Raw genomic sequence first — 288,358 nt, 5'->3', positions numbered from 1 at the left:
TTTTGAAATGAAAAAATCATAATTTTAAAGAGAATTATAATACGATAAGCATAAAGATTTATAGAACTAATAAAGTAAATATTCTTGTGTAAGTTATCAATTTCTAATCGGATTAAAACTGGAATATTCGTTTGCATCACACTTTAAAGTAAATCATCTCTCTATATAATTCTTACTGGAAAGCATGTTTAACTCCAATTACTTAATCAATATTTTTAATAATATACTCTTATTGTAATACTTTTACTATTCAATGCTGTATACGCTTCATTTCCCAAAGCAAAACCTCGCAAATTTGTAGTGAACTAGTGAATATTATCAAATAAATTATCATTTAGTTTACGTAAATACTACATCGCTTGATTTAAAACTTCGTACTTTTAATAATAATAATAATAATAATAATAATAATAATAATAATAATAATAATAATAATAATATAATGATAATAATATCATAGCCATATCTTCATCAGAATTTCAGGCTTAATAAAATTCAACGTAGTCTTTATTCGAAGTTCTATTTAATCGAATCCGATAGAAATACAAAGAGAAACTTTGAGAACAGGTAAAAGAAAAATGTTAGTTTTGTGGGATTGGAAGTAACCTTTAAGAGTTCTTTACAATTTACAGACAAGTGACTTAAACACTTTTTCCTTTTCTTTAAGTTAACTGATTCGCCGAACGTATCTGAATAACTTGTCTCTATTTTCTGCTCGGTTATACACGTTTTACAATCATTTCCATTAACCCTGAACGACAAGAACACGAACACAAAAACATCTACCTAGGTAGGACAGTTAAAATTCCCAACTTCTCCCACTGGGAATAGAACAAGGTATCCCATATAGTCAAGGCACACGGGCTACCCACTAGACCAGCGGGAAGAGCGAGTGAAATGTATTCTGTAGTGTCTGAAGAGATACCTATTTCAGCCTGCTGTATATGTCTATTCATTTTTAATGTTTACCGTATTCGTTACTTTGAGGAATGATATATGTTATTGATATGTGTTGTATTACATATTCGTCCATAAATATTATATAAATTATCAGAATTATTCATGATCTTTCATAGAAATTCAAAGGTGCATGCGCAGTAGAAACAGAAGAATGCAGTTTACTGATACTAGTCAGAATGCAAATTTATAACAGGCTGTCAGAATTTCTTAATGGAAAGCAGTGGTTCCCAACCTGGGGACGCGAAGCTTCCTCCTGAGTAAGCATGAAAGCTACTGGGGGCGGAGTAAGGGGGCGAAAGCTACTGGCAGAAATGAATTGTGAAATAAATAAATAAAGCACCACTTATAATGACTTTTAAAATTAAGCTTGACAATTTTATAATGACCGTTTAAAAACATAATACTGCACTAGGAGTATGCAAAACTCTTGCTGGAAATAAATATAAATTCCTGAGATTATAATAATAATAATAATAATAATAATAATAATAATAATAATAATAATAATAATAATAATAATAATAATAATAATAATAATAATTATTATTATTATTATTATTATTATTATTATTATTATTATTATTATTATTGGTCTCCTACTTCTTGGCCGAGATGTGAAATATTCACCACCTTCTTCATACCGCTAAATCAATTTCTTCACAGTTTTTTCGTCATAGCTATCTGAATGGCAGTTTGTCCCATTGTTGCTCGACCTATGATTTCCCCTAGCATAGTAACAGGTAGTTTTCTACAGCCTTTAGAGCGAGGCATTTTGGCAGCCTGTAGAAATTTGCATTGTATCATCAGCATCATTATATCAGTAATATTCCGCCATGACCAGCGGGTCACTTACCGCAGCTCAGAAGCTACCATGCTCCACGATCTTCTATTAATCTCTCCATCTTCACATACAATTTTTCTGTTTCGATATCTCCAATAGCCTAATTCTGTTTCTATATAGTCTAATCCGTCCCCTCGCTCTCTTTCCTGCCACCATTCCCTCTAGCACATCCCTCATGATACAGTTCCTTCTTAACCAGTATCCCAACCAGTTTCTCTTCCTCTTCTTAATAATATTTTTCTCCTTCCATTTCTAACACCCTCTCATTTCTTTTCCTCTCGACCAAGCTATTTCTCCCTATTCTTCTCCACGCACATATTTCGAAACCCTTTAATTGTTTCTCATCATTTTTGCGTAATGTCCATATTTCTGTCCTATAAGTACAGTAAAATACAGTACACGAAGCATTTTATGAGTCTTTTTTTCAACTCTATTCAAGGTCCCACAAAATAGTATTTTTTTTTCATCCTAAAGGCTTCTTTCGCCATTTCTATCCTTCCTTTTATTTCACGTTCACATGTCATATCATCACTAATAACACTACTCAGATATCGAAAACTAGTCACCTGTTCTTTTTTCCCGCTCCTACTTCTATATTTGACACCGATCGCTTCGTTTCAATCTCCATGGATTTTGTCTTTCTAACATTTATTTTCATCCCATATTCTTCACAAGCCTTTTTCAAATTTTCTACATCTTATTAATTTTCTTTTTAGATTCTGCAATAACAACCGTATAAACCCCAAACCGTATACACATCATCATTCTATCTCCTACCGAAATTCCATCTTCATTATGTAGATTCCTTTTCGCTATCTCTTCTACATAGCTATTAAATAATGTCGGCGAAATATATCATCTCTGTTGAACTCATCTTCCAATTACACAGTCTCTGTTTTACTCACCTTCTGTTTACTGTGCATGCACCAGTGAATTTCCATGGAAGACCAAGAATAATTCTGATAATTTATATAGACTAATATTTATCGATGAATACTTAATAGACCCCATATGAATAACATATATCTCATTCCTCAAAGTAACGAATACGGTAAAAATAAAAAAAAATTAATAGACATACAGTGTATTATATCAGGGCGAAATAGCCGTAAACTTCAGACATTTAGCTACATAATACATTTAGCTCTTCCCGCTGGTCTAGTAGCTAGCACGTGTGCTTTGGGTGTACGGGGTCCCGGGTTCAATTCCCGGTGGTGAAGTTTGAAATTTTAATTGTCCTAGATCTTTTCGTATTCATGTTCCTGTCGTTCAAGATTAATGGAAATGATTGTAAAATGTGTATAACCGAGTAGAAATTAGAGACAAGTTACTCAGATACGTTCGATGAATCAGTTAACTTAAAGAAAAGAAAATGTGTCTAAAGTATTTGTCTGTAAATTGTGAAGAACTCTTGAAAGTTAGTTCCAGTTCCACCAAAGCAACTTTTTTCTTTTACCTGTTCTAGAAGTTCCTCTTCGTATTTCTGTCGGATTCGATTAAATAGAACCTCGAATAGAGAACCCGTTGAATTCATTTATTAACTAAGCCTGAAATTCTGATAAAAATATGGCTATGATTTTATTATTATTATTATTATTAAAGTAAAAGTTTCAAATCGGGCGATGCAGTATTTACGTAAACTAAATGCTAATTTATTTGATAATAGTTACTAGTCCACTATAAATTTGCGAGGTTTTGCTTTGGAAAATGAAGTGCATATGACATTGAATAGTAAAAGTATTACAATAAAATATATTATTAAAAATATTGATTAAGTAATTGGAGTTAAACATGCTTTCCAGTAAGAATTATATAGAGAGATGATTTACTTCAAAGTGTGATGCAAACGAATATTCCAGTTTTAATCTGATTAGAAATCGATAACTTACACAAGAATATTTACTTTATTAGTTCTATAAATCTTTATGCTTATCGTATTATAATTCTCTTTAAAATTATGATTTTTCCATTTCAAAACGTAGAACGAGAAATAAATGTAATATTCTATTTAAGAAAACTTTCAAACGGTGATGATTTAAGAGCATGACCTGTCGTAGAATTTGAGACCTTGTCGACATAAGTTATCTTCGACCATGCTCAAAGTGGACTAATAATGTTTTATTAGTTTTCTCTCATTCATATATTGAGTATCGGCCCGAGGAGAATCTTCTGAAATCGTCAATGCTTATAATTAGTTTTTCATTACAAATCAAAGGATAATAATGAAATATTGAATATACTTAATATTTTGTTCTCAGCTACGGATTTTAGATTTGCCATTCATATAATGTTCGCTTCTAATCGAATTTGAGAAAAAAGTAGTTGCCAAAGATTTATTCAAAGAAATGTTCTCAATCTTCTTATGAAAGTGGGAACTCACTTTTAAGAAAAAACAAAACAAAATGAATTCTTCCTACAGGGTTTGAACACATAAACTTCTGATTGATAGGCTAGTGACCCAAACCATTCGACCAGTTCGTATGTCTTCACTGAGCCTCTTTTGGCTCTTATATAAAGTGGTTTCCTGCTCCACACTTTTTTTGTTTATGTCGATACGACTATAAGTTTGTGGTGAATATTTGGACGTTACAACTCTTGCAATGCATAAAAGTCTTTTTCGTATAAATTATATTCAATTTTATGTCCTAATAACTTATATACAACAGGTTTAATATGTGAAATGATTGGGGTTGGAGTGATCGTAAATGTTTTCATAGTTAGGAGCTTGGATATGCAAACCCGCTTAACGTGGGGATTTAATTGTGTGAAATTTGGTACACATTGTCTCAAAAAGGTTGAGCGCATTCCTTATTGGTGTTTTGAGGCAAAAAATTTCAAAGTCCAACTTCGGGTATCTTCGGAAAAAAGTAAACCAGGTTCGAACCTCCAAGCCAGCCTTTGCAATCGGGAAAAAGTTTGAAGATGTGTTTTTCATCTTTTAAATATAATAAGACTTGTTACCAAGTGTAGAAAAAAGGCAACATTGATTGAAATACTTAATGATACAATATTTCGAAACCTTGTATTAATGTCAGCACATGTTTGTTTGTCATTTAGCTCTTCATACGTGATGGAACATTTAGATACGTAAACGAATCTTTCCATATGTAAAAGAATGCTCAAAGTTAAGACAGAATATAATTATCCCCTGAGTACTAAAATAAAAGTCAAAGTAGAACAAAAACAGCGTTTGTAGTGGATATGAATGTCATAATTTTTTTGAGAAACTTTATACATCGCTAAAAGCATGTTAGCAAAAGTCCTTGTGTTAGCTCACTGGTAAGCTGTCGGATTTCAAATCATAAGGTTATGAGTTCAATTCCCATCTGGGTCAATGCTTTTTTAAAAATTATATTTTCCGCAATGCATGAAAAATTATATAAAATAATTACATTAAAATATATCAGTTGTATATATATACAACATAATCATTGCAGAACATAGTAATTATTATGTTTAAAATATAAAATCTTAGATAATTTTCACAGTAGGTCGGTATTATATATGAGAATGTTAAATGCAAGTTAGGAAAATCGTTTAATAGCAATAAATAAATTATGTAGTGTATTTATTTGCAGCTACTTCTCATACAGATGTAACTCCTCAATATTCTTAATACAGCATGTCATTTACATTTGTGAAATACAGTATATTCCTACGGATATAAACAGAGTATCCAAAGTCGGATCCTGCTTCAAGAGACATAACTTTTCCGGATCCCCTTAACGTCACGGGAAGAAACACAAATTCTCTTTAGATCGGAATTTGTTACTTAGAGTCTCATTCGAATACGTTGAATATGCTTTTGTATATTCATCTCTCTCTCTCTCGCTTTGTTTATGTGTGTGTGTGTGTTGCGGAATATCCCAAGTTGAATACAACATTTGCAAAGTATATGAACATCAGTGTCATGGAATACCGGAAATTGAGAGTCGTGTTTCTTCAGGTTGGAATTGCGTGTTCATGTTAGCTCACTGGTAGAGTACGGGCTTGTTAATGAGGTCGTCTTGAGTTCAAAGCCCGCAGAGAATTATCTCTTTTTTTGTTAGTAGAATTGCATAGAAATCGGATACAAGGAGTGGTTTACTTCTAAAAATATTTTCAGAAGCGTTTAGGTAGCCCTGAAAAGGGCTGTTTTCGGGAGTTAAGGCAGGGACATTAATATTGTGTCCAAGACCCTTCTGAATTTATTACACGCCCCATTCTTCTGGGCATGGAATCTATTAAATGGGTGACAAATCTATCTCCTTCCCCTACCTCCGGCCATGCTTCGGAAACAAGATGCCACAGGTCATCCTGGGTTCTTGGTGGATCTGCCTCAGGCCAACTGTCCCTTGGAGTACGCTTCACTTCTGCCCACATATTTTCCATAGGATTGAGGTCTGCTCCACGAGGCGGCCAGTCAATTAAATCAATTTCAGGCTGCCCTGCGAACCATTCCTTAACCACACGGGAAGTATGTATTGGCGACTGGTCTTGCTGGAACTGGATTACACCATCAGGCTGAAATACTCGTACAGATGGCACCATGATATTACTCATAATGTCCAAGTACTGAGCACTGTCCAGATGTTCTTCAATTCTGTGAAGCTGTCCTGCTCCGGGACTGGAAATCCAACCCCAACATGAAATAGATACATGGCCACTGCGATTTCAAGCAGCCACGTATCCAGGGTCATATCGGGTGCCTCTCGGACGATACACAAAACGGCGTCCTCATTTGATGTTGTGAATATGGATTCATCTGAGAAAACTACGTTTTCCCAATTGCGACCCACATTCGCCTATGCAAACGCGAGACGGTAAATGTTGTGGTCGTCTGAGAGTTTTTCCTTCACCACAGCAACACGGCCACGTAACCCAGCATGACGAAGCCTTCGCAGAGCTGTATGCTTACTACCAGGAAAAAGAGAAGCTTCCTTTAGCAGTCTAGACGTCCTTAGTGGGTCTAACCTGGCTTTGTTTACTAATCTCGCATCTTCGGCTTCGGTTGACACATGCGGACGACCAGGAAATCGTAAATTACCAGTCTGACGTGTAGCACCATATTTCCGAATCCATCGCCTTCCTGTAGAGGCCGGGACACCTGCTCGCCTGATAGCTGCAGTTGCAGAATAGCCTTCCAACTCCCATAAAGTAATTAGTGCTGTACGTCTATCCATAGTTACCAATGATCTGAGCTGTGAGTAGGAAGCAATAGGTAAAAGCTAGTACCTGACGTGTGGTTGGTTACTTGCACAACACGCCTATTGTGGGGAACGACTTGGTCAACGACTAACGAAAGAAATCTGAAAATGGTGCTCCGTAATAATAATATTAAAAACAGTTTTTATAAAGGAATATTAATACATACGAAAAGGTGTTTAAAGAAAGAATTGTTATACTGACTTTACACGTATAAAAACATATACCATATACCAAACAGATTGAGCGATATGATAATAGCTGTATTGAGACGAACACTTTCGAAGTTTAACTTCGGGTATCTTCTGAAAACAGTAAACTAAAGCTGCTGGTTCGAATCTCCAAGCCAACCTTAGCAATCGGGAAAAAATGTACAGATATGTTTTTCCTTCTGTTAAATATAATAACAGATGTTGAAATGGTATTAAGTGTAGAAAAAAAGTAAAATTGATTGAAATACTTAATGATACAATATTTCGAAACTATATATTCACACTCTCGTTTCGTCATTGTGATTTCCATACGGAAAAGAGCATTTACGTATGAGCTCAGTTATATTTCAGAAGCAGCTTCCGAAAATCGGTCATGTTAGCTCAGTGGTACACCCCCGAGCGTTTAAATCGTGAGTTCGATACCCGTTCAGGTGAGATTCTTTTATGATATTCTACTTTCCTCAATGCATGAAAATTATGTAAATAGTTACATTACAATTCATCAGTTGTATATATCAGTTGAATATATATATATTCATATCATTTCACGAGATAAGCAATTCTTATCTTTAAAATATAACATTTGAGGTATTGACAGAACGTCGGTAAGTTATATGTGAATATTAAATACAAATTAAGAAAATCGTGAAATAGCAATAAATAAGTTATGTAATGTATTTATTTGCAACTATTTTCATACACAGGTAACTTCTCAATATTCGCATTACAGCATTTAGGTAGAGCATATCGAAAATCGGATCGTGGTTCAAGACAAAAAACTAGCTAGCCCCAAAGTGTCACGTAAGAAATCCACGAATCGCAAAAGTAAAGTGAAGAGATTGAGAGCGGTAATACCTTAATCGCTCTCTCTCAACTCTCTCTCATCTGCATTTATACATATAAAAGTGTATGTATGTATGTTCCAACATAACTCATGTATGCCTAGAGCAGGGTTTCTCAACCTGGAAGTCGTGACCTCTAGGGGGTCGCGAAGATAAGCGGAAGAGATAAATATAGTTAGAATCTAATACCGGAAACTATTTTTAAATATTATTTTGAATTTTGTTCTGATAGGCATACTTTTATTTTTTATACATACTGTAAAGAACAATAAAAAGTAAGTCTACTGAACATTTTCAAAGGGTGTAGAGTTGTTTAAAAATGAATTTAAATGAAGGAGGTATGATATGAAACTAATGAGAACTGTATATAGAAATACTAGAAAAATACACATTCAACAAAACCTGCACATTGAAATACAATTAAAATTGAAACCTAATAAGATACCTAAGCATGGTGTAATTTCACTAGTGCAGCAATGCCCGGTTCAATCTTCGTGACGAACATTATGAAGCCATTTGCAACTGATAAGCGATTTCTTGTCTTTGTTTTAATGTTTACCATTAAAAAAAAAGACTTTCGCACAAGTACGATGTAGCAAATGGAATTATTACTTTTAAAGCAGCAGATACCAGACCAGGATATTCTCTCCTAATCAGGCAGAACTTGTCCAAGTCTTCGTTACAGAAAACCAGTTGCAAAGACTTGTAGCATGATCATTCTATTATTTGGTCAACAAGTTGTGGGCTTAGATCAGATACGTTAATGGCCTCTTCAATGAAGGAGTTTAACATCCATCTTGAACCAGCACCTTCGTCGTTGGGAATATAGATATTACAGTTACTGTATCCACTGTCAATGCCGGGCGCCGAAAAAAGGGGGCACAAATTTCGGAGGAAGTGTGTTACTCATGTTAGGGAACTGCATGTGCACATGTATAAAAAAGAAGGATAAACGTAATAAAATGTGCTCAAAATCAAGGAAAGGCAGGGTTTACTTTTGAAAATTTTATTGAGCTTCGTGCCAACCATGGTGGCGCTTCGCAGCTAGTCTGCTGACCTCACTCATATGTACGGAGACATCGTCGTATACTCTCGCCCCGAGCCCTGATTTTCCATGCCACGGCACTGTTCACTATAAACAAGAAATGGATTCTACTATTATAGAAATAGGTATGTTAAAAATCCCACACAAGCTTATTATAAAACACAAATTATAAAAGGGTCGCTGGTAAGAGGATGTGATAAAAGGGGATCGTGATAGGAATTAGATTGAGAACCACTGGCCTAGAGTAATTTTAACCACATTTCTTATAGACTGAAAAAGAGTGCTGTCGGGTTACCTATGGTGAATGGGGGGGATACATATAAAAGATTGCTAGAAAATGATCGGTATTAGTGTCGAATTCATAGTTTTCGGGGTCGCTTAGATAAATAGTGTGACTTTCGATTTCGCTCAACTCCGATTAAGCTCTCATTAGTAGGGATGGGCACGAGCGACTTTTCTTTGAAACTCGACTCGACTCGAAACAGAGATCTTTGAAGTCTACTCTAAGACTCGGCGCGAAAAATATCCCCCAACTCGACTCGGATTAGAGTCGAGTCGAACCAAAACGGCCAAATCCTGTGTGTAGTCCTACCTACACAATACATAGACAATATAATTATTCTATTATCAATTATACTACTATTACTACAAATAATAATAATAATAATAATAATAATAATAATAATTATTATTATTATTATTATTATTACAACACCGTATATAAACATGAACGATAGATGGTTAGTAAAGGAATACTAAAAGCTAGTTGACTGCCGACGTCGGTAGTCATGAAGTCTACAAGGCAAAGACATCGTTCATTACCCTAAGCTGTAAGCGTCGGTGGACTACAGATGGTCAACTATTTAAAATTGGTGGCCCAGCAGCGACAATCCGCGGTGGCCCCAGTTCCATTTTGAAAACTTTACTACCAGCGGCAGAGACGCGATGAAACGACAACGAACCACAAAATTACTCTCCCAAAATATGTTAAAATGCCTATATATGTGACTTGTTTATATTTAGGTGAGTCAAAAAAACACAAAACAAATACCCCGGGGTGGACGCGAACTATCAATATTACGATTACTAGGCATGTGTTCTTCTGACTTCCCCACGGAAACGATCATAAAAAGCTTGCTTGTTGAGGGATAAATCATTGACGTCTTAATTTAGCCAATCAGACAAACCCCTACATCTCGAGTTCTAGGAGGTGATACCGTGAACCGTTTCAGATTTATTGCTTTCTGGTGGGGTACTATCTATGTGCAAAATTTGAGCATAATAGCCGACATGCATCTTCGGTGCCTCTTATCTTTAGTACAATTTTAACCAGAGATGGTGTGGGTCAATGAAAATTTGATCCATAACCCACCATGACCCACTATCACCCACCACTCAAATGACCCATTGGCCCACTCTGACCCATCATCCATCGTGATCCACTCTGACCCACCACCAACTATGAACCACTCTGAACCATTGCGACCAACTCCGACCCACCAACACCCATCGACATCAACTCTGACCTATGATCCACGTCCTCTTCACGTTGATTAAAGAGGTTACACTTGTAATAAAACAAGACTGTGAAATTATCACTTATCGGAGTTTGAATTTCTACCGTCAATGGCTCAAGCACCTCTCTATTACAATACTGGTGGATCTGACCTTTACGATATATAATGGCAAAGTGTTTCTCATCTTCCGAATTAAAATGAATTTAAATTTATCATATATAATTATTTCTTTGTTGCCTTACAGACACATTTCAGTAGAACATAGGATGAAAGTCTCAAATCAAGGAAAAGTAGACCAACGTAAAAACAGAAAGAAAAACTAATTTTCTATATAATTAAGCACCTGGAGTGCCACTCTTTATCTAATCCACCCCGAAAATTATGGATTCGACACTAATGTCGGTCTTTTTTAATATATAATTTTGATGTCAGCCCCTTTCATTTCTCCTAGGAGAGCAAACGGATACTGCCACCATTAGAACTAAATTTGGTCTTAAATGACATTAAAATTTCTACCAATTAATTTAGCGGCCAGTGTAGCATTTAAAAGCTCGGCGCCCCTACGCACTTTTGCTCTCGGCGCCCCCAATAACTACATATTTCTCCGCCCCTTCATCCCTAAGTTAAAAATAAAACTTAATTCGAATATGCTTAATTAGTGAATTTATTACAGTTAAATACCACTCACTACATGCTACAGCTAGAACTACGTAACAAAAAATAACAAATGTGAAACATGTTCTGAATTATTTTTAGATTTCTTACGCTATTTTTAAACATATTAGAATAGTAAAAGAGGATTGTTCATGAAATAGTATATTTGCTCTTGATTTTTAACTTTTTCATACGGAAAAAATTAAAATATTATTCAAGTTTTAAACTTTGCACTCTGCAAATATGTTGCCCTCTAGGCAATGGGACTAATGTGAAATGTGGACTAATGGGAAATGCGGCATTGTTAGCGGCGCTGAAAACTTACGATTCGATTCTAATATCGGTTGATTTCGATATTTTTATGTCGCTACATAACCACCCTGGGTGCTAATGGGACCTTAATTGGAATTGAATTGAAAGTAGAACTATTCACCTAAGCGACCACGAAGCTATGGATTCGATACTAATATCGACCCGTTTCTAGCATTTTTGATATGTATCCCGACAGTACTCTTTTCCAGACTGTAAGACATACAGTTAAAATTGCGCTAGATATATCAGAATTATGTTGAAACACACACATACATCCACTTTTATATTCTGTATAAATAGAGAGTGAGCGAGCGAGAGAGAGAGAGCGACTCAAGGCATCACCACTTCCACATTGCAAAAGCATATATCAGGAATTGAATTGAAAATCTATGTAAATACTTTCTGCTGTGACATGCTTCATAAGGACAATTCCAGTCTGCTCACGTGACCTTTGGGGTTCATGAATTTCTTGCGAGCGTTGCGACTTTGGATTCTCTGTTTAAACCCTCGGTTTATGCATCGAATAATTTTTCAAGAACATAAATGACATGCTGTATTATGAATGTTGAGAATTACCCTCTATATGACAAATAGCTGCAAATAAATACACTACATGATTTATTTATTGCTATTGAACGAGTTTCTTAACTTGTATTTAACATTCTCATATATACCGACCTACTGTGAACACCTACCTATTTCAGATGTTATATTTTAAACATAATAATTACTATATTTTGCAATGATTATGTTATATATATACAACTGATGTATTTAATGTTATTATTTTATATAATTTTTCATGTATTGCGGAAAATATAATTTTTAAAAGAGCATTGACCCAGATGGGAACAGAACTCAGAACCCTATGATTTGAAATCCGACAGCTTACCAGTGAGCTAACACAAGGACTTCTGGAAACATGCTTCTAGCGATGTATAACGGTTCTCAAGATAATTATGACATTCATGGCCACTACAAACGCTGTTTTTGTTCTACTTTGACTGTTATTTTAGTACTCAGGGGATAATTATATTCTATGTCTTAACTTTGAGCATTCTTTTACATATGGAAAGATTCGTTTACATATCTAAATGTTCCATTACGTATGGAGAGCTAAATGACAAACAAGCATGTGCTGACATTAATACAAGGTTTTGAAATATTGTATCATTAAGTATTTCAATCAATGTTGCTTTTTTTCAACACTTGATAACAAGTCTTATTATATTTAAAAGAAGAAAAACACATCTTCAAACTTTTTCCCGATTGCAAAGGCTGGCTTCGAGGTTCGAACCTGGTTTACTTTTTTCCGAAGATACCCGAAGTTGGACTTTGAAAATTTTTGCCTCAAAACACCAATAAGGAATGCGCTCAACCCTTTTGAGACAAGGTGTACGTACTTTTTGTATTACTCTATCTTTACTACATTTTCTGTTATTGTTTTGTTACTTTTGATAATTGAATGTTTTGTTTAGCTAGATTTTGAATTTGAACATAAAATAATTAGAGTAGGCTCCAGGAAATATTTTTGGCCATCTCATAACTTTGAAGCCCCACTGCCCCTAATGTATAAGCAAATGCACTATACATTGTGATCCACGTATCTCCCCACTGGTAAATTAACAAATCGAACCCTGGTCTGATACCACGTAAGCTGTAGGTGTGCGTCTCCTATAGCCTCGATGCTGAAAAGGGCGCTAAATCACAATCTAACTAACCAACTGAAATCTGTTTCCAGATGTGTGTGAGATATATATATATACAGGGTGTTAATGATTTATACCGACAAACTGTAGGAGGTGATTCCTTACATCAAAATAAGAGAAAAAGTTCATATGGACCTATGGCGAAAAGTGATAGTTCCAGAGCAAGGGCTGTCCAAAATCGCGAAAAAAAAAACAAATTTCCAGAGACCTTCCTTAGAATTCCAGAAGTTGTGGATGGTGGTCCTTATTAGCGTAAAAGAAGTCACGCATACACAAACCAAAAGTGTATATTAAATCCATTTTCAATACTTATACAGGGTATTCCCCACATGATGAAATTCTCAGATATGCTCTCAATAGAGTTTACAGATATAGCCTGATTTCAAGGATGGTCCAAAGTAGGCAGGAGGTAAGCCTTGAGAACAATGGACAACCAGTTCTTCGGAGGGAAGTAGGAAGTGTTAGGAACGGGCAGCTACATGTATTTTCGTGTTCGGAATAACGTGTGTTGGCATGTATTTCGTCACAGTATATTTCACGTTTTCTTCACTAATAAGTGTGCAAGAAAACATCGCAACATGCGTTTTCCCGATTACGAGGTACCATGCTGCTGACGATCCTTAACACTTCCGACATCCCGCCAAAGGATTCCGTATTGATTGCTGTCAAGGCTTATTATTTGCTTACTTTTTACCAATCATAAAGTCAGAGCATATTTCAAAATTCGGTTGATGGCATGTCTGGGAATTTCACCCTACAGAGAATACTCCTGTACACTCGTTGAACATTAATGAAATATGCATTTTTGTTTTCGGCATGCGTGACTTCCTTTACGCTGATAAGGACCGCTATCCATAGTTTCTGGAATTCGAACTAGGTCGTTTTGAAGTTTGGCTTTTTCGCAATTTTGGACAGTCCTAGCTCTGAAACTATGCGCTTTTCCCCACAGGTCGATATGAACTTTTTTCTCTTATTTTGATGTAAGGAATCACCTCCTACAGTTTGTCGGTATAGTTCATTAACACCCTATATATATATATATATATATATATATGTATATATATATATATATATATATATATATATATATATATATATATATATATATATATATATATATATATACACCTCTCAGCCCCCTTCCAAAAAAAACTACTTCTTCCAAAGTTTGACAAGGGTAGCTACACTTGGACCGCTTTACATCACACTGCTCACCTTAAACTCTTTTTATAAAAAAAAAAAATTGATAGGGTACATAACATTTTGACAATTTTAGCCCTCTCTAAAATTTGGCTATAACTTTTTTTTTGGGATAAGTTACTTTTAAATGTTACTATCATGGATATAATTATTTATCTTTATTATTGATTGATGGCTGTTTAGAAAAAAAAAGTCGAAATCAAAGGTCATACGATGGACCACACATATAGCCAGGGATGTAATTTTAGACTTCGGTTATTTAACCATTGTTGTTGTCAAAAAGTAGAGGCACACGCTCGTTAAAGGGTAGAGGGGAGTCCCTCACGTTAAAATATGTATTAAAAAGATAACGTAGTTTAACTAGCCGTCTTTTTGCCCGATGCGTTTCGGTTACTGTTTAAGTTTGGCCCAAGACTCATACAAATAATATAATATAATATATAATAATTAGATGGTTCGTATCTATTTCAGGACACACTCAAAACTCGGCCGAAAGTTATTGCAAATAATGTAAGAGGACAAAGGTTGCATATTTATTCCCAGAGTCTTTAATCCTACCAAAAATGTAGAAGTGTAGCTTATTTTGCAAATCATTCGCTTTTATGACTCATTGTCAAAATGTCAAGGTACATGTCTATTTCGCGTTATATACTGGGTAGGTCTAAATATAGAGGCATTCATTTTACCTTCAGTCAGATTTAAGACTCACTTCCCAAATGTTAATCTTTGAACCATATAGTGTTTACAAGTTATTCTTAACTCAAAGTTGTCACTAGCCGTAACACGACGTCATATGCCATGTTTACTAGTTATTTGAACAAGGTTTTCTGGCAAACCATAAACCTAGTGCTACAAAGTTTCAATGTAAAGATGCCTGAAATTTGACAGTCAACTCAAATTTATATGATAACAGCCGCTAGTTTTTCTTTTTCTTCTGATCGACTATCAGCAAATGTTACATGTTGCTCTATTTTTTTTACTTAAAAACATCGTATTATCTATTTCACTCCTATATCCTGTTAGTGATTATATTTAAGTATTTCTTCGTTGTAAGTAAGCGTAGGTTGTATGAGTAGGTCACTCTGAAGGAGGACTCGGAATTTTTTAAATTTTCTTTTTCGGGGACTCGGCATTTGTCCTTAATGGCACAAGTTCTAAAGTGTATTGAACCTCACCTGAACCGATCTGAACGAAATTCGGAGGAAAAGTATCTACGAAATAATGATCACCATATTTAGTACCTGGGGTCGGCTCAGCTCGCTTTGTACCGTGTTTGGCACTTTATTTCTCGGCTGAATCTGAAGCAAATTTGATGGACAAATAGCCCGTGGTCTAGGGAATAAAAAATAATATATTTTGTGGACGAGCTCGGTCAGAGACAGGCTCGGGTCGTCTTGTATGTGGTACTTTATTTCTCAGTTACTACTGGCCGGAGCTGAACGAAATTTGATGAGCAAGTAGTCCATCGCGTAGGAACTAAAGATCACTGTTTGATAGCCAGGCTTGTCCAGAGGCAGATACGCCTCGACAAAAGAAACTTGTGTTCTACAACTTTGCATGCCGGGAGCTTCTGAATTCGGTTCACCTCAGCTTGTCAAGTATTTAAGTTTGTAGTTTGTTGCAGGTGTGCTCACAGGAATGAATAGATTATAACTAGGGCTCGGAAGTTGAGGAAAAATCTTTTTTACGAGTGTCCGAGAACAAGGCTTAATATATGTTCATTTTGGGTCATTGTAGGCCAGAAAATCCGTGTAACGTGGGTTCCTGTCACCACGGCATGGCGTGTCCTCAGGTTGCGGATCGAGGAGAAGGCCTCTAGATATAGATGTTAGCTGCGAATATTCTGAATAAGCAGTCGCGGACAGCCGACAAGCAGTGGTCCTCCAGCTTGGGGGTTTGGGTAAGACGAACAACCTCATCCTGTAAGAAAAGAAAGAAAAAAGAAAAGAAACTTGTTCAGAAACATTCACAAAAGCCTCTGACAAGGACTGATGACTTGGCACGACATCAGCAAAAGAAAATGGACATGAGATTTGGAACATGGAATATTAGAAGGTTTTATAGGGCAGGCACGTTAAAATCCGTCACAAGTGAGTTAGAGAAATACAGGATGGAGCTAGTAGGAGTTCAGGAAGTTAGGTGGGAAGGAAATGGATCTGTGAATTCCCGAAATTTTACGCTCTTTTACGGGGAAGGAAATAAAAGTCACCAATTAGGAACAGCGTTTTTCGTTCACAAACGAATATTACCAGCAAATTAAGCGGGTTGAATTTGTTACTGACAGACTTTTATTACCCTTAAGGGTCGGTGGTGTGATAGTATTGTTTTAAATGTACATGTCCCAAAAGAAGATAAAGATGGCGATATAAAAGACAGTTTTTACGAAGAAGTGGAACGGATATTTAACCAACATGTGCGATACCATATGAAAATTCTATTAGGGGATATCAGTGCGAAGGTAGGACGAGAGGACGAGAGGAAATTATAGGGAACGAAAGTCTGCATAAAGAAAGTAATGACAACGGTGTTAGACTCGTGAACTTTGCAACATCCAAAAACCTAATCGTGAAGAGTACAAAATTCCCACATCGCGACGTTCATAAATACACTTGGACCTCACCAGACGGAAAAACACATAATCAAATTGATCACGTTTTAGTAGATAGAAGAAGGCAATCTAGCATAATTTATGTCCGGTCGTTTAGAGGGGCTGATTATGACACTGATCACTACCTGGTAGCAGCGATAATACGAGAGAAATTATCGTTGAGTAAAGGAAATATTCAATGTCCGAAAACGGAAATATTTAATTTAAAGAAATTAGAAGAGAGCCAGGTAAGAGAGGAATACCAGATTGAAGTTTCGAATAGATTCTCGGCTTTAGAAGATTCGAAGTGCACTAGTGTTGAAGATACTTGGATTGAAATTAGAGATAGCATTCAAATTTCAGCAAAAGAAAAATTGGAACACGCGGAAATACGTAGGAACAAACCATGGTTCGACCAGGAGTGCATTAAATTAGCAGAGAAGAGAAAACGGGCAAAATTGCGTTGGTTACAAAATACGAATGAAATAACTACACAAAATTTCGCAGGCATCAGGCGGGAAACTTTCAAAACTTTTAGAACAAAGAAACGCGATTTTCTGAAAGCTAAAATTAAGGAACTTGAAGATAATAGTAAAAATAAAAACACCCGGGACATGTATAAGGGGATCAACGAATTTAAGAAAGGCTATCAACCTCGTGCTTATATATTAAAGAAAGCTGACGGAACAGTTCTCACTGATACGGATAGCATCTTAAATATATGGAAAGATTTCTTTGACGATTTGCTTACGTGCATGGAAAAAGGGAGATACACACCGCAGAACTGTACATTCCAGAACCCAACCGAATAGAAGTAAAAACCACTATAAAGAAATTAAAGAAACACAAATGTCCCGGGGTAGAGGAAATTCCGGCTGAGTTAATTTTAGCTGGAGGCGAAAAATTGTGGAACAAGATACACAAACTCATTTTCCTTATCTGGAACAAGGAAGAATTGCCACAAGAGTGGAAAGAATCAATCATTATTTCAATTCACAAGAAAAGCGACAAAACTGACTGTAATAATTATCGAGGCATTTCACTTCTGTCAACATCCTATAAAATTCTTTCAAATATTCTGTTAGCAAGATTAACCCCATACGCCAATGAAATTATTGGAGATTATCAGTGTGGATTTAGACGAAATCGATCAACTATCGATCTAATATTTACCATTCGACAAATACTCGAAAAGAAGTGGGAATACAATACCCCGGTACATCAACTATTTATTGATTTTAGAAGGGCCTACGACTCGGTTAGGAGAGAAATATTATTTAACGTTCTTACAGAACTTGGAATACCGAGAAAGCTAATTAGATTAATTAAGATATTTTTAAATGAATCCCAAAGTAAATGCCGGGTAGGAAAATTTTTGTCCACGAGCTTTCACGTCGAAATTGGCCTGAAACAAGGAGATGCATTGTCGCCATTATTATTCAACTTTGTTCTGGAATACGCTATAAGGAAAATCAAAGATAGCAACCATGGCCTAGAGTTGAACGGTATTCACCAGGTTACGGTATATGCTGATGATGTAAATTTAATAGGGGATGATAGGAGAACAATAGAAAGAAATGCAGAGATCTTATTAAACGATTGCAGGGACAAGGGTTTAGGCATTAAAATATTAAATAATACTTTTGATAATGTTCATACTTTCAAATATCTAGGATCAATATTAACAGACGAAAATCATATTCACGAAGAAATTAAATGTCGATTAAAAACAGAGAATTCGGTTCAAAATCTCTTGTCATCGCGAATTCTGTCGAGGAATTTGAAGCTTAAAATATATAAAACGATAATCATGCCTGTTGTTCTGTATGGTTGCGAAACATGGTCTGAGGGAAGAACATAGGCTGAAAGTACTTGAGAACAAGATCCTGAGACGAATATTAGGACCCAAGAGGAACGGGGATGGAGAATGGCGGAAACTTCATAACGAGGAACTACATAATTTATACGGTTTACCCAACATTGTTAGGGTCATCAAGTCTAGGAGGCTTAGATGGGCAGGTGATGTAGCTAGAATGGAAGAAAGTAGAAACGCTTTCAAAGTGTTTGTAATGTAGCATTACAGTTGAAAGTAATGGCAACTTTTTTTACGCACCCTGTACCTAGTAATTTTTTTCCTTCTATTTCGGTTTAATTACACAATTTATTTATTCTCCTTACTTCAAATTAAATGTAATGAATCGAAAGGTTTCGTTAGTAATCATATTTTAACTGAATAATATATTTATTTATATTTTGATTAATTGTAAATCCCGTTTACCATTCTGACGTCATACCGAAACATAGTTCCGTCATTGGATATAAATTTTCTTAATTTCAGACCAATGTAGATTTTGGCCAGGTACCTAAACTTTCCCTCACCCCCTCTCACTAGTCCATAGTCACTTTCAGATCCGGTTATATCTAGATTTGCCAAATTTCTATTCGCATTGTAATTTCCGCGGCTGGAAGACTCCGACCTCATTGGTGCAATTTTCCAATCCCTGTCGTTTTCGGCGCAATGTTATCATAATAATAATCAAGGGCGCATCTGGACGCACAGCTCGTGACGTGTACTGTCACATTTCAACTGGGAAGGACTAGGATTTTAATAGAATTCAGGTAAAAAATCTGATTTAATTTCATAGTTGAACATTGAAAAAAGGAGGAGGCCCCAAAAAAGGAAAAAATCTACATTTTTTGTAAGGAAACAACAATTCAGTGAAATTTCGGATTGCTGTTTGCAGGACGCCATATTGCTCGTCATCCGATCAAAATAGGATAGACAATATAGGAGAGTGATTCTTGATCTCTTAAAACTCAGGGATTAGGGAAATACGACCTGGTTTCGTACATATTGTGTATAGTAAATGTGATTTTTTTTTATTTTTCAGTAAGTGCATGTACGTAGTAGGTTTGATAGTTGTAATGTTAATTATCATAATGGCAGCTTAAGCTAACAAAAAGGGGCTACTATTTCTCTTTCCAAATTGAACCATTTCTAGCGGGGAAATGGGTTAGTTATTGTTTGTTTTAGGGCCTTTTCCCCTCTCAGGGGAAGGGTCCCTCAATAAATCTCGTTAAGGTGCCCCTAGGGCATCAATCTTTAGCAATCATTTTGTAAATAATTGGTCAGGTCAATTGGACCTAGGGTTAACTTTCTCATTTTGTCCCCATAAAGTTTAATAGAGCCAACTCTCTATACCAACAATGGAGTATTTTTCCTCAATACGCATGTAATTAAATGGTGCTTGCTTAGTTAGTATTTATGTGTAGTATTTATAGTGGTGTGTAGTTCGTAGTTCTGTGTGAGTGCGTGATTTCTACTGTTAGGACAGTGTAGTTCACATGCGTTAGTTTAATACCATTTGTCTAACTCAAAGCACACTAAACGAGAGTAAATATTAGATTTCTGATTCATAAGTACAATTATATATTTCAGTACACGGTAAATTATGTCTCCACTACAGCGCCATTGCGTTCGTTTTCTCTAATCAATTGTTTGTTGACTTTACGTTATCGCCCAAGTTAGTGATCTAGATTGTTTGATTTTGGCCCCTTATTTCTAAATTACATCTAGTAGACATGGTTTACGGTTCGAATGAGTATGCATTTATATGAAATAGCATGAGATCTTACTATTTTGAAAATTACAGCTTGCTATGTCATTTAGAACCCGAAATATCCACTGAAATCAAGAATGCCTATTTTCTTAATAGAAGTAAAGCCCATATGATGTTACTGTTTGTTTCAAAATGTAATATTAAATTCTCTTTTCCCGTGGCTGTAGAAAAATTCCATTGTTGCTTTAGTTTTATCAGCAAATCAGAAATAAAATCATCGTTGACAATTTAACTTTCAGTGTGTGCACGTATGATTTTTTTTTTACAAAACTGCGAAGTAAATATAATTTGGGTGCTGCGAATCAAAGAGTCCGTGGTTCGATGAATGTTATCGTGTAGTAGTTTAAGCGTGACGGATTGTGATAATTATATGTTTATTAGTGCGTAATGTAAATATGTGTATGGCCTGTGTGTAAATGTATTTAATAGGGTGTCTGTAAAATATTACTTCGCGCGAAAATGAGTAAATAATGAATGAATGTAATGATATGGTAATAATACGATATAAAATATGAATGAGATGGTAGGACACCCGTACTTAAATGAATAGGCCCAGTGTATATTATATATGGAGAATATGTTTTACTGAAAATCTCTCGCGTTTTGACTTCTACACCAGTACATTCATCCAACCGAGTTTGCTATTAGATAGTAACGTGTAGTTGGGAATTGTATGTTACTTCGCATTTAAGTACCTCATACTAACAGCCCCGGTTCTTAAGCCTCTCATCAGATAGGGTAGCATCATGTGGGAATTACTTTTAAAGGTTGACAGAGATGATAATTAAGAAAAATAACTGCTATATCCTGTGATCAACGAAAAGTACAGGTTTGGTCATTCACACCTTTAACATTCATTGACTTTCCGAGATTTTTTTTCGTTGCTTACCTTATTTACTGTGCAGTGTTCATACAGCTCAGTTCGGACTATCCGATTAAATCAACCGCTACTAAATTAATATTTATGCCCATCGCGTACCCGGACGTCGACCCATGACCCTCTTAAGTATTTTCGTTTCTTTTCTCAGTTTAATTAGTTGATGGAAATTAACGACGTCCCAGACTTCGGCATGTCTGCGAAGGGTAGCCATCGGTGAGGTTTGGTCACTGAAATCTCCGATCCAAAATTCAGTTTATTTTAATTTTTTTTTATTTTGGCAAATTATCATTAGGGATATCTTAGCTATTACTCTAGTTTCATTACTATTCTGGACTTTCTTAGTTTCTAAGAGGTCGGATGTTTTTTTTTCTCTTTGAAATTCTAAATTAGCGCCTTCTCTAACCTTCCGGTGGATTCCGGGATCTGCAATGGCGTTGACCGGATACGGTGAGTGGTGGGATTTCCCTAAAGCCTTTGTTTCTCCGAAAATCCCATCGAGGACACAGACTCGTCTCGACGTTGCAGACTTGTTTTTCGGCTATTTATTTGGTAAGCCGAACCCCTTTTGGCATAAAAGAGAATATTTGGTTATAGTATGTTGTATACGTAAATTCGACCACTTATCTTTCGTAGTTGTAGTGTTCTGTCTCCTCTCTTTTTACCTATCCTTCTACTTCTTCTCTAAAGTTTTTTTTAATTTTTCAACCTTCCCCCCCGGTTCTGAAACCATGAAAACATACAATATTCATATCACTTATTTCGATCGTATGTACTAACTGAGATATCGAGAAATACAGTTCGTGGAGGTATTTCAGCACAACTCAGGACCATTTTCGCGATATTCAATCCATCATGGGAGGGACTGACAAGAAGGTACACTACGATTTCAGATTCCCAGAAACTTAATTGTTGTTCATCGATAGTACAAATTATATACATTGATTACTGATTTCTGGTTGTATGGTATGTATGTATTAGTCGTTTGGGCCCATTAGTTTCAAATAATCTTGATTTTTTTTCTTTCTCTGTATATATATATATATATATATATATATATATATATATATATATATATATATATATATATATATGTGTGTGTGTGTGTGTGTGTGTGTGTGTGTACTTACATAATTTGAAAAGTTACGTGCCTGCTCTATTTGTTGTATTTCCACCTCTTATGTCAACTTATTAAATAACACCAACTATTTCTTTATACGCGGATTTTAGTAAATTGGGAATTATTATTGATTATCGGGTTTACATATAAAGTCCAATGTTGCAACCTTATGAGAAAAAAAAGAATTTTGTTAGTCAGGGTTTTTGTTTATCTTGAGCCAAACAAGCGTGAATACTTGTTGAATATAAAAAGGTTATGTAGAATTTAAATGTCGACGAAATACTAAGATGGATATTAAAGTGAAATTTATTATATTGAGTAATATGAATATATATATATATGCGAGTATGTATGTAAAGGGCTCGGTATTTACCCTGGTTGTTTTTAGGTTGCCATAGATTTTTGACACCCGACATTGACAAATTATTTGTGATGTAAAGTATTACCGCGTAATTTATAATTAATGACATCTTACTGATTTGTTAATAACGTTAGTAACTATTAAATTTTTAATAACATGTTAAATATTGCATGTAAATAGAACAAGTAGCAGGTCGTAAGAAAAGTAAACAAAACCCTAATCCTTATCCAAATTTATTTTGCGAGATCATAGTGAAATCAGTAAACTTCGAAACAGTGCGCCCCGCCAACAAATCCTTCTATCAGTAAACTATGAAGCAAATCCTCCCCTACGATCGGAAACATAACCATTTGTCGTTCGTCAGTTCAGTGACTAAAATCTCTCGACCCCACGATCTATACTAGAAATAGAAATTCAGTGATCTTAATTTGAACTGATTTTGATTAATAATTTAGTAATGTGAATACGGGACCTAGATAGGTCCAAAGACCTAATTCCATTGAAATATCATATAGCATTATGGAAATATGTTCCAAATGTCTGTGACTGGATTTGATAATTTTTTTTATCTTAATAAATTTTGAAATTTTTCTACCAAGTGCGTCAAGTGACGAAATGGAAAATATATATAATATGAAGAAACTATTTTTTCTTTCGTCTGTAGTTAAGACAAACGATTAAATACTCTCATGGACACCAATCACAGTGAATAAAGAGAGTTAAAAAAGGAGTTACTATCGACGTGAGAACAAAGACTCTTAAAATTGTCAAAATTTCTCCTCTTGGGACAGAGACTCAATAAAATGCTACCAAAGTTTTTTTTAAGATTAATTAACCAATTATATATTTCTTTCTTTTCTTTTTCACCATGATACGTATTCATTGTATTGAACATGAAATATGTTTAATGTTTAATTTTGATTTTTTTCCCTTCTCTCTCCGATTTTTTTGAATGTAATCCAATTTTTTAATATCTCTACAAGAGAAATGTGTTATTTGATATTGTTGAAAGTAACAGATTTCTGTGCATGCCTATGTATTATTATTAATATATTTTTTTTTAATTCATGTATCAAACTTTTTCTGTTATGTCAAACTAAGTTTTCTTTTCTTGAAATGTAATAAATATCTATAGAGATGTAGTTAGGTTAGTTTAATTACACTAAATGCAACCTTAAATATACATTGTCCTGTATGAATGTGTGTGTGAGTGAAATGTAGGTTTAGTTTTAAGTGCACCAATTCTTTTGACATATATGTGTGACTTACTATAATTAATGGTAGTTGGCAACAAGTCGTTGAAAGTCAATACTAACCTAATTTAAGTTGGCTCTATAAAGGAAGCAAAAAGGACCGAAGTAGCCTGAACGAATGATCATCATGAGAGAACTTTGAAAGTCAAAATCTTCGACAAATATATGTATTACTTTGATTTTTTTTATTCTTCTCTGCGGTCAATTCTAGCATGCCGTCCACTTCATCGTTTATACTTCAAGTACTGGATACTCGTCAAGAATTTCGGAAATATTGAATAAACTGTTAAATCCAACTTTCTCATCCATCTCAGATCTAGATTGGGATAATTCGGTAGTTGGGGTTACATGGATCTAGGTCTGGGAAGTATGGGTTGACATGTGTCTACCTTTGATCACGTTAATAGCAAATATTCACCCAATAGCTATTGGAAATGATCGCAATTCGGTAATTATTCACTTTCCTTTACCATATTTCTCAAAAATATCCAGTAACAGTTTCCTTTTTTTTCATCTTCTTACTTTCCCTATTTTTCTTCTTATCCCAACTTTCTCTTCTCTTCTTTACTTCTTCTTCTATTCGAATAAAACTGAAAAGGGGGTCGTGATTGGAAGTTCCATATATAATAAACACGGTCATGTATTTAGTTATTTTATTTTATTTTCTTCAGAAGTCCGATAAGAAGTTTTCTCATTTCGATCGAACCTAGTATGTTCGAAATTAAGAAATGGATAATATATTCCAATATAATTAGACATAAGCCTATAGCTTCATGAATATCCCCGCCAGGGGTGAAGGTTTCCCACTCACGACTTACTCCATACATCTCATTTGTTACAGAGCTTTCTCTTTTTTTCTCTTTTCTTTTTTTCCCTTTTCATGTTAGAGGTAAGACCAATCGGAAAACTACCATTAGGAAGACCTAGGCGCAGATGGGAGGGCAATATTAAGATGGATCTGGCAGAGATGGGAATACAAAGTAGAATTTTTTTTACGTTTACCCGCTTAAAGGGTTGCGCCCTTTCTTCAGGGGAGAGGGATGGTATAGGAGCATCAATTTTAATATGAGAGGGTCTAGGTGTTGTTTAGTCATCTTTATTTAACATTTTATTCAGTTTACTCAGGGATGGGCATCAATTAAGTGGGGGCAATTTTCATGTGTCATGGATGCTGAGGAAGATCGTCTGGCTGACATATAAGTCGTAGTCGTTCCTTAACTTCGGTGCCTGAAATAAATAGAAAATACCAAAACACAGTTGCGGTGATTCAGGTTCATCACGAGCTATAAAACATACTGTGCAATCACAGAAATAGACGGTAGGCAAGACAGGAGGAGTGGTAGATGTCATGAGGGTGAAGTGCTATGACGCCACAACACATGGGTATTGTTAGTAAGATGAATGCTATTAGCTTCTGTTCCTGGGGCGACTCAGGAACTAATGAAGACAAAGGCAGCCCTGTTAGTGGTTGATTTACTGTGCATGAGATGGATAGATGAGCGGTGAAACTGTGCCAGGATGATAAATGTCGAAAACTTCCGGATCGACGTTCTCGCGGCCGAGGTTCAAATGATACAGGGTCATCAGATGTTGTAAAGGTGTCGGATAATAAACAGCAGGGGTATCGAAGTCTCTATCATAGCGGAGAATGTTCAGAAATATTGGATGAGCAGTTTCAATGCGTTTTGTAATGTATTTTAAGCGGAGAGCCTCAAGATGGGATAAGAGCGGTGGAAAATGGATACGGTCGTAGAGTAGACGGGTTGGGTGGGGAAGCTGGATACGAAAGGCTAAACGAAATGCATGGTGTTCGAGTATTGCTAATTTTCGATAGTACTTCGGAGGAGCTGGCAACCAAGCTGTGTGACCATAGGTTAAGACCAGACGCATGAAAACTTTGTAAGTGTTTAGGAGTAGATTTGAATGTAGACCCCACGTGGTACCAACTAGTTGTTTCAGTAAGTTAAGTCTGTTTTTGGCTTTTTCGATGACAGTGAGAAGGTGCGGTGTCCAAGTAAGCTTGAAATCGAACACAATACCTAGATACTTAAGAGTGTTATGGATGGTGACTGGTGAGTTATCAACATGAAGTCGTAGTAAATGAGGATTTCGGTGTACTCGAGATCGACGACCAGATGGTAAGAACACGATAGCTTGCGTTTTAGTAGCATTGATTGCCAAACGCCAAACGTTGCACCAGTCAACAAATGTGTCAATTGCCTGTTGAAGGTGTTGTTGGATACCAGCAATTGTCCGTCCAGCAGCGAGAAATGCAGTATCGTCAGCGAATTGGAAAAGTTGTATACCAGGAGTGGTTGGTAAGTCGGAGACATAAAGCAAATACAACAGAGGAGAGAGAGAAGATCCCTGAGGAACGCTAGAATTAAGGAATATTGGAAATGACAGAGCATCATTGATCGATATGTAAGCAAGTCGGGCGGTGAGAAAGGAGTGTATAGTTCGTATGTATGAGAGAGGTAGTTGGAAAGAGTACAGCTTGTATATAAGACCCTGGTGCCAAACTTTATCGAATGCCTTTTCAAGATCGAATGTAACCAGACATGATGGATGACCCTGGTTGAATTGATTGTATATAGAGGTGCTGAGACGTAGCAGGGGGTCCAGAATGCTGAAATTGGGGCGAAATCCTGCTTGATGCAATGGTAGAAGAGCGTGAGCCTGTAAGTGATCGTGGAGACGACGCACTAAGATACGTTCAAATATTTTGCTGAACGTGGACGTCAGTTGTATAGGTCGATAAGAGGTAACGTCAGAGGGCGGTTTATTAGGTTTGGGAAAGAGTAATACTTTTGAGTACTTCCAAGTGATGGGGAAAAACCAGTACGGAGTATAAATGTATAAATAAGGCTTAGGATGGTGAAGACAACAGGAGGAGCGTTTTTAATCAGAGTATAGGTAAGCCCGTCGAAGCCTGGTGCTGTATTTCGTTTCTTAAGGAGAGTAGACTGGATGTCTGGCGGTTGGATGGGTACTGTGAGTGCATTATTTAGTTCCAGAGCGTGACTATGATGTGGTTGCAAATGTGTTAAGTTAGGATCAGATAACCGATCGATTTCTGTAAGTAAACGTTGTGGAGTATGCCAGCCAGATAAGGGAGTAAATATATTTTGGAAGTGTGCAGCAAAGGTATTGGCCTTGTCCTGATCTGAAGAAAGTGCTTGCTGGTTTACAACTAGTGGGTATGGTGTCCTTTGGAATTTGCCAACGAGTTGATTGAACTGTCGCCAATATTTGGTAGGATGGGATGTTTCGTTGAGTTTGTTACATGTTCTGGTCCAGTGAAGGCGTTTGTATGCGATTATGTAGTTATGAGTGATTCGAAGATATTGTCTGTAAAGGCGAAGTGCTTCTAAATTACGGCTGCGAGTGTATTCTCTGTAGGCACGTCGAGCTGCAGTTATGAGAGAAAGGTATCGTGGAGGGAGTTTCGGTTTGTGCGGGGAAATATATGCGGTTGGAATGTGGTGATCAGCTGCCGTATGTAAGGTCTGAGTGAGATGTTGCACGGCAGTGTCTAGGTCATGTTGTGAGGTTAACTCTAAAGTATCAGAAAGTGCTGAGGTGATGGTCGCTTGGTACGCTTGCCAGTTGGCCTGATGATACATATAAACTTTTCTCTTCGGTATGGTATGGTGTGAAGAAGTGTTGGTAGCAAGAGACAGCTTGATAGGAACGTGATCGCTCCCTAAGGAATCCAAAACGTCAATATTGATATGAGAGTTGAGTGTTGTAGAGGATATAACGATATCAGGTGTGGTATTGCTAGATGGACGAGTTGGCCGAGGAAGTACATGGAAGTGGCCGGTCGTATTAAGCGTGACGAAATTCAAAAATCGTTGTTGTTCGTGTTGAGGCCGGCTGTGAAAATTGATGTCTCCCATGATAATGAATTTACGATAGGTGTCAGAGAGGTATTGAAAAAACTGATATGGTATATCCTGTCTCGGCCTGACATAGATGGTTGCATAACCTATAGTATGATTCCTGAGATATAAGAGAACAACATTGTATTCGGGCAACTGAAAAGCAGGAGGTAGGATAATAGACCGATGGGGAATGCGAGATTGCAAGCCAATAGCTGTACCTCCATGGAGGCGAGCGCCGTTCGGTCCATCATGTCTGTGGAGAACGTATTTAGGAATATAGCAGGGTATATAGGGAGCCAAGTACGTTTCGTTAAGAGCAAAAGCGGTGATGCTTTCCTCCAGAAGAAGTTGTTGAAACAGTACTTGATGCGTAAGAAGAGATCTTATGTTCAAAAATAAGAAATTGTAAGCCATAATGATGTGGACCAGAAGTATGGAAATAGCACTGATACTACGAAGCATGTTCAAACAGCCGTTTCAATGGGCTGAATTTGGAAATGAACGTTGGATCCACTGCATGTGGCGTGTAATGTGAGATTGTAAAGAAGTTTAGCGGAGTGAATGATTTGGTTGAGGACGTGCTGGCGCTGAAATGGCAGGATGTTCTGTAAAGTAAGAGTTATGAATCGTAAGAGGTCTTCTACTGTGACAGGATGTGTCAGCGAGTTAGCAGGTGGGGTGCTGTCATCAGAAGTTTTGATAGGTGCTACTAATTCTGGCTTATCAGGTGCAGGTGCGGGCTTGGCACGACAACGGTAACTATATGTAGGGTGCTTTTCAGGGCAAGTGGTGCATTGAGGAGGTGCGCTTGAATTGGGACAATTTCGGGTCAGATGATTGCCACTACAGTACCCGCATTTGACGGTGTTTATACAATTATGGGTGTAATGATCGTTGTAGGTTTGGCATTTCTCGCATCGTATTGGAAGAGGTGGAGGCGTGCGAGAAGGCTCTACCTTGTAGCGCCGGCGATATACATAAGCACCGTTACCCAAAAGATGATCAATTATTTGCTGCTGGTCGGTCAAAACACGCACAAGCTGGGTAGGACTACTGTTGTTACGAATTCGAATACATTTTTTGATTTCCAGGCCCTCGTATCGCAGCTCATCAAAGATCTCATCGTCAGTGAGTTCGGGTTCAATGCCTCGGATAACTACTGATAGAAGTGGTGGACGACGAGGTGGCGGAGGTGTTTTCCGTTGGCTCGGATTGAGAGGTGACAACACAGCCTGCGGCCCAAAAATTTCATAGGTAGCTTTGTTTCTAACATGAATATGAAAGTTAGGGTTAGGCGATTTCAATATGATTCCATCCCTAGTAGGAATGATTTGGTGGACATCAGCGCGCGGAACATATTTATTGATTTGCATGAAGATGGCGCGTGCAGTCCGGTACTTGGTATGGAAGTTCTTTAGGATGAAATTATACATGGTTTCTCTGTTAGCTGGCAAAGTAGGAGAGGATGGCGCATTAGCCCAGTCCATCTCGGTGTTTCTCGCAGTCACTGTGGCATTGGAACATTCTCCATCAGAGCTATAGTGTCTTGGTTTCTTAGCGTCTGATTCCTTGGAGTGCCCAATCGGAGATCGTGAGCGAGATCGAGATTCAGTTTGCTTAGAGGTATCTGCTTTAGTGGTCTTCGTACCAGCAGAGTGACCTGGTTTCGTGGTTGTACCCTTCGCTCCCGTCGGGGAGGGGGGCATGATGATGATTTAACCTAGCAAGGATGCGATTCAGATGAAAGTGTTGTTAGGCAGTAGTATGAATGAAGAGCGAGAGGAAGCCCACTGTGGCTCTCACTTGAGGAAGCAATACGTCCTCGCGGAGATGTCGGTCAGTGCAAGCACTGGCCCTCCACAACAAGAGATGAAGAAACGATTAGATGATGATGACCACGGGCTCCCACCAGGCCCGTGCTGGGTCACTAACGAGGGCGGTGGACAAGTCTACCAAAAGGGCGCCCATACAAACGTGAATATATATATATATATATATATATATATATATATATATATATATATATATGTGTGTGTGTGTGTGTGTGTGTGTATTAATTTATGTCACTTCAAATCATTTAATGAAAATAATACAAAGCAATATCATTGACTCATTCAATAACTATTGAAACAATAATGAAATATTAAATTAAAATTGAGTTAATCAACTGCTGTATGCAGTTAATATCAGTACACCATAAATAATTCATTGTGCGTTTCGCGTATAACAGTAGTTTTTAGAGGTGAAACATTTTTGCCCTCAAAATACAGAACATGAATAATTATTTTATGTAGACTACAGTGGCATTTCGTTTTTCAAACTGTGAATAATATAGATTTTAGCTTATCTTATAATACTTTTTTTTCATTTTACCAATATTTTTCATGATTTACAATTTTACTAACATCAAGAACGCTTAAACTCTTCTCTGTCTCTTTACTTTCTTATTCGCCTGTTCTACGTGCCTCTTGTTTCGCTTTGCTGGCCTCAGAAAGCTTCCTAACATACATGACCCTTCGAATTGCTACCGTTCAGCATGATCGGAGATATTTTCCAAGAAACCACAGCTCGCATACACACCTTTGTTCCCATACTGTTTGGCAGATAATACTAAATCTTCTGCTTTCAATCAGGGGCGTGCTGGGATACTAATGAGGGCGGTGGACAAGTCTACTAAAAGGGCGCCCATACAAACGAGACTATATATATATATATATATATATATATATATATATATATATATATATATATATATATATATATATATATATATATATATATATATATATATACAGAGAGAGAGAGAGAGAGAGAGACTTGGGAAAAAAGTGTGGGTGCCATTTTAGTTTCTTTGTTCTAAAAGTTTTAGAAGTTTTCTGGCAGATGACAATGAAATTTTACGTAGTTATTTCGTTCGGATTTTGTAGCCAACGCTGTTTCTTCTGTTTTCTCTTCTCTGCTACTTTAATAGATTCCTGGTTGAACCGTGGTTTGTTCCTACGTATTTCTGCGTGCCCGAATATTTCTTTTGCTGAAATTTTAATGTTATCTCTAATTTCAACCAAGTATCTTGAACACTAGTGCACTCCGAACTTTCTAAAACCGAAATCTATTCGATACTTCAATCTGGCTCCCCTCTCACCTGACTCTCCTCTATTTAAAAAAATAATAAACCGCTCCGTTTTCAGATATTGAATATTTCCTTTATTCAACGATAGTCTCTTGCTATCACAATCAACTTCTCTGAACGACCGAACATCAGTTGTGCGAGACTGTTCTTTTCTGTCTACTAAAAATGATCAGTTTGAATATGTGTTGTTCCATCTGATAAAGTCTAAGTATATTTATGAATTTCGCGATGTTGGAATTTGTAATCTTCACGATAAGGTTTCTGGATATTGCACAGTTCACGAGTGTAACGCCGTTGTCACAACCTTCCTTATGCAAACATTTATTCCCTATAATCGGTTTGAAAATACCCTCTCGTCCTACCTTCGTATTGAAACCGCCTAACAGAATTTTCATATGGTATTGGAGGAGATGATCAAGTACCCGTTCTATTCTTTCGTAAAAACTGTTTTTTTTTTTTTTTGTATCGCCATCCTTATTTTCTGTTTAGACATGTGCATTTAAAACAATAATACAGTATTACACCACCGACCCTTCAGAGAAGTAAAAGAAAATCTATCATTAACAAATTCAACCTATGTAATTGCTGATATTACGTATTCGTTTGTGAACGGAAAGCCCTGTTTCTAGTTAGTAATTTTTATTTTGTTCCCCGTAAAATAACATAAAATTTCCCGACTTGACTCCTCCATTTCTTCTCATCTAACTTCCTGATATCCCAGTAGGTCTAACCTCTATTTGTAAACTCATTTTTTACAAATTTTAACGAGCCCGTCCTATAGAGACTTCTTATATTCCATACTCAAAATCTCATGTCGATTTTACTTTCCTGAGTTCGTGCTAAGTTATCAGTTCTGATCCGAGGTTTCTGCGAAATTATCTGAACAACCCCGTTTTTTTCACAGGATGAGGTTTCTAGCCTCACACCAAATTGTCAAACTGGATTATCACCCCTTGTCTGTCCGCAACTGCTTACTCAGTATATTCGCAGCTAACCTCTATATCCCAGACGCCTCCTCCTCGATCCACAACCTGAGGACGCGCCCTGCCGTAGTGACAGGAAGAGCACATTTTACGTAAATTAATATAGCTATATTTCAGAAATACAACAGGTACTGATTATCGGAACACTGCTTTAAAACACACAGTAATAATTAATATGCATATTAAGACTATGAAAGCTTCGATGCCGTAAAAATCGTAAACTAGAGACTAGTGTTAGTGTAGTATTACATAAATGCATCGTACGTTTGACTATCCGAACCATTCTTGATGTATCACATTGTGTCGTTTTATAGATATATAACTTTATAATATTTTTGTAATGATTATACTCTTTACCTGTTCTCTGCCAATAGCAACTGTATGAATTCATAATACAAAACTGAAATACAGAGGAATAAAATTTAAAAAATAATGTGATTTTGCAGGTCATCTTATGTAAAGGGCGCCTTGTATTCTTCACAGGTTCTGTACTACCAGTCAGTATTTGAATTTATTATACAAAGCTGGTATACAGGATAACCAAAACCACTTATCTTTAATGTGATGTTTCGTAGGGCGCCTTATGTAGAGGGCGCACTGTACCTTTCACGGGTTCTTCGCCAATAGTAACTGTGTGTATTTATTGTACAGAACTGTGCTATACAGAAGAGTAAATAAAATCGTTTATCTTTCATGTGGTCTCGGAAGGGCGCCTAATGTAAAGGGCGCACTGCACCTTTCACGGGTTCTTTACCAATAAAAGTATAAGAATTTATTACTAAAAAGTTGTACCTTTATTTATACTGTGATATTTCAGAGGGCGCACCGGGACACGTCCCGGTGTCCCGGTGGGCCAGCACGGGCCTGGCTCCCACTTGAGTCAGCAATACGGACTGCAAGGGGATGTCGATTGTCTGCAGCAGAACAATCCTCCCTAAATGAACAAAACACAATTAGATGCTCACAGAGCGTTAAGAATCGTTCTCAGATGTATGAATCGATGATTCGACTCTGAATTCTGAGTTAAGTAGAAACTGGATCCAATTGGCTAAGGATAGAAGTCAGTGGAGAGCTTTTGTGAACGCGGCATTGAACCTCCCTGTTCCATAGGCCATAGAGTGAGTTATTAGTTAGTTAGTAGGCCAGAAAATGGTGGATTTTATTTGGCCTTTTTTTTGGCCTTTTTCGGCGTTTTTTGTTTATTGGTCTTTTTAAAACCTTTTTATAGGTCTTAACGTCTTTTTTTTCATTTCATCTTTCGATAATAAATTTACTGGCCATTAACTCGAAATCACCACTGCCTCTTAAACATCTTTTCTTTACTAAAGAAAATTCAAAAGATAAGACATGCTTCAACGACTGGACTGATTACCCCAGATCTGCAACAATCACAAGTAAGATAAGGAGGCGTAACAATGTCCTCCAGTAGAGGGTGAAGGTCTGGAAGTCTTCGTAATTTAGTATGGAATTCTGTTTGTGGAAGAAGAATGTGTACATGCCTAGAATTAAACCTAAGAAAACTTCCTTTTTGCTTCAGTTTGTGTGTAACTTTGGAGCAGTTTTATTTTTCAACCGATGGAAATATTATTTTCTGCAAATATTGCGAAGTGAAAGTAAGTGCAGAGAAAACGATTCCATGTCTTATAGCACGTTGGACGTGAAAGCAGCTTCCCGGGCCAGGGAGAAAAAGGAAAAACAGCTTCTGTTAGGACAAGACCTAAAACATGATTTGACTCCGGACCAGAAGGCAACGCGGGCAGATACCTGTGTTTGTTTGCTGTCTCGTCTGAGCAAACAGCCATTTCTGGACAGGGTGTTGACATGTGATGAGAAGTGGGCTCCGTACGAAGCTCTACGGCACCATCATTATCGGTTAGCATACCATGAACCGGTTCCTAAACAGTCGAAACCAGCACTGCACCAGAACTTCCTCCTGTGTGTTTGGTGGACTGCTCGCAGCATCATGCATTGGGAACTGCAACCAGCTGGTCAGAGCATCAATGCAACTGTGTACTGTTAGCAGTTGAGTAATGTTCAAGAAAATCTTAAAGCTCTGGAGCCAGCATTTCTGAATTGCAAAAGGGTCCTCCTGTTACAGGACAACGCTAAGCCTCACGTGGCTAGGATGGCCCGAGACACCATTCTATGCCTTGGATGGGAAGCACTTTCGCCATACTCCCCGGACATTGCACCGTCCGATTATCACCTGTTCCATTCATTGGACAATCACCTTAGAGAACGCTGGTTCAAATTCCTAGTAGAGCAAAATTCCTTCTTCGCTTCGCGTCCCACCAAGTTCTACCGCGATGGAATCCATGGGCTTCCAGACGTTGTCAGAGGGTCGTCGATGCTGATGGGGACTATTTTTGATCTTCTAAGTACATCTTAGGTGACATATCGATGTTCGAAAGTGGTAGGTGAAAAGCGACTTTTTTGGTTACCTTTATAGAAGTACATCCCATACATTAGGTTCCAAGTTATGTATGTGCAATAAATAATCAGTAATATAGATATATTCAATTTCGATGTCAAAATCAAATACATTAAATCAGTAATAATAATAATAATAATAATAATAATAATAATAATAATAATAATAATAATAATAATAATAATAATAATAATTTGTTCTCAAAATAATAATATATATTTACACAAAATATTCGCAGGTTTCTCTAGCATTGTATTACTTAAAAGATAAAACTCAATCCTTTTAAAACTTATATGCTAATAAATTGTTTCTTATATAAGATAATTCATTAAACTTCTATTCCTAATGTGTATAGAAAAGGCATGTGGCGGGCCGGCGGTATGCGTTTGCGTAGACCGGCACCATGCACGTAGCCAAGGGGTGGGTCCAGGGGGTCAGGACCCCCCCCCCTTTGGATCCAGAAATGAAAAATTGTAAGGTAGGATGAAACAAAAAGAAACGAGAAAAAGATGAACCAGCGTCAAAAATATAAAGCTACAGCAAGCGTTTGGTTACTCTTTCTTATGAGGAGCTTTGTGGGGAGCGGGGAGAAGGGGTTAAGTTGAAAATGGATATTATTGTAACGAAGCATTCCGAATTCCATCTATCTCCATGCTAATCCTATGGACTACAAATGACGATAGGTCTATATAAACCGGTTCGATAAGATAGAGTCTCAGGTAGAACTTAAGAAACGCCCAGAATCACCAATAATTTGAGACATTTTGAATTTTTGGGTAACAGTAATCCAGTTTATAGAATGTCTTTAGTGCCGAAAGAGATCTCGTTGCTACTCTTAATAACATATCCTCATTTTATTGTCCTCACAAACCAATATGGGTATGTTGCTAGTAAAATAGTATAGATTGATCGATCCCGTGGTGAATAACCACAGTATTTCATGTCACTCCCCCCCCCCTGTCCAATTACGAAATCCTGGCTAAACGAACGAATATATGTTGCTAGTAAAATAGTTTAGAATGATGGGGCCCTGGTGTGATACCTACAGTATTTCGTCACGGACCCCCCCTATTGCGAAATCCCGGCTACGTGCCTGCCGGCACCCATACAAAAGAGTTTAATAATTAACCAAAATACTCCTAATTGGTCAAAAAAGTCTACAAATCACCAATTATAACTCGAGCGGCAAAGTTATAAACTGGAACAGAAACTCAACTAACAACTAATCTGAAGATCTTAGCTTTACAAGGTAGCGTTCGCCTCGGCTAAGAACTTCTAACGAAAGGATGGAGTTCATTATCCTCACAAAAGTTTAATAACTACCAACTTTTTGGGATATCACTTGAAAACAAAAGTCAGAAGTACAGTTCCTTGCAATAAGCCTGTAGTTTCTTGGTTCTACTGATATTACAAGTCCACGAGCTGGGCTTTGAGTGTAACTAAGTGTCTATAGAAATTGTTTGTAAAACTTACGTGGCACTTTCCAATCTCTAAATACAGGGTGCCCGAGAAGTCCTTCCCTGATTACAGAAATTGATAACTCAGGCTAGAAATAAGATAGAAATATGAAACTGGTGTTGAATTGTTTACAAACTATAAAAGTTTTGGTCACATCAGTACACTTCCACATGAGCACCCTTGGTAGCACGTAGCACATCTAGGCGATATTCAATTTTCATCCACACATTAGCCAACATCACTGGAGAGATCGATGCAACGACTGTGGTTATTCGTTGCTGCAGGGTTTCAAGATCTGGTACACGTGTTCGGTAGACCTCATCCTTGACATAACCCCATAAAAAGAAGTCTAATGGGGTTATGTCAGGAGGGCGTGGAGGCCAAGCTGTTGGTCCATCACGATCAATCCATCGCCCAGGAAATGTCCTATCGAGATAGGCACGGACGTCCAAACCCCAATGAGGTGGTGCACCGTCTTGCTGAAAAACGACATCGGGGCGATACTGAAGCAGCTGAGGAACAGCATACAGCTGCAACATATCCAGGTACACTGCAGATGTGATGGTATCCTCAGCGAAGAAGAATGACCCGATAATTCGATCGTGCAATAACGCGCACCAAACATTCACCTTTGGACTGCCTCTGGTGGACTCCCTGACCTCCCTGGGGGGTTCTGAACCCCAAATGCGTACATTATGGCGATTCACTACTCTACTGACAAAGAATGTCGCTTCGTCGGAAAAGGCAATTCGTCTGAGATAACCATTATCGTCCTCAATACGTGATAGCATTTCGACCGCAAAGTCATATCGACGTGTACCGTCGTCGGGCAACAAAGCCTGAACAAGTTGCACTTTGTAAGCACGAAACAATAAACGTTTGTGTAAAATGTCATGGATAGAGCTTTTTGGCATCTGTAATTCACGTGAGGCCCTGCGCACCGATTTCTTAGGACTTCTCAGAAAAGACTGCCGCACAGCCTCCACCGTGTCTGCTGAGGTTCTTGGTCGACCAGACCTCGGAAGGTCAGCAACCGACCCTGTGTTCTTGAACTTCTCATACCAGGCTTTAATGCTCTTGACGTCAGGTGGAGTCCTCCCAAATGTTGTCTGGAACTGTCTCTGCACCGTGGTTGGCGATCGTGTTTCATGGTACCACAGGACACACTGTGCCTTCTCCTGGTTGGTTAACATGGCTTCTTGGGCTTCTTACTTACGTACTACAAACCTAAAACAAAAAATTGAGACTTGGTAAAACAGAATAAACCTAACACAGACAAAAACTTTTATAGTTTGTAAACAATTCAACACCAGTTTCATATTTCTATCTTATTTCTAGCCTGAGTTATCAATTTCTGTAATCAGGGAAGGACTTCTCGGACACCCTGTATGTTCACAGAGAAAAATTCACAAAATAAAACTTCACTAGACTGGGAGGGCACGAGTCAGTCCTAGTATAAGGTTTAGGTGCACAGGTGTAACTATTAGATCTACCGGTGTGTTTGAGCTAGCTAGGCAGTGAACCTAGAGTCTCTCTAAACACACATCAAATAGGGGAGTGACAGGACTTCGACCATCAGCTTCCTAAGCTCGCCAGCAATTTCTGGGCACACAGGTCCCGGCTGTAGCTAAGCTTGTAGAAGCATATTGCCAAGTTCGAAGGAAGCAGACTTTGACCGTCAGTTTCCTAAGCCGACCATCAATTACGTGCAGACCCCTGGCTGTCGTTGAGCTTTCAGAAACAGATTTCCAAGTTAGCCAATGGGACAAGGTATGGATGGTAACCAAGAGAATAAGGAGGCTTCCGGGGAAGCCGGCACAGTGACGGCAAGGATTACTAGAAACCACTCGGAAATCCTGGGCTAGGTCGTACCTAAGACAATGCGGACTCCGTCTAGATAGTACGACCTTGAGGGGCCTCAGGAACATTGGCCAAGTCCGAAGATCGAGCCAAAACATGGGTTTTTAAAGGACTCGATGGCCCTTGCAATCGGCACCAATTTACGGGTCGGGCGCATAGATGTAACGTGTACAGACATTGTACTAGGATCATTAGGTCAAAGGTTGGACATGCATGGTAGTCTGAAAGTTCCCTGGGGAGGAACCAACTAGTAGTCAGCAGCCTGAAAAGGAAGCTGATTGGTTTGCGCACGACACTAAGAGCATAGTCGAACTGAGAAAAGTTCTCCGTGGGCGGAGAAAGTAGCGATTGGAACACGTCATGCTGATAACAGAATTTAACATCAAGATTGGTTTACAACAAGGTGCCTGGGCTGCGCTAAATAAGAAAAAGATTCTTTTTGTGCGCATGCGTGTATGTATGTGTATTCTGTACTCTGTATTTGTGTGTGTTGCCCCCAAACTCTGGCAAAGTGGTTTACATCGAGATGTACAATAATCATACATAGTATCATTTGAAAATATTAAACATGAAAGATTTTATATATGTTTGTACCAAGGATCTTCTTCCTATAATTTATCTTTAAAACACACTGTTAAAACATATATAACATCTGCAGTTTGAAGACAGAAAAGATTCTTCTCTTTAGAAGCAAAAACGAAAAGATTTTAAACACAGATTATATGAACTTTTTTTAGAGCTTTCTAGCAATAATAATATAACCAATACTACGATTACATATATAGTATACATAGAGTTGTGTAACACAGATATTCCCCGTTAACAGAGGGGATGATGTTATCTACCAGAGAGTTGAACTCTGAGGTCACGTGAGGGGGAGATACAGCTAGAACCGAGGAGACAAGAAATCTTCCGTTCTGACTAACAGAAAACCAAAATGCTCAACATGAATTTGTATTTTAAAAAGAAGTAAATGAAATACTAATTCTGTTGCAGTAACAAAAATACAAAAAAAGAAAAATGATGCAAAAATTAGTCTGAGAATTTGCGGACACTGCAGGCACATTGATCAGTTAAACACAATCAAGATCATACCCTATATAAAATATGGTAGAAGGTAAAAGATAGAAAAAGCATTTACCATCTCAAAGTGTAAATTATATACATACATATATATATATTTAGAATAATATTTAATAGTAAAAGAGATAATAGGGAATATTAAATAGTGATAATAGCAAAGTACTGATGTCCATTCATTCATGTACGAGGGATATTCATAAATATTTATATATTATCAAGGTTTGTACTAAATTTTTATTCTAATCTACTAATGCAACATATTAGAAGGTAAACAATGGATCATTATTTTTTAAATTTTTATGTAAAGGTTTAAACTAAGAAAATACAATTCCTGGGCTACTAAGCTAAAACAAGAATACAAATACAAAATATTCCTTCCATGCATTAACGCAATAAAATACCAATGTAAACAAGAGTAAGTACAAATGGTCACGTAATTACGAAACAGATAGATAAAACACTACTAATATAAATATTGTTAACAAATCTCTAACTTTATAATTACAAATAATCGCAACTAATGGCAAACATCTGCTGATAAATCCAAAATAATTATAAATCTTGTGTACAAGTAAGTTCAATAAACATACTCTAATGCTTCTAAATCATATTAATGCAACTCCAATACCAATAGCAAGATGCAAGCAATGATTACTTTAAATATGTTCAAATGTAATGGTTTTGTTTACAAAATCCTGCCAACAAAAATTCTAATAGCAATAGTCAAACAAAGTAATTATCAAGGATCTTATAAAATAGAGGATCTGCCCTTACAACAAAATCTTGAAGCCATACATCACAGTTTCGCCACTCCTAATCTGCCCTATAGGATCGTAATGTTTTCAGCCAACAATCATAGCGGAAACGAAAGTAGCTAATCAGACGATGGCGGAAACGAAAGTAGCCAATCAGACTTGGCGACGCTCCGTTGTTTTTTGGCTTCATTGATTTAATAGCATGGAGATACAGATGGACAGTTTCTCTATTTTATAACATCCTTGGTAATTATGTACAAATAATTCCCCTATATTGCCTTAACAGTAACAATTAACCAAAAGTTTATATGATTTCCATACATTAGCTCATTAAGACACTTGGCATCAAACACGAATAAGTATAAATAATAAAAATTCTATTAACATAAAATCTAAAAGCACAAGTAATCCTAAATCTGCAATGTTTCCAAACAATAGCAAACCTCAAATTTACAGCTACAAGTAATAATTTGTCTAATGAAAATATTGAGTCCTAATAAAATACTCTAAGCAATAGTAAACAATTTTCATAAAGACCCTAGCCCTAAATAGATATGTTAGATCCATATCAAATAAAACCCTCTTATAATCTCATGTGCCGCTGTTTGAGTATCAATAAATTCAAGAATTATTAAAATATTAAACCTAAGGTAATAGTAAAGAATGCTATTAAAATTATTTATCACTTGATTTATTAAAGTAAGGCTTAAAATCCATACGGTAATTACGAGCCAAAACTCGTGTTCAAGTAATATCGAGCTTCATTGAATATACGAAACTTGCCAATAACAAACATCAATATTAGCCTTTATAAAATTATCTATCATGTATTCTATTAAAATAAAGTCTAAGCTATATCAGTAATTAGGAGCCAAAGCACGGGTTCAAGTATGTTCAAACTTTCTTAAAATAGTAATCCAGAGCCAATAATAAACAGTACTAATAAAATTGTCTATCGTAAATAATACCCAAGATGTAATTACAAGTCAAAGCTCGTGTTTAAGTAAGTTCAAGCTTCGTTAAAATATTAAGTTTGAGCCAGTAATAAATAATAGTAATAATGATAATATTTTCTATCACATGACTTATTATTATAAAACCTAAGCTACACCTATAATTATCATACAAAGCTTGTGTTCAAGTGTCTTCAAACTTCCTCAAAATATTAATAATAAGCGATGCTAACAGTATTAATGAAATCATTTAACATATATTCTATGAAAATAAAACCTAAGCTCTACTTGTAATTACGAACCAAAACTCGCATTTAAGTACCGGTAGCTTCGAACTTCATTAAAATACTGAACCTGAGTCGATGGCAAACATCAATGTTAGCTTTAATAAACTAACGTTCGTTCTATTAAAATAAACCTTAAGTCGATCTAATAACTACGAGTCAAAGCACGTGTTCAAGAAAATTCGAGCTTCTTTAAATAAATTTCTCCAGTATTTATCAAACCATTGTTCCATTCAAGTTGATAAAACATTACGCTCATTAAATCATAGTAATTCTAATAAGTAAAACTATTATAGCATTGCTCCACCAATCCTGAGGATAAGGCACGTCTTCTTGCTACTTTATCCCTTGAAGCAGGTGCCTGGGCACAGGCTATTCCATCTCGATCCTTAGGGCTGCATCTTCCCGACGAAAGTTTTCGAATCGCTTATGCCTTACGTTTGGGAGCAGATGTCTACTAGGGATGCATTCGAGTCGAGTCGAGTCGAGATTTAAGCCTGTCTCGACTCGTCTCGAGAAAATGTTGTCTCGACTCGTGTCTCGACTCGAAAATATGTTTCTGTCTCGACTCGTGTCTCGACTCGACAGTCTCTGTCTCGACTCGACTCGAATTCGAGTCGAGACGTCTCGAAATTCGAGTCGAGACAAAATGTACGAGTTAAAATATACGCACATATCAGCCAGACCATCATGACTACCTACCTAATTGTCAGTATGTCGACTTTTGGCATGGATAAAAACGGCGACACGTCTTGGCATACACGCAATGATCCTTGATAGGTCGCTGGAGAGAGCTGGCACCACATGTGCTCACTCAGGTCACCTAATTCCCGTAAATTCCGGGAAGGGGGGCGATGTGTTCTGACGTCACGTTCAATCACATCCCACAAGGGACATCACTCAAATGTCCGGCTCCAATTTCAATGAAACTTTTTTTGCTGATAGAAGGCATGTATGCATCATTACTTGTGATGACAAATTTTTGCCATGGTGCATGCTTTCTATTTTTTAAAATAACTTTTAAGAGTTGTGATGTGGTTATTAGAGATTACTACAGAAGTCCCTTACTACCCTTTGTAAACGGAGCGTTAATGAAGAAAGGTGAAGAAAAACCATGTGGATACATATAAGTCCTGGGGGAAGTCGTATGGTAGATATGACCTTGATGGCAGCCATCTTGAAATCCGCCATTTTGAATTAAGGTCAAGTTTTCAAAATGGGAATAGGGTAATATGATACATAATTTCGGGCTAGAATTTAATTAGAAAAATAATGGTGAGGTTAGTTTTAAGATACACCCATTTGGGGGAAAGTTACCGGCATATTAATTGTTTTTACTTACTGTGTGCGTAAGTCCCTTCTTACTTTCGTCTCAAGACCTGTAAATCGATCGCAACGGCAGAGCCCGGTTTCGCACTAGTGTTTAGAAATCTTTAAACTCACTTGAGGCAATATTTGTGGATTATTGTATTGTATTTTGCCTTTAATTAAATTTGAACCCACTTCATGATCTTGTGTAAAGTATCATTAAAAGAGAATTTCTGTTTTTATGGAGAACGTAAGCATAGCAATTATAAAAGGTGAGTAAGGTGCGTATGTATTTATAAGAAAGTTTATTTTACGAGTCTTTTGTGGTTCTGCCAACCTATTCTTTAGTTGTTTTTTTTAAATACTCATATCTCATAAATAAAAGAGCTATTATAAAATCTCTTACCACTATTCTTTAATACTTATAAAATTTTATTTATTGTAAAAGCACTGGCGAAATATTTCTTATCGCCCACTAAAATTATGGTGGAGCTCCTTCGTGGCTAACGGTTAGTATACTTGCCTTTGGCGTGGGAAACCTGGGCTTGATTCCCGGTGGGAGTTCATGTGGTTCGGATTCCACGTTAATCAGTAGGTCCACGTCTCACATAGCCTCGCTGCTGAACGGGACGTTACATTGACTACATTATAAAATTGTAATTTGTGACGACTAAAATATCAGAAATTAAAGATTATTCTTTGGGTTTTGGAACATTTTGAAAAACGTGAAAAACTGGTACTGCACCGATACAACACACCTTTTGGATTTGTCATTGTGTAAAGTGATACAAACTAAAGAAGAATTACAACTTTATGAAATTGTATTAGGACTTATTTAGAAATAAACACCAAATAAGTGTAATAGTTCATATCCGTATCAAATACCAAGTTTATGATGAATCAACTACACAACGTAGGATCCAAAAACGCTCATTGCAATTTGTTCCATCCTTCAGTCGAACCAGGAACTGAAACATAAAGAGTGACATTTTCTTTTTAAAGATACTTTGTCCAGCTAAGTATTGTGAAGGTTTATGTCAGTAGAAGGAATTGCATTCCATTATACAAGCGCAATTTCACAACTTTATGTACACATTACTAAATATCGAACACCCTTGTCCATATGATTAGCGTACGCGTCTTTGGTGCGGGAGACCTAGGTTCGATTTCCGATGGGAACTCCTATGGTTCTGAACCCACGTTAATTTGTAAGTTCACGTCTCATATAGCCTTGATGCTGAAAGGGACACTAAACTCTAATCTAATACTAAATACAAATATTTAAAGAAAAATGATGACGAACCAAGATGACGTGAATTTGGCTATCAAATCCATTTTGTGTTTTCAGTTATTTTCTAGTAGTATTTTTTCTAGGCATCCTTTCAAAAGACAGTGATGCAAATTTCGTAACTGCGAATTCCTGTTAGAAGCCATGAAATTATCCGATTAGATGCAAAATTTCCCGTCCACTAAAATAGATACCGTAAATTTACAATATCTAACAATAAATAATTTTGAAACATATCGCTTTCGAGGGAAAAAATGAAGTGAAATCTTTGAGTTTTACGTCCCACGGTTATGCCAGTTAGGCTAAAGGAGAGGGGTGATGATGAGAAATTAGTGAAATCGTGGAATGAAGAAAGTGGGAGGAACGGAAGAACACCGAGGAAACCCATGCACACGGTGTTTGTCCACTACAAAGTTCACTTGGTACGAGCTGGGATCGAACCAGGGTCCCCAAGCACCAGAGGTGAACGATCTACCACTGAGCCACCGCGGCCCCGCTTTAGAGGGGCCATGACGTATAGTTGAACTCATTCTCGTAGTATGAAAGGCATTATTTATAATTATGCATGATAGGATCACAAACAAAATTTAAAAATATTATGTGCACTTTCTTTTAACAAACATTATATTGTCTTTTATGGTGTGGAAGGGAACGTTATGTTCGAAAAAAAAGTCCTTAACACGATTCTTGTTGCTACACACTGCATGTTCCTAGCCACAGAAAAGATGCAGCGATAGGTAGGCTATTTTTCAATTGCTTTACATTAGTTTGATGTTTCAAGTCTTTTGTGTGTTTCTGAAGTTCACTTTTACCACAAAAGAGCTCAATATTGACATGTCTTACATAGCTTTGGTTCAATTCTCAACACGGACTGCAACTACCCGTTAAATTGTGCATCCGAAAGGCACTCTTTGTTAAACCTCGCTTATCACCGCTCATCTTAATAATATATATATAACTTCACCGCGAAGCAAATGTTGCATTTCTCTCTTTCATCCTAACACAAAACAAAACTAACCACAGCTGTGACACGAAGGAGCTATTTCGAAAAGAAACAAGCTGTGCTTCATAGAGATGTGTACCAAATGATAGAAGTATAAAGTATTGTTTTCTTTCCTGTTTATTGATATCAGTTGGTGTTCTTAATGAGTTTACTCATTAGTTTAGAAATAGTATATATGGAATTTGGACATATGTTGTACGTATTTTCCTGAGAAATTGATGAGACCAGAAAAATTATAAGGACAGATGGAATAGGTTTAAGCGCATCTACGTGACTTTATCAAATATTTATTCTCCATAATGGTACCATGCGGAAAACTTGGTATACTATAATCTTTGCCTCCCTCTGTTAGCTGTTTCGTATCATATATATTGGATGGTTTTGATATTTCTTCTGATCATTAAAATATAGCAATGGTACCTGTGTGCGTGCAGAAATGCAAAAGCACAAGATAACTTCCTATCTGTTTTGGAAACAACAACACCCATTTCACGTGTGCGAGAGAAATTGAGCACAGTGAGATCGGGTGTTTATGTTTACTCACGGTCAGTTCGCAGCAGGAGTCCATGGTAAAAGATTTGGCTAACTATCTCTTCATATTGACGTGAAAACACTCGCAAAACCCTACAAATACAAAAGAATGCGCTTCAAAGAAAGTTTAGACACAGATGTTTCAATTTTCTCTTAGCATCTTTCTTCAGCAAAAGAGTCGGTTCATTGTATTCGAAAAAGGGAAGGGAGAAAGGGTGAATTTATATTTTATGGGGGGGGGGTAACATTGTAAGTAGTATAAACAATACATACCGCTTCTGACTCGACCCTCATCCTACCTCAAGTTGTAAAGTAGAAACTACTAGAAAGGGACAGAAGTATTCAACATGACTGCGACTTGAGTTTCAGTTCACAATACTAAAACCAGTGAGCAAGTAAACAGTCTTTTGTAGGATCGTGTTTTACTTCTTGAATTTATTTTTGAACATTTCTGTGAATTCAACAACAGAACGCAGTAGAAATACGGACTAGTTTTTACTTCAACCATTACTTTCGCTCCAACCCAAGGATGCCACATTTATGATTTCGTATAATACTAGATTTAGTGATTTTACTATTGAACTAGTGATCTAGTACGTACTTTGGGTAAATAGGCACATTCTAGTGATTTTTTTGCATTTTTTTCTGATGCAGACAAATGACAAGGAAATGGTTCTTAAAATAAAAGGAAGAAGTATATTGCAGTTCAAAACAAATGTAGAAACTTTAAATTATTTTTTTTCTCTCTCTGACTGAGTGAAACCCCTGCTGTGTAACGACCTTAGGTAAACAACGGCTATCTTTGGTCCGCTACCTCCTTTTGTTAGCCGACATGAGATGTGTTACTTTTTTTTTAAGAAAGTGAAGAAATAATTATCCAGTACATTTACGTTTTGTCAGGCACACAGGCGCAGTCTGTACTTGTTTCCTAACGAATTTTAGCAACATAACATAAATGAAACATGTGTACCAGAAAATAGAGGCAGTACAAACGGACATTTTCATCTGTGACACATTTGATGAGAAATATAGTTAGATGTCACGTGCAAGCACTCTAAACATGTCCTATCCTTTAATTCTATTCGTATGTTTATGTAGGTGAGACTGAGAAATCAAGAAACAATAATAACTGGTTTTCTTCCAGGGCAAAAATCTAAATGTGAAGGGGTGTTACACTGGGACTTTAATTGCGTCCTTTGTACAAGATTGACAAGTAATCGCAATTTTACAAGATTAACAAGTAATCGCAATTTTTTAATTTATTAGTTCTTGGGGAGAGGAAGTTGGAAGCGAACCCTCGTAAGGACCTCTGCAAGAAAACATGAATACTATCCGCCACTGTTTGTTACATTACACAAAATAGTTATATATATACAGGGGCGGATCCAGGATATGATCAAGGGAGGGGCTAAACCATATTTTTCCGTTTTATCCAGTGTAAAGCAGGACTGAAGTCCATTTTATCCAGTGTATACCCGAGCGTCAAGGGGGGGCTATAGCCCCTATAGCCCCCCTTAGATCCGCCACTGTATATATATATATATATATATATATATATATATATATATATATATATATATATATATATATATATATATATATAAATATATATATATATAATATTGAGTTTTAGTCAGGGTTGTCATTCTGCAGGAGAGGGGAGGATAGTAATACCTGGCGAATATTTTCTATTCTCAGAGTGTTGCAAATGATAGCATTTCCTTCATTATAGCTTGGCCAAGCTAGTTGCATTATATATAAGGATTAAGTTAGCCTAAAAAGCTTAAATTTTTATGGCAGTTTTACTCTGTAGCCATGTTTCTCATTTTCGGTCTACGGGACTCTGTGTTCGGAAATTTTCGATGGCTTCCAAGTCGGAAAATAAGTGTATCAAAGGCATATATATTATATGTATGGTTATATGAGGCATGGATCTACAGTTTAAAGTGGAATACCGGTAACAACTTCATGAGCTTCCACCGTAAATCGAACCAGAGTCTCCCGCGATCAAGGTGTATGTGTTAACCATACAGCCACGAGGAAATTCACATAAGCACACACACATATATATTGTTGAGTTGATTTTGACTTTACCGTCTCTTTCAGCAGCGAGGATATATGAAGTGTAGACCTACTGATTAACGTGGAAACCGAACTACATGAGCTCGCGCCGGGAATTGAACCCGAGTCTTCCACGACAAAGACGCGTACACTAGCCACGGAGTTCACACACACACACACAGAATCAGAGTCCTCACACACCAAGGGTAAAAGCTGTGCCACTGAGTCACAGCAGCCACGAAGCTAGGTCGAGTCCACTTTACGTTCATAGTTTCTTAGTACATAAATGTTACGATTATGAAATAGATTTTCCTTAATGAGCTGCATATAAACAAAAGCTTTCGAAATGTATTAAACAATTAGCTCGATTTGAGTGTGAACTTAAAGTTATATCAGAGTGTAAATACGGATACGCACCAAAGCTCGAAAACTTAATACACTATTTCTCCTATATAGTCAGCATGTACCAAGCAATCGTTCAGCTTTCATTTGAGAGGATGGAAATCGAAGGCTCCTGAACACCTATGTTACTAATGTGCGGAATGTATTTATCTTACAGTGAACTGCTTCGATGCCAAGTGGCCTAACTCCAAAATTGAAATTTTCCAGGAGTGAAAGTTAAAGTTCAATATCTCATGAAAAATTCATATTTCTTTTATGTTGGGAACCAAAACCATAACTACTGTATGTAGTTCATTGTTTTATAATTTAGTGTTTACAAAAATCCTTTAAAAAAATACCTATTCACAGAAGTGAAAGGTACTTATCTGTACTAGTTCTTGGCATCCAAGCAGTCCATTTACTGTAATACTAGCTTAATATACCCATTCTTAGCATGGGGGCTGTATTTGGAAGTCAACACCTGTGGAAGTATCACCATTCATTTCAGCGACCGCGAAAACTATGGATTTGACACTAGTATCAATCAATATGGGCTATTTATACATGTCTCGGTATTCCTCACCCGCTGACACCCGGCCCGCGTACAGTGGTAGCTGAATTTGCAAGTCATCGCTGATGGAAGTGTCACCATTGATCTCAGCGACCGTGAAAACTATGGATTTGACACTAATGTCGATCAATTTGGATTACTTTTACTACATATCTCGGTAAACGCGCCCCTGAGATCCCCCTGGTTACAATTTTGACAAAAACGCTTTGCCTTAGACTGGGACCTGGACCAAGGTATCCGTGACCAAAATTTGGTAACTCTCGGTCAACTTGTCTGGTCCTCAGGTCGGTCCCAGTAAACGTCCCCTTTGAGACCCCCCTGGTTCGAAATTTAAAAATAAACGCTTCGTCTTGATCTGGGGCCTGGACCAAGGTACCCGTGACCAAATTTTGGGAACTCTCGGTCCACTCGTCTGGTCCCCAGGTCGCACACAAGCAGACAGACAAACTCACAAACAAACTCTTTATTTTATTTATATTAGATAAGATATACTATGTAAAATAGTCTCGTATCACAATATGTGATGTACAACAAATGTTTCATTATATATTATCCGTAGCTCTTGATATGCTGCAACATATTAAAGCCTCAAAATAGTTGGGCAAGCGAATAATCCAGAAGTTACGTAACCCTATTGCGTTCATGGGAACAAAAACAATAATTATAACTATGCTAAATTACTATAGACTATCAACTGCTCTTTCAGAGAATTTATGAAGTTCACTTTATCGCAATAGTTTTATACAAACTAGATTTAAACTACGGATAATAGTTTTATACAAACTAGATAATCAATTATTATTATTATCATTATATTTGCAGTACAACCAAATACAACAACATTAACTATTAGTTCTAATTAACCGAATTGAGCTGAAAATTAAATCTTGATCTTTAAAGATTAATTATTAATTTTATGCGTTCTGTACCTTTCTGAAGGAATAAAAGCTGGAATTGGTTTCAAGGCTGTTTCTGAGTGAATACTTTCTTCAAAATAATATTAAAAATTATAGAAAAATTTTCGAGACATTCGAGTCGAGTCGAGATTTTTAAGAGCCGTCTCGACTCGACTCGTGTCTCGACTCGAAAATTCGAGTCGAGAAATACGTTTGTCTCGACTCATCTCGAATTTTACAAAGTGTGTCTCGACTCGAATCTCGACTCGAATTCGAGTCGAGTCGAGTCGAGATTCGAGACATGTCTCGACTCGAGCGCATCCCTAATGTCTACAAACAATACCGGTGCCTTGCTTGCGGAAGTTTGGTGGAAAGAAGGGTATACATGGCCTATCATGTCTTCAAAGTGCTGGCAGATACTCTCGCCACTACGATGTTAATGACTTCATCATGAGAGCACTCATCTCTTCTGGAACGCCTTCCGTGAGAGAGCCAATGGGGTGTAACCGTTCTGACGGCAAGAGACCTGACGGAATGTCTTTGGTGCCATGGAAACGAGGGAAGGCTCTAATATTGGATTTCATTTGTGCCAATACTCTAGCCCTAGGCCCGTATCCAGGGGGGTCTAGGGGGCCGGGCCCCCGTAAATTTTCGCTGGCCCCCTAAAATTTTCACGGTAGGCCTGCAAATGAACTATAACATGGTGATGAAGTATAATATGGTTGGATCGGCCCCCCTAACTTCGGCCGGGCCCTCCAACATTTTTGGGTTGACTACCGGCCTGTCTACTCCCCTCTAATCTTCCTACTTCTTCCACAAAAGCTGGGATGGTCGCAACTCACAGAGAATCTGGAAAGAGACGAAAATATAACAACCCCTTGGACAAATACCACTTCGTCACCATCGCCATCAAAACTTGTGGCTCCTGCGTCATGAACGACTAAACTTTATTAAAGAAGTTGGACGCCGAATAACTCAATACAGGCGACACTCGAGCTCCAGCGTTTCTTATACAAAGATTAAGTATGGCTGTGCAAAGAGGGAACGTAGCAGTGTTGCCAACAAGCTGATACAAGTCGCTAAATAGGAGATGAAATGACTCCATTTTGGGCGAAAAGTCGCTAAAAATTATTCGTGGAATTTCATCTCTCTCTCTCTCTTGTGTGATCAATTCAAACCTTAATATTATTTATGGTAAAAACGTATAAGTAAAAACGTAAATTAAAGAATTGTAATGCAACTAAGTATAATTTCACTTTTAATACAACATGTATTTTTTACTTTATGCTCAATTTCACTTCAACGAAATCAAAAATGAGTTTAGAAAAATGAAGAAAAGTAAACGTCTACAAAGAAAAGTCTTACATTCACATCTCTCTTACTCACACTTCTACAGATAGTATAATCAGCTTGCTGTTGGTAATATGTTACTTGTGCTTCTAAACGGAAGCTCCGCAAATTAAAGGTGATAGGGCATGAAAGGTAGGAGTCGGTCTCCGTTAGAGGGCAAGAGGTATCTACAATCAAAGCGGGAGATACATGCTACGTCCTTTGCCAGTTCCTCAACACTTGCGTTGATTCAAATAAGCAAAAGGAATCTAAACCTATATCTGAATTGATGCAAGCTAATAGTACTTGATTATAGAATAAGTTGTTCGAAGCACAAAAATCGCTAGATTGTCGCCAAGAAAGTCGCCAAATTGTCATTCAAAAATCACCAAAAAAAAGTCGCTAATCGGAAAAATTACTTTTAGTCGCTATTCTGGAAGTCGAATCCCCTAGATTTAGCGACGTTTCACCCAAATTGGCAACACTGGAACGTAGCAGCGATGCTAGGAACTCTTCCACCGGGAAAAGCATTGGAAGAAATCTTCCTTCTGTAACCACCCTCCTCTCACCAAACTCACGCAATTCCTGCTAATTAATAATATATAAAATGAATTTTTAGAACCTATGTTGCTATTTTTATAATAATGAAGTAATTTTCATTTAACATTCTATCTACAATGATATACCCATGTAACTTTTGCATGTAACTTTTTTTATTATTTTTATCATGTATTGTAAACATACATGATACAGAGATGTTACAAAAGAACTCAATTAGTATATTGTTCTAAAAAAAATGGTAGTTTTACGTTAATAACATTTAATATATATATATTTTTTAATACTTCCAAAAGTAACTAACTGATTCATACTAGCTTTGCTATATTCAATAACTTACAAATGCTGAGCAAAGCACCGTTTTATTATAAAATAATAAAATAATAATAATATATATAGTCATTGTTAATAATTTTTAAATTCTTTCAACAGACATATATAACAGAAACACGGATACTTCTGAACGCTGATTGGCTAATCAATAAAGAATCATCCAATCATAATGAAAGTTGATCAAAATGAAACTAAATACCAAGATCCTATTGGTCCAGTGGAAATGAGCTGCAAATTATTATTTTATCATTTTATAATAAAACGGTTCTTTGCTCAGCATTTGTATTTTAATTCCAAAAGTAAGACCCATTTATATTTCCTCATTTATATTAACTGTATCTAGTTACTTTTTCAAAGAAACACCAGTTTTTGTTGTTTTTAACTTGATTTTAGCGTCCCTTTGAGCAGCGAAGCTATATGAGACGTGGACTTAATGATTAAAGTGGAATCCGAACCACATGAGCTCACTAGAAATACGAGAAAAACTCTACAGGCGAATCGTGCTACAACATTGTACTATATATTCAAAAGGAAAGGGTAAAAATAATAATTATTTAACCAATCCTCATCTGGAATCGAACCCAGATATATTCTACTAAACCAATGAGGTAATTTTGTAATTTTGCAAAGAGAACGCAGGTAATATAGGTGAGATTCCGTTTATGATAAATGAACATTGATAATTTTTATGTTAAAATGTGTAATAGTTATTTCTCAACATCGAATCCGAATGTTTGATATAGGCCTAAGTAGTACGTTGGATACCTGGAGGGTCATTCCATAACACTTTGCGTCAAAGCAGGTATAAAATCTGCGGTTTAGTTTGCGGCAATAGCGATAGCAGTTATTGATTTTTTGCATGTTTTGCGTTGCGTTACGTTCCAAAATATTTGCAAAGTTTAGTATGGAATAAGATTTGGATTATTAAGATACGTATACGGGTAGTTAGCCTGTGATACGTATTACTTGCCTATTTCTTGAATATTGGCCTTATTAGTGTTGAAACTGCTTTGTTTGATTTCCAGCAGTCAGATAAGATGAATAGAATGATAACCTGACGAGAAATATTGAGGTGGCACGATTGAAATGTCGAAGAAATGCGTCACTTTTAGTGATGAGCAAATGCAAGACCAAGACCAAGACCGGTGTGGTCTTGGTCTTGGTCTTGCACATCCAGTCTTGGTCTTGGTCTTGCACTGGAACCCTTGGTCTTGGTTTTGGTCTTGGTCTTGCTTGCAAGAGTCTTGTAAGTCTTGCATTTAAGAAATCTTATGCTTTTCATAGGTAAATTTTCCTCTGGATATAAGGGATAATAAACTCTACAATGCGCTAATAGTAACGGAAATACAAAATATGTTTCTAAATGTATAAATAATATTGTTTTACCTTCGTGTAAGTATGATGATAGTAGGCCTATACAACATATGTGATGACCTTTTTTTAAAAAAAATGTGCCCACGCTTCATTATTTATAAGATAAATCACAACGTTTCGTAATCTCTTTATATTTTTTTAACAGATCCAACACTCCACTCGCTCCCAAACTGGGGAGGCTACCCCTGAGAAGAAAGAAAGAAAATGAAGACGGCACAGATTACCGAAATACATGAATTGCAAAATTATTTGTACACTATAAAGGCGTCAGATTTTTCTTTTCAACCACGATTAGTTAATCCTTTTATTAAACAAACTTCCAATTAAATGTTGAGATTTTGTTTTATTGATTCCAATATGTACTGTACTCTATGGGGCAGAAACATTGACATTACGCAAAAGCGATAAAAAAAATGTAGGCTTTCGAAACATGAGCATGGAGAAAAAAGAAGAGAATTAGCAGTGTTGAACGGCAAACGAATGAGGTGTTAGAAATCTTAACAGTAGGGAAAAAAAGAAGTCTAGATATTGTTAAGAGGAGAAGAGTAACTGGTTGGGATATTGGCTGAGGAGGAACTGTATTATGAGGGACGTGCTAAAGGGTATTGAGGAAGGAAAGAGAAGGAGAGAGCGAAAGAGACTAGTTGAAGGAAGGTACGAGGTCGTATTAAAACAGAAAATTGCTACGTCAAGACGAAGAGACTAGCTGAGAATATCCGTACGTCGAAACTTCTCAGTTGCAGCAAGTAACCCGCCAATAATAGCAGAATAGCTATGACGGTTATGATGATATGTTCAGCAATATTGATCAAAAAAGAGAGAAAAAAATAAAATAATAATGGTTACCCAGACAACACGTACGTGTACGACACATGTGCACTATCCATGCATAAACCGTACATGTGCACATGTGCATTTGTGTGGATGATGAACACATACATAACCCGTGTATAAGCCGTACATGTGAATTTGCGTGGTTGAGGCACACATGCATAACCCGTGTATGTGCACATGTGCATTTAAGTGGGTTATGCACACGTACATAACCAGTGACTAAGTCGTGCATGTGCACATGTGCATTTGCATGGATAAAGCACACTTTTATATAACCCGTGCCTAAGCCGTTATGTATACATGTGCATTTGCGTGGATGAAGCACACGTACAGAACCCGTGCTTAAGCCGTTATGGGCACATGCGCATTTGCATGGATGAAGCACACATTTATATAACCCGTATTGTAGCCGTTATATACACATGTGCATTTGCGTAGATGCAGCGCACGTACGTAACCCATGCTTATGCCGTTATGTACACATGTGCATTTGCGTGGATGCAGTGCACGTACAGAATCGCATTAAAACCGTTATGTGCACATGTGCATTTGCATGGATAAAGCACACTTTTATATAACCCGTGCTTAAGCCGTTATGTACACATGTGCATTTGCATGGATGCAGCGTACGTGTGTAACCCGTGCTTAAGTCGTTATGTGCACATGTGCATTTGCATGGATGAAACACACATTTATATAACCCGTGCTTAAGCCGTTATGTACACATGTGCATTTGCATGGATGCAGCGCACGTACGTAACCCGTGCTTAAGCCGTTATGTGCACATATGCATTTGCATGGATGAAACACACATTTATATAACCCGTGCTGTAGCCGTTATGTACACATGTGCATTTGCGTGGATGCAGCGCACGTACATAACCCATGCTTGAGCATACATGTGCACATGTGCATTTGCGTGGATGAAGCACATTTAAATTACCGGTGCTTAAACCGTTGTGTGCACATGGGTATTTGCACGGCTACTGCACGTGTGTATGAGACGTCCATAATACCGTGCAAGTGTATACTTTTACTTTTATCCTTTTACTCTCATTCTCATCAACAATATAAAATAACCTCCATATTTGGTAGGTGTCGTTTTTCCTCCAGGCGGTGTTGTAGAGACTTTTCGACAAATAATATCTGAATGATTGTAAAAACTCCATAACGTCTGCTGAGCTAGGATACAAAATCAACAGGTGACAGCACTGTACAGATGTGACTACTGTCAGACAGTTCGTAGGTTTACAAAATTATTTTCGTGACCGATTACAGAGAATATGTTGCGTTATTTGTTACTTGGCAAACATGTCAAAGATACTACCTAAAGCTTTGCTCGTTGCAAATAATAAACTCCAAAAGTAAAATTCTCACTGACAATTATTAGTTACTTGTAATATACTTTGAAGGTGATGTCTTTGGTGTTATAGATGGTGTTACTGCGTGAAGCACCAAATATCCAAACTCTTTTTTCGTTGCATTTCGAATATGTTTTTACATCACCTCTGCAGTACGAGGAAATCACCTGTGTCCTACATGTAAGTCATCTAGGTACTGCATGTAAATCACCTGGATATTGCGTATAAATCACCTGTGTGCTACATGTAAATCATCTCTGTCGTACATGTAAATCACCTATGTGCTACGTGTAAATCACCTCTGTCCCACATGTAAATCATCTGCGTACTGCGTGTAAATCACCTGTGTGGTACGTGTAAATCATCTCTGTCGTACATGTAAATCACCTATGTGCTACGTGTAAATCACCTGTGTTACGTGTAAATCATCTCTGTCCTACATGTAAATCATCTGGTTACTGCGTGTAAATCACCTGTGTGCTTCATGTAAATCACCTGTCTTATATGTAAATCACCTGTGTGCTACGTGTAAATCACCGCTGTCCTACATGTAAATCACCTGTGAACTACATGTAAATCGAATACGTGTTACTTATAAATCACCTGCGCGGTAGGTGTAAATCACTTGTGCAGGATGTGTTCGTGTGCATTGCACATGTTCTGTGCACGTGAAGATGTTGAATAGGACCTGCGATGTATATGTGCATCACATGTACAGGCGTGCATTTATACAGATGATGCACATGTTGCATCCGTGCAATTGTACATGTACTATACGGGTACTATACGTGCATTGTGCTGTCTGGGTATAATCAAACCTCTTAATATTTTAGAATAATTTGAGTGAAAACTGAAAACGACTCAACTGTCTATGTCTTTTGTGTAAACTTAATTTATATAAATACTTTTGGCCTGTATTAGAAATACGAAATAACGGCATCAAACTCCAAGTTATTTGAAGTCTCACTTGTGAATATGGATTACTAGCATCAATTACCCACTTCGTTGGGTTAAAATTAATATAATATAATATATATATATATATATATATATATATATATATATATATATATATATATAATTTCGTTAGTCAGTCACTTTTTACTATTACTAAAGCGCTCTCTGATATCGGTCATTTTCGATGATTTTTATATTTCTCTACCCTCCTTCTCTCCAAGTTGTGGTGCTGAATTTGGATTTAAACGGCATCAGAAGTGTCACTGTTCGTCTCAGATATCCCGAAAACTATGGATTCGGCATTAATATCGGTCATTTTCAATAAACGTATCTATTTCCTCCCCCATGTTACGTGGCACGGCACCGGATGTGTCATTGTTCATCTCAATGATATCGAAAACCACGAGTTCGAAATTGATAATGGTCATTTTCGATCATTTTTACGAGGGTTATACCAAAAGTAAGGTTCCCATATTTTTCACCAATAAAAAAATGTTTATTGTTATTAATTTATACATCGTTCAAAAGCTTACACTGTTGTCTATTTTTCAATATAGTCTCCATTTTTTCAGGTCGCTCAGTGTACGCTTGGCAGCCGTCAGAGATGGAAGTGTTGATCGCCGCTCCAACCAAGTGCGAGGTTCGAGAAGTAATCCGGTTTCTCCACGCAAAGAAGTTACCGCCCGTGGAGATTCATCGGCAACTGACTGAGGTTTATGGTGAAGAGTGCATGTCCGTGCAGCACGTCCGCAAATGGTGCAGGACTTTTGCTGAGGGTCGCACCGAAGTTCACGATGAAGAACGAAGTGGAAGACCGCCGGTGTCGGATGCGATTGTCCAGAAGATCAATAGTAAGCTGCTCAAAGATCGGAGGGTCACTGTCCGTGAACTTGTCCTTCCCTCTTCCCCAAGCTAAAGGAACACTTAGGTGGCAAACGCTTCAAGAGCGACGATAAAGTCCGAGCAGAGGTCACACGCTTCCTCAACGGATTGGCGGGAGACTTCTTCGACTTAGGAATACAAAAGCTGGAGCACCGTCTTGAAAAGTGTGTTGAGAAAAATTGAGACTATAACAGATAGATAACAGTGAAAAATAGATAACAGTGTAAGCTTTCGAACGATGTATAAATTAATAACAATAAAACATTTTTCTATTGGTAAAAAATATGGGAACCTTACTTTTGGTACAACTCTCGTATATATCTCCTTCCTTCCCTTCTCCCAAGTTGTGGTGCTGAATTTGCATTCAAACGAGATCGGAAATATCGCCGTTCACCTTAGCGACGCCGAAAACTATGGATTCGACAGTAATATTTGGTCATTTTTGATCTTTATTATGTATCTCCCTCTCCCCCAAGCTACGGGGCTGAATTTGGATTTAAACAGCATCGGAAGTGTCACGGTTTATCTCAGTGACCCCCAAAACTATAGATTCCACTTTAATATCGCCCATTTTTGGTCATTTTAAGTACCTCTTCCCTCCCCCTCCCCTAAGCTGCACAGTCAAAGTGATATGATAAAAACCACTCCAAGTCCGAACCTCATCTATATTGAAAATTTGATCGAGATCGGTCGGGTGTTTCAAGAGTTATTAAGTATATATATATCACCCCTCCCCTCCTCCTCTCCTAGGTTCTATAATCAAAATGAAACTCTGAAAAACTTCCCAGTCCCGAACTTCATACATGTTAAAAATTTGATTGAGATCGGTTGGGTGATTCAAGAATTATTAAGTCACAAACTTAGTCATTTTTATTTTTATTTATATTAATTTTTATACATCTCCGCCTCCTCCTCCTCCCCTAAGTTGCTCCGTCAAAGTGAACTGACAAATAACATTCAAGACTTAAACCTCATCTATGTTAAAAATTTGATCGAGATTGGTCATTAGGTTCAAGAGATAAAGTTTTATTTATTTTATAACTCCCCCTTCTCCGCTCCCCTAAGTTTTATCGTCAAAGTGAAATGATTAAAACACTTCCAGGCTCAAACGACATCTATGTGGAAAATTTGATCGAGATCGGTCAGGAGGTTCAAGAGATTAGGAGTCACAAATATAGTCACTTTCAATTTTATAATATAGATTTATTGTTATAATATAATGTTAATCACTCAATCCTCGATGTGCCGTTTACCTAAGGAGGCTAAAAGTTATATTGATAAACAATTATTCAACGTATAAGCATCCGCCCATGAAATCAAATTTGCCGTCACATGTACTAAGTTTTTGTCAATGTCGTGAAAACGTTATTTCGATATTAATTTTATGAGCACACATTAAAAATTTCCAACGGATGCTTGAGTTTTGGAGCCAAGGCCATACCCATGTAGTCGGCAGATATGGCGTACAGAATTACCGATGTTCAATACTACCGATGTTTCTCTTTTGTTTTGGAAGAAGAACACCACTAATGTGCTTTAAAATGAAATGACGTCCCATGATTATGCACCAAGGCTAAGGGAGACAGTGATGATGAGAAATGACTGAAATAGTGGAATGAAGAGAGTAGGAGTAAACGGAAAAACACCGAGAAAATTCACGCACAAGGTGTTTGTCCACCAAAACAGCTCAAATGCGCAAGATGGCGCCTGTGTGGCTTGAAAATGAGCAATATCTACAGAAAACGCGAACAACCAATTTAGAAAACGACGCGCTCTAGCTATATGCTACAGAGGCAGATCGACTCACACGGATTGCATAAACTACTGGAAACACATTCACTCCAGCAGCATTTTTGCTGAAACCAAGAAATCAATTCCCTTCTTTTTTACATTCTATAAAAGAAAGTAAAGTAGTGCCTGTACTTGTGCAAGACTCTTGCGCAAGAGTCTTGGTCTTGCATCGGGATTCCTGGTCTTGGTCTTGCATGCAAGACTTGCAAAAACTGCAAGACCAAGACTCTTGTGCTCATCACTAGTCACTTTTAAAGACAACTCCCTTAAAAAATAGCTGGTTAGTCAAACCAGTCTCCAGTTGCAACCATACACTTTTGTCAGTTAACAATTGGATTCCATGACAAAAGAATCTGGAGTAAGGGATGCGGAGAAATCCTCAAATGCATGTTTCAGCGCCCGGTCATCAAACCCTGTTAATAAGTGATCGAGATGCCGGACGAGATGATAGGCTGTGGAAGATACGTCATGAGAACATGGTAGGTGAGGAGGATTTCTACTACAACTCATGGAGAGCGTACGTTGTCATGCAACATGAAGCATCATGTCTGTTGACCATTGCTGGATGCTTGGGGACAAGTTTGAGGTATATTTCACGGAATTCAGCACTGTAATGATCCGCAGAGATAATTTCGCCTCGACAGAGAAAGACATGATGGGTTATTCCCACCTTAAGCCACTGAACTATCAACAATATAGAGTCTGTGGATGAAGGGGTGGTTTTGGTAACCATCCTGGAGGACTTTAGTCACGATCCAATTACTGTCCAGACCGTCGTAGCAGATAATTCTTTTCCCATCAGAAATGATACTAAACAAGAAATCTTCCCGGTTTTTTTCTAATACACAGGCAACTGGACATTTCCAGACGGCGATCCTTTGGCACCCATTAGTTCAAATTTTTACCTTAGAGATCGCGCAGAACCACCGAATAAGTGTAGTATTCGGTAGTATGTAGTAATTTCATCTACAATTGCACCAAACCTTTTCCGAGGGTCTGTTTCCACGGTGTTTCTGAGGAGTTAATCAGAAGAAGCTAGTCAGTGGCTGTGAGACCCATGTTTCAATGGTTTGTCACTGAAAAGTAGTGTCACCAACCAACGGCATACAGCACATTTATTCACCACTCTTCGCGGCTGCATGTGCAGAATCTCACTCTAAACTCGTAATGGAGAATCACTCGCAATTATTTGTTCTCTGTATAGCGCACTTTCACACTACCCTGTTCAACTGTCTCCTGGCTGACTTGGCATTCCACTCTGTTTGCTGTATGAAGTTTTGGACGTAGTACGCGTTACTGCCGTCCATTTATTGGTCATGTTATAGAGGGTGTCTTTTCAGCCGACGTAAAAACTGACATTGTATTTTTACCAAGCCAATAATTATGGTTTTCTAAATTTTCGATACAAAATTGTCTTAAATTATGAAAAGCGCGTATAGAAAACTAACATTATAAGTACAGAATTAACTATAATATATTGAGTGGATTTTAACATCTCTTTCCTACACGGAGATCATAAGATGGGGAGTTTAAAACAGGAACTGAATAATTACGCGGGTTTGTGTTTTAGACAAGAATCCTCACCGGGAATCAAACTTGGGACCATGCACACAGAAAACACAATCGTTAATCGTTTTGTCATGAAAGGCAATAATAATAATAATAATAATAATAATAATAATAATAATAATAATAATAATAATAATAATAATAATAATAATAAACGTTTTTAAACTTTGTGTAGAGTCTACTTGTGAAATACCACATACTGTAGTCGATATTTTTTTTTATTTTATGTTGAATTTTACCCTACTAATAAAAATTTATATCACTTCTGTAGAAAATTTCTTTACCCATTTGTTTTACTTTTTCTGAAAACACTTGAGAAAATAGATTCTCCGAAGTTTTCATCATTCCTCTTGGATTTTTATCTTACTTGTCAGTAGCCGAAATTTATAACCATCTTTTTCTCATTGTACTAACTTGCTTCCTTATGATGAATCAGCTACACTCTGAAGATAGTAAATCATCTAAAATTGTAGATATGCAGAATCAACAAATGCTAAACCACATTTCCACACTCACCCATTTTCTCAAATATACGAGATGTGTATTTTAAAACCGGATTTTAGTTATACGCAATCAAGTTTATTTTGTTTTTAAGGAATATTCACTCCTGTTTTCTGTTTTTGTGCGAATACTTTGTGACCATGAGAGACCTTTATTCTCTATCGGGTTGGGATTATGGTGTTTTCGGTGTTATAGCGTTAGCTCCTGTATCGATTGCTATATACAATAGATTTTTCGGTAAGGAAACGAACAAAAAAGAGTACTTATTTGCGAAAGATATGACCATGGTCATGATGGCTTTTAGTTTGGCAAGAATTCCTATAGGAATTAAAGCAATTTTAGGTGAGTACAACATTATGAATATATTGGTTAAAATTATATCAACAAGCTAGATCGTATGAGAAAAGCTCTTTTTGGTTTGCGTATTACAAATACTAGTTGTATCCTCCATACTTTCGGCTTGTCTGCAAATTATCTGCATGCCAACGACATCTTTTGGCATTACGTAAGAGCAGCTCAGCAAGAGACAACTGTTGGGAATTTGCCTGACTGACAGATTTAGTTATCTTGCTTTGTATAAGTTTTAATATACCGGTAGTTAAATATTTTCCCATGATGTTTATGCATCTCCAACTCTTAAATGTCTTTTAGTTTGCATATTAGAGTAATTTTGTTTCATAAATAAAGTTAGCAGCAAAAATGGATGGATGTACGGCATAGTATGTTACTATGTTACATTTGGAGAAAACAATGCATTTGGTACATATTCAGAATAATCTTAATTTAAATTTCTGAAGGTGTTATTAGTTTATTTATATACTCCAAAGAGGGGGTGGGATCACGGTGGCTCAATAGTAGAACGTTCCCAGCCCTAGTTCGATCCCAGCTCGCGCCAGGTGGACTTTGTGGTGGACAAGCACCGTGTGATTGAGTGTTCTCGGGGTCCTCCCGTTTCCTCCCACTTTATTCATTCCACCTTGCATTCATTTCTCATTATCACCGGCTTCTTTAGCCTAGCCGGCATAATCGTAGGTTGTAAAAACTGAAAGATTTCATTTCACTTTTTTTTTTTCAAAAGAGGGAGTGAAAATATTGTCACTGGATTTTCTCGAGGTATTTGCATTCCTCCTATTATATCGAGCTCCCTTATGGCTAGATCCAGGGCAAATCCAGGGGGAGCGATCCCCCCCCCCCCCGAGAAGAGGAAACTTTCTTATTTTATATATAAGTAAAAACCAATCCTAGAGTTTGAAGCTCTTAAAAGTAGCTCTAAGTAGCAGTATTACAACCCACCGCCCTCCCCAGAAGTCCGTCCTGGATCCGACCTTGGCTAGATCATTAGCACACGCGCATTCGGAGCCGGAAACCCAAGTTATTTTCTCGTAAAATTTCGTGTAGTTTGTTGGAACTCACCTTAGAACCGTATCTCGCATAGTGTTCTTGTTTAAAAATAACATTAAACTTCTAATTAACAAAGTGACAATCATATTTTATCATTTTATCACATTTATCCTCTTCCATGGTCTTTATTCTTTATCATCCACTTCTTGTAATTTAAACCTACCTAAATAACATAATATTCTAGCTCATGTTCTAAGTGGGGTCACCACACGAGTAAATCAGAAGTATGGTGACCAGTTTATTTCCTATATGTTTCGATATTTGAAAAATTTGGAAGCTAGTGGAGGAGTGTATTGAGATTTAAGATTAAGAATAAAACTATACAAGAACATTATCCAGATATTCCCTTGCACTAGCACTTAATATTTCAAGATCTTAGATTCTTAACAGATTATTAACATATAACGTTAAACCTTTATTTAATTTCTCTTCCTTTTCCTTACAGCAGGCAAACTTATTGATTAGGCCTACTTGATTCTTCTGCAAAAAGCTTCTTGATTTATTGCAGTTTAATATCTTTTCAAAAGCGATACTATGTTAAACTGGATTTTCTGTTTAAACTAGAGTCCGAACCATTCCCCAGGTTTGTATTGCAGTAAGTACCTAATCGAGAATCGAACCCGGGACACGCGTATTAGCTATCCAAAAAACAAGGACCAGCCCTGTAAAAAGCATTATTAAATTATATATTGATTGAATTTTGTGCTGATAGTGCAACACCAATCGTAACAGGCTTCTTAATTATTATCCATTGCTGCTGCAAGTAAATTGGCAAATTATCGCCTTTATGATCATCGCAGTAATAGAATTCTTATTTGGCATGCATTGCTACTGCAAATCAATTAACAAAATATTGATTTCATGATCACTGCAATACTATTGCATCGAATTTTATGATAAGAGGCAGCAACTCAACTGATACGAATGCTTGCTACGCATAAATAACGAAAATATTAATACATTTTTCTCCTGAGAACAAATTAGTCAACCATCCTTTACAGTATTGATATGCATACGGTGAAAAGGTTAAATACCCCTAATATTTTTGCATCCTTCAAGACCTATTAATCAGGCTACCTCTTAAAATAACGTCGACATTTTGGCAACTGGAAATGCCCAGAAACAGGGTTTATTTTCTCCTAATGCAGAAGTCTGCGAACTTGTATGCATTACGATTGTAGGCCTAATAATTTTAATAATGATAAGTGTTTCAGCTGATCCCCAGAAGTCTGAAATGTATAGAATATTTTCTAAAACGTCTCCCGTCGTGCGTAGCATACAGTTCCAGTCAATTTTGCTATTTCATTAACATTCAGTTTGACACGCTTGGGAGTCAAATGGTGCAAATATGTAAATGAGTGAATTCGTTATGATTCGAGACTTTTGAGATACCCTATTGAATAAGTTAAATGGAATCGTGAACAACTTTTTAAAAAGTGATAATAACCCAATATTCATAAACTCGATATCATATGGCATTAGTCGTATGCTTGTCAACCTATTATGTAGACATGGTGCGTATCAGGTGATAGATTCATAAATATTTGTCCCATTCTGGCACCTTCCCTCATACTCTGTTCATTGTGTTTTATCTCTACGATTGCGTAGATGACGACGTAAGAAGTGATGAAGCTTCGTTAGGGAGTGTGGTAGATTTCCATCTTGTTTTTCGCTCACTTCTATTACGTACAATAACCTTTTGCATCATGAATCACAAATACAACGTCAAGATAACACTGTCAACTTTCAGAAACTGCGAAAATTTTAATCAGGGTATTATAAGGACAAATTTACCATAAATAGAAGACTGTCACAAACAGCAGAATCCACACACACACACACACAAACAGTTTCTTATTTTTCTACCATTGTGTTCCTTGTTGAAGAACTCATTTTTAATTTTTATCTTATAGTGGTTAGTGTAATGATTTCCATTTAACTATATCGGGCAAACATGAATTGGTCTCTTTCGATTGTGGATTATGTTATCTTCAGTCTTATTGTTGTTGTTCTCATTGGCTTCACCATCTACACTGCGTTGGTCAAGAAAGATAAAAGTAAAGATGAATATTTATTGGCAGGCAGATACTTGTCTCCAATCGCTTTTATTGGTTCTGTATGTAACCAGTATCTGAAAGCTGCAATGGTTCTTGGTAAGTAACAGTGTTAATTTACATAAGAAAGATAAACACTTAGTATAATTTAAGTACCTTGGAAAAAATTCTGTTGCATATTTACCTAGAGAAAGAGAGAAAAGAAATGTAAGTCTAGTTTGAACTGTTTGTCCAAAGTTTTTATTATTATTGTTATTTTAAAGATTCCCGAAGTATCTTGCATTTTCGGTACGAATTTGGTAAGAAATTAATCGATTTTGACAGAATAAGTAAAATAAGCAAATATTTTACTTCTTAAGCTTCTACCAATCACCTCCTCTGCTTAAGGTAGAAACTTGTAAGAAAAATTACGAAAAGTAAGAAATACAGAAATGCCTCATAACAAATTAGGAAGTTAACTGTCAGAACGTCAAGATGAGGCAATTTTTGTTTCATGTACACTCATAAAATTAATAGGTTTCTAATGAACACCTTGATGAGATAGCAATATCATATCTGCAAAGATTGGCAACGGTGTAGCGGCTCTTGTTATCCTGACATAACTAATGGGTGTAACGAAATTATGTAGGTTTCATTTGGGTTTATTCTTGAATATATTAAAGTGGAATTGATATTTGTACAATTCATTCACAAAGTGACAAATTCTCGAGCTCAGAAGGTAATGAGAAAAATTGGAATATAAGTTCTACCAAAAGTATACACTTCAAATTAGCGCTAGCTTGCTTGTGAGCCCACAATGGTCCAATAAGTGCCTCTGTAGCATACTGGTTTAACAATCGGATTTGAATTTACATGTCCGGGTTCGAAACTAGGCTGTGCTACTTTCTTTTATTTTGACACCATTACAAAAGAATTTAGAAGGAATTCGTATTCCTGAAAGCTGAACCTTGAACGTTCACTCTGAAAAGCAGGGCTATCACGGATGTAGACAGTGATGTAATGCTAATTTTTTAGGTGGGTATACGCTCCATCCCTTGTCACATACACATACACACACACACACACACACACACACATATATACATATACATACATACATATATATATATATATATATACATACACACACATATATATATATATATATATATATATATATATATATATATATATATATATATATATATATATATATATATCGGATGTTTCAATACTATTAGCCTTTGCACTATTAAGATTTCAAGTTCAAAGTTCATAAGAAAATTATATCCTTTATCCTTGCTTATAGGCAACTCACACTGGCTCTCTGCGCGTATCGGTTGCATAACAAGCAGGATATTATATGAAGTAACAAGAAAAGTCTGAGTGGAGAGCTGTTTTCAAGAACAGTTACTGAACCACTTAACATATCAACCAGAGACTAAGAAAAAGATTACCTATAATGTTATAGATTAATTTAAGACCTTATTTAGCTCTCTGCGTTAAGTAGGTCAGGCTGTAGAAGTGGTTAAACTTGCATGACTTATAACTGTACGAATAAAAAAATGACTTGTACCAATGTTGTTTCCGCCACCCTGCTCATTCCTTTGGTCCTATCTATCACTATGACACTTTCAAAGCGTGTATTTAATGTACACAGAAATACACATATCTCGTTTGAGTTAAAATGTTGAGTACATTTGGAGTAATTTAAGATTGAGATTTTGAATTGTAACATTGTAAATCGGTCGCGAGCCACAGCCTACTGGCTGCTCTGATAATTAGGGCCATAACCAAGAAGAGATTAATCGCCCTCAATCTGTAGTTTGTCCGTCCTGCAGATTACAGTCTCTCTCTTTCTTTCTCTCCCAAATTGTGTTGAGTTGTTCTTTTGCTCGAAGAGTGAATTTAGCTCTCTTCTGTCGGATCATAGCTGCATTAAAATAGAAAAGGTTTAATTTTGGTTTCGTTGGCGCATGATCGTTTTAGAATTGATAGGTTGAGTGACCCAGTAGCCTAAGTGTCAACAGCAATAATGTCGAAATTAGTATCCGTGCTAATACTAATATCTGCCTTATTGCTGTTGGTACTTAGGCTACTGTGTCACTCAATTATTCAATTAAAACAATGACAGCTATGTCCCAATGAGCAAATAATTAATGACTTGAAGCGTTAATAGCTAAGTATAAAGAATAGACAAATGAACAATACAATAATACGAAGACAAGCTGTTTTCATGAACTACCACACCTAGAACTTAGAATTTTAGATGTCTTAGTGGAGTGGATTAGAGGAAAAATTCATAAGAATCATGCATATTGTGATAAGAACATAAAATTTTGCACATAGTCTACTAATATAGTAACAAATAAATTCTGACGTAGACCCCAAAAATCCGACGCCAATTTCCTGGAATTCCAGGCGCTGGAACATCTGGAGCACTGGAGAAGGATATGTTATCGCTGGAATAGCTATGTGAAAACGGCTTGACCTACAGAGTCAAAGTAAGACTCAAATGCAAGAGAAATAACAATCCTTTAATATAAATTCTATATTGTCTTAATTAAACATCATCCAGGGCCGCACGAGGGGCCCAAAGTTCATTAAAAAACAAAAAAAAACCTATGGCGTTTGTTTATGGTTTTATCCATCTAGAAGCTTTGGTTTAACATATATCGCAATGACACTCTTGTAAGTCGTTTAGCAAAACCTTAAGCTTTACGTTGATATCCATTTAATGTATATGAGATCAATAGTCTCGGAGCTATGTGCATTTAAAGTGATGCGCTACACCACTGGTTTGCGTTCATGTTAGTATTGAATAAACGCCTGCAGCCATCACACTTTACTTTATCATTTTGTGGGCAAAAGATGAATGCAAAAGTGACCAACCCAGTGGTTGTATTTGACATCGAAGGAAGCATGACAAAGGCATGTAAGTGTTTCCTGCCAGTATACAGTTTCAAATGTTTAGGCAGCAGTGAGAAATTAAGCGCGGCTACGTAGATGTTTGTAGATAATTGCAGTGGCTGGCTACAGTGCCTCCCAGCTGAAAATATGGTTGTAATGATAGCAACTTTGCGCCGTAACTGAAGAAATCTATTTATATTTGACAAACGAGTTGTTGTCTTGAAAAATCAAATTATATTTTATCATCAAGAAAGCCTTTTAATATTACATATGGGTGAAAGAAGCTTGAAGGTGGAACTTTAAATAACCAGCCGGTCTTTCTGCTGTTCATTGGGATGTATGCTGATATTGAGGTAATGTTGATAAAGTTTTTGTTTAACACAAACAGAGTTGAGAGAAGATTTATATATCACAAGAATCTTTCTTGTTTAAGCTACCAGAATATATAAAAATTCCTACTCAACTACTGAGTAACTTTCTCGCAATCTGTATGAGAAAGTGCGTTACCAGCGTGGTATACAAATGTCCCCTGGATGACTTCACTGAAATCCAATGTGCCCGTTTTGACCATAAATCCTGATGAACTGCCTGAGCAAAGTACGCTATTGTCAAGCAAGTGGCTGGAACACATCCAAGCAGTTGCAACAGAAAGTCCTGGAAATACACCAAACATGACACGGACAGCTTTTTATACTTGTGAGTATCGTGGTAAGGTTCCATCTAAAAGTCAGTGTGTTTTACTTCCGTTACTTCCAGATTCCATAAATTCCAGAGAAGACTTAATTATAGTTATGACGGGCCCTTTGCATATCGAGATGGCGTCTCTGGAAATGTTGGGCACGTGGTTAACTGGAAGTGGATGGACGGATCTTTTGGTTGAGGCAGACGTAACAACTTCTGGAAAGGCCGATCAATGTCTGCATGGTTCTCACGTTAAGCGAGCTAGATATGTTCACGAGGTAACATCAGCAGCATTGTACATTATACTAAGGAAAGCGTACGTAGAGTGTGTGGTTTCTGGTTCTGATAAACATCTATCATTTGAAGAATGAATTGATATTCGACAAAGTGAATCGGTTCAGTTTAAATACTGGTACACAGTATTACAGTTGGAATTGCTGCTCTTAAACTTCCTACACAGTGTGCGAATAGCAGATTTTGAACAGTATGTAAGCTCACTATCTCAAATGTGCCCTTGGAAGTTCGCTCTTGACCATACTCACTACGCGAGATGGATGTCAGTGTTTGTTAAATCTTTACAGGAACTTAGGATTAGACATCCTGCCATTTATGAGGAATTTGTCCGTGGAGCTTTTGTGGGTTCCAAAACAAGTCGACTACATTCTTGTATGGGACATGATCAAATGCACGAACAGTGCAACAAGACGGTGAAATCTGAAGGTGGTGAAATTGGAATTCTCGACAACTCAAGTGCGTTGCTAAAATGGATGGTGTCCGGACCTGTAATTGCCAACCTTGTATCGAGTTTTGAGGAAGAGTGTGGATTGATCTCGGATAATGATGAACTCAGAATACGCCATAAAGAATCATTTGGTGCTAATATGCGATTTAAAATGATGTCACAGAACTGGTACATGTGTTCTCAGAGAATGGCAACAATCCTTTTATTCAAGAAGGTAATGAACGTTTTGGTGTTGCGACTAATTCTATAATGCCCGATGATTCAGTTAAGTCGGTATACATTGCTGAAACTCTTGGAAGAGATCAGTATAACAGTTTTAAACAGGAACGGTTGCAGCTGTGCAGTAAATCGCTGTTTGAACCAATTAAACGAAACAATCTTGCTCTTTGTCGCAAGACAATGAAAAAACTATGAACACCGTAAGCTATCCATATTAAAAATGACTGTGCTCTCTTCAGCCGTCTCTTCATAGCATGTCAGAGTCGACAGGGAGATCTATCCGACTTTTTTGCTCATGAAAATCTGGATATCCTCCGTCAATTTCTGAAGATGGATTCATACGCAAAGAAACTAAATCAGATGTAGTTAAATGTTTGAAAAATACGGCGATACCCAATTTACCCCTCCACCTGCTACATGTATGATATTGGACGGCTCTGCTATCATCCATATGTTGAAACCATCACCATCACAAACATTCCATGATTACTTGCAGATGAAAGTACATTCTTATACAGTATTTCATCCATTCTATCAGAGAAGAGCAGAGTAGATCTGGTGTTTGATCGTTATTTGCAAGATAGCTTAAAAAGTGAAGAGAGACAGAAACGAGGGTCAGCATCACGAGTTCGTGTTACAAACTCTACTCCTATCCCGAAAAATTGGAATCTGTTTTTGCAGAATGAAGAGAACAAAACAAGTCTTTTTCACTTAATTGCAGAATCTATGAACGAGGCTAAAATACCCAATGAGAAAACTGTTATTTGCACTAAAGGCATTGACATATGGGGTACATTTGACGTAAATATACCCGGTCCACTAGCACCGTGCACGCATGAAGAGGCCTATACGAGGTTGCTTCTGCATGCCAAACATACCAGTAAAGCAGGCCATAAGTCCATTATCATCAAAACGGTAGATTCAGATGTAGTTGTCCTGGCTTTGCATGCTTTCCCCAAACTATTACTGTCCCACCTGTTAGTTGAATATGGTGTTGGTAAGCATAAACCTTTTTTTCCTATTCACCAGTACGCGGAGAAACTAGGGACAGAAATCTGTGACGGCATCCTGTTTTGGCACGCATTCACCGGATGCGATACTGTATCTGCCTTTGCAGGTTGGGGAAAGAAAACAGCTTGGGAAGCGTGGCGGACAAATCTAGGAATTACTGCTGTATTTGTAGAACTTTCACATGCGCCTTTAAAATTAGACGATACTACATTCATGAAATTGCAAGGTTTCACCGTGTACCTATATGATCGAACCAGCAATCTGCAAAATGTAAACGACTGTCGTCGAATGCTTGTAACTAAAAAATGTCGTCAGTTGGAAAGCGTACCTCTCACTGAGGCTGTACTTCTTCAACGTGTGAAAAGAGCCATTTTGCAAGGAGGATATATTTGGTCACAGTGGTCTGCACTACAACCTAATTTGCCAGATCCTGAACAGTGGGGCTGGAAAAGAAGTGATTCAGGGTATACACCTTTATAGTCTGTGCTACCAGAACTTTCCAAGCACTGCCAAGAACTTGTTCGTTGCGGATGCAAATCTCTGTGCACTAACATGTGTAAATGTGCTGGCCTTTTCCTTCCATGCACAGCCTTGTGTGCCTGTGATGGCATGTGTAAGTGACTATAAACTGATGCAATTGCTACAGCAAGAAACTGTGGTTTACTTAATTTAGACTTTATTACTATTTATGTAACTTTTCTTCATGAAGTGGCCAAATAAAAATCACAAAGAAAAAGTACGCCATAGGTTTTTTGTTTTTGTTTTTTAATGAATTTTGGGCCCCTCGTGCGGCCCTGGATAATGTGCAATTAAGACAATATAGAATTTAAATTAAAGGCTTGTTATTTCTCTTGCATTTGATTCTTACTTTGGCTCTTTAGGCCAAGCCGTTTTCAAGTAATGGCTATTCCAGCGATAACATACCGTTCTCCAGTGCTCCAGATGTTCCAGCGCCTGGAATTACAGGAAATTGTCGTCAGATTTTTGGGGTCTACGTCAAAATTTATTTGTTACTATGTTAGAAGGCTCTGTGTAAAATTTTATGTTCTTATCACAATATGCATGATTCTATCATTATGCTACCCCACTATCTGGGAAAAGCAGAAATAAACTTAGGTTATGCCACTGTCATAAGTTCAAATCTAGTCTTTGTTGCGATCTTCAGACACGAAGCTTTCTTTCGCTTTATATGCTAATTTCAAGACAAATTTAAACCGAATTAGGCATATGACACCTGCGGTGGCGTTATGATCGAATATTTTTCTTGTTTGCAACTTGGTCCGATATTTTTTTTTCAAGTAAACATTTAGTTTTTTTTTATCAGAAGCTATGCAAAAGAACCGCTTCGACCAAACAACAAATAGTCACCTTGGAGAACATTTTTAAAGCCAATTTATGGTTGAATTAAGCCCGGATACCAGCGCCGAAGTTAGAGTCGGGTACTATCGGAATACCCATCTAAAACTTTAATCCAATAATTCGATTCGAGGTTTGGGTTTCCCGTCAGGAGCGATTTTAAAAAATCACAAACGACAATCTTTCTGAGAGAAGTAGCTCAAGTGGTAGAGCGTGGCTTTTTATTCGATAGGCCGTGGGTTCGATTCCCGCTGCCAACCATCCTGACTGGGGTTTTCCTAGTCCTACCAGGCAAATGCCGGGATAGTACCTACTAAACAGGTCCTGGCCGATACCTTCCCAAATCCTTTTTATTATTGTTGTTGTTGTTAGATATGCAGTATAAAATGGCCTCTGAGCTATATCTGGTGATTGTTAAACAAATAAAATAAATACGCACCCTGGAAAAAAGGAAAATAGATAAAGACAAAAAATGCTCTCCTCCTAAAAGTATTTTTCAAAAGAAATAAAAGTTGTAAACTAAGTTTTTTTTCTTCATTAAAACCGAGGAAGCAAATAAGAAAACCCGCAAGTCTAGCTCTTGTAGTTAGATTATAATGTTCGTGGTCAGACATTTTCTCAGATATTGAAAGGTGTTTCGAGTATACTGTCAGACAAAAGGACTTGAAAAGGATGCTGCCTGGACTTATATGCTCATGTACTATTCCAGCATTCACTTAATCTGTCAAAAGCTTGGAAATACCAGTAAGGATGGATGGCTATTTAGCTAATTTTCTAACGTCTTCTTGGACATCTTGCAAATTGCGAAGAAACTCTTAATTCGTCAACCCCCAAAGAAAGTTTAAACATATTTGGGATTTCCACTTTTTGAGGTAAATTTTAGACTTTCACTGAAACAGTTACTGCTTCCTTACTATTTATCGTCGGATCATGGTTCATACCTTGTTTTTCTCAGAATAGTGCACAATCCTTTCCAACGGCACTACTCGCTTGTCCGTATTATTCACCAGAAACGAGAAAAGCGGGGAAAATCGGGAGTTTTTTTCGATTTTTTTCAAGATTTTTGCACCGATTTATATATATTCAAAAAAATTACATCGTCATTACTACTTGGCCTAGCATCATGGCCATTTTCTTCGTATTACACGCCTTTTCAAAAGGCACCATCACATGTCCGTATCGTACACCTGAACCGGAAAGTTCAGGAAAAACCGGATTTTTTTGAAAAGTCGCCCCTCTCGGAACATTTCGCCCCTGTGGCCCGGCCTATGTTCACGTAGGGATCTAAAAATCTCTTGAAAAATACGTTGTTATGTACACAACCCAGACAACACGTACGTGTACGACACATGTGCCCTATCCATGGATAAGCCGTACATGTGCATATGTGCATTTGTGTGGATGATGAACACATACATAACCCGTGCATAAGCCGTACACGTGAATTTGCGTGGATGAAGCACACATACATAACTCGTTTATGTGCACATGTGCATTTAAGAGGGTTATGCACATGTACATAACCAGTGACTAAGTCGTGCGTGTGCACATGTGCATTTGCACGGATAAAGCACACATTTATATAACCCGTGCATAAACCGTTACGTGCACATATGCATTTGCGTGGATGAAGCACACATTTATATAACCCGTGTTTAAGCCGTTATGTACACATGAGCATTTACATGGATGCAGCGCACGTACATAACCCGTGCTTAAGCCGTTTTGTGCACATGTGCATTTGCATAGATGAAGCACACATTGATATAACCCGTGCTTAAGCCGTTATGTACACATGTGCATTTGCGTGGATGCAGCGCACGTACATAACCAATACTTGAGCCGTGCATGTACATATGTGCATTTGCGTAGATGAAGCACATTTAAATTACCGGTGATAAGCCGTTGTGTGCACATGTGCATTTGCACGGCTACTGCACGTGTGTATGAGACGTCCATAATACCGTGCAAGTATATACTTTTACTTTCATTCTTTTACTCTCATTCTAATCAACAATACAAAGTAACCTCCATTTTTGGTAGGTGTCGTTTTTCCTTCAGACGGTGTTATAGAGAATTTTCGACGAATGATAGCGGAATGATTGTAAAAACTCCATAGCGTCCTCTGAGCTAAGATACAAGATCAACAGGTGGAAGCACTGTACCGTTGTAACTACTGTCAGACAGTTCATAGGTTTACAAAATTTATTTTCGTGACCGATTACAGCATAATATGTTGCGTTATTTGTTGCTTGGCAAACATGTCAAAGATACTACTTAAAGCTTTGCTCGTTGCAAATAATAAACTCCAAAAGTAAAATTCTCACTAACAATTATTAGTTACTTGTGAAATACTTTGAAGGTGATGTCTTTGGTGCTCACACTGAATCAAGAGGCCTAACCTCTCTTATGTGAGTTAATGTGCGAGTGAGGATCAAGTGTTGCAATACGCATTTGTGAGCAAAGCACACGTACTGCATTTAGAGGGTCGACGAAAGTCTTCACTTTCGGAGTGCAGCTTGCTTTTTGAACCTCATCTTATCATTCTTTCATTCATCTTCATCTTCATTTGGGCTTCGGCCCTAGACTACTTACCTACGATGGCGGACTCGGGCAACACAACTGGACAGACGAATCTTGGCAGACATTCTGGCTTACCATCTTTATCTCCTTCAATTCCCAGCACTTCAGTAGCACAACCATCCACTCGCACTCGGCATTTTTCTTGGGGCCATGAACCGATCAGTGCATCTAGAGATAGACATCCATCAAGCAAATCTACGCAATCCGCGAAACGCATCCGGTCTCGCTCACCAATAACATCCATGGATATCGAGGTTGAACGACAAAATTCTGGTGTATCTTCTGCAGTTTCATCAAATCACGCTTCTCTTTTCCATTTCATACTTACTGATTATGACACTAAGTACACAAACCCTAAAATGATATTTCTACAAATTGCTAAGTATGTTCCTCGGGTTCGAGATACCCTAGTACAAATCGTTAAAACCAAAAATGGCTACATCTTAAAATCTAATGATCCAAATTTTGGAATTACAATCCGTAATAAAGCTTCTTATGAAATTTTTGGTAAGAACGCGAAACTCACTAAACTCACGGATAAGCGACCGAAACAACAGCCACCTCCTAGAAAACCTCCGTTTCTGTCGGTAGTCATAAGGGGTGTCTCTCCTGATCTAACTGACGCCGAAATTCAAGAGGAATTAGCACAAGAAGGCATTTCAGTGGACAAATGTATTTGCATTCGCAATAATACTGGTCCTACATATATGGTAAGAGTTCTATCGCAGCGGCAAGATACTATCGACTATCTTCTCAGATTTGGAGCACCTATCTATAAGAAAATTCATCGCGTCGAACCATCTAAAACTCAGGGTCCGCTACCAATCCGGTGCGAAAAGTGTCAGCTGTACAACGACCACACTACGGGCAATTATCGTAATCAACCTAAATGTGGTTACTGCTCCGGCCTTCATGAAACCAAAACTTGCCCCAACTTAAAAGGACCACCTAAATGCAATACATGTGGCAGTGGGCTTCACCCCACTTATAGCTATCGGTGTAAGGCTAAACCAGCACCTACGCCTGAGCATCCAGAACTTACTGTTCCATTGAAAACAGCAGACAAAACTACACCACCTACACAATCAGTATTACCCTCGCTCACAGTTGAAGATCTCATACGCTATGTTAGTCTAGTATTGCAAAACATATTTCCGTTTCAGCGAGCTCATGTCACACAACATATAATTTCTGCAGCCAAATCACTTTTTAACATTAATCTTCATGCCACTTATTCTAATAATTATGTTCATTTTCATATTTGATCGCTGGAAACCACGGTTTAAAACCATATACATCGTCTTCTTCATAATGGGGATTAGTTTTTTATTTGTCAATATTCGATCCTTTAAGCAACATAAACTATTACTTGAAACTCTGTTATTAGAGGAGCATATTAGTGCTTTTGCTCTAAATGAAACCGCCTTGAAGCCGAATGTATGTGCTCGTATTCCAGGATATCAATTACAACGCTGCGACTTTCAAGATCAAGCTGCTCGTGCCCAAGGGGGGGGGGGGGTTGCAATCGGATATTTTCCAAAATATTCAGTTCGTATATATACTCCGCAAGCTTTAGGGCATCTCCCGGAATACCTGTTAGTCACTTTATACTTTCCATCGATCATAATCAATTTCAGTACGATATACATTCGACCAGGACAACCTATACCATTAGAATATTTCCGTTACATAGCCACTAACCATCGGAATATTCTCATCATGGCGGATATTAATATTCATAGTCGTACTGATCGCGAAAAAACAGAGTTTCACGAGTACATAACTAATAATCTTCAGCTTTATCTTCATGTTCTTCCTGCACATACCAGACCTATCAGCCAGACTACACCAGATGTCATCATCACCTCTATCAATCTTCTTAATGACTGTCAGCTTGCAGTTCTAGATTCCATCGGAAGTGATCACCATCCAGTTAAATTAACATTAACTCGAGGAAAACCCCCACGTCCTATACTTACACCTCGTCGGGTTCCGAGGTATGATAAGGCGAACTGGGCTCATTTTCGGGTAGACCTGGAACATTCACTTTCTAGCATTACGCCTCCAAATACTGAAACCGAACTTACTACCTGTCTTACAGCTATTACTACGGCAATTGAAACCAGTGCCCATCAGAATATCCCGATGCAACAAGTGCATTCCCACAAACCGGCTTTACCACCGACATATCTTACGCTCATCCAGAAAGCCCGACAGCATCTTCGAGAATATTATCGAACCGGGAATGAAGCATGTCTTCATCAACATCGTCAATGGCAAAGAGCTGTTCATAACTATCTTGTCGCTTATAAACGCCGTAATTGGATCAAGACCTGTAACACTTTATCCGAGGAAGCACATCCTTCTCGCTACTGGAAGCGATTTAATCAACTTACTGGCAAGACCACCACGATAACCTACCCGTTAGTTGCAGATGACATTCCTCTGTTTTCTGACGAAGAAAAAGCCAACGCCTTTGCTACACAACTACAGACCGATTTTACGCCAACAGCTGCCTCTAAACGCTCTGAACGGAAAGATCTGTCTAGTATTCCTGCACTACAACCTTCCACAGAACATGTGATTGACCCGAAACACCCACTCACTGCACCTATTACTACCAACGAAATCCAATTGGCTCTAAAACGGAAAAGGAACACAGCACCTGGGATTGACAACATCTCTTATAGACACATCAAAGAAGCGCCATACTCATTTCTCCTGATACTGACAACAATATATAATTTCATACTTCAAACTGGATTCTATCCTTCTGAGTGGAAAATCTCTAAAATTTGTATGTTTCCAAAACCAAATAAGCCTGCCCATTCTGTTTGCTCTTTCAGACCAATCCAACTCACATCAGTATTTAGCAAGATTCTGGAAAAAATTATTGTTTCTCGACTTCATAAGTATCTTGAAACTACTATTCTACTGCCTATCCACCAAGCAGGTTTTCGGCCTCGTTTTTCCATAAATGACCAGCTTCTTCGTCTCAGCACCATAATTACAAATCAGTTTAACAAAGGGTTTCCATCATGCCTCATTCTTATGGATTTGGAAAAGGCTTTCGATAAGGTATGGCACTATGGTCTTATTACAAAACTACAGTCATTCAAACTTCCCACATGCTATCTCAGGCTTATTTACTCGTTCATTACAAATCGCATTGCATATGTCACAGTTGGTAAAGCACTCTCCTGGCCAATATTTCCGCTTACTGGAGTTCCACAGGGGTCGGCTCTAAGTCCATTATTGTATATTCTTTATGCTTCTGACATTCCAACAGTACCACGTAATGTATTTACTTTCCAATATGCAGACGACACAGCTTTTCTTGCACTTGGTAACACTATCCATCAAATCAGCGCTGTACTACAGGCAACTCTGGATAATTTCATCACTTGGTGCAAGAAATGGCATTTAACCATTAACAACGACAAAACGCAAGCACTGGTTTTCATACCCCCTCATAGACGTTCCAGAGTCTACCGTAACCCGAAACTGCTACGAATAACAGTTGATGGATACCAAATACGCACTGCCAGCACTGCTACGTACTTGGGCGTTGTTTTTGATTCCAAACTAACTTGGAGTGCACACCTGCAAAAACTCAAAACTAAGGCGACTACTCGTTTAAATCTTCTTCGTCGTCTCACGGGCACTACGTGGGGCCTCAAACCCGATGTTCTACTCCATACTTACAAGATGTTTCTCCGGCCTATTCTCACCTTTGGACATACTGCCTGGTGCAATGCCTCTGTTTCCTTCTACGAAAAACTTTGCATATTGGAGCGTCACACTATTCGTCTAGCCCACCGACTTAAACTTCCGTATCCTACGTGGCTCACGTATGAATACATCAACTTTCCGAAGATCACAGAGCATATTGCACAACTTCGTAGTCGGTACATTACATCTCGCATAGAAACGGGTCATCCACTTTTCTTGGATATTCTTCGAACGGATGCTCTCACTGATGCCGCATATCGTTACAAGCATACCCCTTTGAATATACTCATTTCATTATATGTCCGCCATGCAAACCTCACAGTAGCAGAACGTGACATCTATGCCATTTATATCATCCATGCTCATATTCCTCATGTTTTTCCATCTTAGCACAGACATCCTCACAACTAACAAGGGTTTCTCCTTGTGATCATTAGTCCCGAGTCGCCCCGGGACAGAAGATTTAACCTACATCTGTCTTACTAACTTCTTTGTGTTTGTGATGTGATGGCACTTCATCTCATATTACATCATCATTATCTTTTGTTTTGCTCACCGCCACAATTATCGCACAGTTTTGTCTTATCGCACATTTGCACTTATTTTTCAATTTATATTTCACTCTTTATCTTATAACACAGTATTTATCCTTTTCTTATCTTGTATTGAAAATTCATTATATTTCACTTTTCGCACCTCCATTTCACAGCCTGTTCTTGTGTACTTTATAGTAAAGATATGTTTAATTAACATAAATTATGGAAAATAAAATGACGATATAACCTTTCTCATCTGATGACATTACCCAAACTTCCCTTAGCCCAACAAATTATTTTCCAAATTGTATTTTTGTTTAGAGAACCGCATGCCAAAGAGAGGGCGTAACCCTCTGAGAGGCTGGAGAAGTTATAAAGTTTTTGAAAACCATCATCCTTATAAGAGCCCATTTCTCTCTTCTCCTTTCCAAAAAAAAAAAAAAAATCTTTGGTGCTATATATGGTGTTACTACGTAAGGCACCAAATGTATAAACTCTTTTTTACCGTTGCATCTCGAATATGCTTTTACATCACATCTGCACTACGAGGAAATCACATGTATCGTACATGTAAGTCATCTGGACACTGCGCGTAAATCATCTCTGTCCTACATGTAAATCACCAGGGTTCTGCGTGTAAATCATCTCTGTCCTACATGTAAGTCACCTGGGTACTGCGTGTCAATCACCTGTGTGCTACGTGCAAATCACCTCTGTCGTACATGTAAATCATCTGGGTACTGCGTGTAAATCACCTATGTGCTACGTGTAAATCACCTCTGTCCTACTTGTAAATCATCTGGGTACTGCGTGTAAATCACCTGTGCGTTACGTGTAAATCATCTCTGTTCTACATGTAAATCACCTAGTTACTGCGTGTAAATCACCTGTGTCCTACATGTAAATCACATGTGTGCTACGTGTAAATCGAATACGTGCTACTTGTAACTCACCTGCGCAGTAGGTGTAAATCACTTGTGCAGGACGTGTACGTATGCATTGCACATGTCCTGTGCACGTGAAGATGTTGAATAGGACTTGTGATGTATATGTGCATCACATGTACAGGCGTGCATTTATACAGATGATGCACATGTTGCATCCGTGCAATTGTACTATACAGGTACTGTACGTGCATTGTGCTGTCTGGGAATGCATGTGTAAAATTTCAATCTGATATCTTGAAAACAAAGAGCAGATTTTTTTTTTTGAAAATCTGAAGGCGATCCATTTATAGATGTAGAGGGTGGCCCAAAAGTATTTATACAACCCTGCATTGATTAAGTATGACAGTTTATTAAGATAATGAGCTTCAGTCTATTCCGACTTTAGGGTATAAGTGAAAAGAAATCAAAAACAAATAATAAACTAGCGTAAGTTAAATCTGTATGGATAATAATAAGTGAACTACATAAAATGCCATAAGTCTATTAGTACGCTAGGCTGTATCACACTTTTGGATCACACGTTTGGATCACACTATATATCCATATATTCTAAAAATTCCTACATCATTACTATTTAGCTTAGGATCATGGTTCAAACGTCATTTTCTTCAGTATTACGCGCCCTTTCCAACGGTACCACTCACATGTCTGTATCATACACATAAATACGAAAATGCGGGAAAACCGGATTTTTTTTCTGAAAATTACCCTCTCGAAATATTAGCACCCCTCGTGCCCGGGTCCGGGTTCAGGTAGGGATCTCAAAAAATTAAGAAATACTGAAAGATGCACACAATCCGTATGCTTAATTTTAATCTTTATATCTTGAAAACTAAGGGTGGGATTTTAAAAAATTTTCCTTTTGGTACCGCCAAGTTTACCATCCGATTCCGAAACGCATCTGAGGTGTTCTTTGCTCTCTTGTCTTGACCAATAAAAAAAAATGGGTTCAGTACGTGTTATATGAGCTTAATAAGCGTTTAAACATAACACTACTCCATGGTACCGATTTTTACCATAAATCCCCAAAGGCTTAAACACTACTAAGCAAATATTTTCGAAGTGACGGTTGTATCAAAATGATTCAAGATTGCTGTGACATGCTCATACGCTACAAGTCTTTCCTGACTTTTGTTTTCTACCCCTTTCTGTTAACAAATTTTCTTTAATTTTCTTTTTAATCTGAAAGAATTTTACACAACAAAGAAAAGTGTTTATTTTTACAACGTCTTTTTTTGTTCAGTAGGTTTATGAAAATCAATCGCCACTTTCCTTGATGTCAATTGAGGCTACAAATGAAGAGTACTAATTCGGGGTTCGCTGTTGTATTTGGTGGTACTGGGAACGACGGTGAATGCTTCGAACTAGACCGACGATACGTCATATGTTTTGTTATTTTTGTGGAGGCCAACGATTTCTTGGCGCAAATATATTCATGTAATTTCCTCTTAGCTCTTAAAGTAAAGACCACATTTTTGCGGAACCTCCTTCCGCGGTTAGAAAGGAACTGCTTCCATCCCATATTGCCTTGCTCAAATTGTATCTAATCGACAGACTTTGAATTTGTATTTGGAATTTTAAGGTAGGGACAACGCATGTGACATCTTGAGGAAAAATCACTTAATGTTCAGAGCGCTGCTTTCCATTATAGAAGAGATTCTCAGAAAATTTGATTCCTGCGCCCCGAAAACGCAAATATTTTAATAGAATTTAGACATCACTCGCGGTAACAGCCTGACGACCAGCTGTTTAGTGATTTTTTTTTTTTTTTTGGAAATAAAGTACCGGTACATGAAAAGTAGTTGCTGTTTGTCCCAATGAAATGAGTATGCTATTGATCGATTGTAGTGTATACCCGCGTACTTCCTAAATTTTAGGTGGCTATACGATAGTTCCCAAAAATTAGAGGTGGGTATACGTCGTATACCCGCGTATACCCTCCATTACATCCCTGGATGTAGATCTACGTACGGAACATTTTATAGAAATGTATCCAGTCTTTTTCTGTCATTATAAATATTATATATTATATATAATATATAATATTTCATTATCATTATCATTATAAATTATTATAAATATTAGCTGCAGAATCCTAATATTTCTATCTAAACATTGATTTATATATATATTTAATGTAAACGGGGCAGATTTTTAATCGAAATATGCAAATTGTAAATAGCCGTCATATCAAGTCAGCAAATGAGCTCTTAATAACAACTAGACAGATAGAACAACAGTAAGTTAATAGGGAAAATATGATAAAGCCAAAGATCGGAGGTTCGAATCCGCGACAGGGAGGAGTGTTTCTTCTTTCTTTGTTAAAAGTAGGAAATAAGCAAAAAGAAAGAAAAAAAGGTAAAGTAACGGCTGATAGCAACACTGAAACAAGACAGAAAAAATACAACATTGAAATACCTTACAGTACTATCATACACACCAAGTAACACCTTGCTTCATGCGAAAATATCACTTGGGTGAAACAATATCTGTCAGCATTTGTCAATAGTTGAAAATTAAATTATTCTACATTTAAAAAATCTGGACTCTTGAATGTATTTCTTATCCCATGTAAAATGTCATTTCTTCATTAGTATACATTGTAAAAATCTTCGATTGGATTTTTATATAAGCCAATAAATCTTTAAACTAATAAATATGTGTATAAACAGGTGGTGTTTATTTTGTAAATATATTGTAATTATTTGGAATTATTCATATGATTTAAATCACGAGTGACGTGAAAAAGTATAATGGCAGGAAAAACAGGGAGGTGACGAAAAAGGCTACAGTTGATGGAGATATTAAAACAGAAGGTTCGTAGGTGAAGAGAAAGAGATTAGGATGCATGAAAGCTTCTCGGTTGCGGCAAGTGATCTACCAATAATTTCAGAATACCTATGATGATGATGATGATGATGATGATGATTTTTTTAATGATCTAAGCATCTCGAAGGATTATCGTCCAGGAACAAAAATTCCTGAGTGAATTGTGATCCACAAAGTCAACGTGTTTGATAATGATTATAATTTGTCCTATCGTGACATTTATTTATATATGACTCGCTGCTTATTTCTCGGTAAACCAAAGACTTTTTCCTCGAAGATTTCTCAACTAAAACTTCACATATCCTTGCCATACGAGTAACGCGGCGACATAAGACATCTCAGTCCAGAATATCTATTAATAAAGTGACGCATGAAATAATTTGGAATTAACTTATTATATTTAATCACTTCGAAAGAGATTTGTTAAATACAAATTACAAAATAATTGTTAAAGGTAGGGCGAAATGAGGCGAAAACGCGAGAGGAGACTTTAGGGTTTCTCGTCTCATCTAATGGAAATGATGTCTCGAAAATATATCCCTATCACATCTCATCTCGAATTTCCAGGCGAGGTGAAAATAATGCAAAATAAAATATATAAGAAAAATCTAAAGTGGTAGAAATTTAAAACATTCTGATCAATATGCAGCAAATCTCACAAGTTATGGCAGAAGCAACTGACAATCGGACAAGATGAATGGTGAACGGACATTTGATGAGGAAATATTTTTCAGTCTCTTTGAGTTGGACAACTTTGAGATCAACAATTTATTTTATTTTTTGTGAAATGTTGGTGTTTTGTTGCTCATCAGTAACAACCAAACTTTTCCGCATTTTCAAATATATATATATATATATATATATATATCAAATATACCTACAATCTATTTACGTAAGTATTTAATACTTATAAACTACCACTTACAAGTAGACCTCACCACTTCGCCGTTGCGTTAGCAAAAGGAAACAACTACTGTCCTAGAGTAGGGTTAAATATAAGATATTGACAAAAATTTTAGCTGCTAATGAGCACTAGAAGTATGGGAAAACGAAATAGAAACATGAATGTGGGAAAGACAAGTACAATATAATTTGATAGTTGCAAGACTGATATTTTTTTTAAATAGATGGAGGAACAATAGTTATGACTTCAGCTATGTAAACCGAGTTAGGAGGGATGTTTTTATAGCATTCCAGATCATGACCGCCATCTTGAAATCCGCCATATTGGATCGACGTCAACTTTTTCAAATGGAAAGAGGGCCATGTGAGGTATCAAACAACAATGATTTTTTCCACCCAATCTCATACGCTAATTAGTTTGTTAATATCTAGAACGGTTTACAACTTACAGTTCTTTGAATGTTGAAAAATTCGTTATTTGTAACAGATAACAGATAACTATAATGACAATGAACATAGCTCCAGAGGTAGCATTCTTACTGGACAAAATTACGGCAATGCAAAAAATGCAAGTCCTCAGCATTCATAAAATGGTCAAAACAGAATTTTGCAGAGCACCATAAGCATCTAATAAAAAATGAAGCATCACAAATATCTCAAAAGTTAATGCCGAGAATATCGAAAGCGTACTTCCTCGGCACCTCGAACCATTCAATCGGCTCATCAATAGATACTGATTTACAATATGCTTATTGAATCATTCCTATGAAGCAAGGAAACTGAAATTGATTATACACAAGGGAATGCAGAGTGACAATAGTATCTCTGTCATGCAGTTTTGAATGGAAATGTTCGTCCTTTATTGCATAATCACATATGGTACGCCAATATTTTGTATTGTCTAAAGAAATACATTCAAAGGTTGAAATATGCCGGTGGTACCTTTTGGAATTTGTCGGACTTCCACTGATTTCCCAGTTGGAGCAGTTGTACTTTGCACCTCTTCATTATTAAATGATTCTCAGCAATCCAGCATAAGTGAATTCCTGCTCCCTTTATTGGCCAATAGTAATTCACATATCATTCTCGCAATTCACGTAATCCCATTTTACCAGATGTTCTTTTCCTGGAGAACAATGAACAGCTTACCAACTAACTCTCTCTGTAAATTAATTAAAAGCATGATTGTGTATGAATGTGTCATAGCATTTACACTTATTGCAAGAGCCTCAATTTTCCTTTTGCCTTTTATATCCAAAGTTCTCAGGCGATGCATTTCAAATTGAAAACCACTTTGGTCAGCATCACATACATATTTAAACTCAAAATTAGGCAACGTCTGTTTGATGCTGTGAACGTACTCTTTAGCTGTCTGCCTCCTGTAAAATGGAACGCTTGACTTCGCGTGATAGTCCTTTATTTTTTTAAACAACACGATCTTAGGTTCACTCGGTAATGCGAAATCGGTTACATATTGTCTTTTTATCGTGGTTTGGATGTTGTGTCATGTGGTTAATAATTTGTTTCGTCTTCTGAACCGAGAATGAAGCGCCTTTCTTGCGTTTTGATGGTGATGGAAGTGATGCGTCTGACGTAGTTTCTTGGACACTTGGTGTTCTGTCGACATCTTCGGAATCTGTTGTGTGATTACCCCATTTCACTTCTACCCTAGCTTCTTGATTGTTTATCTCATGATGTGCCCCTTCTAGAATAGCCAGAGTGTATTCCATTTCGAATTCCAGTTCTTTATCCGCTAGGAATCCAATTATGTCATCTGCGATTACTCTTTCCTGTTCTGATATACGGTGTACTGTATTTGTTGCTTTGTGCTTGAACCGTAATGTCTGCAACTGCTGCAAGAGGTACATGGCAATGTTTGCCTTATTTAACGCCATGGTGCGTCGTTTTTTAGTCTATATTTGTTGCCTGCACACACTCTCTCCAACACACACACACACGCAGACACCACGCAGAATTACAGGCACAATGCAATAAACGAAATAACTATTTTTCAAACACTTCCAAGTTCACGGGTAGAACTGACAGTGAGAATAATATATTTCCTGCACTTGTCTCCTTACAAAGAGTTTGTCGTTGTAAATGGTACACGATGCACGTACGTTCCTATCTTATACCGTATCTGCTACGACCAGGAATGACATTGGCAGCCAATATTGCTATTCTTTTCATCGTGCTGCCGCTACTGCTTATAGTTACAGTTTGAATGTACAAACGCACACACGAAATGTCGAGGTCAGAACTACTTTATGAATGCCTAGGACTTTCATTTCTCGCATTGCCGTAATTTTGTTCTGTAAGAATGCTACCTCTGGAGCTATGCTCATTGCCACTGTAGTTATCTGTTATCTGCTACAAACAACGAATTTTTCAACATTCAAAGAACTGTAAGTTGTAAACCGTTCTAGATATTGACAAACTAATTAGCGTATGAGAATGGGTGGAAAACATCATTGTTGTTTGATACCTCACATGGCCCTCTTTCCTTTGAAAAAGTTGACGTCGATCCAATATGGCGGATTTCAAGATGGCGGTCATGATCTGGAATGCTATAAAAACATCCCTCCTAACTCGATTAACATAGTTGAAGTCATAATTATTGTTCCTCCATCTATTAAAAAAAATATCGGTCTTGCAACTATCAAATTATATTGTACTTGTCTTTCCCACATTCATGTTTCTATTTCGTTTTCCCATACTTCTAGTGCTCATTAGCAGCTAAAATTTTTGTCAGTGTCTTATATTCAACCCTACATTAGGACAGTAGTTGTTTCCTTTTGCTAACGCAACGGCGAAGTGGTGAGGTCTACTTGTTAGTGAAATATTTTGTGCAGTTGGTATGTTTTCCATTCTAAAAGAATAAATGTTCAATTCGGTTATGATATTATTAGCTTAAAGGCCAAATAAGCAAAGACGTGGACCACCTCAGAAACATTGATTAGTACACTAACAATAAGTAGTATTTTGAATTCTATAGAAAATTACCAAATATTATAATATTATTCTTTCATTTCTGAATTATTTTGAAAAAGAAAAAATGGTGATGAAACTGATAAGCACCTTGAATACATGACTCACAAGTTGCTACAGTGACACCAGTGTCAGATCATTGTACGCAAATAAGCTCGATAAGACTACTGGTATGCTTGTTATGGCACAAGTAGTTGACGTCAACTTTTACACTAATGTATACACTTAACACACTTTGAATCAGTCTTCTTGGGAAGTAACGTTTCTTAGTAACGCATTACATTTTTTTTCAAAGTAACTGTAACGGTAACGCGTTACAAATTTTTAAGTAACGTACCTAGTTTGCGTTACTTTTTTTGCGTTACATTTTGGATGAGTAACTAGAATATGTATATTTTTTTTTTCTGAAACAAATGTTTCTTTCCTGTAAGCGAATTTCTCAGAATGGAGCAATGGAGCATGAACGATGTAGGTAACCGACAGTCAGTCACCGGTACACAAAGAAACAGATAAGATCATAGTGCAACTTGTTGTTTTTGGAAAATGTGGACAGCCGCAGTCAAAATCACATGTACATTTTGTCGTAGTTTTTGACAGCTCCAAATCACTACATCCCGTGAGTGAATTACGAGTACATTGGTACCGGTAGTCTATTTTACTTTGATTAGTGTTGCTTTTATAAAGATGGAGAACGAAAATATTTTATTGTTCGAACATTTGAAAGAATAATTTTCTTAAAAATTGAAGATGATGGTGGACAGGATTTAAAGAAAAGTGAAGCCTCTGCGGGAAATATTTATCAACAACTAGGGTGTCATAATTAACGACATACAGTAACGGGTTAATACAAATAAACTGTGTTCTGACGAGCAGGCTACCTCATTACTAGAAAATAGTTTGTTGATGGTATGTAATATTGGAGTTCTTCCAGATCAGTTTGCGTATCTTAGAGTCCCGTTGATTATAGAGTTTAGAACACTAGCTTTAAGAAGCATGTATCGATTTTAGTTACTGGCAAGTTTTGATTTACCCCCAGTTCATGTGTTCTCATTTTATTAGTTGTAGTGTAATGTTTCTCGATGTTCCGTATTTGTAATTTTACATAACAACATTGTTATTATTATACAATTAGTTTCGTAGAATAATAATAAGCAACCATTTTTTCTAACGCATAGTAGTTATGGGCACGAGTCAGGCTAAAACTCGACTCGAATTCAAGTCGAGTCAAAGATAATATTCTCGAGTCGAGTTCCGGGCCGATTCACTGTTTTTGGCGTCGAGTTTCGAGTCGAGTCGAGTTTGATAAATGGCTGGCTCGTTTTAACTCGCTTTGAAATCATGGCCTGATTAAACTGGAAAGCGAAAGCTATAAGAAATGTAAGCTAAGCAGTAATATGGAATACTTTTAGTGTTGATCACGAGAGGGCACACTGCTCGCATCTCGTCTCGTCTCGATAGCGAGATTCCAAGAGATTTTCTTTACAAATTCGGCTCGGCTCGGCTCAACTGAACCGATGGTTCAAGCGTCTCGCTTGGAGTGAATCATCGGCTCGAGCTGGCTTGGTTGGGATGAGCCATCTGCTCGGTTCGGCTCAACTGAGCCGAGGGCTCTAGCCGACTGGTGGGGTGAGCTGTGAGCCGAGCTGCTCGAGTCGTTGACAATTCTAAACCCGGGCCGAGCAGTTTTGAAGATATTTGGCCAGTGCCCCATAACTTTTAACAACATTTGGCTCGACCCGAATACTCAACCTAGACTCTCAACCCAAATTCAGAAGCTCCTGAACAATGTCCTTGATTCCTAGACTTCACGACTACCGTGGTTGGCAATCAACTACTTTTTTTAGTATTTAAATACAAACCGCCTATCTTTCATGTTTATACACAGTGTTATTATTATTATTATTATTATTATTATTATTATTATTATTATTATTATTAATAATAATAATAATAATAATAATAGTAATAGTAATAATTTGTTGTAGTAGTAGTAGTATCATTGATAATAATTATATTGCCTATGTAAAATACTTGAAGAGAGTACTCGAAACTGCACACCGGATTTGGCTCGACACGAAACTCGACGCGAATTCGAGTCGACTTGGAGGAAATTTTTCGAGCCGAGTTCTCGGGTGGAGCTCAAAGATGTCTGTCTCCAGTCGAATCGAGTTTCAAAGAAAACTTGCTCGAACTCGCTCGTGCCCATCCCTACGAGTAATGCAGTATGACATTTTAGTCAATGTTACATTACATGAAAATGTTCATATAGCTGTCAAGTAAAATTTTGTCCTTGCATTTACACAAAGCGATTCAGAACGTGCAATAATAATAATAATAATAATAATAATAATAATAATAATAATAATAATAATAATAATAATAATACAGTAGAGCGTCGATTATCCGAACGTCGGTCAACCGAACGACCGCTTAACCTAACTAAGTACCCGCTCGCACCTGTTACTCTCCCACCCTACCGTCCATCATCCCCCTCACTCCCAAACCAAGTTTCCCACAGTAGTCGCCGCACTGAGCCACCGCTGGCGGAACATTGCTTCTAATGGGGCCTTCATAAGGCGCTGCTGACCGGCCAAAGCCGCCAGTCGATGTGTTTCAACAATCAGCACACTTCTGTCGGTTTGGCACTGGCTGTAGAAGTACAGTCCAGTACAGTGCAGTACAGTACAGTACAGTACAGTACAGTTCGATTATCCGAACAAACCAGTTTTCCGAACACCCATGTCCTCCAATTACTTCGGATAATCGACGCTCTACTGTAATAATAATAATAATAATAATAATAATAATAATAATAATAATAATAATAATAATAATAATAATAATAATAATAATAATAATAATAATAATAGCGGTAGTAATAGTAGTACGGGAAATTGAAGTAATAAGATTTTTTGACATATTCAAAGTTTCGGACCTAAAAGTAACGCGTTACTTTCGAAGTAAAGTAACAGTTACTTTTTTGGAGCAAGTAACGCGTTAGTAATGCGTTACAATTTAAGATAAAGTAAAGTAACTTGTAACGCGTTACATTTTTACAAGTAACTTACCCAACACATCTTTGAATGTTATTTACGCGATGTCGGCACTTAGCTGCTTCGAGATCATATGGTTAGCATACGAGGGTCACTACGAAACTTTTGAGATACGCATTGTTGTGGCACAGTATTTGAATTCAGACAATTGCGTTCGGTAGTGGTATCCAGAGCGAAGAAGCGAAGCGAGTTTCAACTCGTCTCGCTTATCGGCGTGGCCGTATCGCCTTCACTTGTTTGTTGATGTGAGCAGTATTTGGTTGTCTAGAATGGAGCTCGAAAAGGAACATTTTCGGGCAATGATCTTTTACGATTTCAAAAGTGGTTTGAACGAGACACAAAGCCCTGACCGTTTGCAGGGGGCATTTAGGGACCTTGCTTCTTCCCGTGCTACAACTTTTCGGTGGTTTGGTGAATTCAGAAGAGGCCGGACATCGCTTAAAGATGAAGAGAGAGCTGGACATCCGGCAACAGTTGTGTCAGATGAAAACATTGCCGCTGTGAACAAATGATTCGAGAAAATCCTCGAACAACTTTCAAGGACATTGCATCTACAGTGAACATTGGATCGCCAGCAGTAACAAAAATTCTTTATGATCATCTTCGGCTCAGGAAGGTTTTATCTCGTTGGGTGCCTCACACTTCGAACAGCAGAAGCGCATGTGTGTGGAATGGTGGGAAGAAATGTTTGCAAGATTTGATGGAGGCAATTCTCGACGCGTCTCTGACGTTATTACTGGTGATGAGACTTGGATCTATCAATTTGACCCTGAAAATTAACGCCAGTCTACAGTTTGGATCTGTCCAGACGAAAATCCACCCACGAAAGTGAAGCGACCGCGAAGTTTGGGGAAGAAGATGGTCGCAACTTTCTTATCCGAATCTGGTCATGTTGCAACTGTTCCACTTGAAGAACAAAGGACTGTTATTGCTCACTGGTACACCACTGTTTGCCTAACAAAAGTGTTCCAGAAGCTTCGGGAACGGTGTCCAAGAACTGGATTGCGTGGGATCCTGCTTCATCATGGCAATGCGTTCGCACACACGACCAACATCACAATTCAGTTTTTAGTATCTACGAAGGTCAAACTTATGGTTCATCCGCCGTATAGCCCTGACCTGGCCCCGTGTGATTTTTTTCTGTTCCCCAGGATCAAAGATCGCATGCATGGGAAGAGATTTTGTAGCCCTGAAGAAGCTGTAGTGGCTTACGAGAATGAACTTTCAACACTTGAAGAAAAAGACTAGCAACACTGCTTCCCAAAAGTGGTTTTCGAGGATGCAAAAGTGTGTACAGTGTAATGGTGAATACTTTGAGAAAATGTAAGTGTTAAATTGATTTTAAGTATGTAAGTTATTCCACATTTCAAAACTTTCGTAGTGACCCTCGTACTACCCGCTTTCGATTCCTGCTGAAGCTCGGGTGGTTCGGATTCCACGTAACCCTGTAAGCTAACACCTCATATAGGTCTAGCATTGCTGCTGAGATGTACCTTAAACTCCATATGAACCTACTATCCCACCTCGAGACTTGCATACCCCTGTAAATGAAATATCAAGTAAATACATATTATACGGTAAATACATATTTTAATTTGTATTATTTTCGTCTCGCCTAGAAAATCGGGGTATGGCTAGATAGCCATATATTTCCGAGAGAATACATCGTTTTCACTAGATGAGACAAGAATACTTTTGGGTCTTGTCTCGTGTTCTCCCGTTTCTTGTGTATCACTACAGTTACCAATTATTTTGCATTTTGTATTTAACAAATCTCTCTTGATTGCTTATTACAATATGCTAATTCCAAAGTATTTTATACGTCACTTCAGTAATAAACTTTCTAGACTGGGATGTCTAATATCGCCGCGTTAATCGTATGGAAAGAGTATGTGGAGTTTTAGTTGAAAAACCTTCGAGACGAAAGTCTTTGGTTTACCGAGAAATAGTCACATATAGATAGGTGTCACGATAGGACAGATTATAATCATTATCAAATGTTGACTTTAAGTAGAACATAATTCATTCAGAAAGTTTTGTTTTTCTACGATAATCCTTCGAGATGCTTAGATCATAAAAAATCGTCATCATCATTATCATAGTTATTTTGTCATTATGGGTAGATCACTTACTGCAGCTAAGAAGCTTTTATACATCCTAATCTCTTCCTCCTCAAGTACGAATTTTCTGTTTTAATGCCTCCATCAACTGGAGCCTCTTTCATCACCTTCCTGTTTTTCCTGACACTGTACTTTCTAGCATGTCACTCATGAGTTAAATCATATGATTAATTGCAAATAATTACTACATATTTGCAAAATAATCAATACCTCTTTATTTATAAAGGCACTATTTATTAGTCTGAAGTTTAAAGAGATGACCGACAGTTGGGGAATACCAACACTTCTAAGCTTAAAGCGTTATCAATTCTACCCGGAAGTGAAAGAGTTGGCGTAATCAGTCCTAAGTGAAACTGTGGAGTGTATGGAATGTATATCTGTAAAAGTTTAGAAATGAGTAGAATAATTGGACGAGAAAAGTCTAAGTTTATGATGTTAAGTGTGAGAGATACATGAGAAGTGAAGGGTCACTGTAAAATTTGAGTATGTTTTGTTAAGCTCTTGTATAGAAGTAAAAGTTGTGTTGTTCAGCATTCATGGTGGACAACATACAGTTGAAAGTTGTGCAATCACATGTAGTTGGTTCATTAGTGTGCAGTGTTTCTAACTTGCAAAAAATAGAGTTAAGTGCAACATATACATTCGGGGTACTTTCGACAGATGCTCCACCCCCCTTTCGTTGTGATTTTTAATAACTACATAGGTATATATAAAAAAAATACTACATTAGAATAAACATATAGAAAATAAAAATCTGCATCCTTTTTCCATTGCATGAGATGCTCCTGGAATTTGAACAAAATGTCAGTAGCCATAGAGGCGGTAAAGAATGCAATGCTACTTGCTACCGCTTCAAGAGCTTTTCAAGTCCCTTGGATACATTACGTGACAGGTTATTGAAAATTAACTGCAAGAAACATTTTGGTGAACATACAACATTTACTGAAGAAAATGAACACGCACTAGAAGAAAAGTTATTTATATTAGACGGATATGGATTCATGCAAGAAAATGAGATGTGATATTGTAAAGCGAAAGACAATAGTGCCAACCTTTTAATATCTGCACAGAAAAATAGCAAGATAAAAAAAATCAAAAGGTAGTGACACATAAAAGAATGTACAGACATGAAAATGTTGCAAAACACAGTAACAAAAATAAGAAAACTCAAAAAGAAAATTATTGTGCTATCGGCTGAGGTTAGTTTACGACAAAAATAATTCCGCTGATTGAGTTCAATGTACAAAATATTTTCATCAGTTTAACGAGGACTGTGTTCTTCATCCAGACGATCCCTTCTTTGTATGTCAACAATGTGAAATCTCAGACAAATATGATTGCAGTTTGCTCTTTCCTGTAAATGAAGCTAACACTAATATTTTAATCTATAACCACACTTTTGGTAACATATGATTAACATAAATTAACAAATACTTTATTATGAAGTACAGAATTTTTCTGCTCTTTGCACTACCTCACATTTAGTACATTATTTTTTTAAAAAGAAATTCTTGTTTCATATATTTCTTGTAACTGAACAAATTTTGTGATTATTGTTTCCCTCATTTGTACCTCAGTGACATTTTTTAATATTTTCTGGAGCTGTAAATAAAGGTATTCTACATTCCTATACTTGTAGATTCCCGTGTTTGTTTAAAGTCCATGAACTACTTTACGTACAGTAATGTGCGTTGTGGAATTATCATCATAGTACGTAAGGTTTTAATGTTGATGTCGGTATTAACCCAACAACCTGTTGATCTTCCCCATAGAGTTGGGGAAGTCCGACACTTCTTCATCGTTCATTTCAATTGTGCCTCCACAGCCACACATTGCTTTTGAGTAACATGTATTGAATCTGTCAACTAGCTGAAATAATATACTTAATTATGGGCTATAATTCGTTTGTTTAATAATTCATTACAATCTTGTAGTAGCGTTAATGTCCTTAGGGTGTCGGTATTGCCCCAAATGACTATATATAAAAATCCAATCGAAGATTTTTACAATGCATACCAATGAAGAAACGACTTTTTTCATGAATTAAGAAATGCATTCAAAGGTCTAGATCTTTTAACGTAGAATTATCTACATTTTAACTATCGACGAACACTGACAGCTATTGTTTCACCAAACGATATTTCGCATGAAGCAAAGTGTTTCTTGATGTGTGAATAATGTCAATGTACCACTATTTCAATGTTCTATTTTTTCTGACTTGTTTTGTTATACCCTTTAGCCATTACTATTTTGCTTATTTCCTAATTTTACTAAAGAAAGAAAAACATTCCTCTGTCGCGGATTCGAACTCCAATCTTGGCTTTATTAGTTTGTTTATAATTCTGCGCGGTTGTTACTTGGGATCATTTGCTGGTTTACGTAGTAAAACTGTCAAAGAAGTTTGTTGTTTGCATATTTCGATTGAAATTTTGCACCATTTACTTCATATATACGTAAATCAATGTTTAGGTACAAATATTAGGATTCCGCAGCTACAGAAAAAGACTGTATAAGTTTTATTTTAATAAAATGTTCCATATATCGATCTAAAACCTCGATAGCCCTGCTCTTCGCAGTGATGTTTCAAGGCTCAGCTTTCAGAGTAAGAATTTCCTCTAAATTCAAAATTAGTTACGTTAGGATACCAAGACATGCTATACTGCTGGCAAACTTTGCAGACATAGTGTTGCCATCAGATCAAGGTGCACGTTTGGGGTGTAAGCCAATTAATTAAGTGGGTGTACATTCCTAGTAAGAAATTAGTTTTGTTATCCAGAATAATCGCCGCTTACATTAACTGACCCGTCTGTCATATAGTATGCATGTTGTGCTATCCAAAATACTGAGGAGTTGTATGATGGTGGTGTCTATTCTGGGAAAAGCAATCTCATACTTTTAAGAAAAATGTACATGAGTCAAATAGTACCTATCTTATGTTCTGATGATTTTTAGAAACCAGCTCTTGGCCAAATAGCAATGAAACCTGCGTTCTCGGATCGTTCAGTAACAACCGCTAGAAAGCATTTTCATTATTAGTGTATAATAATTCCAACTTCTGCATACGAACATGTTTATTATACTTGATAACAGTACATGTAACATAGAGACTAAGGTAATATCAAATGGTACCTGGTCTTACTTCCCTTGTAAGACCTGGTATAATTTGATATTGCGTTAAACCCTATATACTTGAAGTGGTACGCGAGGATCTACATGTGTTACATATCGTTGGAAAGGTCACATCGAGTACACTTCACATGTAAAATATCTCGCTTGAATGGAGCCTGTAGGAGGCGTGGCGACCATTTGAAGATCAGAACAAGGCACGCTCAAACAACAAAAAACGTGGACAAAATAAAAAGCTATTATGTAATTGTTTTGAGACGTGGTGTACATATAGGTTTAGAAGGTAGCTGAATACAAATCTGACATCAAATGTTTACAAATCAAAATGGCAGATCCAACATGGTGGACACAAATTACAAAAAACGAGCTATGAATCTGAAATTGAGTATATAGAGATATTCGACGTCACTATGTTTGAATCGGATACCAAAAAAGTACAATTTAAAGTGGCGGACATAAGATGGCGGACAAAAGTGCAAAACACTGCTATGGAACTGAAAGTGGGTAGGTAGAGGTTTTCGTGGTCGCTGAGTATGAGTCCAATGTTAAAATGCAAAATGTAATATGACGGATCAAATGTGGTGAACAGAAAGTGAAAAAGTACAGAATGGCCTGGGCTCCGTTTCGGTCTCGTCTCGATTTGGAAAAGCACATCTCAGTCTCGAATTAGAGACGATACCAAGATTAGATCGAGATTAGTCTCGGTGTCGGAACTGACACTACTAATGAAAGTGGACATTTGTCATACATATGACTCAAAAGTGTACACGGCATAATGTGGAACCGGAAAGACAGTTGTGGAAGCATAACGATGTTTTAAACTCCAAAGCCAACTTTTCCCTCTGATTGTTCGGATCTTCAGATCCCTAACAGCACAAGATGTGCTAGGCATGTTCCATTTAGGCGTCCCAGCTACTTTTAGGTACCCGACATTGGCACATATGAGATTCATGTGCTAAGTATGTACTTCAACTACCTACAGTTTGTAGCGACAATCTTAACTGCAAGTAAACCACTAACTACGGAAAGGTCTGTTTTCTTTTTCTTAATGGGGAACAATTGGGCGAGTAATATTTTCAAGATAAAAATTATGATTTTCCTCAACAGTAACAATTTATTGTATAATCTTATCAACATGAAACTAAATTTAACAACAACGAAATACAGGTGCGTACACAAATATTAACATACAAACAAAATTTAACCTTCCCATTTTTCACTGATAGTACGGAAGTTTTGCAACATTATCATTCTACTTCCAAATTATCTAAATGCAATTTTACATATTCGGTAATGATTTCTCATATAAAAAAATTTAACTATCAAATTGAATTTAATTTTGAAATTGAAATTGAAATTGAAAAAGGCTTTTTTTGAGCGGGCGAGGTTCAGCATATTGCTGCTCTACCATCTAACCCTTGTCAAGGAAGTACATTGAGTTATACAAAAAAGACACAATCAATTTAGTACAAAAGATAAGGTGATATATAATAAAAAATACAGGTATACATTAAGATGTTAAAAAAAGAAAAGAAAAAGTGGTACTTTTAACAAAACACACACACACGCACAAGTACTACAAGTGAAGAAAGAAAAAAGCATATAAATACAAACATAAAACAAACACAAACCGATCAATAACATAGAGAAATTATAAGTTATGATTGTGATTCACAATACAGGGGGGAGGGTGATGAAATATTTTTACAATGCATGATTATTTAATAAAGAAGATGTACTAAGTCAAGTCTGATTTCATTTACGTGGTTCAAGTAATATAATACAAATCTTGGGTACCTGAACTTAAATTTTGTTGGCTGAGTAAATACATTTTTAACATTTTCTTGAAGGAATTAAATGTTTAGCTTCTTTTACTAGATTTGTTAGAGTTTTCCATGACCTTAGTGCTAATACTGAAAATGCCGCAGTTGTTTGCTTGAGTCTATGGTGTGGAATATCAAACGTATTTCTTTGGCGTGTTAAGTGAGTGTGAATAGTTGACCTAGCAGTGAGTTTCTTGTATAAATACGCGGGACGTGTTGTTTTAAGAATTTTAAAAATGAGAGAGCAATAATGCAAATGTCATCTTCTGGATATTGTCAGCATGCTATTGCTGTTCAGAATAGGCAAAATATGATCGAGTTTTCGTACATTGTAACAGAAGGGGTGCATGAATTTTGTACCTTTTGGATCAGGATGGCATTGTTTTTTGTTAGAAGTGGGCCATACACAACATCACAATAATCAAACAAAGACAGTATCAGCGTTTGTATCAGGAGTAGCTTGGTATCTTTGGACAAACAGTCTCGTATTTTGTACAAGTTTCTTAGTATTCCTAGAGCTTTTGAACTCTGGGTAGAGACGTGATTATTCATAGAAAGCTTATCATCAATTTGTACTCCCAAGACTTTTTACACAAGGTGAATAGCTAATGTTTGAGTCCATTATTTGTAATTCTAATTTGTCAGGGACAATTTTATTGAGTGGATTAGCGGAACCTAGAACAGTAAGTACACTTTAAGGGATTAATAACAAGACCGTTATCAATACACCAGTTACTGATAGCATTAAGATCTTGGTTAAGGAGTCGAACAACTTGTGGTAAGTCCTGAGGCAAGGCTTTTATAAACAATTGAGTGTCGTCTACGTAACAGTACATTTTTGAATGCTGTACAACATATACCAGATCTGCAGTGTATAAGGTAAACAATACTGGCCCTAAAATTGAGCCTTGTGGAACACCTCTATCAAGAACAGCAGCTTCAGAAATTTTATAATGAGAGGAACTAGTAAAGTAACTTGTTGTTTTCTCTTATGTGGAGAGGATTCGAACCATTTTATGGTATTTACTGAAAAGTTATAGTATTTCATTTTTGCTAAGAGAACACCATGCTGGACAAGCTCAAATGCCTTTGGGAGATCTAATAAAACCAGTATGGCCACATATTTGTCATTTAGTGCATGAAGCACATTGTCTTTAATGCCTAACAAAGCAGTAGAAGTGCTGTGAAATTTACGAAACCCAGATTGTTCGCATGGAAGTATGCCAAAGCTATTAATATATGAAATAATTTGCTGAAGCACTAACTTTTCAATTACCTTTGAAAGAACTGGCAATATAATTATTGGCCTAAGGTCACTAGTTCGATATAGAGTAGTTCACAATATTAGTTAAGGGAGATGTGATAACAGGTAAAGCTATTTTAAGCATATGTGGGGTTATTTCATCAATGCCCGCGGCATTGAATTTAATGTTAACAATTGTTCTTCTAAGTTCATGTTCATGAACAGGTCTTAACATGAAAGGAGTTCCACAAGCAGTGTGTTTCAGTGAACTGTACCGATTTATTTGTTTATTAAATGTATCGTCAATTTTCCAGTGTTTAACAATAAATGGTTTATTATAGTGACCAAAGATATACTACTCACAAAAGATTTGCAGTAGTTGGCCAAAAAAGAGAAAAATAATAGGATAAAATTTAGTACTTACAAATTCGAGCAATATATCCCCGTTCACTTTACATATTTATTTATATTTCACTTCCGTCCACTTTACGTATAGGAGCACGTTAAGCCAAAGTTATTCCGAAAATACACTTCACTAAATTTCAATTTGACGAACAGAATTTTATGCTCCTACCCCAGCTTACCTCCCGTTTCATTCTAATGGACACGCAATAGTTACAGGTAGATTACACAAGATAGATGGCGTTTCGATCATTTCAAACAAACGAATATCAGAACCCTGACATTGACCTATTAAGTCAATGTTTCCATCTTCAACTTTGTATAACTAATCAGCTGTTCGGAAATGTCCAAAGTTCTTCGGCTTTTTTTTTTCTCACAAGAACTTGCCGAGAAATGTCTCGAGTTTTAGGTACTTGTTACACCTAATTGATATTTGCAACTATGTACCACAAATATAGCATCTGGCTCAGTTTCGCACTCTAACAGTCATTTGTTTTTATCTCCTCACTTCGGACATATATCTGTCATGTTCTAGGTACGTCCTTTAGGTACACAGGGTGAGTTCGCCAATAGTCGACCGCTGAAAAAATCTTACTTCTAAACACTTATAAAACGTGATGATTTCATAATATTTGACAAAATTGAATTACTTGCTTTCTTTGGGTTCTTTTGTACCATACCGTGTGTGATTTTCTAACTTTTAAAGCTTTGCAGTGATATAAAAGTACGTTTTACGAAAACTCGTCAAAATTCCCACTTATCGACCATCGTCGCTCACTAGTCGACCGACTTCATGCTATTAGTCGACCGCGCGCAATTTCTATCGTTTCTTTTGCGTAAAAGTAATTGATTGCCTTAATGATGACTGGAAATTGTAATATTCTTGAGATTTGAACTTGCCAAAATGATGATATAGATATTATTTAATTTTCTTTAAGGTTTTCTGCTTACTGATTATAAATGAAAGAAGCAGGGTATTAGGGTTTGCTACATAGCTACTTTATTTGGAATAATGGATTTGAATGTTCCACGTGAAACGAGATTTCTCTGCTGTTTATATGCTCACGTTATCTTGTCACTTATATTACGGCTTTACAAATTCTAAACAAAATACGAGTCACTAAAAATTTAGAAAATCCTAAGTGTTCACGCTTCCCCCGTGTGAAATAGATTTCTCTCCCGTGTTAGGTATCTCTACTGTGTTACTTGAGAACATCGAGTTATCTTCTCATATATGATAAGGTTTCTCTCCCGTGTTAGCGTTCTCTTCTCAGTTACTGGAACATATTGAGTTATCGTTTCATGTAATAACAATAAATTTGTTCAAATAATTTATATGGTACAATCCGCACATAGGAACAGCTTATTTGCATGAACTTCACATGCATAGCCAGATAAATCGATACATCGAGTATGGAACCGTTTATCACACTGATCGAAACCCACTGGGTTATTCCCACTTTCCAAAGCAAAATCGTTAATTATCACACGCACATATATCACTCATGTCGTTGATTATCACATCCTGCACATATGGTTGCGTCGACGTAGTCAATTACATCTTCTTCATTGTGATGTTCTTCAGCAACAGCAGTGGTCGTCTTCTGCGATCTTTGGGTTTTCCAGCTTGTTGCTCTTTTTTGCTGTTCTTTAATCTCTTTTCGTTTCTTTTCTCCTCTAGTTTCTTCTGTTCTTGTTTAGCAGTCGGTACTCGGCGATATTCTTCTGAGCTAATTGCAAACGGTATCTTCCCTATTTTCCTCTTAGGCTTTTTGACCGGACTCTTCTGCCAGAACAGATGCTTTTTCAAAAGTTGTCGTTATATATATATATATATATATATATATATATATATATATATATATATATATATATATATATATATTGGTCTGATAGTTTTAGGTGTTGTTGCGATATTCTTCTGACTTGATTCACCTGGACCAGCAACAACACCGCTTTCAACGTTCTTTGTTTCTTGCTGTGCTTCTGGCATAGAAACCAGAGCTTCAGTAGGAGGTTCTTTGGGATAATGAGTATCTTTCATAGGTTCAACTTTATCCAGGGGAATTGATGTGTTACATTTCTTTTCATTTTATGGCACAAATTCTGGAGTAGAAGCTTCCTTTCTCAGAATAATTAAAAGCCTATCTGATTCTGTTGTTGGAGCAGACATAACTAATTCTTGGTTTCGCCCAATATTGCTTTCCTCTTTCTCCTGTGCTGTGATGACGTCGAATTCTTCAGGTTCGTTGGTAGAATAGGTGCTATATTCACTCTGTTTTCAGTTGTTACACGTGGATTGACTTCAACAGCCAATGATAAGAGAAGATTATTTAGTAAATCCTGACTAACCGTAAGAGTTGCTTGAGACAAGTATTCATTGTTATCATCAACTACAGGGATTTCACCAACTACACCTTCGTCATCCACTGGCAAGCTGGCACTTTTATCATCAGTTTGTAGTGCTTCGTCCATCGGCTATTCTGCTGGAAGTTTCAAAACTTCATGGACAGTGTTGAAGTCAACCGTAGCCTTTTGAAGTACATCCTTGTACACAGTAATAACTTTTCTTGAAGTAAGATCTTCTTTACTAACATTTAGCTAAGTGGAAATACTCTCTGCTTTTTGCATACACTCTTGATACATTTTGTGTAGTCAACAAATTCGGGATTGAAAGAATGCAGTCCACAATTGCGAAATCCATTCTTTATTGTGGACGGTGTAGTTTCTGTTTCTAGGACCCCTGCAATAAATGGTGCAAACTGAACTCTTGCAATGGAAGATAAATTATGTTTCGTTAGATAGCTGCAGACAAAGAATTTCCAATTTGTTTTTAACGCCTTAAGGACAGATACATCGCATGGTTGCAAAATATTGCATGATGGTACAGGACACACAATATGATCTCGTTGTTGTCACAAAATTAGCTTAGTTTTGTGACCATCGATGAAAAGTGTTACAGGGTTAGGTACAGCGTGATCTAATAACCATTTATTGTAACCATTGACGACTCACTCAAAGAATGTCTCGCTAATCATTCACTCAGATTCGGATTGTCCTATCAAAATCGACGAGAGAATATTGGACACCATATCTGTGGGTACTCGCGACTTGTATGGATAAACAATCATTGGAGCAATTGTCTCTTCCGAAGCACTAAATGTTCCGAGGAAAGTAAGGGTTTCCATTTCCTTATGTAGAACCTCATAAATATTCCTCCAGCCTTTTGGCCCCAAAATTTTCCCGAATGATGGGCACATTTGAAAAGAATATTCGTACGCGTTAAAAATTTTACGTGGATCTTCTAGAATGAAAAGATTGTTCGTACCGGTGAGATAGGTCTTAAGATCATGGCACGCGTGCTAGCTATTAGACCAGCGAGGAGGGCTTCTTGTTCTCGTGTAGAAAGCTTGGTTTCACGTTGAAATAGAAGATTGTCAGAAAAAGAAACTTGAACTAATGTTATGTACTGAACAAATTCTAGTCAGCTAAACGTGAAACACATTATGAAACAGTGTGGTCGACAGGTAGCAAGAAATACTCCAATAGTCGACCAACATGAGGAACAGGCGGTCGATTTTTAGAATATCACGAAATCGAAAATTTTATACATGCATGTTGAAAAACAGACCTTAACACCGAACAGGGAATAATTTGAAGCAACTTGGCGCATTCTCAAATAATCCAATAATCGACCACCCTTGGTCGACAATTGGTTTGTATGGGAAAGAAAAAATGCCAAATTCCGACCACATTTTAACGCGTATGTTTTCATTTAATACTTTCTAGTTATTGACAAATTATGCTGACACAGCCTTTAGACGAACTTAGTTATGTAACAAAAACATTTCTTTCCTCACGTACTATCTATATCCTCAGAAAAACGAAAAACATCGGGAGCACAAGATTCTCATTACACGCTGTCGTAAACTGCGCATTTGAGTCGTAATTCTACAGATACGTCGAAATTTATCGGTCGAAGACGACCAGCTAGCGAAGAGAGCGTGAAACAATGAATGTTATTGATAGTATATGATGCAAGCTTTATCATGAATCACTTTTCGCTCCAAAAGACCATCTGATATATTTTATATATACAATAATACGCAAAAATGGTCGACTATTGGATGGTGGTCGACTAGTGGCGAACTCCCCCTACTATTTCAGATACCCTAACAGCAAAAGATGTGCTAGACATGCGCCATTTAGGTTTTCTAAATTCATCTCCCACATTTGATCCATTTGTTGCTTCTTTTTCTAAGCGATAGTGTACTAGAAGCAACAAACTCATCAACTTTATTACATGACAACTGTCGGCGGTCATTTGAAACTGAATATGGAAGAAGGTAAATAGATACTCGTCATTTTATTACAAAATTACATGGCGAGCAGATTTTATCTGATCCCAAACCGTTATCGTCGAATATACGTGGTTAAAGGAACACTCTGATTATCCAAATTCAAAAGACCTCAACAATTTATCCCTCTACAAGCGACGTGGCCAAGTCGGAAGAGCACGCGGCTAGTAAACCAAAGGTTGGTGGTTCGCGCCTCCCCTGGCGTGGATTTTTTACTTGTTTAAAGTGTTTTTTAGACTCACCTTAATAAAAACACATTACGCATATAGGCGATTTAACATATTTTTGGGGAGTAATTTTGTGGTTTATTGATGCTAACGGCATGGGGCACATACCTAGAATATACTAGGCACGTTACCCAGGTACATGTCAGGCATGTGACTAAGGGCGGACATAGACTGTGACCATCCCTTGCCATCCATGTGAGTTCTCTCTTGGAGGTACATAAGGCACATACTGGAAACATTCCCATGTACCTGAGGAAACATGATGGGCATATGCCTACTATGTAATTGTGCTGTTAGGGATAGTATCTACAAATAATCGCAATGTATTCCACAGGCACCATTCAAGCGAGATGTTACAGATGTAAAGTATACTCGGTGCGAGCATTTCAACGATATATAACATATGTTGATCCCCGCATATCTCTTCTGGAGCAGGGAAGGGAGTTAGTAGTAAAATAATTATTGTCTGTGATTTCGATCTGTTCGTATCACAAAACTTTCATATGCACTACAAACCTGCCCTTCATTCCGTGCCTCATTTTTGGCATGATTGTATAGCAAAACACGCTCCCTGTTTATTGTAAAACATTACCTGCCCTTACTTGCCCCGTTACGTACTATAGGTATTTTTCTACTACAGTACATGTGTAAAAATCACATATGTTCGTTCTGCACATATTTGTAATTTTTGTTCGCCACATTGGATCCGTCATATTGCATTTTGGACTTTTAACATTGAATTCGTACTCAGTGACCACGAAAACTTCTACTTACCCGTTTTTCAGTTCCATAGTAGTGTTTTGCATTTTGTTCGCCACCTTGGATCGGCCATTTTGAATTGTACACTTTTAGTATCCGATTGATATTTAGTGACGTGAAAAACCGGCCGGCCTTTAGCCGATTGGACCTATTGCTCCTAATCGGGCCCCGCGCCTAAAGGGGCCCCGCGCTAGTGCTGTCTATTCAACTGTCCAGTCTAATCTACTCTCCAGTGCAGTTTTAACAGCATATTATCCCCAGAGCAAACAAGTGTGTTGTGGTCCCTATGACTAAATTTTCCTCCTAATATATGTAATTAATACATGTCACTCTACTCGCGGGGCTCCCAACATTTTGGAATACAGGTACATCCAGGAGGAATGGATTCCACAAGGGAGTGTATGGCCTCTCTCTAGCAAATAAATGAATAGTTTGTATTAAGTTTTCGGGCATAAGCAAATATTTTCTGAATTTAATGTCGCAGTAGTTCCTTTATTTTTTACGTTTACAACTTGTAAAAACAGATATTATGTCCAGGGAGTATTCTGCACATCCCCAACACCCCTAACTCCCCCCGAATTTCCTTCGCACACCCCTGAGCGTAAAAATATTGTTTCCTTTGAGTTCGTGTAAAACTGTATATCATTATTCTGGGTGCACACTCACTTTTATTTTGAACACCCCACTAAGTAAAACTTCCTAGCGTTCTTACTGACCACTGATGGGCAATTAGTGATATCTCGCCAAAAATTGGCTGCTCCGCAGCGACGGTCCGCGGTGGCCCCACTTTTGTTTTGATAATTATACCAACACCACAGTGACCCACCAGCAGCAGAGACGCGACGAAACGCCATGAACCACAAATTTACTCCCCTAAAATATGTGAAATTACCTATATGCGTGATTTGTTTGCATTAAGGTGTCTAAAAAAAACTAAAAAAGTTAAAGAAAAGAGTACCTTGGGTGGGCACGAACCATCAATCTTGGAATTGCTAGGCGCATGCTCTTCCGACTTCGCTCCGGAAGCAGCGTTTTCCATGTCATTTTATAACTAAATGACGCGAGTCTATTTACTTTATTTGATAGTTTTCCCATATTAATTGTCTAATGATCAGCGACAGTTGCCACGTAAATTTATGCAATTATACACTCATCTCTAGGTTTTTCACTTCATGATGTAGAGGCAGGAGTTACTCTTGGCCCCTGGTGCTCACTTTCGGAACAATTCGTCAGGAAAAAATAATATATAATAATAACCGCATGCACATGACTGGCGATTGTTCGTGTTGGTCTCTTCGCGATTCTCCGCGACGAACCGAAGAAGCGCGGACTAAAATGAAGTCCTCGCTGCTACACGGGGGTAACTTCAACACCCCAACTCAAGATATATGTTTCGACTCGACGAAATCCTTCCGCCAGTGGCACATTAGCGAAAATCCTTCGACGCATCGCTTTATCGGCGATCGAGGACTTTTAACATTGGATTTGTACTCAGAGACCACGAAAACTTCTACCTGCCTGCTTTCAGTTCCATAAAAGTGTTTCGCATTTTGTCCGACAACTTAAATTGTACTTTTTTGGTATCCGATTGACACATAGCGACGTCGAATATCTCTATCCAATTTCAGATCCATAGTTCTTTCTTTTTTCTTTTTTTCTTTTTTTCTTTTTTCTTTTTTTTTTTTTTTTTTTTGTAATTTGTGTTCGCCACGTTGGATCTGCCACTTTCATTCGTAAACATTTGATGTCAGATTCGTATTCAGCTACCTTCTAAACCTATATATACCACGTCTCAAAACAATTACATCATAGCTTTCTATTTTGTCCACGTTTTCTGTTGTTTCGGAGCATGCCTTGTTCTGATCTTAAAATGGTCGCCACGCTCCCTACAGGCTCCATTCAAGCGAGATATTTCACGTGTGAGGTGTACTCAGTGTAGCCTTTCCAACGATATATAACAAATGCAGATCTCCACGTACCACTTCAAGTACTTCTCTTGTTGGTATTCATCCCAAATACATAAACCACTAGGATTACACATTACATTCACTTTTCGAGTACAGAGAGTTCGAAGCATGATTGTTGTTTTCGTCTATTAACTAGTACTCGGCTAGTAAGAATTTATCGTAACATCTGTTTCTAAACTAAATCCCTATAACATTTTCCCCACTTGTCTATATTTTCAGTATGAATACTTAATCTATGCTTTATCAGAGTTATAGTCTGGTACATAAGGACACAACCATTGGCGTTCTCTCGTTGGCCGTTTCAAATTTGTTTCAGCATACCCTTCGTTATCTCCTGCTCCAAAATAGTTATCACTAATGTCAGTGATCTTCTCCCCGTTCTCCATTTATCTATGACAATTTTTTTTCTGTTATTCTTCCGAGGTACCCAACGTTTCTAAGTACTTTCCGGACAATCGCCAGGTATACATCCTTTCTACATTCTTGCAACAATTCCGCTTCAATCTCCGATGCAGTTAATTTTGGTCTTTTCTTTACTTTTCTTACAATCACAAGTCTGTCTCGTTCACTTATATTGCTAGGCCGACTTCTCTGATTCATGGATTCTATCCTGTCTTCGTTCTTGTAACATTGCACGAAGTCACCAACTGCACTTCGTAGTATATTCAAGAGACACGCAATATACCCTTTGGAATCCCTTTTTCGTGATGAAAGATGACCAGCTGGCGCTGCTCAAACGTTGTGTTACAACGTTTTCGCGCCATTGGAAGTGTTGCACTGCAAGGCCAATATCCATTCTCACTCTCTGATACTAAGAAGAGAAATGAGTTGTAACTACAATGTTCCTTCTCCCAATCATATTGTTCCGTAAACGGGCGATACAGTAAAACACTGTCAAATTACTTTGGTGGCCGAATATTAAAGTGACATGATATGAAGGCAGTTCATAGAAACACAGCAGTTAGTTAGGGATACTTTGCATTTACAACCTTTACGCATTATGACATGGTAAACGAGATACGATAGTTGTTTCATGTCATCGCTTACTAATTCCTATGTGTTTACATCAATGCGTTCTTCGACGCACATGACAATAATATGGGGTGGCCGTATATTAAAGTGAGTCTCTGTATGTCTTTAGCTGTAATCACTCAGAAGTTAGGGAGTGATTTCCCATTTTGATATATTAAAAACAGAAAAGTGTTTTATGATAAATTTAGTAACTTTTCCGATGTTTATCGAACCTAAGTGTGTTTTGTTTAAGAGTTAAGACTTACGTTTATTGGTTGAGAATGAAATTAACTGATATTTGTAGTTTAACGTCCCAATGTTAAGCCCCTGAGGCTAAAGGAGGCAAATAGTTCATAAAAGTGAACAGTTATGGAAGAATTTATGGAATGGGAAAGTGAGAGGAGGTGGGAAAACCCTGAGAAAATCAACGGACATGTTATCCACTACAAATTCATGCGGCCTGAAACTGAACCAGGGATCACTCTCACCAGAGGTAATTGTTGTACCACTCAGCCACCCTGTATATAAGCAAGTGATAAATTCACTTAGTGTTGAAAGTCAGAAAACATACCAATAGTTTTCTTCAAATTAAGTGTTTTTCACTAAATATGGCTTCATAAAATGGTATATTGTCTGGAGTTGGAGTTTGTCACGAGGAAAACGAAGAGTGAATTTGTCCCACTTTTAAAAAATTAAATGTATCTTTCCTAGAAATTATCAGATGTATATGGAACACAGCATGTTTTCCTTATAACTTCCCTACATTTTGCTTTGGGATAACATCAGTCAGGGGCAAAAGGACTTCCGTTCAACAAATATATATATATATATATATATATATATATATATATATATATATATATATATAGTGGAGTCTCGTTAATTCGAACAGAAGCCCATTCCCCTTGAAAACTGTATTGAAAACAATAGTAAAAAACCGTGTATAAATCGAACTTTTGAACCTAAGGTTTGATTAATTCCAAGTAAATACAGTTGAAAATTTTTAATGTTGGACAGATGTAAAGAGCGAAATACAGTTTTAACGTGTTTTCAGTTATCCAGATGCAGCCATAGGGAAGAGTAATACAAAAGATAAATAGAAAATCTATGTAATGATACAGATGAAGGTGAGTTGGGGAAGAAGTAAAGATAGAGAACGTGTGCCAATCTCCTCTTGTTTCAGAATTGGTTGAAAATTTAAATGAATTATTAATAAAGTCAACCAAATGTTATTAATATCGTATTCCACGCAATACATGAAATTCAAGATTTATGGACCGTACAAAAACAATTAAATTTAAGCAAATGAGGTTTACGACTTCTTAAAAGTGAGAACAGAATATTCAAATTGTTACTGGTGTTTAATTGTTTGGGCTATTCAATGTATGTTGTAGTGTTGTAGGTAAATATATTTTCCATTGTACACGTAGTTTGAATTATGTGGAGTCAATGTCGTTTCTTAGTTTGAGGTATTCGATCACGCAAATAATAAGCTGCTTTAAAGGTATAGTCTACACCATATGAATATGTTTTTGATGCACAGTACTTTGGTTTGTTTGTTGTTATATATGTGAAAATGAATGTTGTTGGATAATTTGAATTTTGGATAATTCGAAGTTTTTTTGTGTCCCCTTGGACTTCGAATTAAAAAGAGTCCACTGTATATATAATGAGAATTACAGAGTTTGCTTGCAAGCTTAAGATTGATTGCTGATGAAATTTTTCCGTGGTAAGGTTTTGAAAACCTTCAACTATAAAATAGCTTCCTGCTATAGTGTATACAACCACTACTAAAACCGCCATGTACACATATGTTAATCATATAGTAAGTCCTAAAAATGTCAACTATTGTAACAGTTAAGAAACACAGGAAAATATTAACTACTGCAATAACGTATTTCGTTTGTGTTTTATTCATTTAGAGCGGATAGACAACAATTTATTTATTTAAGTATTTATTTTCAGGTTATCCATCAGAACTTTATTACAGAGGCTGTGTACTTTGGGAAACAGTATATTCTGCAGCTCTATCATACCCAATCGTTTGTTATGTCTTCATTCCAGTTTATTACAGTTTAGGCATTACTTCCGTTTATCAGGTAAAAATGACATATTAATTAATTTTAAGATTATTAAACCCAGTGTAAAAGAGTTTCTACCGTTCACTTAACTGATCTATCTGTCTGTCTGTTACATACCTTTCGTAAATGTATCTCATTTTAATAGTACCTGATATGTGTCTTCCTACTACTTTGGAAAACAATTGTTGTTTGGAGTTGAAACCCGTTAAGGAAAGAGGGTAAAATCAAGTTTATACATAAGTCATGCAAGTTTACAAGTATACATAATGTCACTCATAATAAAGCACTTTTTCAATATAATATTGTTTCTTTAAAATCGATTTTGATCATTATGATGTATCTTTTTTTCCGTGCTGCCAATTATCCCTACTGCTTTGGGTTAAAGTAGAAAAGAATGAGTGGTGCTTTCTCCCATTTTTTTAAAAAAAAATCACTCTAAATTTCGTAAAAATTGTTCGATTTTTTGAACAAGGTGTTTGCCTTGTTTGAAAATTAAGACTTAGCATACATCCTATTATTTGGGCTTGATCTGAATTACGGACAAGCGATAAATTCACCTCATCTTAAAGAAAAAACAGTGTTAATATATCTTCCGTAGTTTTTATATATTAGTTTTGAAAATTTAGTAAAATTTATTCGATTTTTGATGTAATAAGGCATATAGGGTCTGTATAAGAAGTAATGACATCGTTTTTTTTTCTGGTGCGTCTTACATCGCTCCAGGCGGGTTCGATGAAGGGGGAAGTAAGCTTCAAAACGTATCTAGCTTCAGTCGCCTACGAACTTCCGTGAGGTTCGTGTCGTAATTTAAGTTGGCCCTTGTCTCTAGTGTCAATCGAAGCTTAAAAGTGCAACGTTCTATCAAACAACGCTACTCCATTAAATTCTGTGTGAATCTCGGAAAAGCAAATACGGAGACGTTGGTCATGATCCAGCAAGTGTTCGGGAGTGAAAACCTATGCTGTTTTGAGATGGTACAATTGCTTCAAAAATGGTCGAGAGACTATAGAAGACAAACCCCGCGCAGGACGCCCGTCCACGAGCAGAACAGAGGACAATGTGCAATGCATGCGTGATGCGTTAAATTCAGACCGGCGGTTAAATGTTCAAATGATCGCAGACAGCGTAGCAATTGATAAAATGATTACACATCTTCATTACCGAGGATTTGCAGATGAGAAGAATTTGTGTCAAACTTGTCCTGAAAGATGTGACAGATGATCAAGAGAAAAACCTTGTGTTTGTTTGAGAAGATCTTTTGCAGCGCGTTCAAACAGACCCTGAGTTTTTGAACAATGTGATAACCGGCGACGAATCGTGGATGTTTGAGTACGACCCAGAGACAAAACACTAAAGTGCCGAATGGCACACAGCAGCATTCTCTCCCCAAAAAGAGAATGAGCAGATCGAAGACCAAGAGCATGCTCATTGTCTTCTTTGACAGCAAGAGTGTGGTCCACCACGAATTTGTACCTGAGGGAAAGACCGTCACGGATACTTTCTACGTGGAAGTGCTGAAAAAATTGCAGGGTCAACCCAGTGAGGCCAGACATTGCTGCCAATTGGAAGCTGCATCATGGCAATGCACCGAGTCACACCTGCCTCATGGTCAAATACACCCTAGCCCCGAAAGGCATCGCAACGTTTCCCTGCCCATTACAGTCCCGATCTTCTCCCGGTAGCATGGCGTAATAATGACCTTTGGTGCCCCTAAGCAAAATTCCTAGTGGCGTCCTTTCAACCATCGGATTGGCCCTACTCATGATCATCTAAAATAACTTATGCGTACGCGCAGAAATGGCCATAAACCGAAAATTAACAGCGGGAGGGTATTGACCATTTTTCTTTTTATATTGTCGTAGGATGTCTTATAAAAGTAAACTGGACAGAGTGTCTTCTTCATTAAAAATATACTCATGTAAACTTCGGACTTTTTTGCAGTGGTAATGTAGATAAACAGTAATGTATCAACCAGTATTACCGAAAGGATTTCAAATTAATATACAGTAGAGCGTCGATTATCCGAACGTCGGTCAACCGAACGACCGCTTAACCGAACTGTGTACTCGCTCGCACCTGTTACTCTCCCACCCTACCGTCCATCATCCCCCTCACTCCCAAACTAAGTTTCCCACAGTAGTCGCCGCACTGAGCCACCGCTGGCGGAACATTGCTTCTAATGGGGCCTTCATAAGGCGCTGCTGACCGGCCAAGCCGCCAGTCGCTGTGTTTCAACAATCAGCACACTTCTGTCGGTTTGGCACTGGCTGTAGAAGTATAGTACAGTACAGTTCGATTATCCGAACAAACCAGTTTTCCGAACACCCATGTCCCCCAATTACTTCGGATAATCGACGCTCTACTGTATATATATATATATATATATATATATATATATATATATATATATATATATTTGGTCTAGGAATTAATTCGTGCGGGTGGACAAGAGATGGCGCAACGAACGGAGCGTCCCACAGTTCCGTGTATCCACACATGTGTTGCAAACCCCTGTCATCGCGTATCGTTCGTAGTATAGGGCAGTGGATTAAAGCGTCAACAACACCAGTTTGTAGTTAAGTGAACATGGCGCAATTTGTGCCTGATAAAGTGTTTTTGCGGGGTGTCCTGCTGCATTACTTTAACATGCAGAAAAGTGCGACTGAAAGTCATCGTATTTTGGTGGAAGTGTATGGTGACCATGCTCTAGCTGAGCGAACGTGTCAGAAGTGGTTTGCACGGTTTAGAAGTGGTGATTTCGGCTTGGCAGACCAAGAGCGAGCTGGACAGCCAAAAAAATTTCAAGGCGAAGAATTGACAGCATTGCTCGAGCAGGATTCGTGTCAAACGCAGGAACAACTTGCAGCAGCATTAGGCGTTGATCAAACAACAGTCTCCAAACGCTTGAAAGCCATGGGAATGATTCAAAAGATGTCACATTGGGTTCCACATGAATTGAAAGACAGAGACGTTGAAAGACGAAAAACCATTTGCGAATTGCTGCTTCAACGACAGAGCAGAAAGGGGTTTCTGCATCGAATTATTACGGGTGATGAGAAGTGGATCCATTACGAGAACCCTAAACGAAAAAAGGCCTGGGTGAAACCAGGTGAACCAGGTCCATCACAACCAAAACGAGATATTCACTGTGCAAAGGTTATGCTGTGCATATGGTGGGATATGAAAGGTGTGGTGTACTATGAGCTGCTGCAACCGGGTGAAACTATGAATGGAGAACGTTATCGACGACAATTAATGCGTTTGAAGCAAGCTCTGGCCAGAACACGACCAGAATGGGAGAACAGACATGATAAACTTATTGTTCAACATGATAACGCTCGCCCACATGTCGCAAAACCGGTCAAAACCTATTTAGAAAATGTCGGATGGGAAGTGTTACCCCACCCGCCGTATTCACCAGACGTTGCTCCTTCGGACTACTACTTGTTCGATTGCATGAACAACGATTTGATTGGACAGCGGTTTACTTCTTCAGAAGATATCGAAACATGGGTCTCTGACTGGATCGCTTCCAAGGATGAGGACTTCTTTCGCCACGGAATCCGTACATTGCCTGACAGATGGGCGAAAGTGGTGGCTAGCGATGGACAATATTTTTCTTAAGGTATTTATGTATTTTGTGTTTGTACTACAGGTTCAATGTGTGCGTACCAACCGCACGAATTAATTCCTAGACCAAATATATATAGTATGTTACAATTTTACATAATTATAAAATAAATAATAAGCCTTGTGAACCGCCTATAATCATTTTTTTCTATTTTCATTTTTTTTTAAATCGACAAATTGTATACAAAAGAAGAGTTTCTTTCTCACTTTTGCTTCTACAAACTCTTTTATCACATCAGAGATGTCCAATTTATGAGCTGTTTTTCGCTCAATACTCAGTATGGCCACGCCCCAAAAGGCGTTCTTGGGTCATATTGTGTCTGAGATATTCCTTGATTAATTTTAACTTAGAGAATGATAGCTCAGCAGTTGCAACTGTAATTGGAACAGTTACATATAAACAAAGCGCTGTCATCAGATTTGGAAATGCTAAGCTGAGATCAGGTCTGGTAATAAAATGAAGAAACTCTTCGTGGGTTGAAAAATTTGAAAGTCTGTCTAGAAAAGTGTCTCTGAATTTCTCGTTTAAAGTCACTGGATAAATCGTCTGCATACAGAAGCGCAAAGTCATAAGACTGCTTGGTGACCTCTTCTTCAGGAATGGTTCGTATCATTGACGGGCATAAGAACGAAAATCTGTCACAAAGTTCCCTCATTCTTCGAAACATACTTTATGTTTACTATTACTGAGTCAAGAATAGGCAATAGCACTTTGATCTCGAATTCTTTGCCAGAGTCAGTAAATCGCGTATCTTGTGCCAATTCATCAAAGAATATTCTCGGCACTGGCTTTCTTCTTTAAAACTTATCTGAAACATCAAATTTGTACGCACAAGCACTGACTTCCTCGAACACTTGAGACACATTCTTTCTAAGATCTTGCACCAGTATACAGCATTTTTTCAGTTTTCTTTGACACTGACAAACACATACTTTTTTTTTTTTTTTTTTTTTTTTGACGCAACATTATGCTTCTTAAAACGTTTTCCTACAACACAAGCATTATCACGAAATCAAACCTTACCATTTTTCGTTTATAACAAGTTGCTTCTTTCCGGTTTTTTTTTTTTTTTTTTTTCTGTTTCAGTAAGGCACATGACATTAAGACATTTCATAACGTCCGCACACCTCTTCCTTGGTGCGAACATGGGAATACAGTCTTGTAAAGCCTTCCAGCGTTTCACGCTGCTACCAAATAAGTTACACATGTATCTTGAGAGTGACAAAGAAAATTAACAGCTTCTGTGTTAAACTTTCGCAGCATCCGATAACACGATGTTCAGATCATGTGCTGTGCAGTGAACATATATGGCATTCTTGGCATGTTTTTGAATCCGCGTTTGCAAACCACACTGTAAAAAATGAGATGTTGAAAACAACACAAAATGACTACCACTTTAGCGTGTTACTTGTGTGTTAATTCAGCACCAAGAACATCGCCTTCCGAGCATATCAGAAATAACTCGGTACTACCTGAGAGAATTTGCATTAGTATTTATCGTTTAATATGAGCAAAGCTTTGCGAAATATCGGTCACAATAATATTCTTGTAAATCTGCAAATTGTCTGACAACAGTTACATAGGCAACAGTTCTACCATCTTCTGTTCATACTTGCTAAGACACAAGAATAACAGATAAAGAAGATAGATGGAAGCATTGCTATTTGTGCAATTGTTGTCAGATGATTCACAAGTTTACAATAATATTATTGTGACCGATTACAGAAAACATAGAACATTATTCGTTACTTAGCACAAGTGTTAAAATATATTTCGCAAAGCTTTGCTTATACCAAACAATAAAAAACAATGCAAAAACTCTCAGCCAGTAACGAGGTATTTCTGATATGCTGTGAAGACGATGTGCTTGGTGTTGAATTGACACACAAGTAACACGCTAAAGTGGTAGTCATTTTGTGTTATTTCAACACCTTATTTTTTCCTGTGCGGAATAAGACTTCTCCTTACTGCTTCTCCGTCGTAGCCTTGCCCTATGCACTTTTTAATGTCAATATCGTTTTCTAATGAGACTTTTATTATTTAATGTTCATAATTTTCTGCACTGTACGTCCATATCATAAAATCCAAGGAAGCTTTGTACAATTGAGGAGTTTGATGCAATAAGGGCGCAAGTCTGAAACATGCAGTTGGAGAAAAACGATGTTGAAAATTTAAGTAATGTTTTCTTTTTCTTCCATAAAACAATGTAATATGCAGCATTTTATTCCGATATTGATTTGAAATGTTACCAGGAGGCTAAACAAGCATGGCAAAAGCCTAGATGCGTTTGATGCAAAAGGGTGTAAACTCGCTTACGCCCTTATTACATCAAACTCGTCAATTTCGAACTGTGGGAAATGAAGAAAAGGTATATTTTTGGCGCCTCTCTCCACCTAGTCCTGGCTTATATTTTACATTTTATTACAGTGGAATTAGAAAATACATTTGAAAATTTATTTTGGAGTGCTCGTTTGGACGTCCCCTGACGTTGGCACCCTGGGCAGTTGCCCGGTTTGTTGCTTGTGTTTGGTTCTGTGTAGCCACGGTATCTGACAGTGAATCATAATCATGGCAACACTTTTTAACTCGTTTTAATCCAGATCTTATAGATCATAGAATTTGTCATTATTGTTGAAAGCCTGTTGCGCTGGGGAATTTTATTTAAAGTTAGTAGGCTCAATATATGTATTATAGAACTGATATCGTATTAATACAGGAGGATTAATTTCTTAATCACACAGTGCTATAACCTCTTCGAGTTTACAGTAATGAAAATAATTTGATACGCAAAAGTAATAAACCGCGAGCGAAGTGAGCAGGAATTTTTAATCTTGACATGTTCGGAAATGAAGATCGCGAAAAGCTTGGGGTTTCATTTATATAATTTGCTTCTTTTTTATTAAAAACCTTGGGCGCCCCCTAATATACCGAAACGCCCTGCACCTATTGCTACGCCATTGTCCGGAATACTTTTCCTGTTTCTCCTAGTGAAGACAGCCCTCGAAGGACACCACTATCGGACCGTAGCAGAGGTCGAAACTATTTCGACGCGCTGCTTGAAGGACATTCAGGAAAAGAACGTCCAGGACGCGTTCCAAGCGTGGAAAACTCATCCGCCAAGTCTTCCTATTTTGAAGTGTTGGCGCACAAGGGCACTGTTTTGAAGCATTTTAATTATTTCTATCGATATCTTCAATACATTTGTTTCCATGAATTTGGTTTCATTACTTTTTATACAAACTCTATAATTTCTTTGACGCTTCTAAAGTTTCCCCATTACTTGGAGTTGAAATCGGTCAAGATTGATGGGGATAATTTATTCATTCTCAGTGTTAGTATTATTTCACGATAAATTTTATAAAATTATCTAGATTTCATTAAGTAATATGGGTTTTGAAACTTATTGTTTGAAATTGAAATTAATCAGAGACAAGGAACGAGTTCATCTCATCTTGAGAGGAAAAATACTTAACTATATCATTACTAGAAAATATCAGATTTGACCACAGAATATTGGACTTTCAAGTTCCACATGAAAAACTTCTTTCAACAAAAATTCTTTGTTTTTCCAAATTACATACCCCACTCAGGAGCGTCATTTCAGACATCGCTTGGGGGGGGGGGGCAAGAGTACCACCGACATAAGACTTTCACGTTTTGTGCTAGTATATTAGTAGAGAATCGATTAAAGTATACGTATTCCTCAAACTCTTGGGGGGGAATGGCCCCTTCTGCCCTCCCTAAATGACGCCCCTGACCTCACTGCCTAAAACTTTCGGGTGACACCTGGGCTTAATAATGCAGATCCCCTTAGTAGAGAAAACAGAGCACAGATCAACGCCAAGGCCAAAGCACATAAGCTAGAAATTTGAAATTTAGACAGTGCATAGGATTTGTGACGTAAGGTACCACTAAGGAAGGATTTCTGAACACTCGACGACCCTCAGCTAGCCAAACGCAAGTGTAAAATATAGTCTGCCTTACATTTACTTGTAAAAGGATTTCCTTTACAAGAAATAACTGAATTTCACATAAATATGAAATTAAAAGTTGTCAAAAATGAAAGGAAGAATCTTATTGGTTCTTAGAAATGATCTCCTCTCATTATCTGATATATATAAGCTGTAGCGTTTACATTTTATTTCATAATGCGTCTGTTGAAGGTCATGATACATAGTCGAAACTATAGCACTATTTTAGTTTAATTAACGCAAAGAAGTTCCAAAGCTAGAATGAACGGCATTCACATAAATAGTTCAAGCTGTTCAATAGTTAAATAGTAGTTATATACATTCAGAATGCACTATGAATTCAGATGATGTTTAATTATGTAGGAAACAAAGTACAATTATAATGTAATAAATTGTGAGATCTACATTTAAAATATATTTATTTATAATTGGAGTATATTATGTAATGATTTGCATATCTTTAAATGCTGATAAATGCTCTTTGTCTTTACAATCACTTTGTCAACTTACAGTTTTTATATGAATCATGTAAAAATAAAACAGTGTTTGAAACATAGAACTTGGGCAGACTAGTGCTACCCTTCCCATGACATTAGTGGAATTTCTCGTCTTGTCTCGAATTTAAAAATATATTTATGGTCTCGAGTCTACTCTCGTTTTCGAGACGAGACGAGAACTTCCTCATTTCGAGGACAACACTAGACTTAAGATTGAATACTATTGTTTGAGATTGAAATTAGCCAGAACAATGGACATATTCACCTTATTTCGTAAAAGAAACAAGAAAGTGCTTACAGATAAGTTTCTTAAAATTGTCCGATTTTCATTGTCCGATTTTTTTATTATTTTTTTGGCTTTTCAATGGAGTCTGTCGCTTGGGATTGAACAGTGCCGCAACAATGGGCGGTGCAAGCGGTGCAACGTACCGGGGCCCCCAAGCTTAGAGGGCCCCGTCGAGTCCGTTAGTTACTCTTTAGGCTACTGAATACTTATATTTTATTATTCATTTCTTGTGTGCGACGGAAAATAATTGTCAATTTTACAATTGCCAGCAATGTTAGTATTTTTTTTTTTTCGTTTTTGGGGCTCCTAAGCCTAGACTCCTCGCTGGACCCATTTATTGTTCAGTACTGAATACTTATATTGTTATTAACTTCTTACGTGCGGGAAAAAGTTGTCAGTGTTAAAATTGGCAGCGATTTTAGTAATATATTTTTTTGTTTAGTCACCTTCAAGCGTATAGGGCCATTTGTTATGTGTACAAAATAATCATTGTGGTGAAATTCTAGATTACTGGTAACTTCCGTAACATTTTGTTTTCGGTTTTGGGGTACCCAAGCCCAGCGGGACCCGCTAAATCTTTTTATTACTCGGTACTGAATACTTGTACTCTGTTATTTATTTCTTATGTGGAAGAAGTAATCATTGTGAAATTTTAGATTATTAGTAATTTTGGTAAAAATGTTTTCTGTTTTTGGGCTCACTGAACCCACTTAGTCAGTATTGAATAGGTACTTGTATTCTGTTATTCGTTTCTTATGTGTGAGAAATAATCATTGCGAAATTCTAGATTACTAGCAATTTTGGTAACATTCTTTCCTGTTTGAGGGGCTCCCAAGCCCAGTGGCCCCTGCTAACCCGTTTATTATTGAATACTTATATTCTGTTATTTATTTCCTATGTGGAGAACTATGAACATCTCGTTCGTGAAATTTTACTCAGCAACCAAATCGACACTCAACGGTGCAAAGGGCAGAGATATAATGGGACATCAGTAATGAGTGGAGTTTATATGGTAGTGGTTTATAAGCAAGAATTAGTAATACTACTCAAAACGATCCGTATGTTCATTGCTGTGCGCATAATCTGAGTCTTGTTGCAACCGATGCTGCAAAAGTCTCGACATAGCGTTTCCAATTTTTTGATGTTCTTCAAGATATTTTCTTTTTTTAGTTCTAGTGCTCCTCAGATCCGTAGCCAGGGCAAATATGGAAGAGGGCCCGATCCAACCATATTATAGTTCATCACCAATATTATAGTTCATTTGCAAGCCTATCGTGAAAATTTTAGGGGACCAGTAAAAATTAAGGGGCCCGCCCTCCTAGACTCCCCTGGATAAGGGCCTGGTGCTCCTAGATGGTCACTTTTAGCTCTTGGTGATGAAATGGCTTCAAAATTAAAGAAGAAAACTCTGAAAAAGCAATGTATAACTAGGTGGAAAACAAAACGTATTAGCTGCATGAAAGAGAGAATTGCTGATGTTCAAAAGTACGTACCTTACCGCGATTTGTCTGACAAGTTAAAAACCAGATGACTTGAGGGCAGCTGACGCATTAAAGAAGAAGCTCCTCCGTGGCTAAGCGGTTAGCGTAAGCGCCTTTGGCGTGGGAGACCCGGGTTCGATTCCCGGCGGGAGCTCATGTGGTTCGGATTCCACGTTAATCAGTAGGTCCACGTCTCATATAGCCTCGCTGCTGAAAGGGACGCTAAACTAAAATCAGCTCAGCTCAGCATTAAAGAAGATAGACATTTGAATTTATGTTGATGCTAGTCATTTGGGAAAAGATACATTTGGGAATGTCCATGTATGTAACTTCCAAAAGTTCGCAGTCTTCTAATATTGCTCTGCAAATAGCAGAGATAAATTCTCAAGAAATAATTTCAGCAATTGAAAGATCTGCGGAGAAAGTATGACGAGCTTGTAAAATCCACAAAAGACCTGTGCTCGAAATTGAGTATTTCAGAAACATTTCAAAAGAAACGCAAAATGTTTGTAAAGAAATATTTTGATGAACTGGCTACGGATAATAGACTAGACGTATCGGGAGATATATATTTTGTGGCAGTGTATTTTATCCTATTCTGGATTGTATTGTGTTACAGCGTAGCACTTGTTTCTACGAAATGACAGAAGTGCTCAATAGTTTTTCTTTCCTCACTCCAGCAACATTGTTGTCTGCATCTGAGGAAGACCTTCAGAAATATGGATATGACTTTGCTACAAAGTACAGTAGTAATGTAAACTCATATTTTCCACGCCAAATACTGGTGTTCACAGATTATAATAGGACTGAAATAGGTAACCTTCGAAAATAGCTTTATTCTTAGCGGAAAATAGGTATTCTACAACTTTCTCTGTTGTGCTTACTGCATGTGTAATTTTTCTAGCAAATGCAATAAGTGTGTTTTCTGCTGAAGCCTCGTTCTCGAAATTAAAGCTCATAAAGAACTACTTGAGAAATAATACCTCACTACAAAGGTTAACAAATGCTACTATATTAAACGAAGAACGAAAGGAAACTTCAAGACTAAAACATACAGAAGATTGTTTCAGATTAGGAGAAAAATGTTTAAATTTTTGTTGTATTTTAATTTGCCGTGCGTATTTGAATATTTGAATCCATTACAATAAGTTTATTTTAAAACTGTTTAAGCAGTTGTGCAACATCCCTGACATTCCCTTTTTATTTCTTAATCATGATGTTCTTCTGTAAATAGCATGTGTAAAGATCATTTCTTATTATTATTATTTTTTTTTCTTAAAAATGTATATGATTAATACCTTTTTCATTTTGACTAATATTGAAAAGACATTTTACTTACTTTGCACAATGGATATGGTACTGTGATTTCTGTAAAATTATCGTAAATTGTGAAATGCTGTAGTATGTAAATATACCCCTTTCTATTTTATGTTATTCCATTATTTAAGATTACTTTGGAGCAGGTTTTTCCAACCTGCGTGTCGCGAGAGGGTTTCATGGGGGTCGGGAAGATAAGCGGAAGAGAGAAATGTAATAAAAATATAAGGGTAAACGTCCCCTGAACGGGACGTGTTATCATCTGCATGATCTTCAAATACACTCTCAATAATTAGTCAGGTTTCTAGCCTCAGCAAGGCATTATCGCACTTCACATCTCTCAACAACTGGTGTTTCATGGTTGAATGAATTTTCTCTTTTTCCTGAAATCAGCATTGCAACCTTCTGTCTTAAGATAAAAAAGTTTAACAGAATAAGGAGATATCACTAATAAATTTGATTTCGAGAGTACACTAAGTAATACGAAGTACATCGCACATAATCTTATTATTAACTTCCTAGTAATGATAAGAGACAAGACTTGAAACTTAAGGCTTTTATAAGATTCAGGAGTAGTAGTTAACTCTTGCGAGTGACATCTTTCTAGACTATCTTCTCGAATGTGAATCAGTTTTATCAAAAACGACTCAGCTGATTCTGCTTATATTTCATAAATAAATATTTAAATCCAATAACCCAAGAATAATGTGTAAAACAAATTCTTATATAAAAATATGCATTACCTTTCCTGCATACTTTTATATAAGAATTTGTTTTACACATTATTCTTGGGTTATTGGATTTAAATATTTATTTATGAAATATAAGCAGAATCAGCTGAGTCGTTTTTGATAAAACTGATTCACATTCGAGAAGATAGTCTAGAAAGATGTCACTCGCAAGAGTTAACTACTACTCCTGAATCTTATAAAAGCCTTAAGTTTCAAGTCTTGTCTCTTATCATTACTAGGAAGTTAATAATAAGATTATGTGCGATGTACTTCGTATTACTTAGTGTACTCTCGAAATCAAATTTATTAGTGATATCTCCTTATTCTGTTAAACTTTTTTATCTTAAGACAGAAGGTTGCAATGCTGATTTCAGGAAAAAGAGAAAATTCATTCAACCATGAAACACCAGTTGTTGAGAGATGTGAAGTGCGATAATGCCTTGCTGAGGCTAGAAACCTGACTAATTATTGAGAGTGTATTTGAAGATCATGCAGATGATAACACGTCCCGTTCAGGGGACGTTTACCCAAATATAATAGCGGAAAATATAAAATATTATTTTGAATTTTATTCTGATAGGCATATTTTTATTTTTATATACACCGTTAAGGACAACAAGAAATAGGTCTACTAAACATTTTCAACAGGTGCAGAATTGTTTAACAATCAATTTAAATGAAAGAGGATCGGATTTGTTATTTGTAATATGTATGAACTGACCAGATTTGGTTTTAATCCATTCGCTTTTAGAGAAGTTACTGTATCCACTATATACAAGAAATGGATTCTACTATTATAGAAATACATAGATGTCGTAAGATCTTCGCAATAAGTACATTAAAAATCTCACGCAAGCATATTACAAACTAGAAAAGGGGAACGCTGGCAAGGGGAGGTGATGAAATGGGGGTCGTGATAGGAATTAGGTTGAGAACCACTGCTTTGGAGAAAAGTATTTCTGAGTATGTATGTATGTGTGTGTAATATTGTTTGCACCTTTTACTATTATATTGAAAAATACATTTGCTTGTGGGGGGCCCCCAAATATCCTCTTGCACCAGGCCCCCGAAGAGTTTTGTTACGGCACTGGGATTGAAGTCAGCAAAGAAAAAGTTCGAACTCAATCCGTATAATTATATAAATTTTCAGATTTATATAAAACATGGCGTAGTAAGTTTCCTCCAGGAGTTAGCAATTACTTTTATTTCTGATGCATTTTTCAAGGCTATTTAAAAAAAAAGCTTAACAAATAAAATATTTTACTCTGTTCTGCAGTACGCTGTAATATAATAATAATAATAATAATAATAATAATAATAATAATAATAATAATAATAATAATAATAATAATAATAATAATAATAATAATAATAATAATAATAAAAGAAAACTTGTACCTTCAGGCTCCACGGTACATTTGTGTCTGTCTATCTGTTTCACAATAACTTTCGTAAAGCTTATTCGATGAAATTTGGCCTGCACCACCATCCTTCAGACTTCAGAAATAAGGGTAGAAAGTTGTTAAAATTAAAGTTGGTCTATGGCTGTAAATTGCTTGTGCTTGAAATCCGTCGAAGATAGATAGTGAAATCCTCAACTTTATTTTTTTCGCTTCCATCTATTATATATTGTATGTATATCATAGTGGTATATTGTAAAACTAACACCAAGCTTTACTAAGTCATAGGGTCTGGATCAACAGAAGCACTACGACAATCCTAGTTTTAAAAGGTGAATGATCGAAGGAACATTTGAAATGTTTGGGAAATAGGCAAGGTGGTATTTCTTAGAGTACCTTTTGAACTATTAATTTCAAATTAAAATAATATGAAATGTCATGTGATTAATTAGCATATAATAAAATAATATAGATTTTGGTTGCTTTAAAAAGGAAGTGATTAGTAGTGAAGCAAAAGGAAGGTTGGTGGATAACATAAATGTTCAATCACGGAAATATTTTATATTTACTACATGACGGGAGGGGAATGGCTGTTGAAGTGATTAGTTTCCGTGTTATTCTATAAGCCATAAGTTAATTAATTAATACTTTATAAATATTTCAGTATTTGGATTATATATATATCTTATAGTGCTAATATATATTTTATCTATTTCAGTATTTGGATTTGAGGTTCAAATCAAAGTCAGTCAGAATTTTAGCATCTCTGACTTTTACTGTACGAAGTGTTCTTCTTCTGGGTGTTACTGTGTTTACTCCATGCGTTGCACTTCGAACAATCACTGGTATTCCTTATTGGATGTCAATTCTTGCCATTGGCACAATTAGCATTGCCTTCACGTTAATGGTAAGTTTTACATTACTGGTAATCACGTTAAAAGAAAGAAAAAGGGCAAACAAGAATTTTAGGAATGATCCAGAAAATGTATCAAAAGATTGTAATCTTGGCTAATAATTAGATGTTGGGTCAGGAGCCACAAAATTTTTGAACGGCCTTTAGATAAATCGAGTTTCCGTATATTTTACGGAATAAGCACATCAAACTGAGTTAAATGGTAGTTTTGGTTTGGCTGCACTATATGTAGTTCCCCAGATATAAGGCGTACAAGAAAATATTTGAATGAATGAAATATATTGAATTTTTTGGATCAGGGGCCACAAAAATTTTGATTGGACACTAAATCAAGATTTCATATTTTTTTACGGAATAAGCTCTTCATATTGAGTTAAATGGTAGTTTTGGTTTGGCTACAGTATATGTAGTTCTCCAGATCTAAGGCCTGCAAGAAAATTTATAATTGAATGAAAAACATTGGATATTTGGTTCAGGGCCCACAAAATTTTTGAACGGTCCTTAAATCGAGATTTGATATTTTTTACGGAATAAGCACATCATACTGAGTTAAGAGGTAGTTTTGATTTGGCTGCACTATATGTAGTTCTCGAGATATAAGGCCTACAAGAAAATCTCTGTCTGAAATATATTGGATCTTTTGATCCAAAAATAAAGGAAAACGAACGTGAACTTCCACGTATCTTTAGAAAGCTCCCTATTTGTATTTGAAGACTTGTTTTAGGGCTTGAGAGAGAGATTTTAAAGAAACTACATATATATTTTCGTTTGCTGTAATCCTTGCTAATGATAAGGCTAGAGAGCTTTTCAAAGAAATGTGTTTAAATTTAGGACAGAACTTCATAGTCATCAATATGGCCTCGGATTTAAAAAGAAGTGCATATGCAGATATGAAAATGCATATTTTGAGGACTAATGAATATTTAAATTATATTGTCATATTTCTCATATTAATAATTGTCATATTAATAAACCTAACAGATCACAACGTACATACTACTTTTTTTTATATTGAAAGTTCAATCTTTGTATCCGAAAGATATTATTACGAGCACATCGTACAGCTTTTTCTCCTTTTTCTGTAAAATATAACACGTTTACAATGATTTTGTTTTCATTTTCCACTAGATTCTAATGCTAGCTTCTCTGAACATGCTTTGTGTCTGCAATACAGACTAACAGGAAGAATTACTAACTTTCCTTGCGCATGTTGGTAGTAAAAAGTACAGTTTTGTCAATTGATGGCAGGCTGATTTAAAACCACTTATTCAAATTCTAAAATCATAATTAATTCTTTCATAAGAATCATAACTTTTGTTATTATTTCAGCCAATGTAAGTCCAAGAAACTTTTTTCATATAAAGGTTACTAAATTTCATTCAAGATTACGACAATCAGACAAACAAACAAGCAGAGATCTCGCAAATTACATTATAAGACAACGACGCCCCATACAGTTTCAGGTTCGTATTTAAGCATTTTTTTTTTCGGAACACTGCTACGCATAATTGATAATTTATATTCACATGAGAAGAATAATGTTTATACACAATATTTAAGAAATAATGAACTGAATAGACTAAATAACAACGACCAACCCTTTCGCCGTACCCCCTCACAAAATAAGAAACTAAGTAGAATAAATAAGGACAAGCAAGGACTTTGTCGTTGTCCCTGTCAAAAGTAAAGAATTGCATAAAATAAACATAAACAACGCCATCGACATTGCCCATCTCAATTCCCGGACCAGCTGGCATTCACATTCTTGATTAAAATTGGGCTTAAATGTGATTGGGTCTATCGCCAATCAGCTTGCGACCCGGAAAAAGCTATGGGTTCGACGTTAATCTTGCTCCTTTCGAAAATTTTATTTACATCCCTCTAAGCCCCACTTCACGCAGATGGGGGCTGAACTTGGACTTAGATCGGAAGTGTCACTATTCGCCTCACCAACCTCAAAAACTATGGATTCGACACTAATATTGGTCGTTTTTGACTATTTTTACATGTCATTCCCTTCCCTTCTAGATGTGTCTTACCCCCATAGTTTTGTACATCTTTTTAAAAATGAGATTACTTACCATGTTTTATATTCCTAATACCAACAATTTGTGTGATATTCTATTTTTTTAAAACCTAAATTAAAAACCCTGTATTCCCTTTGAACCCACCTCCACCTCCTTAGGATACGAACTAAAATTTATAGACAGTCTATGGTTTCTTCCAAACTATGATCTCTTTCATAAAATCACTTTGAAGTATGCGAAGTTAACAGTATGGATTTGTATACTGACCCAATGAACAAACAAACACATACACATTCATTTTTATATAAACTATACTATTCCTAAAAGATACAAATGCATATTTCCAATTTTTGTGCCTAAAAGAGAAATGTATATTTCCCCCCCCCCCCAAAAAAAAAAATGTTGGCGTCCTTGAGATATGCGAGAACATGTATAATTCGTTAAATCTTTGTGGGTGAGTGGTTAAAGTCGTGGGTTTATAACAGAGAGATTCTATATTTGAAACCTGTCACTCAAAACTGATTTCTTCTAATTTATCTTTCTTAAAATGTTAAGATCTTTCTCCATCTACGCAATTATCTAATGCTCCGAAAAGCTGCTGGTGTGATGCCCTCAGATTGGATAGAGGAACTTTGATTTTTATGCTTCGCAAAATCACAACTTTCCTTAGAATGTGGATACTGTTTGATCATTTATTTCTCCAATTCTAACGGTGCATATGTGAATGTATTCCTTTCTATTCCCATATTTGAATCTATCTTCACTAATCACTCTTTCAATGTTGTCCGCTACGAATTCACATGGTGTGAGAGCAATCTCCAAACTCTTAAAACCAAATGTAAGCGCTTTACCAATGAGCCATTATGACTCCCTGTAGGTTTGTGTCAGTAGATTGTGGATATTTAAACATTTCAAACAGGAAAAATAGACACAAAAATCAGTCAAAGAGGAACTAAAAATTGGCATATAAAGCAGCGAGTACTCAAAAACCATATGAACATTTGTATGTAATGTATGTCATTACTGAGAAAGGTAATTAATTATTGAAGAACACTTACTTTTATCAGTAAATTTTAAATAACGAGTTTAATACTAAATCAGATGCATAGTTAGTCCTCACACGCTATTTAGTAAGAAGACCCTGATTGTTTGCTGAGGGTTCGCATTTTTAATAGGTGGTATGGCCATGCGAAGGTTATATTCTAAGTTTATTACAGACTTTGGACACTGTAGAAAACCTAGTGGCGTCATTAACGATTTTCATAGGTTTCAGAAGAAACATCATCATTGCTTGATGTAATTTGCAGTCTTTGAAGAAGGAAATGATTGCAAATAGAGGTGTTTTTGAAGCTATATCAATATTTTGTAACAAAAATTTAATTTAGACTCTAAATAGACATTTAAGAACAAACAAATGAAAGAGACGTTTTTAGTCGCTACAAAACTGGTAAACATTCTTAGTTTTTGAAAGATTTTTCTCTCTTTTTCAACAGCGAGGCTATATGAGACAGGACCTAGTAGCTTAACATGAGATATTAATCATATGCACTTTCCCTGGATCGAACCAGGGTTCCCTACGATGGAGGCGAGTACACTAACCATTTCACCACGGAGGAACTAAACATTGTTCGTTAATGACCCAAAAGGATTTTATTACCAAAGATCCTAAGTTTACCACCTTTAGAACAAACGAGACTTTTTCGATAAAATCCGAAGTCTAGATATCACACAAATTCAGTTAACGTTGTCTTTATTAGTTGCAGGAAGAAGAGTTTGATCCTTTCTTTCATCCTTTTCAATTATGTTCATGGTTTTGAGTTTTACTTGTGTCTTTGTTTAGACACAGACGTTTAGTTACTGTAGACAGTTCTTGAGATACTCCATGTAATACCGTACTATCTTCTTGAGAATAAACCTGCTTTGTCCGGAAACAGTTTCTCAAACATGATAAAACCACTTTACATATGATAATCGTGTAAATCTTATGAACACATTGTAACGCTCGACTCGAAAATCCCTCCAGGCGATTTTCTCTCTAAATGGAAAGAGTAATCACGTCACAGGAACAATGAGTTGACGCAGACTGCTTTAAACAAGGCAAGGGAAGCGGAAGGAATTGAAAACCATACGTAACTAATAAATCGAGGATGTAAGTGGAGTTGCATATGCATCTGCAAAAACTTGGCAGGTCTTATATCATTTTAGTGGCAAAGTCTTGTATCATTTTCAGTAGCATTGTCTGTACAAATATTGTCCAAACACGTAAGTTAATATTGAAATGTCATTTTCAGCCTATTAGCTTTTTTCTTAACAGACAATAGAGGATATTTAATACCAAAAGACCTTGAAAATCTTTTAGTGGCGTATTGTGGAAATGCATTATGTACACAGTAAATACGTACTATAAATAAGTGATTTTGAAATGAATAAGTTGTTTCTTAAGTGTATATTATTTTATCTATATAACATATTTTCTCAGTTTTAGTGGGTATTTATATGCATATTTTCAGGTTGTTAAGTTCATATAAAATGAACCCTCATCATCAAGAAACAAAAATAACACATTTTAGGTACAGATTAGATACAAAATATTCTATTTAATTTTGTTGAGGAATGTATATGATAAAATTAAAATAATATACAGGAAGAGAAGAAAAGTGCTACTTTCATAATCTAATTTACTTGACTCAACTTTCTTAGGCTTTTTCGATACAACTCATTCATTTTGTCACATGCTGATAGATATGTTTATAATTCTTCATATTTTCAGGTGTGTGTAGGTAGTGCGAATACAAATGTCGACGGAGAAGAAAGAAAAATTACTAGGAACTTGTATGATACTTAATCGTATAGACAGCTTATTGGTATAAAGTCTCTAACATACATAATTTTAGTCAGCTTTCTGTATGAATATTCCACATACTAGTAATTTCCTATTTTTCAGGGAGGCCTCAATGCTGTGGTACGTGTCGATATGTTGCAAGGCCTTACTATGACAGCATGTATTCTTGCCATTGTGATTCAAGGATTTATCCACGTCGGTGGTCCTATTGAAGGATTCAAGATTGCCTCTGACAAAGGAAGGCTTGACTTCTTTAAGTAAGTAGTTGATGAATCTTTCAGACCAAACAAAAACATTTCTTAATACTTAATAACCATTTGATGGTCTCCCTTTAGTATAATTGGGGTACTGTATAATGTGCATAACACACAAATAACATGTTTATGACCCAGAGGCATGCCCATAAATTTTATAAAATTAGAATATGCATTCCATGAATTCTAACAAACTTTTATTTTTTAATTAAGGAATCATTTTCAAGTCAATACTACAATAATAATCCAATTTTAGACACGTGTAAGGTTCCGGTTAAATCATATTTATATCAAACATTTGTCATAGTTTGTGTTTTCTCTGTGTGAATAACAATAATATATTTGTTTAACAACAATAACCTATATTCATTTTCAACCATCTGTGTACGGTTATTTATGTTAGAAACATAATAATAATAATAATAATAATAATAATAATAATAATAATAATAATAATAATAATAATAATAATAATAATAATAATAATATTTAAAACTTTCGTTATTATAGTGTACATTAAATTTTTATTTTAGCTTTGAGCTAGATCCCACAATACGAGCTACGACGTTATCTGCAGTGGTTGGACAATTATTTATCTCTTTGTCAGTTCTGGGATGCCAGCAAAACTTTGTTCAGAGATACTGTAGCATGAAGTCGCAGAAACAGGTTGTTAGGTAAGTGCCCAGTTAGATAGCTATTTCTCATTATGAAAATAAAGGATGAGTAAAAGATCAGTTATACAATATTTTGTGTGAAATCGATCTCACAAAGGATCTTATTTTATCATATTAGCAATGACGCATTTATGAAAAATTATTTGCTTTCACTTTTAAGAATCATGTTTAAACTTCAAACTAACTTTCAAATAAACAATCAGTTCATACAAACAAACATCAGTATTATACAGTAGAATCGTATGGAATGAAGTTTAAAAGTTACCATATTTCCGACATTAGGTTGAACTTCATCTAACTATTCTTTTTCTTCAGAGTTGAGTATGAAATCGCTATAAAAGTTTTAATTAATCCATGTTTAATAAGTTAATCAAGTGTCAGTTTAGGGATCTATAGGCCATAGCATGCGTAATAGTTAATATCATCCTAATTTATGAAATCTTAACATTAATTCTTTTAACTTAAAACATTAACTCATTTATTTAAGCTGGTTTTTATTAATATTCAGTTCGGCTACATCTATACAGTTTAGTAAAACTTTCATCAGAGTTAATAATTAAGAACTTTTCAATTATCTACTACATGCTAACTTATTTGAGTACTGAAAAAAAAAGTTGTATCGTTAAACACACACTGACTTACATTTCGTTCTTTATTTGTTTCAATAGTAAAGAACACACTTGAATGCTGTGACAGGTTTCTATAAAGTAGTTTTATGTAGTACTGAGAATTGTTACTGCCGCTGGAGGCGTGGGCTGGTAGTTTATCTGAAAATTGATTTTAACAAATTACCAAATGCTTCATGATTTTTAAATTTAAAATTTAGCGACATAATATGGGACTGCGTGATACATTAGTGTGTCGTGACACACCGGTTGGGGACTACTGAACTAACATATATAAAAGCAGGAAATGAGAAAAAAGTTATTTTGATATGAAATATATATGTAATTTTATTTGTGGATTTTATTTGGCATTTTGAGAGAAATATATTATATATACCATATATATGGTATATATACAATAGAGTGGCCTCTTTGACCATTCCGATCTGAGACATCTATTCTGATGGTTGTTCCGGTAGAAATAAAAAAAAATCAGTTTTATACTATTTCATATTTGATTGGATATAAAATAAACTGGTTTAGGAATATGAATAAAATTATAACAAACAAACAATAAGTCTTGGACACTTTAGCATGGTTTCGAACAAAGTAAAATATACTATTCTCATTTCCATAATCTCGACGCATATAAAGGATGTGGTCGTCGATACGTTTAAGTTGCCTTTACCACTAGGTTCTTCCAGGTACACATTTGATAAAGGGTAGGTAAACTCTTTGGATAAGGGTATAACTAGATAATAAATTCCATCTGCACCGGGAGTCGAATCCCAGTTGATCAGTTGGTAGGTGGATGTCTTACAAGCTATCCACTGTGCTTTTTACCTTATCATTATGAAGTGATAAAACAATCTTCAATCCTATAAAACTACTTCAAAAGAACTATTCAAATTATTGATATTAATGTTAACAACACTTAATACTCGAATGACAAGCTATTCTTCTTAACATCATTCCCGCATAACAAAAGGATTTAATATGGACCGTTACTATTTTAATATAATAAGTGAGAACTTGATTGATCATTTTCTGTTTCAGAACAATGCTGCTCAACATTCCAATCACAACGATTCTCTTTTCATTGACATGGATTAGCGGAGTTGCTATATTCTCTGTGTATGCGGACTGTGATCCTCTTCGCCTAGGCTATATACAAAACATTGATGAAATAGTACCTTTCTTTGTACAGGACAAATTTTCCATAATCCCTGGCGTTCTTGGGCTATTCTTAGCCAGTCTGTTTAATGGTGCTTTAAGGTAATTGAGTTACAAATTTTAATGCTTTTTAGGTATGTCATTCGCATATAGAAATACAAATTGAATCTACATTAATATAAACAGAGTATTACAGAGTGCAATATCTTCTCCACTTAAGATTTTATTATATCTCTTTGTTGGTTGTTTCTTCATTTGTTATTTTCTTTGGTTACTCCCGAAAATCTTTCCTATTATATTTCGTAGTTATTCTAGAATCGAATGTTCGTAATTATTTTTAATTTTCCTTCGTTAACATCCGTGCTTCTGCGCTATATATATATTCAGTTTGGCCTGCCTACCAATACTTTTGTTTTTGAACATCTGAACATTAGCATGTTACGTTTTGTTTCTCGGTATGATTATTTCTTTGATTGTAGCTATCATGTTATTCTTGTTATTTATTGTCATTCCTAAATATTTAAATCTGTTCTCATTCTCAAATGTTTTGTTTTCTATTACAAACTTTTCTTTCCTTCTCCATCTCACTCTTTTTGTCTGGAGTTATCTCCTTGTATTTTGTTTTCTCAGTGTTTACTTGCAGTCCTAATGGTCTATGTTCATTGTCACTTTCTCTACTTCATTATCAAACTTTATATTCCATTCTCATTAAAATGTCAATCTAATGTACATATGTATATCTTTGGCTCAATTTATTAATTATCGTACTCCTTTTGTCTGTTTCTACTATTGCCATTTGCAGGACTATTATGAATTAAGTTGAGGATCCCTCTGTTTTACTGCCTTTTTATACTTGAATCACATATTCTCCTAATGTGTGCCCTAATTTTACTTCTGCAGTAGTTTGTTTCAGAATTATTTTAACCATGTTCATCAGTTTTTGGGGGAATCTTGAAGCGTTGTAGTTTCTGTAGCAAATCATTTTTATTTATACTGTCGAATGCTTGTTTATAGTCTTGAACAGAATATATATGTCTATTCCAAGTTCGTAGTATTTTTTCTATTTACTGTTTCATTACAAATAACTGATCCATTGTTCCACTGTTATTTGTCATCCACTTCGGTACTCTTCGCTTATCCCTTCTTCAATTCTTTTATTGTATTTTTAAGTATGCTTTTGAAAATTTTATAGACCGTATTCAATAGCACTACTACCCTGTAATTTGAGCAGTCTGTTTTGTTCCCTTTCTTATGATATTATATCCCCATATTCCATTCGGACGGCATATTATTTCTTCTTCCTAAATCCGTGTTTTCATGTTGTCTATTTCCTTCATCATCTCTACACCTGCATATTTTATTAGCTTCTCTGTTAAATTGTCTTCTCCGGGCGCTTTATTGTTTTGAAGCTTCTTAATAGCTTTCTTTATTTCTTCATCTTCTATTCTACCTGTTGTTGTTGTTGCTCTACAACACTTCTTCGCCTCTCCAATTCTTCCGATTATTGTCTTCCTCTTTCTTCTTCTATTCTAATATGGGATTTAGCAGCTTTTTATAGTATTCTGTCCATCTTTGTAAGATTTTCTGTTCATCCGACACTATTAGTCCCTTCTCGTCTTAACACCCAGTCAGTTGTCCCTTGAATTCTTTATTCATGTTTTTGATGTTTTATATAATTTCCTTCTTTTGTTTTTACCACTCACCTATTCAATTTCTTCCATCCACTGTTTTAGCATATATCGTTTCGTCTTTCTACATATTTTGTTTTTCTGCCTTCTCATTTCTCTATGTTTCTATGCTCGATCTTGTTGATCTTTGTATTTTTGCATCATTTGTATTTTCTTCATTTTCTCTTTTGATTGTCTCTTAGCAACCATTGTCGAACCCTTTTGTATTTTTTGTTTTCTTGTCATTTTACCGTTTCTTCCGCTGCGTCTGTAATGGTTTCTTGGATTTTATTCCATTGTTCTTGCACTGTTGGTATTCCTCCTTCTGTCGTCATTTTCCGTGCGATTTTAATCCTTATTCTACATTTGTATTCTTCTTTTCCTTCTTTTCTAGTTGATCTACATACCATTCTGTTTTCGTTAAGTTTAGCTTGATCATATAATAGTCTACGTCGCAATTATATCTTCTGTAACTTCTTGTGTCTGTTATTGGTGACAAGTGTTTATTGTTAATGAGTTCATGTGCTTCTCATTGACCGTCTTCTCATCTAGTGACGTTCAGGTTTCAAGGTGTACTCTTTTATGAAAGAAGCATGTGTTTTAAATTGTGAGGTTGTTCTTTCCTATATGAGGAGGCAGCAATCTCACTACTTTCTCAATGGAGTGAATATTTTTCAGTAACTTTGGTTCGTGTTAATTTCTTCCTACTTTTGCATTGAAGTCTCTAATTATTATTGACATTTTGTACCTAGGAGTCTTGTTATATGCTTCTGGTTTGTCATAAAATTCTTCCTTTACTGTTATGTCTTTATCCTCCGTTGAGATATGTGCTGTTATGATATGGTGATGTTTCTGAATCTTCGTTTTATCCTTATTATTATTATCCTTATTATTATTCTTTACTTTATGGATGTAAAATATACTACCTTATTTCTTAAATATTTAGCTTGTTCGAAATTGACGATTCTTTTTGTATTACGCTGTAGTAAATGGCGTGACTTTCCTTCTTAATGTTTCTCGTGCCTGCCCATTTTATCTCTTGAAGTACTGTGACATCTGTCCTTCATGACTGTTTCTCGTGCTATTTCTTCTGTCTTTCCTGGTATTAACACTGATTGTCGGTTCCTCTCTATACTCAGATCCTTCTTCTCTTTCCTATTCCTATCCATTGAATTCTTTTCATACTCTGAGGCTTTGGTTTCTGTCTCTGAACGGGTTGTATTTTTTGTGTTTGGGTCGCTAGTTCAATGCACAACCTCTAACATGGAGAGCCAGAAGTTTTCTGTCGGAGTCCTCTTCCCTTAAGCTTTGTAAATCTCTTCATTAACTGCAAGACAGCCCCGGACATTTCCGGTACCCATGATATCTTATGAGCCTTCGTCTATCCGCAACTCAGAAGGTGCCTGGTAGGAATCTAGCAAATATCACGGAGCTTGTGTAAATCAAGACAGAAAGTTTTTTTACTATATTTTCATAGTAGCAACTTTATAGGCAATCTTATTACTAGTATTATAGTCAGTGGGGTGACAAATAAGTTTTTAGCAGAAAACAACGCTATGTATTTCACCTGTTTCATACAAGAGGATAAAAAGAGTTGTTTGTCACATCCCAAATTTTATCCTTAGCACCTATAGTTCGTGGCGTTGGAGGAAAAGTAGATAGCGTAAGAGCTAAGTATCAATGTCAGAGCCATTTGAAACACTATTACTTGAATACTCCTCTTGTCACCATGTCTATCATACAGAGAACAATTCGATCAGCTTCTTGAATGCGCACTTGCTAATTAACAGGAGATCTAGTTACTTCATTCAAATTGTAAAACTGCGGTTATCACTCAATGTTCTGCTAAATCCTTTTTGGGAAGGAATACTTTCGAATATAGTATCCTATTGTATTATACTAGAAAATTTCTTTGTTAGTCAAGCAATAACAAAATTACGCTTCATTTAAGTAAGTGGGGTTTTGCGATGGATAATTTGAATGTGATTTGCACCGTCTTGTGCATACTTATCCTATTTTGTTCACAATCTTTTCCAGAATCCCGTAAAAAGCAGTTAAATACTGTATGTATTCTTCACATTGATGAATATTGGTTACTTGTTTCCCAAACGTGATTGAAGGTATCAACATCTTTCGTTGGCACTTTAGAAGATAGTGACATGAAATACATCACAATACTGTTCGATGTGGCATGTTGCACTTCGTGTTGTACTTAGATGCTAGAATATATTTCAAGTATAATTAAAGAGTTCTAGGTAAGAAGGAGCTCTGCAAAAGGAAACATCATGCACATAATTCGCCTGTTTATTTCAAGAGTGATATAACTCAAAATTCCTAACTTTTCATAAGAAGCGTTTGAAAGTTTCGAAACGCAATAAAAATAAATGGGCGCAACAACGACACAAAGTGCTCTCTAGCGCCAAGTTTTGGTAGCACATCTGTAAAATTTTTACCAGAGATAGACATCAAGATTAGCTTTCATTTTCTACCCATACGTCAATAATGGCAATTTTTGAGTTATGCCATTCTTGAAATAAACATGTGATCAGTGGCGAAGGGTGATAGTTTTAAGAGGGTAGGCCCCATGTAATAAAGTATAATAATAATAATAATATTAAGCAAATTATCGATAGACATAAACAGTGGCGTATTTAAGGTGGGATTCTGAGCTTAAGGTCCCCGAAATAGTATTTAATATATTGAAGTAAATGAAATATCTTGCAAAATTTTCACATTTCCAGGTACCAAGTTAGCCAAGACTCCCCCGAAACAAAATCGTAAATACGCCACTGGACATAAATATTTTACTACAGAAACACAAGAAGAAAATTTACATGAATTTCACGTAATTGTAGACCATCGACAGCACTTATTCAATCCGAGCTGATCTAATTCGCCGTAATGCAATTAATTGTTTCAATTGGGCGTGATCGGGTGGAAACGATGGATTATCGCATTATCTGTGCTTCACAAGACATATATGCTGTTTCGTCTACTTGTACTGAAACAAACTCTGTAAAATTTCGTCTTTAATTATTTGTTCAAAACACAACAAACATTCATTCAAGTCATTTTGTATTTCACTTAATTCTCCTTTAAAACAGAATCAGACTTACATATTTTTTCATACGCTGCTCTTTATGTCAACACCTCTGTTTGTTCTTTCAACACAGGTGTTGGTCTTCGTTCCTTAATAACACATTAATTTTCAAAAGACCACTGGCATAAAGGATTCTTTAATAGGAATTATATTATGTTTATAATCTCTACTTACTGGAATTTTCTCTCATTCAATTTTGCAAATGTAAGAAAAAAAGTCACTCGCAGTATCTCAAAAGCACAAACTCTCTACTCAATTCTAATGTCTGATTTCGTACAGGTTTGCGTCAACGTAACGGAATAAAGGGACATTAGTTTGCGATAATAGGCGTAGCACCTTTAGAATTACTTGTTCCAGCTTTTGCGTTGCGTTAGAGTCCGCAAAATTAAGCAAAGTTGGTACGGAATGGGGCCCCACGTTATCTTGCTCTTTATTTGTTTAACATATCGAATCGAAATCGAAGGTCTCGAGAGAAGCGCTTTATGTAGAAACGAAAGTCGATAAGCGCTGAGGCCGGTTTCTTTCGCAGGTTATTACCAACACCTTCTCTCGCGGGATTTTCTGAGTAGCTTGGCGGCAGTTGTACTTAGGGCTGTTCCGATAATCGAGTAATCGATAACAATTTGATAAAATTTCAAAACCGTTTCATCGATAAAGAATTTTAATTTTATCGAATTATCGAACTTTCGAGACTCCCGAAATGTTCGAGACTCTCGAAATGATCGAGACTCCCGAAATGTTCGAGACACTCGAAATGTTCGAGACTCTTGAAATGTTCGGGACTCCCAAAATGTTCGAGACTCTCGAAGTGTTCGAGGCACTCGAAATGTAAGAAACATTAGACAACTTCGAGAGTCTCGAATTGTTTGAAAGCAGCAAATACAGAAACGTATCAATATGATCGCATTTGTCGAGTCGCTTGAATATTTTGAAAAGTTCGGGATTATCGGAGTGTTCGGAAGAAACAATGAATTCGAGGTTATCATAGTTGTATATAATATGTATTACATATATGCAAAGTGTTTATTTTAAAACTTCTCTCCTTAGCAATGAAGTGAAGGGAAAGTTTTTTTCCCCACAGATCTGTATAAGGTTTAAGAAGTCTGTCAGAAGAGAGAAAGAGGAAGAGAAAACATGCATCACCTGAATGGAATTGGAATCCAAGACACCATTAGTCTAGTAATAGTCACTTTGCCGATTGCGCCAATAACGGGGCAGGCAGAAAAATAATTTTAATATGATTTCGAGGGTTTAATTTAAAGTTCTGTATAGAGACAACTACTGATATAGGTAGAGGTAAGGAAAGTCGATAAGGCTGAAGACTTATCAAACTTCCGTTTCGAAAATTTACTCTCCGGCGCTCGAATGCCTTCGAGTATTTGAGATTGTCGTGAAACAAACCTTGAGAATTTTGGGTGCGAAGCTCCCTATTACAGGCCGTCCTGTCTGTCTGTTTGCATGTGGCATCCGACGATAACTTTCGAACGGATTTTGATGGAACTTATTTTAAAATGCTCTCTTTTGCTTTCACCAGACACCTATTGTTTTGGTTGCCATACCACAAGGGGATTTTTCCCGAATTGAAGTATTTGTTCTTACTTTGGGCGTAGGCGTGTGAAAGCTACGATAACTTTCGAATGAATTATCCGATTTTAAAGAGGATTGGTCTAAATGCATATGTCAGGTATCTGTTGCTCTTGGTTACTTTACGATATTTGATTTTGTGCATAAGATGCCGTGCGGCTCTGGGCATTACCAACCTCAGATTCAATGCGTACCTGGGAGGGGGGGATGCGGCCGAAGCGTGGTGCCGACACCACCACATTCATCTATGACTGAGGGCACAGTCCCTACATGCCCTCATGGCATGATGCTATGCACAAGGGAGAACTTTACATATGACAGAACGAAGACTAAAGGAAAATGAAATGAAGTGAAATCTTCCAGTTTAATGACCTACTATTATGTCTGTTAGGCTAAGGGAGAAGTATGATTAAGGCAAGTGAATGATGATGAAATAATTGGTGGAATGGGAATGTGGAAGGAAACGGGAGTACACCGAGAAAACCCACGGACACGATGTTGTCCACCACAAACTTACTTGGTCGGGGATCGAACCAGGGAGGGATAAAAGGGATGAAGGGGAAAGGGGAGAAAAACACACATCCTCTGACTTACATTTCAATGGCTCTGATTCAATTTCCATATCAAATTAAAATAACTTTCGACCACTTCTTAAGGAAAAATAGAAAACATTATTTCCTCAAGGGTTCTCTCAGCTGCTTCGTATATTGTTGCAAACAGACTTTCAAAGAAAGATGGTCGTGCAGTTACTTGCTTTGCAGTTGTTGAAAGAAACATTAGACCCTATCTCTCCTGTTGTGTCTTGCATACAATAGACTACTTATCATTGTTTTTTTCTTTTCCGAAACAAGAAGCCAATGTCTTTAAAACCCATTACGATTACATTGCACTTCGGTTGTAATCAGATTTTTCTATGGGAAACAAGATTATACTCCTAATTCAAGCTAAAACGGTACTGAAAAGTGTGTTCAAGTTACTGAAGTGAAAATGTCAGCGAAAAGATCATATGGGATATTTGGATCATTCTGAAATTTGGATATTTGGATAGGACACATACTAGTTCCTAAATAAAACCTTGACCGGACTACGGTAGATCCTATAGTATTGGAGCTATGGACCTATAAAGTTAATTTATTCATGTTTTCGGCATCCTATAACTCCAAAAGGAAGCATTTGTGCACCCAGATTGGTCTATACTTTTTGTTTTATCTTGGTCTCAGGATAGGGTTGCCATATTTTGAAATTAGAAAAGCGGGGGATTCTAAACCGTAAGTACTTATGTGAATTTGTGTATTAGAAATACTGACGATCCTTCTGACCATTTTTTTTAGTGATTTCTTTGTTAAGTGACACTTCCAATGTACTTTTCTAACAAAACTAAAATAAAGAAAATTTAGTTTTTGCCTTTAATGTTTTATTAAGTTTAACAAATGTGAGTCTCGAATTGTAAAGTAAGTATTAAATAAGTATTACAGTAAAATATCTCTAATAAGGATTTCTCTAAGACAAGTTTTCAAAAAAAAAAAAAAGCGCTATATGGCAGATGTTGTTCATACGGTTTTCTCTCTAAGGAATACAAAATAATTTCTAAACTTTTATCGTAAGAAAGCTAAAACATATTTAGGAGTCTTGGTATAAAATTTCTGATCATTTTCAAAGATTTCTACTTGAAATCATACTAACATACGAAAATACCACAGTTTCACAATATATGAAATACAGTATAAACATTTTAAAAGAAAAAATACTAATAATGAATCTAATCTAAACAATATGCTAAGGATCCGTAGGTTCAATTTGCAATCATTTCTGAATATATAAAGACTAGTTGAACATATAGATTACGTAACAACATAGACGTGTTCAGTTGAACTGGACAGAATGTTATCAAAGAAATACGCACCCATGAGATCATACATTAGTATTCATGGGTTGAACCAAAATGTGTATGATTATGCCAAATTTTTTACATTTTTCATTCCCTTTAACTTCCTTTAAAAAATCTCGATGGCATAAAATCTTATCATAAAATTCTACGAATGATACGTCTTTCATATTGTACAAAACCAGTAGTAATAATTTGACAGTTTTTGCGTTCATCTTGTTTCTGTCATCTGTCCATTCACGATTGAGATTGACACAGAAATAATAATAATAATAATAATAATAATAAATCATTAAGGGAAGAAGTAAAGGACGGAAATATGTTGTTGACAAAACCAAATATATATTTATGGGATTCTTTGTAACTAAATGCTTAGAACTTGCACCCTTGCAGGAGTCGGGTTCGATTTTCGGTGGCAGGTACTGTGGTTTGTAGATCTACGTCCCATGTAGCTTAGTAGCGTACGTGTTGAAATGAAGTTGAACTCGAAGTAATAAAAATGAAAAATGAAATGAAATTTTTAAGTTTTACGTCCCACGGATATGCCGATTAGGCTAAAGGAGACGGTGATGATGAGAAATGAATGAAATGAAGAAAGTGGGAGGAAACGGGAAACCCCGAGGAAACCCACGAGCACGGTGTTTGTCCACCACAAAGTCCACACGGCGCGAGCTGGGGTCGAACTAGGGACCACAAGCACCGGAGTAAGTGATAAAAATATATAAACAAAAATATAGGTAAGTGGAAGAGTATTACCTGCGTCTAACAAAAGAATATAAATTGAGAAATTAATTACAAAGTTTATGTTTACTTTGGAGCTGCAACACCTCAAAAAAAAAAAAAAAAAAAAAAAGTATGGAAATAATATGCATATGTATATAGTCGTAATGACAGGATTGCTCTCATGCAAATCCTCCTCTAAGGCAAATCTCTTAGCAGAAAGAGAGCCGTCCTGTGAATTCTCAGGAACCTCATTCAAGCTAGTTCAGGCCAACTGTCATCCGGCGAATCTAAATTATTCCCCTTCATGTCAGCATCTTCAAAACCCAGGGAACTCACTCAATGAAAAGGATTTAGTTCTAAATATCTAAAAATTTTCGACATACGGAAGTAGTTAAAGAACTTCATTTTGTCTGCACAGAGATCACGATACAAAGTATGATACAGGCCAGTTTGCAATCTCGTTGATAGCATAGGATGCACGGACATTCGTTTTTTTTTTTTCTCTCTACGTTTCTTCTTTTTGAGCAGCAAAATAAGAAGAAGTGCTTGCTTACTATTAACAGCTATTTCTCAAAGTGGAATAACTTGAGACAGTGGAAATGCTTCTACGAACTATATGAACCGGATAGTCGCCGAATGGACACTGAAATCTCAAACCATGAATAGCTATATGTGCGCTTCTGTGTGTTCGATGTATTTCTATGTGTCCTGGCAACACCATTCATAACATGGGCAATAAAAGGGGTGGGGAAACAGAAAATAACAAGAAGTCTTGGTACCTGCTGTCAGTTGCTCGTCTTTTCATAAGCAGTGGCGCAACTCAGTGTTTCCACTCAGTGGATGCGAATGAAGGGGACGTAACAAGAAGTCTTGGTATAGTAAAATCGCTCGAACCATCCCCACGCGGCTACAAAGGAAGCGGAACACAATTGAAGGAAACCGCGTGTTTCTTTGTTACATGGGAGGGATAATTCAACATGTCCTTCCAGTTGAGGGTGGCCTGCCAGTTGACCTGCTGAAAAAGAAAGCGATGTTGCAATTTTCACCCTCTTGCTTACTGTTCTTCAGTAGTCTTCGCAGAAAGACAGATTTATCTAGTTGTTTTTTTGTTACTTTTGTTTTCATTGCATCCTCCTTCCGTCTCCTTTAGCTTGGAGGGCATAATTCTGGGGCGTTAAACTGAAATATTTAATTTAATTTGAATTCGTTGTAATGAAAAGAAAAAAGAAATCAATCATTAGTTTCATGATATGTGCTTATATTACTCTTAAATATAGCATATTGTTAATATTATGTAACTTCCATAACGATAACGCTTGTACGAACCAAACATGTTAAGTAGTTCGCCCCTGTCCTCCCCCCCGCAAGGCAATGCCGCAGAAGCCTGATGAGAAAAAAATACAATCTTTCTTTGCCGCTCCCAGAAATCCGTCCTTGACCACCCCTGTCCATACTATTATACTGAATTCCTTTAATGATTGTTGTGTTTTATTATTATTATTATTATTATTATTATTATTATTATTATTATTATTATTATTATTATTATTATTATTATTATTATTATTGTTGTTGTTGTTGTTGTTAAAATGTATCCATCGATAATAAAAGTTTAACGATGGCAACAACGTATTACTTCGACACCGAACACGTGCCGTTTATGGCTTATTTGGAGTGTTATTTATGAGGGTGGTTAGGGCAAATTTTCTGCTTGAGTACAAAGGAAGCCGGTTGGGGACGAATAGAACGTCTCGACTTTACCTGCTGTCAGTTGCTCGTCTTTTCATAAGCAGTGGCGCAACTCAGTGTTTCCACTCAGTGGATGCGAATGAAGGGGACGTTAGTATCAAATCCATAGTTTTCGCGGTCGCTGAGATCAATGGTGATACTCCCACAGGCGTTGACTTCCAAATACAGCCCCTGTGCGAAGCATGTGTATATTCAACTAGTTTTACAATATATGCGTTCCTTTCTCTGTTGAATCAAATGCTAACAGAACTTTCTTTCAACAGAACTTTTTGTTTTTATTATTCCTCAACTACTGTCGGTTCCAAATGACAGGTTAAAGGAGCAACAGAAAATTGTCCTTGAAATGACATATTTGATACTGCAAGGATGCGATGACGAAAAGTTATGATTAAAAATGTCCACGCTGTTACACAACGGCACTTACGTTTTCGAAAGCTTGAAATCTCCCTGACTAGTAGCAGGAATTTTGAGAATTCCATAACTTTTCTTGATTTTTCAAATTCTCTGACTCTTCCAGAATACCTCGCTTACCTCGCCACCATATTGCAAGTAATACAAATCTCCTCATAAGAAAGAGTAAGCAAAAGCTTCCTGTAGTTTCCTTTATAATTTTTAACGCTGATCCTTCTTTTTGTCATTTCATTTGGTTTTTTCCTTCCTTATTTTTTTTTCATTTCTGGTCTCGAAGGGGAGTCCGGGCCCCCTGGCTACGTGCCTGAGTGTTGATTACAGATTTTCTCGTGGAAGAATTTAATTACACTATAGGTGAAAAGCAGTACTGCAAAAATACATGTAATTCATATTGAGCACGATAGGAGACAATGTTCATTTCAGATTTTCCAGTGCGGGGGGATTGAATAAACGATGGGTGAATATAGTAGGTATACTGTGAAAATTCTGGTAACTCAGATTGAGCACGCTTGGGAAATGCCCTACAGGGAATTTCGAAGCTCTAGGCCCAAGAAACACCTCTGTAATCATCACTGACTGCCATTTCAATAATGTGTTTTATGGTCTTATGTCCGTGTTCACATCCTTTCCCTCCTCCTCCAACTGGATACTTGATACTTTTTCTATTCCAAAGTTTTGTGCTAGTTTTCTGCCGAAACCTTGAGTTTTGAACTCTCATCGGTTTCGAGTTAGTTAATTATTTCAGTTTAGAATTCCATTTCTGCATCGAGATTATATGAGACGTAGACTCAAACATTATGATGAAACTCAAACACAGTAATCGTCCAAATTTTGTAAGAGACTCCCACTGGGAATCGAACTTGCAACTACGTGCACGAAAGGCGCGCGTGCTAGCTACTAGAACACCGGAAATGGCGTCACCATTTTTTAGTCTCTTCAAAATTAAGTTGTATTTACTTACAAGTTGTATGTACTTGCATTATAAGAAACAAACATAAATTAAAATTATAAGAAAATTTTAATAAAATCTTTATAAACGTTTAAGAATATGTCGAAAAGGCCAGAAATTTCTCAATCTCTTTCCCTCCCATGTCGTGGTGGTATTTAGAAGTATACTTTAAACATAATAATAACAAAAAAAAACTCTACAGTCGCACCTTCAACATTGGATGGCAAATAGTCTAGTTTTTCTTAATGCATAAGTTTACATTAATTAAATTCAAAAGTTGCATTCTAACTTCCTTTTGAATTGTATGAAAAGTACCACTATTCGTCTTAGCACTAATGAGAACTATGGATTCGCCTTTAATATCCGTCATTTTTGATTACTTTTAAAATGTCACTCTTCACGATTCTTCATAGACGAACTTGAACGGCATGGAAACAGTCATTATCCATATCAGCGACTCACCCGAAAACTATGGATTCAACACGAATATCGATCATTACAATTATTTTAAAATGTCAGCTCTCCCATCCCCACTCCTTGGGATGCTAGGGGTTCCTTACCCTCCCGCGTATTTCTTTCCAGATTGTAAGACATATCGGGCCTTATGCAGAGTCATTCTGACGCGTGATTAGTATCATACTAAAGAGTTCGACTAACATATGTTTCGTGCAGTAGTCAGGTCTTTAGCATGACGCTAATCATTCTTCAAAACGACTCTGCATAAGGCGGATCAAGTTTAGTTGGAATTAAATCAAGTGTTACATAAATATGTAGGAAAAAATTTTTTAAAATTAATGGAGGTGACTCTTGAACTGGAATTGGCAGAAATCAACGACTTCTGGTTTAAGATTGATCACTGTAGAGCAAAAGACGTTAGTAGAAAACTAGAAGCTGTTTCTGAAAATCGATTAAGCGTCCTAAGAATGCATATTATATCTGTTCTTAACCTACAAATAAAACAGGAAGTGGTTGCGATTAACTATTTCCTGTTTTTAGCGTTGATTGCTATGGAAGAAAAACTGTAATAGATAACAAAACGCTGTTTTCCATAATCGATTAACCATCCGTTCTCATCTCCATCCTTAACCCTATACTAAAACCGGAGATGGTAGACATCAACCCTTTCCTGTTTTAACGTTGATTACTGCAGAGCAGAAACCGTAACCCGGTTTTCTAGAATCCACTAAGAATACACTTCATCTTCATCCTTTAGCCTGTACTAAAACTGGAACTGGTAGATATCAACCTCTATACGGAAGTAGGTAGCAAGACGCAGTTTTCTGCAATCAATTAAGCACCCCAAGAATATAATGGTGTCACCAATCCAATCCCTCTACTAACACCGGGAGTGGTATAAATTTACTATCACTTCCTATTTCATTATTAATTAAGAAAATATTGTGTGAGCCTCCTTAGTGTCTTCATCAGAGTTTATTCAATACGAGCCTTCGTCTTGCTGAAGGCTTTGCCCTCAGACTCGCATATTTGTTCGGTCTAACGCTTTGCATCTCAAACCTGCAATCATCAGTGTTTGCTAGGCTTACGGCCTCGCACCTCACATACCTGCAAGTATACTGAATTTCAGTTGAAATACCTGGGGGCTTTGCTCCCAGGCCACCGTGTTTGTTCGGCCTATGGCCTTGCACCAGGGACGGCGCCAGGAACGCTTGATGGGGTGGGCGGAAAGAGGCGGACCTAGTTGCTGGGTGGGCGGACAACGAAAATGAGAACTGGGCAATGCAGACATTTTTTGACAATAATTAAATTTCAATTTTTATACTCTTTAGTTAGCTAAGGCTCAGACCGAAATAGGGGAGAAACAAGGATGTGGAAAACAGCTGTGTTGGCCTTATACAAGGTGCCATTCCAGAATTCACCTGGTAAGACTGAAGAGATGCAGGACTTAGGATGGGCTGCGGGAGTTCGTGGCAATATGCTCGACCTACCGAATTCCGCGTGGCACACACACTACCTCTACTTTCAGCTTTTTAAACAATAATAACGGTGTGTTCTGTGTAGTCGAAGAAGTTCAAGACTGCTTTACCTCCTCTCCCTCCAAGAATGCACATGAATGCATAGAAATAGAAGGTTCAAACAACGCAGACTAACAGATAATACTCTACTTTTCGTTAATAACATAAAATACACAATAAGTAGGTAAAGTAAAACAAGGATAAAATAGGCTGCTGCAAACATTTTTATCTTTGAAGTATTTATTACAAGCAAGCAAGAGACAAAACTATAAATGAGTAACTTCAGAAGCAATGCTGTCGTCTTCGCTCTCTCCAACATCTAGTTCATTTTCACTTTCCTCGAAATCGAACACTTCAAATTGCGAATCCTGGTTGTCACATGTATTTGTATTGTCTTTTTCCCCATTGAAGAAGAAGGATTATCACTAACATCAACGGATTGAAAATCGCGCTTCTTTGAACACGAGAAAGACACCGAGCCTGACAAGAAATCGTTAAATTTTTTCGACATATTAGCTGAACAAGCACCGACCGTGTGAGGTGCAGGTAGCCAGAGCCGAAACTAAGGTTACCAAAGAACACCAACAGAAATAAAAATAAAATAAAACAGGTGGAGTGGCTGGGAATATTCAAATTAAGCTGTAGAATTTAAATAAAATGCAAATTACCAGGAATCTGCATACCTAATTCCGTGCTTGGAGATGAGGGAGATCTCCTGTAGAAGCCGCCACTGCCACAAACAAATTCGGTAGAGCATGAAAAATTTCAGTTAATAAGAACAACAGATCTCAGGGTTATCTGTGCAACAGTCATGGCCTTGAAGCTACTATAGTGAGTTTATGGAAAATAACAAAAGGTTAAAAAAAAATCTATACTTTAAATTAACAGGTAGCAGCCTGTTTTACAACTCACTATACTCATGACTGTTAGCAATGGTTCTCTGGGCATTATACTCTCTGGGCCCCATTCAGAGAGCTGGTCAGACATACATACAACAAGGGAACATGCTTCCTTGTCTCACCCTCCTGAAACAGAACATTTTAATTAGTAGTAGGTACTCACCCTGCAGCAAATTGAGATCAAGACAAATTCTGGTTAGAGATAGCGGTTTATTTTCATGGTAATAGAACATCAAGATGAGTGCTGTTGATGTTAACACTCCACTACACTGAGACTTAAACTTCCTTCTGTAGTGCACTACTAAACACATACGCTATTTTATAGATATTTAGATATACAACACTTCTTTCATTCACTATATAAGAAAATATTTAACCGAGGGGAGGACGAAACTTGATATTTGAGGTCTGGTTGACCTCAGAAAATGAAAGGAAATTTTATTTACAAATTTCTTTAACTCCTCATTTTGTGAGTTCACAGTCTCTGACAGTCTCAGAGAGGAGCAATTACTATCACACAAATTTCCATATTGAAACAACACAGTAATGAAGATAAAATTTAAAAGAAACAAGATAAAACTGATGAAATATCTTAATATGTTCGCTGTACTGTTCTGGTAGCTAACAGATCACTCACTCACACAGTTCTAGCTCGAAGTTACCATGTCCTTTCACATTTCCATTCCACTGCGAAGGTTGAAATGTTCTTTAAAATGTTTACTACGCTGGGCGGTGAATTATATGGATGTGGACATGTTGAATGTCCATGAAAACAAGCAATACCAATTGCTTGGAACCTTGTTCAAAAAGTCCAAGGAAGGCACTGTGTTAGTGACGTTACAGGCCTTTTTTAAAATACCTCAACTAGAGATATTGAAGGTTTACTTTTCCACTGCCATACTGGAAAGGTAATTGCTTCCCCAAACTAAAGGTGGGGTTTTAGACAAGATGTCTACTTAGTTCCTCTTCATACAAGTTACGGGTAGCACTCTGTTGAGAAAAAAAATTCTTTGATTTCAAAAGTAACTTTCCATTGTAAATTTTCGTTAATATGTACGACTTAGTTATCACTACTTCAGATATGTGCACTGTTCAAACTTTCAGTAACTCACAAACCAAGTTGATAAGTACAAGCAAAGTTCACTACACACACGAGTTCCGATACATGTCGGTTCATGTATTTCTCAACAGGAATCTCCACGGGGACCGATGTCCTCACATATCCTGGGTTATAACTGCCCGATAAGTAAGGAAGTATAGATGACTTCCTTCTGTCGATTGAACGTGTTTTCACTTCCAGAGCAAAAGTCGAACTCACTTGTTCACCACCGAACAAGTATATTAACTGCCCAAAACTTCAGAAAAAGAAGGACTCGCTCCTTCTTGGGTCTTGCTACAAAGGTTTTGTTGCCCCAGGCAAATCTTCTGGGTGGTCTTTCGCAAATTCCAACTCGAAAAGCTGCCTCTAGTTGCAGATTCTCTCAGCACCCTTTGACAAGTGCTGCCAATACTTCAAGTGGTGGTGACATTTGACACTTCCGCTCAACACAGAAGTCTATGATGTTTTTAAACAACAAAAATTATTTTCACTTGTAAACCGTATTATGAATAATAGAAGAACAGGTTATTATACACAAAAATAAAGTAAAATATACATAGAATACATAGGTATAACTGACATAAACTGTCATCTCTCTCAGTACTGGAAATAAGCCCATTTTCCTGCGGCTGCCTTTCAAGACGTCTGCTACTAATCGGCATCCATGTTTGTAAGGAGAGAGAAAAAGGAAACATCTTTGGTTATTTTTAATTTTGACAATTACAAGAGCCAAATGTCTTGTACGTAAGGGATACACGTTGACTAAAATAGTCATGAATTTTGAACGGTATTTCCAAGAACGAATGAGCGTAATACGTTAATATTAATATTTTACATAGAAAAATGAGTCAAAATAAAGTATAACATTTTAAACTAGTTGTGCATTCTGGGTAAAACTATAGGTTCGCTCGCTGACGATACCGGTCATGGGTGAAAGGGGGGCGGAAGAGACGCTTGAGCTCGCTGCACACAAAATACACCTATAGAAATCCAAAAACTCACATGTTGACGCTAGAAATTTTATAACTTTTTAAACAATAGAAATTGAGCGTCTGTCGGCACTGTTTCCAATTCAGTGTAGCTTCACTAAAAGAAGTGAGTAGGATCCTTCCTGTGTTTAATGAGTCTTATTCTGTTGCTCATTTGGTGCTTTCTTGAAACTGTTAGTTGTGAAGGACCTCACAAACAGTATACTAGGCGACTACGTGTCGCGAGAAAAAAAATTCTCTGTCAGCGCTCGCTCCGTCTTCCACGTTCTAACTCAATGCATGATTCCTATAGAATATGCTTATTTCTTCTTTAATTAATCTTACGTAGAGTAATCATATTACTATCTTCCTTCATCCCCATGTAATACATATATAATGCAATGACCCAGTAATAATATGCACGCAATAAACTCAGATATAATTAACCTATAAAGGAAATAATGTACATGAATAAATATAATATAATACAATATTGTATTAATATTTCCGTACTACGCTCGGTGTTTTAAACATCTTTAATCATAATAATAGAATAATATTCACTATGCATACTAATTAATAAGCAATTAATTTGATCACAAATTAAGCTATTTACATATTGATATGTAAATGTGCCCCTCATCTGCATTTTGATATGCAGATGAAGGAGAAGGACTCTGGCCTTCTACAGTATTTTCCCCCCTATGATTCTAGGTGCTGTACTTGCTAGTACAGGACGTAGATCATAAAGAGGGCACATTTTTGTTCCTGAAATACAATGACAATAAACAGTGGTAAAAAAAATCATACAAGGTAAATCAAAAGTAAACACAATACACAGCAATACCAATAAACAAAAACTAAATTCAGAGAATTCAGGAAGCCCTAACTTTACATAAACCTGAATATACACAAAATCCCCATAAATGCATAAACACTAATACACTATTACACGAAATTTACACTATAGCACTACACTATATACACTATTTGTCACTTCCGGGATTCGATGCGTTATGTGTAATACTATTGGATCTCTATTGCACCAGTACCACTGTGTTTTTCTTCCTCTCTAGAAACATACTTCTTGAGAAGGTATGCATTCCTGGTCATCTTGACCTCACTTGTCGCAGGATCCGCTAGTGTGTACATATTTCTTCCCGTGGTTGCAACAATTTTCCACGGGCCACAGTATAAGAGTAAGAGTTTCTTCGAAACACCTGCTAGAGCATCCGACTTAGGGAAAACTCTAGATAGAACAAGGTCACCCACATTGTACTCTACTGTACGGTGTGACTTGTCGAAGTTTCGTTTTCGTGCAGCAGCATTCTTTTTGTGATTCTTTCTCGCAATCTCAATGTAATACTGCACGTCATGGCGCTGATCCACTTCTGGAATCTCGAATAGCCTGGCTATGTCTCTAGACATACACTGTCCAAAGTTTCATTCAAAGGCTGACACGCCAGTGGTCAGGTGTTTCGCGGAGTTCAAACACTTCTCTATTTTATCTAAGTATTTGGGCCACAATCTTTGGTTATCATGGCACAATTTACGTAGTAAACGTACGGTCGACTTCACGGCCACTTCCGCCATTTCCCCTTGAGGATAATATGGAGTAGAAGTGATGTGCCTGATACCAAGGTCTGCTAACTCTGTTTTCCAGCGGTCAGACTGGAAAGGTGACCCTCTGTCTGTCAAGACGAGTTCCACACTAGGGTTCACTTTTAAGTACTCCTTTAGTTTCCTTATAGCAGTGGTAGTGTTCGCTTTCCTACAAGCATATAGTCCAATGAGTTTAGAAAAAGCGTCGTAAAACACTAAAATGTAGTGGACTCCCCCAATTCCCTTGGTTATGGGTCCTAACCAATCCGCACAGACCAAGCAGCCTGGCTTCTCAACGACGACGGGATTCAGTGGTCCCGGCCGATAACATTGGGGAGGGTTGCTTTTCTGGCATAATTCGCAGGAAGCACAAAATTTCCTCACGCTTGCTCTCATTTTGGGCCATACGAAGAATTCAGATAGAAGTGGTAGTAATTTGCTGGCCGACATGTGCCCTCGATCTGTATGGTAATAATCGAGCAGTGGAATTACTAACACTTCTGGGATGCATATTCGGACTCCTTCCCGGTCACGCTTACATAAGCGTCCGTTCAACACTTCAAAACGGTGACAAGCACCATTCACTCTTGGTGAGTCCGTCTTCTCTTCAACTGCTCTCTTGATCTTGCCGTAGACAGGATCTGAAGACTGCATCTCCGGTAGTATGGCAATCATCTTCCTCAACTCACATGGAATTTCCGTCAGGATGGACATCAGCGACTCCTGGAGGATTGGCTTCCGTGCAACACTGAGGTCTTCTTCTGTGTGAGGAGGGTACCTTGAGTGATAATCACTCAAATTTTCGTTGGACTTGACAAACTGAAATTCAAAGTTAAAATTGGAGAGCAGCATCGCCCACCGGGTGATGCGCTGGTTTGTAAGCCTACAGTATAGAATGAACTTCAGAGCAAGGTGGTCGCTGCGAATTATGAATTTAGTTCCTACTAAATATTGTTTGAATTTAACAACCCCATCTATTAGTCCAAAAAACTTCTTTTCAGTAACAGAGTAGTTCTTCTGAGCAGCATTGAACACACGTGATGTGAATGCGATGACCCTAATGTCATCATTATCATCACGCTGGTACAATAGAGATGAACACGCAATGTCACACGCATCCGACTCTAATATCAGCTGTTTGTCAGGCAGGACGGTTTTCAGCACCACTTCTTCTTGAAAGATCTGTTTGATCTTGTCCATCGCTGCGTGATGTTCGGGTTCCCACTTGAACCTCGCATTCTTCTTCAGTAGTTGGAACAACGGATGGAGAACTTCCGAGTACTTCCTACTGAAGCATCTGGAATATTGGCAGTAGCCAATGAAGGAACGCAGTTCCTTCACGTTCCGGGGTGTTCTAAAATCCAACACCGACTTCACTTTCTCCGGATCTTTACCGATACCGGATTGAGAAAGTTGGAAACCAAGTATGTTCAAAGTTTTCCTTGCGAAATTGCACTTTTTCAGTCTGAGAGTTAGGCCACCCGGAGTGAGTAAACCCAACACTCTGTCGAGGTGTACAAGGTGATCACTGAAGCTCCTGTCGGCTAAAATCAGGTCGTCAACATATGCGTTGCAGTACTCTCGCGCTTCAGTTCCTATAAGCATGTCTAAAGCTCTAACGCAAGAAGCAAGGCTTTGTTTAGTCCCAAACGGAAGTTTCTGAAAGACATAAGATATGCCTTCATGTAGGAATCCTAAGTAATTTTGGTCGCTTTCCTTAACTTTAATTTGTAGAAACATTTCGGTGGCATCAACACAGCTAAACCAAGAATTATCACAAATGTCCTGGAGAACAGATAGGGGTGGCATTGGTCTGTCAGATAGATCGCCAGATATTTTGGCCAGAGCTCGGCCATCGATACACACTCGAATACGTCCATCACTCTTCGGTGTCACTACCAGAGGATTAATATACGCTGTAGGCTGTTTCTTGATCACACCCCATGCTAACCATCTCGAAATTTCATTGGATACTAAGTTCCTAAATCTCTTAGGGTAAGGGTAGAGCTTGGTCTTGATTGGACGTTCGTCCGTTACTCCAATCTCATGCACGTAGTTAGCTATGCAACCTGGCTTGACATCAAAAAGGGCTTGATGCTTGAGCAGCACAGCTTGCAAACTTTCTCTTTGGGAGGCTGAGAGATCTGAGTAGTTCGATACAAACTCCTCTATCTCTGAATGGGAGGCGCGAGTTTTCACTTTCATCCACTCTTCTGGTGGGAATACGTGAACTGCCATTTCTTGGGCACTTGGGAACCTTCCATCATCCAAGTTTGGGGCACGAGAAGCCTGCTCTCTGGAGGTCTTATACTCATTCTGTGCACTAACCCGTATGGCCTTCCGTCTTTCGTCTGACGGGGAAAAATTACACTCAAAATTATCTACTTCATCCATTATACTAAATGGTTTCTGGCACTCTCCATTCAACTCCAAACAACGAACTACTAGATCCTCAGTCTCGCAATCTACTGATCTAAACGCCACTTCTCCATCATGAGGATGATTGATATGTAGAAGGCCGGTGTCATAGTCTAACACGGCACGAGATTCGGTGAAAAAGTTGGATCCTAATATCAAAGACCTATTCAAGCCTGAAATTATTATACCTAATGTATGAAATTCCTTCCCTTGTATCACAATGACTAACAGAGTTTGGCCAATGATCGTCGCTGATTTACTTCCAAAAGCAGACGTTACCCGTATATTCTTCGCACTCAAAAATGCGGGTGGGGGTTGGCTATTTGAGACGGTGTCCCAAATTTCTTTTGAAATTGCGGAGCAGGTTGCCCCGGTATCTAACAAACAATTTACATCTTTTCCAAATAAAGATACATGTATCTCTGGTAGTGAGATGACGTTATTAGCAGGTAATGCTTCGTTACAAGTGTCAAACAAGTTCTTAAAGATGCCATTCGCTTCTTCATAAATTTCCCTATCTATGTCTACATGTTCCCCGTTTCTACTTAGCAATACTAATTTATTTTCCAACATGCCTTCATTAAAATGCTTCTTTGATTTTATTTTTAAACACAAATCGCAATTTTCTTCTTCTTTCTCTTCTTCAGTTACATAAATTTCTTTCACTGCGGTTTCGCAAGGGTTTTCTACATTTTCATTCACTAAATTATTTACTGATTCTCGCACATACTTGGGTTGTAATTTCGTCAACTCGGGTGAACAAGTTCTCACCGTGTCCAACCTACCGCCGCCGCAAGTATATGCGGACAATCCTCATTCCCTTGAAGAAGGAGATGAGGATTGGTTACTCCTGGTATTGTTTGTATTCTGAGTGGGAGGAGGGGGCGCACGGTCATAGCGTTCGAGAAGTTGTATTTCTTCCTTTTCTCGATGGAAGGAATTCCCTCTCTGTCCATCAGCACTGCGCATTCCGCCCCTCCTACCGCGGGCTACACGACCGTTGTTGTGGTGGTGGGAGTGGGAGTTCCCCCTACGTGACCAACCAGCTGACCCACTTCCGCTGCTCTGGTTTCGAGGCGGTGAGCGCTGGTTGTTTTGGTTCGTGTTGTGTCTCCGTCTCTGGTAAGGACGCTGGTTATCTCGCGTTCTGTTTTTCTTACCAGCCAGGTGCTTACCGCTAAGGCCTGAGGGGTTATTTTCCTCGCTTTCTATGCTCACCTGGAGCATGTTGACCCCTTTCCTCGGGTTCTGTTGGTAGAACTGGTCTCGATTGGTCATCGACGACTGCAGTTCTTGTACCAAATTAAGAACTTCAGCAATGGTTTTCGGGCGAGACGAGACTATTGCCCTAAATAGCCAATTTGGAAAGTGCCGTGGGAGTACCTTCAACAGCGTCGCATCTGACATGCGTGGCTCCAAAATGCTGTTCTTGTGCAACAAATCCAACAGATATTCTGCAGGGGATTTGTGCACCCTACTATCGAAATGAGACGTTAAAATGTTAGCCCTTAAATTAGCCAACCGCTCTTCACTTAGGTAGCAATGCCTAAATTCGTACACAAAGTCTTCATAAGTTTGAATTTTGCTTCTGTTTACCTGGAACCATTGGTAACAAGTGTTCCGGACAGCTCGGGGGATGAAGCTTAATCTCATCTCGTCCGGTACCCCAGTGACCTCGAAGTACCGCTCGAGATCTTGCAGAAAATTATAGGTCTCGGTTTCCGTCTCGTTTCCCATATACACAGGCAAAGTAACATCTCTGTGTATGAGACCTAACGCTGTAGCGAGATTTTGTCTCGTCTCATGAGTACATGAGCGAGACGTTGACGGAACAGGGTCTGTCTCGTGGGCAGTAGCGAGGTTCCCAGGTTGAGAACCGGGCAAGTCGCGACTCGAGGTGTTATTCGGTGATGGAGGACGTTCTTGTTTGGCGGAGACAGAGATGGTCGCGAGTCGTCCCTCGATCACCTCACTCGTCTCCTTCTGCATGGAGTTCTTCCATTCCTCCATCTTCTTTTCTAATTGTGTGCACACATCCTGGACGGTATCTTGCATCTGCTGGATGCTACCATTGCACTCTGATCGAATTTCCTCGAGCGGCGTTTCCTGCTCGATTTCCCCCCTGAGCCTGGCTAGTTGGGAAGCGAAAATCACTTCCACTCTCCTGACCTGATTATGAAGCTGGATGGTGGTCTGTTCGACACGAGACGAGACCTGTTGTATACTTTCTGAAAGATCCGTATAATTTTCTTCTAGTTGTCTGGCTACACTGCTCGCATTTTCCTGTACCTCGTCTAGCCTACTTGATGTTTCGGCTACACGATTTGAGAGTTCTTCACGTGTACTATGAATCTCCCCCCTTAACTCGGCAGTGGTGAGCTCCAAACGCTCCGTGAGTTGACGCTCACTTTGCTCAAGTCTTGAACTCACGGACTCCAGCTGGAGTTCAAGACGAGCATTGCTAGACTCTATAGCCTGTTCTAGCCTATGACAACTACTCTCGACCTGGTTGTTACTCTCTTCTATCTTCTTTTCAAGTTTGCTTTCTAAGCTTCGTGAACTTTCTACTAATTTACTTTCTACATTTGCTGCATTTTCCACCAGCTTTGTTTCTAATTTCTTTTCTAACTGGGTCACATTTTCCACTAGCTTTGATTCTAAATTGAGCGAACTTTCTACCAATTTATTCTCTAGTTCCTGTTTCAAATTCCGCTGGCCTTGTAGCAGCTCACCCAGGATGGCTGCTAAATTTATGCTACTAATATTTCCTAACATGCTACCTTCGCTTACTGCTGGGCTAACACTATGTTCCGGAGTTTCAGTAGTTTCGTCCCTTTCCTCCCGCAACAGCACTTCCGGTTCCCTACCGGTGACTGGCGGAACCGTTTCCACCACGTCAGCGTCTCCCACTACGCTGTCGGTGCGCTCGTTAGCGCTCTGTGCTTCAACAAAGCTCTCAGCTGAGAGCTCGTCAGCTCTCTGAGCGAAATCTTCATTTTCGACTTGCTTTTCCATGTTGTCTATTTTTCGAGCCTGCGCTCTTGTTACGACCATTTACAAAAGAAAATTAATGTTACAAAAAGATTACTTCCCCCCTAACTTCAAAAGCCTGAATTCTCTAACACAATGTTATAATATGAACATTCAAAATACAAGCATAAAAATTCAAGACACCGCCGTTCTTGGAAATTTCAGGGAATAAACAAACATAAACCGAAAATTTTACTTAAACTGTATTCTGACCAATGAGTATATAAAGAATACTCTTTTGCCCTTAACGCTGCTGGCGCCACAATTATTGTGAGGTGCAGGTAGCCAGAGCCGAAACTAAGATTACCAAACAACACCAACACAAATAAAAATAAAATAAAACAGGTGGAGTGGCTGGGAATATTCAAATTAAGCTGTAGAATTTAAATAACATGCAAATTACCAGGAATCTGCATACCTAATTCCCTGCTTGGAGATGAGGGAGATCTCCTGTAGAAGCCGCCACTGCCACAAACAAATTCGGTAGAGCATGAAAAATTTCAGTTAATAAGAACAACAGATCTCAGGGTTATCTGTGCAACAATCATGGCCTTAAAGCTACTATAGTGAGTTTATGGAAAATAACAAAAGGTTAAAAAAAATCTATACTTTAAATTAACAGGTAGCAGCCTGTTTTACAACTCACTATACTCATGACTGTTAGCAATGGTTCTCTGGGCATTATACTCTCTGGGCCCCATTCAGAGAGCTGGTCAGACATACATACAACAAGGGAACATGCTTCCTTGTCTCACCCTCCTGAAACAGAACATTTTAATTAGTAGTAGGTACTCACCCTGCAGCAAATTGAGATCAAGACAAATTCTGGTTAGAGATAGCGGTTTACTTTCATGGTAATAGAACATCAAGATGAGTGCTGTTGATGTTAACACTCCACTACACTGAGACTTAAACTTCCTTCTGTAGTGCACTACTAAACACATACACTATTTTATAGATATTTAGATATACAACACTTCTTTCATTCACTATATAAGAAAATATTTAACCGAGGGGAGGACGAAACTTGATATTTGAGGTCTGGTTGACCTCAGAAAATGAAAGGAAATTTTATTTACAAATTTCTTTAACTCCTCATTTTGTGAGTTCACAGTCTCTGACAGTCTCAGAGAGGAGCAATTACTATCACACAAATTTCCATATTGAAACAACACAGTAATGAAGATAAAATTTAAAAGAAACAAGATAAAACTGATGAAATATCTTAATATGTTCGCTGCACTGTTCTGGTAGCTAACAGATCACTCACTCACACACTTCTAGCTCGAAGTTACCATGTCCTTTCACATTTCCATTCCACTGCGAAGGTTGAAATGTTCTTTAAAATGTTTACTACGCTGGGCGGTGAATTATATGGATGTGGACATGTTGAATGTCCATGAAAACAAGCAATACCAATTGCTTGGAACCTTGTTCAAAAAGTCCAAGGAAGGCACTGTGTTAGTGACGTTACAGGCCTTTTTTAAAATACCTCAACTAGAGATATTGAAGGTTTACTTTTCCACTGCCATACTGGAAAGGTAATTGCTTCCCCAAACTAAAGGTGGGGTTTTAGACAAGATGTCTACTTAGTTCCTCTTCTTACAAGTTACGGGTAGCACTCTGTTGAGAAAAAAAAAATTCTTTGATTTCAAAAGTAACTTTCCATTGTAAATTTTCGTTAATATGTACGACTTAGTTATCACTACTTCAGATATGTGCACTGTTCAAACTTTCAGTAACTCACAAACCAAGTTGATAAGTACAAGCAAAGTTCACTACACACACGAGTTCCGATACATGTCGGTTCATGTATTTCTCAACAGGAATCTCCACGGGGACCGATGTCCTCACATATCCTGGGTTATAACTGCCCGATAAGTAAGGAAGTATAGATGACTTCCTTCTGTCGATTGAACGTGTTTTCACTTCCAGAGCAAAAGTCGAACTCACTTGTTCACCACCGAACAAGTATATTTACTGCCCAAAACTTCAGAAAAAGAAGGACTCGCTCCTTCTTGGGTCTTGCAACAAAGGTTTTGTTGCCCCAGGCAAATCTTCTGGGTGGTCTTTCGCAAATTCCAACTCGAAAAGCTGCCTCTAGTTGCAGATTCTCTCAGCACCCTTTGACAAGTGCTGCCAATACTTCAAGTGGTGGTGACATTTGACACTTCCGCTCAACACAGAAGTCTATGATGTTTTTAAACAACAAAAATTATTTTCACTTGTAAACCGTATTATGAATAATAGAAGAACAGGTTATTATACACAAAAATAAAGTAAAATATACATAGAATACATAGGTATAACTGACATAAACTGTCATCTCTCTCAGTACTGGAAATAAGCCCATTTTCCTGCGGCTGCCTTTCAAGACGTCTGCTACTAATCGGCATCCATGTTTGTAAGGAGAGAGAAAAAGGAAACATCTTTGGTTATTTTTAATTTTGACAATTACAAGAGCCAAATGTCTTGTACGTAAGGGATACACGTTGACTAAAATAGTCATGAATTTTGAACGGTATTTCCAAGAACGAATGAGCGTAATACGTTAATATTAATATTTTACATAGAAAATGAGTCAAAATAAAGTATAACATTTTAAACTAGTTGTGCATTCTGGGTAAAACTATAGGTTCGCTCGCTGACGATACCGGTCATGGGTGAAAGGGGGGCGGAAGAGACGCTTGAGCTTGCTGCACACAAAATCACACCTATAGAAATCCAAAAACTCACATGTTGACGCTAGAAATTTTATAACTTTTTAAACAATAGAAATTGAGCGTCTGTCGGCACTGTTTCCAATTCAGTGTAGCTTCACTAAAAGAAGTGAGTAGGATCCTTCCTGTGTTTAATGAGTCTTATTCTGTTGCTCATTTGGTGCTTTCTTGAAACTGTTAGTTGTGAAGGACCTCACAAACAGTATACTAGGCGACTACGTGTCGCGAGAAAAAAAATTCTCTGTCAGCGCTCGCTCCGTCTTCCACGTTCTAACTCAATGCATGATTCCTATAGAATATGCTTATTTCTTCTTTAATTAATCTTACGTAGAGTAATCATATTACTATCTTCCTTCATCCCCATGTAATACATATATAATGCAATGACCCAGTAATAATATGCACGCAATAAACTCAGATATAATTAACCTATAAAGGAAATAATGTACATGAATAAATATAATATAATACAATATTGTATTAATATTTCCGTACTACGCTCGGTGTTTTAAACATCTTTAATCATAATAATAGAATAATATTCACTATGCATACTAATTAATAAGCAATTAATTTGATCACAAATTAAGCTATTTACATATTGATATGTAAATGTGCCCCTCATCTGCATTTTGATATGCAGATGAAGGAGAAGGACTCTGGCCTTCTACAACCGCAAAGACTTCTGAACGCAACAGAGATCAACTCAACAATGCTATAATAAGAGTTTTTACAAATCTGTTTAATGCCACACGGGTAAGACATGTGGTACATTGCTGTAAACAATTGCAAGTTGGAACCCTCTTTTAAGAAGCTATCGCGCCAACACAAAGCAAGGGCGCCGATTTCTCTGTAAATTTGGGAGAGGGGGGCATTCAGATGCAGAAGGCATGCATGAGGATTTTAAGACAAATTGAGTTCAAATTATGCCAAATATTGTATATTCATAAATAAATTGCGGGGGCGCACATGGGCTTTGGGGGAGCCCGGGCCCCCTTGGGCCCCCAGGATCGGCGCCCTTCACACAAAGCACTACTCTCCTCCCTCTCTTTCTCAAAATGAGACAATAGATAATACTGGCCAGCTCTGACCATTATTTAGTTGGCTTTTTAAAAAGCAATTTTTTTTTCAGTGCAGCACATACAAACACTGGCGTTTCAATAGCACGATTGTGCGTGTGTGTTAAACTTCAATTCATTAATCACGACTTTTGGCATCATTATATTACTACAAGTATCTGTCTTAAAATCATTGTCCATTGCAGAGTTAAACAGAGTCATAGAACCTATTACATTACAATCGAAAGTAATAGGCCTACCTATTGCTTGTGAAGTACAGGATGTCACCTTCTGTGCCGGATTTGCGTATAAGCTAAACAAGCTATAGCTCTCTTGGGGGCCCCAAAAATTTTAAAGAAAAAGTGGCTGTAATGTAATTTCCAAATAATAAGAAAAAGCAAATAAGATAAAACGCACATACAACAACGGTTGATTGATTGATTGATTTTGAGTTTTACGTCCCGTTCAGCAGCGAGGCTATATGAGACGTGGACCTACTGATTAACGTGGAATCCGAACCACATGAGCTCCCGCCGGGAATCCAACCCGGGTCTCCCACGCCAAAGGCGCGTACGCTAACCGCTTAGCCACGGAGGAGCTCATATAGTGATCTATAGAGTGCAATAATGGATCACTAAAGGCAGGGGCGGATCCAGGGGGCGATCGCCCCCAGAATTGAATGTTTTTATTTTAAAAATAAAACCTATCCTAAGAATTTTCACCTTTGTATTATAAACGTAAAATAAAACCTATTGACTTCGAACGACTGCCTACCCTAAACATTCAGAATGGATCCGCCCCTGACTAAAGGAAAGAATAGGAGCACGAATCGTAGTGATTTCAGCCATTCGTTCTAGGCATATGAGTCGTTCGTTTGTATATATTAACAGTATTTTATGTATTGTTACGTTCAGAACTGCCCGAATTTACCTTGTGTAAGTTAGTATGCAACAGGCTGAATCCATTAGGTTATCGGCACTAGTTACTACCAGTGGCGTATTTACGATTTTGTTTCGGGAGGAGCTTTGCTAACTTTCGGGGGGGGGGCTTTGCCTGGAAATGTGAACAAGATATTTCATTTACTGCAAGATATTTCATTTACTTTACTATACTAAGTGATTTCGGGGGGCTTAAGCCCGGAAGCCACCCCCCTAAATACGCCACTGGTTACTACATAGCAATGCAAGGTACCAACATCTTTCACGTCGCAGTAAAAAGATGCTACCTACATTTATAGGTCTTATAATAATTTTAGTGCAACAGTTAGGTTTTTTAACGATGTTTTTATGATTTTCAGCCAGAGATGTATCTAGCCAGGGGCCGGAGAGGTCTACGATCCCAGTTTTTTGAGTGACAAAAATAATTGAAGCCATTACTTACATATTTTTGAAAGTTTAGAGTAAACTCACGATATATCTATCATAATCTGGGTTTTAGTTGCTCCTTCTCCAGTTTTAACCTTCTAAGTTCGCCTCTGGTTCCAGCGAATTTCTGTCGTATTACACCTTGTGTAATCTTCGAGGGTTGCATTCCATTTTGAGCTACTCCAGTAACCTGACCTGAAAAAAGCTCACACGATTAGTTGAGCTTCAGGCAGTAATTACCAACCCTGGATGATATTTAGACTGTATTTACTTACACGGATCCCTGGAAACGTTTCAAACTTTACCCAACTGAATAGAAACAACTTGAAATGAGAAATGATGCGGTCTCCACATATTGTAGAAGCATGGCGTGGAGCGTTGATCATAGTTGGTGCAAAAAGATCGGCAAGGGACTTTATTGGTACCAAATAAAACTACCGCTAATTTTACAAATTTTACAGTTTTTCTGTAATGTATTCAAAACACTAAGTTAACGAAATATACACGAAAACGTATTTACTTAATAGATATGTATTAGGTCCATAAATTACCATATAGCATATATTCAAACAGAAAAGGCGAAATTTTGTCGCTGAAAAAGAATGCTAGAAATAAATTGGCCCCATTATCTTCAATAGCTTAGGGCCCCATCAAACCAAAATCCGGCGCTGGTCACCTTCATTATTCTACTTCTGTTGCAGGGGTGTCATTTCAGACTTCGCTTGAGGGGGCAAGAACACCAACAACATAAGACTTTCACAGTTTGCACTAGTATATTAGTAGACAATCGATACAGTATATGTATTCCTCAAAATATTGCGGGGGGCAATTGCCCCCTCCTTCCCCCCCTTAATGACACCCCTGTTCTGTTGGGGTGGGCGGATGGGTGGGCGAGGCCATCCATCGGGTGGGCGGTTGCCCACCCCCGCCCACCCTTAGCGCCGTCCCTGCCTTGCACTTTATATATCAGGAAGCATACCAATTTCAGTTCAAATACCACGTTTCATGTCTTCAACTTTACGGGATCCCGAGATATAAACATCTTAGTATAATAATAATTGTAATATCCACATTTATTCTCTTCCAAACCCTTTTCTTTCTTTCTAGATCACAATCAAAAACGCTGAAATATGTATCTAATTATTGGGATTACAGAGTAAGATTTATAATATTATTGTACAGTTAGTACTTTGGTCCATCCCGTCCGTTACTCCGAACGAAACTCTTGAACGAAACTGAATTTGACTTCTGTTTTTTGCAATTGATAGTTAAAGTAATTATCTCGAAAGAGTTCGTTAGTAGAGGATCATAAACCAGGAGGTTGTGGATCAGAAACCAGGAGTGGTAGAAATCAACCATTTTTGCTTTTAACGTTGATCCTGTAAACCAAAAAGGGTAATAGATAGCAAGAAATGTTTTCCGGCAGTCGATTTAGCATCCCAAGAATACCTTTCAACTCCATCCTTAATACTGTATTGAAATAGAAAGTGGCAGAAATAAACGAGTTCCCGCTTTAACATTGAATGGGGAAAAACTGTGATATATAGAGAGAAGCAGTTTTGGGAAATCGACTAAAAGATTCCAAGAACACCTTTCATTTCTATCCTTAACACTTTGATAAAACTAGAAGCGGTAGAAATCAAGAATTTTCGGTTTACTTTTCATTACTATGGAGCAAAAGCTGTAATAGATAGCGAGAAGCTGTTTTCGACAATCGACGGAGCATCCCAAGAATAAATTTTGTCTTTCCATAACACTCTAATAAAATCAGAAATGACAGGGTGTCTACTAAAATTCCAAAATGAAATTTCATGACCTTTTCTTTAACAAACTATTAAATTTAGTAACATTCTGAAAAGCGAATTTTAGTGCGACTTGGGCCAATTTTCACACACGTGATAGAAGCGTGCTTTACTTGTGATTTGGTAGCGTCCAAAACTATATGCGTTTTTGGTGGTGAATTTTGACACTTTATAGAACAACATTTACAAGTATGTACTTATATTTGTACAGATAAAATGAATCGTGACCCAAAAGCAAAATTTCTTGACTTTCATGACCATTTTCTGATTTCGTGACTTTCTTTAATCCTTTTCGTGACCGATAGACACCTTGGAAATCCAGTATGACTTCCAGGTTCAATGTAATATACATAGAACATGATCTATAAGAGACAGCGAGAAGAGTTTTTTTTTTTTTTAATGAGCGTTCTTAAAATAGGTAGCGTTCTTAAAATACCATCTCTTCTTTTACCCTGTAATCAAACGTAATTATTAGAAATCAACCACTTCCGGTTTTAACGTTCATCGTTGTACAGTCTTGTTCAAGAAATCTTGACCACTCACCCTGCTATATGAAAGATGATATTCTTGCAACCGCAAAAGGAAATTATAATGCTGTGGCTCTAAATAAACTTCTTAATCGACCAAACAAAATTCACATTTATTTGATTTAATTCTAACTATAGGTAAGACCACATGCCTTTTCAAAGAGAGATGAATGGCAAAGTTTTCTTGAACAAGACTGTATATGACAAACGGCAATAGATAGGCACGGTTTTTGTATTCGATTAAGCGCCCCTAGAATATATTCCATCTCCACTATAATCACTAGTAAATAACACTAAGTGGTAGATATCTACTACAACTTCTGGTTTCAATTTTAATTGAAAAATATTGGGTGGTCCTGTTTACTGTCTTCAAGTGATTTTGTTTTAAATGAGAAGTCCTAAAGCCAAATTTCATGTTTGTAACTTTCAGGGATTCTGAGATACCGATATTCTATTATATGAGTAATAATTCCTATTCTCACCTTTTTCTTCTCCTTTATTACTAAGATATAAAAGAAATCGTGAAACCTGTGTTAAATTATTTTAAATTGGAAATCCAAATACCAAATTTTAAGTTCACAGTCCTATACGTTTCGGAGATGAGGGTATTTTATTAAAATAACTCTCACCACAATTCCTCCTTTTTTCGTGAATTTTCAATTTTTTTCCTTACTGGTACCCCACGTTACAAATCCTATGTAGGTGTAAATTCAAAGTTTCTAGATAGTCCCTAGAGCAGTGGCTCCTAATCTAGGGGTGCAAGTCTCTGACAGAACTAAATTTAAAATTACAAATATTACGAATGTTGTAAAAAACATTAAATTAAATATTTAAACACGAAATAACTATTCTGTAAGAACTGTGGTTTCATTGACAAAACTGGTAAAATATAATATTCCACTGCACTACAATGCTATGCAGGAATCTTGCTGAAAATAAATATAAATTTGTGAGAATATGGCTATTATTATTTACTATTATTATATGCAAGCCCGTTCTTCGTACGGGTAGAATAGGTTTATGGGAAATATTTGAAAGTTATATTTGATCACTCTTTCCCCATTACGTTAACTTATTTGAACAAAAGTGAAATAAAACCCCTAGCTCGACCATGTTCAAAAATGTGTTTCATACGATGCAGTATTTATTCTTTGCAAGAAATCTAAATTCTCTTCTGCTTTTACGATTCTTTTATTTCGAAGTGAGTTGATAAAATAGAAATGTCCCACATGCTAAATATGTTTAAAAATTCATTTCAGACGTTTCAAACACTTTGCCACACTGTAACCTCTTTTGGAAGCAGAATTTTCGAAAACGATGGGGCATGTCCACATGATGACCTCGTTAAGTAAAAAGTTATACACCTAGTTTCATCTCCTTGGCTTGGAAGATATTTAATTTTCGCCGTATATATTAACTCCTCCACCCTCTTAGGATACGAATTTTAATGAAACTGACATGGTTAAGAAATGGCTTCAGCCAAGTGCTAACTATGTTCTAAAATTCTCAATCATTTTTCATGAGATGAGACGGAAGTGGAATTTCCTAGAACGCAGGGTTGCGTGTCTACTTGGTTTTTATATTAAATTTCATCTTTATACATGAGAGATTTGAAAGATACTGTATTTTTAGCAAATATTTTAGACCTTGACCCCTCCCCTTAGGATACGCATTTCAGTGAAAGCGATATGATGAAACCATGCTCTAGAGTAGTTCTAAATATGTTCAGTAATTCTCCTCGAACATTCTATGATGATGAGACAGCGAACGCCGATTTGAATGTCGAGAAATAAGTAAATTAATTCCTCCCTCCTTCTGCTTAAAAGGAGAATTTCGAAAACTCTGAAATACGTACGTATTCCATTCTTTTTAGTTCAGAGTTGGTTTACGAAATTTCACATTACGAATTTAAGCGTATTTCACATTTCATGACATTTTCTGAATAAATAGTGGTAAATTTTAATATTATAGAAATCGTCTCTTTTCTCCATCTTTAAGAGGGGAATTTCCGGAAACATACGTTCAATTATTTATAGTTAAGAAATCAAAGCCAAATTTCACACCTCAAACCTAAGTAAATGCAGAAATTTTAATAGGTAGACACTATCCTCCATTCTCATCTTAGGACAGAATTTTCGGAAAACCTAAACATGTATTGGTTCGTTTCTAATTGAGTTTAATTTTGAAATTTCAAGTCTCCAATATAAAGAATTCTTACATTTATCAAGAGGGTATTATGATGGCAGTAGAAAATAAGAATGGGAAGGTAGCGAGAGAAATGAGGTCATAAGAAGGTGGAAAGAATACGTTGAAGACTTATATGAGAGTAGGAATAGACCGTGTAGCCTAAATTCTGAAGTAGAAAATGAAGTAGGCGAGGGTGATAAGGGATTTAGTATTCTTAGGGATGAGTTTGAAAAGGCTTTATCCGAGATTAGAAATGGAAAGGCAACCGGAATAGATAACATACCAATCGAATTCATTAAAAATATAGGAGACAAAGGAAAGAAAGAATTGTTCGGATTATGCAATGAAATATATGAAACAGAAGAATGGCCAAAAGACTTTCTGAAAACGATCATGATACCGATGGCTAAGAAATCGAACCCAAAGAGATGTCAGGATTATAGAACTATTCGTCTCATATCTCATGCAGCTAAAATTCTGCTCCGAATACTAAACAGAAGGTTATATGAAAGAACAAATAAAGAAGTTGAGGAGGAGCAGTTCGGGTTCAGAAGAGGCAAGGGCACAAGAGATGCAATTGGATTATTAAGGGCGATCGGTGAAAGATTTATAGAAAAAGGGAAAGAGGTGTATGTTATATTTATTGATCTAGAAAAGGCTTTTGACCGCGTGAATTGGGAATAGTTGTTGGGAGTTCTAACGAAGATAGGGTTGGAATGGAAAGATAGAAGACTAATAAGAAACTTATACATGAACCAACAAGTAAGTATTAGGATAGGGAAAGAACTGACGGAAGAGAGTGCAATTGGAAGGGGAGTTTGACAAGGATGCTGCCTCTTGCCAGCACTATTTAATGTCTATCTAGAAGAGATAGTGAAAAAGAGTTTACATGATGATGATGGCATTTCGGTAGGAGGTAGAATGATTAAATGCATAAGATTTGCAGACGATATGGCGCTTGTTTCAGAATCTTTAAAGAAAATCATTAAAATATTAGAAAAAATGAGAAAGGGCTTTGAAGAATATGGGATGAAAATAAATGTTAGAAAGACAAAAGCCATGGTGATTGGAACGAAGGGGTCTGTGTCAAATATAAAAGTAGGAAGGGAGAAAATAGAACAAGTGAATAATTTTCGATATCTGGGTAGTATTCTTAGTAATAACATGATGTGCGAACTAGAAATAAAAGCAAGGATAGGAATGGTGAAAGAAGCTTTAGGAGGAAGAAAAGTCTGTTTTGTGGGACTTTGAATAAAGAGTTGAGAAAAAGTCCATAAAATGCTTCGTGTGGAGTGTTGTACTGTATGGGGCGGAAACGTAGACATTACGTAAAGGTGATGAAAATCGACTGGAAGCCTTCGAAATGTGGGTGTGGAGAAGAATTGAAAGGATTAGTTGGGTCGAGCGGATAACAAATGAGAGAGAAATGGTGGGTGAGAAAGGAACACTTTTAGAGATTATTAGGAAGAGGAAGAGAAACTGGTTCGGACATTGCCTAAGAAGAGATTGTATCATGAGGGACGTCCTAGAGGGTATGGTGGCGGGAAAGAGAGGGAGGGGGAGAAGGAGACTACAACTAATGGATGATATAAAAACAGAAGGATCATACGCGAAGACGAAGAGGTTAGCGGAGGGCCGTGGAGCATGGAAGCTTCTCAGCTGCGGCAAGTGACCTGGCAATAAAGGCAGAATACCTATGATGATGACATTTATCATTTTCTAAAAATAAATGAAATAAAATACAGTTGAAAAATTAATGTTATACGAATTACTCCTTTCTTGTTTAGGTGCGGAATTTTCAGAAACTGTGAGAAACATGTTCAGTTATTTTTAATGGTTAGTTTATATGCCTAGTTTCATCTTCCTTACCTCAGGGATTAGCAAAATACACTATCCGATTTACGCCCCTAAGGATACATATTTCCAAAAATCCTTCTTTGTTCCTTCCTTTCGTCAAAAAGAGTATTCTTGCTAATTATAGCCTTATGGCTTGGTCGATAATGAGTAACTCACTTATGTGGTCTTATATACAGTATAGGTTATTATTATTGTTATTATTTTTGTTGCTATTACTGATGATTTGAGAATACAATGCTGCAACTAAAATTGCAGAAACGGTCAAAGACATCGCGAATGATGTAGGCGTGAAGTATGTAGGGTTTAAGAATGTGGGCGCTTGTTAAAAATGTTGGAACAATTGCCCTAGAAGATCCCAAAACTTTAATTTAGAAAACACACCGTCTTGTATCATTTCCTACTTTATAACTCTACAACGAATACTCGATAAGAACATTGTACTTCTGTTAAATTACCTCGCTGAACAGTACTAAATGATCACCGAAGGCTAACATGAAATGGAGGATTCACACAACTAGATCCGCTTTTTCTTGAGTTAACTAAACATTAAGTATAATACCGAAGTAGCATTATAGATAAAGTGAGACTGTAGAAAAAATGAACCTTTCCTCTAACAGTTAAAAGAATAACAGAACATAGACGCGATAATAATAATAATAATAATAATAATAATAATAATAATAATAATAATAATAATAATAATAATAATAATAATAATAATAATAATAATAATAATAATAATAGACCACGATAGCTGCTGCGACTAAGTTACTGCGCACGATAGCTCTTGAAAGAAAGCAAATTTTTATTTTATTTTATTTATTTATTTGCAAACTATGGGTAGAGTAATTATTTCGGAGGAGCTAGTTAATTGAAGTGATCCATAAACCGAAAGTGGTAGAAATCAACCTTTTCCAAGTTTTAACTTTGACCACTATAAAACAAAAACGGTTTTCGGCAATCGATTAAGCATTTCAAGAATATTTTTCATCTCCTTTCGTTACCAACCGAAAGTGGTAGAAATAAAGCATTTCCGGTTTTACGTTGAACACTATAAAGCAAAATCGATAAATAGTTACGAGCGGCTTTCTGTAATGGCAAATCCTTCAGATTGGATCTGATAAGAGTTTACCGAGAAATAAATTACCACACGCAAATCAAGCCCAAAACTTGGCCAAACTCGACCAGCAAATGTAGAGATCTTAATTAGGTTGAGGGCTGCCCACCACCGAATTTTGTTCCGATTCGGCCAATAGTTATCAAGAAAATGCTGCTGGCTAATTAAGTAGTTATCGAGAAATAAGGTATGAAATACAACCCGCGTCCACCCTGTTCTTGGCCGAGTTTGACCACAGAATATGCCAGTACTTATGCCTTAGGGAATGGGCTAGTAGCTCACAAAAATTAGTGAACATCCGGCTAGTATTTAATTTAAAAATAAACTCTAGTAAAAACCGTAAAGAGGATTTTATGTAATATGTTCTCAATTAATATGGATACCGGAATTTGTATCGTATTTCTTTCAGTTCTGGTATTAATACAGAGATTACTGTCGAGATGGAATACACCCTTGCGGTACTTAATGAATTACATAAAATCCCTTCTAGCTCTCCAATCTATAACACTCAATTTATAACCGGAAGTGATTGATATATGCCACTTCTGCTTTTAGTATAAAGGTTAGAGTCGAGATAGAACATATTCTTGGGACACTAAATGATTATAGAAAACCGCTTCTCCTTATCTGTTATCTTTTCTAATCTATTGCGATCAACACTAAAACCAGAAGTAGTTGGATTTTGCTACTGCCGGTTTGGAGTTTAAGAGCGATAATAACTTACCTGTTCCCACAACGTTAAATTGATTCAATAAAACTGCTTCTCCCTATATCTTATAGTTTATGTTCTATGTAAATTAAATTGAAACCGGAAGTTATAGGTGATTTCTACATTTCCTTTTTACTAGGGTGTTAAGGTTACTGTGCCCACCCCCTTGTCCGAGCACTTCGCCTTTTCGCCACCAGATGCTCACTTTTTCATTTGGCAATCACTGCTGGCACCTCTACTGGGAAGAACTGAAAGATCGTACCGCTCAGTTTGAATGTGTCCAGGATATTCACAATTGAAGTGGGCGGGGAGAGGAATCCAACAGTTTTTTTCCTTCGTGCACCTGCAGTCAGTCAGAGTCTATTTTTACAAGCCGTGTTGTTCAGCCGCAGGGCAAAATCTCAACCATTGACGGGTAACAGAAATCTTTTCTTTTTGCAGGTAGGAATAGAGTTTTTGTACGAAAAACGTGAATTAGGTTGCAGAGAACGTCATTCGCATCGCGTTGACAAATTTTCTTTCGTCCGTTTATCAAATGAAGCTCCTTTTTTTTCGATTATTACCAGAATATGAGATAAAAAACCTAAATGGTTCTTTGTATACAGAAAACAAACAATACCAATATTTTCTTACATATCGATATTATATGACTTTTTTTTTCCTGAAGTGTATGATGTTTGAAAAATGGACAGAATTAATTTTTACTTTTCTATGTGTCCCTATCCTTCTGAGTAGAGAGAATGCTGTGGCGCAACTAAAGGGCCTGCAGGGCCCGCAACATTGAGAGGCCCAGAACAGAAAGAGGCCCATTTCAGTTTCGAAGTTAAACTTTATAATGTTAGGATGTTAAAAAATTATGTGATGTTCCAACTATATCTCATTTTTACCTGTGAAGACGGTAACACCTGAGCGATTATTTAGTAAATTAAATGCCAACAAAACTTATACTGACCAGCGAAAACATTATGACCACTCGCTACTTTTTGAATGAAATCATTGTGCAGAGATAAGAGCTACAAGGCATAACACAACCGCGCGCCAAACGTGACAAGAATCTCACTCGATTAGTCAGTGTGGTGCTTGTGCCTTGAATGGGGAAGGACGACGATATATCAGGGTGAGTAAATGGCTGGGAGCTTCATTTCGGAAACAGCGCGATTTGTCGAGTTTTCGCGATCTGCCGTGCTTATGTATTTCAAACGTGGGAAAAGGACAGTGAAACCAGCATCGAACCAAACAACAAAAAGTGGGGCGACTACACCTCATTAAAAATGTCGGATGTCGTAGACTCTCGAGGTTTGTACAGCAGAATAGACGAAAACTATAGCACAATGTACGAAGATGAAAGTTACTCCTGGAACGCTTTATCGATTGCCGAAAGCTGCTTCTTACTATCTATTATCGTTTTCGCTCTATAGTGATCAACGTTTAAATAGGAAATGACTCAATTCTGTTACTTTCAGAATTTACTAGCTTGTTAAAGGTGAAGAAGGTTATCCTTGAAAAGTTTAATTAATTGCCCGAAACATCTTCTCGTTATCTATTATCGTTTTTGCTCTATAGTAATGAGTGTTAAAATCGGAAATGGCTCATTTCTACCATTTCCAGTTCTACTAGAATGTTAAGAATAAGAATAGAGATTCCCTTGAAACGTAAAATCCATTGCCCAGAACTGTTTTTCGCTATCCATTATCGTTTTTGTTTTTTTATTGATCAACGTTAAAACATGAAAAAAAATCATTTCTACCATTTTGTTTGTCGAATCACCTCTACTAATGAACTCTCGAGAAAATCACACTATCTACTTATTGAAAATAATAATAATAATAATAATAATAATAATAATAATAATAATAATAATAATAATAATAATAATAATAATAATAGAAAATTAACATCCTTTCAAATGTTATCTTTCGAAGTAACGGACGTATGTAAGTACGTACGTACTAACATTACGATATTACAAATTCCACTACGTGATCCTAATAATAATAAAATCTTAAAGAGGATCATGTTATATTTTGTGTAGTGGTTTGGGAACCAGAAGCTCTAGTATATTTATTTCACTTCCGATTTGAGTAAAGGGATCACTGCCGAGATGGAATATACTCTTGGAGCACTTAATGAATTACCAAAAAAAGCCTTCTCGCTATCCATTCTATAACGCTCAATGTTATAACCGGAAGCGATTGATTTCTACCACTTCAAGTTTTAGTAGAAAGATTAGAGTCGAGATAGAACATATTCTTATTACACTTAATTGATTACAGAAAACAGCTTATCGCTAGTTAGTTTCTAATCTATAGCAATCAACACTAAAACCGGAAGTAGTTGGGTTTTGCTACTTCCGGTTCGATTAGAAGTTTAATAGAGATGATACCTGTTCCTACAACGCTAAATTAGTTCCTAAAAACAGTTTCTATAACTTATAGTTTTTGCACTATATAGATTAAATTGAAACCGGAAGTTATAGGTAATTTCTGCCACATCTTTTTCATTAAGGTGTTAATTATGAAGAAGAAGGTTATTCTTGAAACTATTTATCGATTGCCGAAAACTACCTCTTCCTATCTATTACCCTTTTCTGTCTATAGTGATCAACGTTAAAACCGGAAATGGTTCATTTGTACCAGTTCATGTTTTACTAGAGTGCTAAGGGTGAAGACGTAGATTAATCTTGAAACGCTTTTTCGATTGTCCATTCTCGATGGCTCATTCGTACCTCTTCCGGTTTTATTAGACTATTAAGAATGAAGATGAGAGTTGGCTATGAAACGTGTGATCGATTGCCAAGAAGTGCTTTTCCCTATCTATTAGCGTTTTTGTTCTATAATGATCAACATTAAAACCGGAAATGACATATTTCTACCACTTCCGATTGGTGAATCTTCTCTATTAAAGAACTCCCTCGAGATAATCATTGTATCTTTCTATTACAAAAACAATTTAAAAATTCGCATCCGTCCAAATGTCATCGTACGGAGTAACGGACGGACGTATGTACAAACATTACGATGTTACAAGTTTCACTACGTAATCCTAATAGTAAAAACAGTAAAGATTTACGTAATATTTTCTCAATTGATTTGGAAATCAGAAGTTGTAGTATATTTTTTTCACTTCCTAGTTGAGTAGAGTGATTACTGTCGAGATGGAATACACTCTTGGGCACTTAATAAATTTTCCATTCTATTTCCTTTTCGCTATATATTCTATAACACTCTATGCTTAAACTGGAAGTGATTGATTTCTGTCACTTCCGGTTTGAGTAGAAAGATTAAAGTCGAATTAGAAAATTCTTGGAACACTTAATTGATTACTGAAAACCGCTTCTCGCTATTTATTACGGTTTCTAATCTATTGTGATCAACACTAAAACCGGAAGTAGTTGGGTTTTGCCACTCCCGGTTTATTTAGAAGTTTAAGAGAGGAAACGATACTTATTCCCACAACGCTAAACTGATTTCCCAAAACAGCTTCTCCCTATCTCCCTATGTAGATTAATTTGAAGTCGGAAACTATAGTTAATTTCTACTGCTTCCGGTTTTACTAGGATGTTAATGATGAAGATGAAAGTTATGCTTGACACGCTTTATCTATTGCCGAAAATTGCTTCTTGCTATCTTTTACCGTTTTTGCTCTATAGTGATCAACAATAAAACCGGAAATGACTCATTTATACCACTTCCGGTTTTACTATAGTGTTAAGAATGAATATGGGAGTTGTCCTTGAAACGTTTAATCGATTGCCGAAAACCGTTTGTCGCTATCTATTACAGTATGTGCTTTACAGTGATCAACGTTGAAACCGGAAATGGCTCATTTGCACCACTTTCTGTTGACTAAATAATCTCCGTTAACGAACTTCCTCGAGATAATTACTCTATTTATCTATTTCAAAAAACAGAATTAAAAAATTCGCATTCGTTCAAAAGTTATCGTGCGGAATGTTACGGTAAGTTCCACTAAGTGATCGTAATAAACAATTCATACCCCCGACCCCGCCACACACACACACACTAACTTATGTACACACGAAAGTATATCTGGTAGTTCCCATATGCCTATGCCGGTAGCTGGAAACAGAAAGAGAGAGAGAGAGAATTTTATTGCACCTTTGCACAGAACGCGCAATTACTCAGAACATCAATTAAAAAAAGAAAAAAGAATAGTTGTTAATGAAACTTTCAAAGATTGGTACCACTGCTGCAACATACACATGCAATTCTTCCATAATGATTGATTCGTAAGATGATGTATATGGGTTTCTTAATGACAGTGTAATAAAATGCCTTCAAATTGACCACAAAATAAAAAGTTAAATTTCTCTTTCAAATTTTATAAAATCGAAGTCGATGGTCATTATGGGAACAGTCTACAATAACAATATATACAAACAAATATTAATATACTCCAAGCCTTCCACTGGATGCGAGAAAGCTTCGGATAATATTTGATGTCATAAGCATAAGCAGATATATATATATATATCGGGTGTTGCAAAATAAGTGTTACAACTCTTGGGAGGTGATTCCTGCCAATGAGACAAGAAAAAAAGTTCTCTTGAACTTTCGGCTATCGGACATAGTTTCAGATCTACAAGGTGCCGAAAGCGTGGGAAAATGACTTTCGGACGCCAATAGTTCGGAAACTATCCAACGTAAAGAGGGCGGGTAAAAAATTTACTGAAGAAGTCGTACCAGCTCTATTGAATTTTGCATATTTCACAATCCTACCACGCACGCGCAAGGGATTCCCTAAAGGAACGTAGGGATTCCCGGATAATCTGCCAAATGAAAATTGCTGTAAATGATATGAATTGATAGGATTTCTACCAGGTAACAATAATTCGTTTGTATCAAGTCGATATCTGGAACGAATACAAAATGGCGGACAACTTCATGCCCGTTGTGTGTGGTTGCATAATCGCCAGGTACGAATGTTGGCCAACAGTGACGTTCTGAGTATTAAGTGTAGTGAATTTGTATTCAAATGCTCTAGAAAGACATCTGGAGTGTCGGTAGAGCGTAACAGATGAAGGAAGGTGATTCACATGTGTGGAAACACGTAACGAAAAATGACCAGAAATATACTCTATAAACGTGAGTTCAAAGAGTCGGAAATGTAAGGAATACAACAAGAACATGAAAGTCATTGCCAATTCACCAATAATATTCCCTCAAACCGATGCAATATAATGTGTACGGTTGCATACCAATAAGGATGCAACAACTGAGGCCAAGGAGACTCACAAAGAAACTGGGGAAACTAAAGGAATGTGACTAGTGGGATCGCATGATCGATATTGAAATGTGGCAAATGTGTATGTTGATATCGACATATAGCTAATGGAAAAATGTTAACATGTCCTACTGCCGTTGAGAAACCGTCCCACGTGGGGAAAAATTGGAAACTAACGTTCTAAACTCTGCTATTACATCTGGTGCACTTTCTGGTAAACCGTAACTAGAACACGAATGTATCAATGTCTCCTCTTTTCTAAGATGTTGTCCCACACTCGATACATATGAAAAGAAATCTCTTAATTCATGGTCCAAATTCTGATAGAACGTGTCACTACTGCTTGAACACCATACAAATGGAAAATAAATCGACATGAGAAACAAAACAAAAAAAAAGTCTGAAAGCTCTGATTGTTTACAACTGTGCAATAAGAATAACAAAATGAAACACACATGCATATCGGGATGCTGACAAGAGTACTTGCCAAAGAAAGTGGGTACTACTCAAAGAAATGAATACAAAGAAAGTGATGCTCCCTCGTAGTCTCAGGGCTTGAGAGCTCGCTCTCGCGCGCGTGGTCGCAGTTTCAAATCCTGCTTGGAACCCACGGTCTCAGATTCAAAACCGGAGTAGTGGTTCGGATCCCACTTGAAACTGTAGGTCCCACCTGTGCCTAGCCCTGTCGTTGAAAAAGTTACTAAACGCCATAACATAAGCAAAAGAAGAAAGTGGAGTAAACACGCACGATGACAGGTAACGCATCGAGGCATTTACAGGGATATTTCTTGCTTGTAATCAAGTAGTCCGGGGTGGAGACACAAGTGGTTCGGATCCTATGTTAAACTGTAGAAAGTCATGATCATCCCATTGAAGGCAATGGCAAACCATCAGCTTTACCTTGCACAAAAATCTTCGAATCGAACACTTACTTCCATCCAGAACTCCACATCAGCTTCAGCACCATCTGTTGTGATTTGCCGAGGAAAGTCATTCCACAAACAAGTGAAAGAATAAAAGCCATCCTTTCTAATGGTTCCGTACGACTCAATGACAGCTTGGTGTGAAATTGCGACCATGAAAGGCACGACCACAAAGGCAAATAATAATAATAATAATAATAATAATAATAATAATAATAATAATAATAATAATAATAATAATAATAATAATAATAATAATAAACTAAACATAATCATAATAATCGTAATAGGATGTTTGAATAACTACATCTGAAAATGACGCTATGTAGTCAGAATAGGTTGATAACGATTTCAGCTATGTAATACAGAAAGCGCCACTAGAGGCATGGGATGTGTACCTATGTCTGCTGTGACGTATTAGCGTTGGTGAATACACCCAGCAACTGTTTTTAGTCGACAGTTGATTGTCTTGTACGTCCTTCGTTTTGCTGTTCTGAGTTTAGTCTGGCTTGTGTGTGCCGTTGAATTGCGCCAAGGAGTATTCTACCTTCAGTGCGTATTTCGGTGTTCCTTTTGGGTTTGTGCGTGAACACCTATGTGACATTACGTGGGTGCGAATCGAAATAGTTGTCATTTGTCACTGGGACGTAAATTTCCCCCCTCCCGTGTTCATCAGCTCTGGAACAGGATAATGGAGGAATACTCTACCCACGAGCTCACCGATATGCACCTCATCTACGGGGAGGCACACCAAAACAGCCGTCAAGCACGCCGTATGTATCAGGAATGCTTTCCAAATAGGCAGCTACCAGCACATACACTTTTTGCACGACTTGATGCTCGACTGCGTGAAACTGGCTCGCTACTACCTCGTAAGTGGGATTGTGGAAGACCTCGCACTGTGCGCACTGTGCAGTTTGAAGAGGAGGTGTTGGATGCGATATGGGACGATCCTGACACTAGCACACGTGCTATTGCTCAGCCGAGACAAACCCATCATACTAATGTGTTCCGCGTTCTTCAGGAAGAGGGTTTGTACCCATACAAATTGCAGAAGGTGCAGCACATACTACCTACGGACTTTCCCAAGCGGATGGATTTTTGTCAATGGTATCTGCAACAAACACATACCATTCCAGATTTTCCAACAACAGTGTTGTGGACGGATGAGTCAATGTTTACTAGAGATGGCATCTTGAATAGCCACAACAGTCATGTCTGGGATATGGACAATCCCCACGCAATACTTGTGCGCCATCATCAACACAGGTTCGCAGTGAATGTGTGGTGTGGAATCGTAGGTGACCATTTGATAGGTCCGTACATTTTGCCTACTACCTTAAATGGTGGGAATTATCGTGTGTTTCTTCAGAACGTATTGCCAGAACTTTTAGAAAACGTGCCGCTTGCAGATAGACAACGTATTTGGTTTCAGCACGACGGTGCCTCCGCACATTTTGACCGGGAAACCAGGGTTGTACTCAACAACGATTTTTGGCGATCACTGGATTGGCAGGGGTGGACCTCATCCGTGGCCACCTCGGTCACCCGACCTCACACCGGTGGATTTCTTTTTGTGGGGGGAAATGAAACGGCTTGTGTATGACACCCCCGTGGAAAGTGCTGAGGACCTCGTTGCTCACATCAATGCCGCTGCTGGGACCATTAGTGATATGCCACATGGATTTGCGCCTACCAGACAAGCTGTGCTTCGCCGGTGTCATCTTTGTATTGATGTCAATGGCGAACACTTCCAACAACGTCTCTGAATATTATAGTGTTTGTAAGGCTTTCTTCGTACTACATAGTTTCTTAAAGTGCATGGTACAAGATACAAATAGTGCAGATCCTGAAGCTTATTGTTAATTTTTTTCTAATTGTTAATTGTTCCGTCCCAACCCCCTTTCTTCAGCTCATTTTCTTTTCTTTCTGATGCTATTCTAGCGTTAGTGGGACCTGTGCCGATTTGTTTTATTTATTCTTCGTTGAAATGTGCACTGTACAAATTTGAGGCTTTACTTTTTCTATATTTTGAGTGCGTAATATTGTCCCAGAAGAAGTGGGACATGCTAATATATAGTTACTTTCAAGCTGTATCAGAATTTGAACCATGTCTTTTAGAAAGTTATTTCCCATGTTTCGAGTGTGGGACAATGTTCCAGACGAAGGGGGTCGTGGATTCAATTGTGTTCTACTTACGTTGTACCAGAATGTGACTTATGTGTACTAGAACATATTAGAGTTATTCTCCTATGTTTCGAGTGTGGGACAATGTTCCAGTATAGGTGGGACATGGATATAATTGTGTTCTTTTTACGTTGCACTACAATACGAACCAAGTGTAATAGCAGCATGTACAAAGTTAGTTTCCTATTTTTCCCACATGGGACGATACCACAGCTGTAGTGGGACATGTTAACATTTTTCCATTAGCTATATGTCGATATCAACATACACATTTGCCACATTTCAATATCGATCATGCGATCCCACTAGTCACATTCCTTTAGTTTCCCCAGTTTCTTTGTGAGTCTCCTTGGCCTCAGTTGTTGCATCCTTATTGGTATGCAACCGTACACATTATATTGCATCGGTTTGAGGGAATATTATTGGTGAATTGGCAATGACTTTCATGTTCTTGTTGTATTCCTTACATTTCCGACTCTTTGAACTCACGTTTATAGAGTATATTTCTGGTCATTTTTCGTTACGTGTTTCCACACATGTGAATCACCTTCCTTCATCTGTTACGCTCTACCGACACTCCAGATGTCTTTCTAGAGCATTTGAATACAAATTCACTACACTTAATACTCAGAACGTCACTGTTGGCCAACATTCGTACCTGGCGATTATGCAACCACACACAACGGGCATGAAGTTGTCCGCCATTTTGTATTCGTTCCAGATATCGACTTGATACAAACGAATTATTGTTACCTGGTAGAAATCCTATCAATTCATATCATTTACAGCAATTTTCATTTGGCAGATTATCCGGGAATCCCTACGTTCCTTTAGGGAATCCCTTGCGCGTGCGTGGTAGGATTGTGAAATATGCAAAATTCAATAGAGCTGGTACGACTTCTTCAGTAAATTTTTTACCCGCCCTCTTTACGTTGGATAGTTTCCGAACTATTGGCGTCCGAAAGTCATTTTCCCACGCTTTCGGCACCTTGTAGATCTGAAACTATGTCCGATAGCCGAAAGTTCAAGAGAACTTTTTTTCTTGTCTCATTGGCAGGAATCACCTCCCAAGAGTTGTAACACTTATTTTGCAACACCCTATATATATATATATATATATATATATATATATATATATATATATATATATATATATATATATATATATATATATATATATATATATATATAACCGTCTCCTTTAATCTAGCCGGCATAACCTTGAGATATAAAACTTAAAGATTTCATTTCATTTCATTTGCGAAGAGATATATTTAAACTATATGTTCACGTAACATTTAGGTTCGTTGATCAAGCAGGGCGTTAAATTTCCTCATATCTAAGTGCTCCAACAACCACCATTAATTTTACCGCTATCATTCTTTTTTTAACAATTTACTTTGACAATTTAGATTTGAATTCTCTTGACTACCGTTTCTACATAACACTTTCTATTTTATTATGACCAACTAAGAGTTTTACAACATTGGAATTGTAAAAGTGTGCAATTTGGTGGTCACTTCACGCCAAGTTTTTCATCCCTTAATAAAGAGTGATGTGTTAGAGTGATGGGATAAGCGTTGGTTTCACACCCCGGTGATCCTAGGTTCGATTCCCGCTGCGTTATTAAAGGAAATTTTTTATCATTTGTAACACTGGTGCTTCAAATGTAAAATATCATGGAAAATATTTAATTTCTCTCGGTCTTAGTTTTGAGGCGATTTTCTTCAGTGCAATAGAACAGTGACCAACGAAACTGAACTACAAGATGACGTAAGCCGTATCAACCTTGATTCGTACTATCTGGAAACGTGATGTATTTAGCGAACAATTGATGAATACGTAAGGCATATCGTTAGCATGAGTCTAAAATACAACTAATCAAAAACAAAGGTTACTTTCTCTTTCCCAACAATTACTTATGTTTCTACTACTTCTTCTACAACCGCTAGAAATATTAATGTTTTAAGTAATTCACCATTTCAGATACGTTCCATATCAACAAGAAGATTTAAAATTGAATAATCAAAAACTTTATATTAAATAAAATATGTATCCAAGGTCTCGACCTTCCAATAATAATAATAATAATAATAATAATAATAATAATAATAATAATAATAATAATAATAATAATAATAATAATAATAATAATAAAGAAATAACAGACTTATAATACCAATTACATAAACAATACCTTCCAATAAAGAAAAATAATTTCCACGATGAGATTCTAACCGGGTCTCTGCTATACGAGTTTTATGCTTTGCCAATCTTTTTTTTAAATTCGCCCCAACCGTGGTGTTGTTCGTCAGTAGTACCTCAAGTCCTTTCGACTTATTCCAAACACGACAGGAACACGAACACAGAAACATCGAGGACAGTTAAAATTCCGACCTTGCTTTTCAGAGTGATTCGAACCCCCAATGGGCTTCACCTCACAATTGTCAGTAATAACACACAAATTCCTCATACAAAGATAAGAAATTAAACTAGTAGTTACGAAAGATAGCAACAAAATTTTCTATATCTACACGTGTTGATAGAATTCCAAGAATGAGAAAACAATGTCTAACGTCTTTTCTTCTTTGAAAATTACAACTTAGAATGAGGAAGAATAGTAATGTAAATCGGGACCATCGTTAAAAATGATGAGGTAGCCTCAACTTGAAGAACGTTTTCGGATATTTTCTTCATTGACGAAGGTCTATATCAGGCCCGTGCGCGCCCTCTGAAATATCACAGTATAAATAAAGGTACAAGTTTTTAGTAATAAATTCTTACAGTTTTATTGGTAAAGAACCCGTGAAAGGTGCAGTGCGCCCTTTACATTAGGCGCCCTTCCGAGACCACATCAAATATGAACGATTTTATTTACTCTTCTGTATAGCACAGTTCTGTACAATAATACACACAGTTACTATTGGCGAAGAACCCGTGAAAGGTACAGGGGGCGCGGTGGCTCAGTGGTAGAGCGTTCACCTCTGGTGCTTGGGGTCCCGGGTTCAAACCCTGCTCCCGCCAAGTGAACTTTGTGGTGGACAAACACCGTGATCGTGGGTTTTCTCGGGGTTCTCCCGTTTCCTCCCACATTCTTCATTCCACCATTTCATTCATTTTTCATAATCACCGTCTCCTTTAGCCTAACCGGCATAACCGTGGGACGTAAAACTTAAAGATTTCATTTCATTTCATTTCCCGTGAAAGGTACAGTGCGCCCTCTACATAGTAAGGCGCCCTACGAAACATCACATTATAGATAAGTGGTTTTGGTTATTCTGTATACTTTGTATAATAAATTCAAATACTGACTGGTAGTACAGAACCTGTGAAGAATACAAGGCGCCCTTTACATCAGATGCCCTGCAAAATATCACATTATTTTTTAAAATTTTATTCCTCTGTATTTCAGTTTTGTATTATGAATTCATACAGTTGCTATTGGCAGAGAACAGGTAAAGAGTATAATCACTTACAAAAATATTATAAAGTTATATATCTATAAAACGAAACAATGTGATACATCAAGAATAGTTCGGATAGTCAAACGTACGATGCATTTATGTAATACTACACTAACACTAGTCTCTAATTACGATTTTTATGGCATCGAAGCTTTCACAGTCTTAATATGCATCCATATATCCGAGCATATTGATTGTTATTGTGTGTTTTAAAGCAGTGTTCGGATAATCAGTACCTGTTGTATTTCTGAAATATAGCTGTATTTTAATTTCCGTAAAATGTGGTCTTCCTGTCACCACGGCACGGCGCGTCCTCAGGTTGTGGATCGAGGAGGAGGCGTCTGGGATAAAGAGGTTAGCTGCGAATATACTGAGCAAGCCAAGGGGTGATAATCCAACTTGAGAATTTGGTGTGAGGCTAACAACCTCATCCTGTAAAAAAAGGATTGTTCAAATAAGTTCGCAGAATCCTCGGATCAGAACTGATAACCTGGCACGAACTCAGCAAAGTAAAATCGACATGAGATTTTGAACATGGAATATAAGAAGTCTCCGTGGGACAGGCTCGTTAAAATTTGTGAAAAATGAGTTTAGAAATAGAGGTTGGACCTAGTGGGATATCAGGAAGTTAGATGAGAAGAAATGGAAATTTTATGTTCTTTTACGGGGAACAAATTAAAAATTACCAACTAGAAACAGGGCTTTCCGTTCACAAACAAATACGTAATATCAGCAGTTACATAGGTTGAATTTGTTAATGATAGATTTTCTTTTACTTCTCTTAAGGGTCGGTGGTGTAATATTATTGTTTTAAATGCACATGCCCCAACAGAAAATAAGGATGGCGATAAAAAAAATAGTTTTTACGAAATAATAGAACGGTTATTCCTGCATCTCCTGCAATACCATATGAAAATTCTGTTAGGCGGTTTCAATACGAAGGTAGGACGAGAGGGTATTTTCAAACCGATTATAGGGAATAAATGTTTGAATAAGGAAGGTTGTGACAACGGCGTTACACTCGTGAACTGTGCAATATCCAGAAATCTTATCGTGAAGATTACAAAATTCCAACATCGCGAAATTCATAAATATACTTGGACTTCATCAGATGGGAAAAAACATATTCAAACTGATCATGTTTTAGTAGACAGAAAAGAACAGTCTCGCACAACTGATGTTCGGTCGTTCAGAGGAGTTGATTGTGATAATAAGAGAGAGACTATCGTGGAATAAAGGAAATATTCAATATCTGAAAACGGAGCGGTTTAATTTTTTTAAAAAAAAATAGAGGAGAGTCAGGTGAGAGGGGAGTCAGATTGAAGTGTCGAATAGATTCTCGGGTTTAGAAAGTTCGGAGTGCACTAGTGTTCAAGATACTTGGTTGAAATTAGAGATAACATTAAAATTTCAGCAAAAGAAATATTCGGGCACGCAGAAATACGTAGGAACAAATCATGGTTCAACCAGGAATGTACTAAAGTAGCAGAGGAGAGAAAACAGAAGAAACGGCGTTGGCTACAAAATCCGAACGAAATAACTACGTTAAATTTTATTGTCATCTGACAGAAAACTTCTAAAACTTTTAGAACAAAGAAACGCGACTTTTGAAAGTTAAAATTAATTAACTTGAAGATAGGAAAAATAAAAACATTCGGATGCATCAATAAATACATTCGGATGTATAAATGCATCAACGAACTTAAGAAAGGCCATCAACTTCGTGCTTATATATTAAAGAAACGTAAAGGAACAGTTCTCACTGATACAGATAGCATTTTAAATAGATGGACAGATTTCATTGACGATTTGCTTAACACATAGCCAAAAACTAATGCGCGTGGAGAAAGTGAATGCATGCAGCATAACCGTATATTCCAGAACCTAACAAGACAGAAACAGAAATCGCTATTAAAAAAAAATAAACATATATCTCCGTGTGTAGACGAAATTCTGGTTGACTTAATTTTAGCTAGTGGGGAAGAATTGTATAGCAAGATACACAAACTCATTCTCCTTATCTGGAACAAGGAGGAATTGCCACAAGAGTGAAGAGAATCAATCATTGTTCCAGTTCAGAAGAAAAACAACAAAACTGATTTAATAATTATCGAGGCATTTCTCTTCTGTCAACATCCAATAAATCCATTGTATTAGCTAAACATTGTATTAGCAAGATTGACTCCATACGCAGATGAAATTATTGGAGATTATCAGAACGGATTTAGGTAAAATCGATCAACTATCGACCAGATATTTACCATTCGACTAATACTTGAAAAGAAATGAGAGAATACAACATCCTGCCACAACAATTATTGACTTTAGACTCTGGTAGAAGGGAAACATTGTACAATATGCTTACATAATTTGCAATACCGAAAAAGGTAGATTACTTAAGATATGTTTAAATGAATCCCAAAGTAAGGTTCGAGTAGAGAAAATCTTGTTCACGAGGTTTCACGTTGAGAATGACCTGAAACAATGAGATGCGTTATCGTCATTATTATTTAACTTTATTCTGGTGAACACTATAAGGAAAATCAAAGACAGCAATCAGGTCCTAGAGCTGAATTGTATTTGCCAGGTTATGGCGTATGCTGATGATGTACATTTAATGGGGGATGAGAACAATAGAAAGGAATGCAGAAATCTTAATTAACGCTTGCAGGGATATAGGCTTAAAAGTAAATGCAGAGAAAACTAAATAAATGGAAGTTTGTCGGGATCGTAATACTGTATTTTATGGATGCGTTAAAATACCAAATAATATTTTCTTTCGTCAAAGTGGATACTTTCAAGTATCTAGGATCATTATTAATAGATCAAAACCATAATCACTAAAAAATTTGATGTCAACTGAAAGCAGGGATTTCGTGTTATTATTCAGTTAAAAATCTTTTGTTGTCGCTAATTCTGTTGAGGAATTTGTAGCTCAAAATATAAAACGATAATCATGCCTGTTGTGCTGTATGGTTGCGAAACATGGTCACTGACTCTGAGGGAAAATCGCAGACTGAAAGTATTTAAAAACAAAATTCTTAAACCAATATTCGAACTCCAAAAGGAACGGGAATGTGGAAAGGGGGAAACTTCATAAGGAGGAACTGCATAATTTTATACCGTTTACCAAACATTGTTACGATCATCAAGTCTAGGAGGCTCAAATGGTCAGGTTATGTAGCCAGAATGGAAGATATTAGAAACGCTTTCGAAGTTGTAATTGGAAATCCAAATAGACAAATGACCGTTAGGAAGACCGAGGCGCAGATGGGAGGACAATATTAAAATGGTTCTCGCAGAGATTGAAATATAAAGTAGAAACTGGGTTCAGTTGGCTAACGACAGAAATCAATGGAGAGCTTTTGTAAACGCGGCAATGAACCTCCTGTGTCCATAGGCGTGCTATATTAAGTTGTTGATACATTTAGCTTCTTTTTATTTGACAAAAATGTTATTACAAGAACTAAAAAGTTTTTCTGTAGTAAAGAGGATTTCGATTCGAAGTTAGCTATTTACGTTAATACTAAAACAAATTTGGTGGTAATTTTATATAAAATATCACCCATACTTTCTTTCAAAGTCTCTCTCTCTCTCTCTCTCTCTCTCTATATATATATATATATATATATTCCCGTTTGTATGGGCGCCCTTTTAGTAGACTTGTCCACCGCCCTCATTAGTATCCCAGCACGGCCCTGGTCTATATAACTTGTTTTTGATTTAAAGAGGAAATCTCGAGTAAGTCATTGTGACAGTCACTAAGGAACGTCTTCTTATACGATCATTACTATCTTGTTTATAGTCTTACATGCGATTTTAACTAGCTAATAGTTTTGGTGAAAACTGAGGTAACGCAATAGGTAAGTGGTTAGCGCATTGAACTTTTATTCGGCAGAACCGGGTTCAAATCCCCACCAGGTTCTAACGTTTTCAAATGTTTCAATTTCAATACATACTCAGTGTGACAAACAAGATTTTCTCCTCTCCAGAAAGAGAAAGATCTTGAAATGAGGAGAATTGGAGAAGGTATCAATGGAAATCAATGGAGAAACAATGATTTACACATTTATTTCCAGCAGTTGATCTAGGTTTGATATTTTCACCTACTTTAAAGAATTTTCTGATTCATGCGTGGTCAGTGATTTTATTTCTTTCAACATACAGTATATAATGAAGCAATACATTACACACAGAGCAATATTGAAATTAATATATGTTGTTCTTTAGAAAACACACTCCGAACTAAAGAGATTCATTTTAGAATGGAGAACTGTTTCGTTAGTCATGTACTTTCAATTTTACTTGCAGAAAGATCTGTCTCAGTGCTACCAACTGCTGTCAATGAGGAGAAAAGTTACATGTAAGTTGGATTGCATCTGCCCAGGCGTTTTAGAAACTCCAAATTATCTGGACCCCAAGTAACGGAATTAGAATACTTAGGGGAAGAGATACTTTTGCTGGTAGCTGTACAAGTATTTCAATGTGTGAAACAAATAAGAATGAAAGGAACATTGTAGTACGCAGTCCTTGTCACTGTTTCTTTATGACCACGTAAATGTTGTCTTGATTGAATATTTTGCTCAACATTTCTGCTGGTTTTGGGATCATCGACAAATATCTTCCATAACTAAGGTAATGAATAATGGCTGCAACATAGGATCAAGAGTCATCTGTTCGCAATCCATTTGCACAGTCGCAACAATACCTAATGACCCTTTTGTAATCTTGTGTATTTGGTTTTAGATAAAGCATTTGTATGTGTTGCTTTACGTAGGTCTTGAATACACTGTCGTTTTCAATATCTCGTCGTTATCGTTAACATACTACATATTAATGTCACTTCTTTCATCCAACATTTCAGCCAAATAACATATTGCCTGTTTATATTGCATGGATGCACAAAACAATCCTTTCAAATATTTTTGGTAATTGGAGGAAACTCCTCAAGATCCTGTGAAGAAATAGATGTAAACGGAAGTTCTCTTGTTCGCAATTTCTTCTGTTCAATAAAGGCTGCATAGGTGTTTTTGTTTCTTGAAGTTCTTGTAGATTTCATGATTGCTGTGATTACGGAGTGGTTTTCATCTGGTGTCACACGTATGGAGAATTCTATAATATGGGCTGCATTGTCAAATTTTTCATTCAACAGACGATAATTTTCTTTCAGCATTCCATGCGTAGCTTCAGCTGCCCAACAAATTCTTGTAATACACCTGGTATCATTTGCTTCTGCAGTGGACAATTGTGATATTTTTGTCTTTAAATAGATACTTCATATCCTTTGTCCGCAATATAAGTTTTACAGGGTCTATGTTCTAATCCATTAACTATTAATTCAATAATATAAAACGTACAATTCTTATGTGGATGTATCTCCCCTCCCCGAGAAAAATCGCAACAGACGCTCCTTGCTGTCAGTGTTCTTTTTTTCGCGACAAATTTACACAATGACAAAGATTCGTTGTTTCGTCTTTGCTTTAAAGTGACAAGGGTGTTCATTCTCAAATAAATTGTTAAATATCAACTGATTCTCTACATATCAAATTATGGATGGGGTGCCACAGGCCGCCAAATGGGGCCTCAGTGAATTTGGCACTTCAGGTGTAATTTCTCATTCATTCACGAAGCAAATACGCTAAAGCTACATCAATAGCTGTTCTTTTTGCATTTGTTCCCTTATAGGTGCAGTATGGTTGGTTTTGGCTAATTTTGACCATGGTGTACCCGTGATACAATTTTGGAAAAAAAATATGTGATTGTAAGGTTAAAGCGCCATCTAAAATTTATTTTTTCATAATTGTACTCGCACTCCATTATAGATCAAAAGGGGCTGAAAATATTGAATAGAATTTTTTTAAGGGAGGAAAATGGTCGGGGGGAGCTGTTAATTTTTTCAGATAAAGCCCTTGGACACCTATACATACATCCAAGTTTGTACAAAATCGATCGAGCCACTCTTGAGAAATAAATTAATCCCACTCTTTCGATTTTGCGCCATTTCTCTTGAACCAATGGGAGTTGAAGTTTGAAACGTAAGGGATTAATGTATCTGGGAGTACCTACTTACCAGCCACTTGTCGTTCCAAGATTCATCTGGGGCCATTTCACTATTTATCCACCCATGCCCTTTAACGCGAACATAAATAGCCAACTAAAAGCTGTCGGGTCTCGTGTTAGGTGGGAGTAGTATAGACTATAGAGTATGAAGGCTTGTAATTACAATATTTAAACTCCCTTTGTTTGTTTTAGATGCAGTGGGGTAAAAATGAGAATAGGTTAACTGTTGTGGGTTGCATAAGGCACTTAAGACTACATTTAAGATATTCATCCTCCTGCAGTGAATCAAGTTTATCAATGTGTTTGTCACCTTTACTATAGAGATGAAACTGCCAAGATCCACAGTCATAGATCATCCAAATTAGGGTAGTACACGTGCTGTAAGGACTCCACTGGCCAACGTATATGCATACTCGACTGCAATAATTTCCGGTACGGAATCAAAAGTGTCATGGAGAAAGAAACGAGATTGCATTCATGGTGCATGCCACAGACGCTGCGTGAGAATCTACGAGTCTGGATCTACAAACGCATAAAGGACGTTTCACAACTCTGTAGCTACGCCGTAATAGGGTCATGAAAGCACATCTTAGTTCACAGGTGATTCACACTACGGACAAAAATACATTTACCATTGAGGAGTTGATGAACGTCCAAAATGAGCCAGTGTACTATTATTATAATATCAATCTAATATCATCTTTTAAAAAAAATCAGCTATGGTAGTTCTCAGAGTTCATCCTGGCATGGAGATAGTGTTCCTGCAGGTATAATATCATGGAGTCATAAAGCTCCATTTCTGTGAAGCTGAGTGAAAACGCATGCTCTGAAACATCAGTCTGATGTTGTGATATCGTTCAACCTCTCAGTCACATCTCCTTTCCCAATAGATATTCCCTGAGTTTTCCAACAGAATTCATAAGTCGACCCATGTTAGCAACTTTATCACGGTGGTCAAAGGGCCGGATGGGAGCCCTCGTCTCAACCTCTTGGACTATGATCTGTGATCCAAATTGGAGGTCAAGATGTGCTCGAGGTAACACATATTTCGTCCCTGAAACGCTCCCTTGTGCAAGCAGCAGAAGCATTTCCTTCAGCAGCATAACTTACGTCAACTCAACATATGCAAATTCATAGTTACGTGAGAAGTAGGGATGGACAAAACTGGTTTTTATAAAAACCGGAAACCGGTTTCTAGAAAAACAAACCTGAAAACCGACATTTCGGTTTTCTCCAAAAACCGGTTCGGATTTTCGCCGAAACTGGTTTCGGTTTTCTCCAAAAACGGTTTCGATTTTCTTCAAAACCGGTTCGGTTTTCACCGAAACTGGTTTCGGTGAAAACTTTTGGAAAACACAAAACTACTTCTGTCGAAACGGATTCGGTTTCCGGAGAACAACGAAACACTATTCTGGTCAGAAATAGAACATTTTTTTTAAAAAACTTAACCGATTTTGAAATTTTTAAAACCGGTTTCGGTTTTTCTCGAAACCGAAAACCGAAAAACCGGTTTTTGTGCCAACCACTAGTAAGAAGTTTCCAATGTAAGTAAAGCTTAAGAATGACGCTTACATCTGAAATAAAAAAATAATATTAAATTACTACATTCTATTTTGTGAGCCATCTAGTGAGTGAGACAGGAACTACTGCTAATTTAGCGTAATTTGTTGATTTTTAAAATATTTGTTTACGAAAATGGTTATGGTAAAAAAAAAAAAAAGATTTACGTAAATTTTGAAGTGCGCAAAGCCCTTGAATGATCTATTTACATTAAGTGAGGGCTGGCTGTATATCAAAACATTTGTCTGTTATTCACCACTAAAACTTTTAATCAAATTCTACTGACATCTTGTTAACATTGTAAACAAAGATTGAAATGTATTCTTTAAGTGTTACGTCCCACGCGTATGCCCGCTAGGCTAAAGGAGACAGTGATGACTAGAAATGAATGAAATGGCAGAATGAAGAAAATTGGAGGAAACGGGAGAACCTCGAGAAACCCACCCACACGATTTTTATCCACAGCAAAGTCCACTTGGCGTGAGCTGAGATCGAACCAACTACAACATGCACCAGAAGTGAACTTTGTACCACTGAGCTACCGCGGCCTCTAAACAAGTTGAGAACCCTAGGTTGGGAACAACTGTTATACAATGGATTGATAAATTATTTGCCCCTTGTTTTTATAATTTCAAAAGCATTATGAATAATAAGTCAGATTAAGGCAACGTATGGTTTTTTAATACTTTTTAAAATCCAAAATAAAAATGACAAATTTATCGCAGATTATTCCATCTAACATGTTTGCAGTTACGGAAAACAATTATTGATTTATTGCTTTTGTTTTTCGTTTGAATATTTATCTGAACATACGAAAGAAAATAATATATGGTACTTCAATAAATCTTTTAAATTATTTCTTAGTATGCTTTTCCATCTTCGTTCTTGTCAACCCTGTAATGATTCTCGTATTTTCAACGTTCTCGTCGTATTCGCTCTCTTTCAGATACTTCTTCGAAATTCCGCTTTCTTTTCCAAAATTAATAACTTCCTTCATTGCAAGGGCATCCACATGTGTTTACATCTCATCTAAACCATCTGTTTATGGATTTACAAAGTCTCCCTTAAATACATCGAACAATGATAGAAGTTGTAATACTTCTTTACACAACAATATTACACAGAAAAGCTGTTATACAATTAAAACTTAACAAAATACATATGTTCCACATGTGGTAGCCTCATTCGTAAAGAAAGTTGTATTTCATTCAGCATCGGATATTCTGTTGATTCAATAATTTCAAAGAGAACTGTTGAATCCTGTCTCATCCAGTTAACTTCCTAGTCAAGTTCATGTGCATACTGAGCTGTTGTTAGTATTGTACAAAGAGCCGAAAAGTTTTGCAAATACTTTCCATTTCACCTAAAGTCCTTTGTATGAGCCAAGGCACGGCAGCTATATTCATAATTTTCTTCTTTTTTCAATCTTCCAAAATTATTAACAGTGCAATCTGATCTTTGATGTAGGGGTTTCTATTATTATTGTTGTCAGCGTAGTTAAAATTTGCCAAAAGTCTCCCCTATTGGAGGCGTCTCTAGTTCTCCTGGACGGCTCTCATCGTATAGCAAGCGTTTCCTTAACGACAACCACCACTACAGCAACACAACAGTCTTTTCCACCATGGTCTTCTTTTATGGCGTGAATTTGACTCTTTTTCTCTCTCTCTCCTCCTTTCTTCTTTCCCTAAACTCTCTGTACTGGAGTTGAAGATTATTCCATCAAATTCAGATTCTGGGATGTCGCTCAACAATTCGTCTTCTGATAGTTCGTTAATATGGTCATCTGAGCCAATAGTAGTAAGCGAATTGTGTGTATGAATCCCTGCAAATACAAGCTTACAAAACTCAAAAATGTCAAATCTCTGTTCTTCTCCTTCATTATTTTCTATCTTCAAATTCCAAGAGGAGCCACTCAGTGTGTCGCTCAAGGAGGTGGAAGACATATCAGATTCTATCCTCTGCATTGAAGGGTCTTTATGTAGCTCACGAAATGTACGAAGATCTGTTCTCACGCTAACGTACGGAAGGATTCCCTTAAACTTCATGTCTTCAAGCGAGAACCAGAAAACAGCAAAACCAGTTACTGTATATATGAAAGATGGTCTTACAACTTCTTCATCGAAACGATATGTATATATTAAGTTGCCGTTGCTGTCATAGCTTTGATATTCTCTACATCTTCGCTCGCAGCTGATGGTCAAGGGTGCGTCGTCAATATAAGGAAATGATTGCTCAAATTTTGCAAGGAAAGAAGTTTTCTTCCAATCTGTCATATTTTTTTTAGAGCTGTGTCTGTATACGTGTTATTCAAAGATCAATGGGCGCTGCACTGAATTTTCAGGCTCTTAGTAACGCTAACAATGAGCACAAGAATAGGAACTCTAATTCTATCAACAATTATTTACAATATTCTGTATTAGACATAACATAAGGAATAAACTAACAATATTTACATATTGAAGACAGATCAATAGAACATTGTGAATGTATATGTTTGTGTATAAGTGTTCTGCTCGAGGGAAAATTTTATAACATTTGCCGAGCGAGGTCTGGCTAGCCATTACAGAATGGTTAGGGCCACGGTGGCTTAGTGGTAGAACGTTCACCTGTGGTGCGTGGGGTCGCAGGTTCGATTCCACCTCGCGTTAAGTGGGTTTGTGGTGGACAAACACCACGTACTTGGGTTTTCTCGGGTTCTCCCGATTTCTCCCACTTTTATCATTCCATCATTTCATTCATCTCTCATCATCACCGTCTCCTCTAGCCCATATGGCATAACTGTGGGACGTAAAACCCAAAGATTTCATTTTTTCAGAATGGCTAAATATAGCCTGTTTCTTTCTCAGTAATTTCATTCTGTGAGAAAGTAGAAGCTAGTAGTTAAGGGATAGCTTAGAAATTAGAATCAGGGATTCCACGTATTTAGAAACTGAGAAACAATGAGTATTTTTCTTTTAAATTCTTACTTGTGGAGGGAGGGAGGCATGTTGGCACAGTGGTAGAGGGTTCACCTCTAATGCAAGGGGTCCCTGATTCGATCCTTAGTGACACGAGTACTCTGGGTTCTCCCGTTTCCCTCTACATTACCATTTCATCAATTATAACTTCATTCACTCCCCTCATTCACCTATCTCCTTTAGCCTAAACAGCATAAACGTGGAATGCAAAACTGGAATGATTATTCAACTCCATTCGAGTTTCTGTGTAAGCATCGTTATGCAACACCGGGATTATGAGGTACAGATCCACTATTACCATGAACTCAGAACTGCGACTTGGGATTCAATCCAGTCCATCACCTAAGATCAACGCTTAGTAGTGCAGGTCGGGTCGGGTCAGCTCGAGTCGGGTTACGGGTAAGGTCAGTCGGGTCAGCTCGGGTCGGGTTATCCAGGTCAGGTTGTCGGGTCGGGTCACTCGGTCAGTTCACTTTGGTCAACTGAGTTTAGGTTGAGCTTAAACTCGGCTGGAGTAGAAAGCTGCTGTTTTTCACCAGCTGCGTAATTAAAAATAGCAATTTTCAATTGATTTTATAGAAACCATAAATCTATTTTGAAAACTTGCAGCTAGTGTTTTTATGGTAAATGCTTATTTTTGTACTTGTGTGTACTTTAATTTTTAAATGTGGAAGATTGATTTTACCAATAGACTGTAATATTAATATCTACGCCAATATGGAGTCTGGATTTAGAACAAAACTAAAAGTTGTTTAAGCAAGGCCAAAACAAAGATTGGATATGCACGACCAAGCCCAAGTATGACCGCGGTGGCTCAGTGGTAGAGAATTCATCTCTGGTGCGTGGAGTCCATGGTTCGATCCCAGCTTGTACTAAGTAGGCTTTGTGGTGGAGAAATGCCGTGTAGTGGGTTTTCTCGGGGCTTCTTCTGTTTCCTCTCACTTTCTTCATTCCGCCATTTCATTCATTTTTCATGGTCACCATCTTCCTTAGCCTCGGTGCAGAATCGGGGGACCTTAAACTGAATATTTCATTTCATTTCATTTTACCAGGTCCAAGAACATCGATACATGAACAAGAAAAAGATTGGATATGCAAGACGAAGTGCATAGTAATCTTGCTCTTGGCCTTGTTTTGGTGATCACCAAGTAGCGATGAGCATATTTTCTTGCTTTCCGTATAGTATGAAGGACCATAATCAAAATCACACTTGGTCTTCATTTGTACCGATAAGGCTAGCATTTTTGGCTCTTGTATAGCATGAAAGACCACCAAGACTATGAAATGCAGGACCAAGACTTGACTGTGCAAGACAAAGAATAAGACGCAGTATTGATGACCAAGACCCAGGGTGCGAATTGTTTGAATTTCATTTCTTGGGCTGAAAGTGATGAAATAAAATTAGTACTTAATAATTAATTATCATACTGTATTTTAAAATTTTAAATTACAAAATTCATATTATGTATCTTCTTACTTGCAACTATATATACTGTAAAATACGTTTTAATTACCGAGAAAGAAATATCAAAGTGGCGCGGGTCCCGGAATCATAAGAACCTATTTTGGAATGGAAGTTGAAGGGTTGGAAAAATCACAGGTGTTCTCCCGTTTCCTCAAGCCTTATCATTGTAGTTAAACGATTTCCTTTTGTCTCCGCCAAGAGACTCTTGCTACTGCCTTCCGAGAAGACCCCCTGCCTTCCGAGCGATTCCTTCTGTTTTGCCTATTCCTGTTTCGCCTACTAGCCTCCCAGAAATATTTATGAACATTTCTAAGTTATCAAAATTGTAGGCGAAACAGGAATTCCTGTTTTGCCTATTACTGTTCCGCCTACTGTAAAGACAAAGGAAAATTTTCGAGTTTGGGATTTCAGCTTTTTATATGAATCCGGAATATTGATTTAATGCTAGTCATCAAAAGGAAGGAAAAACGTTTTAGCATGAAATAAAAGTAAATGAAGAAGTTGAAAAGAAAAGAAAAATAGAGAAGAGCTATGTTATTGTACATGTTCATTTATTTGTATTTCTTTCTTTCTGTCGTACACTCATACCCAGTTTTCCAAACATATGCAATAGGATACAGTATCAATATAGTCCATTAAATCTATACCTTTAGATTTTAATCTCTCCTTCAAAGTATTAATTCGCTGATCTAAGCGTTTGTGCTTCAATTTCTGCACTTTTGACCGGTTCTCTATCTCCAGTAACAACATTAGATTTTCATTCTCCTCCTGTTCTTGCTTCAATAACTCCAACAATGTATATCAATATATTGGGATGCTCATGAGACAATTTTCTCTTCAGTTTTGACTGGCATTCCTCAACACTGTTCTTCTTGTCCATTTGTTACATTTTTAATATACCATATTTAAATACAATCCAATAAAAGTAAATGAGTACTAGGGTGACTATTAAATTTTCTTCACCCTTTTACTTGGCTATTCTATTGTTCATTGGTGAAATCTGACAAACCAACTCTGTGCTCATTATACTACGAAAGTCTGTGACTTGCACTATGATAGCAATACCCCCCCCCCCGAAATAATAATAATAATAACTAAATGTCACTGTGCTGAGCCTTAGAGCAAAGAAATGAACGTATCTGTAAATCTTTGGAAGTGGTTGAATTGGATCCTCGATTACCCTGTTCGTCATTTTATCCACAAAAGTTCTGACTTTCCTTACGGCTCGTGCGAATCTATAGGCCTAGCTGACGATTTTATGGGCTCATCTCCAAGAAGAACAACAGTGGCTTTGCATCCGAGCGTACATATCATGTAAGTTTTCTCACTGTTACGCTTGTTAATCCGATATAAATAATCTTTATATTCAAATAGTTTGTTTCCACACTTAGTGTTAACAAAGTTCGACGTATCTGAGAGGTTAAAGACACTTGTTACAAAAATATTGTCACAAAACACTCAGAAGACAATTCTATCTATAATTTTAAAAGCTGTGCGGCACGGGCCCATATGGCTACAGTGAGTGTCAATTTAAGGCAGTCAGGTAAGATTCTCTCGAGAAGCACTCAGTTAAATAGGTAAACTAAAGATTCAATTATAACATCAATTACATTTTTTTTAACAAATTGTTAGAAAATCCATAGGAATCCTCAGTTTGAAGGTTTCAGTTTACTAACGTCTGATAAAACTGTTCTGGTATTAATTGCAGTCCATGAAAAATTTTCTCAATGTTACTTACATTTTGCTGTGCTAATAAACTTCTAAAGTGAAAAATTTTGATTTTAGGAGAAACCGTTTTCATCTTTTGATTTATCATTTAATTGTGTTATACTATTCCTAAAATATTCATTAAATTCGTTTACGGATCAGTAGGTAATCCTGTAGTGTTTGTAATATTATGAAATATGATTAGTCTATCCCGTTGTGATTTAAGATGTGCCGTATACCTATTAAAAACTGTTTCAGTATATTTACTTCCTTATGGTAGTTCTCTTAAACTTTTTCGGACAGCATACATTTAGATATGTAACCATTGAATGCATAAAAGCTCAGAAATTTCCTGAGCTTTTTCCTGCACTGTAAAAAATTTCGCCTTAAATTTACTGACCGATTACCGTCAACTCTCGCTGCCATCCGATTACCCTAAATTTTACGGACCACCGGTTTTTCATAAAAACGGGAGACCGTATATTTAGAGGCAAAATAATGTTGACCGTGTTTAGAAACAAATTTGGTACCGTATATTTTACGGTAATTTACCGTAAAATTTAGGGGTCGTTTTTTTTTTTTTTTAAAAAAAGCACAGGTGTGTTATTACCGTACAAGTTTTACGGTAATTATCACACCAATTCTTATCTAGAGGTCCTTGCCGGTCCAGCATGTCCTCTTGCTAGATCCAGTAAGAATTCTTGCTGGGCAATATATTGACCCAATTTTAATCGAACTGCTGGAAACTGTATCAGTACACACACTGGCTAGCAATAATTTTTCCTGGATGGATGCAACTAGAGTGCACACTGGTCCACTGCTGTTAAAGACTACTTAACTAAAGAAAACAAAAGTGAACGAAAGAAGCGTTGCACCTATGACGTGCATAATATCCATAAGAATAAAAGTTGAAATTAATTCTTAGTTTGTAATATCGAACCCTTGTTCTGATATCATCTTGAACATACATGGCTTTTTCTTTTCAAAATTACCAATTTTGTCATGTATTGAACAAAACACCAGAAGAGGATTCGATATTACATAAAAAAAAACTACTTCTTGAATTTTATAGCTGAGTTTTCGCACGCTTTGAAGATGTAGTTGGAACAAACATCCATGTTCTTTTAAGATAATCATAAATTGATATTCAGTTACAGTGTTAAGACTAGCTTATTGCAGGTATTTTCGCTATGAGTACCAGTAGACTAACAGACCTCAAATATTCTAATCAGCTATAACCAAACAGGCATCCGACAACATAGCTTAGAATGACAAGAAGTACGACTAAACAATTGTAAATCCATATGACTTTTTACAACACTGCCTACAGTATCCAGTATCCGCTATCCCAAATTAATAAATACGTGTTTGCACAATTATGTAACAGTGGCATCAATGCTTAAAAAAAAAAAAAAAAGTCACCAAACTTCCAGAGTATCGAGCTTTTGCATATTTATTAAGCGCTCAAATGTATTAACAAGACACCAGAACAGATTATAGGTACTCAGAACAAAATTAAACATAAAAACATTTACAGAAATATTTTTCAAATCTAACAATTCATTTATCCAGAAAAAATAATGACAGCATGGGCGCCCGATGAAAATTTTCTAGGGGACTCATCTCCCTGGTTACTATATGCCCTATTACATTTGATATTTTTTTATTTGTATTAAGAAATTTAATACTTTTTCGTTAACTAGGGGAGCGACCCTTGCCCCTCCTTCGAGCACACATGAGTGACAGTATACTTTTATTTCTGTAACATGAAAAGTTTCAGTTGATGCAACACAATTTATGTAATGCTGTTACGGTAAACTACGAAGCACTTTTCCTAAAAGCTTTTTTTTTTTTTTTTTTAAGTGTTTCAACATTGTGATTCTAATTCTAGCTTCACCACCACTCGTAGTTGGATACATTATCATAAGACTTCAGTTTATACATCCAGCAGCTTCTTGGTTTCGAATCGTTGCACTTTGGAGCGATCTGCTTGCCACGATAGCCAACTAAAGTTTTGTTTGTCACCGAACAAAGTTCAAATATTAACATGATGCTTTCCCATACATTACCTTGCTTAATGTTGAATTTCCAGGATATCTTCAACACTAGTACTGTATATAGCATACCAGAAAACCACACACTAAACAACCAAACAAACAAAAGAAATAAACAAAACAAAACAAAGCACAACACATCCGAACCTACGCACCATCAATCCTCGCTTCGAACATGTGCTTTTTCTCTCCAATGCGCATGCCCGACATAAGCATCTGACAGGAAAACGGTCTCCTACCATTATTTTAGAAAAACGGTAAACCGTATATTTTTCATGGTAGGAGGCACTTATTTTCACGGTTATTGGTTATACATAAGAAAAACGATAAAAGTAAACCTAATGACAATCATCCTATACAGGCACATAGCCAAGGGGGGGTCCAGGGGGTCCGGACCCTCCCCCTTCGAGATCATAAATTAAAAATTTAAGGAAGGATGAAACAAAATGAAATTAGAGAATGAAGCATCAGTGTTAAAAATTAAAAACTACAAGAAGCTTTTGGTTACTCTTTCTTATGAGTAGATTTGTATTACTTGCAATACATGGTGGCGAGGTGAGCGAGATATCCTGGAAAAGTCAGGGAATTTGAAATTTCTAGAAATTTCAGGGAATTTGAAAGTCAGGGAATTAGAAATTACGGAATTCTCAGAATTTCTGCTACTAGTGAGGGAGATTTCAAGCTTCCGAAAGCATAGTGCTTTTGTGTAATAGTGTGGGCTTTTTTTAATCATAATTTTTCGTCATTACATCCTTGCATCCTTGCAATGTATATTAGTCGAGGACGTAGCTACTGACAGTGTTGCAGGCACGTAGCCAGGATTTCGTGAAGGGGGAAGGGGTCCGTGACATGAAATACTGTGGTCATCATAAGAGGGGCTCGATCACTCTAAACTATTTTACTGGAACATATTTTGGTTCGTTTAGCCAACATTTCGTAACGTTGAGGGGGAGTGACATGAAATTCTGAAGACCCAGTACCTCGATCAATCTAAACTATTTTACTATCAACATATATTGGTTTGTTATTACAATAAAATGAGGATATGTTAGCAAGTATTTTGATAAACTATGAAGAAATTTCGAGCAAAATAATAGAAAAATATTGAAAAAGATTTTGCAATATTTACGTTCTTCTCCTGTTTATTCAAATATAACAATTTTCCTTTCGTTATGACCTCAATTATTATAAAAAGTACATACTGAATACTGTCTTGTAAACTATCTTCTAATATAAATAAAATAAAGAGTTTGTTTGTGTGTTTGTCTCTGTCTGTCTGTGTGCGGCCTGGGGACCAGACGAGTGGACCGAGATTTACCAAATTTTGGTCAGGGCCCAGGCCCCAGATCAAGACGCAGCGAGTTTTTCAAATTTCGAAGCAGTGGGGTCTCAAGGATCTTTTACCGGAACCGGCTTGGGAACCAGACAAATTGACCGAGCGTTACCAAATTTTAGTCACGAATACCTTGGTCAAGGCTCCAGACCAGAGTAAACGTTTTTGTCGAAATTCGAACCAGGGGGTCTCAGGGGGGGCGTTTACCGGGACATGTAAAAGTAGTAGAAAATGACCGATATTTTACTATTTATTTATTTAACAATCACCAGATACAGCTCAGAGGCCATTTTGCATTGAATATCCAACAACATTAACAATGGAAAGGATTTTGGAAGGTATCGCCCAGAGCCAGTTTAGTAGGTGCCATCCCTGCATTTGCCTGGTAGGACTGAGGGAAACCGTGGAAAACTTCAGTCAGGATGGTAATCAGCGGGAATCGAAGAAACGACCTCCCGAATGCGAAGCCAACGCTCTACCACTTGAGCTATTAATGTCGAATTCTTATTTTCGCGGTCGCTGAAATCAATGGTGAAACTCCAGTCGCATTAACTTCCAAATTCACGCTATTCGGCTCCGGGCCGGCGGTCACCGGAGGGGGTTGAGATACCAAGACATATAAAAGTAATCCAAAATGACCGATATTAGTGTCAAATCCATAGTTTTCGCGGTCGCTGAAATTAATGGTGACACTTCCATTAGCGATGTCTTGCAAGAATGCGGGCCGGGAGTCAGCGGGGGATGGATACCGAGGCATGTAAAAAATATCCCAAAATGACCGATATTAATCCCTCTTCATATTTATCCACTGCAGTGGCGGAACTCGGTGGAGCAACTGCTTGTGAAGCATTGCTTTAAATTGCTGCCTTTGTTTGCTTCCACTGCAGTTGCTTCCACTAAAACGGTTGCCGCCACCGACCGCTCTCGCGCAACTGTCTCGAGCAACTCTGTGTCTTCCACTCGAGGAAAAGCATTGCTTTAAATTGTAGCCTTCGTACGGGGACACTGAAGTGGCGGTCACCGCACAAGGTTGCCAGTGTATCTCGATGCCAATGTATGTATATGTTGTTTAAAAAAAAAGGAAGAAAGAAAAGAAGAAAAGGTGCTGATCAGACGAAACATGCACACTTGATCTTTCCATGCCTGCCCTAGTCGCGGGTTTACTACCCCTCCCCGATGGGGGAAATTTTTAACACAATAGAAAATAATAATGAAAAACTTATTTTATGCATACCTTTATTTCGTTTTAGTAGAAATTTTAATGAATTTTCATTTTACATATGTTGTGAAGAAAGACTTTAATTACTATAAATTCACGATCTTTTCTTGTTGTTTGAAATAGTTACAGAGAATGATGAGTTTTACGATATGCGTTGGCGCAATAATGAAATAAATTCGTTTTGAATTTTTGCCCGTAATAATTTGAATATTCCAACACTAAGAATTTCATTAAAGGAAATAAAATAATCGGATTGCAAGTATCGGGGCGCCCATCAGGAGGGGCATGGTGGGGCGATCGCACCCCCCTAGAGGAAATTGTACTTCAGAATGTCGAAAATCCAATAGAATTTTTACGTTAGTTACAGCAAAATTTGAAACTATTTTTGAAACGTCGCTTATACTGCCTCCCTTGTAAACCACAACATGGGCGCCCTTGTCGGATTCTTGAACGTTATCTAGATTTATATTGTGACAAGGTGTTGAGGAGCTCATGCACAGAGGGTTGCGAGGGAAGTGCAGTACACCATAATTACCCGCCTCTTCGCTACTGTCTACTGCAAGTAGAATGTTAAAATTCTATTTAGCTTCGACGACCAATGATTAACGCCAATAGAGTTCCTAAATCAATTATTATTTGGAAACTGTTTGACTTCTATTATTATTATTATTATTATTATTATTATTATTATTATTATTATTATTATTATTATTATTATTATATTTTGCACTTTTCTTCGTCTTGCTAATTAAATTTTTATTCAAAGTGCTCCCCTCAAAACGTTGCGCCCCGGGCCTAGTGGTAAATCCAACTCTGCCTAGTCGTTTATTATGTTTTGTTCTTTGGGTATTAGTCATTCATCACCAGATTAGCAGCCACCCCTTATGCCAAATGAATCATTTCCGGATACGTTTATAACTATTATTATTATCACGTAACGGGACTTATACTGCCGCCTGAGACACTGCTCGGTGAGCCTCCCAGCAGTGGTGCTAACCACGATTTCTTTATCGAAAAATATTTTTTTTTGTTCAACTTATAAAACTATCATACATTTTGTGTAAGGAAAATAAATTAAATATAAATTATAATTTCTGAAAGTAAATGGATAGGCCGAGCCTCAGAGCCTCTTGTGACCCTTCGCCACTGCATGTGATATGTATGTAAAAAATTTCTAGCTTGTGGAATAATTTGAATTTGTGAATTTGCATATTTTTAAGTTATTCTTTGAGTAACTCATTTTGTATCCGATTGCGCCTAGGCATTTAGGCTGAATACAAAAAATGGGTTTTAGTGTTAAAATGTAAGTAACGTTGAAATATACTTCTTTCTCTCCTCTAAAAGACTATTTTAAACACTTCTCTTTTTCAGTTTATCTCTTTCAATGCAAAACTCACTTGCAGCAGTGACATGGGAGGATTTTTTATCTCAAATTTCATGCTTCAAAGGTATAAGCGACAGAAAGCAAGTTATTCTTCTAAAAATTATAGGTAAGAGATACATTAATTTTGTTTTTGTTGACTAGTTCATAATGCTTTGCTCTTACTTCTTGTAGAAACTTTTCACATAGTATAATATCATAAAGGAGTCTCGTGTTAAAACAAAATTATCATGTTTTCCCTTTCTCTTTAATCAACCTTTATATTAACAGTAATACGAGCATGTGTGTTTGCTTTTGTTTCTATACACTATATTTCGTAAAGAATACAAAACTTTTCATTTTAATTAGTTGTTATTATTGTTTAATTATTTATATATCATATTCAAGATAATTATACAGCACTAGTTATTCCCCACAAGCTTTCGGCTTGTCTTTAAATAACCTACACGCTAGCGACAACTCTTGGCATCAGATAGACTGCAGCGCAGCTTGTGATAACTATTAGCCTGATTGTAAACTATTAGGAATTAGCGTGCCTGATAGACTGAGACGTCTTGCTATTATAACATGGTTAAAAAGGTATCACGTGACGGTTATCGTCTTTGCTACTTTAATAGTGAACTTGTAGCATTCATAAGAAACATCTGAAGAGCTAATATAATACTGTATTTTTTGGTAAACTTAATGTTATATTATTCCTTCTATTTGCTGAAAAAAAAAAAACATTCGTTCGTTTTGAGAAAGTAAGAAAGAAGTCATCCATCTATTTCTTATATTTGGTAGTATTTCTTGTCTGCTCTCTATGTTTATCATCAAATACATTTTATTTCAATGCATTCTTCATTTCAACGGATTTGTACTTTTTCTATGTGTCAAATAACTCCATATAAAGTCAATGTAAGATAACCGCTACTTTTATAAATCAGTCTTTCTTCCACAATGTTTTTAGGAGGCACTGCCCGCCGGAGCTCTGAAAGTGTCCCCCCGAACGAGGCCAAAATAATACGTCTATAATATAATAACAAATAGAATAGTACAAACAGTGCCCCCTGGAATACAAAGTGTGCCCCCGGAACATAGTTTTTGAAAGAAAAATTGGTTTAAATCCGTATAAGGCGCAAAAATCATAAACAGCCGAACAATATTCAGGATAAATGTATATTTTTCTGTAAACACTGAAGGATCAAGCATAGTGTGATTGTTAATTGCGACGCAAGACTTGCACATGGGGATCAAGATGGCTGCCGGATAGATAGATGTTTAAGCGTCAACTCTTATTTCTTTCAAATTTTATATTTAATCAATTTTTACTTTTAGACAATTTACTGTTTGATACAATTATAAACCTATTTTTTCATAGAACAATCATGTTCAATAGGATGGAGCGAAATGGGGGGTTGATTATCAAAAGTTGTCCATGAAATAGCACTAGTCAAAAGTTATATATTGACTAGAATAACATTCGTGAATTTTTTCAAATTTTTGTACTTCATCTTCATTCCTCGCAAAGACCTTAAAATTTTGCAATTTTTATGAAAATTTGAATTTTTGAAAATATTGAAATTTTTTCAAGCTGTCGAATGAAATATAACTAGGTGTGAAGAGTTGTATAATGACTAGATTGACTACACCTTTCATAATTTTAAAAATAATTTGCATCTTCATTCCCCGCAAGGACCTACAAGTTTGCATTTTTTATGGTAGAAAATTAACTTATAATATTAAAAAGTTTTAAAAACTGCTAAATCGCTTCACACTAGCTTAAGAAACAGTTGTGTTCACTACCATAACATCCATGGTTTTAAAATAATTTTCGTGCTTCATCTTATTACCTGCAGGGGTCTTAAACTTTTGGAATTTATACGGTAAATCTCAAAGACAGTGAAAATTTTCAAGTACTGCCAAATAATCAATATATATAATAAAAGTAAGTGTGGTTTGTCCGTGCGTGCCACACAAGGCTCCTAAACAAGACCCGGCGCCCCATGGGAGTTATATGGTATTGTAGCCCTGTATCTCCCATCCATGAAGGAGGTTTCGGTTTGGACCAGAAAAGTCCTAAAGGGAGAAAACGCCCTAGCAACGGTGTTACTGTCCTTAAAAAAAGAGTTAAATTTTAATTACAATGCGTGCATTTCTTTATTTTCAATTTCAATGTTGCTTTTCTTTCTACACAAATCATTATTGATCGAATATTCCAGAATGTTCTTGAATTATAAACAATCTTGGAAAATGTTACAGATTGTTATAGAAGTTTCCCAAAAGTTCGAGAATGTTCTAGAATTTTCATGATGCTCTAGAACCTTCTAAAATGATTCAAGAATGTTCTAGAATGTTCCAGATTGTTCGAAATTGTTGTAGAATGTGCCAGCATGTTATATTATTTTCCTATAGGTTCGAAAATGTTCTAGAATGTGCACCACTAGGAAGGTACACATTAAGAATACGGGGTCATTTTTATTAAAGTTTACAGGTATCATTATCATTATGCTCAGGTTCTTCTAAACCTATTTAATGTTTTGAAAGGAAAATTGTGGGGTTATGTCTAGATGATGAAAGCCAGACAAAGAACCTACCTTAACCTAACCTAACCGAATCTGAGCTACTACTACTATTTGTACTACTACTAGCACTACTTACTACTACTATTTTCCTATAGATTCGAAAATGTTCTAGAATGTGCACCATTAGAAAGGTACACATTAAGAATACGGGGTCATTTTATTAAAGTTTATAGGTATCATTATCATTATGCTCAGGTTCTTCTGAACCTATTTAATGTTTTGAAAGGAAAATAGTGGGGTTATGTCTAGATGATGGGAGCCAGGCAACAGAATCTACCTTAACCTACCTAACCGAATCCGAGCTACTACTACTATTTGTACTACCAGTACTACTTAGTACTACTACCAACTACTACTACTACCAACAACAACAACTACTACTATTTGTTCTACTATTACTACCAACTACTACTATTACTATTTGTACTACTACTACTACTTCTACAAAAGGCTGCCTCCCATATCTAAGTACAATTACCTCTGTGGCACCCCTGAAGTTTACCTGTTTCATCTAATTAATGCATCGAATCCATCTCTATTTGGTGCTTCCATTCCAAGTGCAACTAAAGACATTTTTGATAAGTTTAATATTAGATGAAAAAAGCGCCAAAAAAGAAATTGAGCTTGCATTGGCATCATCTGGAATTGCGGCAGCATTAATGCAAGGAGGACGAACTGCGCATTCAGCTTTGAAACTGCCATTAACAGTTGCAGAACAAGAATTTCCCATTTGTAATGTATCAAGAGCATCTCGATGAGGTGAAGTTTTAAAACAGGCTAAAGTACTCATTTGGAAAGAATGTACAATGGCACATAAAAAAATCATTCGAAGCATTACATAGAACACTACAAAATCTCCGAGGTAATTCAGAATTAGTGGGAAGTGTATTACTTATACTTTCTGAAGATTTTCGGCAAACGCTTCCAGTAATTCCAAAATCAACTCCAGCAGATGAAATAAATGCATGTTTGAAGCAATCATTGCTCTGGCCTCGAGTCAAGAAAGTACAATTAACAACAAATATGCGAGTTCAACTTTTCAGTGATGAAGAAACGAGACACTTTGCCGAAAAACTCTTACAAAAATTGGTGAATGCAAGCATCCAATTGACCGTATAACTGGCCAAATTAAACTTACAAGTGATATATGTAATGCTGTCCACAGTCCGGATGAATTAATAGATAAAGTTTACCCTAACGTTGTTCAAAAAAACACAAATTCAAATTGGTTATTTGAATGAGCCATTCTAGCAGTAAGAAATGACGTCGACGACATTAATTTAAAAATTCAAAACAAAATTCCTGGCGAAGAACGAATATATAAATCAATTGATTCTATGGTTGATGAAAATGAAAGTATTAACTTTCCCACAAAATTTTTGAATTCAATGCAAGTGCCAGGACTGACTTTACATTGTTTAAGATTAAAAATAAGATCTCCAATAATTTTGTTGAGAAATTTGTATCCATCAACATTATGTAATGGAACGAGAATGACCGTGAAATAGTTATCAAATAATATAATTGAAGCAAAAATAATTTCAGGGAAGGGTAAAGGAAAAACAGTATTTATTACAAGGATTCGGCTCATATCTACAGAAGTGCCGTTTCAATTCGAAAGACTGTAATTTCCAGTAAGATTAGCATTCAGCATCACTATAAATAAGGCACAAGAATAAACGTTACCATATTGTGGTATTAACTTAAAAGAATCATACTTTTCTCACGGTCAGTTATATGTAGCTTAATCTACAGTGGGAAACCCAAAGAATTTATATATCTACTCACCAAACAATAAGATAACAAATGTAGTTTATAAGCAAGTATTGTAATAAAACAACTTAGTTAAGTATAAAATAAAATGAAAATAACATTGAATACAAACCAGACTTTCCTTTTACTACAATTTTCTTAATTTGAATTTAATAGTATTATTGTGGCTTTTCTTCTTAAATGAATTTCCATTCACCAAATTTTCCATTCTTGTATAACCGTGTACTTCATACATAAAAGTACGAAACTTATTAAATAGTCACAAATCAATTTATAGCGAGACACTTATCTCTTATAAACACCTATAAACATATTTCCCCATGCGAAGAACGGGCATTTCAGCTAGTATCTTACTAGATGTCAAAGTGATTAGTGTTATTTAAAAAAAAATATTTTTCCTTCATCTTCGTTATTTCCAACAAGTTTTAAAATGCACTTTCACATTATTATCTAAAAATACATTGAGCATAATATTAAGATACATTATGTAAGTATAACAATTTTGCATTGAAATTATTTTTTATATGCAGCTCTTTGCTGGTTCCCAGAACTCACCACGAGGAGATGACTGCATGTAGGATCAAAGTAACGAAGTAACGAAGATGAAGGAAAAATATTCTTTAAAATCACACTAGTCAAGCACAAGCCTTTACATCTAATAAGATATTATTTGGCAGTTCTTTGAAATTTTCACTGTCTTCAATGAATTTTGACATTTACCGTATAAATTCCAAAATTTTAAGGCCCCTACAGGTAATAAGATAAAGCATAAAAATTACTTTAAACCCATGGGTGTTATGGTAGTGAACATAACTCTTTCTTAAGCTAGTGTGAAGTGATTTGGCCGTTTTTAAAACCTTTTAATATTTTAAGTTAAATTTCTAAATTTACCATAAAAACTACAAACTTTCAGGCTCTTGCGGGGAATAAAAATGCAATTTTTTTTAAAAATTATGAAGAGTGTAGTCAATTTAGTCATTATACAACTCTTCACACCTAGTTCGATTTCATTGGGCAGCTTGAAAAATTTCAATATTTTCAAACATTCAACTTTTTATAAAAATTGCAAAATTTTAAGGTCTTTGTGAGGAATGAAGATGAAGTACAAAAATTATGAAAAAATTCACGAATGTTATATTAGTCAATACACAACTTTTGAAAACCAGTGCTATTTCGTTGGATAACTTTTAATAAACAGCCCTCCATTTCGCTCCATCCTATTCCATATGTGTATCTTTGGTCTGTGCTGGGGTTTCTGACGTCTTTTTCTTCCATGGCCGGGAAACTTCCTTCAATCGCATGAAAATTAACGATTGATAAATCTTCATAATTGGTTAAACTTTTTCCTATAGTTCCCGAGAAATTTTGAGGACCATCTAATGTTCTAGAATATGCCTTAAAATATACCCTAAAAACTGCAAACTTCAGACCCTTGTGTGGAATGAAGATGCAAATTATTTTAAAAATAGCCAATCTAGTCCTTATGCAACTTTCGTCACCTAGTTCGATTTCATCGGCCAGCTTGAAAAATCAATATTTTCAAAAAATTCTAATTTTTATAAAAATTGAAAACATTTACGTCTCTCGCGCGGAATGAAGATGAAGTACAAAAATTATGAAAAAATTCAGGAATGTCATACTAGTCAATAGACAACTTTTGGTACGTACCTAGTGCTATTTAATTGGGCAACTTTGATTTTTTTCGATCCACCCTAATGTTCAACACTTCATCCCCTCTAATTTCACAATATTAGTTAAAACAAGTTTACTTATAACTGGCTCGTCCATATGAACGGGCCATTTTGAAAACAGTTTTTACTTTAAAACAATTTTTAGGGATCAAGTCGATAGGTCTCATATAGCTGCGATATTAAAATACTAAAACCCGCAGCAAGGGTTATAAAATAAGATAAGACTTGTACACTATAAGGCAGATCTATGAAGACAATTGTGCTTGACTTATTATTATTATTAACAAAATAGTAATGTGATAATGAGATGGTTAACATAAAAAAAGCAAGAAACAGAAAAGTCCTCTGTATGAGGATAAGGCAGAAGAAGTTAAAAAAAAAAACCTTTGTAATTAGTGTAATATCAAGTACATATTAAGTATATTGATGCAAAGCTGTGATTTGTGACAACTAGATATACGCGTTGCTTCTACTCTAGGAAACAATAACCCGTCTATTCTCTGTTAATAAATTAATATGAACAGCTACAGGAATAAATCTCCTCCTTAGTACAAAGGTTTAGCGTGGCAGGGTTATCGGAATTTGACCCGATAAAAAGGTGGAGTTGTAAATTTAAAATCTCCCATTTCCAACCAAATTAGGTTCAGTACAATTACTGTATCAACAAACTTCCTTCAAGTATAGGTGTAAACAATATATGACAGGTTGTCTCAATATTACTTCAATTTCCACAAGTCAAATTTAACAGTTTAACTTACCCAAAACAAATTTAACAGCATAACTTGCACAAAACGCGGAATTTAATACTTTTAAATACATTACCACTAATTTAAGTGAACTATTTTCTTTCAATTAACTGTCTTCAAAGCTTTACAAATTCTTTGGCCAAAGCGTGTTTAATCCAAACAAAGATTTTAGTGATTACATTTCACCAAGGTTCGTATATACACTACTAAACACAATTTATATTTTCTTTTTCTACTTCCTACACTTCATAACTTTAATAGTAGAATAGCCTACCAGAACTGTAAAGATACGAACATAAATATTCAATCAGCTGATAGTACATCGAGAGCCCTCTATTCTTCCCTTCAACAGTTAACTCCACTGTCAAAAGTGTGGAATAGCTGCTTACAAACGACAACTAATATAATATTATGCTCCACGTTTTACTCGTACAAACTTGTAATCACACACGCACTTTTTTCGTAACATTAAATTGTATTGTCACAACTTGTAACGAACGTGTTGTCTTTCACAGTATTAACGTGTTATCCAATTGTAGCGAAAGAGCAACTTTTGCGTCTTGCGTTTCATGTTTGCTAAAGTAAAATATCTCATCAACTGACAACAGAAGAACGGGTGAGGTTAGTGGAGTGAAACTGTATGACAAAACCAATCTCGAGGGAAAGGAGCTGGGAAAAAGACATTTTTTTTAAACAGATATAAAGAAACAGACGACTGGTACAGAATCATAACACTAAAACCCTGATTAGAAAGTTTGGCAAATTAGTGATGCCAAAAGATAGGAATCTGTATGTACTGTATTTTATACTTTGAGTTGAAAAAGTTAATAACTGCCATAATAATACTTTCGAAATGTTGCAAATGAAAGAAGTAGTGTGATTGCTCAATCATGAAATTATATATCTTAAGGAAAAGTAAATTATTAGATAAATGAATCTAGTTTAAGAAGAATAGAGTTATTTAAAAAATGCATTTAAGGTTTTTTAGAATCATATTTAGCCATTTGATTTCACCATGCGTTACTACTAAATATAATTCTCATAATATAAGTCATTAACTTGTTTCAGGTGCTGCTTTTGGAGTATTGACAATATGCGTAGTATTTCTAGTTTCCACATTATCTGGACTCATTGAATCAACATTAATGATGGGTAGTGCAACCAGTGGCCCTCTGCTAGGAGTATTTATCTTGGCAATGCTGGTCCCTTCTGCTAATTGGAAGGTATGCATAATCGTTCGATTCTAAACAAACATAACTTGATAAATTATCTATCTTTCTGTATAGTATATAAATGAGTGTAACGATGTTTGTCCCTCTATTTCTTCTAGACCACTGCACCGATTCTGATGATTTTTCGCACCTGACTTGACCCTTAATGACCATAGGTTTTTTATAATTTTACTTTGATTAAAATACATATCCTAAGGGAGAAGCGAGGGGGTTAAAATATATATGAAAAATTGAATATCTCACGATCCTCCCAACTTAAGAAAATAAAACTTGCTATATAAATTCTTCATTAAAATAACAGGACCTGTGTCCCAATCTTTTTTTTTAAAATTCCCGTTTCCAGGGGAGGTATATCATACAAGGTGTTAGTGAACTAGACCGACAAACTGAAGCAGATAATTCCTCACATCAAAATAAGGGAAAAAGTTCATATCGACCCATGGTCAAAAGTAAATAGTTTCAGAGCTAGGACTGTCCAAAACCAAGATAAAATGAACGTTTGGGACGAATATTTCCAAAACTATTAGCTATTGAGCTGATGTAGCATGTTATTGTCTTAGAGTTGTAATCTGCTCTATCCAAAAATGCATGATTCTGAATCGTTCAGTGGCGGTGCAATGGAGTCTCTCACAGGAAGTGAGGGGTCCCGGATATTCCGTTAGGACAGCTGGGTCCGATTCATGACAGATGGAAGAACATCCAACCAAGGAGCAAAATTCGCTGACAGGCCATCAACGTTTTAAAATCAAGATCGAAGAATTTTTAGTGTGTTGTGTTTGGTTGCATAATTACAGTGGGAACTGAATTTAGTGGATAAAAGGAAGTTATGTGAAATCATTATATCTGCAGGTTCATGAACTACAATCATGACCTGTGTGCTAAAGGAGACAGATATTAATAATAAGTAATGATTTTGGAAGCACTGATCCGCGAGGCCGATTTGCGAGGCATAAAATAGAAAGAAAATAAAAACAATAGGTACAATGTTCTTCATCACAAACTCACTTTGACGCAGATCTAAAGTTGTACCTCTTGCAATAAGGTGCAAAATATCACTGAGTTACCAAGTACCCCTTTTGTCCCTCTTTGTAGCAAACAACAAATTGCTTACAACGTATGGGAGCTGATGAGACATGAAACAAACAATACTGGTTATGTAACAGAAAAAGGGAAAAGTCGTGTTAAGACGGTAGATATCTCGGGAAGAGTTGTCAACTTATCCTTCTAGATTTATTTGAAACAAATTAACATTCCACAGTGTTTCCTCTTAGGCTGAAGGAGGCGGATGATTGAGGAAATATGAAAAGAGTTGAGGGAATGCAAATATGCTACACAATAGGATAACAGCGACAAAACTCATGAACACTTCTGGAAAGATACATCCTCATTGCGGTCACCAATGTGGAAAGTTTCTTGGCCATGTGGGTCACGTTGTAGGTAGTAATAGGAAATAGGACACATGGGTTTGCCAAGCAGTCAGAATGGTGAGATGTCATTGAACGGATCAGGAACACACGGATATATCTGGGAACAATAGCGCAATCTACACTCAAAGCAATCCCCCTTCCATCACTTCCTCCTTTCCTCTTTGATGTATGAAATATGAAATTATCACAGGAAGAGCGAAAACAAATTCCAAGTAAATTGAAAACTCGTTGTTTAGGGATGCACTCACATTGGACATAACGGATGAATATGCGCCGCCTTGTAACCAAGGGATCCCGGGTTCGGTTCCTAGGGGCCACAATTGGTTCGAAGCACAGTGCTCTACATTTCTGTATTCCCCTCCATTACTGCAGTATGCACGTCCTAGGTTAGTTAATAAAGCGGTAGTTCGAAACAGTTATATTATCATCTATTACCTGTTTACCTAATATCCTACCAATACGCAAAATCATACTTTAACTTCGTTTTGTTTACTAATTAATCACCCTACACTGATAATACGTATAATGCATCGTCTACATCATAATATACTGTAGTACTTGTAGTTGGTGTAGCAAAGTTTATGTTTTTATCTATTAGAACTTTATATATATAGAGAAAGAGAGACAGAGACGTTTTATATCTCGTGAGATGTTTCGTAGACTTCGTTTGTTGTTCTTTGTATAATACGACATTTTCTTTAAGCCTTGGAATAAAATAGTGCATTTGGCTTAGTTCATGTTTAATACATGGGTTTTATTATACACCAGATATGGAATTATTACATATACATGCAATTATTATTTACGTAGATAAATTAACACTTTAGCACAAATGCATGATTATACAAATGTATTCTTGTCATATTCTATTTTCTGCTGGAATAAAGATTTAAACTCATCCAGGTTTTCAACCTTTGTTTGCTTTCTGTTCTTCAAATAGAAAAACGATTGTGTTTAAACAATGATTCGAATCTTATTGAATGTTCAATAGTAAATGAAAAATCTCTATTATATGGTTATACTCTAGTATTACCATTGTAGTTGCGTTACTTTACTAAATATCATGTAACCAATCGATAAGAAGTACATGTTTGAAACTGAAATAGTTGATCCGTCGTGTAGGGAGTATTTAATTTAGAAGTTGAATCGCCAGACTGTTTAGTGAAGGATTTCTAGCGAGTACGAAACCAATGTGTAGAAAAAATGACATGAAATCTTTAAGTTTTACGATCAACGATTATGCCGTCTAGGCTAAAAGAGACGGCGATGATGATAAATGAATGAAATGGTGGAATGTAGAAAGTGAGAGAACCCCGAGAAAACCCACGCACACGATGTTTGTCCAGCACAAGGTTCACTTGGCGCGAGCTGGGATCGAACCAGAGACCCCATGCACCAGAGATGAACTCTCTACCACTGAGCCACCGCGGCCTCCACCAATGTGTAGAGTTTTGCGTCGACCTAGAAGTATACGCTAGTCAACAACAATATATATTGCGAACAGAATATCCTCAAATAATAATCATAAAGAAGTCAATAAATCCAAAATGTGTTAGAATCCACATACTGAGATCTTCAAATTTATTGACAATTGAACAAATTTTAGTAGGAATTTGGTTGCTGAGAATTATTTATACTGGTACTCTAATAATTATTGTTTCTCTTGAAATTAAACATAAGCCTATATAAAAAGTGTTCTGAGAAAGAATATTACGTATATTTACGTATGATATCGACGTTGCCGTATGTTCCTGCTAAGAATTGAACCTTCTATCGTTACAAATCACGGAGAGTTATAGTTGTAGCCAGACAAATAACTGTTGTTAAATGAAACAACTATTTAAAAATAAAAACTGTTGAGTGCAAGCTCTTTTTTAATGTTGTAGGATTAACATTTTATGATGTCAACTCATTACGAATTTCCTCCTCTCTGTCTTTGTTTTCATAGGGCGCCTTCTTAGGAATGATTACAGGTCATGCAATTGTTATATGGATGGCATTTGGAGCTTTAACTATAGAAAAACAGACGCCAATTCTGCCTCTTTCCATAGAAGGTTGCACCAACAATACTTTTACAGATATCGTGACTTTTGTCTACGGAAACAACGAAACGAGTACTGCCGATACTTCTCGTTATTTGTACGAAACGGATTCTAAACATTCGTTATCAACTAACGACCAAAGGTGAGTAATTGTTTTTATAAGATCATGCTTAATTCTCATCGATAAATAGGATATTTTAATACAAATCTTTTAACAAAATAGTGTAGGATGTTTCAACACTGAGTCCAGATCTCTTCTGATTTTTCTTAAGTTTATGTCTATGTTCGTAATTGAGTTTGATTATTCTCATAAGGTTGAGGGAAATACCATTAGATTACCAATTTCTCAATATTCTTTTATAATTATCATTTATGTATTTTAATTAAATCCCGTTTACCGCACTATTTCCTTTTTCATTTAGATCAATGATCAAAACTAAAATCAAATGTTTTCCATGGAAAAATATTTTGTATGATAAATATCGAACGATAAATCTTCGTTTGATAGGTTTACTTTCTGCACGTTTGACATTGTTCTATTCAATTCTACCAAACATCGATTTAAAGCTTTCCGAAGAAAAGTTGTCAATTCTTTAAAGACAAACGACACCATATTTACTTTACAAGTAAAACAAACATTTAACAAGTATTCAAAGTATGATGGATTATTTCCCAACGATCAATAGTGGCTTCAGAGTTATACAAGAGTGAAGTCACATCGACAATAGTGGCGATACCTCCTTTGCTTCGCCCCTCCCCCCGCTAAATCACCCCCGGCTTTGGGACCTCCAGTGATTTTTCACTTTATAGCCATTCCTTAAATTCTAATATAGGGTACAAATATTACAGGAAAAATAACAAGGAATTTGCCATTGCATAATCATATATGCAGTATGTATCCTACTTTCAGAATTATTTAACTTAATTTTGCATACTTTACTTAGTACAAATAATTCAAGTTATTCAAGAAGTAGAAATTAAATCGTCACCATCAGAAATTATAGAGCTTGCTCAGCCGGTTTCAACAAAAGAAGTGAAGTTGTTGGCGCTTTGATATATCGCATCAGTAATTGCACCAATCAAAACAGTTTTTTTTTTTTTTTTTTTTTTTTTGCGGTGGGGATTTGAAGCAAATAAAAAATAGTAAAATCTCGATTAAACTAGATTTTAGATGACATGGGTATCTAGAAGGGGGGTGAGGAGAGGTCCAGAAAATTCTGCCAAAATTTTAGATTGGTTACCGATTCCAAAATTTCCGTCCAATGGTGGGCCTACATTTCCGAATAGCACTGACACCGTAAGATCTTGTAATCAGCCATTAAAACATCCATATACAAGATTTATAACTAATTTAATATATGAATAAAGATATTAATCCCCAAAAATATAATTCCTAATGAACTTTTACAGTCTTTCACATTAATTTGGAATAGGATAACAAACAAAATTATGAGTTATATGAACAGCCAGAAATTTTTTGCTGAACGTCAAGTACAGTCGGTGCAAAAAATTTCGGGCACCCTCCCATCAAAAATATCATTACATGTGATTGTAATGGTACATTACAATTGTGATTTTTCTTTCTTAATACACAACACCTCACTCTCCCTCTCTTCCGTTATGTTCTGTGTAGTTGGCGGAAAATGAACAATTCAGGAGTTGAAAATTAAAAAAGAAATTAGGTGTTTGCTTCTGTAACAAAAAATGTAGTTACTTTCCTGTTCGCCTTCAGTTGGATAATTGCACTCCAGATCTCAACATCATGTGTAATAAAGTTCATTTCCAATTATTGTATTTGAAATACAGTCCTATGGATATGTATCACACCTGAAAAGCAGTATAATTATAAAGCGACACAAGAACAGTGATATTTGGAATAATGTTGATATTTTGTGTTCCCGAAAGTGCTAAAAGATAAATCGTGCATTCGCGACGCGAGCTTGTGAATAAAGGGTTTATACGTAAAAATATAGAAAAATAATAAAGATGTTAACGTGCATTTGAAGTATAAAATAATCCGTGTTCTTTATGCATTAGTGTTGTATGTGTCTGTAGTATTTGGTAGGTTTTATACATTGCTTTAGTGATAATACGTTTTTCTATTTATCCAACACGTGTTTATTAGTATTATTACATATGTTAAAGCTTCCTAAAAAACATACTTGCTATGTTAAAAATTTAATTAGTATATAAATATTTTACTGTTGTATTTAGCGTTGTAGAGGTACAAGGTGCTAACTTCCCAGTTATTACCTTATAATTGCACAAAAAGGTGTTCCTGCAGTTGGCTAGTAACTATAATTTCATTGCACCCAGTAACATAAACCTTACCCGAACCGTAAAAGTCTAATTAAAACCCTGGACCATTACCAGTGGTTTGCTCTTCACAGAGATCGAACCCACCATATATACCGTTTATACCATATATGGTACGCAATCGATGAGACTTGTCCAGCCTTGTCCAAAAGTAGGTTCGTGATAGAATTTCACAAGCTTAACACTCATTTGAAATATTATCGTGTATAGTTTTTTGGTTCCTGAGTTATAGGCCATGAAACTTGGGGTTAGTTTTGTGAATGTATATTACATATTGCATGCTATCGATGAAACTTATCCGATCTTGACCAAAATTAAGATGATGTAGATAGAACTTCACAACTTAGCACACACACGAAATATTATGGAGTGAAGGCCTTTGGTTCTATTGGACATCAAGATTTGGTTTCGGATATATCAAATCTATTGAGCGACGTAAGAGCACTATGTACTTATATAAAGATTTGGTTAAGAAAATAATGAAAAACGAATATTTACTCGTATTTTAACTATAAAAGAATGCTTTCTTGTTACTATACTGACATGTTTACTTGTGACAATATTTTATATAATGTTTACTGGAAGAGCCCATTAAGTTATTCTTTTAATTGTATGTACATCACATGCAAATTTACAGTTGAAATGTTTTCATGTAAATCATCCTTTGCATAAAACAATCAACAAGGATATTATTAATATTATTATTTGATCATCTACTTAAGTTCTTGATATATATATAGGCTATATATATATATACGTATATATATAGGGTGGCCCATTTTAATCTTTCCACGGAAATATCTCGAAAACGGTTGAACATAAATGAGCCAAACAAAAACTCAAATAGGAAATACAATGGGGCAAATCGAATGGTAATGTTGCGGTGCCCCACAGGGCCACTCTTTATGAGGGCCCGTGTCCCAACTTTAAAATTTTATATGGAAACATGGGTCGAGTGATATCTCGTTCGGTAGATCTTTAAAAACTAAAAAGCGTTAAAGCAAAAGATTTTTCATATCGGTCACCGTATTCAAAATGTAAAGTAGCTAAGAGATTATCTTTGACTGTATACAATAAATCACTTATATCTTTCCTACATTGCTTCTGAATTTCCATGAAATTGTTGCTAAATCTTAAAAAAAAAAAAATCTGTAATGAAACTGATTTCCGTACAAAAATATGTGTATAAACAGAAATATTCATTAAGCTGAATTTTGTTAATAATGAAGTTAAAATTATGTCTACAGATGTCTCACCTATGCATACAGATGTATTATCTATATTTATAATTCATTTCAGTGATATTTTGACTTACATATATTCTATAACCTATATGTACTACGGAATGATAGGAACATTGATCACATTAGTAGTGGGGATAATAACAAGCTGCGTAACAGGTATGTAAATACATCTATTATATATATATATTTCTAACATGAATAAAAAAGAAATTAACTAACATAAGAGAGAGACTATAAATAGTCTATAAAGTTATAGATTTAGTGATTATACTGTACATTACTTGTAATGTTGGGACTTAAATATAATCCGATACTCCGACTACTCAAACATTAGAAAAAGGGCCGCGGTGACTCAGTGATAGAACTCTGGTAAATTCATTGAAATATTAATTTATCCAGAAACTTTAGATCGCAATTTTTCCTCTTAATGTAAATTTCCTACTTTCAAACAGGATTAGGAAATATTTTTTTCTCAGGTCATTATGTAGGATATTCCAATGTTATTTGGCAAAGAGATACCGTAACCCCTTTGTATTATATCAGGGTACATTAGGGTCGCGTACTCAAAATATTGGTAGCTGTAGGGGGGCTCAAACTTCCAAAAACAATATTTTTTAAAGAAAAATTCCCGATAGTAGGAAAAAAGTGATCGATCTGGCTCAACATAGAACAACATTAGCCATATGAGGCCAACTCACAAGCCCCTGGGAAAATGACCACCGTGCACCGTGAGCCCACGGTCTTTTACGACCTAAAATTTAGGGGTGAATTTAATCCCTTTTATGAGCACTTTTAAGGGGTGAACTCGTTCTCTTTTATGACCACGTTTAAGGGGTGAACTCGTTCCCTTTTACGAGCCCTCCCTGGGAATTGACCACCGTACAACGTGAGCCCATGGTCTTTTACGACCTCCATTTTAGGGGTGAACTCGTTCCCTTTTATGACCTCCATTTTAGGGAGTGTACTCGTTCTCTTTTACGACCTCCATTTTAGAGGGTGTACTCGTTCCCTTTTATGAGCATATTTTTCAACCCTTATTTTAACATAGCAGATAACACATAGAAGAGCAGATAACACATAGCACTATTTTAACATAGCAGATAACATGTAAGATTACGAACACATATAAGAGCAGAAGACTACATAACATAGCAGGCCTCCATTTTAAGGGTGAACTCGTTCTCTTTTATGAGCATATTTTTCAACCCCTATTTTAACATAACAGAAATGACATAAGAATACGTAACATAGCAGGGTATATTCGTTCTCTTTTATGAGCACTTTTTCAACATAGCAGACAAAGAACATAGCAAAGGGGTACGAACACATAACATAACAAGGGTGTACTCGTTTCCAACCCCTATTTTAACATAGGAGATAACACATAAGATTACGAACACATAGAAGAGAAGATAACACATAACACTACGTAACACACAGCAGAGCAGATAACACATAAGAGTACCTAACATAACAAGGGTGTATTCATTCCCTTATTTTAACATAGCAGAAATTACACTGAGACTATGAACACACAGCACAACAGATAATACATAGCACAGCTAATAAAAGAGCATGGCGTATTTTCCAACCCCTATTTTAACATAGCAGAAATTACGAACACATAGAAGAGCAGATAACACATAACATAGCAAGGGTGTATTCGTTCTCTTTTATGAGCATATTTTTCAACCCCTATTTTAACATACCAGATAACACATAAGATTACGAACACATAACATAGCAAGGGTGAACTCGTTCCCTTTTCCAACCCCTATTTTAACATAGCAGAAATGACATAAGAATACATAACTCATTCCAACCCTTATTTTAACATAACGAGCAAAGATTACAATTGAACACCCACGGTCTACAGATAATCATTTTAGAGGGTGTATTCATTCATTCTCTTTGATGACCATTTTGTTCCACCCCTAATGAAATTACATAGGAGAGCAGATAATACATAAGATTCGTTCCCTTTTATGAACACTTTTTAGAGGGGTTAACTCGTTCCCTTTTATGATTACTTTTTCAACCCCTATTTGAACATTTTAACATAGCAGAAATGACATAAGCATGTCCTCAAACTACTGACCATCGTGAACAAAGGTCAAACTAAGAAACGAAACAACATATCGAGGTGCTGTTTCCACATTTAGCAATTGGTCATCAAAAAAGTACTGACCATCAAGGTCAAAAATTAAAACTCGAAAACAGAGCCACATTTAGCAATAGGTCATCAGGTACTACATGTCCCAAAATTAGTGGCCATCGAGGTCAAAGGGCAAAATACTTAAAACCAAATAACTCTTAAATGGATCCACATATTGAGATGCTGTTTCCAAATCTAGTAACTGGTCATCAACTACTACAAGTTCCAAAATAGTGGCCATCGAGGTCAAAGGTCACAGTACTTAAAACCTAATTACTCGAAAATGGATCCACGTATCGAGGTGCTGTTTCCACATTTAGCAATTGGTCATCAGGTACTACAAGTTCCAAAATAATGACCATCGAGGTCAAAGGTCAAAATACTTAAAACCTAATATCTCGAAAACGAAGCAACATATTGAGGTGCTGTTTCCAAATCTAGTAATAGGTCATCAACTAGTACATGTTAAAAACTACTGATCATCGAGGTCAAAGGTCAACATACTTAAAACCTAATAACACGAAAACTGAGCCACATATTGAGGTGTTGTTTCCACATTTAGTAATCGGCCACCAACTACTACAAGTTCCAAAATAATGATCATCGAGGTCAAAGGTCAACATACTTAAAACCCAATCACTCGTAAACGAAGCAACATATTGAGATGGTGTTTCCACATCTAGTAACTGGTCATCAACTACTACAAGTTCCAAAATAATGATCATCGGGGTCAAAGGTCAACATACTTAAAACCTAATAACTCGACAACTGAGCCACATATTGAGATGCTGTTTCCACATTTAGTAATTGGTCATCAGGTACTACAAGTTCCAAAATAATGATCGTCGAGGTAAAAGGTCAACATACTTAAAACCTAATAACTCGAAAATGGATCCACATATTGAGGTGCTGTTTCCACATTTAGCAACTGGTCATCAACTACTACAAGTTCCAAAATTAGTCGCCATCGAGGTCAAAGGTCAAAATACTTAAAACCCAATCACTCGTAAACTGAGCCACATATTGAGGTGGTGTTTCCACATTTAGCAATTGGTCATCAACTACTACAAGTTCCAAAATAATGATCATCGAGGTCAAAGGTCAAAGTACTTAAAACCCAATAACACGAAAACTGAGCCACATATTGAGGTGCTGTTTCCACATTTAGTAATCAACCACCAACTACTACAAGTTCCAAAATAGTGACCATCGCGGTCAAAGGTTAAAACTCGAAAACGGAGTCAAATATCGAAGTGGTGTTTCCAAATCTAGTAACTGGTCATCAGGTACCACAAGTTCCAAAATTAGTGGTCATCGAGGTCAAAGGTCAAAATACTTAAAACCCGATTACTCGTAAACGAAGCAACATATTCAGGTGTTGTTGCCACATTTAGTAATTGGTCATCAGGTACTACAAGTTTCAAAATAATGATCATCGAGGTCAAAGGTCAAAATTTAAAACCTAATAAGTCGAAAATGGATCCACATATTGAGGTGCTATTGTCACATTTAGTAATTGGTCATCAACCACTGCAAGTTCCAAAAATAATGAACGCCCAATGAACCAATGAACGCGAATAACTCTTAAACAGAGCAACGTTTTGAGGTGCTGTTTCCAAATCTAGGAATACGTCATCAACTACTACATGTTCTGAAAACACTGACCATGGAGGTTAAAGGTCAAATATTTAAGCTTTAATAACTTTAAACAGAGCCTATTCAGTTTTGTACCAAGCAGAGAGAAGTGAAGAATGAAAAAATATGACTGGTTTACTTCGAGAAAGAAAGCAACGATATACATTTTAACTAGCTGCGTATTTTAAATCATTTTGTACTATTTAAATAAACAATCGGATAAATTTAACCGGCTCAGAAGTTCAATACTATTTTGTACTCTTGAGTGAGCTTTCCAATTTTGTAGCAAGAAGGACCATTTTTTAAACTAACTCAGAATTTCATTTCATTTTGTAATACTCAATTTGGATGAAGTGTTTAGTTTTGTACAAACCAGAAAAATTTGATTGGATTATTTCCTTAGGTACCAACTGGAAAAAGTGAAGGGCCATTATTCAAATAAACGAAGGAATAGAGTATTTAGTTTTTGTACGAACTAGAAAAAAAGAAGTGAAGTATGAATAAAATTTAGGTGGACTATTTTCTTTTGTACCAACTGGAAAAGAGAAGAAGAGCTACTTTAACTAGCTCATTATGTACTGTTTAAGGAAACGAAAATTGACTATTTAACTAGCTCAGAATTTATGTAAGAATAATTTCGATGTTCTACTTTTTATACCAACGAGAAAAAATGAACTAGCTGAATATTTAAATATACGAAAGAATAAATTTAAGTGACCTATTCAATTTTGTACCAATGAGAAATGGCTCAGCAAAAGGCGAAGAAGGACTATTTTATATAATTTTACTACTCAAATAAACAATGAAGTATTTAGTTTTGCACCATTTTGGAGTATTCAAATAAACAAAGGAATTATAATTTGTGTCAACTCTAAAATCAATTAAACGAAGTAATGCATTTGAAAAACCGAAGTTGAGTATTTTATACCATTTTGTATTATTTCAACAAACAAAGGAATAAGCAAAACGAAGGCATAAATATGAGTGAGCTATTTAATTTTGTAGCTGAGTATTTTAACGAAAGAACAAAATTGTACTAACCAGAAAAAACCGAAGAAGGCCCATTTTAACTAACTGAGAATTTCTGTACCTTTTTGTACTATTTAAACAAACGATGGAGCAAATTTGAGTGGCCTGTTTTTTGTACTAACCAAAAAAATCGAAGAAGGTACCTTTATACTAGCTCAATGAACGAAAGAACAAATTTGGGTGTTCTACTTTTTTATTTTAACTTGCTGAGTATTTTATACCATTTTGTACTACTCAAATAAACGAAAGAAAAAGCGAAAAAAGACCTTTTTAACTAGCGCAGAATTTCTGTAACGAGAAAGAAAGCAAAGATATGCCATATTAACTATTTAAATAAACGAAGGGATAAATTTAAGTGATCTATTCCATTTTGTACCAAGGAGAAATGTCATTTTTATCTAGCTTAGAATTTCTAGTGCATGTTGTATTATGTAAACAAAACGAAGGGCTAAATTTGAGAAAGCGAACATGAACCATTTTACTCAAATTTGGATGGAGTATTTAGCTTTGTATGAACCAGAAAAAAAGTGAAGAAGGACCATTTTAACTAGTTCAATATTTCTGTATAATTTTGTACTACCCAAATAAACGAAATTTTATTTTTGTACCAATCAGAAGGGTCATTTTAAATAGCCAAGCAGAAAAAAGGAAAGAATTAACACTTTGTACTAATCAAGTAAACGAAGGTATAAATTTATTGAGGTGTCCTATTTCTTTTTTACCAACGAGAACCATTTTTAACTGGCTTAGAATTTTATACCTTTTTGAAAAATTTGTATCAAATCGAAAAAAGCAAGGAAATACCATTTTAAATAGCTCAGCATGTTATAGCTTTTTGTGTTTTTGGTCTACCCAATTTCTTGACCAAGTTGTACTATTTAAACAAACAAAGGAATAAATTTGTGTGACCTATTCACTTTTATAGCAAGCAGAAAAAGCCCCTTTTAGTTTTATACCAACCACGAAGGTCCATTATACCATTTTGTATTACGGGTGGTCTATTTCATTTTTGTAACAATCAGAAGAAAAGATTAGAATTTTATACCTTTGTGGTGTTACATTTTGTATATTTTTGTGTCACCCAGAGAACAATTTAAATTGACTCTCCCGTCACTAAGAAAGGCTTATAAAATATTTCAACGTAAGATTTAACAAACCAGAATTGTGTCATAATTGTGTAGAACAGACTCCATAGCAATTTGCGTAACATCATGCATGGCCATTTTTGATCACAACAGAAGAAATCATATCAAAGTAAGAAAAGCAGATATTTAAGCAACGTTACGAATGCGTTACCTAACATTTGTATTGCTAAGGTACTGCCTATTGTTCAACGATTCAATTATTTATAGACTTTCCTTCCTCGTCTAAGTCAAAAAAGACAAATATATATTTTTGCATTTATGTATTTTATTATAATGGAATATAAGTTTATGGAGTATATTTGGAAATAATAGAACATACATTATGATGTTATATTGCCTTTGATTTGTTTTTGCTGAAGAGTAGAAAAATGACTAGCATGGAAATTGCTTATGTTTCACCTAGAGAAAAAGAAATTCAGCGTGAAAACGAAAAACCTATACTGTTAATCCAGCCGTCTGACCCCGATTTGCCAGATGAATTACGTGATAAAGTGAGAATCATATATCCAACACAAGAAATAGAAGAAGTGTATTATTTTAGACGCTATAATAGATATAATGATGAAATACTCCCGGAAAGTGATGATGACAGTGTTTCAAATATTACCTGTTTTGAACTGGAAGCTAATGAGTGCGACTGTACTAGTGAAACTATTAGTGATACATGTGTTATACAATTATTTAATGAGTATACACCAAATTCAGTATTATTATGTGGAGCATGTTCTAAACATAATGAGAATGAAAAAGATCACAACTGTTTGCTGCAGTATGATTACGAATTATTGCAAAAGGTGTGGACGATCTTAATTAAATGTGAAATGAGAGAGAAAATTTATAAACTTTATATAGAGAAGCATTTTAAAAGTTGTAATATTAAGAACACTTATACTTTGGAGAAAAAAATTAATCTGGTATATGAATACATTACAGAGTGTGATTATTATATCAACAAAATAGTAGAAATGTTTTTAGAGAAAGATAAACAATTATTTAATTCTGTAAATGAACACTGAGCCCACTGTAGCATATGCATTTGATTGTGTAAGAATAGAAGAACTTGAACTGTTAACTGGATCAATTTGTAGTACTGTAATATTAAGAATTTAATAGATAACTAACATTGGACTCTGGCAACTGAATTGTCAGGGAGAGTCAATTTAAATTGTTCTTTGGATGACACAAAAATATACAAAATGTAACACCACAAAGGTATAAAATCCTAATTTTTTCTTCTGATTGTTACAAAAATGAAATAGACCACCCGTAATACAAAATGGTATAATGGACCTTCGTGGTTGGTATAAAACTAAAAGGGGCTTTTTCTGCTTGCTATAAAAGTGAATAGGTCACACAAATTTATTCCTTTGTTTGTTTAAATAGTACAACTTGGTCAAGAAATTGGGTAGACCAAAAACACAAAAAGCTATAACATGCTGAGCTATTTAAAATGGTATTTCCTTGCTTTTTTCGATTTGATACAAATTTTTCAAAAAGGTATAAAATTCTAAGCCAGTTAAAAATGGTTCTCGTTGGTAAAAAAGAAATAGGACACCTCAATAAATTTATACCTTCGTTTACTTGATTAGTACAAAGTGTTAATTCTTTCCTTTTTTCTGCTTGGCTATTTAAAATGACCCTTCTGATTGGTACAAAAATAAAATTTCGTTTATTTGGGTAGTACAAAATTATACAGAAATATTGAACTAGTTAAAATGGTCCTTCTTCACTTTTTTTCTGGTTCATACAAAGCTAAATACTCCATCCAAATTTGAGTAAAATGGTTCATGTTCGCTTTCTCAAATTTAGCCCTTCGTTTTGTTTACATAATACAACATGCACTAGAAATTCTAAGCTAGATAAAAATGACATTTCTCCTTGGTACAAAATGGAATAGATCACTTAAATTTATCCCTTCGTTTATTTAAATAGTTAATATGGCATATCTTTGCTTTCTTTCTCGTTACAGAAATTCTGCGCTAGTTAAAAAGGTCTTTTTTCGCTTTTTCTTTCGTTTATTTGAGTAGTACAAAATGGTATAAAATACTCAGCAAGTTAAAATAAAAAAGTAGAACACCCAAATTTGTTCTTTCGTTCATTGAGCTAGTATAAAGGTACCTTCTTCGATTTTTTTGGTTAGTACAAAAAACAGGCCACTCAAATTTGCTCCATCGTTTGTTTAAATAGTACAAAAAGGTACAGAAATTCTCAGTTAGTTAAAATGGGCCTTCTTCGGTTTTTTCTGGTTAGTACAATTTTGTTCTTTCGTTAAAATACTCAGCTACAAAATTAAATAGCTCACTCATATTTATGCCTTCGTTTTGCTTATTCCTTTGTTTGTTGAAATAATACAAAATGGTATAAAATACTCAACTTCGGTTTTTCAAATGCATTACTTCGTTTAATTGATTTTAGAGTTGACACAAATTATAATTCCTTTGTTTATTTGAATACTCCAAAATGGTGCAAAACTAAATACTTCATTGTTTATTTGAGTAGTAAAATTATATAAAATAGTCCTTCTTCGCCTTTTGCTGAGCCATTTCTCATTGGTACAAAATTGAATAGGTCACTTAAATTTATTCTTTCGTATATTTAAATATTCAGCTAGTTCATTTTTTCTCGTTGGTATAAAAAGTAGAACATCGAAATTATTCTTACATAAATTCTGAGCTAGTTAAATAGTCAATTTTCGTTTCCTTAAACAGTACATAATGAGCTAGTTAAAGTAGCTCTTCTTCTCTTTTCCAGTTGGTACAAAAGAAAATAGTCCACCTAAATTTTATTCATACTTCACTTCTTTTTTTCTAGTTCGTACAAAAACTAAATACTCTATTCCTTCGTTTATTTGAATAATGGCCCTTCACTTTTTCCAGTTGGTACCTAAGGAAATAATCCAATCAAATTTTTCTGGTTTGTACAAAACTAAACACTTCATCCAAATTTGAGTATTACAAAATGAAATGAAATTCTGAGTTAGTTTAAAAAATGGTCCTTCTTGCTACAAAATTGGAAAGCTCACTCAAGAGTACAAAATAGTATTGAACTTCTGAGCCGGTTAAATTTATCCGATTGTTTATTTAAATAGTACAAAATGATTTAAAATACGCAGCTAGTTAAAATGTATATCGTTGCTTTCTTTCTCGAAGTAAACCAGTCATATTTTTTCATTCTTCACTTCTCTCTGCTTGGTACAAAACTGAATAGGCTCTGTTTAAAGTTATTAAAGCTTAAATATTTGACCTTTAACCTCCATGGTCAGTGTTTTCAGAACATGTAGTAGTTGATGACGTATTCCTAGATTTGGAAACAGCACCTCAAAACGTTGCTCTGTTTAAGAGTTATTCGCGTTCATTGGTTCATTGGGCGTTCATTATTTTTGGAACTTGCAGTGGTTGATGACCAATTACTAAATGTGACAATAGCACCTCAATATGTGGATCCATTTTCGACTTATTAGGTTTTAAATTTTGACCTTTGACCTCGATGATCATTATTTTGAAACTTGTAGTACCTGATGACCAATTACTAAATGTGGCAACAACACCTGAATATGTTGCTTCGTTTACGAGTAATCGGGTTTTAAGTATTTTGACCTTTGACCTCGATGACCACTAATTTTGGAACTTGTGGTACCTGATGACCAGTTACTAGATTTGGAAACACCACTTCGATATTTGACTCCGTTTTCGAGTTTTAACCTTTGACCGCGATGGTCACTATTTTGGAACTTGTAGTAGTTGGTGGTTGATTACTAAATGTGGAAACAGCACCTCAATATGTGGCTCAGTTTTCGTGTTATTGGGTTTTAAGTACTTTGACCTTTGACCTCGATGATCATTATTTTGGAACTTGTAGTAGTTGATGACCAATTGCTAAATGTGGAAACACCACCTCAATATGTGGCTCAGTTTACGAGTGATTGGGTTTTAAGTATTTTGACCTTTGACCTCGATGGCGACTAATTTTGGAACTTGTAGTAGTTGATGACCAATTGCTAAATGTGGAAACAGCACCTCAATATGTGGATCCATTTTCGAGTTATTAGGTTTTAAGTATGTTGACCTTTTACCTCGACGATCATTATTTTGGAACTTGTAGTACCTGATGACCAATTACTAAATGTGGAAACAGCATCTCAATATGTGGCTCAGTTTACGAGTGATTGGGTTTTAAGTATTTTGACCTTTGACCTCGATGGCGACTAATTTTGGAACTTGTAGTAGTTGATGACCAGTTGCTAAATGTGGAAACAGCACCTCAATATGTGGATCCATTTTCGAGTTATTAGGTTTTAAGTATGTTGACCTTTTACCTCGACGATCATTATTTTGGAACTTGTAGTACCTGATGACCAATTACTAAATGTGGAAACAGCATCTCAATATGTGGCTCAGTTGTCGAGTTATTAGGTTTTAAGTATGTTGACCTTTGACCCCGATGATCATTATTTTGGAACTTGTAGTAGTTGATGACCAGTTACTAGATGTGGAAACACCATCTCAATATGTTGCTTCGTTTACGAGTGATTGGGTTTTAAGTATGTTGACCTTTGACCTCGATGATCATTATTTTGGAACTTGTAGTAGTTGGTGGCCGATTACTAAATGTGGAAACAACACCTCAATATGTGGCTCAGTTTTCGTGTTATTAGGTTTTAAGTATGTTGACCTTTGACCTCGATGATCAGTACTTTTTAACATGTACTAGTTGATGACCTATTACTAGATTTGGAAACAGCACCTCAATATGTTGCTTCGTTTTCGAGATATTAGGTTTTAAGTATTTTGACCTTTGACCTCGATGGTCATTATTTTGGAACTTGTAGTACCTGATGACCAATTGCTAAATGTGGAAACAGCACCTCGATACGTGGATCCATTTTCGAGTAATTAGGTTTTAAGTACTGTGACCTTTGACCTCGATGGCCACTATTTTGGAACTTGTAGTAGTTGATGACCAGTTACTAGATTTGGAAACAGCATCTCAATATGTGGATCCATTTAAGAGTTATTTGGTTTTAAGTATTTTGCCCTTTGACCTCGATGACCACTAATTTTGGGACATGTAGTACCTGATGACCTATTGCTAAATGTGGCTCTGTTTTCGAGTTTTAATTTTTGACCTTGATGGTCAGTACTTTTTTGATGACCAATTGCTAAATGTGGAAACAGCACCTCGATATGTTGTTTCGTTTCTTAGTTTGACCTTTGTTCACGATGGTCAGTAGTTTGAGGACATGCTTATGTCATTTCTGCTATGTTAAAATGTTCAAATAGGGGTTGAAAAAGTAATCATAAAAGGGAACGAGTTAACCCCTCTAAAAAGTGTTCATAAAAGGGAACGAATCTTATGTATTATCTGCTCTCCTATGTAATTTCATTAGGGGTGGAACAAAATGGTCATCAAAGAGAATGAATGAATACACCCTCTAAAATGATTATCTGTAGACCGTGGGTGTTCAATTGTAATCTTTGCTCGTTATGTTAAAATAAGGGTTGGAATGAGTTATGTATTCTTATGTCATTTCTGCTATGTTAAAATAGGGGTTGGAAAAGGGAACGAGTTCACCCTTGCTATGTTATGTGTTCGTAATCTTATGTGTTATCTGATATGTTAAAATAGGGGTTGAAAAATATGCTCATAAAAGAGAACGAATACACCCTTGCTATGTTATGTGTTATCTGCTCTTCTATGTGTTCGTAATTTCTGCTATGTTAAAATAGGGGTTGGAAAATACGCCATGCTCTTTTATTAGCTGTGCTATGTATTATCTGTTGTGCTGTGTGTTCATAGTCTCAGTGTAATTTCTGCTATGTTAAAATAAGGGAATGAATACACCCTTGTTATGTTAGGTACTCTTATGTGTTATCTGCTCTGCTGTGTGTTACGTAGTGTTATGTGTTATCTTCTCTTCTATGTGTTCGTAATCTTATGTGTTATCTCCTATGTTAAAATAGGGGTTGGAAACGAGTACACCCTTGTTATGTTATATGTTCGTACCCCTTTGCTATGTTCTTTGTCTGCTATGTTGAAAAAGTGCTCATAAAAGAGAACGAATATACCCTGCTATGTTACGTATTCTTATGTCATTTCTGTTATGTTAAAATAGGGGTTGAAAAATATGCTCATAAAAGAGAACGAGTTCACCCTTAAAATGGAGGCCTGCTATGTTATGTAGTCTTCTGCTCTTATATGTGTTCGTAATCTTACATGTTATCTGCTATGTTAAAATAGTGCTATGTGTTATCTGCTCTTCTATGTGTTATCTGCTATGTTAAAATAAGGGTTGAAAAATATGCTCATAAAAGGGAACGAGTACACCCTCTAAAATGGAGGTCGTAAAAGAGAACGAGTACACTCCCTAAAATGGAGGTCATAAAAGGGAACGAGTTCACCCCTAAAATGGAGGTCGTAAAAGACCATGGGCTCACGTTGTACGGTGGTCAATTCCCAGGGAGGGCTCGTAAAAGGGAACGAGTTCACCCCTTAAACGTGGTCATAAAAGAGAACGAGTTCACCCCTTAAAAGTGCTCATAAAAGGGATTAAATTCACCCCTAAATTTTAGGTCGTAAAAGACCGTGGGCTCACGGTGCACGGTGGTCATTTTCCCAGGGGCTTGTGAGTTGGCCTCATATGGCTAATGTTGTTCTATGTTGAGCCAGATCGATCACTTTTTTCCTACTCCCGATTTCCTTCAATTTTCCCTTTCCTTGTATGTCATACGAACATGCACCACATTGCATTTAAAAGCTTGTTTTATTCTGAAGAGATTGACGCGTCAACCATGAAATTCGGATGAATAGTGTTGAAGCAGTAGCTACTTAAAATTGATATTGTAAAAATAGCCCTATTTTTCAAAAAATGGCGGCCATTTTCCAATATGTTGGCCAAAAACTTTGGGGCCCTACCTCTAGACTTTTTCTGCCGGGTATAAACAAGTATTCCTGAAAGTTTCACCTTATTTTCCAGAAGTGCACATTTTTTGTGTTAACGTCCTTACTATTAAATTATATGTGCTAATAACGAACGAAATAAGTTATGTAAGAAAAAAATGGTATTGACTGCATATAATAAAATGAATTTATTGTTTAAGACAAAATAGGTATGTTTTCGTGTTCTGGCTTCAGTTAAAAGGTCAGAAGTGGAACCAAGAAGAAAAAACTGCTCCGATTAAATTGGGACGTCTAGTAGCATTAGTCATTTGTAAAATTAAAGAGTTAAATGTAAACAATTAAATCTTTCAATCATTCACTATTTTAATCTATAGCATACAGCGTGCTGAAAGCTTAAGGAAAATGACTAATACATATAATGTAATGGCGAAACTCACATATATTTGTATATTAAAAACTAGCCTTCAGCTTGCAAAGGAATTTGCTCCCAGACCCAACATTTGCTCTGCCTCCTGCCTCACATCTCGTATTTCAGCCTTTGTTTCCGCCTTGCACACAAGAAAACGTTTATGAGATTATTCTTTGCGAAAATTTTAATATTCTTTCCACGTTAAAATATACATTTTAATCAAAGTGGAATTATAAAAACTCATCCCGGCTTAAGTGCTAACTGTATTCAATTTTTTTTTTTTTTTCTGACGAAACTAACAACTTCGAAATCACTTTTATATATTGAGAAAAAAAATGCAAATCTACTCCCTTAAAAGCAGAATTTCGGGCAACGCGACAACTGCAGGAGAACGCTGTAGCATATGCCCACTTGTTTTGTAAGGAGTATATATATATATATAGTTTCGTATCCCTAATTAATATTTCTCTAACCTTAAACGATTTCGCGATATGATAATCTTGTTATAACTACTGTAACTGTACATTTTTTCCTCCGCCTGTTTTTCTTCCCTTCTAGAGGAAATATCGAAAAACAATAAAATACGTGTCTAATCATGTTAAACGGGAAGCAGATCTACCAAATTTAATGTCTATACCCTTCAGAGATTCGGAAATGTGGACATTTTAATAATTGCCACCCCCGTTTTCCCTCTTACCCGTCGAATTTTCAAAAAATATTCCTTAGTGGTACCTTACGTTACAAATCCTACGCATTGGAAGCACTTCAAGTTCCTAACTTAAGCAGTTTGGCCTGGGTGTCGATCAGTCAGTCACTTACTCACTCAGGATTTCTTCGTTAATATATAGAAATAACCGTAAAATTTATGTGAGAAATTTAATCAGCTTTGGAATATGCAATGTAAACGTTGCGATATTGTCTTTTTCTTTCTTTCTTTTTAATATTTTTTTCTTTATATTTACAATTATGAGCTTCTTATGGTATTGTAACATGATTTTTCTGATAGGGTCATCACCTGAGGACGTCTATGATGAAAAACTTATCCATCCAGTTGCTCAAAGGATCTCATCATGGTTTAGTAGAGGCAAGAAGCGATCTTTCACAATTTCTCCTCCTGAAGAATCTTCAGTCAGTTATATCAAAGAGACAAGAACATCAGTACCTGGATTGATGGACGTGGAATAAGTGAATAATCATATCAACAGAATTTGTAATGACTTAACTGACTGCATGAATAAATTGTCAGTAAACAGAATGAAAGAAACGAAGCCTAGAAGATTAGCTGATGATATTATTATTCAAATTCCAACGAAAGACTAGTATCCAGATATTCAATTTGTGATGCAAAAATATTAAAAGGTTTAAATTTATAAACCAACAAACTTAAGAACATTTTTGTGCCGAGAGGATAATTTTATTGGTATTTATAATACAAATATTAATGAATTGTGAGAGTTTTTCTGAGACCATAACTTGAACTCTATTTAATCTCAAACTTGCTCATGAGTCTCTTCCCCATTTTTTATTTTATTATTGTTATTATTATTATTATTTGAGAATATTACATAAATCAGAATATTTTTATAATTAGTCTGTGTAATTTTCTGGAAAGTGCACAATACACTAAAGCCTACGTTTAACGGACTATTTAGGGGGGAAAAAATGTGCGTTAAATCGCAAATTGTGTATGAACAATACATAAAATAGGGTATTACGCATGAACTTGTGTTGTATAAATGTAAAATATTTAATGTACACTCATGTCCAAAATGAATGTCGCATATCTATAACTAACTGTCTTCTTGTAAGAATATAATTTGATAATGATTTTGCAGGGTACTTTTAATACTGATACTATTTGTATAATCGGGAAATGTATATTTGTGGTAAATTTCATAGGAAAAGAATTATAAATACGAACATTAGAAAGAGTAAAACAAAATGTTGCTAAATGGACAAGAAAGTTTTATTTTCGTTTTCTTGTTCTTATTTACTGCTCTTTTGACATGAAATTTGCCACATACATGTCTTTGCCGATTATACACATACTAACATTGCAAGAAATACCGCGCGAATTCGTTACCAAATTATATTCCTACAACAACATATTTATAGACATGCGACCGTACATATCATATTAGTAATCAACAACTTACAGCCATGTATTAGAAGGGTGAAAAAATAATGAATATAGCCGAAGTTCTGACTCGACAAGTAGTGGTGGTAGCACTGTTGTTCTATGTACGAATCATTGTCATATTACAATCGCATCTGTTGCCGCGTCTTTTAAAAATCTGATTAAAATCCTTGCCTCAACAATTTCTTTCTTCCAAGTACGAGGGCGACATGAAAAGTTCTCGGCCTGACAATGAAAGACTCCGAATTTCAGTTCAAAAATTATTTTATTTTTCGACATAATCTCCCTTAACTTCAATACACTTGGTCCAGCGTTTCTCCAACATCAGTATTCCTTCCTGGAAGTGAGAGTCTGGAAGGTTGTGAAAATAGTCATCCACGACTCTCTCAACTTCTTCATTCGATGTGAAGCGCTTCCCAGAAAGAAATTTCTTCAAGTTTGGGGACAGATAGAAGTCTGATGGTGCCAAATCAGGAGAATATGGGGGACGGCCGAGCAAATCGTACCCCAAATCCCGCAGTTTTCCCATCGCCAACGCACCCTTGTGCACATAGGTGCGTTGTCCTGGTGAAAGGTGATTTTCTTCTTCTTCAAGCCAGGTTTCTTCTCGCGAATTTTGGCACCCAGCTGGTCAAGAAGGTTGGAGTAATATTCGCCTATAATTGTTCTCCCTTTTGCAAGATAATCAATTAACAGGATTCCTTTCGCATCCCAAAACACACTGGTCATGACCTTTCCGACCGATACGATCGTCTTCGCTTTCTTCGGCGCTGCACCACTGGCTTCCATCCACTGCTCGGACTGCTGTTTCATTTCTGGCGTGTAGTGGTGAACCCATGTCTCATCCATTGTCACAAATCGCCGCACAAAATCGGTCGGATCCCTTGTTTCGCACCCGTTTCTCCGATATTCCCATACTCTCAGCTATCTTACTCACCTTCACTCGCCTGTCGTCCAACGATATCACGCACTTTTTCGATTGTTTCCGGTGTGGTTACGGTTTTCAGTCTTCCTTCACGTAGGTCATCTTCGAGGGATGTGCGATCACGTTTAGATTGAGCTGCCTACTTTTTAATGGTTGACATGGAATGAGCAGAGTCCCCGTAAACTTTTGTGAACTTCGGATAAATTTCCGTAGGGGTTAATCCATCCGAAACGAAAATTTTGATTACCGCACGATATTAAAGTTTGTCCATTTTCACAACTAACACGCAAGACGTCTAACCATAGGCGTCTCTGGCGGGGGGACGAGGGGGTCGCGTCCCCTCCAATATTTTAAACGAAGATAATAAATAGGTTGGGCTAGGTAGCACCATTTTAATCACTTTCTTCGATGTCCCCCCCAAATTTTACATGCCAGAGACGCCAGTGCGTCTAACTGCAACAATGTCTGCACACAAGAGAGAACAAGTTGACACTTGTTATACGAACAACTGAAAAGCGCCCCCAGGCAAGAACAATAAAATTTTGCATCTCTGGGTCAGGTCGAGAACTTTTCACCCCGAACTCGTAAATTTGCTTCACAGGTCAAATTCTGTCTGTTAAGTGGAATGTACTACGTATTAAACTAACTTACGTTCTCGAGATGGTTTTTATCCTTACCCAGTTCGTCATCGCAGCCATTACGTCATAACTGATTTGAAGATTATTCTTTAACAATAAAGAATATATCAATATTAAAAAATACTTCATTAAGTTAAACAATTATGCAGAGAAATTTTAGTATTGATTTTCGCAATTAAGTGTCAATAGTTATGGGCATGACTGATAGGCACTAGAATTCATAATTCGAATATTTGAGTAATGAGTTCTTCGAGTACTCGTATCCAAACATTCTAACAAAATTAGTTATTCCAATAATTATTTGGATAACGAATAATTATCGGAACAGTTGTTCGAATAATAAATACTTGCTGAAAACGAATATTCGAAAAATTTTAACAACACTATTACTTATTTATACGCATGCAGAAAACGCAATGCGGAATATGAATGTATAAAGCAAATTACGATAAATTTAAATTTATCAGGGCCATATGATAAAGACTAGAATAGTATGAAAAATAGAATTGAATATTTTGTTGTCATTAAATGTTATAAGTAATAGACAATGTCCAAGAAACACACACACATACATTATATATATATATATATATATATATATATATATATATATATATATATATATATATATATATATATATATATATAAAAAATAAAAATTTAAGGTCATTTAGTAACAACAATAAATAGTATTATATAAAAAGAAATGATAGTTAATATAATGACTACAATATAGGAAACATCATAATAATTTGTACAAATAACATATTACAGATTACAACAGTTTCTTTATGTTTAATAAACTTTTCAATCGAATAAAATGGGTTCGGAAATAACCAGTTAAGCAACTTCTTTTCACGAGTCTTTAACGGCAACGGGTGTAATGCAGGAGCAGGATGTTAACTTATTAAAGAGCTTCGATCCTACAGCAATTTAGCTGGGAAAAAGACAAATCGGAACTCATCTTACGAATTTAGCAGTCTTCATAGGGCTCATACTGATAGGTGTGTATCAACATCGCCTGACTAAACCACTGGTCCTACAATTAAATAACAGTTTCTCACTTTGGAGAATCTACTAAATGGAACATCAACTTTCTTACACCATCTAGTATTACACGTATGTATCTCCCCTCTAAGCGTCATATTTGTAAGGACTTGCTTCGTGTAAAGTAATACTTGATACATATAAAATCCACTATTATCTTATGCTTAGTAAAGAGCGGTTTACAGTACTCTTCATCAGACGGCCCTTCTGACAGCCTTTTGTCTGTAACACTAATTTAGGACATCTGAAGCCAAATAATATTGTAACATCTTTGTGCGTGTGAAATCACAAAAACAAAGCATTTATGTGATTAAGGTATTTTCATTAGATTTCAATGTAGGAATACAACATTGTTAAAATACTTCCTAAGGACTTGTGAAGTTACGCATTTCCAATACTGTACACTGTATTTAACGAATTAAATATTTAAGAAGAAATAAAAATGCTTTGAAAAGAAACTAACATTCTTATCTTTCTTTAAAAAAAAAAAGTAATGCAAGCAATTCGAAATTAAATAATACTTGAACTTTATGATTCTATTTCATGAAGTCTTTCTATGAAAATGGAGGTGAGCAGAAAAACATATTTTATATAAATACTCAATATATATAAAGACTCAATATTTCACGACAGTCACTTGTTGAAGTTTAGTGTCCCTTTTCTGCACCGAGGCTATATGAAACGTAGATATATAGTTTAAGATGGAATCGTTTAATGCTCTCCTACTAGAAATAGAAACCGAGATTACATGTAATAAAAGAGTACACTATTCTGGTACGGAAAAATGGGAAATTGAATCATTTGGTAATATAAAGATCATTGAAGTAAGAGTTCATATACAGTTTTAAAAATTAAAAAAAAAAAAAAAAAAAAGTATCAATCAGATGAAAGGTAATTATCACTGGTAACATCACACTTTTATTTAGATTAGTTTAGAACACATTTACTAGGTTCAATTATATGAGTATGATCCAATATAAATAGAACCTACAAAATATAATACGTTGTAAAAATGTAAGGTTATTTTTAGTGGCATTCATTTAGAAACCATCTAATACTATGTCTTACACCACAAATCATCATTCTATGGTAAAGATTCCCGATCTCTTTCCGCTTACTGTCACCTTTTGTAAACTATATTGCTCTCTTGTTGTCCTTGTACTATACACAAAGGTAAATGTGAAGAGGAACGTGGGATGACGTCGTCCCCTCTACTTCCTAAAAATTACAATGGGTAAAGATAGGCAAAGGACACAGTGTGATGGTATACATCCCCCTACCTTTTCACATCCACTTTTACCCCTGACTATATATGTTTTTGGTCCATGTAATCCCTGGCTTCATTTCAGATGAATAATTATATCTAATCATCTTTAGCCTGCACAATCATTCGGTAGTTTGTGCTATCCTGGCTGTATACCCATGCCCACCAATTTGGAAAAAGCTGCTATATGGCTTGCACATTTTAACAAAGGTTTTCTTCTCTGTTTGAGAGTGGGGTGAGAGCAGTTTGAGTATATCTTAAAATGGAAAATAAATAATAGTCATATTACCCCACCCTTCAAAAGTACATAATTAATAATAATAATAATAATAATAATAATAATAATAATAATAATAATAATAATAATAATTGGAATGTGACATTCTGTTTATACACCTGGAGTCTGTAGCTTAAGCACGAAGAACGTATTGGCGTCCTACTCCTATAATGGAAGCTTAATTAGTGTTATTTTAGGTACCAAAATGGAATAAATGGTCAAACACAATATATCACAGAGTCACTATCTATCTACTACTCCGACGGAGTGTCGGACACATTGAACATGAAAATAAAGCCCATCTGTCGAAGATTATGTCTTAAATAAACAAACAAAAACGTACACACGACGGTGACTGTACGAATTAATTACTATGGAATATTCCCTGTTCTAACAGATACGCATTACCAGGACCGGCCTTACGTGGTGCGGGGCCCCAGATTTACAACTATCTTACACACACACACACACATATATATATATATATATATATAGATAGATAGATAGATAGATAGATAGATAGATAGATAGATAGATAGATATAGATAGATAGATAGATAGATAGATAGGTAGATAGCGCTCTCCCTGCTCGTCTAGTGGTTAGCGCATGCATCCGTGGTGTACATTGTTTCGAGCCCGATTCCCAGTGGGAGAGCACACAAAATTTACTTTCATAATCCCTCCTTTTCATTAATCATCCATCTCCTAAGAACAAATCCTGGGACGTCAAATAAAAAATATCATTTTCATTTCATTTCAAATGTTTAATAGAAATCTAGAAGTCAGAATAGATGGCAATCAAAATGTGTGCTTAAATATTGCGTGAAAGTTAATAGACTAACTACTGTATATATAAGGTATTTTTCAATATAAAATTATGTATATGTAAATCTACAATTAGCAATATTAGTATATCATATCTGAAAAGGACATAGTCATAATATTACTTGTTTTAGTGATCCCCCGAAATTTTGAAAAGTTGTTAAAATAAAACCTAAAATTATAAAGTAACCACGAAAGTTCTGTCGCTTTCTCACCCACCACCTTCGATTATCGATGTCACCTAGACGTATCTAGAAGATCAAAAATAGTCCCCGTCAGCATCGACGACCTTCTGCCAACGTTCTGGAAGGCCATGGATTCCTTCGCGGTAGAACTTGGTGGGCCGTGAAGCGAAGAAAGTATCAAGTGCATTTTACACCTCTACTAGGGATTTGAACTGGCGTCCTCTGAGGTGATTGTCCAAGGAATTGAACAGGTTATAATCAAACGGTGCAATGTCCGGGGAGTATGGGGGATGCAAGTGTTTCATATCCAAGGCGTAGAATGGTGTTCCGAGTGGGGCTTAGCGTTGTCCAGCAACAGAGTGCTGGCTCCCGAGTTTTGAGTTTTTCTTGAACACGGCTCAACTGCTGACAGTAAACAGTTAAATTAATGCTCTGACCAACTGGTAGCAGTTTCCGATGCATGATGCCACGAGCAATCCACCAAACACACAGGAAGACCTTCTTCTGATGCAGTGCTGGTTTCGGCTGTTTTGGAACCGGTTCATAGGATGCTAACCAATGATGATGATGCTGTGGAGCTTCGTACGGGGCCCACTTCTCATCACATATCAACACCCTGTCTAGAAATGGCTCCTTCCTCAGAGATAGCAAAGAAACACAGGTGTCTGCTTGCGTTGCATTCTGGCCCGGAGTGAAATCATGTGGGACCCATCGACCCAACTTGTAGTTCCCAAGTTGATGGAATTGTTGTCGACTAGTTTCTCCATCCCAGTTTCTCGAATGTCTGGCCACTGTTCGCCTCAATTGCTGCCTGAAGATCACTTTGTACACGTGTTGGTTTTCTGGCACGTGGTGCGTCTTCGAGTTTTTCGTTATCGTTAAACTGGTTAAACTACCGCTGCACTGTCCGCGTAGTCACGACACAAACTATTCATTTACTTGTTAGGGAGAGGCCATACCGTCCCTTGTGGAGTCCATGGATGTACTCGTATTGCAATATATTATTACTTGTACTTGATAACCGAGAGTAGCAGAGCTATCTTAACGGTACTATAGTCACTTGGCCTAGGGCTCCGCGAGCAGAATGACGTATTAATTACGTGTATTAGGAGTAAAATTTAGTCATAGGGACCACAACACACTTGTTTGCTCTGGGGCCTAATATGCTGTTAAAACGGCACTGGAGAGTAGCTTAGACTGGAGAAGAAATGACGGCACTAGCGCGGGGCCCGATTGGGAGGCCTCGACACCACTGCAACCAAGCCTGTTTGTGACACACTTTTAACGGGATACATTTCACAAGTTTATGCATATAAAAGCTTGTCATACAGGCGTCTTGGATTTGTTCTTAAATTATTTTATTAGAGAATAGGTGTTGCACCTTCTACAGAAAATGTACAGTACGATAATATAGAGTAGAGCCTTCTATTAGTATTACAGAAAAAGAATACTATTCTTCATTAACTGCACTCAAAATATTTTTCCTTTTTTTTTTTTTTTTTTTGTTTGTTTCGTATTAATTTCGTTATAATTCATCAAACTAATACACACAGTAACTTCGGAAGACATTAATATTTCAAGATCATCAACCAACCGTAACTAAGCACAAACAAACTTAGTACTTGCGTATAAGGATGTCTCTTGAACAAAAAATGAACCTGTTTCCAGTACTTCTCTATTTGTAAAATTAAGCTTTGAGTAATTCCAAATAAACCTCTATGTACAAAATTATGCTCTGAGTAATTCTAAATAAACCTCTATGTGTAAAATTAAGCTCTGAGTAAAACTAAATAAATTAAAAGCATAATTTCAGCCCTGATTAAATTACCAGAAATAAAACTTTGAAAAATTGAGAAAAGAAAGAGCGAACAAGACAGAAACCTGAAAGAAACAACTACAACGGCTATTTTACATTTACTTATGAAATGTTATATCCTACAATTTCCTTTCGCTTGTATTTATAGAAATTCAGGCTTCACGAGCCGAAAAGCAAGTAAATATCTAGATATATCTTTCGATAATAATGTCAGTAGTAATAAGTATTGCAGTTTCTCAATTAGAAAATAATAAAACAATAGGGCTTACTGCTGAATTTTTAAAACATTTTTGGTCTCATCTCATCTCTCTTCATTTATCTCAGAGGTCTAGAAACCATAATTAAACTTGGACGTTTATCACCTTCAATGTATCATGCTGTACTAGTGTTACTCCCTAGAAAAGAGGATTTATATGATACACAGAACTGGAGTCCTATATCCAGAGGACTGGGCCACCCGGTAATTTCCGAGTGAACCCTGTCTTCTGCAAAATCATTTAAGATGTTGATCGATTAGTTATAACTAATTCAAAACTCCTTCTCGTTCATAAGTGGCGTAACTAACGGGCCTAAAGTGCAAGCGAATAGGGAAAGGGTGCCCCTGCCCAACCCGTAGCCTTGTTTGTTTTAAAATCAATAAGACAATTAACCCTCTCATGCATGAATTATGAAAAAATTATAAAAATTTTGTTGTTGGATATTCTGATCAATCATATTCCTTAAAAGAGAGGTGCTGCCACTTTGTGACATCTCATCGATGCTTTCCTGTTCTTCTACAAAGCACTCATGCATTTACAGAAAATTCCGCTTTGAATTGGATATGGAAGGATCTCTTAAATATGTGTCCTCATATGAGGCCAGTATGCATGAAAGGGTTAAAAAGCAAGTATCAAAAATATATGTAAGTTATTAACTCGAAAATGTAATCTCGTCCATAATTTATGAATTCAATGATGTGATGTGCAATCGATAACATCTGAAGAGAATGGAGCTGATATTCCTACGATAAGGAAACCGTGTCAGACAGGGAGTTGTTGGACACGAGTGCTGGCGATAAATAATAGTCCCCTGAGCACAGCAGTAATGTCAGAAAACGGGCCCGAAGCTCCAGAAATTGGGCCCCGATGTTTCGAGATTGGATCTCTTCTATTCACCAATGAAATATGTAGTTCTTGGACATGGGAGGTGGCAATGGAAAGGTCTGGTATCTTAAGCACAGCGGTGATGTTCCCAGATATAGGGTCCCGAAAGTACAGAGTCGACAGAAGGGATCTAATGCCCCTTCTATTCACCAATAAAGCAAGGAGTTTTTGAACGTGGGTGGTTGCATTGGAAAGGGTCGGTTTTCCTGAGCATACCGGTGATGTCGTAAATCTGGCCCGGAACCCTAAGCCCAAGAAATCTCTCCCCAACGGATGTTCATGCCGTATTCTCCATGTTTTTTGCTCACAAAAGTAAGTTTCCTTATTATCCTGCCTGAATATTATTCAACCGAACATTATAAAACAATACTATGATACTGCATGTCAGTAAGGGACAGCCAGGGGTGTAGCCAAGGGGGGGGGGCATCGGGGCCGGGCCCCCCAAATGACCAGCTTTTAAAACATCATAGTAAAATTATCTCGCTTCATTCATTTAAGAGTAACAAAGATTATTGACAATTAATGATTTATGGTAAAATAGTAAGGAGAAATATTGTTTTTTTCCATACCGATCGAAAAATAGTATAGTATCTCTTCCTTATACCGATCGAAAAATAAGTTACTTTTTTGTGACAGCAGATTACACAGTTTACTGCGATTTATATTTGACAGTGTGAAGACAAACGTTTTAACAAGGTACTACAAATACAGCCATAAAACAAAGGTATTAAACTTATTTGTAACTACAGTATATTTTTATATGCTTTAAAAAGTGTTTTAAAAGACATAGAGGATGGAAAATTTGGTGAGAAACAATGTTTTTATTCAATTTGGATTTCATTCGCTCTCTCTCTCATTTCTACTCAGTGTAATAAAATAATTATGTTTTTTTAGTCACAATAAATATTTTTGTCAGGAAACTGTAAAGAAATTAAGTGAAATTTCAAAGAAAATCAATCTTGTGTAGATAGGTTCTGTATACAAGGTCTTAAATTTAAATATAAAGGTAACCAAGAAAAGTTTTGTTGCTTTTTCACCTACCACCTTCGAACAATGATATGTCACCTAACCTGGAAGATCAAAAATAGTCCCCCATCAGCATCGACGACCTTCTGAAAACGTTCTGGAAGGCCATGTAATCTATCGCGGTAGAACTTGGTGGGCCGTGAAACGAAGAAAGTATCACGTGCATTTTGGACTTTTACTAGGGATTTGAACTGGCGTCCTCTAAGGTGATTGTTCAAAGAATGGAACAGGTGATAATCGGACGGTGCAATACCCGGGGAATATAGTGGTTGCAATATTGTTTCCCATCCAAGGCGGAAAATGGTGTCCTGAGTCATCTTAGCCACATGGGACATAGCGTTGTCCCGTAAACGAGGACCCATTTGCAATTCAGAAGCGATGGCTCCAGAGTTTTGAGTTTTTTGTTGAGCACAGCTCAACTGCTGACACTACACAGTTGCATTGATACTCTGATCAGCTGGTAGCAGTTCCCGATGCACGATGCACCAAACACACAAAAGGACCTTATTCTGGTACAGTGCTGGTTTCGGCTGTTTTGAAATCGGTTCATGGGATGCTAACCAATGATGACGGCGCCGTGGAGCTTCGTATAGGACATACTTTTTATCACCTGTCAACGACTCCGAAATCACAGAAATGGCTCCGAAACAGTAAATAAACACAGGCGACTGCCGCGTTGCCTTCTGGCCCGGAGTCAAAATATGTGAGACCCATTGACCCAACTTGTAGTGCTTCACAAGTTGATGGATGTGCTGCCGAATGGTTTTTCCACACACTGAATTGTAGTCCCAGTTCCTCTTTGTACATGTGTTGGTCTGGCACGTGGTGTTTTCGGGTGTTTCGTCATCGTCCTTAAACTTGTTAAACCATCGCTGCAATGTCGTCCGCGTCGTCACGACACCCTCACCAAAGGCCTGGCATATCTTCTGTCCCGCTACAGTGGCGTTTGACCTCCATTTGAACTCGTTTAGCATACATGCTCTTATGACGCTCTGTGGATGTCCCATGTTCCCTCTGTCTTTACGCAGTTCACGGTGTGTCTGAATTGCCACAACCAGGTAGTATGTTGGATATACCCACACCAACATCGCCTTATCTCCACTCGCATTGAACTCACGGTGTGAAGTCCACTTGAACACAGACCTCCACGAAAAGGGACAGAACTTTCTTGGTTACCTTTATAGTTATGCACAAAAGTATAGCGTTTGGTCCCGGGCAGTAGTTCTTGATTAAGCATAATAAGAACTATCTTGAATATAATTTATGGATAATAATAATAATAATAATAATAATAATAATAATAATAATAATAATAATAATAATAATAATAATAAGAAGAAGAAGAAGAAGAAGAAGAAGAAGCTAAAATGGTGTTTTTAGTTTTCCAGAAGAAAACCAAACTTTTCCTTTCTTTCAGGCCTCAAAAACACTAGCAGCAACACTTTTTTTTGGCTTTGTACATTGTAGCTGCCCCCCTCAAAAACGACGGCCCCCCCCTACACAAACCTGCTGGCTACACCCCTGGGGACAGCGTAATATATCTGACATCGAATAGACGGGACCTGAGCCAAAACACGTGGGGCCCGAATTCTTGGGTTTTGTGCCACGGGACCGATTTCTAACATCACCGCTGTGCTAAGAAGACCCGGTTCTTTATAACGCTACAACTCGCGTTTCCAACTCCTGGTCTAACACGGTTTTCTTACTGTAGGTAGATTTTCATGGAATATTCTCCATGTTATATCCAAGAGTAACGAAGACATTACAAAACTGTAAACAGGGCATTAGATTGGGACATTTTTTTTTATCGTATATATAAAGTACGCGGGAAATAGTGAACCCCAATGGAAACGCATCACTCCTTTCTTGCAAACCTTTAACATGATTTTTATTTTATTTATTTTTTTTTACTTGTTTTCAAAACTCGAATAGGAGCTGTTCTCTATTGCTGATGCAATCATACTTTTTTTTGTTTTTAAGTTCGAGTCGATAAAGAGGAAGGGGAATAGCAAGATGGGGTTCAAATTCGGTATACCTAACAATAGTACACGAATATTGACGGGAGCCCACTTCCGAATATAGCGGAGGATTGGGGGCTTAGTTACGCTTGTAATAATATTTAAAAAAAATATAATTTGAATTGTATTTATGAATGTGTTATGTGGAATAATATATCCTAGGGAAATGTATGGATTACATACGTCGTATGGGTCTTTAATACGAAGGGGCCCCCGAAGCAAACAGGTCTTCGAAAGATATTACAATTAATCATTGTCGTAACTTGGAACCCGACTAACAATGAGCTTTCTGGTATTTTCTTTACACTTAATTTTACAGCGATTAGCAATAAAGAATAATCTCACCCTTTTCAATCCCTAGAAAATAAATTTTACAATCATAAAATCACACATTTTTTTTTTATTAAGTTGCAACATCGATTGTTTTCAGTACCATCTAAAACCTAGAGAAGATAAAAATAACCGCGCTCATTGTTGTAACCTGAACTTCTTTTTTAAGGGTAGAATTGAAAAGTGTTAAATACCTGTAATAAACTCCATTATAGCTAAGTAAACACTATTCGGAGTGTTCTAGTACAGTTTCAGTACAATTTCACTAGGTTTGCGAACCACTGTGAACGATTAGAACGTACAGTACACAAATAGATGCATATTTGTGACCCCAAAACTGTAGTAAGAATTATATTCTCTATTATTGCGATACTCTAAGCGTAGAACTGTTCCATTTGACGAATTTTGTTTTCTTTAAAATCTGGAAGTAATGGAATCGAGAAAAGATACAAGATTAACACAAAATCGAAAGAAAGAACAATCCGGATATCAGAAATGTAAAGAAGCAGAGAATAATGCACTTGTCGCAGCTGAAAGTGGTCCAAAGCAGCAAAAACTGTTTTTCTACCAACTTCTGAAGCGGTCAAGGTAAGCTTTATATATTTTATATCTTTCATTCATTTATTTGAATTTGTGCTATGTCAGCGACAAAGCAATTTACCTCAATAGAAATAACAAGGGGAAGACGTTACTCACGGCCAGTGCCGGATTAATCCGCGTGGAGGCCTCCAAGCTACTCGAAAAATCGCCCCATCAGAAAAAAATACAAAGTAAAATAGAAAGAATAAAAAGAGGCAGAAAGGTCAGTCCAAACTCCAGACCACTCGCTATTCATCAAGGTCCTTAAGGATCATTCCTCCGGGTGGGTCCTTGTACTTCCCGTCCGCCTCTGCGTATATCATTAACTAATGTGGACTACAAAACTTTGGGGAAAGTTATGGCAAATGTATTAGGTTCAGTTCTACCAGAATTCATTATATTAACACGGTCATACTGTATTAAAGATCTAGACATCTTTGATGATTTACATACAATCGAAGAGTCTACTTATTATGCAAATGTAAATAAGTTGTCTCATGGGCGTCTAGACTCCAACTGAATTTACGTCAAAATTATGGGTAAATGGTAATTTACTTGAATTATGAGCTAACTGAATCCTCATACTACCTTTACCAATACAATCGATAGATTAAGCATGACTTATTGTAACCGTCCCTATTCGCCAGACCATAGAGAAATCGAGACTATCAAATAAATAATACTAATAATAATAATAATAATAATAATAATAATAATATCGATCTTCCACCCAAAAAGCACACAGACGAGAGTTATCAGGAGCAGTACCGGAATGTACCAGCTCTACTAAGGCAAAATCTTTATCGGTGATCCAATGTTCAGAGAGAAACACCACAAAATATATAACACGCTAGAAATAAGGAAAACAGTAAAGTATAATTAAATCAAACAAAAAAATCAATATAAATGACAATTTTATTTCAAATGTGGGATGGTGAAAATGCAGTTAGTTAACTGTGTATTCACATCTCACACACAAATATTCCTCTTAATAGTAAAATTTATAATTAATTTTTCGTTTAAAAATTCCTAAGAATCCGAGCTCTGGTCTAAAGACTGAAATTTACCAATTATCATTTGATGGCGGTGAATATGCAGTTAATTGACTATATATTCACTTCGAAACATATATGAATACAACCAGAAAAGTTTTTAAATGAGATATTTCAAAATTCCCTAAAAATCCTAACTATGATTTAATAGTCTGACTCAGTGTTAAATCCACTTTCGCAATATCCAATTCAATTCAAAATAACATGTCCTCTCAAACAAGCAGTATTCACTAACCAATTTTAGCATTTAAATATTCTTCCAAAATTTAATCAAATAGTCTATTCCGTGTGCAAGTTTAATTTAAATTTCAAAATCGATATTATCTGTAATCTATCAAATATCGCAACATATAATCTGTTAATTCAATTTTATTTTCACAAGAGTTAAAAATCTCATTTATGAATTACAGAAAATCTAGAATTTAATGTCTATCCCAAAATGACCAATTATCTCATTAAATACTCAACTACAGACGTGTTCAAATTATTAGACTCAACATTCAGTTTGTGAATATTTTACTGTTCTTACAATTTTACGTGTGAAAATACGTTCGAACTTAGCTCAAATTACTACTTTGTAAATCTGTTCTAATTTCTAGTGGGTGTGGCATATGTTTTTCAATATCAATAAAACAAATGCGTACGTAAAATTCAAATATAATTACTATAAAATGTGTATATCCAAATTGGAAACAAAAAATGAAATGAAATACTTACAAGAAAATTATCTCTCACCCAAAGATTAATATTTCTTATGAAATCCCTTATTCTTTATTAAGTCTTTTATCCTTTGTGGCATCCTATGTACGAGTTTAGCACATTTTGCCTTCAATTCAGCATCATAATCATGATACCACAAATTATTGATCTCCTTGATCAATTGAAGTTTGGTTCTAATGTTCTTCTTCTCTAGCTTTTCTTTCATGAAGCTCCAAAAGTTTTCAAACGGGTTCGTGTCAGGACTAGTGCCAGGCCGCGGAAAAACACTAATTTCGTTGTCCTCGAAGAATTTTGTCACAGCTTTGGCCCGGTGGCATGGGGCTCCATCATGGATAAAGATGAATTGTACGTCATCAAACCAGAGTGCAGTCTGGGAAAGCAGTTCTTCTTGAAGAACTTGTAGGTATTGGTCGTGCTTCATTGTCCTCTCTACTATATACTGTTTTCCAGGCCCGAAGACAGAGATCACACGCCAGACCATAACTGAAGTAGGATGTTTCACGGTTTATTAAAGACATTCCAACTTGAATTCCTCCGAGGTCAACGTTGCACATATTGTGAACATTCATCAGACGCAAAGATACATGACTCATAACTGAAACACACTATTCTCCAATCGTCAGCAGTGCAATATTCTAGGCTTCGTGCCCATTCGAGGTGCTTCTTTGCCATGATTGGAGTAGACTCTAATTTTTGTTTTCTTTCTTGACCGTGTGCTTTTATTCTCTCGGCACAAAGAATCCTTCGAACACTTTCAGGCCAAATGTCTGCGCCATACTCAGCCATTTGTATGCTTAAGTCTATTAGAAGTTGCACTTCTGTTTCCCAGAGCCAATCTTTTTAGTTTTCTGATATCTCTTAGCGATAGCTTTGGTTTTCGCCCACACTTCCCAACCCTATTTTCGCTCTTGTTCATTTCAACAGAGATTCTACTCACAGATATTTGTTCTATCCCAACTCTACTAGCAATGTATTGCCGTGTATATCTTATTTCCACCACAAGTATTTTGTTTACTTCCATTTTACGCGGAGAAAGGTCTTTTGCTTTTCCCATTATGCTGCAATTATAGGACTACACAGAATAAAAGATTGATACACGAAACACGTCACGATCATTTTAAACTGGCCCATTCAAACTACTGAACGCTTTGAATGTCGTTAACTTCTTATGACAGCAACCACAACACTTCAGACTGTAACTTGTTGATAGGAACCACAATAGCTATCTACAACTGAAACATTACTTTCAGAATTCCCCCTCACTAACACCATCTGCTGTTCAACGGTGATATCACCACTTCAACTGTACAGTAAACAAATGAAGGATCCTATATTGGTGGTTTAATCATTAAATTAAATGTTCTAGAACTGAAATTAGGACTCCTACATCAATTTTGCATTTTTCGAGCGTGAGTCTAATAATTTGAACACGTCTGTAATACTCAGAATAATTAAGTCCATTAAATATCTCAATAACCTGCAAAACATTAGTCACAGCCAACAATGAGTTTTCTTGGTTCTCTCCGACAATCTAAGTTCGGCAAGTTATTAACTTTCCAGACTTGAAATGACTTGTTATTTCTGGATATTACGAAGGGCATACTGAAAGTCGTGAGCAACATTTTTTCACAACCGTAATCTTTATTTGTAAGTGAAACCAAATATATCATCTCAATCTACAGACCTCTCTTTCACTTTTCCACATGGTCTTCGTTTTTTGCACACATTTTTCCCATCGTTCTGCAAGTTTGAAAATACCCCTGCGATAGAATTTCGTTCCAGCTACCCGTAGACACTGACGCACTAATTGCCGAATATCCTCCAACGTCTCGTAGCGACGGCCTCGTATCCGTTCCTTCGTAAAACCGAAAAGATGGTAGCTGGAGGGTGCCATGTCGGGGCTGTAGGGAGGATGTGGAAGTGTTTCTCAAATATCCTGATCTGCTCCATAGTGGCACGTGCAATATGCGAATGCGCATTATCCTGTTGAATGATTATCTTTCCAGGACATTTATCACGCAAGGAACGACGAAACTTCAAAAGTGTCTGGATGTAGCGGGCAGAATTTATGGTTTATCCAGGCTCAAGAAAGTAAACCAGAATGCAACCCTGTGCATTCCAGAAGACGCTCCCCATAACTTTCCCTGTCAATTGCACTGTCTTTGCTTTCTTCTTCAATGGCGAATTCAAGCGGTGCAATTCCATACTCTGTCGTTTTGTTTCAGGTTCATAATGATGGAACCAGCTTTAATCTCCAGTCACACTACTGGTCAAACATTCGTCACCGTCATGTCAAAATCTCTGAAGAAGGGTTTGAGCAATGGTTAGTCTCTGATGTTTGTGGTCCTTGGTTTAATAAACGTGGGACCCAACGGGCACAAACATTCCGATAACCTAAGCTGTGAATCATTTCTTGCACCGAACTATGTCCAGCACCAAGTTTTGCAGCGATTTCATTCACAGTGATACGCCTATCTTCCCTAATTATTTCATCAACCCTTACCTTGTTGCGTTCCGTGGAGGCAGTTCGAGGGCGCCCGCTGCGAGGCTCATCTTCAATACTCGTATTTCCATCCTTAAAAAGTTTCACCCACCTGCTAACACTGCTTGCACCCATGCACACATCTCCATAGGCACGCTGCAGTCTGCTGTGAATTTCAGAAGCAGATTGATCCTTTTTAACAAGGAATTGAATCACAGCACGCTGTCGGAACAAAACATTGCTGCCCGCCATTTTGGAAATCCTGCCTGTGGTCACGTTCTAGCAACCAATAGTGTCAACGTCTGGAAAGAAAGAAAGGTTTGTAGATTGAGATGATATACTTGGTTTCACTTACCACTAAAGATTACGATTGTGAAAACACGTTGCTCACGACTTTCAGTATGCCCTTGTACATGGGATCAGAGTGAAGGTGTTTACTTACAGGATAGTCGCTCATCTTCTTCCGTTTCACTATTTTCTGTTAAGTTTGGTAAATTATTTTGGTCATTGATGTTAGCAGTCGGTATAACGTCTTGCTCCAAACCTGGTTAGAAACAAAAATTTTACGGGTATACAATTCTCCAATTAACAGATCTCACAACAAGGAGTTTCCTCTCCTCAAATTTACAATTTTATTTTTAAGTTCAAAAAGTTCGTGCGAAAGTTCTCTTTTGATATTGTTTACACTAAACTCAAGTAATTTTGATATCGTTTCGATGTCCACAGAGGAACCCTTACAACAAGATAACTGATCATCATGTCTCTGTTCATTATGAGATACGTAATTGCTTACTATTGGCTGAACTACTACAAACAGAAAATTTATCTATTTGAACACAAGCGTTACATTTAAATTCACTTAATTGAATATGATCTTTCTTACTTAGTTATTCAAAACAAGCTGAGTGGCATTTCCTTTGACATAAATTACATTTAATAGTATTTTGCTTTCCACATATACACACAGTGGCGGATCTACCCTGGGGCCTGGGGGGCCTACGCCCCCCCCCCCAGTTTTTTGGGTGTCAAAAATAATTTAAGCTATTATTTATATGTTTTTGAAAGTTTATAGTAAATTCATCATATACCTATTATAGTCTGGGTTCTGGCTGCCCCCTCCCCCAGTTTTTACCTTCTCGATTCGCCACTGTATACACATTGATTCCATTGTGGACAATCGTCAGCTAGAGGTGCCATTTAATACGAACATAATATCACTAGTTTTTTTTTTTTTAATACAATTAACACACAAAAAATAAAAGTAGACTCCAAATGACCAAAAAGGAATCTGCTTAGAAAATTAAAGAAATCAGCTTTCCGACCTGCAAGAGGATCTAAAATTACTGAAGACCTCACGAATCAACCTATTACGTTGTGAAGCTTAAGAACTGAGACGATGGAAAAGTCCCTACTTAGCCACTATACAGCTATGCTGCGAGATATTTGCGCAACTCGACTGACTGCTCACGATGTTCCGAGCCCCACCTCGTGGAGGAAGGGGCTGTTGCTCGTTGATGGTAATTGACCAGAGGAAAGGAAAAGACTATAAAAGAAATGAGCAATCACGGGGCCAAAGACCAGAAGCGATATCAAATTGATAACTTCAGGCTGTTTTTTAGTTAAATTTTTCTGAATATTTGACTGAAGTTGAAGACAAAGAAAAATTATTTAATCTAGTCATTCAAGATATCAATAGTATGGGAGTTAAACGAATATCAAAACTGAAAAAACACAATATTCCAAAGTATCAAGAGAAACTATTTGGAGGTTTTCGAAGAAACTATTTGGAAAACCACTCCTTGTATTGAAGAAAGAGGTTGTTCCTTTGTATTGTGGAGTTACAGTAGAAGTCCCATGTTTTGTAGCTGACGCTTGCAGATGCAAAGAAAGTCAAGCAGATACAGAAGGATTATTTCATAAAGCTGCCAGACAGAGAGATATCCAGAAACTTTTGGATGACAGAAAGAGGCTAGGCTCGAAGCACCACGTGTTTGATGTAGCCAATATTTTAAAACTGTTTTTTAGAGAGCTTCCAGAGCCACTTGTGCCCTATGCATTTCACGATACTTTAGTCAAGTGCTTAAAATTTAGTGAAGTGTGTTGCTCACAACTTGTATACTTATTCCTATCCAATACTTAAGTACTTTGGCTTATTTTATGCAGTTCTGCAGAAGGTATCGGATAAGCGACAAGAATAAAATGGACATGAATAACTTGTTCATAATAATAATAATAATAATAACAATAATGAAAAAGACCGAGAGTCACAAAAAAAGTACATTTATCAACTAAAATAATTTATATTCACAAATTTACATTTTACATGTAACGAATTCCTCACATGTGATAGCTACGCAAAGTTTCTCATCTATCTATCGAGTTTTCTTTGCATCATTCATTCTCTGATCAATCCACATATGCAACTCAAGACAACTGTTCTTTGAGACTCCAACCAGCTCCAAAATTAGAAAACAAAGTTTCAGCACAAATAAAAAAGGTTTTCATCTTAGAGAGTCCAACTGAGATTGTATAGTTTCTAACTGATCGTAAAACTTATAAAGTTCCTCGTGATTAAATTCAACTGTCATCGAGTCTTCCCTGCCATCTTGGTTGATGTCAAGCTGAAACAAGGCCAGTGGAATTTTTTGTTTGCTTTTGGAAGATGAAGCAGTTTGCAGATTTAATGACCAGCTAATGTCTGTCAACTGAAAAAAGAAAAAAAAAGTATTAAACTCTTTTCCTGTATTATGAAAAACACTATAAAGAAAATTGCTTGGTTTCTTGAGACAAGCAAGAAATGATAAATAAAAGTGATAATAATATAGTTGTTTGATTGCCATTTGAAATAATCCGATGGAAATTATGTCAGAATTTTCAATAATTTGCATCGAGTTATTTGTATTATACTACCTAGGTACTACATAATCTCAACAACTGCAATATTCGAACTGTAATTACGGTATCTGTATAATCCAGTAACACATAACTATTAATATATCTGCTACTACTTCCATTGGATACAACATTATATCAATACATATTGTCCACAATGCTAACATATTCTCTCTTAGTACCACAAATTTCTACGTCAAAGCTCCTATATTTACTAAATGACACAAAACTTTCGAAACACAATACAAGGTTTCGAATTTAAGTGTAATGTGTCAACTGGTATGTTCAGGAAAAACACACAGGAGAGTAAGGACACTAGAGGAGAAAATAGACTTAGTTCTATGTCTAAAAGAAAATCGCGACAAGTCGCGAGCAAGGAAATATAAACCACATGATGCACAGAGTTGTAACACATTGTAATCGGAAAGCCTGGAGAAAGAGGATCCTTAAGTATAACACGAAATTGCTATAATAATACTGTAATATAAAACAAAACCAAAGATTGCTTCTCGGCCTTTGACCCCAGACCCTCTCTGGACATCTGCGTGTGTATGGATCTGTGGACAGTTTCAAGCGCTGAGAGGGTACCCTACCTCCTCGTGATTAGAATCGGCAACGAAGCCCTAGGCAGAACGGTACGTAGTACTAGCTCCACGTGGTAAGAACTAGGGCACGGTCAAAAGGGTTTGAACATCTGTTTGCCGCCCAGGCAGAAGAAGATCGGGTAAGTGGTCAAGGCCAATCTTAGCAACATAAAACTCAGAAGCGATTGCACGTTCTTCGACTGGCCAACGTAGGACCTGGTTTCGGGCAACCCTTATTGGTGGTCAGAGGGGTTTGATCTGGAATGTGTGTGGAATCGTCGTGTGGTGTGTCTTCATTGCTAGAGTCTTCGTGTGAGAGGTGGTTGCTGTTGTGGGGCGCTGTGTGGATCGTCGTGGAAGGTCGTCCTGGAAGGAGAAATCATCATTTGGAGTCAACGCCTGGAATCATCTGTTGGAGGAGTGGGAAGCCTTTGTGAAGTCAGCCCATTGGTGGAGTCTTCCCTGGAGCTGAAGCTTAGTATCTTCTGTAGGAAGTTGTCGTCTGGAGTCTTCGTTGTTGGAGTCACCATGAGAGCTTTCCCTCCGTCGTGTGAAGTCATCGATAGGGGTCAGACTGTGGATGGAGTCATCTGAATCATCTGATTGGCAGTCGTCTAGTGACAGGAAATCATCGTTGTTGCTGGAGTCTTCGTGTGAGAAGTGGCACCTGTTGTGGACGCGCCGTGTAGATCGTCCTGGCAGAATTCAATATTTGGAGTCGACGTCTGGAATTATCTGTGTGGAAGAGTGGGGAGCCTTTGTGAAGTCACCCAATTGATGGAGTCATCCCTGGGAGCTGAAACCTTGAATCTTCTGTATGAAGTCGTCGCTTGGGGTCCTCTTTCTTGGAGTCAGTGTGTGACGCCTTTCCTTCATCGTGTGAAGTCATCAATAGAGGTCATATTGTGAATGCAGTCATCTGAATCATCCGACGTGGAAGTTATCAAGTGATAGGAAATTATCGTTGTTGCTGGAGTCTTTGTGTGAGACTGTTTGTATTTGGAGATGGCTGAAGAGGTTTTTGAGGATGTCCTTATAGTTTCCCAGCAAGATGAGGAGGAGGAAGGTGGGACTCATTTGGAGATGATAGGATACAGTGATGCTGGAATGGATGAGGTATCCCAAGATATCTCAGAGATTGAGAATAGGATGCAGAGAGAAAGGGAACAGTGATGCAGAATGAAGACACGGTCAAGATCGATGGAGGGGGCAATGGTACGCTGCTTTATCTTTTTAAGAAGCTGTATTGCCCTCTTTATTCTTTTCTTAGATTTGCAAGTGGAGTGAACTTTCGTAAGCACTTAAATGCAATGCATATTGAGTGGCAGTATGCATGTGAGAAATGTGGTAAGATATTCGCTAAATTTAATCAAGTTACTTGCTACATCCCTAAGTGCTCAGGACCAAAAGTCGAGGATGGATCATTCAGGTGTGAAATATGTGACAGGACTTTTGCAACGAAATCGAGCTTGGGTCAACGTATGATGAGAAGTCACCCATCATTTTGGGAAAGGAAACGCTGCACATCTCTTCAAGAAGAGGGTGGATTCTGGACTTTAAAAGAAGAAACTATGTTGGCGATCTGTCGAGAAAATGTGGGCAATCCACTAATCAACCATCTGGTTATGGCCAAGATACCTAACCGTACGTTGGATGAAATTAGGGTTAAAAAGAAGAGGATGATTAAGAAAGGATTGTTACCAGAGGAAGCAAAAGTGGAGGCACGAAGTCATAGTATTAGTATAATGATGCAGGCTGAGCGTCTCAATAGAGTGGAAGAAGAATCATTTAGGATGAGGAGAATGTTAATTGGGAAAATAGCAGAACTGTCCGGGAATGCTGCCGGAGCAGAGGAGGATACAAGTTTGACTGTATTGTTTGAGGAACTTTGTGCCTGTATTGAAACTCGATGCGTGGAGCTGGAGAATCGCTGCAAAGAGGAATACGAAGCAATGATTGACTCCTTGAAACAGGAAAACCATGAGAGAACTTCGGAACATCAAAGATTGAGGGACATCATTAATGAACAAGAGAGAGAAGAAACCATCCTTAACGAAAGAGTTCGAGAGCTGCAAGGTGATTACGAGAGTCTGGAGGAAGAGAAGGGAAGATTGGTAAGGGACCTGGATCATCTGAAGGGTTTGCTTCAGTTAGAGGATGAGTCATTCCAGAAGAAAGTGTTGGGAGAAATGGACCGCTTCTATTGCCGATGAGCGAAAATTGAAGGAACAGGAGAAGAGGATTACTAGCCTGCAAAAACAACTGGAAGGAACAAGAAAAGAAGTGGATAGACTTACATGTCTTGCAGGACTACTGGGTAAAGTACAAATTGAGACAAAGATAAATCAATACAGGCTGATGGGGGTTTGGTGTTTGGAAGGAGTATACAGGGGAATGAAGATACAGATGAGGCAGTTAGCAGCGGCGAGATTGGATCGCAAGAGAAGACGACCTTGGTTAAAACAAGATGACCAGATGTTGGGAATGGTAAGCCTACATTTAGTGGGAAAAAAAATGAAATCTTTAAGTTTTACGTCCCACGATTATGCCGGTTAGGCTAAAGGAGACGGTGATGATGAGAAATGAATGAAATGGTGGAATGAAGAAAGTGGGAGGAAACAGGAGAACCCCGAGAAAACCCACGAACACGGTGTTTGTCCACCACAAAGTCCACACGGCGCGAGCTGGAATCGAACCAGGGACCCCAAGCACCGGAGGTGAACGCTCTACCACTGAGCCACCGCGCCCCCCTTACATTTAGTGGAATAGATGGTAGGAAGAAGTTAACAGAATAACCGGAAGGCCATGTACTTCCTGTATAGCGTAATGCAAAGTTCTTGCAGTTTGCAAAATAGTAATATATTCTACATTGCATATTTTATTTTGGTTTGCTTATTAAGATGTTTAAAGGGAAAAATTACGATTACCACACATTACCTTCCTTTTGTCCAATCATTGGGAATTGAATTCGTAGGATCACGGAGATTGCGCCCGCTCTTAGCAGTTGTGTGAACAATATTGTATTGCTACTGAGCAATTGTCATATGCGAGAAACACCTTCCAGAAAACACATAAGTAACGGGGGATTCTTAATTTTGTTTTTATTCTAACATCACTTAATAAGAAACCTGAAACCCTCATACTTTACCTATTAAAAAAAGAAAATCATCCTTTTATTCCTGCATTCCTATTTTTTTTAAAAAAAAATCAATTACGACTGATTTAAATTTAAAAAAAAAATCAACAAAAATGATTTTCTTTTTGTACAATAAATCATAAGTACAGATACGAGATACCCTGATTGAAATACAGGGTATCTCATTTATTTTTCCAAAATTATATTTTACAACTTTTCATAAATTCCTAAGTTAATTCACTGAAACTACACAGTGATAAGAACCTTGGTTTTTGTTATTTAAATTATGAAACTGAGAAAATTGATTCGTTGATTAAGTATCTTTTCAGTACCGTGAGTATATGAAACGACCTACTGCTGAAAGTGGTTCACGTGTTTATCTAAGGCTTTGCACCAACAGGAAAAAAAGTACAAGCCTACATACAACACAAAATGAAGTAAGGACTAATCTGACATTAGGAAATAACCAACGATATAACGAAGTGAGCTTTTGGAAGTATACAGTGCTGAAAGTAAGTGCTGATTAATTTACCAATGCGTTTATCGTCTGTCAATATTTCAATTCATATCATAGGAATGAACTCACATATGTCTTCTTGACAACTGCGATGAAGCGGTATCGAAATGAAGAAGACAAAATACATGCCAACCAACAAAGAAAAATATTTTAAATAAACGTATAAAGGTTATTACGGCTTGCTATAGGTATGTGGGCCCTGGATGTTAACCAACCTTTACCAAGAAATCTAGTTAGCACGCAACATCAGGCATTTGCTAAATTTGTATGCCTGTGCGAAAGTAAATAGAATTGTACAAGTAGTGGCAACCCATTGTCCATTCAAAAATAGACTGGCCAATGAACGATGATACAGACGACTACTCGATCAAGGTATCCAAACAATACCCTGATACCCCGCAATGCTATTGTCGAATAATTGTAATTTACTCTGGTTTGTACTGTTTTTACTTGATCTCTACCGGAGAAACCTTGTGGAGTCAAGAGGACGTGCTGTATCACACCAGTTCACTGCACAGATAAGCGATACAACAGTGATTCTCAAACTTGTTGTTACTGTGACCCACATTAAATAATAAAGTATTCTGTGGCTCACTTACTTTTATTCAAATACACATTGACATTCTACGTAATAGTGGTGTATTTGAAAGCAATTAAATTTTGTAGATCATATCTCTAATTCCAGTTGGTTCAATAAAACTCCGTATGAGTCATTAACATGAAATCTATTTGGGGATGTTGTGAACACCCCGAGCGACCACAAATGTTACAAACTAGAGCTCAACGCTTAAATTTTAATAAATCAAAGTTTAGTTGGTTTCTTTTATATCTATCGTAAATATCTCACTTTCAAACTAAACTGTAATGTAAATTTATAAATGCAATGACCCTGCCGGTACGAGAATATGTCGGTGATGGTCGAGCAAGTGCAATGTAAATTTCTTTCTCAATAACTTTATCATATGAATTGTACGCACGTGAAGAAAGGATTAAAGTGTTTCCATACAAAGGTAACACAAAGCTGACATTACTCCCGACGCAGTACTCTACCCTGTGACAGATTTTGACTCATCCACTCTCTTTCCATCCTAACCCAGCATCTCTACTGATTGTACAACAGGGCAGGGCTCTGAGTAACCTCTTACTCTTCACCTCATTAACAAACGCTTCCAATTTTCATTTTCTGAATAGTACTTCACAACGTATGTTTCTGCATCAAAATAAATTTTTCATAATTAAAAGGGAAAACTTCTCGCGACCCACCTAAAAACGGCCCACGACCCGCCGATGAGTCGCGACCCACACTGAGAAACACTGCGATACAACATTGGCTTTGTGCCTTTGCTGGCTTTATTTCTCTTTAGCACGTTGTAAAGTCAAAGTGAAGTGAATTAACTCCAGAAAAGATAAATATATTAGTTATTTAATGTGAAATAAGGATACAGATTTCGGTATAGCTTTCATAAATTTGAAATAATTTAATTTTTTCATCTTTGTAAATGAAAAAAGAAAAAGAAATGTCAGGAATCCATTGTCCTCCTTTAAGCTTGATCCAGGGAGCCTTTTGTGTTATAGGCATTAGAATAACTTATACTTTATGAAGCAAAAATTATCTTCTTGATAGAAAGTTATGAAAATTGTTTTAGATATTTGCAACATAAAATTTTCATAATGATACTCAATGTTAAAATGGGTTCCAAATGATGCTAAATTATCTTATTTGAACGCCACTTAGAAGTGATAGGAACAAATCTTATGTTCTATTTGCACGTACGTACTTGAAGTTGAGTTTACTCACTTCGAAGCCAAAGATAAGTGTTACGTATTGCACCAAATAATACAATTGTTTTATACTGTATTATTCACGTTACTACGCGTTTGGTTCACTTTTTTTTTTTAAGAATTAAAGGGAACAAAATTCCAAATTGAAATATTTGGATAATCCTCTGGAATAAAACCGAGAAAGTTCTGTATTGCGTTACATAACACAAATGAAATACGGATGGTCCTCAAACACAAGCACAGAAGAAAGAAAAAAAAGCACGTAGCAGTGTCACGTGTACACCACGTGAAGGAGTTTGGTTTGTATGGCGTGATATTTTCGCAATTAATATTGAAACCGGAAACAGTAACAGATTTCTAACATACCCGATTTTAACAGAGATTAGAATGGAGATAAACCATATCCTTGGAATGTTTAGTTAATTGTAGAGAACTTTTTTTGCTGTCTGTTACTGTTCTAATTCTATAGCGATCGACGTTAAAACCGGAAGAGGTTCATTTCTGCCTCTTTTGGTTTTAAAAGAAAGTTAAGATAAAAGATGGTACCTGTTCTTAGACCGCTAAATCGATTCCTAAAAACAGCTTCTTTTCGCATCTCTTATGGTATTTACTCTATGTAAATCAATATTGAAACTAGAAGTTGTAATGGATTTCTATCACTTTCGGTTCCAGTAGAGAATGTGTTCTTGGGCCACTTATTCGATTATAGGAAACCAATTCTTGCCATCTATGACTGTTTTTGTTCTATAGTAATCAACGAAAAGCCACAAGCGGTGATTTCTACCAATTCTGTTTGAATATAACCTCTATTAACGAATTCGATTCATAATTTTTACCCTCTCATTCTGGCCAAAATTTATGTCGATTCATCAAGTAGTTCTTGAGTTTTTCCCATCTTCTAGACAGACGGACGGACGCACGGACAGAGTAAATATGTAAGGAGTTTTAGTAAACCAGACTTCTCGAGAACAATAACAGATATGGGGTACGTACATTCATAGATGATATAAAGTTCATAGTTCACTTTCCTTAATATATATATTTTTTTTTTTTAATCTACGTAGTACAATATAACTCCAATCATCCGGACTAAGTTCTGAAGGCAATACAAATAATACACAAATGCGAGGGGTAATTACCCAAAACAGGTTATTTTATGAAATAAAAACTTCCCTATAATTGTTTAAATAAATAAAGGTAGCTCTAATATTTCATACTAGACTTCGAAAATCTCAAACATAAATTTGAATTTGATGACTGATTTGCATTTATGTTTTTCGTCAGCAGCAAGGCTATAGAGGAGGATAAATTTTAATATTTGTTTAAAAAGGAATTCCAAGGAAATTGTACTTTTACAAACGAACACATACAATTTGCACTTCAATAAGTTTTATTAAAGGTTATTATTATTATTATCTGATATCGATTCGGATATTTGGAGTTATATTGTACTAAAAGTTCGAAAATCACCACAGATGACATATCCAACTTTTCCAATGTATTTTGTAAAAACCTACAATATTCCCAATAATTCAATTAAATTCAAGAGATCGATATCCAAACTTTGTCCAAAGATAAACTAAATATACTGTACATTGAGAGGACAATTTGTGCACATTTTAATTATCTTGTTTTACTTATTGAGAAAGCATTTAACTTTTTTTCACCAGAACCAAGCTCCCAATCACGAAACAGTTTAAACACATTTTAAAAAAAAAAATCAAAATACTGCATGGATTATTCTTTGATTATTGATTCTATTTTATTTTGGACAAAGTTTTGAAATCTATACCTATAATTTGACTGAGTTCCTGCGAATATTGTCAACCTCTACCAAAACACACTGGACAAAGAAGAAACGTGCTGTCATCTACTGGTGATGAAAAAATTCACCTGAAGCTATGAACAGCCAGAATAAACTGAGAACAGGCTGATCTTTTGACTAAACATCACAAAACTAACGCCGCGTCTTGTCCACCACAATCCTATGGCCGTAAACGCAAGGAAATTCAGTTTACTTTTGTACTGCAGAAAACTACGCAAATTTCAATCATTGTAACCAGCTTCCTTAGAAGAAGAAATAATGGTTTTAATCTGAGAGGTAAACAAGGTTCCACAACATGTTTAACTATCAACGTGATTTCGTGTAACGCGTGAAAGATTACGAGTTGTAAATGTTCTCAAGAACTAATATTACAAACCTGATTTGGAAGCAATGATTTTTGCCTTCGACGGTCAACAATCCCTTTAGCAGAGGCTGTCCACGTTTGAACAAACGTTTTCGCTTTCTCTTCATCAAAATTCGAAGCTACTAACTGACGATGCAAAATTGTTGGTTTTATTACATGAAACGCAGCCTGTAAGACAAACACAAGTATTTAGTGTTTAACAAAATTTACGTTTAAAAAAATGCTCACACAGTGCTATAAAATACACACTTCTTTATAACCCTTTAAAGTTCAGCGAAAGATTTTTTTTAATAACTCACAAAAAAAATAAAATATTTCTACTTTATAAAGTTCTATTCTTGGTCAAATATGAAGAGTGATTAAAAAAAAAACGTAAAGTGCGGAACAAAACTGACTTTAAAAAGTTTCAAAAACATTTGTCTCACGGCGTAACTATATAAAACGAAAGAAAAATGTTTCTTATCAACATTAAATCTACATTTGCATGATTAGAAATAAACCTATCTTCTCAACGTCGAGACTGTAAGAAGACAGAGGCTCTTCAGAACTGAAGATTAACTGGTTGAAGTGGAATCCCAAATATTACTTACACAGTGGATTGAACTCGCGACTACTCGCGCAGAAAGCACACACATTAACCACTTGATCTCCAAGAGGCAAATTAAACCAAACTATATTTTAAGTACATGTCTTTCTACGTCCTTCAAGCTGGCCCGCACAAATTTCATATTCAAACTAAAACAGTACCAAAAATTTGTACCCAATATGTACCAATTTGTACCACTAAAATTAGAATTTGTACCCCCACCAATTTCGAAAAAATTGAATTTTTGATGGCGGGCCAGCTTGATGTCAAGCTGGCCCGCACAATTTATTTTTCTTTCCAATTCGAACAAAAACATTACCAAAAATTTGTACTCAAATATGTACCAATTTGTACCACTAAAATTAGAATTTGTACCCCCACCAATTTCGAAAGAAATGAATTTTTGATGGCGGGCCAGCTTGACGTCAAGCTGGCCCACACGATTTATTTTTCTTTCTAATTCGAACAAAAACATTACCAAAAATTTGTACCCAATATGTACCAATTTGTATCACTAAAATTAGAATTTGTACCCTTACCAATTTCGAAAGAAATGAATTTTTGATGGCGGGCCAGCTTGATGTCAAGCTGGCCCGCACAATTTATTTTTCTTTCCAATTCGAACAAAAACGGTACCAAAAATTTGTACCCAATATGTACCAATTTTTACCACCAAAATTAGAATTTGTACCCCCACCAATTTTGACAAATTTGAATTTTTCTCTTCAGTGTTTATACATTTAGTTTAAAAACAAAGCATTATTTATTCTTTTTTGTCAATTACTTGTTTAATTTTCCCATCCTGGATTTAATCCCTCATCCGTCTTGAGGAATAATTTTATGGAACTGAGGTTCATTGTGAGATTTCACAATCCGAATATAATTCGTCTATAGTGTAATCTTTAGTTTAGTCTTCCATTTAGTTTAGAGATAAGGTTAAAGCTTTTGATTGCTTCTATACATCACATGACTTAGCAAGTGCGTACTTCATCCTCCTCCCTCTTGCCTTTTTTTTTTTTTTTTTTTTTTAAATCTTGTATCCAGTTCTTACTTCTGTTTAGAGGAATAAAAATAGATCGACCAAGAATTCATCATGCAACCAAAACGAGGCAAACCACCCTCTATTGAGAAGCGTTATATCGAAGAGGAAATCATGAAGTATAAGGAGGAAGTAGTTCAAGATGGTACGTATTCTCTTAATTAATAAAAACACCAACTTACTTACGAAAAGAGTTGTTTTGAAAACTCACATCATGAATTGTTTCTGTCAACTTAAAAGCCATTTAAATAAAAATGTATGTATACAATACTGTAATAATGAAGAAAATTCTATTACTTATCAAATATATATTATAAATTTGAGTAGATACACATATGAAAACTAAGAAACATGTAGAAGCGGAGTTAGGAATCGTCTGCTGCGGGGGGAAAGACCTACAGTACAGTCTCGCAAATTTTGACAGGTCTTGGTAAATGGCCATCTAAGAAGTGGCATTTTTACTTTTTGTCAAAAAGTTGGAGGGGCAATACCTCCCGTGCCCCATAGCTCCGCCCAGTAAATGAAACACAGAAAGGTCTCTGAATTACCATAAGCAAGTTAAAAGAGGGAGCGAACCAGTTATATGGATCGTGCTGGCGTCGCAGGTCGGATAACCAACGTCGAGGCAATGATGCCAGTTGGCGGGAAATTTCCCGTAAAACGGGTAATTCTGAGCACTGACGTGAATGCGGGAATTTTTCTTTAAAATAGGCTGAAAACGGGAAATTCTGGCGTTCTCAACTTTTCTAGGCGTAAGATCTGCAACGTTCAGCTCTTTCTTGATAAAAGCAGGGGTAAAAGTGAGGGGGGAACGTAGGTGGACGTCGTCTCCCCACTTCCAGAAAATATCTGTGGCGTTCTCCCACTTTCTAAAAATTACAATGGCCAAAGATAGGCATGGGGAAAGGTTTTACGTAATGCGTCCCCTTACCTTTTCAGATTCACTTTATCCATGGGTAAAAGTGAACATTACAAACACACAAAAGACTTTAAACATCAAGCTAATGTAAAGCAATTGCAAAATACCCTGCGTATCGCCGCATTTTTAAACTTTTAAAATTTTTATTTATTTATTTTTGTGGCAAGGAACCAGAATCGTGTTAAGGTCAATACAAGCTGAACATAACATTCCCTTCCAAACCACAAAAACATCATAGTGTTCGTTAAAAAAAAAAAAAAAAAAAAAAAAAAAAAAAAAAAAAATGTACATTGTGTTTTGTTTTAAATTTTGGCCCTGTCATAGATATTGTAAATTATATCTACTGAGGTTGACGGGAAATTTTGCATCTAATCGGGAAATTTCATGGTTTCGGACGGGAATTTTTCTGATACAAAACTAGCATCACTGCGTCGAGGGCATTTTCCAGTGCAATGGGAAGGAGTTGGAGTGAAGAGAAGATAATGTTGGCCTCTGAGCATACTCTTTGTTATCTTTTCAGTTCTGGGGGAGATGCATGGAGTTCACTAAATTTCATATTACTGCGTTATCTTTTTTGGTATTTTACCTAAAAATTTGGGGGGACGCGTTCCCCATCACCCCCGCTTACAGCTCCCATTATCTAAGTCTTATCATCATGGTCAAGTTGCAGGAGGGAAGTTGACTGACGTAGTTTAACACTATAGAATTGAGAGTTGGAAAAATTTCAATTTAGTATAATATATTACAAAAAAAAAAAAAAAAAAAAATTATAACCGATCAACAGGCCTGACGTAATGGTTTCGAGGGCCGGATTTTGTCAGGGGCCCGACTGCTTTTAACCGTAATTAAAACCTAAAGTGTATCTTCAATAGTTGTAATAATTTTAACTAGATACTTAGTGTCCTCCGGAACTCTGATATGTTTTTCGGGGCTGACATGTTTTCCAGACATGTTTTTTAGGGGCTAGTGCCCCCCGGAACTCTGTGAGTGCCTCCGAAGGAGACCAGAATAATACGTCTATAATATATAGTCTAATAATAAATAGAACAGTACCATGTGAAAATAATAAGTGCTCCTCCGAATACCGTTGAGCCTCCCCCCGGAACATTATTTTCTGAAATAAACACTGCTCAGTGTCTGTTAGTTTGTCCGAATTTTCTTACATAGACTGGTGTCTGTACTACTAATAATTATGTATTCTGTGCATAACTTCGCGTGTTCGATTGAAAGTATCATTTAACTTGGGAAAATAACTAAGTTAAAAATAATAATTTCGCTCTAATATAAAGCCAATCAGGAAAAAAAGAAAGAAAATACATCTACCACGTCTAAACTACTAAACAGATTGATTAAAGAATGGAAACAATACAAATCTCTGGGTGTAGACGAAATTCCTTTCGCGTTAAATTTAGCTGGGGGGAGGAAATTGTGAAACTAGTTACAGAAACTCATTTTCCTCATCTGTAAAAAGGGAGGAATTGCCACGAGATTAGAAGGAATCAATCATCGAAAAAATGAAATGAACTCTTTAGCTTAAAGTTCTACTTTTATGCAAGCTAAGTTCTAAAGGAGACGGATGAAATTATAAGTGAATGATGGAAGAAATGGTGGAATGAGAAACAGGGAAAAAACAAGAGAATCCCGAGAAAACCCACGGATACGATTTCGTCCACCACGAATCAATCATTGTTCCGATTCACAAGAAAGGCGACAAGATCGACTGTAATAATTATCAAGGCCAGTGGCGTATTTTCGATTTTGTTTCGGGGGGCTTTGCCTGGAAATGTGAAAATTCTGCAAGATATTTCATTTACTTTACTATAGTAAGTAAGATTTCGGGAGGGGCTTAAGCTCGGAAGCTCCCCCCTTAAATACACCACTGATCAAGGCATCTGTCAACATGCTATAAAATTCTCTCAAACATAGCAAGACTGACGCCATACGCGGATGAAATTGCTGGACATTATCATTGTAGATTTAGGCTCAACTGATCAATTTAATTATTAATCAATTTACCACTCGATTAATACTCGAAAAGAAATGATAATATAATAATGAGGTTTTATTGGACGCTTGTAGGGACATGGGTTTAGAAGTAAATAGAGAGGAATCTAAATACATGGAAATTCGCTGGGATTATAATACTGCATATGGATATGTCAAAATATGAAATAATATTTTCGACAAAGTGGATACTTTCAAAAATGTAGCATCAACATTAGCAGACCAAAACTATATGTAAGAAGAAAATACATCTTGACTGAAAGCCGGGAATTCGTGTTATTATTCAGTTCAAAATCTTTGATCTTCATGAATTATGCTGAAAAACTTGAAGCTTAAAATATTTATAAAACGATAACCATGCCTGTTGAACTATATAGTTGCAAAACATGGTCGCTTACAAGAACGCAGACAGAGTATTTGAGAATACAGTAGGTCATTCGTTTTATATTCGATCATTTTGATCATATTCGAAATATCCATGGTGAATTTCCGCATTCTTGTCTTACAACTTTCTTTATTCTCATCTCTTTGTCTTCCCATAAGACCTGTTTGGTTTTCTAGTCCATGTACTACTCGTCTATCTCTCTAGTCTATTCCTTTCTTCTTCAGAACTTCAAACAGTGTGTTCCATTTCGCGTTATCAAATGCCTTTTCTACATCAATGAACGTTGCTGTTACAACCACTAATGTTTACTCTTAGAAACTGTTCGATTATCAGTCGTTAGCATCTCCTGTTCCTTTAACTGACGCCAAATAAGTCTTCGGACAGGTTCTCCTTTATTCTTTTTTCCACACGTCTTCGAAGTATTCTTATAAGTATTTTTGACACAAGTAATATCAAACACTATTGTTTTCACATTTAACTTTCAAAATCTTTTGGTACTTTACCTGTTACGTACATTTTGTTTATTAGTTTATACAAAACTCCTTTCACTCTTTATCCTAAATTCCTTATAATTTCAGCTGGTATTTCATTTGGTCCGGTTGCTGTATCTAACTTCAGTGTTTGCACTGCTTCTTCAAATTCCACTTTTAAAATTGATGGTCCCAAGTAATCTTCATGTACTTCATCTACCACCGCTTCTTCCTGGTTCAGTTTCTTTGTAAACTTCTACGCATTCCTTCCATCGATGTGTTCTGTCTTCTTCCTATACCTGAACGTTTCCGTCTTTGTCCTTTATTACATTTGCAGTGGTTCTTATGTGATAAACTTAATTTTTCACGTTCTTGTAAGCTTGTTCTATGTCTCCAGTCTTCATAGTTTCATCAATTTCCTTGCATTTGCTAACCACTCTTTTCTTGCCTTTCTTGTTTATCAGGTTTCTGTATCGCTTGAATACTTCGTCGTCCTTGTTTAGTTTGCAACTTCTTCGCTTTTCCACTAATTTCAATATTTCTTCAATTATCCATGCCTTGTAGTTATTTTTTCCTGTTTCCCCATGTAATCATCACAGTTTTTGATTATTCCTGCCATTAAGCCCCTCTTACATAATATTTTTCGCAGTATCTGTTGTGGTAACTCATCTATCTGTCGCTCTCCAGAATTCTTTATGAGTCTTGACATCTTTCTTAGTTTGAGTGAATTTCACTTGGTGCACGGTTATAACATTCGCGTCATCTTATAGTGATCGATAACCAACACAAGGGAGTCATCTGTGCCCACATCTGCACCTGAGTAACTTGTACAGAGCTTTACTTGGTTTCTGAATCTGTTTCGGATTAGAATATTGTCTATTTGGTACTTTCACTACCTCCTGGTTTGCACAAGATAAGGTATAGTTTTAAAAATTACATAAATTCAAATTTCTCGAAATGGGTGGAGGAACAAATTCTAGTTTTCGTGGAACAAATCGGTACACGTTGGATACAAATTTTTGATACAGTTTTCATTCAAATTGGAAAGAAAAATGCGTTGAGCAGGGCAGATTGACGTCAAGCTGGACCGCTATCAAAAATTCATATTTTCGAAATCGGTAGGGGTACAAATTCTAATTTTGGTGGTACAAATTAGTGCATATTGGGTACAAATTTTTCGCACCATTTTTATTCAAATTGGAAACAAAAATAAATTGTGCGGGTCAGCTTGACGTCAAGATGACCCGCCATCAAAAATTCAATTTTTTCGAAATCGGTAGGGGTACAAATTCTAATTTTGGTGGTACAAATTGTTACATATTGGGTACGAATTTTTCGCACCATTTTTGTTCGAATTGGAAACAAAAATAAATTGTGCGGGCCAGCTTGACGTCAAGATGACCCGCCATCAAAAATTCAATTTTTTCGAAATCGGTAGGGGTACAAATTATAATTTTGGTGGTACAAATTGTTACATATTGGGTACGAATTTTTCGCAACATTTTTGTTCGAATTGGAAACAAAAATTAATTGTGCGGGCCAACTTGACGTCAAGATGACCCGCCATTAAAAATTCAATTTTTTCGAAATCGGTAAGGGTACAAATTCTAATTTTAGTGGTACAAATTGGTACATATTGGGTACAAATTTTTGGTACCGTTTTTGTTCGAATTGGAAAGAAAAATAAATTGTGCGGGCCAGCGTGACGTCAAGCTGGCCCGCCATCAAAAATTCATTTTTTTCGAAATTGGTGAGGGTACAAATTCTAATTTTAGTTGTACAAATTGGTACATATTGGGTACAAATTTTTGGTACCGTTTTTGTTCGAATTGGAAAGAAAAATAAATTGTGCGGGCCAGCTTGACATCAAGCTGGCCCGCCATCAAAAATTCAATTTTTTTCGAAATTGGTGGGGGTACAAATTCTAATTTTAGTGGTACAAATTGGTACATATTGGGTACAAATTTTTGGTACTGTTTTAGTTTGAATATGAAATTTGTGCGGGCCAGCTTGACGGACGTGTCTTTCTGGAATCTTCCATGTCAACTGTATTTTTTTTTTTTTTTTTTTTGTAACTTTTATTTGTAAACGATCACACACAAATTTCAATGATTTAATTCATTTTAATACGTACATTCACACAGAAATGTTGTAATATTCTACTGTAAACATATCGGAGTGTAACAGCCTTAGCTGAGCAATTTCCCTCTTTCTGCCCACCATAATCTAAGGGGACACTTAATGTTGAGTCTGGTTCGGTTATATTTTGTAAAGTGCTGTGTAAATACGTTGATACAGTTTTATGATTTTTAAGAACAAAAACCGAATGTATATGTGAACAGTAAAAAAATATTTCGTTGGCTGTCTAGTTTTTAATAGACTAACTCATATTATTGTACAGTGATCAAGAAAGAAAAACAACAGTGAGAGTTTTTTTTATGTCTGTGTTCATCCTTCATTAGTAATCGAAAACGTAAGCATGAGTGACTCTCGAAATCATTTCACCTCGTTAATTCTTCTTCTACCAAGCGGGGTAATTGGGTTACTCCAACGATTTATTTTTCCGAAAATCTTTAATGGAAATATTTAAGAACAAATGTGAGTCGTTTTCTTTATGTTGATTGTAATAAGAATCGAACGCTTTAATATATTCAGTTCAGAACAAGAAGTACAGTATGGGGGTAACTGGCACATTACGGATTATTTTTGTATAATTATGGAATATTGTTGGTATACAAGTATTACGGGTTAGGTATACAAACTTGAGAAATGCACTGTACGAAGGTTGGTATGACGTGAGTGTGTGCATACGGTCAAAAGATGCCCCGCCGTCGAACGTGGCAATCTTCCGGTACGTTTCAGGCCTTGATCTACAGGGTGTCCGAGAAGTCATTCCCTGGTTACAGAAATTGATAACTCAGGCTAGAAATAAGATAGAAATATGAAACTGGTGTTGAATTGTTTACAAACTATAAAAGTTTTGGTCACATCAGTACACTTCCGATTTCTTAAGACTTCTCAGAAAAGACTGCCGCACAGCCTCCACCGTGTCTGCTGAGGTTCTTGGTCGACCAGACCTCGGAAGGTCAGCAACCGACCCTGTGTTCTTGAACTTCTCATACCAGGCTTTAATGCTCTTGACATCAGGTGGAGTCCTCCCAAATGTTGTCTGGAACTGTCTCTGCACCGTGGTTGGTGATCGTGTCTCATGGTACCACAGGACACACTGTGCCTTCTCCTGGTTGGTTGGCATGGCTTCTTGGGCTTCTTACTTACGTCCTACAAACCTAAAACAAACAAAATTGAGACTTGGTAAAACAGAACAAACCTAACACAGACAAAAACTTTTATAGTTTGTAAACAATTCAACACCAGTTTCATATTTCTATCTTATTTCTAGCCTGAGTTATCAATTTCTGTAATCAGGGAAGGACTTCTCGGACACCCTGTATAACGATACGATCATAATGATGTCGATACGATCATACGATCATAATGATGTAATAATATTATCAATCTGTACCTGTTTTATGAATATGATCAGAGACGCAATAATTGAGCACAAATATGTATATTGAAAAAGAAAAAGTTTGTTGATTAGGTTGTCAAGAAAAAAATATTATTATTCATAAGGATGGTTGTCATGAAGATATATAGTTGATGTCACGAAGAAATATATTTGACATTTATTTGTGATGTAATGGTTTCCAGTAGTCATCTTTTGAAATAAAAGAAGTGTAAGCTTTTAATATCTCACATATTTATGGTAACTTATTATTAATATAATGATTATTACATATACTTAGATATAGATTACGTTATATTAAATGCAAAACAACTCGTTGTAGATCACGGACGAATACTGGGTATCTCGAGTGTGGTTTATTTTTCCGCGACATTGGTACCAATCTTGGACGAAATGAGACCACAGTGCAGCATATGGACTCAATGAATCCATGAAGGCATTTCGCAATGATATGCCGGATCCCAATGCCGCGCCATACCATGAATCACGAAGACAGGCTTGTGCGTATGGGTCTGGCAGATCGGACATAGTCAAATCCCGCACACTGGCTCCAAGCATTTGAGGCTGTTGTACAGTGCCCAGTATCCTCGAGACAGTTTCACGTTGACAGATGGGAGACTAGAAGGGCGTCGCGAACGTCGAACATAAAAGAATGGCAAGACATTCTCTTTTCAGACAAATCCTACTTCTGTCTGCAGCAATATGATAGCCGTATCCGTATCTGGCGGTACTGTGGTTCTAAGTTGGGCGACGCCTGCTTTTTGTATCGCGAAGCCGTGTCGCCCAATGGACTCCACTCCTGAAAACATGAAGAAAAAAAAAACTTGCAATCGGCAGTTAAAATGAAACTTATATATCGCCGCATAAATACTTGGACAAAACAAAATGAGCGAAATGGGAGCTTTGCTTTTTTCTCTCTCTCTCTCTCTCTCTCTCTTTACATTAAAAACATCGAAAAGTTCGGACAAATTGTTCAAATTGTTTAAGAGTGGAATTTCGCGGGACTTTTGACTTTTGCATATTATATTTTAATGTTTGTGATTTTAGTTGGAACAACGAGTACGATATTGTAAATGCTTCACAAACTTAATAACAGTCACATTTTATTTTATTTTATTTATATTTGAAATTTATTTACTTTCTATCGTGAGCTCTATTTGAAAAAGTTCGAATAACTACAAACACAAGGAAATGAAGCACGAATGAAAACTGCATTTACTTGCATTCTGAGCGAGAACCAATGTGACTAGTTCGATACTCAGATCGAATAGATTTCGGCTGCAAGGAATGTGCATCCGACTCTCAAAAAAGATTCATTTCTAATATAACAGCGATGATTTCTCCATGGAACAGATTGTTTCCTCCCATTTTGTGTCTTTCTTATCTTTCTTATAAGTAAGATTAAATTATTATAAAACCTTCATTTTCTAGGAGGTAAAAAGTCCATTCGCTGCCTTATTGCAAGCAAGCTTCATGTCATCCGCTCTGCTGCTGTCGGTGGCGAAACAAATATTTTCTTCCGAATGAAACCGAGCAGACACGAACATAGCGAGGAAGCAGAGAAAGCTGTACGTTTGACCCGTTTCTACTCGTGTACTTTAGAAGGGATAGTGGAATTTAGCGAATCATACAGTTCAGTTTATGTAATTTTAAGTTGCTAAGGAATAAAGGAATTTGTTTAACTCTTCGTATAACGTTATATGTGATACTGTATCTTTTATATTTTTTTAAAAAAAAAGTCGGGAACACTTAGGTTTCCATACTCCTCGTTAAACAGCGAATCACGTGGGTGGTACCTCCTGTTACAGGTTCACGAATTCGAAAATTTCGTTTTGCAAGAAATGAATCAGCCAGAGTATGATATGAAGTGAAATTGAGTCCGTTTGGTTCACTGGGTTTTCTAACGCACTGTTATTTTAAATGGCAGGCCTACCCTTCACCTTACAGAATTTAAAACGATAATAAAATCTTACACTAAGCACTTTCTAAATAGTCACCATAATCCATCGAAACGGTTAAACTAGGTGTTATCAAGTGATAAACTGCCATATTAGTCATGTTTCTTTTATTACTGAAAAGAAGTTTTGAATGCCTTAGAATTCAATGATCATTTTTTATATCAATAGTGGGTGTGATGAAAGTCCCCAAGTCATCTCCATTCAAGTAGTGAGTAAAGACATTCAGTAAAGACAGACAGAAGGACTGGTGGTCAAGTAGTTTATCAACATCGCTAGGATATAGTTTAAAATAATGAAAATGCAAAAACAAACAGAGAAAGAGACTGTCTGATTAGTGCCAGAGGTTTTCTTTAGAAAAGTGGGTTTGAAACACAGAAGACACAGAGAAACGGTAAGTCAATGAGCAAGACCAATTACATTGAACTATTGAACTTCATTGTAATATATGATTAACAAATTCAAAACCATTTGTTGAATGTAGCTACGTTTGCTAGAACTTCGAATAGAATTCCAAATGATCTAAGCAGCTTTGTAGTAGAGGAAATGCTTAACAGAATAAGACATGAAATTTCTAGTTCTCTCTTTACTATAATATTGCTTTACACAATGATAAAAAAAAACTAACTAACTAACTCTACGGCCTATGGAACCCGGAGGTTCAATGCCACGTTCACAAAAGCTCTCCACTGATTTCTATCCTTAGCTAACTGCATCCAGTTTCTACTTTGTATTCCAATCTCTGCGAGATCCATCTTAAGCTTTACACAATAATAGGCGTAGTAATTTTGGAACCTGTTACAGGCGGAAAAATTATTTCCATGATTCACAGATGTTACTGGAAATTGATCAATCGCAGTATTAGCCGTGCATATGTAAAAATGAAATGAAGTTTTTGACATTCTACGATCATGTCATTTAGGCAGAAGACGACAGATGATTATGAAAGAATTCGTGGAATGATAACGTGGGAGGAAGAGTCTATCACTTTTTATGACCTGTTCCCCGATCGGCAACAGCACCACACGCCACTGAAAGATACTAACCTACCTAGGATCATAAAAGTCTAAAAATCGAAACTTCGATTTCAGGGTTTTTTGGTCAGTTTCTCGTAATCGGAATTGTGTGTCGATCCAGCACCAGGGTATCTACTAAAATTCCAAAATGAAATTTAGTGACCTTTTCTTTACCAAATCATAAAATTTCGTAACATTTAAAAACTAATAACAGTGCCTATATTCTTTAGTACTTATCTTTATCTTACCTCTACTTTCAAAGACTGTTCCCTGCAGCTATAAAAACCTGATGTCTTCTCACACCACTTTCACTATATTCACTGATGATTTATAAAACAAAATTTTCGTCTCTATTTATATTTGTACAAATAAAACAACTGTGACCCAAAAGCTAAATTTCTTGACTTTCATCACCGTTTTCTGATTTCATGACCGATAGACACCCTGAGCACTAGGTATTATAGTGTGGGATACCATTAGATTCCGCGCATGTTCGTATTTCCTACGCATTGAAGGTAATTTGACCAGTATTGACGAAGTGTTGGACCCAAATGTAGTCTTTCTTTAGTGCAGATCCTGTCGAGAACTACATTCTACCAGGATAACGCGTGCCCACATGTTGCACGTACTGCCCTAGGTACACTTTCTGGCTGGACACAATGTTCCTCTGCTATTTTGACCGTCGCGTTCCTTCGATCTCTCGACGACTGAACTCAGCTGGTGTAGATGCCTGCACACGTCTCTCACACATAAGAACTCTACCAGCTACAGCTGATGAGTAGGGCATAGTGTCCAAGATTCACAGCTTGTCATATTCCAGGAGGACATTTAGCATCGCATTCTCTCAATACCTCATGCTGCAACCGTTCTGACTACCCACGGTAGACTCAAGGCTACTGACCGTCGCCAGTCCTACCTCACTGTCCCACGTTATTACATGTCGCACAGTGCCGTAAATTTAATCATTTGGTACTTGTACCATCAAAGTCTTTGCCCGCAAATATTGGTGCTCCTATCTTGTCTCCTTCCTGGTGCCGCACTTTTAATGACGATCAGGGAAACATCGCTTACCGGTCTCATTTGTTATAATTTACTTCAGTAATAACGTAATTGGTTGAAGTGTTAACAAAATTTCTCAAACAATCCTCAAAAATCAACGTCCTTTGAGTTACACTCTCTTTTTATTCAGTCCCTTTATTAGGAACTTAATAAGCTTTAAAGACGAAGTACGTAAGTTGATGACTGATATTTCTTACCTCACTCAATCCACAATGAGCGATTTTATCTTTTAGACTTAAGAACACAGTTTATATAAATACAGATTTAAGACCCCCTCTAAATCTTTTAAATCATCAAGTCACTAGTGGATTTGAATGTCTAATAGTTATACGGAATTAGGGAATACATTTGCAATTAAAAGGAAATGATTCAGCGGTATTGGGTCTGTTCAAGCACTTGAGGACTTCAAACATGTACTTAAAGGCGTTAACACTTTACATAAGGCATCTTCATTGTAGAAAGATGCGCGTTGCATAAGGACGAAGAATTCTATTTTCCATTCAGACAAGGGGAATTACGATAACAATGAGATTACCTATATTAATAATTTTATTTATAAAATTTGAAGTGTCCAATAGGTTTTTGACCGAAACGTACAAAACATATCACTACTAAAAAATCATCAAAACAAATAAATTATCACTTACTGCGGAAATAAAAGACTAAGGCAACACTGATATCGACATATTTATGAAAAGGACAGAAGTTATGTTACGTGTCTAAATAATTTTTATACTTTTGTTTACTTAGATTTTCCAGAATCTTCAAATTCGTTTAAAAGAATTACGTATATACGGAAACCCACTAACTAAAATCAGATTTTTAAAAAATGGATGTGAAGTTCGTTAAGTTACATGTAAGGATAAATTAAACAGTTCTTCATTAATTCTTATACAGACAATACAGTAGAATTATCTCGAAATCATAGTCAAGCATCATAAATGCAGTGCAATGCTGAGTAATGTTTTCTCTTTCAATAAATATGTAATGCGCGAAATGGACATTTTAACATCTGTGCTGTATCTAACACTTAAGGTTGGTTTAAAGGGACAAATTTTGCGGATAGATGTCAGTACAGTATTCGTATCTCTCTCATGTATCTTTTACCTTTTACGAAAATTCACGATTTCTCTTACAAATTTCAACCTACAGACTTCAAATTTGTAGTGAAGGAACTTCATAACCTATCGAAGGCAACAATCCGTGCCGATTTTTTATTTAGAATTTTCTTCATTGTTGAAATAGCTTGATTGTTGAAATGGATATCCAAACCTTTAACAATGGAACTGTTTCAACAAGAAGAAAATTCTAAATAAAAAATCGGGACGGACTGTTGCCTTCAATAGGTAATGAAGCTGCTTCTCTACAAACTTGAAGTCTCTAGGTTGAAAGTTGTAAGAGGAACTGTAAATTTTCATGAAAGGTTAAAAAAAAAAAACAGTAGACTGTAGTGACATCTATCGGCAAAAATTGTCCCTTTAAACCAAGTTTAATGTACTAGTAGCTGAACTGTTTCACTGTTCTCTGACACCTTCCTCAGTATATTCGGTTAACTGGTGGGCAACCCACCTCACTTTTTAAGATTTCCTCTTGTAGTAGTTTGATATCGTAAACCACTAGAATCCTCTTCTTGTGGAAGTCCAATTGCTGTAAAGAATTTACGCATTTTCTTTAACTTATGTAATTTTGTGCTACTTCCTTAAATTTTTGCGTTTAACATAGATTTAACATTTAGCAGTATCTTCACAAACTGCCTGTTAGAAAAGAGCAAAATTGTTTCTACAAACTAGCACAAAATTACCTCAGCCTCCCGGAAATTTTCTGCATAAGTTTTTCACAGTAATTGCAGTTCCAAAAGAAGGGGATTCTAGTGCTTTACAATACGAAATTAACATAATAGTGCAAGAGGAAACTGAGAAGTCATATGGGGTTGCGCGTGAGTTGCTCCCATTTGCTGAGAAAGTTTTGCATTTGTTCAGCAGGGGATATTGAAACAGTACAGCCAATGATAAATTAAATATTAGTAATTAGACGGAGTAATTAAAATTGTAAATTTACAAACTGTTAGAACATTCATTAATTCATATACATAAATAAAGATACTTCAACATATTGTTGTGGATACCAGTTAAAATGACAAATTTCATTTGGTTAACTTTATCAATGGTAATCTCACCTGTTCAAAGATATATGTAATAGATTGGAGAAGGAAAGACAGATCGTTCTTCTCCATCCCTAGAGATGCCTGCAATTTCTCCTCTTCTTCGGCGCTGAAAGGTTTTTCAGTTTCACCTGTTTGAAGAGTCTGGGCAATTCTATTCAGCAACAGAGGAAATTTCGCTGGATCAATCCCATTGATTAGATGCGCTGTCTTCTCCATGCTATAAGAAATGCACAAAACCTCATTAGCCATATATATATATATATAAGAACATTCAAAGCTATTTTAAACTCGACTATGAAAGATTGATCAAACGTCATATTACATTCACAATTATATTACCACGGAGCAAAAATAATGAGAAAATCCTTTTCGCGGAAATTTCGGGAGAATCCCACACTTTCTGGTTCGTGACAAGTGTGTAAAGTGACATTCAAAAGGCTAGTTCATTTGAAGACAATGATGTCTTGTGCCAACCATGAATCTAAAATAATTTGGGTATGAGCAGGAGTTTCATAAGTAAAAGTTTATAATTTCCTTGAAACGCTTTCGATTTTAAAAGATTATTAAGTCTGGACTTCCCTATATATCTGGATAAACCTGAAAATGTAGAAGACAGACTAATGTTTATTTACGTAAGCTCTAAACATGTAAACCATACATGAATACAGGAACAGTGTTAAAAGTAGTGCTTCATTAAAATAGAAACCACGCACTCAATACACAATTTTGTCATTTCACGAAGCAAAATTGAAGAGGTCGCAGTGACTCATCTCTAGCATGTGCGGTCCCCGGTTCGATCCCAGCTCGCCTCAAATAAGCTTCGAGGTGGACAAATACCTTGTGCTCAGGACTTCTCGGGGTTCTGCCATTTTTTCCCATTTTTTCATTCCACCTCTTCCATCCATCTCATTACCACGTGAACTCGAAAAGTAAATAAATAAAATAAAAGAAGAAGAAAGAATGTTAGATTTATACAATAAACATCTGAAACATTAGGCTGCGGTGGTTCTGTAGTAGATCGTTCACTTTTGGTGTGGGATCCCTAGTTCAATCTCAGCTCGCGTCAAGTGAGCTCTGTTGTGAACAAAAACCGTATGAGTAGTTTTTTCTCGGTGTTATCCAACTTCTATCATCCCATCATTATCATCCATCTCATCATCATAATCTCCTTTAGCCTCGGTGTATACTCGTGGAACATAAAACTAAAAACTGAAACATGATATATTACAGCATTGTTTCAATCTCTTTCGGCTGACGGCACACTTTGCTGAATTCCAACGACATCGCCACACATTGGTTTGATTTTTTTTTATTACTACCTAATATAAATTATAACCATGTAAGAAAAATGAAATGAATTCTTTCGGTTTAACGTCCCACGTTTATGACCTTTAGGCTAAGGAAGACGATAATTAAGGCAAGTGAATGATAATGGAAGAATCGGTGGAATGAGAATGTGGGGAAAACGGGAGTACCAAGTGAAAACCCACGGACGCGTAAATGTCGTCCACCTCAAACTTACCTGGCCAGGGATCGAACCGGATAAGCGCTCTACCACTGAGCCACCGTATCCCTTTTTTTTTAGCATAGACAATAACTTTCTACAAAATAGTGACTGTACGTAGTACTGTATATTGTTGCTGCCACTGGAAAAGTTGAATAGTACAATCTATTACAACAGTGATTTTAACTTATTAATTAATGTTTCATGATTTTTAAATAATAAAATTTTACCACACACCCTGCGGAACTGTGCGACACATCAGTGTGTCGTGACACACCGGTTCAGAATTACTACTTTAAAGTACACAGAAACACATATATAAGTACTTTAAGTTATTTACAACCTGAAAACCTCAGAAGTGAAGCAAACGTCATATGACGTCCATCTTTCGTTATATTGTGTTCAAATATCACAATGCATTATACGGCAAGGAGAAGAAAAAATCTATTTTATATCCCACCAAAGTCTCTATAGATTCATCACCACAGGAAACTTGATACAAGTGTAAGTTATTTTGCGTTAAACACTACAATTTGCAGACGTCCAACAGAGGTTTATACTCAAAACTACTTCACTATGGTTGAAACCTTCTTCTTTGCTAATGAGACATTTTTATTTTAATGTCTCATAATTTATGTTCCGAGGCCAAAGGAGACGATGATTTTAATAATGAACAAAATGGCGGAGTGAAAACAGTGGGAAGGAAGGACAGAACAGCGAGAAATCACCCTCACTTCGTGTGTCTTATCATAAAGCCCACTTGGCACGAGCTGGAATCAGTGACGACGCGTAGCGACGTAAGGTATGCGGTTAAACGACGACAGCGCAAAAAAGGCATTTGTTTCGCTAACCCCATCCAGTTTTTTCAACATGACAATACGACATGAATAGGTTAGGGTACAGGTGCGGTTTATGGCCACCATACCCCTTATGGCCACTTTCATGTTATTAGTCCTTTATTAAGCTTCATGCTGTTTTCAACTAACTGAAACAAAGTTTATTAAAAGCAGTAGACTTTAAGCAACAGATTCAGTCAATGAATATAGATATGCTGTTACATTTTTTGGGTTGTGATGCACAGAATTCTCCAATTTCTCGTGAAATTTCTTAAGAGTTTTGAGTTTTTTAAAAAATTGTAGAAAATTCATCTGGTGGTCTACAAAGTAGAAACATACTTTCCTGGTAAGAAAAACTCTATATTTCCTTTATAATGCTTTCGTAACTGCCAGAATCTCAAAATATAACAAATAAATGCAATGGACATTAATGGGTCAGAATACTCCGTGAGTAACCAGTTATGGCCAGAAGGTGGCCTTAAGTGGTTTCATACTTGTTACTGTTTATGACCACCTTTTGCAATTATGACAGTACTTGATTGTTTATAAAAATAACAAAAACATTATTTTATTGACATTGAAACATATTTTTGCTGTAGGCCTAAATAATCAAATCCACTAATAGGCCTAAATATTAAGTTAACTTTAAATTACAAAATAAAACATATTTTGACGTAACAAAAAAGAAAATTTCTTAACCCTACCTAATCATATAATTGAACGAAACACAACATTCCTAGTCTACTATACTCGGTATAAAATACCGTGTTAGCCTATATGTAATCTCAATGAAATCTTTCCGTGTGACAGAGTACAAGTATGTTGGTGTAATATTGAAAAATGAAATGAAATCTTTGAGTTTTACGTCCCACGGTTATGCCGGTTAGGCTAAAGGAGACGGTGATGATGAGTAATGAATGAAATGGTGGAATGAAGAAAGTGGGAGGAAACGGGAGAACCCCGAGAAAACCCACGCACACGGTGTTTTGGTGTAATATTGAATAAAATATCAAATTTTGAGTATGTTATTAAATGTTTTAAATGTGTGGACTCGTAGAGTTGATTGGGTTGGTTTTAAGTTTAGCGTCCCTTTCAGCAGCGAGGCTATGTGAGACGTGAACCTACTGATTTAACGCAGAATCCGAACTACATGAGCTCCCGGCGGGAATTGAACGTGGGTCTTCCGTGCCAAAGGCGCGTACGCTAACCGCCTAGTCACGAAGGAGCTCATGTGGACTCAAAAGAAAGCACAGTTTGTAATCATTGAGAATGACATATCACAAGTAAATATTTTGAATATTATTGATAAATTGCTAGAACCGAGCCTCAACGAACAGGGTTGAATGGTGGTAAATGTATTTCCTGGAGCTGTAAAACAGTTGACAACCAGTACAACATTGATATTGTTCTATGCTCTACTAGTTTTGAACTATTTAAGAGTTTATTCTACTAGGCAACTTCTTGTTATAGATAAAGTTGCAAATTATATATAAAATGTACATACCTAAATGCTAAAGATAAATACATTTTGTGACGTAGCTTATATGTAACTAGCATTCAGACATAAGTAGGCAAGAGCCCTATACCTAAGCTAATTTCATGTGTGCGTAAAAGATCTTTGATGTATTTTTACTTAATAAACCTTAATTTGGATTTTTATATTGGTTTTGAATGGCCATAAGTAGGGAAAAAGGTGGCCATAAGCAGAAACAGAATGTTCAAAACTAGTGAAATGTCTAATATTTTTTAAAAATGCTTTTGTGGTAACTTTTAAAGACAATAGACAACGATTTAATACGAAAAATATGTTCACAAGAGTTCAAATTAGAAGTATACACTTTGAAATCATAAAAAGTGGCATTTTTTTTTTTTTTTTTTTAATGATAACAAAAGTGAAAATGTCCTTAAAGTGGCCATAACCAGTACCATTACCCTAGGTTAGGTTTAGTTTCATTCACTTATTTTAGTACACTGGTTTGTTGTGGTGAGGCTTTTCTGAACTTAACCCGAGAAAACACTTAATATCACATAAAATAACATAGGTTAGACCACTTGTAACAGTCTCACACGTTTTCACACTAGTAACTCTATACTTGCTAACATAAAATGTAGGTTTCCCACCTCGTACAGAAACACTTCTTCGATGGAAATTACTGTTACACAGTCTACTTTGATATACACTCACCCATTTTAACCCCAGTGTACACCTTATAATGATTTAATATGGTGCTGGTCAAGTCTAGGCATAGAATATTTTTCAAAATTTACAGGTAAAATTTAGTCCTCTACACAGGAAATATGGGTGCTATCCTTTTTTTACGGGGACACAGTTTTGTCAAATTTACTGAAGAAGTAGGAATTCTGATTTCGAAAGAGGGAGATATACGAAACCGGAATATTTGTGGACCTTGTCTGTACCATGCATAAAAAGCGAGAAAATCTAATACAAGGCCTCTACCTGCAAGTACATAATAACGTATTGTAAAACATGGAAGCGATAATAGGCACTGTTGTAAATCGTGATCCTTAAAGATCGAAGTAGTCGACTCGTTCCAGAGAATAGTCTGAAGTAACGTACTGGTAGTGCTGATAGTATTGGAGAACAATGTTAAGTATGACGGAACCAGTGGCGACGATTGGACTTTAGAAGTGTGTGGGGGGGGGGGGGGCAAGACATGATTTGAATATTTGTATATGTATTAGTTTTCCTGGTTGTTTCTAACACTTTGTTTGACAAAAGGTTGTATAACTAATAGGATACTATCTTTTTCAGTTAAAATATTGTATATCGTATTTCACATTTTATTAAGTAAATTAACAAGAGCAACGCAAGTAGGCACTGGCCCTTTGTACTCTTAAACAACGAAAGTGTAAGAAAGGATTTGATTCCTTACTCATGAACATCTTAACATCTGGAAAATTGTGTGTTCAGATTATTTAATAACAAATTTACAAAACAAATAAATTGAAAGGATAATAACAATCATAGTGGTGAATAATAAGGCTTGTTTTGTAGAAGTTACATTGAAACTGGGGAACTGAACAACTTATATTTTTAATTTCACAAATGCCATTAAATGTATGTTACTACTCAAGAAAATGAAAGACACTAAATACTACACGCATTTACAAGTTAAATACTACGACATTTAAAGAAATACGCAACTGCAATATAATTTGCTTTGAATTGCAATTAAAACGCAATTTCTGTAGCTTTCTCAACTTCACGGGAAGATAAATAAGCAATACGTACTCAACGCAACGGCAAATATTATATGGTACCATTTTTTCTATGAGCCAGTAATACATACAAAAACTTTATATTTCCAAATGAAACTATATACATTAAGGGGTCGCTTCAAAAAAGTGAGGAGGGACAACTGTCCCCTTGTCCCGCGAATCGCCGCCCCTGGGCGGAACTATGGATGTCGTGTCCGAATATTAAACAGCGATTTGAATTATCTGACGTGTGGAAGGATAAAATACTAGGATTTCAAAGAATTCCTGATCTTCGACTCCTCATATTCCTAGATTATAAGAAAAGAATGCAATTAAAGATTTGAAAGAATATGAGTTACTCAAGTGTGATGTAATATGACAGAAACGGGACGAGCACATGGCATTAACAAAAAGAAATAAATCAGTTGATGCCTAAACGTTGTAAAATAAGACATGAAATAAAACGGAAGTTAAAAGGTGCAGAGAAAATAAGAAAGAAAAGTTCCACTGGAAGGTAAGTTGGTTATGTTGTCATATACGTAGTTTACGCGCACATCCCCACCACTGACGCCGTTGCTCCCTAAGGCCGCACACATTCGCTACTGCACGGACCCACGCTGTTGCGCTCCTGCCCTGGCTCAGATACCATTTGTACTTTTTAGTGGTCACCTATCACAAGTTGGTTTGTGTTTTAAAGTTTGTTCGTGTTCTATAGTAGACAGCTCTCCTATAGTGAATCTGTATCCGTTAATCTGACGTAGTGACTGGAACTGATTCGTTCAAAAAACCGGAACGAATTGAATCAAGTCACTGAACCGAATCGAATCACTGCAATCGAAAGAACCTAAATAATGAATGAACTGTCTAAAGGAAAAACTTGCAGCAACTCCTCCCTAACAAACACTATCTAAAGGAGTAAGTGCATTTCCTGCTAATAGTCCTTACATTACAACCAGCGGCGTGCACTGACTTTTCTCACAGGGGACTAGGTTCGAAGAGAATGTGTGCTGTACAGTGGTGGTCCTGACTAGTATTGTTGACACCAAATAACACAATTCATATGTTTCTGTAAACCCTTCTTCTACCAAGCCTCTTTCTTTCAAGAAATGGATAATTTCAGTCACAGTTTTATTTGAAAAATCAAAGAGTCTGTAAACCTATATTAATTCACTCCGTAAATTGTTAAAATTAAAAAACTCCCGTAACTTGATTTAAGGGTCAAAAACAAGCAATCACGAAATCGAGATTTCAAGCACTGACAATTCATGAAACCTAACAGCTCAAAAAATTGTAACTCACTGAGATCTTGAAATCTCACGTTCATTTGTCTAATCACAGTATCAATACCGGTAATGTTATTGAAGAGACGCACATATTTAATTTTTGGATCTGTTGAATCATCTACTTTACGTCTTTCATTAGAAGGTTCGGCTGTCATCTAATTCTACTTTTCTATAAGTCTTTTCAAAATCATTTCTTGCATTCCTAAGTTGAGATACCATCTTTTGTACTTTTTGGATGCAGTATTTCACATACAAGGTTTTACTTTAAGGAATGTTGAATAGTATATCCGTGCGCGAAAAAAAATGATTGAAAACTTTTAGTAGAAATGCAAAATCGAAATCCTTCAATGATAACTCTCACTTTTTTTTAAAGTCATGAAAGCTTCGGTGTCGCAATTATCTGAATCTTCTACAATGTTCTCAGAACACCGTAAGAGCTATATTTCATTTTCATTTACTGAATTCACATTTCTGGAATTGTAATTCCATCTTATATTGGCAACTGTTGGAAATCGCTTAGTTACTTCTGATTCAGCAAGCGCGTTACAGCGTTTCGATGAATATGAAAAGAAATTTGGAATGCCACTTATTCTAAAAAATATTTTACATTCCTTGATCTGATTAACAGACTGTGGAACAACGATATTGAGTCTGTGAACATAGCAGTGTATGGTGAGTGCACTCAAACACCTTTTCACAAAAGATTGTAAACCGTTCAAATGTCCAGAAAATGTGGCAGCTCCATCCATAGCCTAGTGCAGCGTTTCCCAACCGGTGTGCCGCGGCACACTGGTGTGCCGTGAATGGGCCGTTGGTGTGCCGCGAAGAAATCGAAACAAAATTATTAATTTTATAGCAATCAAATTGCAAGACATAGGGAAAAATGTATATTTGTATTTTATATTACTGTGAACCTCTAAATGACCTGTGAATACATTACTGTGAACCTCTACAATTTTAAGTTTCATACCGTGTTATTTTGTACATTTTTAATGTTGAGAAAGTATTTGTTATCACTGTTATGACCATTATTGCTTCTTTATTGTTGCAGACTATTGTGTAACTTGCGTAACTTGAAATTTTAAAATATTATTTAATCCTTTCGACAAAGCAAACACATACAAATTACCTACATTTGTGTTTTAAAACTAAAAGAGATTTGTTTGTTCGTTCGTTACCGTATTTAGTGATCTTCCTTCTTAGTGAAAAGTTGGATACAGTTTTTGAAAAAGAAAGCGTAGTCTTAAAAACCTGAGTCCAATATTTCATTGCTATTGTTTATATATATATATATATATATATATATATATATATATATATATATATATATATATATATATATATATATATATATATATATATATATTTAAATTAGAATGAAAAATAAGCACAATGATTTAGCACGGGCGAAAACCAGTGATCGAGCTTTCTTCTCTGTGAGAAGGAGATCAGTAATCACAGAAGAAATACTATGGTATTTTATATTTACAAATAATAATATATATGAGTGTGCCGCGAGAATTCAAGTTATACGCGTAGTGTGCCGCACGTTGGAAAAGGTTGGGAAACGCTGGCCTAGTGCTACAAGCTTTTGCTTACAATTAAAGTGAGAGAGAACTTGGAAAGCATGTTCACTTAGGGCAGTCGCAGTGCAATCACTAGTAACATCTGCAAAACAAATAAATCTTTCATGAATATTGAGTCTTTCACGTACCGATTGACTGTTGAGAGATCTTTGCAATGTCCATAGTTTTGTCCAACATTATTGCTGTAAAAAGTGTATTGTTTATTTCTGACTTAATTTTATCCAGAATTACTCACCAACACATTTAATAATATAATTTTGAATTCTGTTTGATGTTCCTTTAAAGACTCCCGTGCTGTGAAGATGACACGTCAACATGGGTGCCCGAATGAGAGGGCAGGGTGGGGTCCGGGCTTTCCTCTGGCTCACGAAAATGTATACGTAATATAGCAAACCACGTATATTAAATACCAGACGCATCATAGCAACCATGGAGATGGGCCCCTCCTTAGAAAATTTTCTTCGGTCGCCCCTGCAAGTCCATCTAGTGTCGTACTTAGAAAGTAAATGAATTACTTCAATATAGTTACCCTAATTGACAGAATCTTCCTGTTCGTTATGACCTCTAAATAATAGCTCTTGTTTAGCCATAAAATAAGAGGCATAAATCAATCGCTTCATTAGTTCTCGGTTTGAATCAATTTCTGCATTGCTTGGTCAATTGAAAAGCAATTCTGGTTCTCACGAAAGATTTCAATTTAGTTACTGTGGACAGGTGTGAATAACATTTTTCTTGGCGCAACTTGGGTTTGTGAAAATTGTTAATGTCACAAAAGCCATCATTATTCAGGGTGTCTACTAAAATTCCAAAATGAAATTTCCTGACTTTTTCGTGATCTTTTCTTCAGCAAATCAGAAAATTTCCTAACATTTTGAAGAGCAAATTTGGGTGCAAATTAGGCTGAATTTTCATCCATGCGATAGAAACGTACTTTGCTTGCGATTTGGTAGCGTCTAAAGCCGAACATACACATTTTTGGTGGTGAATTTTGATGTTTCATAGAATGAAAATTTTCCAATGTATACTTACATTTGTACAGTTAAAAAAAATCGTGACACAAAAGCTAAATTTCGTGACTTTCATGACCGTTTTCTGATTTCGTAACCGATAGACACCCTGTTATTCCATACGTCCTATTCTATGTGGAACAGAATACAAGGTCAGCAATACAGTTTGTTTCTTGTCTCACAGGCAGTTAACTATTTTGAAGAAGCAAAATAATCCGTTTTGATATTATGTCATATAATCTTTCATTTTTGTCTGAATGGAAATGCTTGGAGTTGTTCTACCACTGGTTATTATTTGTTGCTTTTCTTGAAAACTAAGGAATCCAAATGATACCATGAATAATTGGTCCAGAATACACCACTGAAACGGCCGATCCCCACCCCTACTGTCTCCTGTACCAATTGAAGTAATATCACTGCTTGCGGCATCGCTTTGCTGCAAGGCACTCGATTTTTCTGACGAGTCCCCTTCCATACTTTATTCTTCGAGTCATTTTCAAAATATATTGATAATCTAAAAAGTTCACACTACACTAGATCTCTTAAAGTGTCAAGATTAATTAGTGGGATAGCTTAGCGAAAAAATATTTCACTTCCGGATACCAGTCAGTCCTTTTCAGCGCAGTAAGTATAGGTCATAAGAAATCCAAAAAGACCAGGACACAAGTTTTCCCTGGTCTAGGGTGGTCATGGCTGCCATTTTCCAAAATGGCCGCCCTATACCACAAAGTGTAGGTGTAAGTCAGGTGGAAGTATCTCAAATGAGCAATATCGGTATCTATTTATTGGTTTTTGATGACGCCGAGTCGATTGGAATAATTTCTTAACATGTAAAATACATAATGAATGAGAAAGCCGCCATTTTTAAAGATGGCGGACCTATAATGCTATTTATGGAAGTAAATCAGGGAGAAAAAGTCCTACAAGTGTAAATTTGGTGTCCATTTATAGGTTTTCAAGGTCGCTGAGTGATTGGAACAGTTTTTGGAATGGTGAGACATATGCTTGATTGCCGGAAGCCGCAATTTTCAAAAATGGTCGACGTATAAGGCTCAAGCTGAGCATAAATCAGGAAGGAAAAGCGCCGCATGTGTAAAATTAATGTGTATTTATAGGTTTCAGAGGTGACACAGTTTATTAGAATATTTTTAAGTTGTTTAATACTGAAACAAATACATTTACATCTATTAAGTGCATTTACAATAGTTAATAAAGGAAAACGTTGTGAACAATTTAAACTTAATTTTACGAGAAATCAGCTGTAGAGCAGTGTCCTTCGAATGTGTACAGTTGGGAGCATGGTAAACTCTTTTTCACACACTTGCATGTAGAGCAGCGCTTTTTGCAAGAACATGCAACGAGTTGCTTACAACTTTTGGATATGTCTGGAATTGTTGTCCAAATAGGTGTATACTGATCTCCACTTCGTTTCCATCCATAGCTATCTGGATCTGGTGTCATATATTCATGATTTGTACAATTGTGCCATAGTTTTGCTTGCAAAGCAGCACGCTTCGTATGTTGAATAAGTGCATTCTTCGTAGGTGGTATGTTTTCTATTGCGCGATTTTTCTTCGTGTACAGTAGCCGTTTACACTCGTTCACATCATTCAAGTGAGACGTTCTATTATACTGTATAAGAGGACGACATACCGCTCAATAACAGCAAGCACCTCTTCCTCTACCTCAAAACCCATTTCGTACATATGTTGAAATGCTGAATCCACTTCTCTGTACTGCATCCATGCTTTCCACGCCGTTCGTTTGCCTATTCCACAGAATGCTGGCATAGTGTCACACCCACTAAAATCATGAAATGCAGGTAGATTTTTCTGGATCTGGGGACATAGGCGGGAGCAGATATCATGAACTGCGATATAGTGCCTGAACTTTCCTCATCCATAATCAATCCATAGTTCATCAAAGTGTTGTATCTTGCTAAACACGCCGATCGCAATTACTACATTATCTGTGTCTACTGTTCGAATACATACTTTTCTGTGACCATGCTCAACTGCGTAACATAAGTCGTCCATCTGTTTCCTCATGCCATGATGGTGAAATACTACTCACATCTAGCACTAAGGATGAAGTCACAACATTCTCACCAACAGTACACACAACTTCTTTACCATAATATATTTCTTGAATGAGCAGCTCCGCTAGAAGCGTAAATAACTGTTCTTTGTTACTGCTTTCTTTCAGAAAGTCACTAAAATTTCTAGGAACTTGAGTAGATGGCCGAACATGTACGTAAACGCCTCTATTGCATTTTCTTCTCTGCCTGATATCGCTCTTACGAGAAGTGGACTTCTACGTATCAAAGACGACATCTAGTCGAGTTACGGTCTTCAACACATAATTTATATATGGTTAAAAACTTTGTGGAAGTAGTCTTGAAACATCTTAGATTTGCCGACCTTAAGAATGTGCACTATAGCCGCACCATCTAGAACAGTAGCACTGAAGTCACGTGCGTCAAATCTCTCCTCTTCGATATTAATACACTCCAGTACATCTTGTTTGTTAGCAGATTGACGTAGTCTTCCGTTGTCAGAGAGAGAGGAAGGACATGGTTGGTTCTTGTGAGCAAAGAACTGATAAATATCACTTTCACGTGATTGCGATGCGATGAACAATTTACAAAAGAGATTTGAATCTCTTCGCAAATTCACTATCTTCTCGTTTGTGGCACATTTCTTCTTCACGGGTGTGTTGAATATTGAAATATTGTTTTTCGGAATGACATCGTGTATCGAGAGTTTAACATAATCGAGACGATTTGTTACGTATTCCGCATACTGCTGAAGTACCTTCTCATGCAATTCTTTAATTCTCTGTCTCATTTCATCTTTTGGCATCATCTGCCGAATGTTAATTGATACCAACACATCGCCTTCAAATGGATTTCCATGTTCATTTAGAGCAGCAATAAAATTTCTCATGTGTTTCCGAAATCTTTCAGTATGAACATTAGTATCTTCGTGATGATCCAGTGGTCGCGATGATGTTGGGTTGCGCTTGGAAAAATATACTCTCCTCGGATTTGGATAACATTGCAGAAAGTGTAGGACCTGCCAACATCAACTTCAATAAAGCGTCTTTGTTATCCAGAAATCCTATGGCACCTCCATTTCCTTTCACAAGCTTATTGTTTTGTTGGTCATCGGGGATAGATGAAAACAATGCTCCAGTTCTAGAACTAGTAAAATGGCCGTTGCAGAATTCCGCGTAAATCTCTGGATGTCTGGTTGGTAACTCCTTCAGAGTGCGAACAAATACAGGCAACCACCGAGAATAATGAACAGAGTCCAGGGCAAATAAGTTCTAATGTCTCCAAAAACATGTGGTAATAAGATGTTCGGATGCTAAAAATGAAGCATAGAAGCAAACTTTCCAGTTCCATGACTTAATTTCAGAAATTTTAACACTGAGAAATGTCATTGTCATTGTGTATATTTGGGAGGGAGCAATGTGCAATTATAAAAATTTTCATGAAAAACCCTGATAAATAATAAAGATACGCCAGGGAAATACGGCTATGCCACACGATAATGATTTCCTTGACATTTTACTACCAAAAATAGATGTGAAGCAATTTTACTAATGAGACTATATTGATAAATGACAGATTGTAAGGAATTTATCTGACCATTCCAAAAACTGTTCCAATCAACTCAGCGACCTCGAAAACCTATAAATGGACACCAAACTTACACTTGTAGGACTTTTACTCCCTGATTTAGTTCTATAAATAGCATTATAGGTCCGCCATCTTTAAAAATGGCGGCTTTGTCATTCATTATGTATTTTACATGTTAAGAAACTATTCCAATCGACTCAGCGTCATCGAAAACCTTTAAATAGACACCGATATTGTTCATTTGAGATACTTCCACATGACTTACACCTACACTTTGTGATACAGGGCGGCCATTTTGGAAAATGGCAGCCACGACCACCCTAGACAAGGGAAAACCTGTGTCCTGGTCTTTTTCGATTTCTTATGACCTATACTTACTGCGCTGAAAAGGACAGACTGGTATCCGGAAGTGAAATATTTTCCCGACTTCGGAGGTTTAGTTATTCCACTAAATACTGTAAATTTAATTGCGTTAAAACTATTAACTGTAAAAAGCAAACGAGCATTAAATTCGCTTACGACAGAACGCCCGTTCTTAGAGCTTAGACAACATAATATGAGGACTAAGCATTGTTCAGCGTAAGCTCTAAACTCCGATAAACAAAATATTTGTATCCTTCCGCTTGTCACAAATACGATTGGTTAGTGATGTATCACTCCCACTTCCCACGGGGAGGAGCAAATTGTGCACGTGCATTTTGACAATACTGCCTCGTGTTGTCCAGATACTTACAGCAGCAGCAGAAAAGAAACTCAAGATTAAAAAAAAGTATTTGAATTTCGCTCGTAAACAATTGTTGCTTACAGTAGTGAGTAAAGGTTTGCCTTGTTGGTGTTTCACCACAACACTCGCGGAACCGGGATTCATGCCAGTCATCTTTCAGACATTAAAAGCAGAACACCCGTCCACAGTTGAGTTGGCGCCATAATTACTGCGCATGCTTAGTGTTTATTTCTATTGTTTCATTAGCCACACTCGATTGAAGTATTATTAGATAATCCGTATTATATTTTTTGTAATTTATAATAATATAGCAGTTTTATATGAAGCTTCATAGTAAAAATAATAATGCAATCACATGAACTATTTTGCGGAGGAGTACAAGCGTCAGTAGAACAACAGCAAATCAGCGAGATTTAGTTTCACGTGGCTTTGTTTATCGCAGTTTAGAGCTTACGCTGAACAATGTATAGCTGGTTGTACCCTGTTCCCTTCCCCGAGAAAAGCCGATTAAAACCCGAGCGTTTCCGATCTCTACTTCGCTGTCGCACCCAGCACACGTGCGCTGACTAAAGCTGTGTCAGAACAATTGAAATAGTGTTATTTTACGAAAATAGAGAAACACAAACAATGCTTTCGTTTTCTTTGGTATATATTTATCATACAATACTTTAATTAAAATGCCAGGGGACTAGCCTACTCCCCTAGACGGCACGCCGCTGATTACAACAATGTAAGTACGTTCCCATAAAATGGGATACCACGAAGGCATGTTTATAGGGAACAAATTTCTGCAGGCGGCAGAATTAAATGGTAAATAATACAGCTGTATTTTATGTTTACAAGTATAGAATCACTAAGGAAAAATCAAGACAAGTTCTTTAAGACGGTTAAAATAAACGAATGCATATGAAAGATGACTACATTAGATACTATTTTCCTAAAGTGAAGAATTTCTGCACAGGGTACTAAAGCTGTATTTTACAAGTGTCTCGTTATTAGTATCAAACTATTACAAGTGCTTTATCAATGCGACATGTCACCTGTTATAACTGCACTTGCTTATACGCATATCCATCGTCGCTGATGCGCTTGCTGTCTTCGCACGCACCCCCATGCTACGACGTGAGCACATTAGCTTCACCCTGATCTGTCTCTGGTTAGACGGCATTCGTGTTTTTTAACGGTCACTGAGTACAGGTTTGTTTGTTTTACGCATTGTAGATTTTATGCCTTATGTCTGAACGCTGTATTTATATGTATAATTGTATTTATACGTGAAACAATTATAATGGCTTTATAGTTGTGACTATATAACAACAAACACCTAAAAGAATACTAGAATATGATTTCTTAAATAATTACAGATATAGTATACATGAAGCTTCATCAGTTCCCGAAGGTGCAGGACGCTTATACCTTTAGGGATTATTCATTGAGTATGTACGAACTTACAAAGGGGGTAACAAAGCGACTTTTATTTACTTATCGACTGATACGAAAATAAAAAAGAACGTACCTGTACTTTATATCTGCATGTGTAGTGCCATTGTACTTTATCTATGACTATGTGTGGGGGGGGGGGGGGATTTAACGCATATCGCATGTCTTGTGCACATGGATACTTCTTACTATTGCACTACGTAGAAAATTTATGGTATTTTCTGGTAACAGAACACAGAAGAAACGCAGGTCAGGGGGTTCTCATGTATACTATTACCATAATTACTTCGGGTAACCCCGTTGAACTTCATCAATTGAAAGTGAGGGGTACAGCCGCAATTTACCCGGGAGGAAAGTAGGAAGGAAATTGATGAATTAAAATATTTCAACAATTATTTCGAGCGGTGTGCTTAAACTTGACCTACACGTTTGATACTAGTAAATTACACTTGCAGCAAAAAAGAAAAAAACAAAAACGGGTTTCCTAAGTCGTGCAAAGATGCTCCAGCAGTTGAAATATCCTACAGATCTTCCATGTGCGTGGATTTATTTTTATCCCATTATTTATGACGGATCATCTTCGAACAATACGTAACTTTTTCAACAATTATTTCGAATTGCGTTATTTAAACTCCATTTCAGTAGGTTATTTAATATCCATTAAAAAATAAATTCCTAAGTCACACTATAGAATGTATTGCCTACAATTGGATTTTCCATATATTAAAAATTACCTTGGAGTAAGATTCAATTGTGATGAACTAAACATTCTTCAAGTATTTCAGATGTCAAATTCCTTCTTATTACTTTACTATAACACTTCTCTTTCTTTTCCTACGTTCTCTTCTTCTTCTGCGCAGAGTTGCCAAACCAATCAATTGGAAAAGCAGAAGCCTCGAAGATGAAAAAAAAGAAAAAGCAGTAAATTAGCGGCATTTGAATGCAAATCCAGAAAGACCAAAAAAAAAAAAATCCATTATAGTGGAGACAGTGGTCAAAACAAGCAAATCAGAATTCGTTATTACCTTCATTTCAAAATAAAACAATACATGCAAAACATAAATTTGAATATTAATTACTTCAAAATAACTTTCGGAAAGAAAATGTTTCCCTGAGATTAGGTAATCTTTTGGGTGTACGAAGAACCTTATGCCCCTTTATATTAATAATGTTTGATACACACGTGTGTGAAGTAAAGCGTAGTGAAAGAGCAAAGTGGGGTGAGAAAAGACTTTATCATGTAGGCCTACCCAGCGATAGTAAAGTCGGGGCCATGGATAAGCGACTATTTTTCCTGGAAGAAGGAAGACTTTCCTCTACCCCCTGTGGCTTAGCAACCGCAAACTGCACTGGAGGTCGCGAAGGACTCAATGATGCCAGATTTCTAAACTGAATGAACTGGTTCCTCTCTGTTTTGAAGGTTTCCATTTCAGATTCTCATATGTGAACAGCAGAAGTAAAAACTTATTTTTTAGTTCAACCTAGACACAACTTGCATTATGTTAGTATTCGGAAGTTTTCGATAAAGTGATATGTTTATTTATTGCCCATAAAATATCTGTAGGGAAAATGAGCTAACGAAGTATCTCATTTTTTTAAAAACGGATTCTATTTTCTTCGGGATGACATTTTTTAAAGGAAAAAAAGTATGGAAAGGGAAAAATTTACGCACTTAAAAGGTAAATAC

At 36.6% G+C, this 288,358-nt stretch overlaps 3 protein-coding genes across 3 annotated transcripts; 1 reads left to right on the top strand and 2 right to left on the bottom strand.

The window, feature by feature from the left end:
- The first annotated feature begins 63,938 nt into the window (after positions 1-63,938).
- Positions 63,939-231,009, top strand: LOC145666696 (sodium-coupled monocarboxylate transporter 1-like). The gene is made up of 11 exons (XM_081734191.1): positions 63,939-64,200; positions 107,572-107,705; positions 121,720-121,908; positions 126,886-127,040; positions 127,571-127,711; positions 129,373-129,591; positions 198,432-198,550; positions 206,284-206,438; positions 209,823-210,058; positions 213,532-213,632; positions 227,753-231,009. Exons 1-11 carry the CDS (start codon positions 64,002-64,004, stop codon positions 227,929-227,931), a joined length of 1,827 nt encoding a protein of 608 aa, XP_081590317.1. The 5' UTR covers positions 63,939-64,001; the 3' UTR covers positions 227,932-231,009.
- A 14,002-nt stretch (positions 231,010-245,011) lies between these two features.
- Positions 245,012-245,458, bottom strand: LOC145666130 (protein GVQW3-like). Its single transcript, XM_081733215.1, has one exon. It carries the CDS (start codon positions 245,456-245,458, stop codon positions 245,012-245,014), a length of 447 nt encoding a protein of 148 aa, XP_081589341.1.
- A 2,012-nt stretch (positions 245,459-247,470) lies between these two features.
- Vlet (COMM domain containing 10 protein valette) lies at positions 247,471-288,001 on the bottom strand. The gene is made up of 5 exons (XM_081734189.1): positions 287,922-288,001; positions 287,406-287,565; positions 271,442-271,646; positions 256,319-256,474; positions 247,471-247,911 (listed from the first exon to the last, which is right to left on the bottom strand). The coding sequence occupies exons 2-5, from the start codon at positions 287,438-287,440 to the stop codon at positions 247,708-247,710; spliced, it is 600 nt and encodes a 199-aa protein (XP_081590315.1). The 5' UTR covers positions 287,441-287,565; positions 287,922-288,001; the 3' UTR covers positions 247,471-247,707.
- Positions 288,002-288,358: the final 357 nt, after the last annotated feature.

Source organism: Thermobia domestica, chromosome 12 (assembly GCF_964235325.1).
Source record: "Thermobia domestica chromosome 12, izTheDome1.hap1.1, whole genome shotgun sequence".
NCBI lineage: Eukaryota > Metazoa > Arthropoda > Insecta > Zygentoma > Lepismatidae > Thermobia > Thermobia domestica.
This window is presented reverse-complemented; position numbering and strand designations above follow the sequence as displayed.

Bases quoted from the DNA above. Each gene is read 5' to 3' on its own strand.
- LOC145666696 (XM_081734191.1), top strand. From the start codon at position 64,002: ATGAATTGGTCTCTTTCGATTGTGGATTATGTTATCTTCAGTCTTATT. The intron at 127,041-127,570 runs GTAAGTAGTTGA...TTTTTATTTTAG, and splicing joins GGAAGGCTTGACTTCTTTAA to CTTTGAGCTAGATCCCACAA. The intron at 127,712-129,372 runs GTAAGTGCCCAG...TTTCTGTTTCAG, and splicing joins TCGCAGAAACAGGTTGTTAG to AACAATGCTGCTCAACATTC.
- Vlet (XM_081734189.1), bottom strand. From the start codon at position 287,440: ATGTTTAGTTCATCACAATTGAATCTTACTCCAAG. The intron at 271,647-287,405 runs GTAATTTTTAAT...CATTTCTTATAG, and splicing joins CAATTGAATCTTACTCCAAG to CATGGAGAAGACAGCGCATC. The intron at 256,475-271,441 runs GTGAGATTACCA...TTTGTCTTACAG, and splicing joins TTACATATATCTTTGAACAG to GCTGCGTTTCATGTAATAAA.
- LOC145666130 (XM_081733215.1), bottom strand. From the start codon at position 245,458: ATGGCGGGCAGCAATGTTTTGTTCCGACAGCGTGCTGTGATTCAATTC.